The sequence below is a fragment of the Oncorhynchus nerka genome, linkage group LG1, assembly GCF_034236695.1.
Source record: "Oncorhynchus nerka isolate Pitt River linkage group LG1, Oner_Uvic_2.0, whole genome shotgun sequence".
NCBI classification, from domain to species: domain Eukaryota; kingdom Metazoa; phylum Chordata; class Actinopteri; order Salmoniformes; family Salmonidae; genus Oncorhynchus; species Oncorhynchus nerka.
Window position 1 is genome coordinate 38,315,301 of NC_088396.1, and position 288,358 is coordinate 38,603,658.

The following is a 288,358-nucleotide window of genomic DNA, read 5'->3' on the forward strand; positions in this document are numbered from 1 at the left end:
ACCGCTCATAATATGGTCATAACACTGTCATGACCTATAACACTGTCATGACCTATAATGTGGTCATGACACTGGACTCTCCTTCTCTGTGGCCAACGTGAGTAAGACATTTAAGCGTCTTAACCCTCGCAATGCTGCCGGCCCAGAAGGCATCCCTAGCCGCGTCCTCAGAGCATGCGACCAGCTGGCTGGAGTGTTTACAGACATATTCCCTATCCCAGTCTGTTGTCCCCACATGCTTCAAGATGTCCGCCATTGTTCCTGTATCCAAGAAAGGAAAGGTAACTGAATTAAATGACTATTGCCCCGTAGCACTCACTTCTGTCATCATGAAGTGCTTTGAGAGATTAGTCAAGGATCATATCACCTCCACCCTACCTGATACCCTAGACCCACTCCAATTTGCTTACCGCCCCAATATATTCACAGACGATGCAATCACCATCGCACTGCACACTGCCCTATCCCATCTGGACAAGAGGAATATCTATGTAAGAATGCTGTTCATTGACAATAGGGCAGAATTCAACACCATAGTACCCTCCATGCTCATGATTAAGCTAGGGGCCCTGGGTCTGAACCCTGCCCTGTGCAACTGCCTCCTGGACTTCCTGACGGGCCGCCCCCAGTTGGTGAAGGTGGGAAACAACACCTCCACTTCACTGATCCTCACACTGGGGCCCCACAAGGGTGCGTGCTCAGCCCCCTCCTCTACTCCCTGTTCACCCATGACTGCGTGGCCACTCACACGCCTCCAAATCAATCATTAAGTTTGCAGACGACACAACAGTATTAGGCCTGATTACCAACAACTTCTCACTCAATGTCAACAAAACAAAGGAGCTGATCGTGGACTTCAGGAAACAGCAGAGGGAGCACCCCCCCATCCACATCAACAGGACCGCAGTGGAGAAGGTGGAAAGCTTCAAGATCCTCGCCGTACACATCACAGACAAACTGAAATTATCCACCCACACAGACAGTGTGGTGAAGAAGGCACAACAGTGCCTCTTCAACCTTAGGTGGCTGAAGAAATTTGTCTTGGCACCTAAAACCCTCACAAACTTTTACAGATGCACAATCGAGAGCATCCTGTTGGGCTGGGGATGCGTTGGGCCCAACGCATCCCCAGAGGCAAACTACCTGTTCTCCAGGACACCTACAGCACCCAATGTCACAGGAAGGCCAAAAAGATCATCAAGGACAACAACCACCCGAGCCACTGCCTGTTCACCCTGCTATCATCCAGAAGGTGAGGTCAGTACAGGTGCATCAAAACTGGGACCGAGAGACTGAGAAACAGCTTTTATCTCAAAGCCATCAGACTGTTAAATAGCCATCACTAGCACGTTAGAGGCTGCTGCATAAACTTGAAATCACTGGCCACTTTAATAATGGAGCACGAGTCACTTTAATAATGTTTACATATTTTGCATTACTCATCTCATATGTATAAACTGTATTCTATTCTACAGTATTTTAGTCTATGCCACTCTGACATTGCCAGTCCAAATAGTTATATAGTCTTAATTCCATTCCTTTACTTCAGATTTGTGTGTATTCTGTGTATTGTTGTGAAATTGTTAGATGTTACTGCACTGTTGGAGCTAGAAAAACAAGCATTTCGCTACGCCCACAGTAACTTCTGCTAAACATGTGTATGTGACCAATACAACTTGATTTGATATTTACTCCTCTTGTGACATGTATTGTGTTATTTTATACACCTACATAAGAGAGTCAAAACCCACATTTATTCAAATCATTTTTGTCCCTGTTTCTAAATCATTTGTTGTTGTTCTAATTAATTATCTACAGTCAGGTTTTCATCATATTTTAAATCAATTGTACAAAATGCACTTTATGACACTGTCATGAAGCATTATGACCTCCCTGTGTCACTTTACTTGGACTAAGAAAATACACTTTATATCACTGTCATGAAGCATTATGACCTCCCTGTGTCACTTTACTTGGACTAAGAAAATACACTTTATATCACTGTCATGAAGCATTATGACCTCCCTGTGTCACTTTACTTGGACTAAGAAAATACACTTTATGACACTGTCATGAAGCATTATGACCTCCCTGTGTCACTTTACTTGGACTAAGAAAATACACTTTATGACACTGTCAAGAAACATTATGGCCATCATAATCATGTAAGCTAGATAGGCCTCTCACGTTCATGCCCTTATGATAGTCATCAGTCAAAACATGGTGTCTTGTCCTGCTCCTAAAATCTGCTCCTACATTCATCCCAGTCATCAGCAACAGAGCATTGGGATACAGTAGGTGCATGTCTGATATCCACGTGTGCACAATTACAATGATTAAATATGGTAAATGTAAGTATATATATATATATATATATATATAACATAAACACACTGTTAACACATAGGCTATGCTGTATGGAAAGTTTTTCCTTATGTGGTTATGTGGGTTTTCACACTCTTATGTAGGTGTCATAACCAGCCATAAAATAATGCAATATATGTCACAACAGGTCTAAATATATGTATCATGACAGTGGTATGACCATATTAAAACCGGTTATGACAGGTTATATCAGCTGTTATGACATATTATGACATGGTTATGACTGTGTCATAACGTGCTATGACGCTGGGTGTCAAGTAAAGTGTTACCGCTGTTTTAAACGGACCCAGAGTCAGACATGTATGCAGGTATCTACAGACATAGTGACCAACAAACAACTGAACAGGACTAAGGATGTTTAGTAAGAGATTGAAGGATGGAAAAAAGGAAGACATCAATGATCATTAAATAAACATTTCATGCATTTCTTCATTAACTTTGACAGAAGAGCTTTTTACTCTGAAGGGAGAGAGAGAGAGAGAGAGAGAGAGAGAGAGAGAGAGAGAGAGAGACAGACAGACAGACAGACAGACAGACAGAGAGAGAGAGAGAGAGAGACCCGAGAGAGAGTAGACAGGAGAGTTGGGAGGGAGAAAGGTACGCAAAACTTACACTGAGTGTTATAACCACCTTGAGAGAGGGAGAGCGAGGGAATATTTTCCTCTCCATAAACCAGCTAGCAATGTGTATTAGTATGTACAGTGCCTTGCGAAAGTATTCGCCCCCCTTGAACTTTGCGACCTTTAGCCACATTTCAGGCTTCAAACTTAAAGATATAAAACTGTATTTTTTTGTGAAGAATCAACAACAAGTGGGACACAATCATGAAGTGGAACGACATTTATTGGATATTTCAAACTTTTTTAACAAATCAAAAACTGAAAAATTGGGCGTGCAAAATTATTATGCCGGAGCTCTCCTAGGGGTTCCTCTAGCTTTCCCCAGTGTTTGGGTCTGCTTCAAAGATACCAGATAGTATCCAAAGTGCCATGACAAGTGAGTGACACACTAAGTCGCTGCTCTTTATCTCGGCAACAGCAGCTGGGAGTGTGGCTCTAACACATGCCCATTGGCTCATAGCTGTAGGGCTCACAATATTGGCCAAATAACCTCATCACATAATCTCACCTTACGCACCGTATTACTGAAGACATACAGTAGGACAATGAATGGGGACTCAATAAGATCTGTATATTTCTAGAGTGAGAAACTTGATATGGTTTTGAAATACTAGCAACAAAAATGATTTAGACTTTTCAAGAAGGACAACAAAGAGACATATCTAGTGTGAGCCAATGTATGTCATTGAGAGAGAAAAGTTTAGTTTGGAAATATCCAGACTTTGCTATGCAATTCTAGAGCCTAGACTTTTTGTCCTTGAACAACAAATACATCATACTCTTTCGGGATTTACAGTAAATTGCATTCAAATGGAAAATGTACTTTATGAGAAGCCCTTGCCCTGAGGTAGTCAGCTGATTACATGAATTGTCTTAATGTGTTTAAGTGGTTAAGAAGATAATTTCAAACAGATCTGCAGTTAGAAAACAGGATACATGCAATAATTGAGCCCTGGCCGACTAAAGGGTATTTTTCTGTGGTAAGGTAGTATCGGGCTCTTTGTTCATGCGAATACTAAGGATATTGGGTGAATGTTGCTCTGAGGGCTTTCCTGCTCTTCTCTGACAGAGAGAGATTGATAGAGAGAGAGAGAGAGAGAGAGAGAGAGAGAGAGAGAGAGAGAGAGAGAGAGAGAGAAAGAGACTGAAAGAGAGAGAGGGAGACTGAAAGAGAGAGAGAGGGAGACTGAAAGAGGGGAAAATAAAGATAAAGTGTGGGTAGAAGATGAAACAGTCGCTAACAGCTCTTAGGTTGAACACAATACAGTGAAAACATTATAAGAATGACAAAGAGGTTGGAGTCAATTTGTTGTCGATGTTGTATATGGATATTTCCTCTGACATAGCAAGTCTCAGAGAATAAAAGTAGACGTGAGCAAGATGCAGAAGGAATGGGTTAGGATAGGCTGTAGCATCGGCTGTGGTTATCCCATTCTCTCTCTAGGGGTCTCTCCATTTTCTTAACATTGTGCCCATTTCTAACTGGTTTTCAACCTTTAATAAGCTGTGTTGAGAGAAGAGAGAATGCCCCTCTTAAAGAATCCTATGCAATACTGAGGAACAGGTAGATTCTAATTTGGGCCTGAGGGGAGATGGAGTCAAAGGTTAGGGGCGTGACATACACACACACACACACATGAGAGGAGAATGCTTCTCATACAGGGTGAGGAGGAGGTAGGGGGGTGTAATCATGAGGGCAGGAGGGCTTGTTGTAACTCGCACACCTGTCAGGGGGTGAGCAAGGAGGAGGTACAGGCCATGCAATCTGTTCAGTTGTAGTTCGGTTTCCGACAATACTGCGGTCAGGGTGCACGGCCGTTTCCCTTTTTGTGACAGTCAGCTCTCTGCCCTGCTCTGCCTGTGTGTGTGTGTGTGTGTGTGTGTGTGTGTGTGTGTGTGTGTGTGTGTGTGTGTGTCTGTGTGTCTGTGTGTCTGTGTGTCATCAGATATTTATTAGATGATCAACTATCATCTATCAAAAATGAAAAACAGTCAGTTTGATCAGAGTAAATCCAAACAACAGAATAAAGTGTACTTGTATGACAATGATAGGCCTCTAAGTATCAAACAACTCATTGCTGCCACCTGGTGTTTTTTTTACCAGACTACCAACACACTTGTTGACCTCTGTTGACAATGAATCAGTGGATATCTAACTTTGGCAACAAAGCAATAAAACATCATTACCATCACAGCTCTAAAAACAACCATGATTCAAAAGCCAACCCCTAATGATGCCGTGCTTTACTGGAACGCAGGGTACAGTTTACTGGTTCATTGCCAGACTTCACAGAGTTCTGTATAGACTTCTCTCTCCTCTCAGAAAGACCCGGTTGGTCATTAGTGGGGAGGATGTATGGTCACGTCTCATAATGTTACATGGGTCTGTAGAAAGGCTCTGCACGATACCAGGGGGCAATAACAGATGATTAGGATGTGAGTCAGAGAGAGAGAAAGAAAGAGAGACAGAGACAGAAAGAGCTAGAGAGAGAGAGAGAGAGAGAGAGAGAGAAAGAGCTAGAGAGAGAGACAAAGAGAGAGACAGTGACAGAAAGAGCTAGAGAGAGAGAGAGAGAGAGAGAGAGAAAAAGACAGACAGAAAAAGGTAGAGAGAGAGAGACAGAGACAAAGAGCTAGAGAGAGAGAGAGAGAGAGAGAGAGAGAGAGAGAAAGACAGAGACAGAAAGAGATAGAGAGAGACAAAGAGCTAGAGAGAGACAGAGACAGAAAGAGCTAGAGAGACAGAGAGAGAGACAGAGACAAATAGCTAGAGAGAGACAGAGACAAAGAGCTAGAGAGAGAGAGAGAGAGAAAAAGACAGAGACAGAAAGAGGTAGAGAGAGAGACAGAGAGCTAGAGAGAGAGAGAGAGAGAGAGACAGAGACAGAAAGCGCTAGAGAGAGAGAGATAGAGAGACAGAAAGATCTGGAGAGAGAGAGACAGAGGGACAGAGAGACAGAGAGAGCTGGAGAGAGAGAGACAGAGAGAGTGAGAGAGCGAGCAAGAGACAGAGACAGAAAGAGCTAGAGAGACAGAGATAGAGAGACAGAAAGAGCTGGAGAGAGAGAGACAGAGAGAGGCAGAGAGAGTGAGAGAGAGACAGAGAGAGACAGCATAGAGAGAGTTACCTTTGCCAGCTCAATTCATCCCAAGATGACTCTAGGACCCAGTTGCAGGGTGACTGCTACTGTTATTGTACTGAACCTGCAGTGTTGGCAGCATGCGGCCGGCCGACTGGGTCTTCAATCCCCACAGGACTAGGCTAAGGGGGAGAGAAGGGGGATAAAAGGGAGTGTCACATCCTGCTCCTTATTTAGTAGATGGTGAGTCAACTGAGGGGACAACACCCTCCCTCCATCTTCTCTCCCTCCATCCCTCCCTTTGAAGTGGTGGCAGTCCACAAACAACATAAACTCTTCCCACGATAAACGCTGTGATTCTCCACCTGCAGCAAGGATCCAGGAAATGGCCTCAAACCCTGTTAACCCTAGTTCATTCCACTCAGTTTATTGGAGCGTTTTGTTGGACTCTCTTTTGTGATAGTAGCTCAGCTCCTCAGTTTGAAATAAACTGGTCTCTCAAAGGTTCATTTGAAGGCTTCATGTAATATAATGGACCCTTACCACCAGCCAAAGGAGGTTAAAGGCAGGCATGCAAAAAGGTCTTTAAGGTCCAAAATCAAGGCCACTGGACTGGCCACTTAGCCACTAAGCAACATAAGAGTTGATTGTTAGGGACTCAATCGGGGTCTCAACTTACTGTTGAGATTTAGAATGGTAGAATACGAAGGTGCAATTTCGAAATGTTGTTTGTTCATCAGCAGTTTTTCTCTTGTTATGTCAATGACAGTCAAAAAAACTAAATTAGCCCATGTCAGATAATAGTTTTTAAAGTGGTAAGTTAGCTGGCTAGACTATCTAAACTTGTAGTAATCATGGCCAAATTACTGACCGGGCACACAGGCACATGCCCAGGGGCCTTGAGCTCCAGGAGGCCCCCATTGATTTTGTTAGTCATTCTCACTCAGATATCATATTAACATGGCATAAGCCATGGCAAAATGTGTAGAATTGCTGGAAAGCAGCTTTAAAACTTCCAAAATGTCTCTTCACCCCAAGACAAAATGGGTAGAATTGCAGTAAATTGGAATTGGCTACAGCCATCTGGGAGAGAGGAGAGGAAGAGCTTGAGTCTTATGAGGGGTTCGTGGCTCTGTTTTAAATGTATTTTCGATCATCCCGCGGAGGGCAGAGAGGGAGGTGAGCGTCTGCTTCAGCTCCAGCAGGGAAATCAGACGGCTGCTGAGTATGCGCTTACCTTCCGGACAGTAGCAGCTTCCAGTGGCTGGAATGAGCCAGGTCCAGACGGAACTGTCCTGCCGAGATGACAACCTCACCCTGGACGCACTCATTGCGATGGCCATCTGTCTGGATAACCTCCTCCGGGAGTGTCGGCATCTACATCGCATCTCTCCCTCCTTCGGCGAGTGTTCGGGATCAGAGCCTGAACCCGTAGATATAGGGGTCACACGCAGACGGATGCAGCTGGGGCTCTGTCTTTACTGTGGCCACAAGCGCCAGCGGTGTCTATTACTTCAGAATCCGGGATCAACTAGAGCAAAGGGACGGTCACGTGATGTTACATCCCCTGGACCAGGAGTGATTATTCCATCTAGTGCTCTTCCTGTTACTCTTTTTAGTACTCATCAGTCTGGCTGACTGTCCCTCATGCCCCGTGTCTACAGCTTTAGAGGATTCCGGCGCCGCGGGGAACTTTATGGATCAGACCCTTTCCTCCTATCTCAATATTACTACATTACCCGCTCTCCTCTCCTTTTCCGGTTCAAGGTCTCGACTGCCTCTAGGATCCGGAACCATCACACACATCACCAAACCACTCACCCTCACCGTGGAGTCCAATCACCAGGACAACATCCCCTTCTTCACCAGTGCACCAGTTCACAAGATCATCCTCGGTCTACCTTGGCTTCAGCGCCATAACCCTACCATCTCATGGTCGAGGGTGACACACAACAGTGGTAGGCTTGATTACCAACAACGACGAGACGGCCTACAGGGAGGAGGTGAGGGCCCTCGGAGTGTGGTGTCAGGAAAATAACCTCACACTCAACGTCAACAAAACTAAGGAGATGATTGTGGACTTCAGGAAACAGCAGAGGGAACACCCCCTATCCACATCGATGGAACAGTAGTGGAGAGGGTAGTAAGTTTTAAGTTCCTCGGCGTACACATCACAGACAAACTGAATTGGTCCACCCACACAGACAGCATCGTGAAGAAGGCGCAGCATCGCCTCTTCAACCTCAGGAGGCTGAAGAAATTCGGCTTGTCACCAAAAGCTGTTATGCACTTGAGTGAGGACCCAAAAGCGGTTTACCAAAAACAGAGTCCTTTAATGTAAACACAGGGAAGACATAGATCCTCTTCAGATGTAGATAATGGCAAAATAGACAACCCGCAGAGAGGGCGACAAATGAAACAAAAAGTCCTTCTGATAATTACAAAAGAGCCCCCTTCTTAGTAGCAGAGGAGAATAGCTAGGTAGCGGCGACAGGCTGCAGGTCTCTCTGGGTAGGCGCGGGTCGTAGAGGAACAGAGGTACCTGATCTCACGTAGCATCAGATGAACTGGACACAGTACCAATGATAAGACAGTTAGCTGAGTACAGGATGCACTTGCCAGGTAGATTCCGACAGGACGGGACAAGGGTGAAGCAAACGAGACGATAGTTTGGTTCTGGCATGAGAAACTCAAACGAGAATCTGACAAAGAAAGAAGCAGGAACAGAGAGAGAAATAGAGACCTAATCAGAGGGAAAAAGGGAACAGGTGGGAAAAGGGTGAACGAGATAGTTAGAGGAGATGAGGAACAGCTGGAGGAGGAGAGAAAGAGAAGGTAACCTAATACGACCAGCAGAGGGAGACAGAGTGAAGAGAAATAACAGGAACAAGACATAATATGACAATACATGACAGTACCCCCCCACTCACCGAGCACCCCCTGGCGCACTCGAGGAGGAAACCTGGCGGCAACGGAGGAAATCATCGATCAGCGAACGGTCCAGCACGTCCCGAGAGGGAACCCAACTCCTTTCCTCAGGACCGTACCCCTCCCAATCCACTAGGTACTGATGACCACGGCCCAGAGGACGCATGTCCAAAATCTTACGGACCCTGTAGATAGGTGCGCCCTCGACAAGGATGGGGGGGGGGAGACGAGCGGGGGCGCGAAGAACGGGCTTAACACAGGAGACATGGAAGACCGGGTGGACGCGACGAAGATATCGCGGGAGAAGAAGTCGCACTGCGACAGGATTAATGATCTGAGAAATACGGAACGGACCAATGAACCGCGGGGTCAACCTGCGAGAAGCTGTCTTAACCTGTTGCTTCTACTCGGGACGCTTGCGTCCCAACTAGAGCTCTGGAAATGCAAATGCGCTACGCTAAATGCTAATAGTATTAGTTAAAACTCAAAAGTTCATTAAAATACACATGCAGGGTATCGAATTAAAGCTACACTCGTTGTGAATCCAGGCAACAAGTCAGATTTTTAAAATGCTTTTCGGCGAAAGCATGAGAAGCTATTATCTGATAGCATGCAACACCCCAAAAGACCCACAGGGGACGTAAACAAAATAATTAGCATTTCGGCGTTACACAAACCGCACAATAAAATAGAAAACAGTCATTACCTTTCACCATCTTCTTTGTTGGCACTCCTAGATGTCCCATAAACACTATTTGGGTCTTTATTTCGATTAAGTCGGTCCATATAAAGCCTAGATATCGTTATATGTAGACTGTGTGATAAACGAAAAAAACATCGTTTCAAAACGTAACGTCATTTTTAAAATTCAAAAGTCGACGATAAACTTTCACAAAACACTTGAAATACGTTTGTAATGCAACTTTAGGTATTAGTAAACGTTAATAAGCGATAAAATTCATCAGGAGGCGATGTAAAGATCATTAGCTGTCCGTCTGGAAAAATGTCCGGCTAGAAACTCAACGAAAATATCCGGTCCTAGACCGGAGGAGATACGGTGTCCTGTATGTGTTTGACCAAGAAAAACTCGAAGGAAATGACAAGACTCTAGACACCGTGTGGAAGCTGTAGGTACTGCAACCTCAGTCAATTAATTGTGGTTCACCTTTATGAATGGGTTCAAGTAGCGCATGGATATATTTTCCCATTTTCAGTGATCAGTTTTTCCTGTGCTTTTCGATGTAAATGCCGTTCTGGTAAAGCCACAGCAGTGATTTAACCAGTTTTTTAAACGTCTGAGTGTTTTCTATCCACACAGACTAAGCAAATGCATATACTATATTCCTGGCATGAGTAGCAGGGCGCTGAAATGTTGCGCGATTTTTAACAGAATGTTCAAAAAAGTAGAGGGTCGACTTAAGAGGTTAAGGGGAAGGTTTTGAGTGGAGAGCCATACTCTCTGACCGCGACAATATCTAGGACTCTTAGTTCTACGCTTATTAGCGGCTCTCACAGTCTGCGACCTATAACGGCAAAGTGCAGACCTGACCCCCTTCCAGGTGCGCTCACAACGTTGGACAAAAGCCTGAGCGGAGGGGACGCAGGACTCGGCGAGCTGAGACGAGAACAGCGGAGGTTGGTACCCGAGGCTACTCTGAAAAGCTGATGAACCGGTCCAGCGGAGATGGACCAAAAAGGTAGAGCAGGATCTTGAAGGAGAGACCAGAGTTGTAGCGCTCACCAGTAGCCCTCCTCTTACTGATGAGCTCTGGCTTTTACTGGGCATGAAGTGACAAAATGACCAGCGGAACCGCATAGAGACAGAGGCGGTTGGTGATTCTCTGTTCCTTCTCCTTAGCTGAGATGCGGATACCCCCCAGCTGCATAGGCTCAGAACCCGAGCCGGCGGGGGAAGATGGTAGTGATGCGGAGAGGGGGGCAACGGAGAACGCGAGCTCCTTTCCACGAGCTCGGCGACGAAGATCAACCCGTCGCTCTATGCGAATAGCGAGTTCAATCAAGGAATCCACGCTGGAAGGAACCTCCCGGGAGAGAATCTCATCCTTAACCTCCGCGCGGAGACCCTCCAGAAAACGAGCGAGCAAAGCCGGCTCGTTCCAGTCACTGGAGGCAGCAAGAGTGCGAAACTCAATAGAGTAATCTGTTATGGATCGATTACCTTGACATAGAGAAGACAGGGCCCTGGAAGCTTCCTCCCCAAAAACAGAACGATCAAAAACCCATATCATCTCCTCCTTAAAGTCCTGATACTGGTTAGTACACTCAGCCCTCGCCTCCCAGATTGCCGTGCCCCACTCACGAGCCCCTCCAGTAAGGAGAGGTATGACGTAGGCGATACGAGCAGTGCTCCTGGAGTAAGTGTTGGGCTGGAGAGAAAACACAACATCACACTGGGTGAGGAACGAGCGGCATTCAGTGGGCTCCCCAGAGTAACACGGCGGGTTATTAATTCTGGACTTCGGAGATTCGGAAGCCCTGGAAGTTGGCGGTGGATCGAGGCGGAGATGGTGAATCTGTCTTGTGAGGTCGGAGACTTGGGCGGCCAGGGTCTCAACGGCATGTCGAGCAGCAGACAATTCCTGCTCATGTCTGTCTAGCATCGCTCCCTGGATCTCGACGGCTGAGTGGAAAGGATCCGGAGTCGCTGGGTCCATCTTGGTCAGATTCTTCTGTTATGCACTTGAGTGAGGACCCAAAAGCGGTTTACCAAAAACAGAGTCCTTTAATGTAAACACAGGGAAGACATAGATCCTCTTCAGCTGTAGATAATGGCAAAATAGACAACCCGCAGAGAGGGCGACAAATGAAACAAAAAGTCCTTCTGATAATGATAGAGGAATTCTAAATTCCTTTATGCTTTAATTGCCAAAACCAATTCGCACTCATTTCTAATTCATTAATGAATTGTAAGTCATTAATTATGCATGAAGTAGATCGAGACCTGTCTTTAAAGCCAGGTAAAGAGCGTTTAATTACAGAGAGTACTGACCCAAAATACAAAGAACATTACATTTTAAAGAAAGAGAACATAAAATGACGTAATCAGTTTCACACCCTCTCCCAGCCTTACAATGGCGTAGTATTCAGTCCTAGAGATTTTTTTACTCCCCTCATAAACTACATTCCAACCTGTCTAAAAGATATACTTCTCTCCACTAATGGAATCCAACCAAAACATTCTTATCTGTTTGAAAAACTATCTTCACCCTCTCCCTTAAACGCCCCAGGAGGCACAGACAATTAATTCGTTCTGCTTACGTTTTCAGTAACAGCTCAACCAAAAACTCATACTTTTCAAATCATAACATAATAGTATTAGAATAAATGGTTCTAATCAATAATGTATACATAATTAATCATCTAAACTATAATTTCCTCTAACAGATAATTACAAAAGAGCCCCCTTCTTAGTAGCAGAGGAGAATAGCTAGGTAGCGGCGACAGGCTGCAGGTCTCTCTGGGTAGGCGCGGGTCCAATTTGTAAGTCGCTCTGGATAAGAGCGTCTGCTAAATGACTTAAATGTAAATGTAAATGTCGTAGAGGAACAGAGGTACCTGATCTCACGTAGCATCAGATGAACTGGACACAGTACCAACGATAAGACAGTTAGCTGAGTACAGGATGCACTTGCCAGGTAGATTCCGACAGGACGGGACAAGGGTGAAGCAAACGAGACGATAGTTTGGTTCTGGCATGAGAAACTCAAACGAGAATCTGACAAAGAAAGAAGCAGGAACAGAGAGAGAAATAGAGACCTAATCAGAGGGAAAAAGGGAACAGGTGGGAAAAGGGTGAACGAGGTAGTTAGAGGAGATGAGGAACAGCTGGAGGAGGAGAGAAAGAGAAGGTAACCTAATACGACCAGCAGAGGGAGACAGAGTGAAGAGAAAGAACAGGAACAAGACATAATATGACAATACATGACAAAAGCACTCACAAACTTCTACAGATGCACAATCGAGAGCATCCTGTCGGGCTGTATCACCGCCTGGTACGGCAACTGCTCCGCCCACAACCGTAAGGCTCTCCAGAGGGTAGTGAGGTCTGCACAACGCATCACCGAGGGCAAACTACCTGCCCTCCAGGACACCTACACCACCCGATGTCACAGGAAGGCCATAAAGATCATCAAGGACAACAACCACCCGAGCCACTGCCTGTTCACCCCGCTATCATCCAGAAGGCGAGGTCAGTACAGGTGCATCAAAGCTGGGACCGAGAGACTGAAAAACAGCTTCTATCTCAAGGCCATCAGACTGTTAAACAGCCACCACTAACATTGAGTGGCTGCTGCCAACACACTGTCATTGACACTGACCCAACTCCAGCCACTTTAATAATGGGAATTGATGGGAAATGATGTAAATATATCACTAGCCACTTTAAACAATGCTACCTTATATAATGTTACTTACCCTACATTATTCATCTCATATGCATACGTATATACTGTACTCTATATCATCTACTGCATCCTTATGTAATACATGTATCACTAGCCACTTTAACTATGCCACTTTGTTTACATACTCATCTCATATGTATATACTGCACTCAATACCATCTACTGTATCTTGCCTATGCCGCTCTGTACCATCACTCATTCATATATCTTTATGTACATATTCTTTATCCCCTTACACTTGTGTCTATAAGGTAGTAGTTTTGGAATTGTTAGCTAGATTAGTTGTTGGTTATTACTGCATTGTCGGAACTAGAAGCACAAGCATTTCGCTACACTCGCACTAACATCTGCTAACCATGTGTATGTGACAAATAAAATTGGATTTGATTTGATTTGATTTGTTATGCCCTTTGGCTTAGCCAATGCTCTGTCAGTTTTCCAGGCATTCATCATCAAGTTGTTCAGGGACATGCTCGGACGTCAGGTGATTGTGTACATCGATGACATCCTGATCTTCTCGACCAACCTGGAGGATCACATCACTCACATTCGAGCAGTCCTGGAACGCCTCTTGGCGAACCACCTGTTCGCCAAGGCGGCGAAGTACCAATTCCACCAGAGGGCTGTCTCCTTCTTGGGCTACCAAATCAGCCCGCAGGGAGTGAGGATGGAGGACAAGAAGGTAGATGTGGTAAGGTCATGGCCAGTTCCAACCACCATCAAGGGGTTACAACGGTTTTTGGAGTTAGATAACTTTTACTGCTGCTTCATCAGGAACTTCAGTGCAGTCACCACCCCTCTCACCTCCCTCCTCAAGGGTGGGCCTCGTAGGTTGGTTTGGTCTCCAGCGGCCGACGAGGCCTTTTGTCTCCTCGAGAGGCTTTTCACCTCTGCCCCCTTATTAAAACACCCAGATCCCAGCTACCTTTTGTGGTTGAGGTAGACGCATCAGAGGTGGGTGTGGGGGCAGTTTTGTCACAAAGACAGGTGGACCCACTAAAATTGTATCCTTGTACTTTCTTCTCCAAGAAACTGTCCCCCGCAGAGAGGAATTACAACATCGGCGATCGGGAGCTCTTGGTGGTGATGTTGTCATTAGAGGAGTGAATACACTGGTTGGAGGGTGCCAAGGAACTTTTCATCATCCTCACCGACCATCGGAACCTTGAGTACATACAGACAGCGAGGAGTGGGCCCTCTTCTTCACATTACATTTACATTTAAGTCATTTAGCAGACGCTCTTATCCAGAGCGACTTACAAATTGGTGCATTCACCTTATGACATCCAGTGGAACAGTAGTGCATCTAAATCTTTTAAGGGGGGGTTGAGAGGGATTACTTTATCCTATCCTAGGTATTCCTTAAAGAGGTGGGGTTTCAGGTGTCTCCAGAAGGTGGTGATTGACTCCGCTGTCCTGGCATCGTGAGGGAGTTTGTTCCACCATTGGGGGGCCAGAGCAGCGAACAGTTTTGACTGGGCTGAGCGGGAACTGTACTTCCTCAGTGGTAGGGAGGCGAGCAGGCCAGAGATGGATGAACGCAGTGCCCTTGTTTGGGTGTAGGGCCTGATCAGAGCCTGGAGGTACTGAGGTGCCGTTCCCCTCACAGCTCCGTAGGCAAGCACCATGGTCTTGTAGCGGATGCGAGCTTCAACTGGAAGCCAGTGGAGAGAGCGGAGGAGCGGGGTGACGTGAGAGAACTTGGGAAGGTTGAACACCAGACGGGCTGCGGCGTTCTGGATGAGTTGTAGGGGTTTAATGGCACAGGCAGGGAGCCCAGCCAACAGCGAGTTGCAGTAATCCAGACGGGAGATGACAAGTGCCTGGATTAGGACCTGCGCCGCTTCCTGTGTGAGGCAGGGTCGTACTCTGCGGATGTTGTAGAGCATGAACCTACAGGAACGGGCCACCGCCTTGATGTTAGTTGAGAACGACAGGGTGTTGTCCAGGATCACGCCAAGGTTCTTAGCGCTCTGGGAGGAGGACACAATGGAGTTGTCAACCGTGATGGCGAGATCATGGAACGGGCAGTCCTTCCCCGGGAGGAAGAGCAGCTCCGTCTTGCCGAGGTTCAGCTTGAGGTGGTGATCCGTCATCCACACTGATATGTCTGCCAGACATGCAGAGATGCGATTCGCCACCTGGTCATCAGAAGGGGAAAGGAGAAGATTAATTGTGTGTCGTCTGCATAGCAATGATAGGAGAGACCATGTGAGGTTATGACAGAGCCAAGTGACTTGGTGTATAGCGAGAATAGGAGAGGGCCTAGAACAGAGCCCTGGGGACACCAGTGGTGAGAGCACGTGGTGTGGAGACGGATTCTCGCCACGCCACCTGGTAGGAGCGACCTGTCAGGTAGGACGCAATCCAAGCGTGGGCCGCGCGGGAGATGCCCAACTCGGAGAGGGTGGAGAGGAGGATCTGATGGTTCACAGTATCGAAGGCAGCCGATAGGTCTAGAAGGATGAGAGCAGAGGAGAGAGAGTTAGCTTTAGCAGTGCGGAGCGCCTCCGTGATACAGAGAAAGAGCAGTCTCAGTTGAATGACTAGTCTTGAATCAAGAAGGTCAAGAAGGTCATTCTGAGAGAGATAGCGGGAGAGCTGGCCAAGGACGGCACGTTCAAGAGTTTTGGAGAGAAAAGAAAGAAGGGATACTGGTCTGTAGTTGTTGACATCGGAGGGATCGAGTGTAGGTTTTTTTCAGAAGGGGTGCAACTCTCGCTCTCTTGAAGACGGAAGGGACGTAGCCAGCGGTCAGGGATGAGTTGATGAGCGAGGTGAGGTAAGGGAGAAGGTCTCCGGAAATGGTCTGGAGAAGAGAGGAGGGGATAGGGTCAAGCGGGCAGGTTGTTGGGCGGCCGGCCGTCACAAGAGGCGAGATTTCATCTGGAGAGAGAGGGGAGAAAGAGGTCAGAGCACAGGGTAGGGCAGTGTGAGCAGAACCAGCGGTGTCGTTTGACTTAGCAAACGAGGATCGGATGTCGTCGACCTTCTTTTCAAAATGGTTGACGAAGTCATCTGCAGAGAGGAGGAGGGGGAGGGGGAGGAGGATTCAGGAGGGAGGAGAAGGTTGCAAAGAGCTTCCTAGGGTTAGAGGCAGATGCTTGGAATTTAGAGTGGTAGAAAGTGGCTTTAGCAGCAGAGAGAGAAGAGGAAAATGTAGAGAGGAGGGAGTGAAAGGATGTCAGGTCCGCAGGGAGGCGAGTTTTCCTCCATTTCCGCTTGGCTGCCCGGAGCCCTGTTCTGTGAGCTCGCAATGAGTCGTCGAGCCACGGAGCGGGAGGGGAGGACCGAGCCGGCCTGGAGGATAGGGGACATAGAGAGTCAAAGGATGCAGAAAGGGAGGAGAGGAGGGTTGAGGAGGCAGAATCAGGAGATAGGTTGGAGAAGGTTTGAGCAGAGGGAAGAGATGATAGGATGGAAGAGGAGAGAGTAGCGGGGGAGAGAGAGCGAAGGTTGGGACGGCGCGATACCATCCGAGTAGGGGCAGTGTGGGAAGTGTTGGATGACGGAGACTTGGAGGAGTTGCAATGAGGTTAGTGGAAGAACAGCATCTAGTAAAGATGAGGTCGAGCGTATTTCCTGCCTTGTGAGTAGGGGGAAGGTGAGAGGGTGAGGTCAAAAGAGGAGAGGAGTGGAAAGAAGGAGGCAGAGAGGAATGAGTCAAAGGTAGACGTGGGGAGGTTAAAGTCGCCCAGAACTGTGAGAGGTGAGCCGTCCTCAGGAAAGGAGCTTATCAAGGCATCAAGCTCATTGATGAACTCTCGAGGGAACCTGGAGGGCGATAAATGATAAGGATGTTAAGCTTAAAAGGGCTGGTAACTGTGACAGCATGGAATTCAAAGGAGGCGATAGACAGATGGGTAAGGGGAGAAAGAGAGAATGACCACTTGGGAGAGATGAGGATCCCGGTGCCACCACCCCGCTGACCAGAAGCTCTCGGGGTGTGCGAGAACACGTGGGCAGACGAAGAGAGAGCAGTAGGAGTAGCAGTGTTGTCTGTGGTGATCCATGTTTCCGTCAGTGCCAAGAAGTCGAGGGACTGGAGGAGGCATAGGCTGAGATGAACTCTGCCTTGTTGGCCGCAGATCGGCAGTTCCAGAGGCTACCGGAGACCTGGAACTCCACGTGGGTCATGCGCTGGGACCACCAGATTAGGGTGGCCGCGGCCACGCGGTGTGGAGCATTTGTATGGTCTGTGCAGAGAGGAGAGAACAGGGATAGACAGACACATAGTTGACAGGCTACACAAGAGGCTACGCTAATGCAAAGGAGATTGGAATGACAAGTGGACTACACGTCTCGAGTGTTCAGAAAGTTAAGCTCACGTAGCAAGAATCTTATTGACTAAAATGATTAAAATGATACAGTACTGCTGAAGTAGGCTAGCTGGCAGAGGCTGCGTTGTTGACTATGTAGGCTAGCTGGCATTGGCTGCGTTGTTGACACTACACTAATCAAGTCGTTCCGTTGAGTGTAATAGTTTCTACTGTGCTGCTATTCGGGGCTAGCTGGCTAGCTAGCAGTGTTGATTACGTTACGTTGCGTTAAAAGAACGACAATAGCTGGCTAGCTAACCTAGAAAATCGCTCTAGACTACACAATTATCTTTGATACAAAGACGGCTATGTAGCTAGCTATGTAGCTAGCTACGATCAAACAAATCAAGCCGTTGTACTGTAATGAAATGAAATGAAAAATGTGATACTACCTGTAGAGCGAAGCGAAATGCGACCGGATTGTTGAGTGCAGAAGTTCTGTTCGGTAGACGTTGGCTAGCTGTTGGCTAGCTAGCAGAGTCTCCTACGTTAAGGACGACAAATAGCTGGCTAGCTAACCTCGGTAAATTAAGATAATCACTCTAAAACTACACACTCTAAACTACACAATTATCTTGGATACGAAGACAGCAAAGACAACTATGTAGCTAGCTAACACTACACTAATCAAGTCGTTCAGTTGAGTGTAATAGTTGTGCTGCTAATCGGTAGACGGTGGACTAGCTAACGGTGGACGTAGCTAGCTGGCTAGCTGCAGGGCAGTGTAGACTGCGTTAGGACGACGAAATACGATAATTACGCAATTATCTATGATACAAAGACGGCTATGTAGCTAGCTAAGAAGAAATTGCTAAGATTAGACAAATCAAACCGTTGTACTATAATGAAATGTAATGAAATGTAATACTACCTGCGGACCGAGTGCAGATGCGACCGCTCGCTCCAACCCGGAAGTGGGTTCGACTTCAAACTGACCTATAGCCCAGGTTCTAAGAAACATCCAAGGCCGATGCCCTGTCCCGTATCAACGATTCGGGAGAGGCTCCTGTCCAGAGGGCACCCATAATCCCATCCTCCCGAGCCGTGGGTCCAGTGGTTTGGGACGTAGATGTGGACATCCGCCAGGCTCTAGAGAGGGAGCCCGCACCCCGGAATTGTCCTCCCGCGCGCATCTATGTTCCCACAGGGATAAGGGATCGGCTGCTGACCTGGGCACACACATCTATGTTCCCACAGGGTTAAGGGATCGGCTGCTGACCTGAGCACACATCTATGTTCCCACAGGGATAAGGGATCGGCTGCTGACCTGGGCACACACATCTATGTTCCCACAGGGTTAAGGGATCGGCTGCTGACCTGGGCACACACATCTATGTTCCCACAGGGTTAAGGGATCGGCTGCTGACCTGGGCACACACATCTATGTTCCCACAGGGATAAGGGATTGGCTGCTGATCTGGGCACACACATCTATGTTCCCACAGGGTTAAGGGATCGGCTGCTGACCTGGGCACACACAGCTATGTTCCCACAGGGATAAGGGATCGGCTGCTGACCTGGACACACACATCTATGTTCCCACAGGGTTAAGGGATCGGCTGCTGACCTGGGCACACACATCTATGTTCCCACAGGGTTAAGGGATCGGCTGCTGACCTGGGCACACACAGCTATGTTCCCACAGGGATAAGGGATCGGCTGCTGACCTGGACACACACATCTGACCTGGACACACACATCTATGTTCCCACAGGGTTAAGGGATCGGCTGCTGACCTGGGCACACATCTATGTTCCCACATCTATGTTCCCACAGGGTTAAGGGATCGGCTGCTGACCTGGGGTTAAGGGATCGGCTGCTGACCTGGGCACACATCTATGTTCCCACAGGGTTAAGGGATCGGCTGCTGACCTGGAGGGTTAAGGGATCGGCTGCTGACCTGGACACACATCTATGTTCCCACAGGGTTAAGGGATCGGCTGCTGACCTGGGCACACATCTATGTTCCTACAGGGTTAAGGGATTGGCTGCTGACCTGGGCACACACATCTATGTTCCCACAGGGTTAAGGGATCGGCAACTGACCTGGGCACACACATCTATGTTCCCACAGGGTTAAGGGATCGGCTGCTGACCTGGGCACACATCTATGTTCCTACAGGGTTAAGGGATCGGCTGCTGACCTGGGCACACACATGTTCCCTATGATTCCCACAGGGATACAGGGATAAGGGATCGGCTGCTGACCTGGGACACACATCTACGTTTCCACCTAAGGGATCGGCTGCTGACCTGGGCACACACATCTATGTTCCCACAGGGTTAAGGGATCGGCTGCTGACCTGGGCACACACAGCTATGTTCCCACAGGGATAAGGGATCGGCTGCTGACCTGGACACACATCTACGTTCCCACAGGGTTAAGGGATTGGCTGCTGACCTGGGCACACACAGCTATGTTCCCACAGGGTTAAGGGATCGGCTGCAGACCTGAGCACACATATATGTTCCTACAGGGTTAAGGGATCGGCTGCTGACCTGGGCACACACATCTACGTTCCCACAGGGTTAAGGCATCGGCTGCTGACCTGGGCACACACATCTATGTTCCCACAGGGTTAAGGTATCGGCTGCTGACCTGGGCACACACAGCTATGTTCCCACAGGGTTAAGAGATCGGCTGCTGACCTGGGCACACACAGCTATGTTCCCACAGGGATAAGGGATCGGCTGCTGACCTGGGCACACACATCTATGTTCCCACAGGGTTAAGGGATCGGCTGCTGACCTGGGCACACACATCTATGTTCCTACAGGGTTAAGGGATTGGCTGCTGACCTGGGCACACACATCTATGTTCCCACAGGGTTAAGGGATTGGCTGCTGACCTGGGCACACACATCTATGTTCCCACAGGGATAAGGGATTGGCTGCTGACCTGGGCACACAGCTGTCATCGCTGGACATCCAGGTATTTCTCACACCATCCATTTCCATTACTGAGAACCAAGGTGGTCCACCTGGTGCAGGATGTTACACGGTATGCCAACGCCTGTTCCGTGTGTGCTCAAAACAAGCCCCCGGAATGCTCCAGCAGGGAAGCTCCTGCTGCTTCTCATGCCTCAGCGACCTTGGTCCCATCTATCCATTGACTTTGTTACTGATCTGCCCCCTTCTGATGGTTTCACCACCATTCTGGTGGTAGTGGATAGATTCTCCAAGTCAAATCAAATCAAATTTATTTATATAGCCCTTCGTACATCTGCTGATATCTCAAAGTCCTGTACAGAAACCCAGCTTAAAACCCCAAACAGCAAGCAATGCAGGTGTAGAAGCATGGTGGCTAGGAAAAACTCCCTAGAAAGGCCAAAACCTAGGAAGAAACCTAGAGAGGAACTAGGCTACGTGGGGTGGCCAGTCCTCTTCTGGCTGTGCAGGGTGGAGATTATAACAGAACATGGCCAAGATGTTCAAATGTTCATAAATGACCATCATGGTCAAATAATAATAATCACAGGCAGAACAGTTGAAACTGGAGCAGCAGCACGGCCAGGTGGACTGGGGACAGCAAGGAGTCATCATGTCAGGTAGTCCTGAGGCATGGTCCTAGGGCTCAGGTCCTCCGAGAGAGAGAAAGAAAGAAAGAGAGAAAGAGAGAATTAGAGAGAGCATAATTAAATTCACACAGGACACCGGATAGGACAGGAGAAGTACTACAGATATAACAAAATGACCCTAGCCCCCCAACACATAAACTACTGCAGCATAAATACTGGAGGCTGAGACAGGAGGGGTCAGGAGACACTGTGGGCCCATCCGATGACACCCCCGGACAGGGCCAAACAGGAAGGATATAACCCCACCCACTTTGCCAAAGCACAGCCCCCACACCACTAGAGGGATGTCTTCAACCACCAACTTACCAAGGCCGAGTATAACCCACAAAGATCTCCGCCACGGCACAACCCAAGGGGGGGCGCCAACCCAGACAGGAAGATCACATCAGTGACTCAACCCACTCAAGTGACGCACCCCTCCTAGGGACAGTATGAAAGAGCCCTAGTAAGCCAGTGACTCAGCCCCTGTAATAGGGTTAGAGGCAGAGAATCCCAGTGGAAAGAGGGGAACCAGCCAGGCAGAGACAGCAAGGGCGGTTCGTTGCTCCAGAGCATTTCCGTTCACCTTCACACTCCTGGGCCAGACTACACTCAATCATATGACCCACTGAAGAGATGAGTCTTCAGTAAAGACTTAAAGGTTGAGACCGAGTCTGCGTCTCTCACATGGGTAGGCAGACCAGTCCATAAAAATGTAGCTCTATAGGAGAAAGCCCTGCCTCCAGCTGTTTGCTTAGAAATTCTAGGGACAATTAGGAGGCCTGCGTCTTGTGACGTGTAGGTATGTACGGCAGGACCAAATCAGAGAGATAGATAGGAGCAAGCCCATGTAATGCTTTGTAGGTTAGCAGTAAAACCTTGAAATCAGCCCTTGCCTTGACAGGAAGCCAGTGTAGGGAAGCTAGCACTGGAGTAATATGATCACATTTTTTGGTTCTAGTCAGGATTCTAGCAGTCGTATTTAGCACTAACTGAAGTTTATTTAGTGCTTTATCCGGGTAGCCGGAAAGTAGAGCATTGCAGTAGTCTAATCTCGAAGTGACAGAAGCATGGATGAATTTTTCTGCATAATTTTTTGACAGAAAGTTTCTGATTTTTGCTAGATGGAAAAAAGCTGTCCTTGAAACAGTCTTGATATGTTCTTCAAAAGAGAGATCAGGGTCCAGAGTAACGCCGAGTTCCTTCAAAGTTTTATTTGAGACGACTGTACAACCATTAAGATTGATTGTCAGATTCAACAGAAGATCTCTTTGTTCCGACTCACCACCGCATCATTACAATGTTTCAACTTAATATTCATAATCTCCAGCACCACCCCAACATCAACATACAATATATGAAAATGGTGTGTTTCTATGTTTTGTAGTAAAAAAGAGGAAGATAAGTGTTTCCAATGATTTCCTCAACTAATTAGTAGTAATTGGTTATAAATCACATGATGCATACCAATGATGTCATTGGAAACACTTATATTACTCTTTTTTTACTACAAAACATACCATTGCAATTTTCACATACATTGGGGTGGTGCTGGAGTAGATGAATATGAACTTGAAACATTTTGAAATGTCCAAACAAGTCAAAGCTAAATACAAATGTGTTAGTCATGGCATGGCACAGCTCACAGCAGCATATGTGTTGGGCCTATAGAGCCATTTCCCAACTGCGTTCTGAAGAGGCGTGGCAAAACAAGTCACTACGACGTTCAACTTCAGATACAATGCATGTCAGTTAACAAAACTGTAGCCAGATGGATGTGACCTACATTTAAAGTATTTTGACATTGTTTAGCTCAGTCTAACAAACTTTTCGCAGGCAGGCCTCAGTATTTCAATGATAAACATTTAATCATTAACAGGAATCCTCCATTTCCAGGAAATATTTAGACCTTAAGTATTCATATTTAGCAACACACACATGAATAAACATAGGCTAATTGAATCTTAGGCAAAATGGTATTCCCAATTAACTTCACACCAATCAATAATGTGTACCTCTGGCCAAGGACGCTGTTTGACCGAGCGCGGGAAATTAGCTGATCAGAACAAAGAAAATAGCCAATCAGAAACAGGAAGTAACTGCGACTGTGCATGAAATGTTTGTTAGACTGAGCTAAACAATGGAAAAATAGTTGTGATTGCCCTGTGATTCAGTCTAAATTGACCATATAAAATGATCATTGCAATTGCGCACACACTGATGTCAGACATGCACCTACTGTATCCCAATGCTCTGTTGCTGAGTGGGATGAATGTAGGAGCAGATTTTAGGAGCAGGACAAGACACCATGTTTTGACTGATGACTATCATAAGGGCATGAACGTGAGAGGCCTATCTAGCTTACATGACTATGATGGCCATAATGCTTCTTGACAGTGACATAAAGTGAATTTTCTTAGTCCAGGTAAAGTGACACAGGTAGGTCATAATGCTTCTTGACAGTGACATAAAGTGAATTTTCTTAGTCCAGGTAAAGTGACACAGGGAGGTCATAATGCTTCTTGACAGTGACATAAAGTGAATTTTCTTAGTCCAGGTAAAGTGACACAGGGAGGTCATAATGCTTCCTGACAGTGTCATAAAGCACATTTTCTACAATTATACAGAATGTTCTTGGCAGGAAAAAAACACATTTGAATAAATGTGGGTTTTGTCACACTTATGTAGGTATCATTACCAGCCATAAAATAACACGATATATGTCACAACAGTGGCAAGAAAAGTCACAACAATAGACAAAGATAATGTGCTTAAACTAATAAAACACAAATTATTGTATTTTTCTTGAAATTATAATTTAAACATTCACAGTGTAGGTTGGAAAAAGTATGTGAACCCCTAGGCTAATGACTAGCAACACACAGAGTCAGGAGTCAGCTAACCTGGAGTCCAATCAATGAGGGCGAGATTGGAGATTTTGGTTAGAGCTGCCTTGCCCTATAAAACACTCACAATATCAGGTGTGAAGGTAAGAACCAGATGCAGACACGTCGAATTAACAGTGGTTTAATAATCCAACAGGGGTTGGAGCGAGCGGTCGCATTCGCACTTCGGCCGCAGGTTGTATAACTTTTCATTACATTTCATTACATTTCACTATAGTACAACGGTTTGATTTGTCTAATCTTAGCAATTTCTTCTTAGCTAGCTACATAGCCGTCTTTGTATCAAAGATAATTGCGTAATTATCGTATTTCGTCGTCCTAACGCAGTCTACACTGCTATCTGCCCAGCAGCTAGCCAGCTAGCCAGCTAGCTAACGTCCACCGTCTATCGAATAGCAGCACTAAAAACTATTACACTCAACTGAATGACCTGATTAGTGTAGTGTTAGCTAGCTACATAGTTGTCTTTGCTGTCTTCGTATCCAAGATAATTGTGTAGTTTAGAGTGTGTAGTCTTAGAGTGATTATCTTAATTTACAGAGGTTAGCTAGCCAGCTATTTGTCGTCCTTAACGTAGGAGACACTGCTAGCTAGCCAACAGCTAGCCAACGTCCACCGAATTGAACTTCCTCACTCAACAACCCGGTCGCATTCCGCTTCGCTCCACAGGTAGTATCACATTTTCATTTCATTTCATTACAGTACAACGGTTTGATTTGTTTGATCGTAGCTAGCTACATAGCCGTCTTTGTATCAAAGATAATTGTGTAGTCCAGAGCGATTTTCTAGGTTAGCTAGCCAGCTATTGTCGTTCTTTTAACGCAACGTAACGTAATCAACACTGCTAGCTAGCCAGCTAGCCCCGAATAGCAGCACAGCTACGTCCACCGTTAGCTAGTCCACCGTCTACCGATTAGCAGCACAACTATTACACTCAACTGAACGACTTGATTAGTGTAGTGTTAGCTAGCTACATAGTTGTCTTTGCTGTCTTCGTATCCAAGATAATTGTGTAGTTTAGAGTGTGTAGTTTTAGAGTGATTATCTTAATTTACCGAGGTTAGCTAGCCAGCTATTTGTCGTCCTTAACGTAGGAGACTCTGCTAGCTAGCCAGAGGTGGATGAACGCAGTGCCCTTGTTTGGGTGTAGGGCCTGATCAGAGCCTGGAGGTACTGAGGTGCCGTTCCCCTCACAGCTCCGTAGGCAAGCACCATGGTCTTGTAGCGGATGCGAGCTTCAACTGGAAGCCAGTGGAGAGAGCGGAGGAGCGGGGTGACGTGAGAGAACTTGGGAAGGTTGAACACCAGACGGGCTGCGGCGTTCTGGATGAGTTGTAGGGGTTTAATGGCACAGGCAGGGAGCCCAGCCAACAGCGAGTTGCAGTAATCCAGACGGGAGATGACAAGTGCCTGGATTAGGACCTGCGCCGCTTCCTGTGTGAGGCAGGGTCGTACTCTGCGGATGTTGTAGAGCATGAACCTACAGGAACGGGCCACCGCCTTGATGTTAGTTGAGAACGACAGGGTGTTGTCCAGGATCACGCCAAGGTTCTTAGCGCTCTGGGAGGACACAATGGAGTTGTCAACCGTGATGGCGAGATCATGGAACGGGCAGTCCTTCCCCGGGAGGAAGAGCAGCTCCGTCTTGCCGAGGTTCAGCTTGAGGTGGTGATCCGTCATCCACACTGATATGTCTGCCAGACATGCAGAGATGCGATTCGCCACCTGGTCATCAGAAGGGCCCCTTCTAGCCAGTGCCTCCATTCCTCCAACGTCATCTTCACCGCGAGGAGCTCCCGATTCCTCACACCGTAGTTCCTCTCCATGGTGTTGAGGCGGTGTGAGAAGAAGGCACAGGGATGCAGCTTAAGGTCCAGGGCAGAACGTTGGGACAGGACAGCTCACACTCCGACATCTGAAGCATCGACCTTCACCACGAACTGACGGGAAGGGCCAGGATAGGAGCAGCGGTGAAGCTGTGTTTAAGGTCCCGGAGTGCCCGATCAGTGGCAGATGACCACATGAACGGAACCTTGGTAGAGGTGAGTATAGACAAGGGGGAGGCCAGGGTGCTGTAACCCCGGACGAAGTGCCAATAAAAGTTGGCGAACCCCAGGAAGTGCACAATGGACGTATGCTAAGGCCAATCTACCACCTTCTCTGGATCCATCTGGACACTCCCAGCAGAGATGATGGGAGATGATCACGTGTTCTTGGGGGGAGCGGGAGAAGATGAGGATGTCATCAATGTAGACGAAGACGAACCGGTTCAACATATCGCGGAGAACATCATTCACCAGAGCCTGGAACAAGGCAGAGGCATTGGCAAGGCCAAAGGGCATGACCAGATATTTGTAGTGGCCGCCTCTCATATCTGCACCATTGTGGTAGACCTTTCGTAGATCCAGCTTAGAGAACAGAGTGACCCCCTGGAGCGGCTTGAAGGCTGAGGAAATGAGTGGTAGCGGATAACGTTTTTTCACTGTAATGTCATTGAGTCCTTGGTAGTCAATGCACGGACGCAGGGTCTTGTCCTTTATCTCCACATTAGAAGAACCCTCTGCGAGCGGGAGAGGAAGAGGGACGGATAAATCCTGTAGCTAGGGAGTCCCCAATGTAGGTCTCCTTAGCCTTGGTCTCTGGTGCTAGGGAGAATGTCAATCCCGCAGTCATAAATCTAGCAATACAGACAGCTCCTTGTGTTGATCATGTGTTGCCATTCCACTGGCAACAGCCCAGCTCTGCCTAGTTGCATAGGCTCATGAAACAGTGCCTGGGTCATCTTCAGTGACTCTCGAGGAAGGTCTGGACACCTCGGGTGCTCTCAGCAACGGGACCGTCGGGGACTTCCAGGATGACTCGGAGGCGAGGTGGAATCCCTGGACGTGCAAGCGAAATCGAATTTCCTCTCCATCCGTCATTCCCGCAATCGTCCATCGATGTGGATGGTCAAAGCGTTGAGGGAGTTTAAACCTCCGCCCATTTTTTACAATTTTCTCCTAAAATGACATACCCCAATCTAACTGCATGTAGCTCAGGCCCTGAAGCAAAGATATGCATATTCTTGGTACCATTTGAAAGGAAACCCTTTGAAGTTTGTGGAAATGTGAAAGGAATGTAGGAACATGTAACACAATAGATCTGGTAAAAGATAATACAAAGATAATTTTTTGTACCATCATCTCTGAAATGCAAGAGAAATGTCATAGTTTATTATTCCAGCCCAGGTGCTATTTAGATTTTGGCCACTAGATAGCAGCAGTGTATTAAAAGGTTTTAGACTGATCCAATGAACCATTGCATTACTGTTCAAATATTTTGTATATAATATTTTGTGTCAAGACTGCCCGAATGTGCCTAATTTGTTTATTAATAACTTTTCATGTTCAAAATTGTGCACTCTCCTCAAACAATAGCATGGTATTATTTCACTGTAATAGCTACTGAAAATTGGACAGTGCAGGTAGATTAACAAGAATTTAAGCTTTCTGCCAAAATCAGATATGTGTATGTGCTGGGAAATGTTCTTGTTACTTACAACCTCATGCTAATTGCATTAGCCTATGTTTGCTCAGCCATCCCATGGAAGGGACACCGATCCCTACGAAGTTAAGATTCGTGGGTAACTCCCAAGCAGCAAGCTTGTCCTTAACCTCCTCCGAGACGCCGTGCTGGAACATGTCGAACAGTGCTTCCTGGTTCTACGCACTTTCCGCTGCCAACGTGCGGAAATCCACCGCATACTCGGTCACTCAGCGGGGGTCCTGCCAGAGTTGGATTAGCTTCCGGGCAGCTTCTCAAATCAAATCAAATCAAATGTATTTATATAGCCCTTCGTACATCAGCTGATATCTCAAAAGTGCTGTACAGAAGCACTTTGTACAGAAGCACAGCTTCTCCACTCACACACATGGCTGGGCTGTTGTTCCCATACAGCGGTAGCCCAGGTTAGAGACCTCCCAGACAACAGAGTGATGAGGTAGGCTATCTGAAGCTCAAAATCGAGGGCATACTGAGCTAAAAATGCCGACAGGTGCTCGGCTCTCCATTAAAGCGTTCCGGGGGAGGTAACCGGGGCTCCTGGGAAGGTGGAGTGGCCGGTTTGGTGGCACTGCTAACTGCCGAGTTACTAAGGGGCGGTGGGGTTACCACCGTGGCAGGCTGCCCCCCAGACAACCCGCGGAATTGCTAGAGCAGCATGTCCAACGCCCGGTCATGGCGCTCAGCCAATGTTTGGACCCCTCCATAAGACCACGAAGCAATTCCTCGTGCCTACCAATGGAGGCTCCTTGGGAGGAGATGGTGTTGCGCAGCTGGCCCGGGTCTGCTGGGTCAGTCATGGCCAGTTCATACTATCAGGTGTGAAGGTAAGACCCAGATGCAGACAGATGGAATTAACAATGGCTTAATAATCCAACAGTGGCAGGCAATAGACAGGTCAAGGCAGCCAGGGGTCCGTAAACCAGGGGTGGGGCAACGGTACCGGACGGTGTGGTTGCAAATATAACACATAGATAAATGCATAACATGTATAAAATAGCTGAACACTAAAAACAGACTACATGAAGGAAAGGTGACATAGCTGCCAGGATAGCTGGACATACCAAGGTCAGATGGATATAACAAAGGAGGGGGTCAGTCAAATGACTAACTGATGACCAATAGACATAGTTTGCATATTTTTAGGACGTAGAGATGCAGAAGGAATGACAGAGAAGACACATAGTCTGTTGCTCTGAGATAAAGACACACATACATAGTAACATATTGAGCTAAGTGCAGAGCCAAAGCATAGGGCTGTAAAATAAGAGGAATGTATAGTATTTTTAGTATAGCTGGACACGCTAGAAACTGAGGAGACACAGTCTGCTGATCTTAGATAATACACAAACAAAATAATGCATTTAGTTAAGTGCAGGAACAAAGCAAAGGTCTTGTTATCATTATAATCTGACGGAAAGCAGGTATGAGCGTTATTGAGCTGAACAAGCAGGACGCACAGATTGGAATGTAACGTAATTTACATATGGGATGGGCTCATATGCAATATGTGGATAAATACTGGAGCCAGGGCTCTGGAAAAGATGTGGGTCCCGCGGGGCTCTCCGGCTTATGATGCGGGTGTATTAAAAGTCTATCATTGAATTCAAAGTTCTTGGTCGTGTCATGTTTGAACCGATTGGCCACTACAACGGCAAGCAGGCTCAGGGTAGGCAGAGGGTCAATAATCCAGAGGTGGGGCAAAGGTACAGTTCGACAGGCAGGCTCAGGGTCAAGCAGAGTGGTCAGGCAGACAGGCTCAGAGTCAGGACAGGCAAGGGTCAAAACCAGGAGGGTGAGAAAAAGAGACTGAACAAAGAAGATAAACTGGCAACAGACAAACAGAGAACACTGTAAAATGGGCGGCACCTGGAAGGGGGTGGAGACAATCACAAAGACAGGTGAAACAGATCAGGGTGTGACACACAAAACTTGAATTTGCTATTCACAAGAAGCATTGCCTGATGTGAACCATGCCTCGAACAAAAGAGATCTCAGAAGACCTAAAATTAAGAATTGTTGACTTGCATAAATCTGGAAAGGGTTACAAAAGTATCTCTAAAGGCATTGATGTTCATCGGTCCATGGGTAAGACAAATTGTCTATAAATGAAGAAAGTTCAGCAATGTTGCTACTCTCCCTAGGAGTGGCCATCCTGCAAAGATAACTGCAAGAGCACAGCGCAGAATGCTCAATGAGGTTAAGAAGAATCCTGGAGTGACAGCGGAAGACTTATAGAAATCTCTGGAACATGCTAACATCTATGTTGATAAGTCTACGATATGTAAAACACTAAACAATAATGGTGTTCATGGGAGGACACTGTGGAAGAAGCCACAACTGTCCAAAAAAGACATTGCTGCACGTCTGAAGTTTGCAAAAGTGCACCTGGATGTTCCACAGCGCTACTGGCAAAATATTCTGTGGACAGTTGAAACTACAGTTGAGTTGTTTGGAAGAAACACACAACACTATGTGTGGAGAAAAAAAGGCACAGCTCTGTTTGGCTAAATTGCTGACTCAAATGGAGGCCGCTATTGAACGTTTCCAGTGTTGCAGGAACTGTGTTTACTTTGCTTTGTTCCGGGACAATGTGGACCGTGCGGACTTTCAATGTAACAACTGCTTGCTTGCGGAGGACTACATGAGTGAAGTAGCTACTCTTAGCAAGCAAGTAGCAAACCTACATAAGCTACTGGGGAACCCACGCCCACCTACTTTTTATTTTTCTTCCACCCCAGTAGCCGGACATGGCTCTGGTCTGGTGGACGTTTTGCCACCATGGCAGCTCTCCACAGCCGACTGGCCGGTGCTAGGCAGGGTCCCATCCCTGAAGGTGCCTCCCCACCAACCAGCCATGGAGGTATGTCACTCACAGTGGAAGTCGAAGAAAGCGTCCTCTGGCAACGGGGGTCTCCATTGGGATGTTGAGCCCAGAACTGACACAGACCAGAAACAGCTTTGCCGCCCTAGATCCAGAGGTTCCGGCGCCTTCGTCCTTGGTGGCTTCCCAATCAAGATCGGATACCGGAGGTCCCTGCATCTTCGTCCTCGTTTATGTCTCCCTCTCCGGTGGCTTCTAGCTCGGGTTCAGATCCTCGGAACTCTCAGCCCCACCAGATGTGAGGCTGCCTGACAGACCGGCCCATTCAACATCACCAGCTCTCATCATAGGCAGCTCTATGGTGAGAAACATCTCGGTCCCCAAGGCAAAAACCCTGTGCTACCCAGAAGCACGAGTACAGGTCATAACAAGGCTGCTTCTGAGTGTTCTAACACAGATGCCGGGAGCTGACATTGTCGTAGTCCATGTGGGGTCAAACGACATCAGGAGGGCTAGCTCGGAACATTTGAAAATGGATTTGAATTAACTGATTTTAGCATTAAAAGACTCCAAAAATGGCCAATAATTTCAGGTCCAGTACCATCGTACTGGGTGTGAAAGATTCAGCAGAATGCTGGTATTACACATCTGTCTAAAAGACTACTGCAGCTCTACTGGAGTCACTTTTATTGATAACTTTGACACCTTCTGGAAACTGAAGATACTCTACAGGAATGAAGGAGTCCATCCAAATCATCTTGGCTCCTGGACTCTGTCCACGCATTTCAAGGCTGCGTTGAAACAATGACTGGTAAATGATCCAAGACCAGCTCAGTTAATCCCTACCATTGTGACAATGAGTCGTCATAATGCTGCATCAAATGTACATGAGCTTAGGGGCATTGGCAAACACAATGCAAGTAATTTAATTGATGTACCCCTAATTGCACAGAATACATCTGTTTATCCTACAGCTATTGTAAGCAGTAATCTTGAGCCTATGAACCAGATTTACACTGTTATCATTGAGATGGTGTGCAATAGTAGGAAGATCACTTTATGCAGCTCACCCTGCACTATCAGCTCCAATATAAATAACATAAGCAAGTGTTACGCCCCTGAAAACGGGAGAAATAATCACGACAGTGATACGGTGTTGTATTCTCAATTCAACGTATAGTTCAATCATTTCACAAAAGTAACACATTACAAAACAACAGAAAACCCATTATACAAATAACACAGCAAAATATCTTATTAACAACGCGCATGTTCATTCACAATCGACATAAAATGGCAGCTACTCTCAGTACGATGCTATTCTTCACTTCAACCGAGCAGGGCTAATATTACTCTCTTCAAACTTAACTCTAACTTCCTCAAGACGTTACTAAAACACACTTTAAACACTCTTGACATGTTAGCAAGTTATAACATTTAAATTACTATTTTTATCATCAATAAAGTACCTGAAAACAGGGGAGAAATAATCACGACAGTGATACGGTGTTGTATTCTCAATTCAACGTATAGTTCAATGAGAAAAGACCGCAATTTTCCCCAGGAATATGGGTGGAGACCAGAGCAATCGATCTCCGGCTCATTTCGTAGATCACAGATTAACACTTTTAGGCACTACAAAATAAAGTAACCAATATAACGTTTACACATTACTCTCACAATTCGTACCCTTTGACAGATTTGAACTTTAACACAATTATATGAATGTTATCAATCTCTATCAACTAATACTGAATGCATCTTTTTAACCTTAGATGTTTTAAGAGCCCCACATACTATGAACTTACTAATACTTTTTAATGTATAACAGGCTATGAATATTTCCTTTAACCTGTCACACTCTCCCCGACAAAATAAATGTTGTCCCAACATTACCAACATTGTCTTCTTCAACAGTCCGTATGCACTGGACCTAGAAAATCCTCTTCTGTAAGGTAGTACTTGAGCAGAGGTCAAGGGTCACAGTTCAAATATAACTAACAAGTTATATTCACAGTCCATATCTGTTGACCAGCTATATAACATAAGCAGTATTTTCTCATACTATTGATCAACAGTCCATCAATTTTAATGATCTATATGCATAGTCTGCAAATTGTCTCTTTTGACAGTCTGTGAAATCAGACAGTAGTCCATGGTCAAACATGTCAACTCTGTAGCCTCATGTTTGCTGAAGCCCATACATGTAAGGTGGCTGAAAGTAACATTGCTGTACTGATGGCAGCCATGGAACCAGTCCTGGTGCAGAGTAGACAGGGAACAACTGTGGCTGTGGCTGTATACTGTAGCAGGAAGGGATACCAAGCTGATCATAGGTGATACGTCTTGGAGGGTGTCTCTCTCTTTGTGGCAGCTGGTAGGCTGGTTCCTCAGGTTCAGCAGCATCAGTATATGAAGGAAAGGCACTTGGTGGACGATCATCAGGCACATTTTCAGCAGGCAAGTTAATCTCCTCAGCAGGCAGGTCTTTAACTGTTGTTGTCTCCTCCAGCCGTTTTTCAACAAGAGGCTGTGCTGGTAGCGTATCAGGGACTGGCACTGCAACTGTCTGTTTCACTGTTGGGGGCCTGTGTTCCCACTCTCTCGCTGGTTCAGCATTCCTCTCCTCAGGTACTGTAGGAGATGTGGGAACCTGTAGCGGCTCATGATGAAGGTCATATTCATCCCCACTATCTTCATCAGAATCTAGAGTCTGTGATGCAGGCTGGTGTCTCCTCGTTTTCTGACTTTTGTCCACTTTGGTAATTTCTGGTTGTGTCTCAAAAGGTAAGTGGTCACAGGACATGAGCAGATTTCTGTGCAGGACCCTGGAGCGTCCCCTACCCTTTTCTGGTCTCATTTCATAAATCGGCAGGTCTGAACCCATTTGTCTCACCACTGTGTGAATTGTATCTTCCCAATAGTTACAGTTTTCCTGGTCCTCCTCTTGGTGTCAGGTTTTTAATCAGAACTCGCTCGCCAGGCTGTAGCACTGAACTCCTAACTTTAGTGTCATAGTACTTCTTACTTCTTTCAACGGCTTTCTGAGCATTTTCATTTGCAATGGCGTATGCTTCTTCCATCCCTCGTTTCCAGTTCTCCACGTATTCTCGCTGGTTACTGGAACCTGCCTCTGTGCACAATCCAAAGAGCATATCAACTGGAAGCCTGGGTGATCTCCCAAACAGAAGATAAAATGGTGAATAGCCAGTCACTTCGCAACAGGTGCAGTTATAGGCATAAACCAGTTTGTTCAGAGACTCCTTCCAATTTGACTTTTGTGTCTCAGTTAGTGTCTTTAACATTTGTAACAATGTTCTGTTCGTGCGTTCCGCTTGACCGTTTCCCATCGGGTGACCCCGCCATGCCACTGAGTTTCTTTAATTAACTGATGGAACAACTGATTTTCAAATTCTCCCCCTTGGTCATGGTGGATGCGGGACGGGAACCCAAACTTCAGGGCAAAGTCATTGAAGATGAGATTTGCAGCAGTTTTACCTGACTTTGATGTGGTGGCGTAGGCTTGAGTGAAACGTGTAAAATGATCAACAATCACGAGGATGTACTCATATCCCCCTTTGCATCTGTCGAGATGAAGGAAGTCTATACATACCAGTTCAAATGGCTGTGTTGTCACAATGTTTGTCAGAGGAGCTCTTGTTGCATGGGCTGGCTTTTTCTGCTTGACACAGCTACAAGTTTTAGTCACATAGTGCTCGATGTCAGATTGCATATATGGCCAGAAGAAGCGGTCACGTACTAGTGATACAGTGCGGTCAGTACCTTGGTGTCCCATGTTATTGTGCAACTCTTCCATCACTTTACCTTTGTACTGCTCTGGTAGAACTAACTGCTTGCGGGCTGTAGTGATTCTGTACAGAATGCCATCACTGTCTATTGTCAATTTGTCCCATTCTCTGAATAGGCATTTTGTCTTTGGACTGAATTTCTTTTGCTCTTTAACTGGCGGTTTGGAACCCGACAGTTTGAAATTGAGCACAGGACGAATGACCGGATCAGATTCTTGTGCTTCTCTTATCCCATCTTTTGGGATCGAGCTGGTTGTTGCAGTGGTTGTCTCACCTTCAGCTGATACTGACATAGATGCAGCTGAAAATGACCAAGGTACAACAGCCTCTTTCTGTACCTCAACTGCTTGTATCGTGGCGGCGATGGTGTCTGGTGGAAGCTCCTCAGAACATTCTCTCATCAGTGACTCTACATCTAGTGGCATCCTTGACAAAGCATCTGCATCACCGTTCTCTCTGCCTGGCCTGTACTTTATTGTAAAGTGGAAATCAGCCAAGTCTGCAACCCACCTGGAAGTGGTTGCGTTCAGTTTTGCAGTCGACAGAATGTAGCAGAGCGGGTTGTTATCGCTGTATACAGTGAAGGTGGGAGCATAGTACAAATAGTCATGGAACTTATCAGTGATTGTCCATTTTAGAGCTAGAAATTCTAGCTTGCTCGAGTGGTAGTGATAGTTCTTCTCAGCTGCTGTTAAAGTTCGAGAGCCATAAGCAATGACCCTAAGCTTCCCCTCTTGCTTTTGATAAAGAACTGCTCCCAAGCCTTGGTGTGACGCATCAGTGTGTACAACAAATGGCTGAGTGAAATCAGGGAAACCTAAAACTGGTGGGTGAAGCAAACACTCAATCAGCTGTTCAAGTGCCTGTTGATGCTGGTCAGTCCACAGGATTTGCTTGTTTGAGGGCACCACATGACTTACTTTCTTTGTTTTTGTTTTCCGTGGGTGGTCAGGTAATTTCTCTGAATCTGCTTTCAGGAGGTCATACAGGCAGCCGGCACTCCTAGAAAAGTCTTTGATGTACTGTCTGTAGTACGTGAGTAAACCAAGCATTTTTCTGAGCTGGCCCACAGTCTCTGGTCTGATTTCTGTCAATGCTCTTACTGCTTCAAAATCGGCTGGGTCAACTCGGCTGCCCTCTGCAGACACTATTCTGCCCAAATAACGGACCTGGGGTTTAAAAAGATCACACTTACTTGGTTTGAGTTTAATGCCATACTCTCTGAGACGCTGCAAAACTTTTCGCACATCATTCACATGGCTGTTGAATGTTTTACTGAAAACTAGCGTGTCGTCCAGATAAGGAATGCAGATGTTATCCCGGAGCCCTTCCAAACACTCCTCCATACACCGCTGAAAAGCTGCAGGAGCGTTCATGAGGCCGAATGGCATACGTATCCACTCATAGAGTCCCCACGGTGTCACAAATGCTGTCAGTGGTCTGCTTTCTTCAGAGATGAACCCCTGGTGATACACTTTCCCCTGATCTAAGAGGGAGAACCAGGAATTACCACCTAAACTGTCCGTGATGTCTTGGACCCGAGGGATGGGCTGGCGGTCGGGATGTGTCTTTCTGTTCAGGTCTCTGTAATCTATACACAACCGGAGGGTCCCGTCCTTCTTACGAACGCACACGACAGGTGAAGAATATGAAGAGTTTGACTTCCTAACCCAGCCCTGGACTATGCGGTCACAAATGTAACCCTTCATCTCCTGAAACAGTGGCCTGGGCACTGACATGTATGTGTGCTTTACTGGTTCAGAGTCCTTTAGAGAAATAGTCATTTTCAATCGTTCAATGCAGCCAATGTCATTGTCTGATCTGGAGAAGGAGTGACACTCTTCTCTAAGCATTTTCCTAACAACCTCTCTCTGCTCTTCGGTTAGGTGAGTTAAACCTACTGGTGGATCCCACTGTTCAGTAGCAGTACATGGGGTTCGAACGCTGGTGTGATTCACTGTGGCTGAGGTGACAGTTTTTTCAAAGACTTGGGCAGGTAACACAGTCATAATGGTTTGTACTGTACCGATTATTGTGCGTCCTAGCAGGGCAATGTCGTGGTCAGTGGGGTTAGAGACATCAAGCAGGATAACTGGAAAAACACCTTTCCTGACTCTGACTAGTGTGTCAAAGAACTCAAGGTCATCTGGCCACTGCGGGTTCAGGTCTTGCTGGAAAAGCATTGTCATGTCATCTTTGAAAGGCTGGGAAGCTACACGGCACTCAATCTGAATGCTACTGTGTTTTGGTACAGCAACCTTCTCTTTCTTGGTTTTCACTGCGTATTCATCTGTCTGTTCTGCGCTAACAGCCTGTATAAAAGCTCTCACCTTGTTTCTATTGAGGCTTGGGAAAGCTGTTTTTACTGTACTGTATCGTTTAGTCTTTTCGGTCATTGTCAGGATGTGCTCGATAACATTGAAACCTATGATGGGATGAGATAGGTGACAGCCTTTCATTACCAGCACTGGGATGATCAGTTCCTTTGTTTGGTCAGTTTCAGAGGTTAGCCGAAAAGTTGTTTCAATCCATCCCAGGTACGGCATTTCAGTCCCATTTGCTGCAGTCAACCTTAGATCATCAGGTGAGTCCAGGATTTCTGAAACATCTCTCAGCCTTGCGTTTGGGAGAGATTCCTCTTTCCATCGTTCATCAATGACCGATACCTGAGATCCTGTGTCCCATAGAGCTTGGAGGTGGTGGCGATTCAGGTGACACTCAATAAGGCACTGTCTGCCGACTAGCAAGGTGACCTTACGGGGGTGGCAACCTTGAGCACTCGTCCCTCAGCGGTAACCCGTTTCCGTTTAAAGGGGCCTCCCTTGATGGTCTGGCTCCCCGTGTGTGCAGGGTGCATCTGTTCTGGCCTGCTGGCAGACAAAACACCTCCTTGGAGCTTGAGCAGAGTGGTTGGTATACCGGTTAGATGCATATTGATGCTGCGCAGGGTCAGGTGCTTGGGACCGACTGTAGTTGCTGTAATACTGCTGCTGGGAAACAGGTGGCTGGGGGTCCCTATCTGGCCTCCTAACTGGGGGTGGGGCATAGGCACAAGGCGGTGACTGAAACATAGGCTGCTGTAATGTCTCCTTAATCTGAGCAATCTCTGCACTGAGACCTTTCTGTCCAAAAATGATGCAGAAAAATTAATCCATGCTTTTGTCACTTCTAGGTTAGACTACTGCAATGCTCTATTTTCCGGCTACCCGGATAAAGCACAAAATAAACTTCAGTTAGTGCTGAATACGGCTGCTAGAATCCTGACTAGAACCAAAAAATTTGATCATATTACTCCAGTGCTAGCCTCTCTACACTGGCTTCCTGTCAAAGCAAGGGCTGATTTCAAGGTTTTACTGCTAACCTACAAAGCATTACATGGGCTTGCTCCTACCTATCTCTCTGATTTGGTCCTGCCGTACATACCTACACGTACGCTACGGTCACAAGACGCAGGCCTCCTAATTGTCCCTAGAATTTCTAAGCAAACAGCTGGAGGCAGGGCTTTCTCCTATAGAGCTCCATTTTTATGGAACGGTCTGCCTACCCATGTCAGAGACGCAAACTCGGTCTCAACCTTTAAGTCTTTACTGAAGACTCATCTCTTCAGTGGGTCATATGATTGAGTGTAGTCTGGCCCAGGAGTGGGAAGGTGAACGGAAAGGCTCTGGAGCAACGAACCGCCCTTGCTGTCTCTGCCTGGCCGATTCCCCTCTTTCCACTGGGATTCTCTGCCTCTACCCTGTTACGGGGGCTGAGTCACTGGCTTACTGGGGCTCTCTCATGCCGTCCCTGGGGGGTGCGTCACCTGGGTGGGTTGATTCACTGTTGTGGTCGGCCTGTCTGGGTTGGCGCCTCCCCTTGGGTTGTGCCGTGGCGGAGATCTTTGTGGGCTATACTCGGCCTTGTCTCAGGATGGTAAGTTGGTGGTTGAAGATATCCCTCTTGTGGTGTGGGGGCTGTGCTTTGGCAAAGTGGGTGGGGTTATATCCTTCCTGTTTGGCCCTGTCCGGGGTGTCCTCGGGTTGGGGCCACAGTGTCTCCTGACCCCTCCTGTCTCAGCCTCCAGTATTTATGCTGCATTAGTTTATGTGTCGGGGGGCTAGGGTCAGTTTGTTATATCTGGAGTACTTCTCCTGTCCTATTCGGTGTCCTGTGTGAATCTAAGTGTGCGTTCTCTAATTCTCTCCTTCTCTCTTTCTTTCTCTCTCTCGGAGGACCTGAGCCCTAGGACCATGCCCCAGGACTACCTGACATGATGACTCCTTGCTGTCCCCAGTCCACCTGGCCATGCTGCTGCTCCAGTTTCAACTGGCCTGGGCCCTAGGACCATGTCCCAGGACTACCTGACATGATGACTCCTTGCTGTCCCCAGTCCACCTGGCCATGCTGCTGCTCCAGTTTCAACTGACCTGAGCCCTAGGACCGTGCCCCAGGACTACCTGACATGATGACTCCTTGCTGTCCCCAGTCCACCTGACTGTGCTGCTGCTCCAGTTTCAACTGTTCTGCCTTATTATTATTCGACCATGCTGGTCATTTATGAACATTTGAACATCTTGGTCATGTTCTGTTATAATCTCTACCCGGCACAGCCAGAAGAGGACTGGCCACCCCACATAGCCTGGTTCCTCTCTAGGTTTCTTCCTAGGTTTTGGCCTTTCTAGGGAGTTTTTCCTAGCCACCGTGCTTTTACACCTGCATTGTTTGCTGTTTGGGGTTTTAGGCTGGGTTTCTGTACAGCACTTTGAGATATCAGCTGATGTACGAAGGGCTATATAAATAAATTTGATTTGATTTGATTTGATTTTAGAGAGGCTACACCTGTCTTCAGTTCAGCTAACTCTGTTAACAGTTCTGCGGGTATTGTAGTTTTGGCTTTCTTCACAGGACACTTTGCAGATGGCATATCTTCTAACTGGACTACACTTACAGTTGTAGCAGGCTGTGGGGCATTAAACCGCTTTTTGTTTCGTCTTTCTATCTCATTAGCACAAGCAATGTTAAGCTTCTCTAGCAAAACCTCATCTGATGTTTTGCTCTCTAGCAGGAGAGGCTGCATGTCTATCCTGATACTGTCACTCTGGAGACCCGTAAGGACTGTGTGAAAACACATGCTCTGGATTAGAGCAGGGTCATACTTAAGCCCTGACTCCTGGGATGCAAACAGTACTTTTTGCCTCAAATCTAAAACGCGCATCAGGAAGCTTTGAGGGGTCTCCTTGCTATGCTGTGCTTCTGAAGCTAGCTGTTTGTAAAGCTCTGTTGCACTCTTCTCTTGGAAGTGGGAACGCAGGATACGTCTAAGTGTGGGAAGAGTTAGCTGGGGTTTACCTTCCAAGTAGCTGCGTAGCTGTGAGCCTGGAGAAATAACCCTGACTACTGCGTCTACTATTTCTACCTCAGGATATCCTCTGTTAAGTCCATTTTCAATCTGATGGGCAAGACTGGAAAAAATCAGTTTTTCTTTCTGGCCCGGTTCACCTATCTGACCAGAAATTTTAAACTCTTTGCGCCAGTATGAGCTGGGCTGTGCATTGGGTGAGAGCGGCACGCTCCCCTGAAGATTGGCATGGTGTTGGGGCTGACACGGAGAATCAATGGCTTTGCCTGCAGTAATCTGCTCAGTTCCCACCCCTTGTTGTGGGGTTACAGTTCTCAGTTCCTCTATTCTGTGATGTGTTCCGGCTGGTTCAATATCATGGTCAATTTGCCCTGTTTTGTTATCTATGCCACTGATCATCTCTGCCATTTCGTCTCTAAGTAGCAACAATTCCAACATGCCGCCATCTTCTAACTCTGCGACTTCCTCTCTTTCAAGGAACATCATAATGTGAGTCATCAATGATATGCAGGATTTGTTTTTAACATCTCTTCTCTGTTCGCCTGATATTTCAAGGAAATCACATATCTCTAGTAATTTGTCTTTAGTCAGGGTGTGCAATTCTCCTACTACCTCTTCCTGTAGTTCTTCCAAGGCGCTTGTCATGTTGACAGAACAGGAGGAACTTTTACTGTGCAGGAGTTGACTGAATTAGATGGTCCTTACTGTCTCTGATGGTCGATCAATGGCCTCAGTTGACACGTACTTAACCACTAACTTCCAACTTCCCTCGAACAGCAACACTTTCCTCACTGCAGCCTGCCTGAGTTGTTATGTGGAGATTTAGCTGGCTCGGAATTCAGCGACCAGGGTGTGGAAACTGGACATCTGAGCAGCAATCTCAGCGGAGCCTCCAAAAATGTTACGCCCCTGAAAACAGGGGAGAAATAATCACGACAGTGATACGGTGTTGTATTCTCAATTCAACGTATAGTTCAATGAGAAAATACCGCAATTTTCCCCAGGAATATGGGTGGAGACCAGAGCAATCGATCTCCGGCTCATAGATTAAGAACATTTCGTAGATCACAGATTAACACTTTTAGGCACTACAAAATCAAGTAATCAATATAACGTTTACACATTACTCTCACAATTCGTACCCTTTGACAGATTTGAACTTTAACACAATTATATGAATGTTATCAATCTCTATCAACTAATACTGAATGCATCTTTTTAACCTTAGATGTTTTAAGATCCCCACATACTATGAACTTACTAATACCTTTTAATGTATAACAGGCTATGAATATTTCCTTTAACCTGTCACACAAGTCAACCTCTGATAAGCTTCCCAGAAAAGCATTAAAAACAATCAAGCATCCCAGAAAAGTGCTAAAAGATTGCCCATATTAACATATGTAGTCAGTAACTTGCTTGTAAACAGATGACATTCATATTCTGACTATCTCTGAAACTCACTCAGATAATACCTTTGATGATACAGTGGTAGCAATACATGGTTATCCTCTAGCGACGAGCAATCCCATATCCGGGAGCGTAATCATAACATCAAGCGCATTACCATAACGCAACGTTTCCTATTCATGAAAATCGCAAATGAAATGAAATAAATATATTCAAACACAAGCTTAGCCTTTTGTTAACAACACTGTCATCTCAGATTTTCAAAATATGCTTTTCAACCAAAGCTACACAAGCATTTGTGTAAGAGTATTGATAGCCTAGCATAGCATTAAGCCTAGCATTCAGCAGGCAACATTTTCACAAAAACAAGAAAAGCATTCAAATAAAATAATTTACCTTTGAAGAACTTCGGATGATTTCAATGACGAGACTCTCAGTTAGATAGCAAATGTTCATTTTTTCCAAAAAGATTATTTGTGTTGGCGAAATAGCTCCGTTTTGTTCATCACGTTTGGCTAAGAAAAAGACCGGAAAATGCAGTCACTACAACGCCAAACTTTTTTCCAAATTAGCTCCATAATATCGACAGAAACATGGCAAACGTTGTTTAGAATCAATCCTCAAGGTGTTTTTCACATATCTATTCGATAATATATCAGTCGTGACAGTTGGTTTCTCATCAGAAGCAAACGGAAAAATACTGCAGCTGGAAATTACGCAATAATCGCAACGGAGGACACCAAGCGACCACCTGGTAGATGTAGTCTCTTATGGTCAATCTTCCAATGATATGCCTACAAATACGTCACAATGCTGTCGACACCCTGGGGAAGCGACAGAAAGCCTAAGCTCATTCGTGGCCCATTCACAGCCATGTAAGGAGTCATTGGCATGAGGCGGTTTTAAAAAATGTGGCACGTCCTGATTGGATTTTTATCAGGGTTTCGCCTGTAACATCAGTTCTGTGGCACTCACAGACAATATCTTTGCAGTTTTGGAAACGTCAGTGTTTTCTTTCCAAAGCTGTCAATTTAATGCATAGTCGAGCATCTTTTCGTGACAAAATATCTTGTTTAAAACGGGAACATTTTTCATCCAAAAATTAAAATAACGCCCCCTATATCCAAGAAGTTATAACATCTTCCCGAAAAGACAGAAATGCCAACGGAGCTGGTGTTGCCGTCTATATTCAGAACCATATTCCTGTAAAGCTTAGAGACGATCTAATATTAAATACTGTTGAAGTAATATGGCTACAGGTTCATCTGCCTCACCTAAAGCCCATTCTTGTGGGAAGCTGCTATAGACCACCAAGTGCTAACAGTCAGTATCTGGATAATATGTGGGAAATGCTTGAAAATGTATGTGATATCAACAGAGAGTGATTTAAATATTGACTGGCTATCATCAAGTTGCCCACTCAGGAAAAAACTTCTGTAACCAGTGCCTGCAACCTGGATCAGGTTATCAGTCAACCTACCAGGGTAATTACAAACAGATCAGGAATTAAATCATCAACATGTATTGATCACATTTTTACTAATGCTGCAGATATTTGCTTTAAACCAGGATCCAAATCCATATGATGTAGTGATCACAATATAATAGCCATATCTATGAAAACCAAAGTTCCAAAGGCTCCGCCTAATATAGTGTATAAGAGGTTGTCATGACGTTGGCCTGGGGGTAGGTTTATGACAGTCATAAATACCTCTTCCCCCCTTTTTCCCCTCTCTACCCTTATGATGTTACATTTGCAAACCCCTTGGTTAACATAGAGATTCTGGGAACATCAGAAGGTGGGGGGAAATTAACTATATTCTGGTAATCCGACCAATTGAACATATGCGGTGGTACTTAATGAATATGATGTCAGATTGGTTGTCATCTGAGACATTCTCATCAATGATAAGATGACATAAACTCTACAGTGGAAAGTCTACACATCAGAGTTATCGGATTCACATGGAATTGTTGTTCAATTTAAATGTTTGAATATGAAATTATTCATGATGGGATGAAATGTGATTTTAGCTTCTAAAATGTGAGATTTGGGTTTTCATAAGGTTAGGGCTCTGCTCAATCAGTGGCTCGCCCCTGTGAAGGGACATGGGCTATAAAACTGGGCTATAAAATTGAGCGTCTATGTATGAGGATGACTCAACACTATACACGTCAGCTACTACAGCAACTGAAATGACTGCAACACTCAACAAAGAGCTGCAGTTAGTTCCAGAGTGGGTGGCAAGGAATAAGTTAGCTGTAAGGGTTTTCCTCCTCTTCGTCTGAAGAGGAGGTGTAGCAAGGATCGGACCAAGATGCGGCGTGGTAAGTGTCCATGGTTGTTTATTTAAAAACATGAACTGAACACTCAATGAATACAAAACAATAAACGTGAACAAAACCGAAACAGTACCGTGTGGCGAACAAACACAGACACGGAAACAATCACCCACAAACACACAGTGAAACCCAGGCTACCTAAGTATGATTCTCAATCAGAGACAACTAATGACACCTGCCTCTGATTGAGAACCATACTAGGCCGAAACATTGAAATTCCCAAAACCTAGAAAAACAAACATAGACAACCCACCCAACTCACGCCCTGACCATACTAAATAAATACAAAACAAAGGAAATTAAGGTCAGAACGTGACATTAGCCCTAAATATTTCTAAAACTAAAAGCATTGTATTTGGAACAAAACACTCACTAAACCCTAAAACTCAACGAAATCTTGTAATAAATCATGTGTAAATTGAGCAAGTTCAGATGACTAAACTGCTTAGAGTAACACTAGATTGTAAACTGTCATGGTCAAAACATATTGATGCAGTAGTAGCTAAGATGGGGAGAAGTTTGTCTATAATAAAGCGATGCTCTGTTTTAACAACACTATCAACAAGGCAGGTCCTACAGGCCCTAGTTTTGTCGCACCTTGACTACTGTTCAGTCGAGTGGTCAGGTAAAATTGGATTTTTTAAAAACAGATTAAAAAACACCTTATGGAACAGTGGGACTGTGAAGCAACACAAACATTGGCACAGACACATGCATACACACACACACACAATAACATACACACTATGCATACACATGTATTTAGTATAGGATAAAGTAATCCCTCTCACCCCCCTTAAAAGATTTAGATGCACTATTGTAAAGTGGCTGTTCCACTGGATGTCATAAGGTGAATGCACCAATTTGTAAGTCACTCTGGATAAGAGCGTCTGCTAAATGACTTAAATGTAAATGTAAATGTAGTACTGGTAGTGGTGGAGTAGGGGCCTGAGGGCACACAGCGTGTTGTGAAATCTCTGAATGTATTGTAACGTTTTAAAAATTGTATTAACTGCCTTAATTTTGCTGGACCACAGGAAGAGTAGCTGTTGCCAAGGAGATCCATAATAAATACAAAAATACAAACATCAAAAAACCTCATTCCAGCTGTAAAGTATGGTGGTGGGAGCAACATGGTTTGGAGCTGCTTTGCTGCCTGAGGACCTGGACAGCTTGCTATCATCAACGGAAAAATTCATTCCCAAGTTTATCAAGACATTTTGCAGGAGAATGTTAGGCTATCTGTCCACCAATTGAAGCTCAACAGAAGTTGGGTGATGCAACAGGACAACGACCCAAAACACAGCAGTAAATCAACAACAGAATGGCTTCAACAGAAGAAAATACACCTTCTGGAGTATATGGGTCATGACAGTGTTATGACCATATTATGACATGTTTATGACTGTGCCATAATGTGTTAAGATGCTGGGTGTCAAGTAAAGTGTTAACCAGTTGTGATAGCGTATGTGCATGTGTATGTGCGCGCATGCGTGTGTGTGTGTGTGTGTGTCCGTGACTGCCCTTGGGTCTGTTTAAGAGACACAAGCCGCTGTTTTCCTTCAACTTGACCATAAAGATAGAGCAGCCAGAGGGGTGAGTATCCTCAGTTTATAATGCATTGTAAACTGCTTTGTACAGGCCAATACCCTGGTGATAAGAACCAACACTGTGATACCACTTTACACCACTTGATGGAAGTGTTTTCATACAAATTAACTTTTGCCAGCAAGCGTCTCAAATTCTTTCAAAGTTTACGCCTACAGAACAATTTCATCCAGAGGAGGTATTCTACATCAAGTACACCAGATAAGAGTATGGAGTTGGTGTGCAATTTGTTTAATCATGTTGCTTTTGAATACTGTAAGGTGCAAGTGTGTTTGCGTGTGTGTGTGTGTTTTTTGGTATTGGATACACAGTGGACCCCAGAGATGATTTGGAGATAATAGGAAAACACAGGATATATACTCCAGCAGAAGGCTAACTAACTGTGGACAAACTGAGTCATCACACAGAGAGGGTTGACCTCACACGCCAGGTCAGGGATGTGATATAACAAATGTATGCTTTCAGACACGTCTTGTCGGTCCTCAGTTGTAAATACAAAGAATCATACTGTGAACAAAATACAGTAAACTGTCGTTCATATGCAAACTTTCTGTAGTATGTAGGCAAATGTAGGCTATAGCAGCCAGCACCATCCCTACTGTCCTGTTATTAAATAGATCAACAGAACAGAAAAATAGATAGGTGGTAATTTATTGTTGTAGATTTAATTAAATGAGGAAAGACTATATCAATAACTTGGAAAAATAGTTGATTCATAGCCAAAAACATAAACCAGCACAAACACTTTTGATTGATTATGTTTTGGTTAGATCTGCACCTTGAGGTGAGGGTTGTGTAATGCTGAAAGTATGCATGAGATCATGTGACCAGATCGTAAGCAACAGGTGATCTCACTCACTATCAAAACTGCTGTAGTCTCATTTGTGAAGCATCTAAATTGTGCTTATGAACGTTTTGTTATGAAGCACCTACATGTGAAGCATCTACATAGTGCTTTCGAAGACTTTATGAAGGATCTAGGTAGTGCTTTCGAAGACTTTATGAAGCATCTAGGTAGTGCTTTCGAAGACTTTATGAAGCATCTAGGTAGTGCTTTCGAAGACTTTATGAAGGATCTAGGTAGTGCTTTCAAAGACTTTATGAAGGATCTAGGTAGTGCTTTCGAAGACTTTATGAAGGATCTAGGTAGTGCTTTCAAAGACTTTATGAAGGATCTAGGCAGTGCTTTCAAAGACTTTATGAAGGATCTAGGTAGTGCTTTCGAAGACTTTATGAAGGATCTAGGTAGTGCTTTTGAAAACTTTATGAAGGATCTAGGTAGTGCTTTCGAAGACTTTATGAAGGATCTAGGTAGTGCTTTCGAAGACTTTATGAAGGATCTAGGTAGTGCTTTCGAAGACTTTATGAAGGATCTAGGTAGTGCTTTTGAAGACTTTATGAAGGATCTAGGTAGTGCTTATGAAGACTTTATGAAGCATTTAGGTAATGGTTGTGAAGGTTTTGTTATGAAGCATCTACATAGTGCTTTCGAAGACTTAATGAAGGATCTAGGTAGTGCTTATGAAGACTTTATGAAGCATCTAGGTGATGCTTATGAAGACATTATGAATGGTCTATGAAACTCTATAAAGCCTCTCTCTTCCTTGCCTCGCTCCTGTTTTGCTCCTGAAATCAGAAACCCAACATGCTCATTAAAATTCCAGGCTGTAGGATCCGCTGGCAGAGGAGAAATGCAAACGGCCTGACACTGGCGTTCACCCCCTTTTATACAGACAAGCAGAGGCACAGAGTGGGCTCATGTGCACGGCCTGGTTTTGAGAGGGGGCATCCAGGCATGCTATGCCCACAGAGAGATTAACAATAGGTGGACGCAGCCAGGCCTGACACTCTCTCTCTCCCTCGTTTTCTCTTGCATTCTTTCTCTGTTTCTTTCTCACTCTCTTTCTATGTTTCTTTCTCTCTCTCACCCCCCACTCTTTGTCTCCCCCTCTTTCTACCTACCTCTCTCTCTTTATGTTCCTCCCTCTGTTTTTATCTCTCTTTCTCTTTCACATACACACACAACCGATGAATGAATGCAACGGTTGTATTCTCGATGTCCACAAGAAGTCACTGTTTCCCTCAATATCCGATGAATTGGTGATCATGGGTCAAACCCAAACTCCAAGATGTTTCAAAGGTTAAAAGTTGTCACATGCACAGGATACAGCAGGAGTAAAACAGTTCAGTGAAATGCTTAACTTGCGAGCTCTTTCCCAATAATGCAGAATAAACGTAATAATATAGATGTATTTTTTTAAACACACAAGAAAAGTGAGAGAAGAAAAAAGCGGGTAAACAACACATGAACACAAGCATTTGAGTTGTCTGATAAATAGGTAAAGACTGTCATGACTGTTCTGTTATTTTTCTTTTTGAGAATTATGAGACTTTTACTGACAATGACACAAAACAGAGGTACCTTCAAATAGTCCAGAAAACAGCTTTGTTTGGACTACCCTATTATCCACACAAACCGTTATTCAACTCACAGACATCATGTTGCTCAGACACATTAATCAGAAAGGCCTGATATATATACATATACCCACATCCGCATTCCAAGTGTTAAAGTCGGACACATCCTGTAACTTGCTAGTACCAGGCACTGTTGATAATGGCGGAAAGTATGCCTGATGATGTGCTTTGTGTAGGCTATGATTTCATCAGTGTTGCCGCTGTGAGGATATGCCAAGACAAATGGAGACGGGGAAGAAGATATCAATTACCCCAAAATATGTTATGGCCAAAAAATACGTTAATGTGGGGGGGGGTCAGTTGGGTGATTTCCTAGTCAGTTGCAATGATGCTCCTATTCTCAATTGAATAGCCAATGTGTATCTGACAAAATTATCTCCCAGTAACGTTCCTGCCTGAAGTCTGTGAAATCGAACAATAATTAAACTTTATCTAACTTGTACCTGAGTCCAACTGCTGGAATGAGTTAGTCCGGCCCATCTGGAGCAGCAAATGGCTCAACTCAACAGGGAGCACGGAGGAGGTGGAGGGTAGAGAGGGGGAGAGAAAGAGGGGATCGGATTGAAAACAGATCAGCTTGAAGATCTCACCACCGCATGTCTAGAACAACTGTCGATTAAAATCTAGTTTTAGTTTACATTTTCAGCCACGTATTCTGGCGAAAACATGTCATGCGCTTTCTTATGTAAAAACTCAAAGGTGAGTGAGAAAACGTTACCGCTTGAAGATGATGGATTGTAAAAGTTAGATGCGAGTAATTGCGCTCCTCCGTGTTAAATGAGTTATCCGAGGGATGCCGTGTTCCGAACTTTGAATAGACTTTCAAACTTTTCTTAAAGTACAAAGCCGGCCTCGGCTGTTTTCCTTGAAAAGGTACACTTAAGCTTAATTCTCGAAATACTTGCAGAGTCTTCGGACAAAGTGAGAAAAAAAACAGCATCGGGGTCTAAAGAGAAACTATTCAAGGTAAGGAAAGTTTTTGTTGTGGTGTAGACTAGCCTAGATGACAAGCTTGGAGACATTTTAAAACAAATAATTAATTTCTTATTTGAAACCTCTTGATGCTGAATGCAATAGACAAGCTATATCTGTTTAAATGTAAACCACTATCCTGCAGTCACATTGAATAATCTTGCGTGTCAAGGACAGATGGGGTTTGGGTAACTCCACATCACATTTGCACTTTGAACTTAACTGACATTGGAATCCAAAACATTCTGTCTTGCAACTTGATCCATATATGAAGAGATGTGATCCGAAAGCCGCGGCGTCAACCCTTCTACTGACTTCCAAATGCCCAGCAGAGTAGTAGCCTAGACCTGCATCTTTAAATATGATCCTAAAAATGTGTGCACAGTTCGATGTAAACAGTAACTTTTATTTTGCAATACATTTTGTGCATATTTCTGGAAGTTTTAACTTCTATAGAAGGATTAGGGACATCTGTTCCCAAATGTTGTTGTCTTGTCTATCATCATTTTGAGTGGTTTCAGATTGACACATTTCATAGGCTACATTCTACATTCTAACGTTTGTGGCAGACTGGCTGTAGGCCCATACACAGTGGCTACAAGTTGACGTAAAAGAAAGTGAGTGGTTTCAGATTGACACATTTCATAGGCTACATTCTACATTCTAACGTTTGTGGCAGACTGGCTGTAGGCCCATACACAGTGGCTACAAGTTGACGTAAAAGAAAGTGAGTGGTTTCAGATTGACACATTTCATAGGCTACATTCTAACGTTTGTGGCAGACTGGCTGTAGGCCTATACACAGTGGCTACAAGTTGACGTAAAAGAAAGTGAGTGGTTTCAGATTGACACATTTCATAGGCTACATTCTACATTCTAACGTTTGTGGCAGACTGGCTGTAGGCCTATACACAGTGGCTACAAGTTGACATAAAAGAAAGTGAGTGGTTTCAGATTGACACATTTCATAGGCTACATTCTAACGTTTGTGGCAGACTGGCTGTAGGCCTATACACAGTGGCTACAAGTTGACGTAAAAGAAAGTGAGTGGTTTCAGATTGACACATTTCATAGGCTACATTCTACATTCTAACGTTTGTGGCAGACTGGCTGTAGGCCCATACACAGTGGCTACAAGTTGACGTAAAAGAAAGTGATTGGTGCTCAAGTGTGCACTCACTTCACTCCGTGTACTGATTATTTCAAGATCCCTCTCATTTAAAAACTTGCAATAAATGTTTGAAGTGCTTGACATGCTGTGGAATTAAGGGCACCTCCTTGAATCTCCTATGTCAGTCGGAGTTGTGTACTTATTGTTGAAAAATTGTCAGTTGTTCGCCTGTTTGCACTGTAGCCTGAGTAATCAACAAACACTTGACGCTTTTGTGCAGGTAAAAACAGCTGTATTTACTGTTGGCTTTTACCCATCTAGAGTGTGTGTTAATAATCCCTAGGCTCACGCCTGAACTAATAATATCGACACCATCCTCGTTTTGGTCTCAGATCAGTTATAGAACCACAAATAAAAAAGAATAGACATGGTTTTAGGATTGTATATCAATTCAAAGGATATAGTTTAAATGTCAAATGAATTCCTTAAATCGGTGATATTCATCAACTCAAATGTAAAACTGATGAAAGGAATGGTTCAAGTTATTTGATGTCATGGGCTTACTGAAGAATGTTAAAACTGCAGGATTTTTACAAAGGAACAATAGTATGTTCTCTAGAGAATAAAGTGAAAAGAAAACAGTGAAAAGAAAGAAACGAAAAGTAAGAATAGACAAATGCTCAAGGAAAAAGCTCTGACTCTTTCAAAAAAGCCTCCGTGGTGGTATGCATCTGTGTTGCGCATGGTGGATACATGTCTGTGTGTCCACCATGAGTGTGATTTTAATTTAATGCGTTGATGCCCATGCAGTTGCGGGAACATTAGCATAAGAAAAAAGTTTTAGTGCATTTGCCATTGTGCTCAATGAAGAGTTCCAGCAGTCAGGCCTGGGGAGAGTGAAAGAATGTAAAGAAATGATGGGGCTATTCAGCCTATTCAAGCTCTGCTTGGGGTTCTTTTCTCTAGGCTCTGAAACCCATGGTGGCGATGTCACTTTCATCTCCCAAGCCAGAGCCAGCCTCTCTCTCTTTTCTATGTTCCCCTTACCCTCTGTTTCTCTCTTTCACACGTCCCTCCACAGCTCTCCCTACTTTATTGATCTGCCGTTTTTCTTCTCTGGAAGTCTGCAGAAATGTAATGAACCGAATACTGGAAAAGGGAAAGGAGGAGAGGTGGGGGGACTTAAAAACACACATTCTGATGAGGTCTAGTATGCAGGAGGGTCAGTTTGAATGACTCTGAGAAGGACAGGAAGAGGACAGACCTCCCCCTATAAAGAACAGGGGTTTCTTGTCTCTCTCTCTTTCTCTCTCTCCTCTCACACCTCAGTGAGCTAAGATAATATACTGTTCTGATAAAGCCATTTACTACAGCATGGCATTCCTAGATTGCAGTCCCTTTAAACTGCTCAGAGATTCTACCAGGAGAAAAGCCAATGTTGCGGGTATACAGTTGAGAAAGTTGTTGTGTCTAGAAATCTACTTGATGTAAAAGAAAGAACTACAGCTGCTGTATCTCTATAGTTGACATGTTTCCCAGAACGGCTGCTTTCCCACAATTATGTTTCTGTTCTGATGGCCGTATTACGTGGTTATATTAGGCCATTATGATTACAAACCACACCGTTTTAATATAGGCAAATCGTTGATGGTTGAATCATATCCAAAATGCCCTACAGTGCATTTAAACTATATTTTCATATTTCCATTGCTGTAAAAGACAAAATGAACATGCCACCTTCCCACCAGTGTTGTTAAGCCTGCTATATGTTTTGCAACACGTTGTTGAGCCCAACACTGTTTCCCTACTAGATGACGTATACCTCTGACGTTGTGTACAACGAGTGGTTGCCATCGAGTGAAAAGAGCATTATCATTCTAGACCCGTCGGAGACACCACTTTGAGAGTGTTGGACAATACTGGGTGTCTAGCAGGACCTTGCAGCCTTCCTTCAGCCCAGGCCGGGGGGAGCTGTGTGGGGGTGGAGGGTGGCTGAAGTACACTCATGTCTGGAGCTCAATTGATGGGCATTTAATGGCCATTTAGGGAGCTGTAAAAAGACATCTATGTGTTGAACTATTCTAGTCCGCCACGGCGCACTCTTCTTACAGCGAGGCTGTACTTGAGATGAGGGGGAAGGTGGAGGGAAGGGGAAAACACAGGGACCAGTGAAGTGACGGCAGTCGGCAGAGAAGCTACATTCATTTGTTTTCAGGGTCCCTCTTTGAGTTCCTCTCTGCATTGGCTTGGGATGGCAAGTGGACACAATCAAGGCTTTTTAGTGTCTGTTATACCATACCCTCGAGGCATCTGGCTCATTCTCTTTCAAGTGTCTGGGGTTAAATAGGATCACATCATATCCGGTCTGGAAGAGGGAGAGTAGCAACTTGCCCTGCCTGGCCTTGTCCCCTCTCATTCTCCACTCCATCTCTCACAGGGCCAGCTAGGCCTAGGAGTGAGTACTTAGACCCCACCTCACCCCCCTCTCCATCTCTCACAGGGCCAGCAACGAGAACGAGTCCTTACTAAGACACACAGTGCCATGGAATGTGAGGTTGAGAGAATTTACATCTGTTGTTATCGAAAGAAAACGGGAAACCATGTATGGCCTCCTGTGAAAAAAAACACGTAATTGTAAAAGTAAAGGAGAGAGTCCAATGTGGTTTTAACTATCCATTTAAGTGCTGTATGGTAAAATCACTGACAACCTCATTACATCATGATTGATGTCATCAATCTTTGGAGGCGGGAGGCACAGTGAGTCGCCCTCATCAAAAAGCAAGAAGCTAGGCTACAATTACGGAGGACATGGTTTCTCTCGAGGAAACACTATTTCCAGGTTTCTGTAAGTCACGCAACAACGCCTAATGATCTATTTCCTCTAGACCTACCCATTTATTTAACAAAATTCTCCCAGTCAGTCACAATCACAGGCACCAAAGTGGGGATATTTTGGGGGCCTTTGGACTCCAGGGGTGTATCCGGAATGACACCTTATTCTCTTTATAGTGCATTAGTTTTAACAATGGTCCGAGTCAAAAGAAGTGCACTACATAGGGAGTAGGGTACGACTTTGGGGCCTCTGGACTTCATAACTCTGTAGTCCCAGCCTGCCTTCACACTGTTCTCTGAGGGAAGAAGGAATGAAACTTCAACAGATTAAATCATGTATACAATTTACATTGTGTTATATATGATGTGTCAACACCATGACATCTTGAAACGATACCCAGCCCCACGGCCAGAGTTCTCCAAACACAGGCTTTTAGCAGTGATTCTATAGGTCAAAGCAAGTTAGCCAGTTGGAGTGGTGGACACAACATTTATTTAATTACTTCACCCTAAAATAAACCATTGGGTTTAAGCTGCAGAGCTCTGCGCTAACACAGAGATAACCACAACTGGACCGGCCCACTTTGCTCAACCAGCTAAATGCCTTGAGAAAAAAACATGAGTTGTGTTTGGTTTCCAGTACACTACCAGTCAAGCTTTTCCAGTCCACTGGCACCAAGATATATATATATATATAATCGTAATAATATATAGCCAAATGTAGCCGAACCATGTGCCTGGTTCTCCTTACTTCTTGTTCGTCCTAACGCTCTGAACCAACACCAAGCCTGGCGGACACTGGAGAGATCTGAGCTCAGCATGTGGTTAATCTGAGAGGGTTGCCTTGATCCTACTGCTAATCACCTCCTATAGCGGGTTAGCCAGGGTAACAAGATGATCTGCGGTTCCATCACGGAAACTTTCCTTTCACAGCAGCTGGCAGCAGCCCAGACAGAGTATCATTATTAACACCACTGTGTCTTCTCCTATCTTACTCACCATTGTCAATGAATGACCAGATTCACTGTGTTGGTTGTTCCTAAGACTGACATGGACTCCCAGACAATGGTGTATTGTCTTCAGTGTTTGCCGTGGGCTTTAATCTGATGCAGAGCGTCAGGTCTATAGAGAGGCCGCTTGCAGAACACACAGCATATTCAACAGTGTGTGTGTGAGTGTGTGTGGCGTGTGTGCATGCTCTGTTTGGGCCTCCAACACTGGGGTTTTGAGAAAGGGAGAGGCCTCAGATGTAAGTTATGATTTATCCAAAGGCCTCCCGTAGCTACAAAGCAAAGTTGACTTGCTGACTTGCCCATAGGGGCTGAATGTAATCGTATTACATTCCATATGATGAGAAATATTAAGTGCCTTACTTTGTGCCAGGCCACAGACTCCTCTGTGTTAGACTAGGAGACGAGGGGAGCGCATTGAAAGCATTTAGCTGCTTGCAAAGAAACCATTTGGTTCTTCTACACCAGGGCTGTCCAACCCTGTTCCTGGAGAGCTACCCTCCTGTAGGTTTTTCTTTCAACCCCAGTTGTAACTAACTTGATTCACCTTATCAACCAGCTAATTATTAGAATCAGGTGTGCTAGATTAGGGTTGGAGCTAAAACCTACAGGATGGTAGCTCTCCAGGAACAGGGTTAGAGAGCCCTGTTCTACACCAACTCCCACATGTCCACTAGCTCGCTGCTTGCCTGTCGCCATTGCGTCGGCCTCTCTCCGGCTCAGAACAGAACTCTGGTTGTGGGTTCAGTCCATTTTGAGGTGGTTTGTTTTGGAATCCTCTCATTAGATGGGAGAACCTGACGGGACGAGGATCGTATGTGGATGCATGCTGCATTTGTCTTCTCTGAGTAACTTGAACCATGTAAGACTTTTCAAATATAATGCAACAAATATGTTGCGCAATGTGTGTTCAGAGTAGAATCGGCATGAATGCGGTCATGGCAGAACTGTAACAGTATCCCCGAGCTCCTTATCCTCAGTGTTGAGAAAAGTGTGGAACTTCCTTAAAAGAGACAGATTGGAAAAGACCATTAAGAACTCTTGTGGTTTTAACGTACCTATTACTAACATCTCATGTGTGGGTGGCCGGTCTTTACACCTTTTGTTATCATTCTCAAAGAGTCGCTAGGTGTCAATGCTTCTGAATTATCGCTTGTAAAAGACGGACATGTTCTGACAATTGAAGTACAGGCTAGGCTGATTGCTTAACCAGGTATATTTGGCTCAGTGTGGCTTCCAGGTTGTCATCGCACCTCTTGGTGTGCTTGTGGCAGCTGGTAGGACATTGACCCCCCACACACAAGGGCCTCAGACAACAGCTAGGGCTGTCCCCTTGTCACCAAGGCGTCCGAGCTGAGGAACAGCTGACAGACTGCCCGGCACACACACACACACACACACACACACACACACATCAGAGATAAAGTCTGCTTTCAAAAGCACTTATATTAGAATGATAATCTCTTGTAATATCAAGGTGGATGTTTCATCATTAAATAGATAAACTTGGAAGAACAAATGACAACTGTAGGTTATTGCCTTTGATTCAAAGGGATGCACATATATGTGCACACCATACCACCCACACCACCCGCTGTTGCCTAAGGGGCCTGGTGAGAATATTGACAGCTGTTACTGTTGAGAATGAGTTGTAACAACACATTTAGGATAAATGGCCCCAAATGCTACTGAAAGAACGAAGCCGACTCTGCAATGTGGCACAAATGACAGCTGATCTGAGCTGAGGGTTTCTCCCATAGAATGATATGATCATCTGTAGGTTCTCCTCTCCTGAGCAGATTGCAACTGACATAACTTGATCAAGTGCTTGTATGATTATCGTTTTTAGCACAATGATTTGCTTGTTACTGCACGGCCATAACATAACAAAACTCCCCAACACACAAACCCCTATGTAATTAAATAGTAAGAAATTGAAATTATCACAGTTAGAACATTTATATATGTGGATGACTTTTTCCACATTTTGTTAGGTTACAGCCTTATTCTAAAATTGATTAAATCGTTTTTTTCCTCATCAATCTACACATAATACCCCATAATGACAAAGCAGAAACAGGTTTTTCGAATTGTTTGCTAATTTATTACAAATAAAAACAGAAATAATACATTTACATAAGTATTCAGACCTTTTACTCAGTACTTTATTGAAGCACCTTTGGCAGCAATTACAGCCTTTAGTCTTCTTGGGTATGACACTACAAGCTTGGCACACCTGTATTTGGGGAGTTTCTCCCATTCTTCTCTGCAGAGCCCCTCAAGCTCTGTCAGGTTGTATGGGGAGCGTTGCTGCACAGCTATTTTCAGGTCTCCAGAGATGTTCAATCGGACCACTCAAGGACATTCAGAGACTTGTCCCGGAGCCATTCCTGCGTTTTCTTGCTATGTGCTTAGGGTCGTTGTCCTGTTAGGGTCGTTGTCCAGTCTGTGGTTCCTGAGCACTCCGGGGCAGGTTTTCATCAAGTGTCTCTCTGTACTTTTCTCCGTTCATCTTTCCCTCGATCCTGACTAGTCTCCCAGTCCCTGCTGCTGAAAAACACCCCCACAGCATGATGCTGCCACCACCATGCTTCACCGTAGGGATGGTGCCATGTTTCCTCCAGACATGATGCTTGGTATTCAGGCCAAAGAGTTCAATCTTTGTTTCATCAGACCAGAGAATCTTGTTTCTCATGGTCTGTCCTTTATGTGCCTTTTGGCAAACTCCAAGCGGGCTGTCATGTGCCTTTTACTGAAGAGTGGCTTTTGTCTACCACAAAGACCCGATTGGTGGAGTGCTGCAGAGATGGTTGTCCTTCTTGAAGGTTCTCCCATCACCACAGAGGAATTCTAGGAACTTGGGTTCTTGGTCACCTCCCTGACCAAGGCCCTTCTCCCCTGATTGCTCAGTTTGGCTGGGCGGCCAGCTCTAGGAAGAGTCTTGGTGGTTCCAAACTTCTTCCATTTAAAGAATGATGGAGGCCACTGTGTTCTTGGTGACCTTCAATGCTGCAAACATGTTTTGGTACCCTTCCACAGATCTGTGCCTCGACACAATCCTGTCTCTGAGCTCTACGGACAATTCCTTCGACCTCATGGCTTGGTTTTTGCTCTGACATGCACTGTCAACTGTGGGACCTTATATAGACAGGTGTGCGCCTTTCCAAATCAAATGAATTTACCACAGGTGGACTCAATTTCGAGTCTCATAGCAAAGGGTCTGAATACTTATGTAAATGAGGTATTTCTGTTATTTCTCTCACTTTGCCATTATGGGGTATCGTGTGTAGATTGCTGAGGATTCTTTTTATTTAATACATTTTAGAATAAGGCTGTAACGTATCAAATGAAAATGATGCAGACAATTACATTGATGGAAGCTACAATCTATCTGCAATATTAAAGCTGATCTACCCCCTAAAAACAGTTATGACATTTCTCAGGCGATTGTGTTTGAGTCTTTACATCTGTTTTATATAAAGAGATCGACCACAGGATATTGCATGCAGCGAGTGGTGGTGGGGAAGGGTGGGTTAAAGGGAACAGCTCATCCACAGGACTCGTCTGTGTACATCTGTTCATTCTGGGGATCATTGGAAGAACATGGCCTCTGAGTGACTGACTGATTGCCTCCCAGCTACTAAGAACAGGACACGGGATCTAGTGTACCTTACTCAGTGAATGTACAGTGTGTAGTCAAAGTATTTTTTTCATAGTCAAAATCCGAAAATGGCATTCTATTCCTTATTTAGTGCACTACTTTTGACCTGCTCTGGATAAAAGTAGTGCACTTATAGCAAATAAGGTTTATAGTCAAGTGCCAGTTCTCTCAGGCTTCCTTTGTGAACTTGTTAAGACAGTAATAGTAGTACCCTCCTAGCCTGGGCAATGGGCATACAGTATATACCGTAGCACCTTTCACTATTTCTCTTCACTGTTAGAGTCTGATCTTCCTCTAATATGACTGCTCAAATTTCAGATAGTCTACTGTCAGTTGACTCAAGCTTCCTTTGTGAACATGTTAGGGCAATAGTTTCCTTTCTCGGTTCACTGACCAGGAGGACACCTATCTATATGACAAGTCATACAACAGATATTCCTTCCTGCGTCTGAGTCACGCAAATGACTAATGAATGCTGCCAGTTCCTGTTCCACCATATATTTTAACCTGTGCCCTTTTTAAACCAGGGCGTCAAAGGTTTTCAGGGGTGAATGTTGTTCTGAGACAGTGATTCCCCCATCTAGAATGTGCCCTTGTCTTAAAGCATCCACATGCTTCCCAGACAAAACAGTTCGGAAATAGTTTGTGCATATATTATGATAACATTTTGTTCGGGCACACAACATTTTATGGTCCGTAGCTACGGACAACAAATACATTGGCATTTTATCAATGGCAATTTAAATGCACGGAGAGACCATGACGAGATCCTGAGACCCATTGTTCATCCACCACCATAACCTCATGTTTCAGCATGATAATGCATGGTTCAATGTCGCAAGGATCTGTACACAATTCCTGGAAGCTGAACATTTTCCAGTTCTTCCATGGCCTGCATACTCACCAGACATGTCACCCATTGAGCATGTTTGGGATGCTCTGGATCGACGTGTACGACAGAGTGTTCCAATTAGGGCTGTGGCGTTCATGACATTTTGTCAGCCTGTTATTGTCATGCAAATTTAGCATCTCCAGGCCTCCACGCAAGCCATACAAGCCATACAAGCTATACAAGCCACTGATGCATGCTTTTGGAACATCTACATTTAAAAAAGTCTAATAAATCAATTGAATATACACCATCACAATAAATCCATTATTTATTTTAATAAGGTCTAAAGAAACAATATCTTATGAAGAAACATTTATTTCAGATAACGTGAATATGAGTTGGCCTACTGTATGTTATCTGGCTAAGTACCATTCCAGAGGCTGTAGGCTTGTTCATTTAGCAGACAATATATGCTTATAAGTCCCTTGCCATTATTTTATATTAAATTATTTCCCATTCCAGAACGAGTGCCCATATTTGACTAATTTCAGGAAACTAGGCATATGTCGCGCATGACTACTTCACAGGAGAGCCATTTGAACGTACATTCGTTTAATCAAAGTTTCATGTGCCTTAATAACAAACTTGTATGCCATCTGTAAATATGAATAAAATTGTTCAATTACGAGCCTAGTTGATTTATCCACAGAAAAAGCCAGTAGCCTTCCCGCTAGCCATGATTAGCTGAGATAATGGGTAGGCTAATGCATGCCGAAAGATTAATTTGGATTGGTCTGCCATGTAGCACACTTCTGTCTATAACATGAGCTAGTCAGTATGTGTAGGTAATCCTTTCTAACGCGTCTTTTTTGAAAGATACTGCAAAGGTGTTGTTCTCCACTTTCTGGAGGACCGAGTTTTGAAATCAGTGTAATGCACAGTGGAATTAGAATATGATAGCTAAGGAGATGGAGAAAATTCTGGCGTTTTATTGCAAATATGCAGACAGAGTCGAAAAGAGAACAAACAGAAGGCTGTTGTATAAAACACCTGTCTCCAGATTACATCTTCAAACTAAGGCAACCATGGCATTTGTGACAGAGGGAGACGTTTCCATCCATGTATACATACGGGTAAGATAGTCTAGCTAGCTACATTTTCAGAAATTACACATATCTAATTCAGTCAAAAAGTTGTTTTCATTTTATGTTAAAGTGTACTGTTAGCTAGCTAGCTAATGTTAGCTGGCTCTCTCGCTAGATAACGTTAAGTGTATGATCTGTGTAGTAATATTATTCGTATCTCAGGGCCATTTGCATTGCAAGTTATAGCCTAATGTTAGCTAGCTAGCTAACTAGCTAATGCTGGAAGTTAACAGAAACGGGCATGTATTTCCTGAAAGCCAGACTGTAGAGAGGAGGTGAACATCTTGACTATAAGAAGTACATCAGAACAGTGCATGGAGGATCTCTGTTCATGCAGAGAGACCGTAGTCTGCACTCTGCAGTTAGGCCATATACAGTAAAGTATTCACAGGAAAAATAACAAAAACTCATTACAGATATACAGTGGGGTATGAAATTATTGGCACCCCTAAAGATTCTTATCGATTAAAATCTAAAAAATTATACATTTGATCTTATATTCATAGCACGCAATGACTACATCAAGCTTGTGACTACAAACTTGTTGGATGCGTTTGCAGTTTGTTTTGATTGTGTTTCAGATTATGTTGTGGTAATAACTTGCCTAGTTAAATAAAGGTTAAATAAAAAATATATAAACTCAGCAAAAAAAGAAAGTGCCTTTTTCAGGACCCTGTCTTTCAAAGACAATTCGTAAAAATCTAAATAACTTCACAGATCTTCATTGTAAAGGGTTTAAACACTGTTTTCCATGATTGTTCAATGAACCATAAACAAATAATGAACATGCACCTGTGGAATAGTCGTTAAGACACTAACAGCTTGCAGTTCTGAAAACTTAGGACACTAAAGGGGCCTTTCTACTGACTCTGAAAAACACAAACGAAAGATTCCCAGGGTCCCTGCTCATCTGCGTGAACGTGCCTTAGGCATGCTGCAAGGACTGCAAATGTGGCCAGGGCAATAAATTGCAATGTCCGTACTGTGAGACGCCTAAGACAGCACTACAGGGAGACAGGACGGACAGCTTATCATCCTCGCAGTGGCAGAGCACGTGTAACAACACCTGCACAGGATCGATACATCCGAACATCACACCTGTGGGACAGGTAATGGATGGCAACAACAACTGCCCGAGATACACCAGGTACGCACAATCCCTCATCAGTGCTCAGACTGTCCGCAATAGGCTGAGAGAGGCTGGACTGAGGACTTATAGGCCTGTTGTAGTAAGGCAGGTCCTCAACAGACATCACCGGCAACAACGTCGCCTATGGACACAAACCCACCGTCGCTGGAACAGACAGGACTGGCAAAAAGTGCTCTTCCTTGACTAGTCGCGGTTTTGTTTCACCAGGGGTGATGGTCAGATTCGCGTTTATCGTCGAAGGAATGAGCCTGTACTCTGGAGGCCTGTACTCTGGAGCGGGTTCGATATGGAGGTGGAGGGTCCGTCATTGGTCTGGGGCGGTGTGTCACAGCATCATCGGACTGAGCTTGTTGTCATTGCAGGCAATCTCAATATTGTGCATTGCAGGGAAGACATCTTCCTCCATCATGTGGTACCCATCCTGCAGGCTCATCCTGACATGACCCTCCAGCATGACAATACCACCAGCCATACTACTCGTTTTGTGCGTGATTTCCTGCAATACAGGAATGTCAGTCTTCTGCCATGGCTAGCGAAGAGCCCGGATCTCAATCCCATTGAGCACGTCTGGGACCTGTTGCATCGGAGGGTGAGGGCTAGGAACATTCCCCCCCAGAAATGTCCGGGAACTTGCAGGTGCCTTTGTGGAAGAGAGTGGTAACATCTCACAGCAAGAACTGGCCAATCTGGTGCAGTCCATGAGTAGGACTGTTACTTTTGATTTTGACCCCTTTGTTCAGGGACACAATATTCATTTTGTTAGTCACATGTCTGTGGAACTTGTTCAGTTTATGTCTCAGTTGTTGAATCTTGTCATGTTGATACAAATATTTACAAGAATATAATATGTTTCTAAACACTTCTATGTTAATGTTGATGCTACCATGATTACGGATACTCCTGAATTAATGGTGAATGGTGATGAGTGAGAAAGTTACAGAGCATCAAAGATCATACCCCCAAGACCTGCTAACCTCACACCATTACCAGGGGAGGTAAGCATGTCATGGGGGTATGATCTTTGACCCTCTGTAGCTTTTACCGCTCATCATTATTCATGATTCATTCAGGATTATCCATCATTTTTAGATAATAATGTCTGTCTTTCTCTAAACAATTGTATTAGTATAAAATGTATGCTCTATTTTTTGGAGCATACAATATAGCTCTGTGTTTATATTTACTTTCAAGACACAAAAACCCTATGAAGTAGACCCCATTTTGCTGGTGGTGATAACTCACCTGAGGACCACCATACATCTGAAACCTAAGCAGGTTCAACACCGGCCCAGACATCTGAGGGTGGAATAGGGGCGTCAAACCCCTATATATCACACTACACCAGGGTAGAGAGAGGGTTGGGTTGCATGAGGGCAGGCAGGAGAGAAAGAGAGAGAGGGAATGAGAGAGAGATAGATCTTACCAGCATCAGTATCACCATCCTGAGATAGGAAGAAAGGGGCGGAAGAGGAGTCTGCAAATCTTCATAGATGATGACTGTCTTTGATATCTGTTTTCATTCCTTTCAGTGTTAGTGAAAGGGGATATGTTGAATGTTAGTGAGACAGAGAGAGCGAGAACTACATGCACACATTGGAAAGAATCAACCAAAAAACAGCAAATTAGAATGCTACCTTGCACTAGACAGAGAGTACACAGTGGCAGATTATCTGAGCACTGTGACTGACCCGAAAGTAAGAAAATCCTTGAATATGTACAGACTCAGTGAGCATAGACTTGTTATTGAGAGACCCAGGAAGCAGTTGTTGTTGGGGGTTAATTCCCTTGCAGAACGACACATTTTTCATCCTTGTCGGCTCAAGGAATCGAACGAGCGACCTTGCGGTTACCCAACACTCGTAAACCACTAGGCTACCTGCCGCCCCAATGTTTACATATGTTTCCCATGCAGAAATATGGAATTTCCTATGTAGTGCACCACTTTTGACCGAGTCCAGGCTGTGGTCAAAAGTAGTGCACTATATAGGGAATAGGGTGCCATTTGGAACACAATGTCATATAACCACCAACCAGGGGAAAGAAGGGTTTATAATGGGGTATAACTGAACTGCTACAACATCTGGGTCTCCTCTCACTTGTGTATAGTCATTGCTACCCTCCTATACCTCCATCCTCACGATTCTCTCTACTCTCTAATGGGCTCGTACACAGGCTTACATATGCCTTTTATTTCCTGTTGATTGTCTCACTCAGACATACAACTTGTTTATGGCTTTAATCAGTGTAAAAATAAAGTTGTGTAACGCAGTATGATAAAAACAGGACTAGAAGACCTTAAGAAGAGACGGAGAATGACAACACAAAAAGCGTTTTTACTATCCCAGGACCCAGACTGTGGCTCGCTCACTGAGAGGTGGGGTATTGGGTATGGGGCAGCAGAGGGACAAATCCAAGAAAGGAGTCTGGGAGTCCTGTATAGGGGATTATCCCACCAACACCCAGCACCATAGAGTCCCCTGCCTGTGGTCACGTGGACTGGGGGTCAGTGGAGGGGGCTGGGGGAGCCACGATCCTGTTCGCTCACTGCACTAGGCTGACCAGCCAACCAGAAGAAGGGAAGAAGGAGAAATGAAGAAGAAGAAATTACCTCTTGTTGTTTGTTCTCCTCATCCACCATCTGTCTGTTCAGTTCCTGACACCTGTACTGTCCCGTCAGAGCCTGACACCCCTGTCTTCAGGGACGGTGAGTGGAGGGGAGGGAGGAATGGGGCAGAGAGAGGCTCCAAAGACCTGCATGGTGGAGCTGTGGGGGGATGGGGGTGAAGTTGAGGCCACTTCTATCCAAGCAACACACTTTCTAGCTCTTTAGTCCTTTACCTGAGCCTACAGTACCCTGAGATCCAAGCACCACATTTTTAATAATGGACTTAACAGAACAAGCTTGTGTCTGTTTAATATACAACTCAGGGCTTAATATATATTTGTGATTATTGTGGGGGCGATGTTAAATTTTGTGTAAAATGTAAAGCCTATATCTAAGCTTATATGACACCAATTTCAAGGACATTTGGCAAATCAACTTGATTGGAAGTACACATACCGGATTGTTTAACAGGGTGTTGGCAATTGAGTTTTCAGAGTATTTTCTGTGCCTGCCTAGCTCAAATTCAGATTGAAATGAGACTATAGCGTCCATAAAGTGACCATTGGACACTATATTTATTGACTATATTTGTAGTGTGCTCTCGCGTGCTAATTTCTGTCCATTAAGAACCAACAATGTGCTATATTTTTGTTGCATTTCTGACAACACTAACATCTTTCCAGCCGAATCTCAGAGTTCTAAAACCAGGAGCAGAAACTCAATTGCTGCACAACAACAGCAGCAGCTGGCTTGTAGCAGGCTAGCAGCTGTAGCTAGTCAGCTAACACCAGTCGGATGAGAAGCAAGCTACAAGGAAAGGAAGATGGCTAGGTATATTTAGCAATGGAAAGATCTTCATATGGCTGAAGTCATCTGTGTAAACTAAATACGAGCACAAACAAATAAGCTAGCAAACATCCCTGGCTGCTATTACAGCCAGTTAGCTAGCCAACTAGCCAGTAGGTACAAGCCAACACGACTGTACCATATGAACCACAACTCAATGTTGACAATATATCCTAGCCAACTAAGTTACATTCTTCCATAAAGCATAGCTAGAGGGGTGGGTCTGGGGTATGTAGATTGATGAGGGGAAAAAACGATCTGAATAGTTTCCGAAGACACTGTTTATATCATTAGGTTGTATGTATTTTTTGATATAGGCCTATTGTAAATGTGTATTATTGTAGCACCACCATCTTTAAAATAAAGGTTTAAGGAAATACAAGCAGGCACCATATTACTAGAAGAAGCTTGCTTTCATATAATTTTTTTAAAAGCTTGAAATGGTAGTGGAATGGGATTAGTGTGGTGTGTGAAGAATCCAATACTTTAACTTCTATGTGGTACAAATCACATTATTGTGGGAGCACCTCTAAGAGTATGAATTAGGCTGTTTGAGAAGGTTTGAATGCCAAGCAACCTGCATACACATTGTTTGAAGTACAATAGACAAATATCTCTACTGTGGTAGGTCAAGCTGTGTTCTGGAAAACCTTGGTAGAGTATGGGTAGAGTAGACATTGTAGTGCTCATGTGAATTTCTTTTCTTTTTCGGCATCAGACCAATGCTTCCTCATCACTTTAAACATAGCTTTTTGTTTTTAGTAGTAAAATAAACAATACTTTGCTTGAATTATAGCAGGAAACAACAGCTATTAATGTGTTGCAAGCCAGATGTTCATATTAAACATGATGTTATCAAGAAGACATTCTCTCTTCTTCAGGGGTCAAGTCACTAGGAAGACAGATAGACTGATGTTTAGGGTTTACTATGTGCTCTAGGGTTGGGCATACCTTCGTTGATCCAAGAGCCTTTGATTGTAAAAAATAGATATATAATTTGTTGCCAATGTCATACAACCGTTGGAATCAGCTGAAACAGAAAATAAAACACTTCTTACTGCTTTGGATTGTGATCGTAAAAGGAAATGTCTTATGAATGAGTTGTCAGCCTCAGTGACAAGATGGCTAGAGGGAAAACAACTTTTATTTGCTTTTGGCAAGACAATAAATAAACAGATGCCTTTTAAACCGGTTAGCTGCCCACTTCTTAATCGGCTTACCTTGGCACAGGGACTGGCAGCGGGACAGGCGACTAGTACCTCTGAAGGGTCATACCAATGGCCACTGGTCCGCCATACCTCCAATAGAACACAAGATGTTGACGATGTTGGAGAACCACAGGAAACCTAAAAGGATGCTTCACACACATGAGCACACATTGAATGACTTGATAGTGATCTGTGACTACTGTTCATAGTGGCTAGTGTAAAATGCTAGAGAAACATAACATATTTAATCAATGTATTACAGTAGCATATAAACTCATTATTGGAAAGACATTGTATAATCAGTTGAGATAATGTCCTATTTGGTCTCTAGAACACCAACATGCTGCACATTCTGTGTATGCCATACCTAAAGGCCTGTGGTGTTCAAATGTTAATAGTGACAGAGAACTCCCTAATTCAGAAACTATTTGCAAGTGCTGTTTGTCAAGTCATTGAAAAAATGTTTGTATATGAGTTCAGCAATATAAACAGTGTAAAACATAGTCTATGTTGCATTCATTTAAAGTTCTGACTGCCAAGTGCCCACGTCTGTCAACAAGTGTGTGGAAACTGTATGTCACTTCACTTTGACACTCCAGTAGAGCTGGTATTAGTGTTTCACTACATTGAAGAGTGTAGAGTAGAATCGTCCTAACCAGCAAAATAGTCAAGTTATCCTTCCGAGTTTGTACTTATGTGGCAAATAACGATGAATAAAATCATAATGAATAAACATATATTCAACCAATGAATCAACCAATAAATCACAATGAATCAAATCCGTGCATACAGGTCAGATTAGACAATGTCAACAACGAAACCCTCAGGGGTAAAACCCGTATGGATAACCATGACAACAAGCTAGTGCCTAGTGACAGTGGGTCATCACTAGCTTCCACAGCCATAAACCCTGCTTATTTCTACAATTTCTCTTCATAAAATGTGATTTTAAATTTGAGAGTGTGGAGTGACCTCCCCTCTTAGCTTTAGACTGCTACTTGTTTGCACTTAGCCGAAGATAATCATCTAGGTTCCACAAACTCAAACAAGTCATTTGCTGCCAAGTCTACTGCCATTCAAACAAGCATGTGAATGTGGTGTCATGATGATGTCATAGTGGCTAAAAGACAGACTGCTGAGTGTGTCACATTTTTACTATGAAGGACATTAGGAACGCATTACACTGAACAACTGAAAAACCTGTATCTATTTAAGTGTACGTTTTCATATTGAGTGACGCCTTAAAATTATGTAGCCTATATACATGGTAGTTACAGTACATTCATGTATTATTTGTGGACTATATTCTGAGGGATACTGTTTTAATTCTCTGACAAAAAGTTAAATAGCTAAATTTAGTTTGACTGTGTAAGAGAGGAGGCTGTGACCAGACACGCTACGTGATATAATATGGTAAAATAATGTGTCCTTTTGTGTCTTTCTCTGTGCCCCAGACGGTGCCTGGCAACCAGCAACACTCTGCATTATCTCAGAGAAGTCTGCTTCATGTCAGGACACTGAATAGTTCTTATGTTCTTTCTTATTAATTTCATATTTTATACACAGTGCTGGAATGTAATACAGAGTGTATGATCTGTAGAACTCCCTCTGTTGGTAACTTGTGCACTGCTACAGCCAGTGAGTATGTGTATGTGTTGTGATAAAATCTACCTCCTCATTCCAAAATATCCTTTGTCAACAACATTTTGTATTGCCTTTACACATGTTTTGCTTTAATCTTTCCTTTTCCCTCTCTGTGTCGCTAGGTTGACTCGGACTCCCTGCTGTCCACCATGGAGACCTCTGCCCTTACAGCCACTGAGAAGAAGGAGCAGACAGGATCAGGTTTGGATGGAGGCAGCTTCTCAGACTTACCAAAGAAACTATCTCCTACTACAGTTACCAGAGGTATGACCACCTTCAACTACATCTCTCCAGTCCAAACCTCCCAATGTTTCCCTCTCTCCACTCTCTGTCTGTACCCTATAGCAATGCTCCCAGTCATAAAGTAGTGTCTTTAATACCCACATCAAATACATTATAGGAGTCCCACTGTCATACGGTATCTCTCATACTGAAAATATTTTCAATATAAAATACTTCTTGACTTAATTGATCGTGCAGAAGGTAAAATGCATGAATTAAAAAATGATTCAGATATTGACTTTAAGTCGTGTTTTTGTTTCGGTGGTCTGTGTTGGTGTATGCTTTCATATTGGCTTATTCCCCCGCTCAGTGGCACATGAAAGAGATAGATGGCGAGGGACTGCATGATTCAAAGATGTCAGAGACTGGGAGATGAAAAAACACTATAATGAGGTTGAAAGACCTTGTTCTTACCTCCTGAGTATAAATGTTATGAATTACTAAAGCTGTCTGTGGTAACAGTGGACGACAGTGCATCAGAGTCCTCTGACACCGGCGAGGACCGGGAAGTACCTTTGATATGCTAATGAGCTTTTATCTGATAGTGTGGCATTGGTTAGTTATGTTTATTGATAAGCTTGGTGGCCTGCCATAAGCAAAGCTATATGAGTATTAATTGTTTAGAGAAATACATGAAAAATAGGACGTTTCTCTCTGTCCTCACTGGCGCCTCTACAAAGAAATGGTCAAAGATTGTTTCCAAAAATATCAATTATATTTATTGTCTTGGAATCTACTGTGGCCCATATCGGACACTTGCAATTCTTCAAACCCACATAGACAAACGAAGTATGATGGTTGTAAATTATGTTGTAAGTAAAATTGCATAGCCTATGACTGAAATGGAAAGTAACACGCAGGCAACTCTTATGTGATGATACCCTTAGTGGGTCAGTCCGGTCTGAGGAGAAAAAAGAGAGAGAGAGAGAGAAAGAAAGAAAGAAACTAAGAGGGAGAAAGAGTCAGAGAGAGAGAGAACCCATGCCAAGAGGACCTACGACCTCAACATGCTCTGCTCACACCTACTGTGATGGTCCAGGCCTAAACCACACAAAACAATACTAGACAATATGGAACACAACGCTTTTACTATCTCATCCTGGAATATACAAGATCTGAGGTCATCTGCCTTTGGCCTAAAGAGCAGGAACCCAGACTTCATCAAAGAAATTGGAAATACAGACATTGTCATCCTACAAGAAAACAATTAGGCAACAACAAATTCAATCCCTTCTAGACAATTTCCTGGACAAAAGGTGTCACTGCAATAGTGAATGTGTAAACTTGGCAGTAGAAAACCTAAACAGTATATTTTACCTCTCAGCTTCCTTATAAAACCTAAACAGTATATTTTACCTCTCAGCTTCCCTATAAAACCTAAACAGTATATTTTACCTCTCAGCTTCCCTATAAAACCTAAACAGTATATTTTACCTCTCAGCTTCCCTATAAAACCTAAACAGTATATTTTACCTCTCAACTTCCCTATAAAACCTAAATAGTTCAAGCAAACAACCTAAGACAATTAACAGCAATGACAAATGGTTTGATGAAGAATGCAAAAAGCTAAGAAGGAAATTGAGAAATGTATCCAACCAAAAACAGACCCAGACCCAAAAAACCTGAGCCTACGCCTACAATATGGTGAATCACTAATACAATACAGAAATACACTACGGAAAAAGAAGGAACAGCACATCAGAAATCAGCTCAATGTAATTGAAGAATCCATAGAATCTAAACAAACAACAACACAAAGAGTTATCTATCCAAAACGGCGATGTATGGATAAACCACTTCTCTAATCTTCTTGGCTCTATAACAAAGAACAAACAGCAAACACATACATGATCAAATATAAATTGTAGAATCAACTACTAAACTACTAAATACTATACATTCATGTACATACTACCTCAATTGGGCGACCAACCAGTGCTTCCGCACATTGGCTAACCGGGCTATCTGCATTGTATCCCACCACCCACCAACCCCTCTTTTACGCTACTGCTACTGTATTCGGTGCACGTGACAAATAAACTTTGATTTGATTCGATTTAAAGACTACCAGAACGCACTGGATTCTCCAATTACAGTGAATGAACTACAGGACAAAATAGAAACCCCACAATCTAAAAAGGCCTGTGGGGCTTATGGTATCCTAAATGAAATGATCAAATTACAGACCACAAATAACAATGGGCTGTATTTAAACTCTTTAACATCATCCTCAGCTCTGGCATCTTCCCCAATATTTGGAACCAAGGACTGATCACCCCAATCCACAAATGTGGAGACAAATTTGACCCCAATAACTACCGGGGGATATGCGTCAACAGCAACCTAGGGAAAATCCTCTGCATTTTCTTTAACAGCTGACTCATACATTTCCTCAATGAAAACAATGTACTGAGCAATTGTCAAATCTACTTTTTACCAAATGACTGTAACGACAGTCCACGTATTTACCACACACACCCTAAATGACAAACAAACAAAACAAAGGCAACAAAGTCTTCCATGCTTTGTTGATTTTTTTTTTTTAAAGGCTTTTGTCTCAATTTGGCATGAGGGTCTGCTATACAACTTGATGGAAAGTGGTGTTGGGGGAAAAACATACAACATTATAAAATCTATGTACACAAACAACAAACAAGTGTGCGGTTAAAATTGGCAAAAAACACACACATTTCTTTCCACGGGGCCGTGGGGTGAAACAGAGAGCTTAAGCTCCACCCTCTTCAACATATATACAGTGGGGAGAATAAGTATTTGATACACTGCCAATTTTGCAGGTTTTCCTACTTACAAAGCATGTAGAGGTCTGTAATTCTTATCATAGGTACACTTCAACTGTGAGAGACGGAATCTAAAAAAATCCAGAAAATCACATTGTATGATTTTTAAGTAATTAATTAGCATTTGTCCCATTAATTTTAATGTAATTTTTAATAATTTTTTTAATTAATGACATTTTTGACTATGTATAGAGTGAGCATAGCCTTGCTATTGAGAAAGGCCGCCGTAGGCAGACCTGGCTCTCAAGAGAAGACAGGCTACGTGCACACTGCCCACAAAATGAGGTGGAAACTGAACTGCTCTTCCTAACCTCCTGCCAAATATATGACCATATAAGAGACACATATTTCCCTCAGATTACACAGGTCCACAAAGAATTCAAAAACAAATCCAATTTTGATAAACTCACATATCTTTTGGGTGAAATTCCACAGCAGCAAGATGTGTGACCTGTTGCCAGAAGGAACAGGTAAAGTGAAGAACAAACACAACAAACATTGTATATACAACTTACATTTATGTTGATTTCTTTCCCCTTTTGTACTTTAACTAGTTGCACATCATTACAACACTGTATATAGACATAATATTACATTTTAAATGTCTTTATTCTTTTGGAACTTTTGTGAGTGTAATTTTTGCTGTACATTTTTGATTGTTTATTTCACTTTAGTTTATTATCTATTTCACTTGCTTTGGCAATGTAAACATATGTTTCCCATGCCAATAAATCCCCTCAAATTTAAATAGAATTGAAATTGAAATAGAATTGAAGAGAGAGAGAGGGAGAGCAAAGAGAGAGAGAGAGAGAGGGAGAGGGAGAGCAAGAGAGAGAGAGGCAGACCCTCTCATATATAAAAAATGAGACCTCCTGTTTTCATCAGTGATTATATGTGTGATGACAACTCCTCATAACGAGGTCTGAGGACCTTGTTCTTGGCTCCAGAGGTTCAACATTATAAATAAGTTAGAACTGCATAGTGGAGCGGTTCTGCGGTCCTTCCTTCTGAGATGCACAAAGACATCTAGCAAGGGCCCACCACTGAAACCTTAATAGAACTTATCAGTGGGCTATTTTTACTGTTTAATGAAGGGCTTGGTGGCCTGCCCTCAACCAACTATAATCACCATACATTCTCTATTCACTCATTGGCAACAGTGAAAGTAGAACATTTACAGCCATACTGACTTGGTTACATAGTTATAGCCCTAGTTTTTTATCTTCTTATCGACACCTTTTCACTGATTCTGCAATTAACATGCAGATCATAACAGGAATATGAATATAGGGCATAGCGTGAATAAATCAATATGACAGTGTATTATTCTTAGTACATTTCTCAAAGTAGCCAAAACGAATGGCCTCATTCCCTCAACTCTATTGAAAACTACTGTAAAGTCAAAGGCTAACTAACTGAAGCATCGTCAGACCATTCTCAGTGAAAGTGCTAAGAAAAGCACTCAAATGTTTGTATAATATATACTGGTAAAACATCCAAGTAATTTCAAATGAATAAAGTTCTACCAGCTATGTTTTTTCTCTTCGCCGGCCTGGTCTAGACTCATTGGCAGTTAGAACATCAGCGTCTTACGAACAAAACTCCATTTCAGTTGGGTTTCATGGAGACTTGACCAGTTACATTTGAGTCCATGATTCTTAATCCATAATGGAAGTATGTCTGGCCTATATAGCTCTTAGTGCAAGAGGCCATGGCTAGACGGGGAAGAGGCCGTGGCTAGACGGGGAAGGGGCCGTGGCTAGACGGGGAAGAGGCCGTGGCTAGACGGGGAAGGGGCCGTGGCTAGACGGGGACGGGGCCGTGGCTAGACGGGGACGGGGCCAGACGGGCACGGGGCTAGACGGGGACGGGGCCGTGGATAGACGGGCCGTGGCTAGACGGGGACGGGGCCGTGGCTAGACGGGGACGGGGCCGTGGCTAGACGGGGAAGAGGCCGTGGCTAGACGGGGAAGGGGCCGTGGCTAGACGGGGACGGGGCCAGACGGGCACGGGGCTAGACGGGGACGGGCCGTGGCTAGACGGGGACGGGCCGTGGCTAGACGGGGGACGGGGCCGTGGCTAGATGGGGAAGGGGCCGTGGCTAGATGGGGACGGGGCCGTGGCTAGATGGGGAAGGGGCCGTGGCTAGATGGGGACGGGCCGTGGCTAAACAGGGACGGGCCGTGGCTAGATGGGGACGGGACGGGGCCGTGGCTAGACGGGGAAGGGGCCGTGGCTAGACGGGGACGGGGCCATGGCTGGACGGGCCGTGGCTAGACGGGGACGGGACGTGGCTAGACGGGCCGTGGCTGGACGGGGGACGGGCCGTGGCTGGACGGGACGGGGCCGTGGCTAGACGGGGACGGGCCGTGGCTGGACGGGACGGGCCGTGGCTAGACGGGGGACGGGCCGTGGCTGGACGGGACGTGGCTGGACGGGACGGGGCCGTGGCTAGACGGGGACAGGGCCGTGGCTGGACGGGGCCGTGGCTGGACGGGGACGGGGCCGTGGCTAGACGGGGACGGGGCCGTGGCTGGACGGGGACGGGGCCGTGGCTGGACGGGGACGGGGCCGTGGCTGGACGGGGACGGGGCCGTGGCTAGACGGGACCGTGGCTAGACGGGGACGGGGCCGTGGCTAGATGGGGAAAGGGCCGTGGCTAGACGGGGAAGGATGATGTTGGCTTGACATGACTCCACCTGTTCCTTGATATGCATCAGGCTGTTTCTCTAGCTGGGCCTTGTTAATGATTTTAAATGGGCACCCGCAGTCTCAGTGACAGCCCGCATCCACCCTTGCTGGTGTGTGTGTGTGTGTGTGTGTGTGTCTGTGTCTGTGTCTGTGTGTCTGTGTGTGTGTTCTGGTATAGGCTGTAGCGCACAGCAACACAAACCTCAGTCTGTAGGGTTTATTGGTCTGTCTCTGGTTGTAAATAGCCAGATCAGGTTCCTAGTATAGGACAGTAAACACCTCAGTATTTCAAAGCAGATCTCTAAGCTGAATCGTAATGTTTGTGATCTTTCCCTTACAGAAAATCGCATGATTTCATGACGTTTCACATGTGAAATCATGTGAAAATGTGTGTTTTTGGAACACTTCACATGTGATCACATGTTTTCACAGGTGTAGTTTCATGCTAGACGGGGACGGGGCTGTTTGTGAAACAGCCTACACACCCTGTCTTTATCTAACACCTCAGATTGTAGTTTTCTTCAAATGGCGACATTCACAAATCTAAGTCCAGTATACTGCTATTGTGCCTTGTGCCCCACCCCCCACACCTCTCTCCTGCTCCCCCACTCCTTATGCTCCTTATGCACAGATGTGGTGTTACACCGAGCCTAAACTCTGTGTGACTGGTGACTACACTAGATGGATGGAGCAGGCGCGTGCAGTGTAATTCATTGTTTTAAGAGAGTGGCGAGTTGGTGATATGGACAGAGCAGCGTGTTAATCACAGCAGCCGTGGTCTCCGTAGCGAGGGTAAGTGAGTGATGGTCAAGGTAAGAGGGGTTCCGAGAGGTGATAGGGGATTAGAAGGGTGTGTGAAGTGTCTCTTTCCACCACGCCTCTCTCCTCGTCCCTGGGCTGCTCTGCTCTGGGGAAGGTGCTTTGGAGTTCATGTCAGAGAAAAATGTGACCAGAAAAAGAAAGAAAAAGTTGTTCATAGGCAGGAACACGCCAAAGGGACATCCACTAATCTTCCTGAGAAAAGAGACAGGGATTTCTGCTCTTTCTTTCTTTCTCTCCCTCTAAATAAGGCCCTTGCACTGTTGTCGTTCTGTGGGCCCGTGAATGGCAGGGTGAGAATAGGGGATTTGTGACTCAGAGTGACTCCCTCATATGTTTAACTAACTCCATGGCCCTCCACCTGTGTTTTAAACAGATTAAAGAATAAATATCCTCATGAGTGGAAGATTCTGTGTAGGCAGAAGTACTTTTGAAGATATTTAGAACATTTCTCTAACTCCACAACATGTGGATGAGTGCATCAGTATTCATTCCCCATGTCTTAAAGAAGAGTAGACAAGGCAGTGCAAGAGATAAATAGTTCTGATATCTGTGTTGCACAAGACACCACCTCGCCTGGACCTACTACTTAGAAAACAGCATGACACACACAGCTGAGAAGCCCTGAATATATTGATTTATTTCATATCCCCAGTAGATTGTCATGTTGGGAAAGAAATTACCAGCTGTATCCAGTGCCATGTACAGTATTTCACAATCACAACATCGTATCAGTAATGCCTTAACTGACCATATACATGAGAAGACAGGAAGGTGAAGCTATTGACTGGCTCGGCCCAATTCTGCTTTCCTCTCGGGCGATCCGATCCTCCACACACTAGCAGGAACTGACTGTTCTTTTTTATAACTGAATAAGACAGAGACATATATCATTATAGAGCGGAAGGGACTTCCATTTTATTGTTATGGTCAGCTTCTGTTAAACTATATAGATCCTCATATAACTCTATCTTATTTTACAGTAAATAGGTTATATTTAATATCTAATGTTTGAAAATAGGTTCCTACAGAGTCTGTCCTGGGCAGTCAGCTCAATACATGTCTTTATACCTATACATGCCCTTGACTCTACATCTAGATCAGATATTCATAAGCGTATATTAAGTCATTCCATTACACTATTACACCCCAGCTGCCACAATAATCTGGTTTGTTGGAACTCTGGTCTGGTGTTTGTGTTATATAGCTGGAGTAAACAGGCTACAGCCTATTCCTATAGTCTGGGCTGAGGCCAGGGGAGTCCATCCGGCCCATGTGTCTCCCCCCTCCCTCAGGGCCTGCACACACAGCTGGTGAAAACAGTGTCAGCCAGACATTCAGCCAGCAAATCAGTCAGCCAGTCAGTTAATCAGTCAGCCAATGAGTCAGCCACCAGTCATCTAGGTGTCTGTCCAGAATAGAATAGGACAATATTGTATCTACAATATTGTATTCACATACTCAAAGTTTTTCTAGAGAATGTTGTAGGGAAAAGTTATTCCATTAATGCCTCAATTGACAAAAGTCACAGTTCCTTACTCCTCTTAGCTACTTTGACACTCTACCTGAAAAGAAGCACTGTTGGCCCATAGCCTTCCCCATCCATGGTATTAGAGGCCTTTGTGACTGCTGTTGCAGCTCTGTTAGGCTCACAGGATATTGATTTGTAGCGACACTAGAATTCCTCCTTAGGCTGAGGGAGTTGGTTTGCTAGTAATTACAGATCTAAGGTTACACTGCTGAAACAGGCTGGTAATACCACAGCATTAGCCATTAGCAATTATTCTCATTATGGAGGGCTTATAATAGAGACAGAGAGTCACATACCACATGTTCAATCACCCGCACCTGTAAGCTAGTCAGACATTTAATCTAAGTAAACCTAGTCAAATAAACATTTATAAGAAATAATTTTTCGTTTGGTTAAAAAACAAACAAAAAAGGGTTTAAAGTTTTTCTCATTTTATGTTCGTTTTTGGTCAGCTTCGTCCAAAATAAGAGTCAGGTCAGCAGCTAAGCTTAAAAAGGAGGAAGAGTAGGAGGAGAAATTCCATAAACATTTAGTGACATTCAACTTTTCCAGTATTTGTGTGGTCAGTGCAGCAGGGAAAATCCTGTCTGAAACAAGACAGTAGGTATGTTCCAAATGGCACTGTTTTCCCTATATAGTGCACTACTTTTCACCAGGGCCAACAGGGAATAGGATGCAATTTGGGATGTACCCAGTGCAGCCCACAACCCTGACACCAGTGCTGGCTACTGGCCTCTCTCTCAGGATAAAATGCAGGAAGGCAGACGGCAGGGCTACAGTAAACTGTGAGACCAGCAAAATAAGCAGACAGGTTAGCCTGAGTAAATGCAGCAGACCCAGGGATAACAAACAGAGGCATCCCAGACCACAACTCTGTCCTGGCCGACGGGCTGTGGGCTGGGAACAACCAATCCAAAACCAATCCAACCTTTATGTTTTCTGGACTGTAACATTGATGTCCCTTGCGTGTTTCTTTTTCCATAAATAGTTCTGTTCTGTACCGGTCCCATGCAATAGCTAGACAGGCATGTCATTTTGGTGTTTCACTTTAGGCCATGGTTAAATACAGGCTCTTCAGAATGGTGGAGTGTATTTTCCTCACTGAGAAAGTCCTTTCTAGCACTACTTAAAGATGCAGTCCGGTATCTTCAGAACATTTGACACAAATTGCACAATAACAACATCTGCAGGATGTAACATATCATATGAAATGGATAACGTTTGGATGAAGTAGTACACCAAAAAAGGGGACTCGTTTTGAGCACCACTTTCAAAACTACTGACTGAAATTATACAAAAGTTCTGGATCATCACTTTAAAGGATTTCAGTAGATAGGCCTACAGTACACCCTGTGATTACAGTACAGGCTCTGAGACTGATGTTACTTCAATGTATGGTTGTCATGGTCCCCAGAAACATGTAAACAGGCCCGCTACCAGCCTCATGGAAAACTAGTTTGTGATGTCATACGCCAGACAGCTCTGGGAGAAGAAGAGATGTGGGGGAAATAAATAGTAATTTTCATAACAACTGGGTAGAAATGGAGTGAGTGATGAGTAAGTGAAATACCTTCATGTGAGCTCTTTGGTTAGAAAGTATGTAGATTTTCCTTTAGAGAGGATTCCCTCTTTTTGAATGACAAAAAAGTGTAGGATTTAAATGAATAATTTCCTTGTTTCTAACTCATAGTCCTGAGAAAGACATGGTGGCTGTGACCTTGAATCATAGTCATGCTCCATGTCCTCTTTGTGATTTTCTGGAAGCTTGGCCGTCCCCATCCCCACTATGTTGCTGAGATCAGTTCCGCTGAATAAGGGGATAGTTAGCAGCCAAACTTAACCATAACCAGTTTAACCTCAGCCATACTTAACCCTAACCCAGTTTAACCTCAGTCAAACTTAACCATAACCAGTTTTAACCACAGTCAAACTTAACCCTAACCCAGTTTAACCACAGCCATACTTAACCCTAACCCAGTTTAACCTCAGTCAAACTTAACCATAACCAGTTTTAACCACAGTCAAACTTAACCCTAACCCAGTTTAACCACAGCCAAACTTAACCCTAACACAGTTTAACCTCAGCCAAACTTAACCCTAACCCAGTTTAACCACAGCCATACTTAACCCTAACCCAGTTTAACCACAGCCAAATTTAACCCTAACCCAGTTTAACCTCAGCCAAACTTAACCATAACCAGTTTTAACCACAGTCAAACTTAACCCTAACCCAGTTTAACCACAGCCAAACTTAACCCTAACACAGTTTAACCTCAGCCAAACTTAACCCTAACCCAGTTTAACCACAGCCATACTTAACCCTAACCCAGTTTAACCACAGCCAACTTTAACCCTAACCCAGTTTAACCTCAGCCAAACTTAACCCTAATCCAGTTTAACCACAGCCAAACTTAACCCTAACCCAGTTTAACCTCAGCCAAACATAACCCTAACCCAGTTTAACCACAGCCAAACTTAACCCTAACCCAGTTTAACCACAGCCATACTTAACCCTAACCCAGTTTAACCTCAGTCAAACTTAACCATAACCAGTTTTAACCACAGTCAAACTTAACCCTAACCCAGTTTAACCACAGCCATACTTAACCCTAACCCAGTTTAACCTCAGTCAAACTTAACCATAACCAGTTTTAACCACAGTCAAACTTAACCCTAACCCAGTTTAACCACAGCCAAACTTAACCCTAACACAGTTTAACCTCAGCCAAACTTAACCATAACCAGTTTTAACCACAGCCAAACTTAACCCTAACCCAGTTTAACCACAGCCAAACTTAACCCTAACCCAGTTTAACCTCAGCCAAACTTAACCCTAATCCAGTTTAACCACAGCCAAACTTAACCCTAACCCAGTTTAACCTCAGCCAAACATAACCCTAACCCAGTTTAACCACAGCCAAACTTAACCCTAACCCAGTTTAACCACAGCCATACTTAACCCTAACCCAGTTTAACCTCAGTCAAACTTAACCATAACCAGTTTTAACCACAGTCAAACTTAACCCTAACCCAGTTTAACCACAGCCAAACTTAACCCTAACACAGTTTAACCTCAGCCAAACTTAACCCTAACCCAGTTTAATCACAGCCATACTTAACCCTAACCCAGTTTAACCACAGCCAAATTTAACCCTAACCCAGTTTAACCTCAGCCAAACTTAACCATAACCAGTTTTAACCACAGTCAAACTTAACCCTAACCCAGTTTAACCACAGCCAAACTTAACCCTAACCCAGTTTAACCTCAGCCAAACTTAACCCTAACCCAGTTTAATCACAGCCAAACTTAACCCTAACACAGTTTAACCTCAGCCAAACTTAACCCTAACCCAGTTTAACCTCAGCCAAACTTAACCCTAACCCAGTTTAACCTCAGCCAAACTTAACCCTAACCCAGTTTAACCACAGCCATACTTAACCCTAACCCAGTTTAACCACAGCCAACTTTAACCCGAACCCAGTTTAACCTCAGCCAAACTTAACCCTAATCCAGTTTAACCACAGCCAAACTTAACCCTAACCCAGTTTAACCTCAGCCAAACATAACCCTAACCCAGTTTAACCACAGCCAAACTTAACCCTAACCCAGTTTAACCACAGCCAAACTTAACCCTAACCCAGTTTAACCACAGCCAAACTTAACCCTAACCCAGTTTAACCTCAGCCAAACTTAACCCTAACCCAGTTTAACCACAGCCAAACTTAACCCTAACACAGTTTAACCTCAGCCAAACTTAACCTTAACACAGTTTAACCACAGCCAAACTTAACCCTAACCCAGTTTAACCTCAGCCAAACTTAACCCTAACCCAGTTTAACCTCAGCCAAACTTAACCCTAACCCAGTTTAACCTCAGCCAAACTTAACCCTAACCCAGTTTAACCACAGCCAAACTTAACCCTAACCCAGTTTAACCTCAGCCAAACTTAACCCTAACCCAGTTTAACCACAGCCAAACTTAACCCTAACCCAGTTTAACCACAGCCAAACTTTAACCAGTTTAACCTCAGCCAAACAGCCTAACACAGTTTAACCTCAGCCAAACGTAACCTTAACGCAGTTTAACCTCAGCCAAATGTAACCCTAACCCAGTTTAACCTCAGACAAACTTAACCCTAACCCAGTTTAATCACAGCCAAACTTAACCCAAACCCAGTTTAACCACAGCCATACTTAACCCTAACCCAGTTTAACCTCAGCCAAACTTAACCCGGACCCAGTTTAACCACAGCCAAACTTAACCCTAACCCAGTTTAACCTCAGCCAAACTTAACCCTAACACAGTTTAACCACAGCCAAACTTAACCCTAACACAGTTTAACCTCAGCCAAACTTAACCCTAACCCAGTTTAACCTCAGCCAAACTTAACCCTAACCCAGTTTAACCACAGCCAAACGTAACCCTAACCCAGTTTAACCACAGCCAAACGTAACCCTAACCCAGTTTAACCACAGCCAAACGTAACCCTAACACAGTTTAACCACAGCCAAACTTAACCCTAACCCAGTTTAACCACAGCCAAACGTAACCCTAACCCAGTTTAACCTCAGCCAAACTTAACCCTAACACAGTTTAACCACAGCCAAACTTAACCCTAACCCAGTTTAACCACAGCCAAACTTAACCCTAACCCAGTTTAACCACAGCCAAACGTAACCCTAACACAGTTTAACCTCAGCCAAACTTAACCCTAACCCAGTTTAACCACAGCCAAACTTAACCCTAACCCAGTTTAACCACAGCCAAACTTAACCCTAACACAGTTTAACCTCAGCCAAACTTAACCCTAACACAGTTTAACCTCAGCCAAACGTAACCTTAACGCAGTTTAACCTCAGCCAAATGTAACCCTAACCCAGTTTAACCTCAGACAAACTTAACCCTAACCCAGTTTAATCACAGCCAAACTTAACCCAAACCCAGTTTAACCACAGCCATACTTAACCCTAACCCAGTTTAACCTCAGCCAAACTTAACCCGGACCCAGTTTAACCACAGCCAAACTTAACCCTAACCCAGTTTAACCACAGCCAAACGTAACCCTAATACAGTTTAACCACAGCCAAACTTAACCCTAACCCAGTTTAACCACAGCCAAACGTAACCCTAACACAGTTTAACCACAGCCAAACGTAACCCTAACCCAGTTTAACCTCAGCCAAACTTAACCCTAACACAGTTTAACCTCAGCCAAACTGAACCCTAACCCAGTTTAACCACAGCCAAACTGAACCCTAACACAGTTTAACCTCAGCCAAACTGAACCCTAACCCAAATGTCCAGTTCCTTCCTGCGTGTTGTGACTCATGTAAAACATCTGTAATAACAGTATACACTCAGTATACAAAACATTAAGAACACTTACTCTGACCAGGTGAATCCAGGTGAAAGCTATGCTCCCTTATTGATGTCACTTTTTAAGTCCACTTCAATCAGTGTAGATGAAAGGGAGGAGACAGATTAAATATTTTTAAGCCTTGAGACATGGATTGTGAAGGTCTGCCATTCAGAGGATGAATGGGCAAGACAAAATATTGAAATGCTTTTGAACAGGGTATGGTAGTAGGTGTCAAGGTCACCAGTTTGTGTCAAGAACTGCAACTCCGCTGGGTTTTTCACACAACAGTTTCCCGTGTGCATCAAGAATAGTCCACCACCCAAAGGACATCCAGCCAACTTGACACAACGGTGGGAAGCATTGGAGTCAATATGGGCCAGCATCCCTGTGGAATGCTTTCGACACCTTGTAGAGTCCATGACCCAACGAATTGAGGCTGAGCTAAGGGCAAAATGGGGGGGAGGGGTGCAACTGAACATTAGGTAGATATTCCTAATGTTTGGTATACTCAGTGTAGTCTAGGATTTTAGGTAGATTCCCTCGATAGGAAGTATGCGTGTGCATTCTTAGCCCAGGCTTCAGAGGATCATCAGGGTCATCTCACTGCTGCCGCTGATACAGACTTGTCTCTCTCTGTCTTTCACCCCAAGATGCCCCTCACCTTCACCTCTCCCATACACACGTACACACCTCCACCTGGTCCTCTGCTCATAAGACACGGAACAGTTCCTTACCTCCTTATCAATGATAGTGAGGATGGCCATCAAACTGTCATGGTAAACATGTTGCATTTCATTTCGTTATATCCTAAATACAGACACCAAACACATGTTGATTCCTAAACAATGTATGTGTGTGTATTGTATATACATTATATGTCCTATAGATGTGGACATTCTCCAAGTGTAAATTCTCCATGTGTACATTCTCCAAGTGTTAGCTTTGACTCTGAGAGGGTTGGTGTACTTAAGAGTCAAAGAGCTCAGTAAGTCCTTATTATTCAACACAGTTGTAGTTCCTAAGAAGGTTCCTACTCGCTCTGAAATTCCCATGGCTGTACTCGGCACACAGTGTACTTAACAGAAGAGGGGGGACTCTTTACAATTCAAGCGTCCGCTTCTTTAAACTTCCCTGAATAACAATAATTTAGCTGGTGAGTTTTTACAGTTTAATTTCTTCATTGTGAGGGCATAAACCTTTAATTGTGACTGAGGAAGTTGCTTAATCCAGACAGAAGGAAGCTGAGCTCAGAGGCTGAGAGGTGTCAGGGATTTTACTTCCTGAGGCCACAGTTTAGTTTACCCTTTTCTCTCTCTCCTTCTCTCTCTCTCTCTCTCTCTCTCTTACTCTCTCTCTCATCTACAGTGGCTTGCGAAAGTATTCACCTCCCTTGGCAGTTTTCCTATTTTGTTGCCTTACAACCTGGAATTAAAATAGTTTTTTGGGGGGGTTGTATCATTTGATTTACACAACATGCCTACCATTTTGGAGATGCAAAATATTTTTTATTGTGAAACAAACAAGAAATAAGACAAGAAAACTGAAAACCTGAGCATGCATAAACTACTCATCCCCCAAAAGTCAATATTTCATAGAGCCACCTTTTACAGCAATTACAGCTGCATGTCTCTTGGGGTATGTTTCTATAAGCTCAGTACATCTAGCCACTGGGATTTCTGCCCATTCTTCAAGGCAAAACTGCTCCAGCCATTTCAAATAGGATGGGTTCTGCAAGTGTACAGCAATCTTTAAGTCATACCACAGATTCTCAATTGGAATGAGGTCTGGGCTTTGACTAGGCCTTTCCAAGACATTTAAATGTTTCCCCTTAAACCACTTGAGTGTTGCCTTAGCAGTATGCTTAGGGTCATTGTCCTGCTGGAAAGTGAACCTCTGTCCCTGTCTCAAATCTCTGGAAGACTGAAACAGGTTTCCCTCAAGAATTTCCCTGTATTTAGGGCCATCCATCATTCCTTAAATTCTGACCAATTTCGCAGTTTCTGCCGATATAAAACATCCCCACAGCATGATGCTACCACCACCATGCTTCACTGTGGGGATGGTGTTCTCGTTGTGATGAGAGGTGCTGTGTTTGCGCCAGACATAGCATTTTCCTTGATGGCCAAAAAGCAACATTTTTGTCTCACCTTTTGGCAAACACCAAACGCGTTTGCTTATTTTTTCTTTAAGCAATGGCTTTTTTCTGGCCACTCTTCCGTAAAGCCCAGCTCTTGTGGAGTGTACAGCTTAAAGTGGTCCTATGGACAAATACTCCAATCTCCGCTGTGGAGCTTTGCAGCTCCTCCTTCTTGGCAGGTTTATTGTGGTGACATATTCTTTCCACTTTTTAATAATGGATTTAACGGTGCTCCGTGGTATGTTCAAAGTTTCAGATATTTTTTTATAACCCAACCCTGATCTGTACTTCTCCACATCTTTGTCCCTAACCTGTTTGGAGAGCTCCTTGGTCTTCATGGTGCCACTTGCTTGATGGTGCCCCTTGCTTTGTGGTGTTGCAGACTCTGGGGACTTTCAGATCCGGTGTATATATACTGAGATCATGTGACAGATCATGTGACACTTAGATTGCACACAGGTGGACTTTATTTAACTAATTATGTGACTTCTGAAGGTCATTGGTTGCACCAGATCTTATTTTGGGGTTTATAGCAAAGGGGCTGAATACATATGTACGCACCGCTTTTCATTTAATTTTTTAATTTTTTTGGAAACATACATTTTTTTCATTTCACTTCACCAATTTGGACTATTTTGTGTATGTCCATTACATGAAATCCAAATAAAAATATATTTAAATTAAAGGTTGTAACGCAACAAAATAGGAAAATGCCAAGGGGATGAATACTTTTGCAAGGTACTGTATCTCATCTCTCTATGCTCCAGGTAATATTTCCTCTAGGCCAGTCTCTCTCTGCTGGTGGAGACAGGGAGGCGTCTGGGCCTGGAGGACCGTGAGGGAGCCAGTCAGGGGCTGCCAACAGCCGAGCAAACAACATGCATGCAGCCTGTAGGAACATTTACATTTACATTTAAGTCATTTAGCAGACGCTCTTATCCAGAGCGACTTACAAATTGGTGCATTCACCTTATGACATCCAGTGGAACAGTAGTGCATCTAAATCTTTTAAGGGGGGGGTGAGAGGGATTACTTTATCCTATCCTAGGTATTCCTTAAAGAGGTGGGGTTTCAGGTGTCTCCGGAAGGTGGTGATTAACTCCGCTGTCCTGGCGTCGTGAGGGAGTTTGTTCCACCATTGGGGGGCCAGAGCAGCGAACAGTTTTGACTGGGCTGAGCGGGAACTGTACTTCCTCAGTGGTAGGGAGGCGAGCAGGCCAGAGGTGGATGAACGCAGTGCCCTTGTTTGGGTGTAGGGCCTGATAAGAGCCTGGAGGTACTGAGGTGCCGTTCCCCTCACAGCTCCGTAGGCAAGCACCATGGTCTTGTAGCGGATGCGAGCTTCAACTGGAAGCCAGTGGAGAGAGCGGAGGAGCGGGGTGACGTGAGAGAACTTGGGAAGGTTGAACACCAGACGGGCTGCGGCGTTCTGGATGAGTTGTAGGGGTTTAATGGCACAGGCAGGGAGCCCAGCCAACAGCGAGTTGCAGTAATCCAGACGGGAGATGACAAGTGCCTGGATTAGGACCTGCGCCGCTTCCTGTGTGAGGCAGGGTCGTACTCTGCTGATGTTGTAGAGCATGAACCTACAGGAACGGGCCACCGCCTTGATGTTAGTTGAGAACGACAGGGTGTTGTCCAGGATCACGCCAAGGTTCTTAGCGCTCTGGGAGGAGGACACAATGGAGTTGTCAACCGTGATGGCGAGATCATGGAACGGGCAGTCCTTCCCGGGAGGAAGAGCAGCTCCGTCTTGCCGAGGTTCAGCTTGAGGTGGTGATCCGTCATCCACACTGATATGTCTGCCAGACATGCAGAGATGCGATTCGCCACCTGGTCATCAGAAGGGGGAAAGGAGAAGATTAATTGTGTGTCGTCTGCATAGCAATGATAGGAGAGACCATGTGAGGTTATGACAGAGCCAAGTGACTTGGTGTATAGCGAGAATAGGAGAGGGCCTAGAACAGAGCCCTGGGGGACACCAGTGGTGAGAGCACGTGGTGTGGAGACGGATTCTCGCCACGCCACCTGGTAGGAGCGACCTGTTAGGTAGGACGCAATCCAAGCGTGGGCCGCGCCGGAGATGCCCAACTCGGAGAGGGTGGAGAGGAGGATCTGATGGTTCACAGTATCGAAGGCAGCCGATAGGTCTAGAAGGATGAGAGCAGAGGAGAGAGAGTTAGCTTTAGCAGTGCGGAGCGCCTCCGTGATACAGAGAAGAGCAGTCTCAGTTGAATGACTAGTCTTGAATCAAGAAGGTCAAGAAGGTCATTCTGAGAGAGATAGCGGGAGAGCTGGCCAAGGACGGCACGTTCAAGAGTTTTGGAGAGAAAAGAAAGAAGGGATACTGGTCTGTAGTTGTTGACATCGGAGGGATCGAGTGTAGGTTTTTTCAGAAGGGGTGCAACTCTCGCTCTCTTGAAGACGGAAGGGACGTAGCCAGCGGTCAGGGATGAGTTGATGAGCGAGGTGAGGTAAGGGAGAAGGTCTCCGGAAATGGTCTGGAGAAGAGAGGAGGGGATAGGGTCAAGCGGGCAGGTTGTTGGGCGGCCGGCCGTCACAAGACGCGAGATTTCATCTGGAGAGAGAGGGGAGAAAGAGGTCAGAGCACAGGGTAGGGCAGTGTGAGCAGAACCAGCGGTGTCGTTTGACTTAGCAAACGAGGCTCGGATGTCGTCGACCTTCTTTTCAAAATGGTTGACGAAGTCATCTGCAGAGAGGGAGGAGGGGGGGGGAGGGGGAGGATTCAGGAGGGAGGAGAAGGTTGCAAAGAGCTTCCTAGGGTTAGAGGCAGATGCTTGGAATTTAGAGTGGTAGAAAGTGGCTTTAGCAGCAGAGAGAGAAGAGGAAAATGTAGAGAGGAGGGAGTGAAAGGATGTCAGGTCCGCAGGGAGGCGAGTTTTCCTCCATTTCCGCTCGGCTGCCCGGAGCCCTGTTCTGTGAGCTCGCAATGAGTCGTCGAGCCACGGAGCGGGAGGGAGGACCGAGCCGGCCTGGAGGATAGGGGACATAAAGAGTCAAAGGATGAAGAAAGGGAGGAGAGGAGGGTTGAGGAGGCAGAATCAGGAGATAGGTTGGAGAAGGTTTGAGCAGAGGGAAGAGATGATAGAATGGAAGAGGAGAGAGTAGCGGGGGAGAGAGAGCGAAGGTTGGGACGGCGCGATACCATCCGAGTAGGGGCAGTGTGGGAAGTGTTGGATGAGAGCGAGAGGGAAAAGGATACAAGGTAGTGGTCGGAGACTTGGAGGAGTTGCAATGAGGTTAGTGGAAGAACAGCATCTAGTAAAGATGAGGTCGAGCGTATTTCCTGCCTTGTGAGTAGGGGGAAGGTGAGAGGGTGAGGTCAAAAGAGGAGAGGAGTGGAAAGAAGGAGGCAGAGAGGAATGAGTCAAAGGTAGACGTGGGGAGGTTAAAGTCGCCCAGAACTGTGAGAGGTGAGCCGTCCTCAGGAAAGGAGCTTATCAAGGCATCAAGCTCATTGATGAACTCTCCGAGGAACCTGGAGGGCGATAAATGATAAGGATGTTAAGCTTGAAAGGCCTGGTAACTGTGACAGCATGGAATTCAAAGGAGGCGATAGACAGATGGGTAAGGGGAGAAAGAGAGAATGACCACTTGGGAGAGATGAGGATCCCGGTGCCACCACCCCGCTGACCAGAAGCTCTCGGGGTGTGCGAGAACACGTGGGCAGACGAAGAGAGAGCAGTAGGAGTAGCAGTGTTGTCTGTGGTGATCCATGTTTCCGTCAGTGCCAAGAAGTCGAGGGACTGGAGGGAGGCATAGGCTGAGATGAACTCTGCCTTGTTGGCCGCAGATCGGCAGTTCCAGAGTTTACCGGAGACCTGGAACTCCACGTGGGTCGTGCGCTGGGACCACCAGATTAGGTGGCCGCGGCCACGCGGTGTGGAGCGTTTGTATGGTCTGTGCAGAGAGGAGAGAACAGGGATAGACAGACACATAGTTGACAGGCTACACAAGAGGCTACGCTAATGCAAAGGAGATTGGAATGACAAGTGGACTACACGTCTCGAGTGTTCAGAAAGTTAAGCTTACGTAGCAAGAATCTTATTGACTAAAATGATTAAAATGATACAGTACTGCTGAAGTAGGCTAGCTGGCAGAGGCTGCGTTGTTGACTATGTAGGCTAGCTGGCAGTGGCTGCGTTGTTGACACTACACTAATCAAGTCGTTCCGTTGAGTGTAATAGTTTCTACTGTGCTGCTATTCGGGGCTAGCTGGCTAGCTAGCAGTGTTGATTACGTTACGTTGCGTTAAAAGAACGACAATAGCTGGCTAGCTAACCTAGGAAATCGCTCTAGACTACACAATTATCTTTGATACAAAGACGGCTATGTAGCTAGCTACGATCAAACAAATCAGGCCGTTGTACTGTAATGAAATGAAATGAAAAATGTGATACTACCTGTGGAGCGAAGCGAAATGCGACCGGATTGTTGAGTGCGGAAGTTCTGTTCGGTAGACGTTGGCTAGCTGTTGGCTAGCTAGCAGTGTCTCCTACGTTAAGGACGACAAATAGCTGGCTAGCTAACCTCAGTAAATTAAGATAATCACTCTAAAACTACACACTCTGAACTACACAATTATCTTGGATACGAAGACAGCAAAGACAACTATGTAGCTAGCTAACACTACACTAATCAAGTCGTTCAGTTGAGTGTAATAGTTGTGCTGCTAATCGGTAGACGGTGGACTAGCTAACGGTGGACGTTAGCTAGCTGGCTAGCTGCAGGGCAGTGTAGACTGCGTTAGGACGACGAAATACGATAATTACGCAATTATCTATGATACAAAGACGGCTATGTAGCTAGCTAAGAAGAAATTGCTAAGATTAGACAAATCAAACCGTTGTACTATAATGAAATGTAATGAAATGTAATACTACCTGCGGACCGAGTGCAGATGCGACCGCTCGCTCCAACCCGGAACATAGAGCCAGAGCTATCCCAATACTACTCCATGGCTGATCACGCCATTACCACATACTGGATTGTCCAGTGCAGGGTTCTATTTCAGTTCAAGCCTCAAGGACAATTCGAATTGGAGGTGGAATTTCAGTCTTCTTCGTTCTGACTGAATTGACCCTAACTCTGATCTAGTGTGTTCACTGTCCATATGAAGACCAGTGTCACCCTAACAACTTACAAAAGTAGTTTATCCTCCCATTCTGCATTCTCCTATTGGTTTAAAGTGGTACAACTTTCATTCTGGGGTTAGCTAATTGAAGCTCTAACTGTTATGGGAATAGTGTTTCAGAGGAGTGGGTATGAATTTAAATATCCACTGGATAAATAAATATATTTTATTTTGACAATTTCTTATGAGTGATATTGAGTAAATGTGTGAAGAACATCTGTGGAAAATTGTAGGAACAGACCCCGCCACAGGGTTGTGACTTGCAGTATCCCAATTTGTCATTCTTTCTTTGTACATTACAGCAGCTGCAAATGACTTACTACACATGATATCTGACATTTAGCAAGGTCCCTCTGAAGTATCAAAGACTTTCGTTCTTGTCTGCCAGCCAGAAAGCAAAAAGTATCATTTTTGTTCACTTTAAAGGTCTTACACAGATTTATTTCATATAGGCTCTAATGGTTTTGTCAGAAAATATAACTTTTAGCAAGTCAAAAGAAACTGTGAATAGTGTTTTTGCAGGTGTGCATACACAGACTAACACTAGACAAGGCTTTGTATGATTCTCTAAATAGGGCCTTGTGTGCCTGTCTGTCTGTTTAGTTAGCTCATGTTCAGGGCAACTCGACACGGCAGCTTGTCAGACCTGTAGAGACACTATAATTGCCCTCAACTCCCTAAGAAAACCACGTTTGACTCAATACGAAATGTTTTCAATTGACACAACTCAGCTCCAATGAGGCCTGAAAACCACAACAGTGCAGCTACAAATCGAGCCTTGCTACGAAATTTCACAAGCTGTTCTATTAAAGTAAAATACCTGTGAAAGAGCCAAAATTGTGTTGGTATTTTAAAAAAATCCCTTACGCTTTCAGAAACTGGCGTCTTGTTGTCCTTCACCAGTTACCATACTGCTCATATAAGAAAATAGGACAGACTGTTAGGCAATAACGGGTGGTTCGCTATTCTCAAGTTCTACATAAACCATTTAATGGAATATTTTCCCTCATTAACACTGTAAAAGGGTATGGAATCTGAATGGGCCAGTTCTAGTTTCTCTCCTACAGGACCAATGGAAAGAGCCAAGTCCCAATTTACCAGGTGCTTGTTTGTCACGGTTTGCAGCACAGGTGTGGACAGGTCACACTTTGAACTGGAACAAGGCCCTTTGTTTGTTAAGGACTGTGTTATTAAGGATTATTGTCAGCACCAGGATTTTAAATGTACAGTAGCATGCAGCCTGACAGGCATTTTCCCTGTTGTGAGGCGGAGCATTGGGAAGCATCTATTAAACAATCTGAATCTTAATCACATCAAGTTTTTGGGGATGCTATAATTGTAAGGTATTTTATAGATCAGTAATTATGTGTAACGTCTTATTTATGCCCATCCACTCAAACGTGCTGAATTTATTTTCGGTTGGCAAAAACACTATCGTTTCTGCTGGTCTCGCTCTCTCTGCCTCCACCCAGTTAATAGATCAATTAGCTTGTCATAATACAACCTCAGGTGATCCCAGGCTTCAGTTCATGTAAAGTCTCCTGAGGTAGGGGGGGGCTGTTATGGGAGGACGGGGGTAGAGACGTGTGGCTGGTGTAGTGGCTCAGTAACCCATGGTTAGGTGATAGATACCACATGTAAGCTGTGCCAAGTAGTGGTCCTAATAGGAGCTGACAAGTGGCGGTCTGCAGGTCTGACAGGGCAGATCATATTTCTGCTGGCTGCAGACATGGTTTCAGACATGGTCCTGTTCAGGCCCAGTTTTAGAGCAACTGACACTCTAAAAGAGACTCTTTGCAACTGGATAAGGAGTGAAGTAGGTCCTACACACACCACTGCTCCACCACACACATTTTATTGGGCTGGTAAATGCACAAAGTTTCGATCTGGATCATACAAACTATTTCAACAGGTTAAGGCTCCACTAGCTCCCTACTCACTCCCCACTCGCTCCCCTGTATGTCCCACCCTACTTCACCCCAGCTATGGCAAAAGCCCAGGCCTAACAGGCCTAAGTGTAAGGGGAAAAGAGGCAGAGGTCAGACAAACAGAGCAGCTCTTGAGTGAGGTGGTGGTGGAGCTAAGCTGTGTGGAGCTCTGGCAATAGATTACGCCTTGAAGGAAAATATGATATATGAAACTATCAAAGCAACCAGTTGATTTCTGCATCGTCGTCATTCATTTCCCACATCCAGCAGCTATGATGACTTCACAGTCACAAGAGAGCTCCTCTCTGTCTGTCAAGAGAGCAGAATTAAAAATAACACAGGGGGGCAACGTGTGGCACCCAGTACGACCCACAAGAAGAACAAGACTTGGGATGCGTCCCAAATTGCACCCTATTCCACCTACTGTATATCATGCACTACTTTGGACCAGGGCCCATTGGACTTTGGTCCAAAGTAGGGCACTTCATAGGGAATACATTTGGGATGGATACTTGGATTAGTTAGGGGACATCTGTGGCACATGTGGATCATCTCATCATCAAGGCGGAAGGGGTGATTGTTAAACTTCAATGTGCTGCTCTTAGATTGGGGGTTTTCTTTGCTTTGATGGGAAGGAAAAAAGCTTTGTAATCAGAGTCTTGGAAAAACAAGCACTGTGCTGTTTTAACCCCATCAGAACCATCCTTACCGAACAGCCAATGTCAGGAGGCCAGAGGTTTGCCTTACTTTATCTATGCATTATTTTAGATCTCAAGTACAGTATGTCAATGTACAGTATAGTACTTCTACATTGGATTGCTCTAAGGTAAGGACACACCAAAAAGATGGGGCGACAGTCAGGTGATGGTTGGCCTCTGACCAATCGTTAGTCCTGTGTGTCCTTTACTTTAGTGACTGGACCTCGAACCATTGATACCAACATCGTGTCATCAATGTTGTCAAACCATATACACACAAACAGTCTTGACTAAGATCCACTGCTGTATTCCTTTCCTCCTCATCTCAACATTAACACTAATGACAGTCCTTTTAAGTCTTGATAGGAAACATAAAACCTCTTCGTGCTCTTTGATATGTTCCCTAAACGTCTCATTACAACAGTGGTAGAGTAGAGAGTCACCATCTGCTAGTGATTTAGATGTGGTCTAAAACCTTAATGACATAGTCCTCAGTCACACTGCTGCTCTATCATTGGTGGGGGGGGGTATTACAAAGTGCATTAATCACTTTTTCTCAAAGCAACCATGTACCATTCCTGTCATTTACATTACTCTTGGGTATTATTTTTTATTTTTTACATTCATATGTTTAGAGACATATTCTAATCATAAGGTGTAATGGTATATCTTCACAGTATATAGTAAATATCACAGGAGGCCTGTGGCCCCTTAATTGGGAGGACGGGCTCATAATAATGGCTGGAATGGAGTGAATGGAATGGTATCAAACACATGGATGTGTATCAAACTCAAATCAAATGTATTTATATAGCCCTTCGTACATCAGCTGATATCTCAAAGTGCTGTACAGAAACCCAGCTTAAAACCCCAAACAGTAAGCAATGCAGGTATTGAAGCACATTGGCTAGGAAAAACTCCCTAGAAAGGCCAAAACCAAGGAAGAAACCTAGAGAGGAACCAGGCTATGTGGGGTGGCCAGTCCTCTTCTGGCTGTGCCGGGTGGAGATTATAACAGAACTGGGCCAAGATGTTCAAATGTCATCTTGTCATCTTTATCTCATAAATGACCAGCATGGTCAAATAATAGGTCTGGGACAGGTAGCACGTCCGGTGAACAGGTCAGGATTCCAAAGCCGCAGGCAGAACAGTTGAAACTGGAGCAGCAGCACGGCCCGGTGGACTGGGGACAACAAGGAGTCATCATGCCAAGTAGTCCTGAGGCATGGTCCTAGGGCTCAGGTCCTCCGAGAGAGAGAAAGAAAGAGAATTAGAGAGAGCATGCTTAAGGACACCGGATAAGACAGGAGAAGTACTCCAGATATAACAAACTGACCCTAGCCCCCCTACACATAAACTACTGCAGCATAAATACTGGAGACTGAGACAAACCATTTTATCCAACCATTCCATTCACTCCATTCCAGCCATTATTATGAGCCGTCCTCCCTCCGCAGCCTCCCTTTTCTTTTTCTGGTGTTGTCTTTGCCGCTGTTCGCACTTAGTCTCTGAATGGAAGAGGGTAAACAGACGATTGCCCACTCTGAGCTGTGTGCATGCATACGTGTGTGTGTGTGTGCGTGTGTATGTGTCTAGGACACATTTAGGGTGTTTACCCAGGCCCGTCTGTTCCTCCCCCCTCATCAAACCACACACACACGACAGCCTCCTTCCCCAGCCCCCGTCCACTCTAAGATCAATATGACACTTATTTGCAGAGCTAGGACTGCACTCTGAGAAGGACTGCGAGAAGAGAGAGAAAGAGAGACACGCATGCCATGCCCTCGTCTGACAATATTTACCATGGTGTTGAGGAAGCATAAAGGAGTCTGTGAACAGAACTTAGTGGACTCACAATTGACTCCTGGGCTTGACTCCAAACGCACTCCAACACATGGCCTTTATGAGGGGACTTTGTACACTATTTTATTGATTACTGCATTGTTGGGTTTGTAGATTGCAAGAAAGGCATTTCACTGTACTTGTGCACGTTACATTAAAACTTGAAACAAACTTTGGGAAGATAAAGAAGATACCGCAAGACACGTTCTGAGGTGAACAAACTCGTCTCCCATCTGGGTCACACACTAAGGACGTAGCAGCTAATTTTAGCACACAATGTAGCATCTAGCTATTGTCACTCGACTCATGGTGACGGATGATTAGTTATCATGAGGGTTGTTGTTGTAGCTGAGTAATGTCCCAGACTCCCTCTCCGTTTCTCTCTCTATTTCTTTCTTTGTCTCTCGTCTCATGAGGTTTGGCTCTTTCTTTCACCTGCCTTTTTGTGAGAAGCTGCATTGCAACAAACATGGATGGTGCTTATCAAGTAAGCAACCATCTAAACAAAATCGTTCCTTGAGTTGTAAATGGACTCCCCCTGTTCTACATGGCCTCACCCTGGACCTTGTACCACCCTACACATCAGCCCATATCCCCAGTAATAGTAGTGGCTGTGTGTGTGCCTACGCTGTCTGTAACAACCATATTGTTATTACGCTTTACTCAAGTCACTCACAATGTTGTATGAACTCTCCAGTGTTTGATTTGCCTGCCCACTCTAACTATACGAAGAGTAATTAAGATGTAGATGAACACAGATCAACCTCTCCCCCTCTTCTACCAAGTAAATCCACCGTTGAACGTGTCAACCTCTCTGCCAGCCATGCAGGAAGGGGCTGAAGAAAGCAACATGTGTTACTCATAGATCCCTGTTTATTTTACTTTCATACTTGCATTACAGCCAAGTAAACATTTCAACTGCGCTCGGTACACGAAGCCACCAAAAAGATGCCGGCTTCTGAACTAGGGCGACATGGCTTATTGCATTCCCCATGACCCTCTCAATGCTAAAGTTTACTCAAATCAAATCAAATGTATTTATATAGCCCTTCGTACATCAGCTGATATCTCAAAGTGCTGTACAGAAACCCAGCCTAAAACCCCAAACAGCAAGCAATGCAGGTGTAGAAGCACGGTGGCTAGGAAAAACTCCCTAGAAAGGCCAAAACCTAGGAAGAAACCTAGAGAGGAACCAGGCTATGTGGGGTGGCCAGTCCTCTTCTGGCTGTGCCGGGTGGAGATTATAACAGAACATGGCCAAGATGTTCAAATGTTCATAAATTACCAGCATGGTCGAATAATAGTAAGGCAGAACAGTTGAAACTGGAGCAGCAGCATGGCCAGGTGGACTGGGGACAGCAAGGAGTCATCATGTCAGGTAGTCCTGGGGCATGGTCCTAGGGCTCAGGTCCTCCAAGAGAGAAAAAGAAAGAGAGAAGGAGAGAATTAGAGAACGCACACTTAGATTCACACAGGACACCGAATAGGACAGGAGAAGTACTCCAGATATAACAAACTGACCCTAGCCCCCCGACACATAAACTACTGCAGCATAAATACTGGAGGCTGAGACAGGAGGGGTCAGGAGACACTGTGGCCCCATCCGAGGACACCCCCGGACAGGGCCAAACAGGAAGGATATAACCCCACCCACTTTGCCAAAGCACAGCCCCCACACCACTGGAGGGATATCTTCAACCACCAACTTACCATCCTGAGACAAGGCTGAGTATAGCCCACAAAGATCTCCGCCACGGCACAACCCACGGCACAACCCCTTCCAGGGACGGCATGAGAGAGCCCCAGTAAGCCAGTGACTCAGCCCCTGTTAGAGGCAGAGAATCCCAGTGGAAAGAGGGGAACCGGCCAGGCAGAGACAGCAAGGGCGGTTCGTTGCTCCAGAGCCTTTCCGTTCACCTTCCCACTCCTGGGCCAGACTACACTCAATCATATGACCCACTGAAGAGATGAGTCTTCAGTAAAGACTTAAAGGTTGAGACCGAGTTTGCGTCTCTGACATGGGTAGGCAGACCGTTCCATAAAAATGGAGCTCTATAGGAGAAAGCCCTGCCTCCAGCTGTTTGCTTAGAAATTATAGGGACAATTAGGAGGCCTGCGTCTTGTGACCATAGCGTACGCGTAGGTATGTACGGCAGGACCAAATCAGAGAGATAGGTAGGAGCAAGCCCATGTAATGCTTTGTAGGTTAGCAGTAAAACCTTGAAATCAGCCCTTGCTTTGACAGGAAGCCAGTGTAGAGAGGCTAGCACTGGAGTAATATGATCAAATTTTTTGGTTCTAGTCAGGATTCTAGCAGCCGTATTTAGCACTAACTGAAGTTTATTTAGTGCTTTATCCGGGTAGTCGGAAAGTAGAGCATTGCAGTAGTCTAACCTAGAAGTGACAAAAGCATGGATACATTTTTCTGCATCATTTTTGGACAGAAAGTTTCTGATTTTTGCAATGTTACGTAGATGGAAAAAAGCTGTCCTCGAAATGGTCTTGATATGTTCTTCAAAAGAGAGATCAGGGTCCAGAGTAACGCCGAGGTCCTTCACAGTTTTATTTGAGGGAATCACGATGTATTACCTTTAATAGGATTAATAGGATTAAAAACATTCATGTAATCAACACAATGTCATCTGATTCTAACTGAGTAAAATGCTAACAATTTTGGTTACATTTACCATTAATCCACAAAAAGTTGTATTATGGGCTGTACACATACCTCTCCACATCTGGTAAACACTATAGTTTCCAAAACATTTAGTCACAATTGATATGGGTGCCATATACCATATGCTTTGAAAAGTGTAGACAGTGTGTTGATGCATTGAGCTGTCAGCTCGTAGCTCTCTCTCTGTAGTGTTTGAGTAAGGAGAGCTCTTCTGCCTGAAGGGTTGGTCTAGTTACACAAGCACTCCATGACAGACGACAAAAAGAAAAAGACCATGTTTACGTAGCCGATCCTAAGGTTAGCCTTTTAATTCATGCCATTGTTGACTGTGCCCCCCTCTATCTCTCCATCCCACTCCTCTACTCCAGCGTGAAGCCAGTCCATCTGTTTATTATTATCTTACTGGACCAAGAACATTGCGAGAGGACGGCGAGCTACCATTTGAATCAATGATTGCCCGGCTGCATCGCCCCTCCCTCTCCCCCTAACCCGCGAAACCTCTAACATTTCTGTACCTAACTATTCCTCCCTCTAACTAGCGTAACCCAGCCATACAAACACCACTATTGTCCAGGGAGAAAGGTGCTCCCCTCCTCCTCCCCACCCCCCTGTCCCCCTTTGAGACCAGGCCCTTCCATGCTGTGCTATTGGACATTCCCTTGGTTTCTCCCCCACCCCTGACTGCCTCACTATAAACCAACCCGGATGCTCCAATTAAGACTCTTAATCTCTAACTGGGTCCTCAGACAGAGAAAGGGGGAGAGAGAGGGGGGGGGGGGTAGGTGGAGGGTAAAGGTAGAGAGAGAGAGTGAGAGAGGGGGGTGGAAGGAAGTGAAATGTCTCCCCACAGTTCATTATCTTTATGGCTAAGGGGCTTTCACACTGGCTGCTCGGGTCTGTGCTGTAATAATAATGCTATAAAATGAAGGCTGGTGATAAATCATCTCACTTTCTCTGTGTGGGATGGAACTGTAGCCAACACTACAGACCCTACACTACAGACCCTACACTACACAACACTACAGACCCTACACTACACTGCAGACCCTACACTACACTACAGACCCTACACTACACAACACTACAGACCCTACACTACACTACACTACAGACCCTACACTACACAACACTACAGACACTACACTACACTACAGACCCTACACTACACAACACTACACTACAGACCCTACACTACACTACACTACAGACCCTACACTACACTACACTACAGACCCTACACTACACTGCAGACCCTACACTACACTACACTACAGACCCTACACTACACAACACTACAGACCCTACACTACACTACACTACAGACCCTACACTACACAACACTACAGACCCTACACTACACTACAGACCCTACACTACACTACACTACAGACCCTACACTACACTACACTACAGACCCTACACTACACAACACTACAGACCCTACACTACACTGCAGACCCTACACTACACTACACTACAGACCCTACACTACACTACAGACCCTACACTACACTACACTACACTACAGACCCTACACTACACAACACTACAGACCCTACACTACACTGCAGACCCTACACTACACTACAGACCCTACACTACACTACAGACCCTACACTACACAACACTACAGACCCTACACTACACTGCAGACCCTACACTACACTACACTACAGACCCTACACTACACAACACTACAGACACTACACTACACAACACTACAGACCCTACACTACAGACCCTACACTACACAACACTACAGACCCTACACTACACTACAGACCCTACACTACACTACACTACAGACCCTACACTACACAACACTACAGACCCTACACTACACTGCAGACCCTACACTACACTACACTACAGACCCTACACTACACAACACTACAGACCCTACACTACACTACACAACACTACAGACCCTACACTACAGACCCTACACTACAGACCCTACACTACACTACAGACCCTACACTACACTACACTACACTACAGACCCTACACTACACTACACTACAGACCCTACACTACACTGCAGACCCTACACTACACTACACTACAGACCCTACACTACACTACAGACCCTACACTACACTACAGACCCTACACTACACTACACTACAGACCCTACACTACACAACACTACAGACCCTACACTACACTGCAGACCCTACACTACACAACACTACAGACCCTACACTACACAACACTACAGACCCTACACTACACTGCAGACCCTACACTACACTACAGACCCTACACTACACTACACTACAGACCCTACACTACACAACACTACAGACCCTACACTACACTGCAGACCTTACACTACACTACACTACAGACCCTACACTACACAACACTACAGACCCTACACTACACTACACAACACTACAGACCCTACACTACAGACCCTACACTACACAACACTACAGACCCTACACTACACTACAGACCCTACACTACACTACACTACAGACCCTACACTACACAACACTACAGACCCTACACTACACTGCAGACCCTACACTACACTACACTACAGACCCTACACTACACAACACTACAGACCCTACACTACACTACACAACACTACAGACCCTACACTACAGACCCTACACTACACTACACTACAGACCCTACACAACACTACAGACCCTACACTACACTACACTACACTACAGACCCTACACTACACTACAGACCCTACACTACACTACATACCCTACACTACACTACACACAGGCAGGGACAGACCCTACACTGACACTGCAGACCCTACACTACACTACACTACAGACCCTACACTACACAAGGTTCACTACAGACCCTACACTGGAACGGGCACTACACTACAGACCCTACACTACACAACACTACAGACCCTACACTACACAACACTACAGACCCTACACTACACTACACTACACTACAGACCCTACACTACACTACACTACACAGAGGGAGAGGAGCGTAGCCAGCGGTCAGGGATACAGACCCTACACTACACTACACTACAGACCCTACACTACACTACACTACACTCCCGAGAATAGGAGACACTACACTACACGGAGAGGGTGGAGAGGAGGATCTGATGGTTCACAGTATCGAAGGCAGCCGATAGGTCTAGAAGGATGAGAGCAGAGGAGAGACCCTACACACAGACCCTACTGTAGTTGTTGACACTACAGACCCTGATGAGTTGATGAGCGAGGTGAGAAGGGAGGACACTACACTACAGACCCTACACTACACCACTAGCAGACCCTACACTACACTGCAGAGAGGGAGGAGGGGGAGGGGGAGGAGGATTCAGGAGGGAGGAGAACACAGACCCTACACTACACTTTACACTCACAGACCCTACACTACACTGACAGCCACACTACAGACCCTACACTAGAGACACAGAAAGGGAGGAGAGGAGGGTTGAGGAGGCAGAATCCTACACTACACACACTAGGGGCACACTACAGACCCTACACTACACTACACTACAGACCCTACACTACACTACACTGACAGACCCTCAGGAAAACTTATCAAGGCATCAAGCTCATTGATGAACTCTCCGAGGAACCCTACACTACACTACACTAGACAGACCCTACACTACACGGGTGTGCGAGAACACACACAGACCCTACACTACACTACACTACAGACCCTACACTACACTGCAGACCCTACACTACACTACACTACACTACAGACCCTACACTACACTACACTACAGACCCTAAACTACACTACACTACAGACCCTACACTACACTACACTACAGACCCTAAACTACACTACACTACAGACCCTACACTACACTACAGACCCTACACTACACTACACTACAGACCCTACACTACACTACACTACAGACCCTACACTACACTACAGACCCTACACTACACTATACTACACTACACTACACTACAGACCCTACACTACACTACACTACAGACCCTACACTACACTACAGACCCTACACTACACTACACTACACTACACTACAGACCCTACACTACACTACACTACAGACCCTACACTACACTACACTACAGACCCTACACTACACTACAGACCCTACACTACACTACACTACAGACCCTGCACTACACTACACTACACTACACTACAGACCCTACACTACACTACACTACAGACCTTACACTACACTACACTACACTACAGACCCTACACTACAGACCCTACACTACACTGCAGACCCTACACTACACTACACTACAGACCCTACACTATACTACACTACAGACCCTACACTACACTACACTACACTACACTACAGACCCTGCTTGTTGTTTTTAATGTAAATGTGAGTTTGATTCATTTAGTTGACGTAGCCTGGCTAGCTGACGCAAGAACCAAGGAAAAGTTGATAGGCTCTGAGTTACATCCCATAAAGCCACTAGACTTGCATTAGTGTAGGAATATGAATGACTTGTCTCTCCAATGATGGGTATTCATCATTATTGCAAGCGTTTCTCATGGTGACAGTACGCAGGATAGCACTTCCCCCAAAAAATGTTTTTATGACGAGACAAGGTCGGAGCCTGACCGGTCAGCCTCTCTGAATTATCAGACCTCTAACAAAGCACCTGAGAACTAGGATCTCTGACCCTTAAACCAATCACACGACCGTCTCAGACCCTCCACAGCTGTTTGCCATTGGTGTTTTTAAAACCAATTATCTGAGTGAGATAGTTTCCCCAAGACCAGAAGTCCCAGGACAGTGATCACCAGACCAGACTGTGTCTGTGAGGAGGTGAGTCAGGTTGTTGTTCTGTATTCTTATCTTATCCAACTAGATGACCTGGGGCCTGCACTTAAACTGAAGACGCTCTGCCCGGTGTCAGAACTCCACTGACAGTTAGTTAAGCTCTGTTTTAGCCAGGGCAGACATACTGGATGTTTGAGGCCCAGAGAGCATATCTCTCAGAGGATGGCGTTTAAAGAATTAGAGATGCTGGTGAGCCAAAATTGATGATGATCCCAAATATCCACCAGATTTCCCCTAAGATGTCTATACTTTTCATATGAACACAAAATATAGAAAATCAATCCTCAATAACTGTCTCCTGAGTCTTCTACTCTGAGAACAAATGAGCTGCCGTTGAGCCAAAACATTGGCGCTGCAGTCATTGTATAAAATAAACATGTTGTGCATCATCACAGTGTTGTTTTTATAGACCCTCAGTGGCAGTTTGATAGAGACCAGAATATGTCTCTCTCTTTGAGACACTCCCCAGACCCTCTAGTTCCCTTCGACCTGAAAAGGCCCAGCACCCAGGTACCCCAGGAGGCCCTCACCCCGGGGTGACCCCCAGCCACGGCACCCCCACCCCCTAGATCAGGGATGTGCAACTCCAGTCCTTGGGGGCCAGAGAGTCTAAACCGAAGATCATGATTAGTGGATTATTGGTGTCAAGTGTGTTAGCTGGGGCTGGGGCAAAAGTGTGGCTAGAGCTGCCCATCCCTGCCCTAGATTGATGTTCCTGCCTCCTGCTCCCACGCATTGTCTGGTTATGAAGTGTACTTCCTGTTTCTTCCCCTCTCGCTCCCTGTTCCTGTTAAAAAATCCCTTTTACGAAGGGGGAGGGGGATGTGCCAAGCCAGTGTAGAACCATGCCGTCATCGGGCTGTTAGGGTCGTGAGGATGTGAGGACGCTCTGTGTGTGAGCTGGCAGCTTTTCTATTAGCTGTGATGCTACGGGTCAGATGCACAACACAACACTAGCTGTTATGGCCTGAGTTCCCACTCTGGGTTTGAAGTGAGAATGAAGTGAGTATCAGTGTGTTTGGAACAGCCTAAAAAGTGTTAAAACAAGATAAATGTCATGTGATAAAGTCACAAGAATAGAAAAAAATCCATCTGTGTTGGTTAGAACCAAAAGGAAAACCTAAAAGTGTGCAAATTGAATCACCTTGACGACAAGTTTCATTCACATTATCTTCATTCACCAGACAACATAACCCTTTTTTATCCTGATCTGTTCTAATAGAGATAATATACCTTTTCTGCTCTGAGGAAATTCGTGAACCAAGCCAACACCTGGGTGTGTTAACCAGGGTTAGGTCAGCTGATCTGGTGATCCATCAGAGTCTGGTCAGGTAGCTGATTACCCAGACACCTCATCAGTCTTACAGAGATCTTCGCTCGGCTCGCTGGTCCCCAAAGCTACTCTGACAGCATGCTAATGCTAACAGGCTAATCACAGGCCAGTGAGGGCAAACGGTGGCTGCCCCCCTCCAGCTCCCTCTCTTTAAATGTAATGTGAATGCTTGGCCCACCACAGTGCAGCCCTGCTCCCAGCCTGCTCCCACCCTGCTCCCAGCCTGCTCCCACCCTTCTCCCACCCTGCTCCTAGCCTGCTCCCACCCTTCTCCCAGCCTGCTCCCACCCTGCTCCCACCCTGCTCTCACCCTGCTCCCACCCTGCTCTCACCCTGCTCCCACCCTGCTCCCAGCCTTCTCCCAGCCTTCTCCCACCCTGCTCCCAGCCTTCTCCCACCCTGCTCCCAGCCTGCTCCCAGCTGGGTGAAGCATGGCGGTCATTAGCCCCCAAGACACATCTACTCAACACAGATAGCTGTATTCTCCTTACGACCATGTCCCCTGGCCCCCACACTAGAATAGGACCCTTACTGTGATGTTAGAGAGGTGAGGTCCTAGTACCACAGTACCCTAAAGACAATTAAGAGAACCAGTACCCCACCTTACCTCAGCTATAGGTAATGCGTCATGCTGACTGCAGTCAAAGAGTAGGTTGGGGTTTGCAGATTTTGGGTTCAGTGAGACTGGGAGTGTATAGTTAGTTGGGAGTGATTGGGTGGATTAGGCCTGTTGTTTGATGGAGATGGATGATGGTAGAGAAAATACAGTTTGGGAGAGAGAAGGGAGGGAGAGAGAGAGGGGGGAGGAGGGGGGGAGTGATGTGAGCGTGTTGGCCGCTAAGACCCGTCATGCAGGCTGTGTTTAGGGCTGGTTGCCATGGGCACCCACAGATGTGTCCGATCTTCATCAGGCGTTGTGTAGCGGTGTCCTGAGTGCCTTTCCTGTTCATGTTTACACAACTCTCTCTATTTCTCTCTCTCTCTCTCTCACACACACACACACATCATTCAACTCCATTTATATACAGTGCTTCTCAAACACAGCTTCCCTGCCTGATATGATTTAATGAACACCTTCCAAAAACCTGAGGAGTCCTCTCTATAAAAAACATTTTCCAATAACCTTCCCCCATTCTCCCCAGCATGGTCCCTCTTCAGCCACCTCAGTCTTACTGTTTAAGATGGCATACGGATGTCCTAGCCAAGCTGTAACTGTCACCTAATGGACAATGTCCTGCTTGAGATGTAAACATCTTATTTCCTAATGTACTATAAAAGGAACCGGACTTCAAATATGTAATATAACCCCATCACTTCCCTGAGCCAACAATGTTCCTTTTCTATACTGTATGTTTATTTGAATATGAAAGTGAACTTCCTCTGCTTCTTAGTCAGACTTCAAACCAGTCAAAGAAAGTAAAAACAGGCTCTATGATGAACATCAATTCTACCTGTCACGTGTTGCTATGGAGCCAGGCCCTGACTTAATCTACTTACCTTCAGTCCCAAATCTCCCTATCAATAAAACATGTAGCATTTTAACTTGTCCCAGAGTGAGAGGTATGAAGAGAAACACATACTCTCTCTTTCACACACACACACACACACACACACACACCACACACACACCACCCACCCACACACACACAGAGGGGGTGTGGTTGTTCCGTGCTCTCCTGTAAGCCCCTAATCCTTCTGTCGCCATGGCGAGCCCACGCCTCAGTAGGAGTCAGCACCGCAGACTAAACCTGGGGCTGTGAACGTTAAACTGGTTCAAATGGATTTTAATACATTGGCCTATTAACCTGCTGTGTGTGTGTGTGTGTGTGTGTGTGTGTGTGTGTGTGTGTGTGTGTGTGTGTGTGTGTGTGTGTGTGTGTGTTGAATTCGACTTACCACACTGGCTTATTAGCCTGGCTGGTTCATGCTGTGTCATAATGATCCTAGATCATTCTACATACACAAAACTCTTAATGACCAATCAAATAGGGGCTAAACTGTTGTGGTTGGATGGATGTACAATACTATAGAAGTCTAAGAAAAGGCCTCCCTCTCTGTATTTCTCCTCGCTTGGCGGTAACAAATTGCACGCTAGCTACCCAAAGCTTTTCCCCAGCCAGTTGAAGCCTCAGGCCGGTCAGACTGTTGCTTTACTACCCATAGTACAGGGCGAGAAGGGACAAGGCCATTCGTTCGTTGTGTGTAGCCGTTGGCATGGTGCTGTGTCGTTAGGACCACAGCCAACATATCCTGCTGGAATTTCCTGTCTGAATGGCGCCCCCTCCTCCTCCTCTCCTTCTCCCCTTGCTCCCTCCCTCTCTCATCCCCCTCTCCCCTAGCTCACTCCCTCATTCTCTTTCGGAGAGAGAGACAGAAAGAAAAGCTGTTTTAATTACCCTGTCCAGGGCCCTCTCACTCTCTCTGTATATCCCTCTCTCTCTCTCTCTCTCTCTCTCTCTCTCTCTCTCTCTCTCTCTCTCTCTCTCTCTCTCTCTCTCTCTCAGGATGTTATTATCACTGAGTACTTCCTTAAAGGATGAGCCCCTGGGTCTGTCCCAAATTGCACCCTATTCCCTATTCAGTGCACTACTTTTGACCACAGCTCTAAGGGTCCCGGTCAAAAGCAGTGCACTATATAGGGAATTGGATGCTATTTAGGATGAACCCCTCAACCCCTTCTGATCTGATCTTGGCTGCTGCGTTGGGACATGAAAAGCGAATGTTTTCCCTTCGCTCGGAAACCTCGTACACTCAAATACACACACACACACACCAGTGCCCTTTGTTAATGTGGAACACCTGTCTTTGTCTTTAGGGTGAGATCAAACCCGGCTTAAGACCAAAACAAAAAGAAAAGAGAATGGGGTTGTTTCTCACCCGCTCTCTGACAGGATGTTTGGCACTTCTGAGAACATTATTATGGGGGTTGGGAAGCAATATTATTAAAGACATTTAAGCAAACATGTTATGATGATGGAACATCTAAAAGGATAGAGAGCAGACAGACATGTATATATGTACCTGAACACAAAAAAGTTAACGCAGCTCAACATGAGGTGGGTGGATCAACTCCAATCCGAGATCCATACAGAGATAAAAGCAAGGAGGTTTTGAAGTGACACTTTCAGCCGTGTCCTGCCAGATGAGAGTGAGAGTGTCAGGGTGCCAAAGGCTGGGGCAATGTGTCCCTACATTGCTGCATACCCAGAGGACAGCTGACAGTCCAGTGCCTGTGGACCCTCCCCTGTAACATATACAGTGGGGCAAAAAAGTATTTAGTCAGCCACCAATTGTGCAAGTTCTCCCACTTAAAAAGATGAGAGAGGCCTGTAATTTTCATCATAGGTACACTTCAACTATGACAGACAAAATGAGGGGGAAAAAATCCAGAAAATCAAATTGTAGGATTTTTTTATGAATTTGTTTGCAAATTATCTCAATACTTTGTTATATACCCTTTGTTGGCAATGACAGAGGTCAAACGTTTTCTGTAAGTCTTCACAAGGTTTTCACACACTGTTGCTGGTATTATTGAGCCATTTAAGTTTTTGCAGGGGGGATTTTTGTAGCGTCTTTGTTGCCTCTAACATACAAGTTGACTTGAGAATGTGTGTCTTCTCTTACACACAAAAGGAAGAGAGGCTCGTTGGCAGACATTGAATGGTGTAGAACATTACAGAGACTTAGGTTCTCTAGGATTCTAGAGAGGTGGAGTGGAGCGCGAGGGAGGGATGTTCAGTTACACTGTCTTGATGTCAGGATAAACACTTGTTAACAATTCTATGTAAGTCAATCATTTCTAACAACAATCACAGTTGTTGGGACAGTGCATACCTCAAACCATGCATTTTAATGTCACAATAACCCACCAATAAGGGTACTGTACAATAAAGACAATCATGACAAGAATGAGTTCAATCACGTCTAAGTTCCAGTAATGTCTTGCTTTGTGTTTGCAAAGAAAAACACTGAAACGTTCCTGTTTGGCCTCCAGGCAGAGTTGAGTTACAGTGGCATGTTTTCTTAGACATGACTTCAGGAGTCTTTGTGCAGTAATGACGCTAAGTACATCTCAAACAGAGAGGTGCCGAGGAAGGAGCCATCAGGCTCAGAGGAAAGTTGAAGAAAGTTTCCCGACCTGTCTTTAGACACCACCGCTCGGAGGAGCTCTGTGGTGGGCTTAGCCTCAGTCCTTTTCCTACACGATGAGCTATAAGGCCACAACAATCGCTGTCTTTTGCCTCAGTTTGTGTTCTGATCGTGGGCTGAGCTTTGTAGTGTGGCGGCTGTCAATCAAAGTGACAGGGGACTCTGTTGGGCTTCAGTGGCTTTAGCGATGACCCAAGAATGCGGACTCATGCAGGTAGAACTTCTCCTTAAAATCACACACACACACATTGGCTACTCCCCTACTTCCTTCCTCCCCCTATCCCCCTCACAGAAGGAGATAATGATCTGTGCCACCTCTGACCCCCAGGTCATCTCTGACTCACTGGAGCGCATGATGCTGCCCAAAGAATCTTAATACAGAGATCAACCAGCCAACCCAAGTGAGCTGACCTGGCCTCCTCCTTCTCCTTCTTCTCTTTCTCCTTCTCCTCACTGCAATGCACACACACACTAGCTTGGATTCAGTACAAAAGACTCTTACTCTTACAAAAGACTGCTTTTACTTACGTAAACCAGTGCCATTGTTGGGGTGGGATGTTGTGCTGAATATCCACGCTTTGATTTTATTCTGCATACATTTAAAAGGGGATGATGTTAAAGGAGGAAAAAACGGAACTGGTTATAACTTAGAAAGTGTTTAATGGGAGCAGAGCACTTCTGCTGTACTGTAACTTCATACAGAGAGCTAGAGGGAGAGGTTAGAGAGGCTTAGACTGAGAGGTTGTAATCATCACACTAATTAATGAAGGTCTGTTGTTTTTAACAAGACGTTCCCCGAGCTATGAACCTTTTTATGGCAGGAAATTGTTGATTTGTGCATTTTGAGTATTTCACATAAAAAAACACACTCATGGTGAAATAGCTCTGTTTCGCCCCCATTACAGATAGAGAGCTATTAATGGACACAAAGTACCCAGACCAGACTGTCTGTAGCTTAAGGTTTCAATTACTGGGGTATTATGGGAATTGTAAATATTACAGTTACACCCCATGCTAAGGAGGTAAGGATGGAGCAGGAGCACAGCATCCTTAGCTCAGCCTGATCACTAGAAATATGCTTCGTTTTCTGACGTTTGAAAGGGCTAGAGAAAGTCAATATATGCCTTCCTTGGTAATCCCCCCCAAAAAGATGCGTGTAGAGTAATAACCACTGCTAGTGTGTAGAGTAATAACCACTGCTAGTTTGTAGAGCAATAACCACTGCTAGTTTGTAGGATAATAACCACTGCTAGTCTGTAGGATAATAACCACTGCTAGTTTGTAGGATAATAACCACTGCTAGTTTGTAGAGTAATAACCACTGCTAGTTTGTAGAGCAATAACCACTGCTAGTTTGTAGGATAATAACCACTGCTAGTTTGTAGAATAATAACCACTGCTAGTTTGTAGAGTAATAACCACTGCTAGTTTGTAGGATAATAACCACTGCTAGTTTGTAGGATAATAACCACTGCTAGTTTGTAGAGTAATAACCACTGCTAGTGTGTAGGATAATAACCACTGCTAGTTTGTAGGATAATAACCACTGCTAGTTTGTAGGATAATAACCACTGCTAGTTTGTAGAGTAATAACCACTGCTAGCTTGTAGGATAATAACAACTACTAGCTCGTAGGATAATAACCACTGCTAGTTTGTAGAATAATAACCACTGCTAGTCTGTAGGATAATAACCACTGCTAGTTTGTAGGATAATAACCACTGCTAGTTTGTAGGAAAATAACCACTGCTAGTTTGTAGGATAATAACCACTGCTAGTGTGTAGAGTAATAACCACTGCTAGTTTGTAGGATAATAACCACTGCTAGTGTGTAGAGTAATAACCACTGCTAGTTTGTAGGATAATAACCACTGCTAGTGTGTAGAGTAATAACCACTGCTAGTTTGTAGGATAATAACCACTGCTAGTTTGTAGGATAATAACCACTGCTAGTTTGTAGAGTAATAACCACTGCTAGTGTGTAGAATAATAACCACTGCTAGTTTGTAGGATAATAACCACTGCTAGTTTGTAGGATAATAACCACTGCTAGTTTGTAGGATAATAACCACTGGTAGCTTGTAGGATAATAACAACTACTAGCTCGTAGGATAATAACCACTGCTAGTTTGTAGAATAATAACCACTGCTAGTCTGTAGGATAATAACCACTGCTAGTTTGTAGGATAATAACCACTGCTAGTTTGTAGGATAATAACCACTGCTAGTTTGTAGAGTAATAACCACTGCTAGTGTGTAGGATAATAACCACTGCTAGTTTGTAGAGTAATAACCACTGCTAGTTTATAGGATAATAACCACTGCTAGTTTGTAGAGTAAAAACCACTGCTAGTTTGTAGGATAATAACCACTGCTAGTTTGTAGAGTAATAACCACTGCTAGTTTGTAGAGTAATAACCACTGCTAGTTTGTAGGATAATAACCACTGCTAGTTTGCAGGATAATAACCACTGCTAGTTTGTAGGATAATAACCACTGCTAGTTTGTAGAGTAATAACCACTGCTAGTTTGTAGAGTAATAACCACTGTTAGTTTGTAGGATAATAACCACTGCTAGTTTGTAGGATAATAACCACTACTAGCTTGTAGGATAATAACCACTGCTTGTTTGTAGGATAATAACCACTGCTAGTTTGTAGGATAATAACCACTGCTAGTTTGTAGGATAATAACCATTGCTAGTTTCTAGGATAATAACCACTACTAGCTCGTAGGATAATAACCAATACTAGTCTGTAGGATAATAACCACTGCTAGTTTGTAGAGTAATAACCACTGCTAGTGTGTAGGATAATAACCACTGCTAGTTTGTAGCATAATAACCACTGCTAGTTTGTAGCATAATAACCACTGCTAGTTTGTAGGATAATAACCACTGCTAGTTTGTAGGATAATAACCACTGCTAGTTTGTAGAGTAATAACCACTGCTAGTTTGTAGGATAATAACCACTGCTAGTTTGTAGGATAATAACGACTGCTCGTTTGTAGGATAATAACCACTGCTAGTTTGTAGAGTAATAACCACTGCTAGTGTGTAGGATAATAACCACTGCTAGTTTGTAGGATAATAACCACTGCTAGTTTGTAGAGTAATAACCACTGCTAGTTTATAGGATAATAACCACTGCTAGTTTGTAGAGTAATAACCACTGCTAGTTTGTCGGATAATAACCACTACTAGCTTGTAGGATAATAACCACTGCTAGTTTGTAGGATAATAACCACTGCTAGTTTGTAGGATAATAACCACTGCTAGTTTGTAGAGTAATAACCACTGCTAGTTTGTAGAGTAATAACCACTGTTAGTTTGTAGAGTAATAACCACTGCTAGTTTGTAGGATAATAACCACTACTAGCTTGTAGGATAATAACCACTGCTTGTTTGTAGGGTAATAACCACTGCTAGTTTGTAGGATAATAACCACTGCTAGTTTGTAGGATAATAACCATTGCTAGTTTCTAGGATAATAACCACTACTAGCTCGTAGGATAATAACCAATACTAGTCTATAGGATAATAACCACTGCTAGTTTGTAGAGTAATAACCACTGCTAGTTTGTAGGATAATAAACACTGCTAGTTTGTAGGATAATAACCACTACTAGCTTGTAGGATAATAACCACTGCTTGTTTGTAGGATAATAACCACTGCTTGTTTGTAGGATAATAACCACTGCTAGTTTGTAGGATAATAACCACTGCTAGTTTGTAGAGTAATAACCACTGCTAGTGTGTAGGATAATAACCACTGCTAGTTTGTAGAATAATAACCACTGCTAGTTTGTAGAGTAATAACCACTGCTAGTTTGTAGGATAATAACCACTGCTAGTTTGTAGAGTAATAACCACTGCTAGTTTGTAGAGTAATAACCACTGCTAGTTTGTAGGATAATAACCACTGCTAGTCTGTAGGATAATAACCACTGCTAGTTTGTAGAGTAATAACCACTGCTAGTTTGTAGAGTAATAACCACTGCTAGTTTGTAGGATAATAACCACTGCTAGTTTGTAGAGTAATAACCACTGCTAGTTTGTAGGATAATAACCACTGCTAGTTTGTAGAGTAATAACCACTGCTAGTTTGTAGAGTAATAACCACTGCTAGTTTGTAGGATAATAACCACTGCTAGTTTGTAGAGTAATAACCACTGCTAGTTTGTAGAGTAATAACCACTGCTAGTTTGTAGGATAATAACCACTACTAGCTTGTAGGATAATAACCACTGCTAGTTTGTAGAATAATAACAACTACTAGCTCGTAGGATAATAACCACTGCTAGTTTGTAGGATAATAACCACTACTAGCTTGTAGGATAATAACCACTGCTTGTTTGTAGGATAATAACCACTGCTAGTTTGTAGGATAATAACCACTACTAGCTCGTAGGATAATAACCAATACTAGTCTGTAGGATAATAAACACTACTAGTTTGTAGGATAATAACTACAATTAGTTTGCAGGATAATAACCAATACCAGTTTCTAGGATAATAACCAATACCAGTTTGTAGGATAATAACCACTACTAGCTCGTAGGATAATAACCAATACCAGTTTCTAGGATAATAACCAATACCAGTTTGTAGGATAATAACCACAACTAGTTTGCAGGATAATAACCAATACCAGTTTCTAGGATAATAACCAATACCAGTTTGTAGGATAATAACCACAACTAGTTTGCAGGATAATAACCAATACCGGTTTGTAGGATAATAACCACAATTAGTTTGCAGGATAATAACCAATACCAGTTTCTAGGATAATAACCAATACCAGTTTGTAGGATAATAACCACAACTAGTTTGCAGGATAATAACCAATACCAGTTTCTAGGATAATAACCAATACCAGTTTGTAGGATAATAACCACAACTAGTTTGCAGGATAATAAACACTACCAGTTTGTAGGATAATAATGGTTTAGCTGCTGCTTATAGCCGCTGCTTGCTGCCAGTAACGTGAAGTGAGGTGAGCATCTCAAGTGTAGTGTGAATCAGAGGGTTTCCTCTCACGACTGTTGTTCCTTGTTTATGTCCAGACTGTATCTCTCCTTCAAATGGGCACCTCCACTCACACACACACAAATCACACACGCACACATGAACACACACACATACACTAAGTTCAAAGGGCTGGATCGCAGTAGGTAGAGTAATAACCACTGCTAGTCAAAGGCCCAATGTGATCTTTCTCATCTCTCTTGTTTGAGATGTAGTAGGATTCCTCAGGACCTCTTTGATTATTTATTTAGCCTTCTTCCTGTGTGATAGGGCCAATATTTAACACGAAACTGCTCAGCCAGCTCTTTGAGGTGGTTCATGTTTGCTGCATTGTAGCTTTAGGTTTTTACCCTTTTAAATATTTCACTTGAAAGTCTTTATTGAAGTGCCCATATCTTTCTTATCTCTCCTCCCTCTCTTTCTTCTCACAGGTCCTCACCATCTCTTCCCCACGTTTCACACACCAATCCCGATCGACATGCGTCACCATGAGGGGAGGTACCATTACGAGCCACACCCCCTCCACACCATGCATGGGTAATTAAGACTAACTTATTAAGTTCAGATTCACACCACTTGTGTTGCAGAGCAGGGCAGAATGGGAGTGTTCATGACAATGGCATCTAGCTGGAACGTTGGGCCCTTGTGTCAGAGTCTATCTAGAAGATAGCGAAGGAGTCAGGTGCAGGTCACAGGTCAGAGTAAATAAACCACTGTATTTACTCCATCCAAGAACGGAACAAACAAGGACAAAACAGGATAGAACTCCAACACACGAAAGACAATCACGCACAAACAGAAAGGGAAACCAGAGCGTTAAATAAGGAACATAATTATGAGATGGGAACCAGGTGTGTAAACAGACAAAACAAAAGGAAAAGTGAAACATGGATCGGTGGCAGCTAGAAAGTCGATGACGTCGACCGCCGAACGCCGCCCGAACAAGGAGAGGGAACAACTTCGGTGGAAGTCGTGACACCTTGCTTGTTTGTTTAACCTTATCTTCAATTAAATGAAATAATCAACTTGATTTTGTTTTTAAGTGCATCCCATTCTTTACAAGAATGTGAATGAGCAGGTCAGTCATCACCCTGTTGTGATTCACCCTCGGTGATCCCTCCATCCTTCCCTGCTTTCATCCGAGCCTGAGAGAGAGAGAAGCCTTTCCAAATGGAGAGAGAGAAAGCCAGGTCCATATCAGAGACAGATGATACTGAGAGAGAAAAGAAAGAACCAGCCAGTTTAGCATTAACAGCATCTCCCCTCCTTACGTTTCATGGTGTGGGACTTGGAAAGCTCTGTGGTCCTTTTGGCATGGTGTGCTGCAACACTAGGGAGCAAACTGCCAGGGAAACATCCTCTTCACATTAGAGGAGATTCACAGAAAGGGATCTGTCAGACAGACAAATAGGGAGACAGGCAGGGAGGCAGGCAGGGAGACAGGCAAGGAGGCAGGCAAGGAAGATAGAGAGACAGACAGAACTTTGGCTCAATTGTGTTTATTTTTGTCCTTCAGTCTCCAACCACACTGACATTTCCTTCCAGTCCACAACTTTTTATTTGTTGTCCGTCCCAGAAAAAGTTTAGTCTGCTTAACATTGCCAGCCTTCCTCTCCCTCCTCTGCTTAACATTGCCAGCCTTCCTCTCCCTCCTCTGCTTAACATTGCCAGCCTTCCTCTCCCTCCTCTGCTTAACATTGCCAGCCTTCCTCTCCCTCCTCTGCTTAACATTGCCAGCCTTCCTCTCCCTCCTCTGCTTAACATTGCCAGCCTTCCTCTCCCTCCTCTGCTTAACATTGCCAGCCTTCCTCTCCCTCCTCTGCTTATCTTAAAAAACACAAACAGATGGATAAAACAAATCAATAGGTTTGTGGGACTTGTCCTTCCATTTATATTCACATATCTGATGTTGATGGTGATACAATATTTTTTTCCTGCAGCAGAAAAGCTATTCATCACTAAACAAACCAGGAAGGAGTAGTGGGGATGAAAACCGAGTCTGTACTCCGACTGCAATGATTAACGTGATTTGATCTTGACAGTGCTCCCCTAATTCATCAAGCCCCTAATCTTCCTCCGGCTGTGCCAAAATCACCCAAATTGCGTAACATTGCTCTGCAAATTAAGTGGCGGTTTCATATGCCGGTGTTGTGTCGCTATATTACCCGCGCTACAGTATGTCAGGGGTTCTGCTTCCTGTCTGCCTGAGCATGACGCCTCCACACTGAGACCCTTCATCACTGTTTGCATGGAACAAAAAAAATAGAAAATGATATATCATACACTACAGTTGAGGAACAATGGTAAAGTAATTCTGCTTTGAAAGTTGATAAACTTGTAACCTCACTTTTGAGAAAATGGCCCTTGAATGTTTTTGTAAACCTACAGGAGAGATCTTTTTTGTCTACACCCATCCGACTTTGTTCGTCTCTACTTTGGTCAAGAAGGAGAGTGATGGAGTGCTGACCTGGCCTCCACAATCATCCGACCTCAACCCAAATTATATGGTTTGGGATGAGTTGGACCGCAGAGTGAAGGAAAAGCAGCCAACAAGTGCTCAGCATATGTGGGAACTCCTTCAAGGCTGTTGGAAAAACATTCCAGGTGAAGCTGGTTGAGAGAATGCCAAGAGTGTGCAAAGCTGTCATCAAGGCAAAGGGTGGCTACTTTGAAGAATCTCAAATATAAAATATATTTTGATTTGTTTAACACTTTTTTGCTAACTACATGATATGTAGTATGTAGTATGATATCTATATATGTTATTTCATAGTTTTGATGTCTTCACTATTATTCTAAAATGTAGAAAATAGTAAAAACAAAGGAAAACCCTTGAATGAGTAGGTGTGTCCAAACTTTGGCTGGTACTGTATAATATCTGAAAATGTAGCTAGCTAGACTATCTTACCCGTATACATGAATGGACGTTTCTCCCTCTCTTTCACAGATGTCAAGGTTGCCCATTTGAATATGTAATACAACAGCCTTCTGTGTGTTCTCTTTCCAACTCCGTCTGCATATTTGCAATCAAACGCGATAATTTTCTCCATCTCCTTAGCTATCATGCTTTAATTCCGAAGGGCATTCCACTGATTTCAAAACACGGTCCTCCAGAAAGTGGAGAACAACACCTTTGCAGTATCTTTCAAAAAAGACGCATTAGAAAGGTTTACCTACACAAACTGACCAGCTCATGTTATAAATAGAAGCGTGCTACATATCAGACAAATCCAAACTCATCTCTCGGCATGTCCAGCCCATCCATTATCTCTGCCAATCATGGCTCGCGGGAAGGTTACCCTCTTTGTCCATGGCTAAAACAACTAGGCTCGTAATTGAATAATTGTATTCGTATTTTCAGATGGCATACATGTTTGTTATTAAGGTACATGGAAGTTCACATGTTCCAGAAGGGATTTCTGCCAAGAAATGCAATGTTATAAAAAAATAAGTTTACGTTCAAATGCCTCTCCTGTGAAGTATGGACGTGCAACAAATGCCTAGTTTCCTGAAACGAGTCACATATTATCACAATACTTTGGTGCCAATAGGATATGTATTGTGAATCTCACGATTCTACATGTATTGTGATTCGATACTGTGAATTTATTGTGATTCGATGTTCCAAACCATAATGCCTGCTGCAGAGTGACAAGAGAGAGCCATGAGAAAACAAGTTTTGATCAGTCATGGAAATAAAAGTGCTAAAAACAAATTGGCTCCCTGTTTAAAAGAAGTTGGAGAACAAGCTATGAAGGAAAATTATTGCCGTTTTGGTGCAGGTACAGCCATACGGCGCACAAATAATATTGCGGTATTGTCAAAACGATTCGATATATCGTCAAAACAGTGTCTCCGTAAAGAGCTAGCTAAACTCAGCAAAAAAAGAAACGTCCTCTCACTGTCAACTGCGTTTACTTTCAGAAAACTTAACATGTGTAAATATTTGTATGAACATAACAAGATTCAACAACTGAGACATAAACTGAACAAGTTCCACAGACATGTGACTAACATAAATTGAATAATGTGTCCCTAAACAAAGGGGGGGGGGGTCAAAATCAAATGTAACAGTCAGCATCTGGTGTGGCCACCAGCTGCATTAAGTACTGCAGTGCATCTCCTCCTCATGGACTGCACCAGATTGGCCAGTTCTTGCTGTGAGATGTTACTCAAATCAAATCAACTTTATTTATATAGCCCTTCGTACATCAGCTGATATCTCAAAGTGCTGTACAGAAACCCAGCCTAAAACCCCAAACAGCAAGCAATGCAGGTGTAGAAGCACGGTGGCTAGGAAAAACTCCCTAGAAAGGCCAAAACCTAGGAAGAAACCTAGAGAGGAACCAGGCTATGTGGGGTGGCCAGTCCTCTTCTGGCTGTGCCGGGTGGAGATTATAACAGAACATGGCCAAGATGTTCAAATGTTCATAAATGACCAGCATGGTCGAATAATAATAAGGCAGAACAGTTGAAACTGGAGCAGCAGCACGGCCAGGTGGACTGGGGACAGCAAGGAGTCATCATGTCAGGTAGTCCTGGGGCATGGTCCTAGGGCTCAGGTCCTCCGAGAGAGAGAAAGAAAGAGAGAAGGAGAGAATTAGAGTATGCACACTTAGATTCACACAGGACACCGAATAGGACAGGAGAAGTACTCCAGATATAACAAACTGACCCTAGCCCCTCGACACATAAACTACTGCAGCATAAATACTGGAGGCCTCTCTTCCACCAAGGCAGCTGCAAGTTCCCAGACATTTCTGGGGGAATGGCCCTAGCCCTCACCCTCTGATCCAACAGGTCCCAGACATGCTCAATGGGATTGAGATACGGGCTCTTCATTGGCCATGGCAGAACACTGACATTCCTGTCTTGCAGGAAATCATGCACATAACGAGCAGTATGGCTGGTGGCATTGTCATGCTGGAGGGTCATGTCAGGATGAGCCTGCAGGAAGGGCACCACATGAGGGAGGAGGATGTCTTCCCTGTAACGCACAGCGTTGAGATTGCCTGCAATGACAACAAGGTCAGTCAGATTATGCTGGGACACATCGCCCCAGATCATGACAGACCTCCCAACTCCAAATCGATCCCGCTCTAGAGTACAGGCCTCGGTGTAACGCTCATTCCTTCAACGATGAACGCAAATCCGACCATCACCCCTGGTGAGACAAAACCGCAACTCGTCAGTGAAGAGCACTTTTTGCCAGTCCTGTGGTCGAGCGACAGTGGGTTTGTGCCCATAGGCGACGTTGTTGCCGGTGATGTCTGATGAGGACCTGCCTTACAACAGGCCTACAAGCCCCCAGTCCAGCTTGTCTCAGCCTATTGCGGACAGTGTGAGCACTGATGGAGGGATTGTGCATTCCTGGTGTATCTCGGGCAGTTGTTGTTGCCATCCTTTACCTGTCCCGCAGGTGTGATGTTCGGATGTACCAATCCTGTGCAGGTGTTGTTACATGTGGTCTGCCACTGCGAGAATGATCAGCTGTCCATCCTGTCTCCCTGTAGTGCTGTCTTAGGCATCTCATAGTACGGACATTACAATTTATTGCCCTGGCCACATCTGCAGTCCTCATGCCTCCTTGCAGCATGCCTAAGGCATGTTCACACAGATGAGCAGGGACCCTGGGCATCTTTCTTTTGGTGTTTTTCAGAGTCAGTAGAAAGGCCTCTTTAGTGTCCTAGGTTTTCATAACTGTGACCTTAATTGCCTACCGTCTGTACGCTGTTAGTGTCTTAACGACCGTTCCACATGTGCATGTTCATTAATTGCATGGGAAATGCATGTTCATTGAACAAGCATGGGAAACAGTGTTTAAACCCTTTACAATGAAGATCTGTGAAGTTATTTGTTTTACAAATTATTTTTGAAAGACAGGGTCCTGAAAAAGGGATGTTTCTTTTTTTGCTGAGTTTATATGACTGTTCCCATTCGGTTAATGACTCGCTTGCTCTGAGACAGTGCTAAAGTACAGCATTTTGTTTTGAGACAGTGCTTATAATGTGCAGTGTACAGCGGATTATGGCAATGTGGAAATGGGCATCCTCTGTGTGAACCCACAAGTCTGGTAAGAGGGAAGACAAGTCTGTTCGAAGGGGTTACTAATTAGTATCTAAAATCCAGCCTTCTGTTCCCAGAACCTCAACGACAACACAACAAGAGGAAAAGAAAAACAGATCCCCACTCATTCCAGACCAGCAGGACAGCTATTTATTATGTTTGATAGAGTGAGGCAGTAAATTGCAGCATTGAGCTGAGGAGGATTCTGCCCCAAGGTTTTGTGTGGTGGAGCTGTGGAGCTGTAGCCTGCACCACCCTTTTACACAAACAGATGTGGTCTAGTTTACCAGGCAATCAGTCCGGGCTTGGAATGTGTTGATTAAATGGATTTTACAGATCAGCCATTTGGTTTTTTTGGTTAGCGTGCTGTTCCCGAGTGTGCTGATTGGTTAGCGTGCTGTTCCCGAGTGTGCTGATTGGTTAGCGTTAGAAGGGAGGCCGATCCTGAGCATGCTGATTGTGGAAAGATGGGGTTGATCCCAAGCGTGCTGATTGGGTGCATTTTGTTGGTTCAAGTCTTCACTCTGGTTATGGGAGGATTTAACAGTTCCTGTGAATTATTGTAAGGAATGAATTCATGAAAGGACAGAGGCAGCCATCGGTCAAATGAAAGGCTGTTTGAACGGCTTAAAAATGTCAAGATTTATCTGATGCCCTTTAAAGAATTTGCACTTGGTTTGAAGGACTGCGGAAGTCACCAAGTTGAATCAGAATAAAATATGTGTGTCTTTGCATACTAGCTGCTGTCCTATGTTTCTAGGTCATCCTCATCCCGTTGTCTGCTATACAGAAAGAATAATATATCTTTCAAAGTTTGAGGCCAAATCCTCAGCATCCTGATGAAGGGTCCCAAACACAACTACAGTAGGATCTCACTGCAGCCCCAGCCCCTGTGGGGTAACATGGCCTGCGTCCCAAATGGCGCCCGATTCCCTTTATAGTACAATACTTTTGACCAAAGCCCTATGGACCCTGGTCAAAATAGTGCATATAGGAAATAGGGTGCCATTTGAGATGCAGACACAGTGATTTATCTCAATGGGAGCACCTTCCCAGATGTACAGACGAGTGTCTCGCGTCGTAATTTGTCTGCTGAGCCAGTAGGGAACAACATGCCAGAGAGGCAAATACTAACCAGCCAGCCAGGCAGAGAGAGTAGAGAGATCCACTGAAACAGGATGCCTGAATTCAAGTGTTGAGAAAGAGAGGTAAAGGCTCCTGTCTGTCCGTCAGACCAGACAAAGGATTCCTTTACTACCTGTTCCCCAACCCTGGAGTCAAAGAAAAGAACTAAGAGTAGTTAAGAAGAGGTGTTGAATAGGTACAGGTGACCCGCACCAGCCTCTGTCCGTCTACTGCTCTGCCCCACACCAACAGGACCTGTGCCCCCTCCCCTTTCCCATGTAGTTGACGTGCATACACAAAGGTAGGCTTTTGAAGCTACGCGCATGGGAGTTTACATTATTTATGTCCTGTATGTGTTAAAGTGTTCTATCATACTGTGACAGACAAATCATATTTTGTTGACTGAGACGATGTGCATTGTGTTACTGGGTTACTTTGAAGCTCAGAGAAACCCATACAAAATGTTTTTTATCTGAAATGTTTCCCATTGAAACAAAGGAATTGAAGGACTTTAAGAAATATATATGTGTCCATTATATGTCATGTTTCCATTTGAGCTCTGATAAAATAAATCATTTGAGTCTGGGAGCCAGGGCTCCCCAATTCATTTTGAACCAGTCAGGTTAGTTGTGGTTCACAATTTTTGCACTTCCATAAGGGAGAGCATTCACAGCCTCCACAAACTTAACAATTTCAATTTCACAGTTTCAATTAGCATTCACAGCCTCCACTTGTGTACTCTGTGTGTTGATCTTCTGTGGCTGAGGTCAGGACCACAGGAGAGTCTGTCAGCTCTAAATGCTCTTTGGAGTCATCACACCACAGATCCCAGATCCCACCGCTCCACCAAATGACATTCTCCCCACAGCACAGTGGTAACAGGGAACACTGGGGCTCAACATGAAGGACGGTGACCAACCAGTACGGTCTGTAAAAAATTACCCAAACAGATAAGAGCGGTCTCGTGCCAGTTTTGCGAAACCCGGAGCGTCAGCAAAGCCGGACGCTAATCTCTGGAACTCGCGCAGGGCTCTCTCTAACTTTGTGCTGTGTGTGTACGCACTAAGGGGAGGGAATTGGCGTCTGTTTCTTCTCAGTTCCCCCAGAACAGAACAGAAACCTCTTTATGGGCCGTCCATTGGAAGGGGTTGATGGCAGAAAGTTGGCCGTCAGACAAGGCTGGTTGTCTGTAGGCGTTTACTGGAAACAGAGGAAGCAACAAGGCCTGTGTTGGGTTGGGGCAGGTTGGCTCCAATACAGAGGGGTATAAATGAGAGACTGAGGTGAATCCAGGCCTTTCCAAGAACGCTAACATCTCAGACCCACCTTTCAGACCTGCAACCAGCCTCAGACAGCCTGTCATCCCTGTGGATTTCAGTGATTTAGAGATGAGTATACCCAAATCCACAGATTTTACAGGAAGAAACCTTATCAGTATTTTAACCGTTTTTTACCTCGTGCTCTTGGCACACATCAGAATTTACTATCCTTGAGATACAGAACTATGTGTTTTAAATCCAAAGTCCTAGTTGTATCTAATATGAATTATTATCATTATAACTAATGGATGTTAAAACATCTTTGTGTATACTAGCTTATTTATGATTTTTCAAAGCCAGAGCATTTTGGTAGTTTTTTGTATGTTGCCTGCCTGCCCTGCAACTCATCAGTTGAGCAGGCTCAAGTCTTGTACTCTGAGCCCCCAACCCCACCATCCCCACTCTCTCCTATCCTCCCCCACCTCACTGTCCCACCATCCCCACTCTCCCCTATCCTCCCCCACCTCACTGTCCCACCCTCTCCCACTCTCCCCTATCCTCCCCCACCTCACTGTCCCACTCTCCCCCACCTCACTGTCCCACCCTCTCCCACTCTCTTCTATCCTCCCCCACCTCACTGTCCCACTCTCCCCCACCTCACTCTCCCACCCTCTCCCACTCTCTCCTATCCTCCCCCCACCTCACTGTCCCACCCTCTCCTACTCTCCCATATCCTCCCCCACCTCACTGTCCCACTCTCCCCTATCCTCCCCCACCTCACTGTCCCACCCTCTCCCACTCTATCCTCTCCTACCCCACCTCACTGTCCCACCCTCTCCCACTCTCCCATATCCTCCCCCACCTCACTGTCCCACTCTCCCTATCCTCCCCCACCTCACTGTCCCACTCTCCCCTATCCTCCCCCACCTCACTGTCCCACCCTCTCCCCCACCTCACTGTCCCACCCTCTCCCCTCTCCTCCCCCACCCTCTCCCCTATCTTCCCCCACCTCACTGTCCCACCCTCTCCCACTCTCTCCTCTCCTACCCCACCTCACTGTCCCACCCTCTCCCACTCTCCCATATCCTCCCCCACCTCACTGTCCCACTCTTCCCTATCCTCCCCCACCTCACTGTCCCACCCTCTCCCACTCTCTTCTATCCCCACTCTCCCCCCACCTCACTGTCCCACCCTCTCCCCCACCTCTCCTCCTCCACCTCACTGTCCCACCCTCTCCCCCACCTCACTGTCCCCACCCTCTCCCACTCTCCCCCCACCTCACTGTCCCACCCTCCCCTATCCTCCCCCACCCTCTCCTCTATCTTCCCCCACCTCACTGTCCCACCCTCTCCCACTCTCTCCTATCCTCCCCCACCTCACTGTCCCACCCTCTCCCTATCTTCCCCCACCTCACTGTCCCACCCTCTCCCACTCACTCCTATCCTCCCCCACCTCACTGTCCCACCCTCTCCCCTATCTTCCCCCACCTCACTGTCCCACCCTCTCCCACTCTATCCTCTCCTCCCCCACCTCACTGTCCCACCCTCTCCCCTATCTTCCCCCACCTCACTGTCCCACCCTCTCCCACTCTTCCCCCACCTCATTAGTGGTAATTTCCTCCTGCTTGGAAAGTGACTGCAGACTAATGAAGTGTGAGGACGTGGTACTGCTTTGTTTAAAAACGACTCCTGACACATCGACTCCTCAGTTAGGAGGAGCAGCCTGCATGTCTCAATAACAACAGACAGACCGTGGAGGGGTGTGGATGAATTGCAGCATAAAAATGTGTCTTTTGGCTTCTAGCAAAATACATTCTCGTCTCTAGGCTTCTACCTTTCACTGTTGTTTTTGCAAGAGGATAGAGTTGAACAAGTTCTTCATCTGAATGTAAGTACAGTAACCTACAGAGCTCTTGAGTGGTGTCCGGCAGTCTTTCTTCCTCAGAGAAGTGGCAGTCACTCCCTGTTTCCAGGTGCTCTACTGTCTGGCCCACCACACATTATGGTTTCAATTAGAACCATTTGAAAATGTAATGGCACAACAACCAGATTCATAGGAGGAGTAGCATGCCACTACAAAGGACTAGCTTTGCCAAAGACAGTTCAAAGAACTGTGCCAGCGGTCAGCAGACAGACTGTACTGTATTCAGTGTTCAGTTCTGGCTTCAGGGGGCAGCTATCAAGAGTTACAGCAACCTGGCTGTGTTTCTACAAGCAGACTTGCTAGTTAACAAATGACAAATATATATTCCACTGACGGTGACCTGTGGGCTATATTACCTCTGACTCCACTTCAATCATTGTATGTTGTTTTATTAATATGCTAGCTTGAAGGTGGCTGGTGAGATGCCTCCGTTTTACAGTAACATCCGGAGAATATGTTGTCTTGTAAAAGCGTTAAGTACCAATATGAGAGACACCTTGGCTGAGCCCACCAAAACAGTAGGCTTTTTCATAGGAGTCTAAGACCCTCAGTCTCAACTTTTTCACTGCCTGAAGCTTTACTCTGAGTAGCGGTAAAAGAGGGGATCACTGTGACACATCGGGAATAGGGAGAAAGAACAGTAGTAGAGGAACTGGTTTCAGGGACAGACCTGACTGGTACCCACACATAAACCACAATTCACAAAAATCCTGTTTTACTTCACAGTTTTGCATTACTCTTTCAAGGTCTTCACTTTAAACAACAATGTGCTGGTCGATGGTCTCTTTCACTCTCTATTTCTGTCATTAACTAATTCTCCACCTCTTTTCTCTCTCGCCAGACCTCAAGGCCTAGCCAGCAGCCCAGTCATCTCAGACTGCATCTCTCTGATCCGTCTGTCCCCTCAGGCAGCAGGGACAGGGGAGTCCCCCTTCAGCCCCCCTCACCCCTACATCAACCACCACATGGAGCACTACCTCCGCTCCATGCACAGCAGCCCTACCCTCTCCATGATCTCAGCTGCCCGTGGACTCAGCCCCGCAGAAGGTGAGACACACACACACACACACACAGACACGCATGCAATCTCCTGGCAGTTATAGGGGATCTTACTACATGAGAGCATTAAAACAAATGAAAAATGTAAAAAGTCCAGATAAAACTACATTTTCTACGTCAAATCACAGCCCATATCTGTCAGATTATATATTATATTTATATAAATGCTAACGATAAGGCAGAAATATAGTTGGTTGATTTACAAACATATTTATTTCAGCATGAAGGTGAGATGAGAGGAGCAGACTGCGTTTGAGGCACATAAGAATAATATATAAGACACACGTCTTGCACACAAGATCTCCCAGAACACACCTGGGTATATGTTGTTAAGTTGTTTACACACTACATTACCCACCATACTGTGATAATTAGTCTAACACCTAATACACTCTGATACATTAAAGCATTCTCCTTTCATCCTCTTGTGTAATGGGATGTGTATGATGTACATAGTGTGTGTTTGCATGTGTGTACGTGTGTGCGTCCTTGAGTGTGTGTGAGAGAGTGAGAGTGTATGTGTACACATGCACACAATAGTATGTGTGTATAAGTGTGTGAACGAATGTTTGGGTATCGGAAACCATGGAAATTAGCAAAGACAAACAAAGCCCATTTCCTTCCCCTGTACGGAGTTCATATGATGACAGGCCTGTCCTCACAAACCTCTTATGACAACAGGTTGAAGAGACTAGAGAGAGCCGCCTGAGAGGCTAAAAAGTTGAGCAAAAGAGCCGCCTGAGAGGATAAAAGGTTATCCACTACCCTCCACCATCTTTAGTGTGTCTGTCCTATCCACTACCCTCCACCATCTTTAGTGTGTCTGTCCTATCCACTACCCTCCACCATCTTTAGTGTGTCTGTCCTATCCACTACCCTCCACCATCTTTAGTGTGTCTGTCCTATCCACTACCCTCCACCATCTTTAGTGTGTCTGTCCTATCCACTACCCTTCACCATCTTTAGTGTGTCTGTCCTATCCACTACCCTCCACCATCTTTAGTGTGTCTGTCCTATCCACTACCCTCCACCATCTTTAGTGTGTCTGTCCTATCCACTACCCTCCACCATCTTTAGTGTGTCTGTCCTATCCACTACCCTCCACCATCTTTAGTGTGTCTGTCCTATCCACTATCCTTCACCATCATTAGTGTGTCTGTCCTATCCACTACCCTCCACCATCTTTAGTGTGTCTGTCCTATCCACTACCCTCCACCATCATTAGTGTGTCTGTCCTATCCACTACCCTTCACCATCTTTAGTGTGTCTTGTCCAGTATACACAAAGCGGGATGTGGTTATGTGATCTGGCAGGTTGAGGAGAAACTGAAGCGTCTCTGTGCGCCTCCTGTTCTCTCCTACTTTAAAAAAAAATTAACATATTTCTCTGTTTCTTTTGTTTTTCATGAAATACAATCATTTGTTTGCATCATTTCTAATTTATTTTTATTTTTGGGGGTTGCTTTTTTTCGTACAGGTGATTTGCCCATAGTCTTTTTACGAGTTGTTCACATTCTGATATAGCAAGATTACATTTTAAAATGGGTCAATGTCTATAAGCTCTTGCAGACAAAATGATTATGCAAAAAATAATATCAGACTTTGTTTTTAAAAGTATCTCAATATTCTCCTTCCTGTTACTACTCGACTGAATATCATGTAAATTAAGAATCAATATGTTATTAGTCCTGATAGGAGCGTTTTAGTGTGGCCCGTGGCTTTGGCAACGCAGAGGAAAGGGGCTCAAACCTCCCCCCTCTCTTTTCTCCACAGTTTCACTAACTAACAGTAGAGACATTAAGCCCTTTGAGGGAGCTATCCCTCCACTCCCTCTCCTTTCTTCCTCCTTTTCCTAACAGTAGAGTATTGTGTGTATTGTTGTGTATTGTTAGATATTACTGCACTGTTGGAGCAAAGAACACAAGCATCACACTGTATCCACAATAACTTCTGCTAAATACACTACCGTTCAAAAGTTTGGGGTCACTTATAAATGTCCTTGTTTTTGAAAGATTAGCCTATCACAATATTATACAGTATATGATCACTTGTGAATGATGCCCAACTTAAGAAACTTTTATTTTGTGACTTTTTCTAATCATAGTCGCACACCTCATGAAGCCTAGCCCATAGGACTATATGTTTTGATAAGGTTTGTATCATAACTAAATATCTTCTTAAAATGAAGGGTTAGAGCCTAACTGGCATAGGTAAACAGCACATGAGCTGTTTATAATAAAAGCATTACATGCATAATCACATTTGTGGTCACTTTTGATAATGGTGTTTTCCTGCTAATAGAACATTTGCGCTTATAGCCTAGTACCATGTGTGCATTGCTGCGCCTATAATGTGAAGAAATAGCCTAATAGTTTACCAACATTTTAAGCTGAACGTTCTGACCTGTTGCGTCAGCCATATTGCGTAAACAAATGGGGGATGCTAGTGGTTGTATTCATTTGGGATCTATTGCACCCCACAATTTTCCCAGACTATGTTTGGAATATTTACAGTATTTATTGCACAGAATAGAATAGCACTCAGGGAGAAGGTCACAACGCCGAACTCTGGGCCGCAAAAGGCATGTTTTTTTAGGGTGCATTCCGGCCACAAAGGTGATACTGCGGTGAAATTCGAGGCATTATCAAGTGCTTTTCAAATTGTGAATGAGAGACTATTGAAGTGTGTAAAGCCTGCACAAAAAAAAACAGAGCTCGAGCCTTTCAAACGACTATTTTTCAAATCCTCTTTAGTCTCATCATGCAGCCTTACTTACAATGTATTAAAAATCCAAACATATAGCCCAACGTTTGTAGAACTAAAGTTACATTAATAACTCTAAATTAAGCATATAGGAATACCTACTGTATTTCTTTGTTAAAAGGATTAGCCCCTTTTTTTCAATTTTCGCCTAAAATGACATTTCCAAATCTAACTGCCTGTAGCTGAAGCAAGGATATGCATTTTATTGGTACCATTTGAAAGGAAACACTTTGAAGTTTATGGAAATGTGAAAGGAACATAGTAGAATATAACACAATAGATCTGGTAAAAGATAATATATAGAAAAAAAACATCCTTTTGTAATTTAAGCTTTCTGCCAAAATCAGATATGTCTATGTCCTGGGAAATATTCTTGTTACTTACAACCTCACCCTAATCGCATTAGTCTACATTAGCTCAACTGTCCAGTGGAAGGGACACCGATCCCGAAGAAGTTTTAACCGCTCAACACAGAATAGCCACATGTGCACACTCCCTCAAATCGTCTGGAGAAAATATTTCTATTTTTTTCAGCTTTGTTCAGTTGAATTCTTTATACTATAAAATAATGCCATGGAATTCTAAGCAAATCTTGTCTGCTAAATTAACTAGTGTAGCCCACAGCCATCTGGCATAGCCAGATTAGGACCTAACATAAGGACAACTCAGAGTATGCTTTTCTTTTCTTCTGAAATAGACTACATTTTGTTCATATCATGCTTCTTTAGACCTGTCTAAAATAAATCATGGATGTATTGTGAAGGTGTAGGCTATATTACCTGGATTTATTTGACTTTTTAAAATGTAAATGTTCCAAAGGTCTGCATCAGTGTCTTGTAGGCTATGTGTGAAAGCCAGGAGATGCTAAATGTGTTTAGGTTAATAAACTGTCAATTACCGTGAGACTGACAGTTATTTGCTTGACAATCACCGGCTGACGAAATTTCGTGACCCCCACCACCCTATATGTGACCAATAAAATTTGATTTGAGACATTAGCCCCTGACATATCCACAGGGACAAACGGAGAGCAGGAAACAGGGGGAGGAGGCCACAGTAATGGCTTTAGCCCACAGTGGCTCGCTGTGAAGGAAAGGAAAGGAAGAAAAAACAAATCCATCTCTCACTCTTATAGCTTGTGACACTTTTAAATGTGGGTTTACTGTGTGCAGGTGTTAACATGTTTTACATCAATATTACTGTGGTGCAAAAGGGTTTCCCTGCTACTCACTATGGATAGCATTTATGGCTTTGTGTGTGTGTGTGTGTGTGTGTGTGTGTGTGTGTGTGTGTGTGTGTGTGTGTGTGTGTGTGTGTGTGTGTGTGTGTGTGTGTGTGTGTGCAGATAGTCTGTCACGGTTAATTTATGTATGAGACATGAGAAAAGCAGGAATGTGTTATCCCTTCTTTCTTTTTCTCCTTCTTTGTCTTCTTCCTTTACTCCCCAGGGTCATTCACACACCCCATCAAACCTCAGACTTCACCCATCGCTTACCAAAAGCCTTTTAGCCTCCAGTCATCTGCTGTAGCAAAGATCTTCAAACCTGTGAAGCAATGTACACACTCTGTGTCTGTCTGTCCCTCTACGTCCTCTCATTTCCTCTCTCTCGCTCTCTCTCTCTCTCTCTGTGTCTGTCTGTCCCTCTACGTCCTCTCATTTCCTCTCTCTCGCTCTCTCTGTGTCTGTCTGTCCCTCTACGTCCTCTCATTTCCTCTCTCTCGCTCTCTCTCTCTCTCTGTGTCTGTCTGTCCCTCTACGTCCTCTCATTTCCTCTCTCTCGCTCTCTCTGTGTCTGTCTGTCCCTCTACGTCCTCTCATTTCCTCTCTCTCGCTCTCTCTCTCTCTCTCTCTGTGTCTCTGTCTCTCTTTGTCTATCTTTACCTCTCTCGCTGTTAGTCTGTTCCTGTGCCAGTCTTCCCTGTGTCAATTGTTGGTTAGTTAACATGTGCCTCTCATCTCACCCCTCTCTCCCTCTCTCTGTCCTACAGTGACCCATGAGCACCTGAAGGAGCGTGGTCTTTTCAGCCTGCCCCCTCCCCCTCCAGGGGCCAACCCTACACAGTACTACCACCTCATGGCCAGTGGCAGAAGCACCTACGGAGACCTCCTCTTGCAGACCGGGGCGGCCGCGGCAGCAGCAGCCGCAGCAGCACACCTGCCCGACTACATCAGCCCTGTGGATGGTGAGTCACCCTGAAATCCTAAAGCACACCCACCAGGGTTGTATTGAAAATGACACCCAATTCTCTAGAACAGGGGTAGGAAACCCTGGTGCTGGAGTGCAACAACCACTGCAGGATTCTTTCCCAACCAGACACCAAACCTGACTATACCAATCACCTCACCAACCTTAATGAGCTAAATTCTTCACCTGGTCTCACATGTCTAAAGCGACACTAAACAACCAGTGTTTCCTACACGTTATAGTTTCTACTCACCTCACTGCTAGTTGTATCATATATTCCTTTTTTTTACCTTTATTTAACTAGGCAAGCCAGTTAAGAACAAATTCTTATTTACAATGACGGCCTACCCCAGTCAAACCCGGACGACCCTGGGCCAATTGTGCACCGCCCTATGGGACTCCCGATCACAGCCTGTTGTGAAACAGCCTGGAATCAAACCAGGGTCTGTAGTGATGACTCTAGCACTGAGATGCAGTGCCTTAGACCACTGTGCCACTCAGGAGCATCTTATAAACTGGGTGGTTTGAGCCCTAAATGCTGATTGGCTGAACGCCGTGGTATATCAGACTCTATTCTACGGGTATGACAAAACATGTATTTTTACTGCTCTAATTACATTTATACATACATTTATAATAGCAGTAAGGCTCCTCTGGGGTTTGTGATACTGTTACCAGTGCTTTCGGGAACGTATTCAGGCCCCTTGACTTTTTCTACATTTTGTTACGTTACAGCTTTATTCTAAAACACATTACATTTCTAACTTTTTTTTTCATAAATCTACACACAATTCCCCATAATGACAAACCAAAACAGGTTTGTAGACATTTTTGCAAATGTATTAAAAATATGATAACACATTTACATAAGTATTCAGACCCTTTACTCAGTACTTTGTTGAAGCACCTTTGGCAGTGATTACAGCGTTGCGTCTTCTTGGGTATGACGCTACAAGCTTGACACACCTGTATTTGGGGAGTTTCTCCCATTCTTCTCTACAGATCTTCTCAAGCTCTGTCAGATTGGATGGGGAGCGTCGCTGCACAGCTATTTTCAGGTCTCTCCAAAGATGTTAGACCGGGTTCAAGTCCGGGCTCTGGCTGGGCCACTCAAGGACATTCAGAGACTTGTCCCGAAGCCTCTCATGCGTTGTCTTTTCTTGGTCACCTCCCTGACCAACACCCTTCTCCCTCGATTGCTCAATTTGGCAGGACGGCCAGGAACAGACTTGGTGGTTCCAAACTGTGGGACCTTATATAGACAGGTGTGTGCCTTTCCAAATCATGTCCAATCACTTGAATGTACCACCGGTGGATGATCAATGGAAACAGGATGCACCTGAGCTCAATTATGATTTTTTTTTGGCTAAGGGCTGTGTCCAGGCACTCCACATTGCGTTGGGCTTAAAAACAGCCCTTAGCTGTGGTATATTGGCCATATACCACACCCCCCCCGTGCCTTATTGCTTAGTTATCCATATACCACACTACTAAATACTAACAGCTTAGTTATCCATATACCACACTACTAAATACTAACAGCCTTGTCACCCTTTGTGCTGATCTCCAGGTATGTGGATGTGGTGCTGTGCTTTTCATAGATGCCTTTTCTTCTTGTGGTTTTCTGTGTGTAAGACTTCCCCACATCAAAGTGAGAGTCGTGGGGTCTTATATAAACACAGAAAGGCCTGAGGCTGGGGACTCGTAAAACCCCTACTGTTCTCCCAGCACAGGCTTCTTATTCACACAGCCAGTCATATGGTGTTTTAGGTGTGTTACACTGTTATCAGTAACATCCTGTAAATTCACAGCGGTAACCTTAAAAGGGCAACCATGGAGAGAGGGGGGGGGGGGGGGGGGCAGTGAATGTACTATATTGCAGGCAGCAGCAGATGCCAGAGCTTCTATATCTGTCTCTTCTCTTTCTCAGTCAGTGTTATGGCAGGTATACTGTAAATCTGTGGTTCCTGCTCTGCTCTCTACAGCTAATGGCAAAGACAGAGGCTAGATGCAGGCAGGGGTCATTCAGTGACAGTGTGACAGAAGAGAAGTGGCGAACAACCATCAGACATATGGTGAGGGACCAAAGCCTTGCTGCCAGTCTGTTTCACTCGCCTGTTATTGCATTGTTATAGGACCCAGAACTACAGATGGAGGATCTTAATTTGATCACCCTGTTGCAGGAGAACTTTCCTTCAATTTAAAACGTATAGTGTATTTGAGGTTTAAAAAGGCTTCTGAAGTTTGTAATTTTCACTTTGACATTTCAGACTTTTCCCTTACACAAAAATGTATCAACCCCTACAAAAATGTCTATTAATTCACATAATAATTCACATTTCCTGTTTATTTTCCTGCTGTAGCAAACTGACTCAAATTAATATCCTATAGCTGTATGAGCAGAGTGATAGTAAGTAAGGCCTAACATTGCTGCAAGTACCAGGACCAAGACTTTTGGATTCAACTTAAGTTAAATGAACCCAGGAACCTTCCAGTAAGCTGTATGAAAGGGCAATATAGTCCTGAGTGGAAAACTAAACTAAACTGTCCATGAAAGTAAGCCTTTCGATGCCTTTCGACAATCAAAGAAATGCAGTCGCTGCCTGCCAGGCACAGACTCCCGGTGTAGTATCCATATCACTTTCATCCTGTCTCAACCCACCCAAGGAAAATGAGCGAGAGCGAGCCATCTAACAGTGTTTCCACCTCATCTGTCACGCTCCCAGTCCACCCTGCGTGACGCGTACGCATCAATCCTCACACGCACGCGCTAGGAAAACAGGACCGCCGTTGAAATGAACCTTAAATTACCCCTAAATCACATAATCAAACATGAAGAGGGAGGGAGGGTGGAGAACGGGAGGCTAGTTTGGGGCATAGATGTTGTTGCCTTCCCCCTCCATTCCTCCATCCACTTCTCTCTCCCGGTGTGACCGCCACTGCTGCTGGCTGCCCACAGTTGTTTGGGGAGGCTGTTGGCTCTGACACCCACAGACACCGACTCACACAACACAGCACTGGGCCTTCTCCTTCTCCACGCTGGGTTTGATGTGGTCAACGTCCGGGCACTCTCGGACCTGTGGCTCTCTGTTAGTGCGGTTAGCGAGGCTAGCAGCCCCACACACACAGCCTCTTTATTGACCCAGCCAGCCATCTAATGGCTCAGGGGCTCAGCAGACAGCCTGGCGAATAAAGAGACTCATTTAATAGCAGAGAGGGCGATACATATGCATCGAGACCCCAACGTTTGTTTTGGAAGCTTTGCTCTGATAAAATAAAATTTATATGCATATTTCAAAATCAGTTTATGCTCTAATAAACTCATTGGACCTACCACAAGGGCAGAGTCCTCAGTGAACCCAAAGTTAAATTATGGCTGGTTATTTTCCCTCCCAGTTATTCCTATTAGTACTGCAGACATGAGAGAGTGGGCTTAGAGGTTAAAGGTTGAACTATAAAATAGTGATCGTTGTTAATAAAAGAGAGAAATGTGTTTATGTAAAATCCTGCCGTGTCAGTGAGTAGAGTAAAGGTTTAAGACAGTCTGGTATCCTCGTATCTCCATAGGGCTAAATGTATGGATTTACTGTCAATTGTAGAGCTTGCCATTAAGCAGATCTATAAACCAGACACTCTCTTTTTCTCAGGAACATGGTTAAATTACACTAAACATGTCACCCTGATGCTGTCCAGTTCAGTCTACCAGAGCTAACTGCTCAGGAAAGACCATGCAACTCCATGCATGATACTGTATACTGTACGTTGACAATTGTATACTGTGTAAAACAATTGATGAGAACAGTCAATAATCTGAACAATAATTTGTGTGAGCATCCTTTAACATTTTTGGTTCCCTTTGTTAAGGGTGAAGGTGAGTAGCTAAGTAAGTAGTAATGCTTTCTCTGAGAACACATTATGGGCCCTGGTCAAAAGTAGTGCACTATACAGTATTGGGGAGCCATTTGGGACGCAGACAGTAGCTTTCTGCTCCTCTCCTCCACCTACTGTGTGACTGACTGAGACATGGGTGCCATGTAGTCTACATGCAGTCTGCTTTGACAGGCCTACAAAACAAACACCGGCAGATCCAGCCTGCCGTCGGTCGGCCGGTTAGTGTGGGCCGTGCCGAAACTCTCTTCTTCACTGCCGTGCCAAATGCGTGTCCATGCCAATGTGTGCTCTGACACGTTCATGTGACGGGCGGGCCGACATGCAGGCTGAAAGAACAGTCTCCGCTAAACCAACAAAGTCCAATTACCCCCTCTAGTAGCAGACATTTCCAGCAGACCAGGCAGAGGCCAGTTGGGCCTTGTTCCCTAAAGCCCCTTGTAAACCTAAAGTAAATCTATTGCACGTGACATGTTATGTTATGAGTGATCTCTGATAGATAAAGGGGAAGAGATGGGCCCCTGGGTGGATGAACATGCAAATAAATACATCTGTCAGTACATCTGTCAGTAACTAACCGCAGGCTTCGACGACACAGCCTAATGCAAACACAGCACACAGCGTATCACGTATCAATATTCTGTTACACAGCGTGATAGTGGGCCAAACCAAGGGGGAATATTATGCTGTTACACAGCGTGATTGTGGGCCAAACCAGGGGGGGATATTATGCTGTTACACAGCCGGATGGTGGGCCAAACTTGCGGCACTCAGCAGAACACATACATGTACATCACCAAACTGAGGGGACGAGGATAAGCTTTATCAGTTGTCTAAACAATCTGTCTCCTCACTTCTCCTTTATTGCACTGATCTGAAAGAACTGACTAGGTTCTTTAAACATGTTTAAAAAGTCCTACAGATTACAGTACATGATGCACAGTCTTGATAATGGGGGTCATAGAGAACTAACTGTAGAGGAACCTGCTGGCGGGAAAATAAACTGAAGATCCTATGACAATAGCTGCTGCCAAAGTAAATATCTTCCATCTAGTCAGAGGAAAAATACATCTGGGGATAAGGGAGGGGATGTGAGGGAGGGACAGAGAAGGAGGGGGGGTCTTGTCCCCCTGGTTTGACTACATACACAAACACTTACTGTATGAACACCCAGCAGACATGTGCTCACACACACGTCTGGCTTTAGCACGACACTAGGGGCTCACAGGGGAATCATCGCAGCGAGCCTCCTCTAATAAAATGTGCAGTGATGGTATTAGAGAGATTTACCAGGGAAAATAAACATTCCTCACCACTCGGAGGAGAGCGGAGCTGGGGTGGCTGGGCTGGGGCTCTTGGCTGGCTGGTACCCAGGCTGGGGTGTAGTTCAGGGAGGCGATTGGGCATCGCGCTGGGCCTCTCCCTCGCCTCGCAGGATCAACGCCTGGGCCTGCATGCTTCACCTCAGTCTAGGATCACCTGAGAGAGAGAGAGCAGTGGATGTAGTGGAACCACTGTATAGCAACTATACTAGAGAAAGAGAGTCCAGAGAGTAGTTCTGAGCAATTAACCAAAATGTTGGTTATTTTTCATTTTTTAGAAAACTAATTGACTGATGTCTGTTACATTTTATTGGATTCCATTTTGTTCTGTTTTTTGAGCTGTTGTTTCTCTAGAGATAAATAGATCATGACCGAACTGTGCAATGTAGTAGGGAGTTTCCAACAGGCCAATGTTATACATAGTTTAGCGCAGAAAACATGATTTTTAACTGCATTGACCATAATCCATAGCGCAGCAGCTACTTGTCCAGTCTGTGTTTATTTCACACCTGCTATGTAACAGAACGAAGAATGCGTGATCAAGAGGGGATACAGAGCAGTTGCTTTGCAAGGTATTGGTATTGAGCAGACATAAAAATATGCCTTATTTACTTTGAAGAACTACTAAAATTGGGATTTTTGTCCAACAGCATAGGAAGCAGCTCTATAGTGATGAGATGATGACTTGGAATGGAATAATCAAGTAATCAAGTAACACAAATGTAATATACACAACAACTGAAATATTTGATTAAAGTAAAGTACTGTGAATAACTGTACTTTACACAGTTACACATGATCCGTCACACCATCATGGAATTTAAATGTTTTATTCTGTGTTGTAACAGCATTCAACCCACATAATGCATAGTGCATAAATCATCAAAACCAAAATCATGCAAAAAAATATATATTCAGTGAGAGAGACCAGATAGACCAGAGAAAGAGAGAGCAGAGAAAGAGAGAGACCAGAGAGAGAGAGACCAAAGAAAGAGAGACCAAAGAAAGAGAGACCAGAGAAAGAGAGAGACCAGAGAGAGAGAGAGACCAGAGAAAGAGAAAGACCAGAGAAAGAGAAAGACCAGAGAGAGAGACCAGAGAAAGAGAGAGAGACCAGAGAAAGAGAGAGAGACCAGAGAGAGAGAGACCAGAGAAAGAGAGACCAGAGAGAGAGAGAGACCAGAGAGAGAGAGACCAGAGAGAGAGAGACCAGAGAGAGAGACCAAAGAAAGAGAGAGACCAGAGAAAGCGGGACCAGAGAAAGAGAGAGACCAGAGAAAGAGAGACCAGAGAAAGAGAGACCAGAGAGAGAGAGAGACCAGAGAAAGCAGGACCAGAGAAAGAGAGGGACCAGAGAGAGATACCAGAGAGAGAGACCAGAGAGAGAGACCAGTGAGAGAGACCAGAGAGAGAGAGAGACCAGTGAGATACCATAGAGAGAGAGAGACCAGTGAGAGACCAGAGAGAGAGAGACCAGAGAGACCAGAGAAAGAGAGAGAGAGACCAGAGAGAGAGAGACCAGAGAAAGAGAGAGACCAGAGAGAGAGACCAGAGAAAGAGAGACCAGAGAGAGAGAGAGAGAGAGAGAAAGCGGGACCAGAGAAAGAGAGGGACCAGAGAGAGAGAGACCAGAGAGAGAGACCAGAGAGAGAGAGACCAGTGAGAGACCAGAGAGAGAGAGAGAGAGAGACCAGTGAGAGACCATAGAGAGAGACCAGAGAGAGAGACCAGAGAGAGAGAGACCAGAGAGACCAGAGAGAGAGAGAGAGAGAGTCAGAGCCAGAAAGCAGCGGATGAGGTGAATCAACACTCCTAACTAATGACCCAACAAAGCCAGGCCCTCCACAGGTTTCCACTGGCTCTCCTGGTCCCATGCAAACTGTTACACTGAACAAAGGGAGACTACCTTTGTGTGCTGTGCTGTGTGTGGAACCTGTGCCAACTCTTATTCGGGGGGCTTTGGTTTAGGGCTGTACTGGGGTTGGTGGGGAGGGACGGGGGGTAAAGGATAACTACCAATTAGAGTTTTCCGATTTTCCACAAAGCCATTTCAATTAAAACAGCAAGGCAGATGCTTAAAATAATCACTCTGCCCCCTTTTCGTTTTTTGGTGAATGTGCACTGAAGTGCCTGTAATTATGAGCCCAGATCCCCCAATTATAGCCAACCCTCCCCGTGCTCTGCTCTCCTCTGCTCCCACAGAGAGAGTCCTATACCTAAAGAACAGGACATATCTCTCCGCCAACGCGGCGTATCCCGCCTCATAGAACATCTGGTTTCTCACTCTCCGCTGCCGGAACCTGGCGTATCCCTAAATTAGAGCCCCGCCACCTATAAAACACTCCATCGCCGTGTGAGTGGTGCCTGAGTGACCTCTAGCAGAGCAGACGCAGCAATGACCTTGTACGCTGTGTCTCTAACACAGGGGCCCGGGAGGAGTGTATCCTTGGTGTGCCAGATCCAGGCTAGATGAGTGAACACTGTTCCCATGCACACACTGTTGACTAACACATTAGCTAGGGACTCTTAATGGGAAAATGAAGTTGTATTGAATTGCATAGGGAGAGACTACAGTTTGTCTAGGGGTGGATACGGAGGGGGATTTGGGGGTTGGAGGTATAAGGTATGAGAGGGTTTGAGATCCTGTCTGTGGGTAGGAGTGTGTGGTGGTGGGTTTGGGTTTGGGGGAGGTTGTAGGTATGAAGCAGTCTTTTGGAAAGGGGTTGAGACCATGTCTGGGTAATGGGGGTTGGAGGGTAAGGAGGTATGAGGCAGTCTTTTGGGATAGGTGCCAAGGGGGTGAGGCAGGCGCCAGCCTTGCCAGGCTGCGAGTGGTACCCTGTTTTGTTTCCTGATTTATTAAGTGGCACATTAATAAGCATCTCCCCTGAGGTTCAGTTCTGAAGTAAGCAGAGATTAATAGGACCACTGCACCGCACACACATGCACACACACACACACACACACACACACACACACACACACACGCGGCTCCACAATGGGCCAGCCCAGTCCCAGGCAGAGAGAAAGAGCCATTAGACTCAATGTAAATCCACCTTTTCTAGAGAACTGTAAACCCACCACTGTATTCGGGTATCAACCCTCTCCCCCCCCTCTACTCCCTCTCTTCCCCCTCTCCCCTGAGACAAACCCCCTCTTTCTCAACACGCCTAATGATACATGACACATTTATTTATTAGCTTCATAGAGGAACATTCCTAAGGACCGTTTGTTGTTTTTGCCAACTCTTTCATAAATATCTCTTACATCTCTACAGCTCGTTTTCATAGAGCAGCCAGAGTCCTGAGTCCTGCAGCTCTTTATTCACATATGCCTTTTACAACGTAATAGTTTGAAAATGTAAGACTTAAGTTAACACACACACACACACACACAGACACACACACACACACACACACATACACATACACACACACACACACAGACACACACACACCATGTATAAGACTACAGTTTTTATGGCCGTAGGTTTGGAATAGTATAGTGGTCTCTGGATCCATACGGGCCTGTAAGGAAGGATCCCTAATTTACCCAATAAAGCAGGTTGACAGTGGTGTGTTTGACATGTTGGCGGCTGGTGTGTGTGCGTGTCTGTGTGTTTTGTCGAGGTGGGATGAGAGCTATTAAGAACTTCCTGTTGCCAGAACCTCTGATGATGCTCCCTGTTAGGCCTAATAACCCTACAGACGAGTACTACCCTCAGTCCTCTGCCCTGGTCTGTGTCCTGTCCCCTCACACCAGAGCTAATGCTCAGCACCTGTTGACCCACACCCTTACCCTGTATTCCGTTAGCCACTCCCCTCTACCCTTACCCTGTATTCAGTTAGCCCCCCCCCCCCGTACCCTTACCCTGTATTCCGTTTGCCACTCCCCTCTACCCTTACCCTGTATTCCGTTAGCCACTCCCCCGTACCCTTACCCTGTATTCCGTTAGCCACTCCCCGTACCCTTACCCTGTATTCCGTTAGCCACTCCCCTCTACCCTTACCCTGTATTCTGTTAGCCACTCCCCTCTACCCTTACCCTGTATTCAGTTAGCCCCCCGTACCCTTACCCTGTATTCAGTTAGCCCCCCCGTACCCTTATCCTGTATTCCGTTTGCCACTTCCCTCTACCCTTACCCTGTATTCCGTTTGCCACTCCCCTCTACCCTTACCCTGTATTCCGTTTGCCACTCTCCTCTACCCTTACCCTGTATTCCGTTTGCCACTCCCCTCTACCCTTACCCTGTATTCCGTTAGCCACTCCCCTCTACCCTTACCCTGTATTCAGTTAGCTCCCCCCGTACCCTTATCCTGTATTCCGTTTGCCACTCCCCTCTACCCTTACCCTGTATTCCGTTAGCTACTCCCCCGTATCCTTACCCTGTATTCCCCTATCACCTCCTCTGTCTCTTTCCATCTCTCCCTACAGTAGCTGTCACCCATTGCCACTGGAACACAGGAGTCCAAACCAAAGCCGACAAAGAAAAATGAAAGGAACTTTTTGGATACCCCTGAAAGACATCTTTCCAAATGTATTTGACTACCTGGAACGGTTTAATGTAGCAGGGTAGAAGGGGCTTCCCATTGCATGTCCCAAAGAGGAAGGTTAAAGTGAACTACGTGCTCAATTCAGGTCAGATTGACGTACACAGAACTAGGTGGTTTTAGTATGTCTACATGCATTCTTATATAATAAGGGATAGTATCAAACACAACCTGAGGGAATTAGTGCTAAAAGGGTTGAAGTTAACACAAAGTACCAAAACAACAGTTCATGGGTAAAAAAAGTCAAAAAACTTTTTTATTTTACTGTAATGTTCATGCTCCAAAAACAGCTTAGGAAAAGCCCTCCACAACTCTCTAGGTTGACTTCTGCCCTTTGTAGCTATGCCTCATTCTTTTAATGCTATTCTCAAATAAATGTGTTTAAATTGCCTCCATTTAACTTGCTGAAATGCAACTGACTGGGTGAGATTCTTATCACGGTAATTACAGAAATGATTGCAAGTGATTAATTATGCATAAGAGGATGTGAACTTTAAGGGGAGAAGGAGGGTTGTATGAGAGAGATGCTGGAGTGAGATAGGATGTGTCCCAAATGGCAACTTATTCCCTATACAGTGCACCACTTTTGACCAGAGCCCTATGCCAGAGCCCAGTCAAAAGTAGTGCACTATAGGGTGGCGCAGTGGTCTAGGGGACTGCTTCGCAGTGCTAGCTGTGCCACCAGAGACTCTGGGTGGCACAGCTACTAATTACTAACAATTGGATAACACGAAATTGGGGAGAAAAGGGGGTAATATTCAACAACAAAAAATAAAAAAAGAAGGAAAAAAAGTAGTTCCCAATATAGGGAATAGGGTGCCATTTGGAGCACATCCATTAACAGACTGAGGGGGGACTGTACTGTAGTCTAGACCAGACCAGCAGCACAATGACCTCTACTAGAACGCCTCTGGAGAAAATATTTGTGCTGCTTTCACCTAAAAACAGACGATGACTAGTGACAACAGTTAAACAGTTATCAAATACATTTTGATTGATTGATTGTGTTCATTCTCTGCAGTGTCCAGGTTCTCCAGCCCCAGACTGACCCCCAGGCTGAACAGGAAGCGAGCCCTGTCCATCTCCCCTCTCTCAGACGCCAGCATCGACCTGCAGACCATGATCCGTACCTCGCCCAACTCTCTGGTGGCTTACATCAACAACTCACGCTCCAGCTCTGCAGCCAGCAGCTCCTACGGACACCTGTCAGTCAGCGGCATCAGGTGCAGGACATACACACACGCATTCACACACATACTGTACATACATACATACATACGCACGCACGCACGCACGCACGCACGCGCACGCACACGCACACACACACACACACACACAGGGCTCAACACAAGGCATTACACCAGTCACTCACTCACAGACTTACACGGTATTCTAAGTTTCCTCATCTCTGTGTTAAAGTATTTATTACTTTCACATATCTATACATCTATTGAAGGGCTCCACGTACACTAGTCACTCGCTCACTCAATCGCCACAGCATTCAACCTTATGTCCAGGCCTATAGCGGAGTTATGTCTGTCTCTTGCTGTTGTAAATGGAGTGGATCTGCTAATAACTGTCCTTCCCTTTCCTCTCCCAGTCCGTCGTTCACCTTCCCCCACTCCATCAACCCCATGGCATACCAGCAGCTGTTCAACCAACAGAGAGGCCTGAGTGCGTTCGGCCATACCCCTCCCCTCATCCAGCCCTCGCCCTCCTTCGCTGCCCGCCAGCATGCCCACGCCATTGCAGCCTCTGCCCTCAACACCACCCACAACACCTCCAGCTCTGAGTCCAACCAGGTGAGTCTCCTAAACCAGGGATGCAAACTGCTGAGGGCCCAAAAAGGTGACTCTTTTTGTTGTTGCACTGAAACAGGCAAAAAATCCCTGCTAGGTGGAATGCAGGTTTTAACTAATTAAACCACCAAGAATATGATCTACATGATCAGTCTCTGTGTGTAAAATAAAGTGGTTAATGTGGCGGCAGGGTAGCCTAGTGGTTAGAGCATTGGACTAGTAACCGAAAGGTTGCAAGTTCAAATCCCCGAGCTGACAAGGTACAAATCTGTCGTTCTGCCCCTGAACAGGCAGTTAACCCACTGTTCCTAGGCCGTCATTGAAAATAAGAATTTGTTCTTAACTGACTTGCCTAGTAAAATAAATAACCTAACTCAAACTAAAAAAAAAGCAATCCAATGTTGTTTGTTGCCTAGACTTGACAGCAAATGACACTCTTGAGAAAGAACAATACACTAATATTGCAGTTAGCCATGACGGCCTTTATAATAGCGTGCTTGTGACCACACACACACATCTATATATTGCCATGGGGGAAAACACATCTTAAAAGAAGAAAGATAATGAAATAAACTATTTTTGCTCTATTATAGTGGCCACTATAGACATCAACCAAGTGCACAATGTGTGCAAAAATAACGTTCACTGAGTAAAACCTATTTTAATCTGCCCCTCACTCACGTTACTGTCAAATTCAACACAACAAAAACAATATCTTTGGGCTACACTGGCCATTATTACATTGTACACTTTCTGCCTGTGGACGTCTGTTCTACAATGTCCCAGCAACAGTGAGAAAGCAGGTGTGTGGTGTTCCTTTCACCTCTATAGTGGCATCCAGCTTAAACCAGGCCCAGCTCCAGCTACACTTGATCCCTGAATCCACTTGTTTAACAAGCAACGCCTCATAGTTAGTTAGCTAGTTAACATTTCACACGGAATGTCAGGGTCCAGTAAGCAACTAACGCGTTATAACTTGAGGAACAACAAGGAGTCATATATGTTACCAGTTAATAATGACCTGACTGGATCATAGAGGAACAATTGTCCAGACAGAGGATTGAGTTTACGAATGTACGGTTTATTAACCCAACTTCACACAGGCTACTGTTTGGCCGTAGCCCACGCCAAATAAACCAAGGATACCCTATGAACCAACCGTGACCTTCTCTTGTGAAGGCCAGAACTAAGAGAGAGAACAATGTCTGAACCTGGTCTTAACTTCCAACGCTCCCTGCCCAACCCCCCTCCTACTCCACCAACCACCAGGATGCCCGGCTTCAGAACACTCCAGGCATTCCCGTGATTGGCAGATAGCAGGTTGATTGGCATGTCGGACCCCGCGAACACTGGGTACTGGCAAATACAACACAACCAACTAATGTAATAGCCTAACAAAACACACGCTTCTTCCCAAATCACTGATGGTTGTATCTTCTCTCTTCAGTCACTTGTTGCGCTGATTTCTGTTGTTATGTAAATGATTGGCTGTGCCTTGGATACAGCCAGTATTGCTCCAAACGCGCATCGCTCGTTCGCTTACAGCCAGTAGTGATCCAACCTCAACCACTCAAAACGGCGAATTTCGCTGAAAGGAGACATGTTTGCATCCCTGCTAAACAGACAGACAGGGGTAATATAATAATAGTCTACATCTGTCATCTCACAGAATCTGGGGTCATGTTCAGATGGCACAAAACACAAGATGTACTGAAATGAAGTGAAGATGCCCTAACGAACACCCAGAACTCTGTAACATGAATGATATGTATATTGTGTACAAGTTATGTTATTGGTAAAATTATGTCATGCTAAATTAATCCAGCCCAAGATTCTCATAAACTGTCAAGTGTTTTTGGTGAGAGATGTTTCAGCTGGAGGATGACTCCCTCCCACTAGCAGCTGTTTTTATCTGTCTCAGTTCTTAGAAGTGTTTCCTCTGTCTCCTTTATCAACATATTGTATACAATATGGTCTCTATGAATGTAAACTTCCCCCTCATTTACCATCTCCCCCTCAGACACACACAGACACCCATACATTCCATCACTATGTCTATTTTAGTACACCAATGTGCGCACACATACGCACACATACGCACACACACGCACACACACACACACACACACACACACACAGAGAGAGAGACACACACACACAGAGAGACACACACACACACAGGCAGAGAGAGCTGAATTCCCCCTCAGCTTGACAGTGAACAGAACCACATTTCCCCTGGTTTCCAGCCAAAGAAGTCAGTGTTAGTGAGATCCCAGAAGCACAGTCAGCGCGGTACTGTACTGTAGTGTAGTGTAGTGGCTGGGTGAGATTTGGAGATTAGAGAGACCCCTCCTCACTGACTCTGAACCCTCCCTTCATATATTTTCTTACGATGCTTCAACACACACACACACACACACACACACACACACACACACACACACACTGAGTGTCTCCTTCTCAGAGCCTGTGACTGAGGCTTTAAAAGGCTGTTTCTGCCTGTCGTGTTAAGAGTTGGCCGGAGGATCAAAGCTCTGAGCGTTGCAATGTGGGTAATAATTTCTTTCTTTTCATATTTCCACTGGCTGACTCTCATAAAGCAGTCTGAACTGTTTCTCTGTGGTGGGTCGCTATACGAGTTATGGGCCCTGAGCCTGGTGCTTGGCTGGCTCAGGTTGTCTCTGGAACCAACCAACCCTCACATCATCATGTTGCCATAGAACAGAGCCAGTCAGCCAGAACCACCCTGGGTTATCTTCACACTGCCTCCATCTCTTCGCACCAGAGCACCGTAACTCTCTGCCTCCTTCTATTTGGCCATTTGGCAGACATTTTTGTATGTAATCCCTGTGTGAATTGAACTCGACACTCTTACCAACTGAACCACAAAGGACCACTCTATCTGAACTCTACCTCTCACTCTACAGTATGTCCTTCAGAAGGCTGGTATAGCCTGTGTCTCTCTAACTCCTTCTCTCTCCTGCAGAATGCTGGTAGCGACCCGGCGGTGAGCAGCACAGTCAACCCCATGATCACCAAGAGGCACAAGGTCAAGACAGAAGCAGAGGGTCCCCGGTCCATATCACCGTGCTCTCAGGTATGGGACCCCACGACCCCTCACTTAATTGATCTTTATAAATGGCATACAGAAGTATAAAATACCGGGGCCTTTTACTCTAGATCAATAAGACGAACTGTGTTGTTGCTTTTTCTTATCTTTACAGCGAGTTGTGCAAAAGCAATCTTAGATCATCAGGAAGCAGATAAGCAATTGCAGAATAGTACAGTATAGTTGGTAGCGATATGCTATTGTCAGTTACACAAACTTAACACACACACACACATACTGTGTGCGTGCATGCACGTCAGACACAGTCATGAACCCCACTCTAACTGGGTCCTCTGGTCCACAGGAGCATGTTCTGGACCTGAGTGAGGAGCGGGATAAAGATGAGTGGAAGCAGGAGCCAGAGGCTTTCTACGAGACCAACTGTCACTGGGACGGCTGCACCAAGGAGTACGACACTCAGGACCAGCTCGTTCATGTGAGTTATTATAAATTATACAACAGGTGGGTCTAATCCTGGATGCTGATTCGTTAAAACCACATTGCAGCTGGTGTCTATTCCACAAGTTACCACCGGCTAAAGCTATGACGTTAAAATGCCTATTTACTTTGTTCCATCTCCCTGGCAATCCATCAGCCCAGCCAGACAATTTATAAACTTGATCTCCAATGTAAAAAGCATCTAGACATTAACTCCCATTCCTTTTAGACTAACATTTAGTTTTCAACAGTGGAGATTTGTATTAACCTTGCTGTCTGTCTCTCCATCATTTGCAACATTGTTTCAGTATTGAAACAATGTTTCAGTATTCGATCTCCAGCTGTACCATAGTAATGAACATGTAGGGGTCAGGAGTCGGGATGAGACAGACAGGCAGGCAGGCAGCTTTTCTCAGCCAGTCGAAATCATGAATCAACATCATTTTTATGGATATACAGTGTATACAAATAAATGTCAGTAGAAAACAGGCAAAACGAAACAAAGTGCAGCAAGTTTGCAGTCTTTCCAGATTCAGTTTGAAGTGATTGTGTTAGCTGTGTTGTTGGCTAGCTCCACCGAACAACAGTGTCCTAACGAGAGAGCACATTTTCTATGCCAAGTGTAATCGCACATCATTAGCTCATCGTTATGGATATATCCAAATAAATGTCACTAGAAACAAACGCAAATGCAGCTACTTTGCTATTATTCTGGCAGCACTGTTTAAAGTGACTGTAAGTTAGCCGTAGTCGGCTAGCTAGCAAGAAAGGAATCTTGTGCAAGGATGAAATAGTATGAATAAATTCATCAAAATAATGTTTTTAATGATAATATAAAAGTGATAATGCCCTCGAAGCCGGTGTTTGGGGGATGTATTGGCACAGTTTGCCAGCCCTCGACTTCATCTCGGGCCTATCAACACCTGTGCCAGTATATATTCCAAGCACTGGCTTCGAGGGCATTATCACTTAAGTGATCTTTAGTTACCGCAGAGAGTTAGGACATCTGTGAGCTGCTGGTACCATTACAGCCAGGGGTATGCCTCTGACTCTCAGTACTGTTTCATCTAGCTTAAGGGACAGTATGACAACACTCTTCACCAAATTAACTATTCTCCTCTATTACAATGACACAGAGTCACACAGAGAGAGTCACACAGAGAGAGGCATACAGATACAGGAAAAAGTTGAAAAGACCTCAACTTTAAAAAATAAAAATAAATAAAGTTCAAAACGGCCTCCTCTGCTCATCCTTGAAGTGTGCAGGGTTGGAGTCAGTGCGTCAAGTTTAAGATTTAACCAGTCAGTGCCGGGTCAGAGCCAGGGGTTGGGGGTCACAGCTGTTGATCCTTTCCTGTAGTGGACACGCGCAGGGTTAATGAAGCCTGTTGATTGTGACTGAGGAGACATAGGTACACTAATGGCCCTGCAGCTGTAACCCCAAACCCCTGGCTCTAACCTCTGACCTTTGAACTTTGTTCTATTCCTTTCTTGTCCACTAAACTACCGACGCAGCCTTCTCTGCTGCTCCACTCCCATAGGCTGTGATTAACAATTGGATTTCCCCAACCTGACAGACAGGTGGCAGGGGGCATGTGTCAGCCCAGTACCCAGACTGGGAGTCTCTGAGCTGAGCCTCCCAGTGTTACGGGTCAGGAGTGGATTCACCTTGGAGCCCCTTTCTCCCCCCCTTTCCACCCTCTCCCTCCACTCTCAGCACCCCGGTCCCAGACTGTCCTGACAAGTCAAGGAGGAGAGCAAACTAAGAACCCCTTTTACCCCATCTTTCCCCCTTTCACTCACCTCTCCTCCCCAACCCTCTCACTTCTCCCCCTCCTCCTGCCACCCAGGCCCTCAGCCCCATTCTGTCCTGACAGAGGGCTAGTCCAGACCAACCCAAGTTAGTTCCAGCATCCATCCCCCTACTATGCTGCTCTGTCAGGGGCTGAGGGGATCAGAAAACAGAAATAGGACCTGCTGGTGTGGATTTTAGGGTGTGGATTGTAGGGTGTGGATTGTAGGGCGTGAGGTGTGGATTGTAGGGTGTAGATTGTAGGGCATGGGGTGTGGATTGTAGGGTGTGGATTGTAGGGTGTGGGGTGTGGATTGTAGGGCGTGAGGTGTGGATTGTAGGGTGTAGATTGTAGGGCGTGGGGTGTGGATTGTAGGGTGTAGATTGTAGGGCATGGGGTGTGGATTGTAGGGGGTAGATTGTAGGGTGTGGATTGTAGGGTGTAGATTGTAGGGTGTGGATTGTAGGGTGTAGATTGTAGGTTGTGGGGTGTGGATTATAGGGTGTAGATTGTAGGGCGTGAGGTGTGGATTATAGGCTGTAGATTGTAGGGCGTGGGGTGTGGATTGTAGGGTGTAGATTGAAGGGCGTGGGGTGTGGATTATAGGGTGTAGATTGTAGGGCGTGGGGTGTGGATTATAGGGTGTAGATTGAAGGGCGTGGGGTGTGGATTATAGGGTGTAGATTGTAGGGCGTGGGGTGTGGATGGACAAGGTGAAGCAAAGAACATACCACAACTCTCTGGAACAAGGGTTAGGCAGCCAGGAAGGAAAATACTAACAGTATATGTCAATACAGTGTAAATACAGTGTTATAAAATAATGTATTTATGAATGAGTCTCTTGTTACAGTAACTTCTAATTATATATCTCAGTAGATGTAGATGTAATAGCTGAGAGTCTGCTGCTAAGAGTTTGATAGGACTTTATACCTTCATCTACATTTCTGTACACATGCCCCTGTACTGTAGATCCAAGGTTTCACACAATGTTCTCACCAGTGAAATCACACACCTTGAAAAAATACTCAATTATGGCATAGCATTTCTAGGTTCTATTTACCCAAACTAATCCTTCCTGAGTAGCCCCATATTATGGTTTCACTATGGTAGTGTTATGTGGGGTGGAGCAGGTGAACCCAAGTGCAGACTCAAACGAGGAGACAGGGATAAGGTAACCAAGGTATTTATTGAAAACCAGGGGGAAATGGGGTGCAGGTCAGGGGGAGATCTGTCGGGTAGCAGGGAACCAGGAACTGAGGCTACGGCTTAGGCAAGGGAAGTAGGGGCAGGGTAAGCAGGTCCGGAGCGGAATCCAAGGGAGCAGTAGAGCAGGGTTCCAGGGCTGGGAAGCAGGACTTACGAGACACGGGACTGGAGACAGAGCAGACGGAACTGTAGCGGAGATAAGAGCAGTGTCAGGCTCGGGAAAACAGGCACCACAGGATAGGTATTTTCATTATTAAACATGCAATGAACTACACAGAGGGAAAAGTACACTGCATTCAGCACCATGGACAGAACTCTTGTTAACGGGTATGCACAAAAAACACAAGAAAGAGAGAGAACTCAATATTACATTTAAACTATTCAATCAGTGTGAAGAGTGAAGTCTCTGATGGGCATTGACTAGAGCAGTGAAGTCAGGTATAGTTTCTGATGTCGCTATGCGCAGGATTTCTGAGAGGTGAGAGTCAGTAAGAGATAATCTGTGCCTTGACTTGTTATATTTCATCACTGAAAATGCCTGTTCACAAACATAGGTTGACCCAAACAGTGCAAACATCTTCTGAGCATGACTCTTTATCTTTGGAAAGTTTTGTCGTCGAGAGATGCATAGAACCTTGTCAGTGACATTGTTTTGAATAGTTATCCAATCACTGCATCAGACTGAAGATCGATAAGCTCAAGTTGCAGGTCAGTGGGAGTGTTATCCACATTGAAGGTGAAAGGAGAGGAAACCAACAGCATGTCATTTTCCAACACTTTGAAATCCTCAAAACGACAAGAAAACTCACAGTTCAAAGCACGTAGCAGCAATGTTTTCTTCTCCCGGTGGTCATCTGATAGGGAACAGACTAGTGGTGTCAGAAGGTGGGTGAGATTTTTGGCTTCTACTTGGCGGTCAGGAGGAGTAATTTTCCCTTGAAGGCTTTGACAAGGCTGTACATCTGATGTGCTAAAAGGCCCTTCCCTTGTAGTTTGTAATTCAGTTCATTCATTAGGGCCATGATGTCCACAGTGAAGGCAAAATCAGCCAACCATTCTTTATCTTGCAGTTGAGAGAAATCATCATTTTCCTTTCATTTGCAAAAACTCAGCAATCTCTGACTTCAGATCCTTTTAAGCAACTTCCCCAAACTCAGCAATCTCACATTTGTGTGGTAGGGGAGATCTGCATGACCCGACTCTGTCTCTTCCAACAGTGAGACAAACTGCCTGTGGTTTAGATTTTGCTCTTATGAAGTTTATCACTTCAGTGACTGTATCCACAACATGGCTCTTTTCAGAACACATTTACAGAACACCTCCCGATGAATAATGCAATGCAGGAGAAAACAAAATCTGATCTGGGTTCAGCTCTGCTACTTGATCTCGTGTCCTTTTCAAAAAGTCAACGTTTTTTCCTGTCAAGTTTGGGCACAGTCACACTGGATAACTTTTCAAAACTAAGTCCCAGCTTTGCTACACACTTATTAACCTCCTCCAATAAATCTTTCCCTGTGGTTGTGCTCTTCATTGACTGCACTGAAGCAAGCTCCTCTGTAATTTCAAAGTCTGGGGTTTTGCCTCGTCAGAACATCAACAACTGCTCCGTGTCACGTGCATCACTGCTCTCATCCAGGTACAAGGAGAAATAGGTGAAACCCTTTACCTCGTCGAATCAGGTTCGCGGGCCATGTTGAATCAGGTTCGCTGGCCATGTTGAATCAGGTTCGCGGGCCATATTGAATCAGGTCCGCGGGCCATATTGAATCAGGTCCGCGGACCATATTGAATCAGGTCCGCGGGCCATGTTGAATCAGGTCCGCGGGCCATGTTGAATCAGGTTCGCTGGCCATGTTGAATCAGGTTCACGGGCCATATTGAATCAGGTTCACTGGCCATGTTGAATCAGGTTCGCGGGCCATATTGAATCAGGTTCACGGGCCATATTGAATCAGGTTCGCGGGCCATGTTGAATCAGGTTCGCGGGCCATGTTGAATCAGGTTCGCGGGCCATATTGAATCAGGTCCGCGAGCCAAGTACGGCCCCCGGGTCGGCCTTTGCCCAGGCCTGGTGTAGATGAAGGGGAGGAGACAGGTTAAACAAGGATTTTTAAGCATTGAGATAATTGAGACATGGATTGTGTATGTGTGCCATTCAGAGAGTAAATGGGCAAGACAAAAGATTGAAGTACCAGGTGGTACCAGGTGCCAGGCGCAGCGGTTTGTGTCAAGAATTGCAACGCTGCTGGGTTTTTCACACTTAGCAGTTTCCGTGTGTATCAAGAATGGTTCACCACCTAAAGGACATCCAACGAACTTGACAACTGTGGGAGGCATTGGAGTCAATATGAGCCAGTGTCCCTGTAGAACACTTTCGACACTTTGTAGAGTCCAAGACCCAACGTATTGAGGTTATTCTGAGGGCAAAATGAGGGTGGGGGGGTGCAACGTGTTCTTTGGGAGGGTGCACCGTGTTCCTCGAAGAACATAATCAGCTGTTGAAGCATGTGCATCTGAGGGAGAGAGAGGAGGAGATGTGTGTAAATCTCAGGTGTGACTGTCCCACAACTAATTCCTCTTCCGGTTAGTTAAGGAAGTCCCCTCCCTCTGACGCATATAGGGCCTGAGAAAACATTGTGTTTTTTTTGTGAGACACAGGACCTGACAAAACAGTCACAACCCTTTGTCTACAACGTGAGTTGTAGACAAACTGTTAGCCATGATGGATGGCGTTGCCACTCGTGGTCTGGCTTGGGGAAGGGAAGGGATCAAAGAGAGGGATGTTTGGGAGGCCTGCTCTTACAAGCTCTTTGCTGACTAAATGTCTCACTTTTCCACACACACTGTCAGGACCCGGTTACGAACCCGGGTCTCCGGAGTGAGAAACAGTCACTTAACCAACTGAGCCACGAATAGTCGGCAGAACCCAGAAGATGAGGCAGACACAGCAGTACTTGAGACGGTGTATTTAATGAAGTAAAAAAGTGAAGTCCTTCAGGAACACATGTAACTCCACAACCTCCAAAGGAATTCCACAAGAACAAAGGTAATCCTCCAAGACAAAAAGGTAAATCCACAAGGTGGTAGGAATAGCACAAAAAGCCTCAAAAGATACTCAAAAATAAATAAACAAGAACAAAAAACAGAATTCCACAAGAGCGTCCACCGGGATCAACAAGAGTTAACAGAATACTAGGGCTGGGTGCTAACATACAAACACAGAGCAAAGGACTGAGGAAAACAAAGGGTTTAAATACAATCAGGGGAAACGAGGCACAGGTGCAAATAATAATGGGGATCAAGGGAAAACAAAAGGTCAAAAGGCACAATGGGGGCATCTAGTGACCAAAAACCGGAACAACCCTGGCCAAATCCTGACAGAATCCCCCCCCTAGGAACGGCTCCTGACGTTCCTACCAGCTCTCTCAGGGTGGAGAGCCCTGAACTGACGAATGAGGTCAGGGTCCAGTATGTCTTTGGCAGGAACCCAGGAGCGCTCCTCGGGACCGTAGCCTTCCCAGTCCACCAGATACTGCCAGGACCGCTGCACCCGGCGGGAATCCAGTATCCGATGGACGGTATAAGCCGGCTGGCCTCCAATGACACGAGGCGGAGGGGAGGTCTGTCTGCCGGGACAAGGGGAGAAAAACAACAGGTTTTAATAAGGAAATGTGAAATGTGGGATTAATCTTAAGGGATCTGGGTAAGTGTAGGCGATAAGAAACTGGGTTAACTCTCCTGGCAACCTTAAAGGGACCGATGTATTTTTGGGACAGCTTGCGAGACTCCACCCGTAGTGGTAAGTCTCTTGTGGAGAGCCAGACTCTCTGGCCGGGGCGCAGGGTAGGCCCGGGACGGCGACGTCTGTTGGCTTGTTGTTGGTACCTCTGTGAGGAACGCATAAGATTAAGACGGGTCTTCCTCCACATAAGCCGACAGCGTCTGACGAACTTCAAGGCTGAAGGCACTCTGACTTCTGCCTCCTGGTCCGGGAACAATGGAGGGGCATAGCCAAACTGACACTCGTGCGGGGACATACCAGTGGAGGAGGAGCGCAAGGTGTTGTGCGCGTATTCGGCCCAAACAATGAAGGACGACCATGTGGACGGGTTGTTACGAGTCATACATCGGAGGGTGGCTTCCAGCTCTTGATTCATCCTCTCTGTTTGGCCGTTGGACTCCGGATGGTACCCTGAAGATAGACTGGCAGAAGCACCCATGAGTTGGCAGAAGGCCTTCCAAAACCTTGAGGCGAACTGGGGACCTCTGTCAGAAACCATATCTTGAGGAATGCCGAAGACTCGGAACACATGATTAATTACCAACTCAGCCGTCTCCTTGGCAGAAGGTAACTTAGTCAGAGGGACGAACCTGGCCCCCTTTGAAAACCTGTCGATTATGACTAGGATAGTAGTATTGCCATGGGATGGAGGAAGGCCAGTAATAAAGTCCAACGAGATATGGGACCAGGGTCTGTGGGGAATAGGTAAAGGGTGAAGGAGTCCTTGAGGGCGGAGGTGAGAAGATTTGCCCTGGCAGCACACGGGGCAGGCTTTGACGAAAGAGGCAACGTCTTCTCTTATGGTAGGCCACCAGAACTTACGCTGGATGAACTCCAAGGTGCGACCTACGCCCGGGTGACAGGTGAGGCGAGAGGAGTGCCCCCACAGAAGGACCTGAGTCCTCACTGCCTTGGGGACAAACAACCGATTGGCAGGACCCCCTTTCGGGTCCGGTTCGATAGCTTGAGCTCGTCTCACGGTATCCTCAACTTGCCACGAAATCGGAGCCACGATCTTAGCAGCAGGAAGGACAGGCATGTCCGTGTCATCTCGAATGGCAGGAGCGTAGACTCGGGACAGGGCATCCGGTTTGAGATTCTTCGACCCGGGCCGATAGGTGAGGATAAACTGGAATCGATTGAAGAAAAGAGACCATCTAGCTTGTCTAGAGTTCAACCGCTTCGCCTGCTGGATATACTCCAGATTTTTGTGGTCCGTAAGCACTTGAAACGGGTGAGAAGCCCCCTCGAGCCAGTGTCTCCATTCCTTCAATGCCATCTTAACCGCTAGGAGTTCACGATCCCCCACATCGTAGTTCCTCTCAGCCGGGGTAAGCCTGTGTGAGAAGAAAGCGCACGGATGAAGCTTCTTGTCTTCACCCCTCTGAGACAGGACAGCTCCAACACCAACCTCTGAGGCGTCTACCTCCACCACAAACGGTTCATCCGTAGTCGGTAGTATCAGGATGGGAGCAGAGAGGACGCGCTGCTTGAGTCCTTGGAAGGCCGTCTCAGCTTCTCTTCCCCACAAAAACCTTGCCACCCTTGGTTAAAGCTGAGAGAGGGGCTGCCACCAAGCTGAAGTTCTTGATGAACTTGCGGTAAAAGTTTGTGAAGCCCAGGAAACGCTGAACTTCCTTAACGGATTTGGGGGTGGGCCAATCCGCTACCGCCCCTACCTTCCTGGGGTCCATTTGGACTCGACCGGGTTCCACTACAAATCCCAGGAATTGTACTCGGGATGAATGGAATTCACATTTTTCCGGCTTAACGTACAGATGGCTGTCTAGGAGGCGTTTGAGTACTTGTCTGACATGCTTTGTGTGTTCTTGAAGAGAGCTCGAAAAGATGAGGATGTCATCCAAGTAAACAAACACAAATATGTTAAGCATATCCCCAAGCACATCGTTTATGAGCGCTTGGAACACCGCTGGGGCGTTGGTCAGGCCGAAGGGCATCACCAAGTATTCATAGTGACCAGTAGGCGTGTTGAACGCGGTCTTCCACTCGTCACCAGGTCTGATCCGCACAAGATGGTATGCGTTCCGCAGGTCAAGCTTAGTGAAAACAACTGCTTCCTGGAGCAGCTCGAAGGCTGTGGCCATAAGGGGTAGCGGGTAACGGTTACGGACGGTTATGGCATTGAGTCCCCGGTAGTCGATGCAAGGACGTAATCCACCGTCTTTCTTGGCAACAAAGAAAAACCCTGCTCCCGCCGGGGAGGTGGATGGACGCATGAGGCCTGCTTCCAGAGCGTCCTTGATGTAGGTATCCATAGCAGCTCGTTCGGGTGGAGATAGGGAAAAGATCCGACCCTGGGGGCAAGTGCCCGGAAACAGTTCGATGGGGCAATCATAAGGTCTATGGGGTGGTAGCATGGTGGCCCTCTGTTTGCTAAATACCAGTTTGAGGTCATGGTAACACTCGGGAACTCGGGTCAGGTCGATGGATTCTAAAGACTCGGGAGTAGAACTCTGGGAATTCGGGAAAATACATGTAGCTTGGCACGTAGGACCCCACTGCTTGATAGTGCCCACAGACCAGTCGATGTGAGGGTTATGGCTGTGAAGCCAGGGGTATCCAAGGACGAGAGGGAACTCGGAACAGGAGATCAAATGAAAGTTCATCAATTCCTTGTGTTGTGAAACTGAAAGTCGCAAGGAGGTAGTGACATGAGTGACAAGTCCAGATCCCAAAGGGCTTCCATCCAATGTAGTAACCCTCATGGGGTCACTTAGAGGTTCAAAGGGAACGCCATTCTCCTTCGCCCAGACACCATCCATGAAGTTACCTGCGGCTCCAGAGTCTACCAAGGCTTGAAGGTGAAGCTTGTGGTTGTCCCAGGAAAGGGTGACTGGAATGAGCAGACGGGAGTTGGACGGATGGGAGGAGGTTATGTTTCCCGTTACAGTTCCACCCGGTCTGTACGGGACAGAGCGTTTCCCTGGAGCCCGGGACACGTGGAACGGAAATGGCCCGGTTTGCCGCAATATAGACAGCGTCGCTCCCTCATCCGGCGGTCTCTCTCAGCCTGGGAGATGCGTCCAATCTGCATGGGTTCCGGTGGAGCCAGCGAGGATAAAGGTGGGGACTCGGAGCTGGGACTGATAGGGGCTAGAGGTCTACGGTTGAGTTCTCTCTCTCTCAGACGCTGGTCAATGCGTGAGGCCAACTTGATCAGGGACTCGAGATTGTCCGGTGGTTCCCGAGTGGCCAGTTCATCTTGGATAGTGTCGGAAAGGCCTTTCAGAAAGCACACAGTGAGCGCCTCGTTGTTCCAACCACTCGCTGCTGCCACCGTGCGGAACTTGATGGCATAGTCCGTCACGCTGCGCCGACCTTGGTGGAGAGTCAGGAGCTGTTTGGCTGAGTCAGGACCACTGCTTGGGCCTTGAAACACTCGTTTGAATTCCTCAGCAAAGGCAGAGTAGCTGGCACAGCAGGAACTATGGGCATCCCACACAGCAGTAGCCCAGGCCAGGGCTTTTTCCGACAGCAGGGTGATGATATATGCGATCTTAGACCGGTCGGTGGGGAACGACGAGGGTTGCAGCTCGAAGGAGAGAGAACATTGGGTGAGAAACCCTTTACAAGCACTTGGATCACCTGAGAACCGTTGGGGAGGTGGAAGACGAGGTTCAGCCAGAGGGTTAACTGCCATGGGTACATGAATCTGAGGTACTGGGACGGGAACTGTTGCCGAGGTAAGTCGATCAGATATCTGCTTTATGGAAGTCAGCATCTCCGACAGAAGATGAGAATGTCTAGCCATTAAGGCCTCTTGCTGAACCAGGGCGGCTTCGTGGCGTTGGACAGTCTCCTGGTGGTGGGACAGCATGGCAACAAGGTCCTGGGAACTGGCTGCCTCTGGGTTCATTTTTTGGTTCTGTGTTTCTGTCAGGACCCGGTTACGAACCCGGGTCTCCGGAGTGAGAAACAGTCACTTAACCAACTGAGCCACGAATAGTCGGCAGAACCCAGAAGATGAGGCAGACACAGCAGTACTTGAGACGGTGTATTTAATGAAGTAAAAAAGTGAAGTCCTTCAGGAACACATGTAACTCCACAACCTCCAAAGGAATTCCACAAGAACAAAGGTAATCCTCCAAGACAAAAAGGTAAATCCACAAGGTGGTAGGAATAGCACAAAAAGCCTCAAAAGATACTCAAAAATAAATAAACAAGAACAAAAAACAGAATTCCACAAGAGCGTCCACCGGGATCAACAAGAGTTAACAGAATACTAGGGCTGGGTGCTAACATACAAACACAGAGCAAAGGACTGAGGAAAACAAAGGGTTTAAATACAATCAGGGGAAACGAGGCACAGGTGCAAATAATAATGGGGATCAAGGGAAAACAAAAGGTCAAAAGGCACAATGGGGGCATCTAGTGACCAAAAAACCGGAACAACCCTGGCCAAATCCTGACACACACACACCTCGAATGCTTTAAAGACAGTCTGACAGTTGATTGAGAAGATCATATCCTGAAACAAGTTGAGATACATGGATGTGTCGGCTGTGTTTTACTCCCATGTAACCCCATGTTCCCCTGTTCTCTCTTCAGCACATCAACAACGACCACATCCATGGGGAGAAGAAAGAGTTTGTGTGCCATTGGGATGAGTGCTCGAGAGAACAGAAGCCCTTCAAAGCTCAGTACATGCTGGTGGTCCACATGAGGAGACACACTGGGGAGAAGCCACACAAATGCACAGTAAGAACTCCAACTCCAAACTAGCACCTGGGCATGTACACATTATTTCAATAAGCCCAGAGCCTTCTATTATAGGTCATGGATAAGCCACTCACATAACTATCTCTCCTTGTATTAATCACATTTCTGCACAAGTCCTACCTCTAGATAGGGTTATGCTTTGCACCCTATAATAACTATTGACCATAACTTTACTGTATTTCTTCACTCCAAGCCTATTTCTTACCAGTAGTGATCCTTCCTCTCCATCTAGATGAGTTTTCCGGGAATTCCTACGGGCTTCATCTGTAGCATGCAGTCCACTCATGATGATCACATTCAGAGTGTAGTTTCCTCAGCTTCAAAGCTCATTGATGAGGCCTTGTGAGTCCAGTCCATTAAAATACTTCTGACTAGAGACTTCACAAGGCTGATTGACAGGAGGGGAGGATATTAGTTATTAAAGTGTAAAGAGTTTAGTTTTAAATCCCACATGCATCTCATTCACCCCCAGCTATCTCCCTCTCTAGCAAGTATTGTGTTTTTGAAGGGAGGATCTTAGGTCTTTTATGTCCACTTTTGAGCGAATATAGTTTGATCCCATCTCACACAAACTGTCAATTACCCACAGTGCCCAGCACAGTATGCCGCTCTGAAGGAATACCAAATCAATGCATAGCCTATTGTAGCATACCAAAGCTAAACACAGACCAGCTTTGATGCTTTGTTTCAACAAAGCTGTCCATGGTCTCTTACTTAGCTTAAATACGTGTAGTAGTAATTTTTCTCTAAGAGCAAATACTTTTGTGTGATACGTGTAAGAGTCTCTGAGGCTACGTCTAACTTACCTTTGTTTCCCTCCCTCTCTTTAGTTTGAAGGATGCTGTAAGGCCTACTCTCGCCTGGAGAACCTGAAGACCCACCTGAGGTCCCACACAGGGGAGAAGCCGTACGTCTGTGAACATGAGGGCTGCAACAAAGCCTTCTCAAACGCCTCAGACAGAGCCAAGCACCAGAACCGCACACACTCCAATGAGGTAAGGCTCTTATAGACAATCACCTCAAAGACATACTTTGAGCTACATCAGTATATACCCACTGCCATTATTTAAATCAACTAATGTGCGTTTAAATTTATTTTGTTTTTATATATTGCATTTTCAGAAGACAATGAAAGAAATCAGTAATCAACATAAGCATGATAAGGTAATAAGACATACTTTTAAATTATTTTTCCCAGAAACCCTACATCTGTAAGATCCCTGGGTGCACTAAACGCTACACAGACCCCAGCTCTCTCAGGAAGCATGTGAAGACGGTTCACGGACCAGAGGCCCACGTCACCAAGAAACAACGTGGCGATGTGCCTCCCAGGGGTACTCCCAAGGGAAATGGAGAGAACGAGGCAAATGCCAAACAGAGTGATAGAGGGATAGATGGAAAGATGGAGGCCAACAGCATTACTAGAGGAGTGGAGGACTGCCTGCAGGTCAAGTCAATCAAGACCGAGAACTCGATGGTAAGACTGGGTGTGACATTCCAATGTGTCATCACCACTAATTATTTAACAAAGCATTGACTTTGACTATTGTCCAAATCCTCTCAACTACTAACTACTTAAACTATCAATGCAAATCCTATCAGTACCATCATACATATTCTATGTTATTTGAGTCTTGTGACTCAAATGCAGGCATTTCACCATCTATCCCATCACCTTTCACGCTAACTGTGATGGACAATTGACCTGCTGATGGTCTACCCTTCTCCTAATCCAACTCACCTCTCTGGTCACTACTTGAATGTGCTTCTCTTTCTTTAACACTTTCCCTAACGGACAGGCATCTCTGAGGTAAGCACCACCACTTTTTCTCTTTCATTTCAATGCTTTCTAACTCTGCATGTCAATTTTGCATCTGTACATTTGAAATTGCACTACTCTGTTCCTTTATGTATGAAAGAATAGAGGATTACACCAAGCACTTTCCAAGCGCTTCTGGTTTTAAAAGTCTATACTGTACTGTCTACAGTTTGATGTTTTTGCATGAGTTTATTCAGTTCTATTCCTCTGTGGCCTACGTGATCTGACGGTAATGTCTGTCGGGCCATGATAAAAGTCATTATCAAATTAATATTCAAAGAACGGGACTGTTCAGCATGTGTGTGGAACAAATAGTGTCAGCAATCAAGCTGTGATCAAGACTCTTTCTAGTTCAGTCTGTGTCAGAATTCATCACTATCAACACTTGACTGTGATTAGACTCACAGTATCCCTCCATCGCTCCACAATATACTTGTTTCCTTTGTAAATGAATCCAACATATCTATGATAAATAAGATTATGAAACTATAGCTATGCTACATCGTTTATTTAATTTGTGGTTTGGCAAAGAGTTTAAATACTTGATTAATCAGAATTGTGCAACTGTATTCCAGTACAGACGTTTTCTTCTCAATATCAAATCATTTCTGGGTAACAATTAAGTACCTTACTGTGATCCTTTTCAATTCAAATGGTCAAAAAGACACAAAAATAGGTTCTTAGCAAATAGCAATTTCTCAAGCAAGAATTTTGCTAGGACTCTCTGGGAGTGGTCTGTGTGGGAGGGGAAACTGAACACTAGCTGTTATTGGCAGAGAGGTTTGGAACTCTTTCTTATTGGTCTAATAACAAATGTACTACCTAGTGATGTCACAAGGCAAGCCAAAATTCCATCCCACCAAAACAGGCTGAAATTTCAGGCATTACACTAAAAGTGCATTAACATATTTTTCACAATTTCACAGTATTATTCTAACCTCATAGTGTGAAAATATATAGAAAACACAGAACAATTCCATTAGCATATATATTATTATTATTATTTTTATATTATATTTAGATATTGCAGATAGATTGTAGCTTCCATCAATGTAATTGTCTACATCATTTCCAATCCCCCATATTTTTTGGTAAATATATATATACATACATACATACACACCCAAATATATGTAAATATATATACATAAATGTGTGTGTGTATATATATACATACATATCTTTTAAAATGATATTTTCCTTTATTATTTCCCGCAAACCCTACCACCCCTCCACTAATTGGAGTAAACTAAGAAACACCAACACTTAGGCTTCTACATCCAGGTTGTACATACTTTAAGCATATTTTTACAATGACCATGCCCTGAATTGGTCTGACTATGGTACCCTTTTCACACTAACAAGCCAACCTGAACAAAACCACTCAGTAGAGCTTGGTTTGGCTCAGCTCAGTTCAACTTAGTAATATGAGAATCCCTTGATAGGCTTGATCTGGTGTCTAACATAAACCATATACCCTGTCCTCCTCTCCAGACGTATCAATCCAGCCCTGGCGGTCACTCGTCATGTAGCAGTGAGCCATCGCCACTTGGCAGTGCCCACAACAATGACAATGGAGTAGAGATGGCCCTGCACAGCGGGGGAAGCTTTGGGGAGCTGAGTGCACTGGATGACGCTCCCATGGTGGACTCCTCCACCCTCTCCCATGGCAACTCAGCAGGGGTGGGGCTTGGGCTCCGTAAAGGGGGAGGAGTCACCATCAAGCTGGAGAACATCAAGAAGGAGAGGCTGAAGAATGTGAGGGATTCGTGTCCCTGGGCCAACTCTGGTCCACAGATCCGGAACACCAACACCAAGCTGCCTCCTATTCCTGCTGTTGGTAAGAGTTTTATATAGAGTTTTTGATAACTGTTGTTAAGAACTGTCATAATGCTGAAAGTTTAATAAACGATGACAAGGAAGAAAAATATTATCTTATAAAAAAATTCTCGCTAGGGCCTCCCGAGTGGCACAGCGGTCTAAAGCACTGCATCACAGTGCTTGAGGCATCACTACAGATCCAGAATCCTGGGCTGTGTCACAGCCGGCCATGACTGGGAGAGCCATGAGGCGACACACAATTGGCACAGGGCCGTCTGGGTTAGAGGAGGGTTTGGCCGGCCGGGATGTCCTTGTCTCATCGCGCTCTAGTGACTCCTGTTGCGGGCCGGGCGCATGCACGCTGACATGGTCGCCAGTTGTACGGCGTTTCCTCCCGACACATTGGTGCGGCTGGCTTCCGGGTTAAGTGAACAGTGTGTCAAGAAGCAGTGTGTGTTTCAGAGGATGCATGACTCGATTTTCGCCTCTCCCAAGTCCGCATGGGAATTGCAGCAATGGGACAAGACCGTAACTACCAATTGGATATCACAAAATTGGGGAGAAAAAGGGGTACAAATGACCAAATAACAAACTTTGTTTTTTTTTGCGTTCATCCACAATCGGAGAGATGGAGTTGGGAGGAATTTGTGAAGCAGAAGATACCAGGAAAGGTGTTTTGCCCTATATGTTCTAATGTAGTTCCTCTTGTTGGTTCCTCAGGTTCCCTTCTGGAGAACTCCAATATGATCGCTTCACCCGGGCCCTACCCTGGTCAGCATCTTGGTGACCTGTCATCATGCGAGGTGACCATGCTAAACCAGCTGAATGAGCAGGGCCGCCGGTACAGCAACACCAGCACTGCCAGTTCAGCCTACACCAGCCGCCGCTCCTCGGGCATCTCCCCCTGCTACTCCAGCCGCCGCTCTTCCGAAGCTTCGCAGTTCAGCAACCGCCACAACAACATCAGTTCAGCCGACTCCTACGACCCCATCTCCACAGACCTGTCCCGGAGATCCAGCGAGGCCAGCCAGTGTGGAGGGGGTGGTGGAAACGGCCCTAGTTTGCTCAGCCTCACCCCGGCTCAGCACTACCATCTTAAGGCCAAGTATGCTGCCGCAACCGGGGGAGCTCCACCCACACCTCTGCCCAACATGGAGCGCATGAGCCTCAGGACCAGGATGGCCCTGTACGGGGACCACTCCCAGGAGAGGGAGAGCTCCTCCAATTCCAACCTGTTCCAGCCCCCTGCCGGAGCAGTGCCCAGACGCTGCAGCGACATTGGCTACAGTAACCATAGTATGATGCCCCACGAGGTCCCTGGTAACCTGCCACGGAGAGCCAGCGATCCCGTCCGCAGACCTACCTTGGACCCACTGTCCCTGCTCAGGGTCCAGCGCTACAACAGCATGAACAGTATGAACCCCAACTCCATGATGCCTCCTCCCTCTACTGATCGCCGGGGCCTGGCCATGCAGGGCTACACACGATCCGACGGAAGTCTGCACCACCACCCTTTCGACCCGCGGCCCCCCAGCATCTCAGAGAATGTGGTGATGGAGACCATGGCTGTGGACGGACTGGACCATGCAGGGGACGAGGACATGGTGCTGCCTGATGATGTCGTACAGTATCTCAGGTCTCAGAACACTGGCGCCGGCCAATCAGCAGGCCCCGTCGACTACACCAACAGCCAATCACACGGCTTCCAGGTCCAAGGGAATATGACCTCCTCCCAGCAGCCCCAGCAGCAGTTCTATGGGCAAAGGAGGATGGCCATGGTGGATACCAACATGCCCCTGTCTGAGTCAGGCCAGGCCCCACTAACGCTCTACAAGATGAGCCCTGGTTCTGGATCACAGCAACAGCAGTACCCAACCTCACCCCGTATGAACAACAAAAACAACATGCCAGTGCAGTGGAATGAGGTCAGCTCAGGGACTATGGACGCCACAGGCACCCCAAGACTCACCAAGCAGAACCTCCTCAGAAACAACAACCTGGCAGTGGTTCAGCAGAGACAGAACTGTAGGCCTTTCCAGGGTAGTATGGGTAGTAACAGCCAGCAGGTGATGCCTATGAGCCAGAACATGGAGCTACAAGGCTACACTCAAAGTAGCAACGCTCAAAGGATCAACTCTGTCCAACAGCAACAGAGGCAGCCATGCAGCATGAATTATACTGAGCAGATGAGTCCCCAGCAGGGATACGGCCAAGACATTGTCCCCATCCCTAACTCTGGATCTGGGAATGGCAGCCTACGACCAAACTACAACGGCATGGCACTGCCCAATGGCAGAGTAATGGCAACACATAATCCAGATATTCAAAACTACAGATCAAGGACTCAGGTTGAAAGCTATCCCCCTCACATGAATCAGGTTGAGCTGCTGACCTACAGTAGTACGCCTCAGCAGCAAGCCGTCCATACTGGGACCAGAGATGGGATGCAGCCCAGGCTTCCCATGGAGACCAAGTCTATGTCCAGACAACATGTAAGATCCAGCAGTACGATGCAGAACCGTTTCCTTCAGTCTGACTTCAATCACAACGCCTCTGAGGCCAGTCCAAAGAAGCCAGGCCGCACCGCAGCATTTAACGTCGGACAAAAGGGAAACTCCAACTCTAACGCTCCAATGTTATACACTGGCCAGATACACATGTTCGAGTCCAACAACAACCTGAGTTTTGACTCCCCCATATCCCCCTGCGCACCCCAGGCACTGGTAGGCACTGCCGTTACCATGGCATCCCCAGGGGTCAACCAGGTCACCAGCACCGTGGACTCCTCTGGTGTGGAGCACGCCCAGATTGACTTTGATGCCATGTTGGATGATGGTGACCACTCCAGCCTGATGTCGGGGACCCTCAGCCCCGGGCTCCTCACAAGTCTGTCCCAGAACTCCTCCAGGCTCACCACCCCCCGTAGCTCTGTGACCCTGGCCTCTGTGCCAGCAGGGATCGGTAACATGGCCATCGGCGATATGAACTCCATGTTGACCGCCCTGGCTGAGGAGAGTAAGTTCCTCAACATGATGAGCTAACGCCTTGGCTGCATCGCAATAGTTTTTCTCCCAAAGTGTTCACGTGTTCACTTCCTTTCATGAATTTCAAAGGAAATGATTGGTGAATGGAAACTTCCCCTGGCCCATGCCTACACCAATCCAATGCTTTTACATTTGTGGGGAGTAGTGCACACTTCAGGAGGAAGGAGATATTATTGGGACGCCCCCTTGTATATTCAGACCATTTCAAGAAAGCATCAGGAAAATTGTACTGTAAAAGCTCTGATTATATGTAACAACACCTTATGGAAATAGTTACTTATCAGGACAATGTCGATCTCCACCGCCCTGAAAAGAGACTTTGCTCATCCAGTTATATGTAATATTTGCTCAAGTACATTTGAAGTAATGTTTATGTTGATAAAGTGTAGTAAAGACATAAGGGGTATTTGTATCACTGTTTCAAAAAGCCATACTTTGTATCTACGAATAAAAATAGACAAGGGTATAAAAATACATTGGCAAATGTGTCCATTGTTGATGTTTGGTACCTTTTAAAAAGCAGTGCACTGAAAGCAGTTCACCAAGTGCCTTGATAAAAAGATCAAGTTTGAGTAATATGTGAACTCATAAAACGTACATACATGTAACAATGTTGCCAAGAAAAAATGCGTATGAAAATATTAGAATATCATTTCTCATTACAACTTTCCATCATGTTTATAAATATACTGTAAGGTACGTGGTTTAAATTATGTTGAAGAGACGTAATTATTGCAAGCCGTTTACAGTATGATGCCACTATTTAACATTGCGATGCTTTCATCTATCCTCGTATAGAGGAGCTTGCAGTGGAACAGGTTCCCTTGCCAAGCTCTTAGGGCCGGTTTTCCGGACAAAGATTAAGCCTAGTGCTGGACTACAACCCATGCTTAGTGGAGATTACCCATTGAAAATTATTTTTAGTCCAGGACTAGGCTTAATCTGTATCTGGGAAACCAGACCCTGGCGTACAGCAGGAGATGGCCCCTTTCAGTCATACTGTATAAAAGATCCTCCAAGTGCCCTCTAAAAAATGTCTAACCCTCTATGGACCCTCCTCCTTGTCAGACTGACTGTATGATTGAAAAGGACAGAGATCTGCCTCAGTGTCAGTCAGTCTGTGAAGATACACACGGATCCCCATGCCTCGCAACGTCTTGGAGGAATCAGATCTCTAAAGGAATATGCAAGTACTCCATGTGTTCTCTGTGGACATGATCGCACACTAATTAGTGGATTCATTACCCCTCCCTCTTCCCTGAGTTCTGAGCTAGACATGGACTATATGGAGATTCAAATAAGGAATGTATTACTTTGATTACGAATCATATCAAAGACAATGAGATACCACAACTCCTAAGTTTTTATTTAGTTTGTTAAAGTAGCCTTATAGTATGTATAGGTATACTGCTCATTCATTTGGCTATGCTCAGTGTGAGTGTGTGTGTGTGTGTTGTATATAGCTTTTGTACATTTCAAATACAGTATCCACGTTTTTCTTTTTGAACCAAAGTCTTGTTTTGTGTCTCCTTTGAAATCACATGGTCTCGTCCCTCTGGGACACATGAAAGCAAAGTGTCGTTATCTAAACTCTTCAGCACCCACCCTAATGAATTCTCCACACCATGAAAACCATCATCATGTCAAATAACTATAGAGCGAGGCAATGTTCCCGCTGTTGCGGAGACGTCGCCTCAACTGGAAATTAACGTGACATTTTATTGCAGATCTTACGCGATACTTCAGCAATACAGATTGATATACTGTACCAGTCAAAAGTTTGGATACACCTACTCATTCAATGTTTTTTCTTTATTTTTTCAAGAACTTTGAAGGTTTCTTCAAGTGCAGTTGCAAAAACCATCAAGGGCTATGATGAAACTGGCTCTCATGAGGACTGCCACAGGAAAGGAAAACCCATAGTTACCTCTGCTGCAGATGATACGTTCATTAGCCCAAATAAATGCTTCACAGAGTTCAAGTAACAGACACATCCCAACATCAACTGTTCAGAGGAGACTGCGTGACTCACTCCTTCATGGTCGAATTGCTGCAAAGAAACCACTACTAAAGAACACCAATAAGAAGAAGAGATTTGCTTGAGCCAAGAAACACGAGCAATGGACATTAGACCTGTGGAAATACCTTCTTTGGTCTGATGACACTGGCGTGTCTTTGTGAGACGCAGGGTAAGTGAAAGGATGATCTCCGCATGTGTGGTGAACCATGGAGGAGGAGGTACGATGTTTTGGGGGTGCTTTGCTGGTGACACTGTCTGATTTATTCAGAATTCAAGGCACACTTAACCAGCATGGCTACCACAGCATTCTGCAGCGATACGCCATCCCATCTGGTTTGCGGTTAGTGGGATTATCATTTGTTTTTCAACAGGACAATGACCCAACACACCTCCAGGCTGTGTAAGGGATATTTGACCAAGGAGAATGATGGAGTGCTGCATCAGATGACCTGGCCTCCACAATCACCCGACCTCAACCCAATTGAGATGGTTTGGGATGAGTTCAACCGCAGAGTGAAGGAAAAGCAGCCAACAAGTGCTCAGCATATGTGGGAACTCCTTCAAAACTGTTGTAAAAACATTCCAGGTGAATCTGGTTGAGAGAATGCCAAGAGTGCAAAGTTGTCATCAAGGCAAAGGGTGGCTACCTTGAAGGATCTAAAATATATCTTGATTTGTTTAACACTTTCATTGGTTACTACATGATTCCATATGTGTTATTTCATCGTTTTGATGTCCTCACTATTATTCTACAATGTCGAAAATAGTACAAATAAAGAAAAACCCTTGAATGAGTAGATGTGTCCAAACATTTGACTGGTACTGTAAATACATAATTGCAGCTAGCAAAATAACATCTACCCACAGTATATTTGATGTTTAGCTGCAAAGGATGCCTTTTGTTTTGGGGGGTGATTTTATCATAGATTAAGTTGAGGTGGTTAGAAAAATAGGAATGGAAGAAAAGAACATAACAGGTTACTACCGATGTAGGATCTTAATTTGATCACCCTGTTGCAGGACAACTTTCCACTTCTTAAAGTTCGAAAAGGCTTCTGAAGTTTGTAATTTCCACTTTGAAATTTCATACTTGATTTTCCCTTGTGAAAAATGTATCAACTCTTACAAAGATGTCCATTAATTATAACCTACATAATAATTGACATTTCCTGTTGCTGCAGGATTCTTTTCCTGCTGCAGCAAACTGGCTCAAATTAAGATCCTATATCTGTAGTAAATAATCTAGAGAAAACTATAGAATTAGGAATTAGAACGTGTTATAGGATCTCTATGGGGAAAACTTTGTTTTCTCTTTTATCCCTTCTTTTTCTCTTTCATCCATTACTTCACAATACATATTTACTTCAACAAATGAAGACATCTTTAAATGTGAATCTTCTTAGTTGTGTTGCTCTTTCAGATTTTTTAAACAATGTCAGTAAAGGCATAAAATTCAACCTGAAAACCCAGGCTAAAAATGATTCTTCCAGAAAAACAAAATGCATACATAGCAGTTTCTAAAGTTAGGCATTTTGTCCAAAATGAACAGTGGCAGGCAGGCTCTGAGGAAATGGTTTTCAGGAAAGACATGAAACACACCAGTGGAGAGAGAGGAAGAGGAAGAGAAAGAAAGGAAGAGAGCGATAGGGGCAGAGAGGAAGACAGAGATAAGGAGAGCGGAAGAACGGGGATTGTAAAAAGGATGACGGCGTGGAGAAAGTGTAAAAACAGGGGGAACAAATGATTTTACTCTGACAGGCAACGGAACTCTGCTGAGGATCCTTTTGATGTGTTTGCCACTGATTTCATTTGCCACTTGAATTCCTTATTCTCTCAGAGAGAGGATGGAAGAAAAATAGCCTGGGGTAATAAGGGAGCTAAGAGAACAAGAGGTTAGGACGGGAGGCAAGATGAACACTAACGGACAAGGCACTAGCTAATTAGACAAGAACACAAACGAGGTGAGATGTAAGATTCAAAACACTACCATAGAGAGAGAAAGAGAGAGTCCACAGAGATAGTCTGGGCGGGGCTTAGCTTTGCATGCCCCGTCTCAAAGCTCAGAGAAAGAGAGAATGAACAGAGAAAGAGCGAGGTTCAAGACATCATGTTCTAGAATCTACACAGTGTGTTCTCCATGCTGCTTGGTCCCATGGTTCCAGTGGTTCCAGACTGAGATGCAGTTTTATAAGAATAGGTCTCAGGGGAGAGAGCAGGGCATTCACTCTCTCTGTCCCTCTCTCTCTCTGTTTCACTCGTCCTCCCTCCTGCTCTCTCTCTCTCCATCCCCCTCTCCACTTAGCTGTTGCCTAGATGGCTGACACTGGGCCGCTGGAGAGAGAGAGATGGAGCAAGAGAGAGGAGGGTGGGCAGGGCAGGGCAGCTGTTAGAGAAGGGAAGGTAGCATGATAAAACAATGCCACCAGACACAACTCACACTAGGCTCAGAGTCCTTACAAATTTGATCCAAAAGGATTCTTCTTTCCAAGTGTCCTTATGGTGACTTATGTTGCTGACAAAAGGCCACTAAATAAGCACCTCTTCCTATCCTCATCCAATGACATCTCAACATCCACTGATTTAGTAGTGAGTCATTTTTATCCGCTCGAAATCCTTCCACTTTCTAATGGTATTGGGGAATCAAGCAGCTAAACTAAACCCAGACGGCTGTAAACAATGAATCATTGTTTGTGTGAAGGAATCAGAAAATAACCTCCACATAATAGAAATAAATCCACCAGAAGAAAAACTGCATGTTGTTGAAAGAGAAAGATGATTAATTACTGATCTGTTGACTATATATCTGTCTATCTACACAAGACCACTAATCATGCAATTTCACACACCCATTAACATTACAATTATATGGTACGCAGAAAAAGACTGGAGATCAAAGATGCTGTTCAATCATTGTGAGAGAAAGTGAATGGGTGAAATAATATTATGCTATTTTAATAAACAACAGAGTGTCACATCTTGACATTTGACCCAAGTGGGCAGATCACCGTAATAAAGCAATTTATGGACTGGGCCTCTCTTGGGGATGGAAAATCCTGCTGTGTTGTGCTGTGCGCCTATTTTCACAACTTCACCATTGTAATTATGCCCTACAAATACAGACTGAAACTACAGTTTGAACAGCTGAACACAGGCTTACGAATGGGGCCGGAGGAGATGGCTGCCGTTTTATGGGCTCCTAACCAATTGTGCTGTTGTGTGTATTTTCTCACATTATTTGTAACTTATTTTGTACATATTGTTTCTGCCACCATCTATTATGACCTAAAAAAGCTTCTGGATATCAGAACAGCGATTACTCACCTCGTACTGGACAAAAATTATTTCTTTAACAAGTCTGACGCAAAGGATTTACTTCAGACAACGGACAAGGCCCAAATCCCCGTCATTCGCGTGATAGGAGACGGAGATATAGGGGTTGTAGGTTGGGGTGCCTTGTAATGATGTCAGATGTCAAGTGGGTAACCCGCCTATACCTGTAGGGGGTGCGTACTGGCGGCAGAGAAGTCAGAAGCAGGAGAGCAAAAACTGATTTACAATGGCGCAGTTTAATAAACAAAACCACCGTAAACAGAACAATAAATCAATGGGTAAACAAAACCCGGTACACACCAGCATAATGTGCACAAACACTACAAATAAACAATACCCGACAAGGACATGGGGGGAACAGAGGGTTAAATACACAACATGTATGTATGTGTGGGAAGACAAGACAAAACAAATGGAAAATGAAAGGTGGATAGGCGATGGCTAGAAGACCGGTGACATCGACTACCGAACGCCACCCGAACAAGGAGAGGGACCGACCTCGGTGGAAGTCGTGACAATACCAGTCCTATTAGCCGATGTGCAATCATTAAATAATAAACTGGATAAACTCCGATCAAGACTATCCTACCAACGGGACATTAGAAACTGTAATATCTTATGTGGCTGAAAGATGACATGGATAACATACAGCTGGCTGGGCTTTCCGTGCATCGGCATGATGCAGCTGCCTCCGGTAAGACTAGTGGTGACGGTCTGTGTCTATTTGCCAATAACAGCTGGTGCACGAAATCTGATATTAATGAATTCTCGAGATTTTGCTCGCCTGAGGTAGAGTAAGTATCTCATGATAATCTATAGACCACACTATATATCTTTATTTTTCAAAGCTGTCTATTAACCACAAACCGATGCTGGCACTAAGACTGTACTCAACGAGCTGTATAAGGCCATAAGCAAACCAGAAAATGCTCATCCAGAGGCGGTGCTCGTAGCGGCCCGGGAATTTAATGCAGGGAAGCTTAACACAGAGACTGACTGGGGGAAGTGGTCTGGAACCACAGTGACATTGTTGCGAATGAACCAATGTATATATCCTGGAAACAGCTCCATTACATGAAGGATGTAGGGTATATTTGGAGATATTCTTGTCTTTCATTGTGAATCCTTTTCTTTTTAGATTTCTACCTCAAGATCTGGTGTGACCAGTTTGCTTTTGTGGTGTCTAACTATTCAGACAATTTTTAAAAAGTCTGCACATAGTGTATATCATATAATTTAAGTACTTGGAGAAATAAAGGTGGTTACTTGTTATATACAGTATGACAGACAACAAGACAACAAGAAATGTGAATTATTACTATGATAATGATCCATGGACATTTTTTATAGGGGTTGATAAATGTTTCTTAAGGGATAAGTGGAAATAATAAAGTTCTGCTGCAATACAGGGTGATCACAGTAAGATCCTACATCTGTAAACTGAACACCCCCCCTCTAGGAGAGACCCTAGTAGTACAGAGTGGAAATCTTATATGTAATTAAAATTGTACTTCGTGTCAGAGAGATAGCTGAGCTAGCTGAGGCTTTGATGCCTGGGGGTTTGTTCAGAGGGCATTTTAGATTGCGATAGCCGGAGGTGCCTTGAAGATGTTTCTATTGATATTCCCTTTAACAAGCTAAATGTGCTGACAACTAAGACACCACAGAAAAGAAAAGCTGAGGATCTTGCGAACTGCTAGCCAAAACAGCTCAAACATAACCCCATTTTTACATGGCCTTGTGGTTTTTTTCTTCAGATTTATAGATGAGTATTATTTTTGTGAAAGTTAGGAGGGTCCTTCTTTCAAACCACTTGGAGGGTCCTTCTTTCAAACCACATGCACTCGCTCTAACACACACACAAGTCTGTTGTACTATCCTTGTGGGGACCCCAAAAAAATGTCCCATTAAAATCCTATTTTCCTTAACCCCTAAACCCAAACCTAACCCTAACCCCAAACCGTAAGACTACATTTAACCGTAATTCCTAACCTTAATTCTAAACCAAATCCTAATTGTAACCCTAACCCAAATTGTAACCCTAAACCTAACCCCTAAGCCTAATTCTAACCCTAACCCTGATTGCAACCGTAACCCCCACCTTGTTTTTTAAAACCAAACCAAACCACACGCACACACACACACACACACACACACACACAGCTAATTGTGAAGTTATAAAACAATGTGCCTTTAAATCTTGTGTGTACTGTGTGCATGTGACTGTGTGTGCGTGCGTCTCCGCATCTGTGTGCCCTTCTCCACCGGCGTGACTTTACAAGGAATGCTAAATCAAAGCCTGTGCTGTGGCCAGGGGTTCAGATTTACCTGAATTGGACTCCAACTGTAGAGCAGAGTAGAGCATCATAGTTTCCCAACTGTAGTACAGTGCAGACCTGGGTTCAAATACCATTTGAAATCTTTCATAGTACTTTGAGCATTTGCTTGAGCCTACATAGAGTTTTGTGACTTTGTGACTATTCTATGGGTTCCATTGCACCAGGCAAGCTCAATCAATCACTGCTAATGTATTTGAAATGATTTTAAATAGTATGTGAACCCAGAACTGGTGTGATGCACCCTGGCAGTGCTGACAGGCTTAACCGCCCAACTAAGCACTCGCCTGCCCGCTCGCTTTGCTTGCCCCTTCTCACACAGGAAACCTGCCTCTGTACCAACAACAACCAGCCCCAGCAGGACCATTTACCACCTCCTGAGTAAGCCATGCCTACATCTCACAACCAATCATTTTACAGGGAACTCAAGGAAGGCACTTTTTCATTATTTGTCTGATGAGATGCCTAGTACCTTCTGTAGCTTAGGCAAAAGATTCCAGTGCTGTTTCATGTTTTTCTTTTCATTATACTGTACCTTATTTCTTTAGTCTAAAACGTTGGGGGGGGGGGGTCACACTATGGATCATTTAGCTATTTTATTTCGAATTTAGGTATTGCAAAAATATATTTAAAAAGTGATTTCGTAAAATATTGATTTTGGCCTTTAGAAACGCATTGCAAAACACATTAATAAATGGCAAAAAGTGCAGTCAAAAAATAAATAATAAGAAAGGTTTTGAAGTGTCTGTACTAAATCTAGGAGATATAAAAAGAAAATCTGGAAATATTTTTTATTTTGACACATATTTAATCCACTTTTTTGGGGTAGACAACACTACCTTCATACTTCCATTCTATTTTATTCTGGTACCGGTTACCTTCAGACGAGTCCCTTGACACTTGTGGGGGTCGTAGAGCAAAACGGAGAACAAATTAAATCAAATGTTATTATTCACATACAGTGAAACACTTACTTACGAGCCCTCAACCAATAATGCAGTTTCAAAAATACAGACAAGAATAATAGATAAAAGTAACAAGTAATTAAAGAGCAGGAGTAAACAACAATAGTGAGACTATATACAGGGGGTACCGGTACAGAGTCAATGTGGAGACTATATACAGGGGGTACTGGTACAGAGTCAATGTGGAGACTATATACAGGGGGTACCGGTACAGAGTCAATGTGGAGACTATATACAGGGGGTACCGGTACAGAGTTCATGTGGAGACTATATACAGGGGGTACCGGTACAGAGTCAATGTGGAGACTATATACAGGGGGTACCGGTACAGAGTTCATGTGGAGACTATATACAGGGGGTACCGGTACAGAGTCAATGTGGAGACTATATACAGGGGGTACCGGTACAGAGTTCATGTGGAGACTATATACAGGGGGTACCGGTACAGAGTCAATGTGGAGACTATATACAGGGGGTACCGGTACAGAGTCAATGTGGAGACTATATACAGGGGGTACCGGTACAGAGTCAATGTGGAGACTATATACAGGGGGTACCGGTACAGAGTCAATGTGGAGACTATATACAGGGGGTACCGGTACAGTGTCAATGTGCGGGGGCACCAGTTAGAACTTCTTCGAGATAGGGGGCGCTCTTTTAATTTTTGGATAAAAAACGTTCCCGTTTTAAACAAGATATTTTGTCACGAAAAGATGCTTGACTATACATGTAATTGACAGCTTTGGAAAGAAAAAACTCTGACGTTTCCAAAACTGCAAAGATATTATCTGTGAGTGCCCCAGAACTAATGCTACAGGCGAAACCAAGATGAAATTTCATACAGGAAATGCCCCAGATTCTGAAGGCGCTGTGTTCCAATGTCTCCTTATATGGCTGTGAATGCGCCAGGAATGAGCCTGCCCTTTCTGTCGTTTCCCCAAGGTGTCTGCAGCATTGTGAAGTATTTGTAGGCATATCATTGGAAGATTGACCATAAGAGACTACATTTACCAGGTGTCCGCCCGGTGTCCTGCGTCGAAATTATTGCGTAATCTCCAGGTCCATGCGCGTTCCATTTCTTCAGAGGAGAAACTAAACTGCCACGGATGACTTATCATCGAATAGATATGTGAAAACACCTTGAGGATTGATTCTAAACAACGTTTGCCATGTTTCTGTCGATATTATGGAGTTAATTTGGAAAAAAGTTCGCGTTTTAATGACTTAATTTTCGGATTTTTTCTTACCCAAACGTGATGAAGAAAACGGAGCGATTTGTCTACACAAATAATATTTTTGTAAAAACGGAACATTTGCTATCTAACTGAGTCTCCTCATTGAAAACATCTGAAGTTCTTCAAAGGTAAATTATTTTATTTGAATGCTTTTCTTGTTTTTGTGAAAATGTTGCATGCTGAATGCTAGGCTAAATGCTATGCTAGGCTATCAATACTCTTACACAAATGCTTGTTTAGCTATGGTTGAGAAGCATATTTTGAAAATCTGAGATGACAGTGTTGTTAACAAAAGGCTAAGCTTGAGAGCAAATATATTTATTTCATTTCATTTGCGATTTTCATGAATAGTTAACGTTGCGTTATGGTAATGAGCTTGAGGCTGTATTCACGATCCCGGATCCGGGATGGCTAGAATCAAGAGGTTTTAGGGTAGTATGTACATGTAGGTAGAGTTATTAAAGTGACTATGCATAGATTAGCATCACCACCCTGGATGGTTCCGACCTTGAATATGTGGACATCTATAAGTACCTAGGTGTCTGGCTAGACTGCAAACTCTCCTTCCAGACTCACATCAAACATCTCCAATCGAAAATAAAATCAAGAGTCGGCTTTCTATTCCGCAACAAAGCCTCCTTCACTCACGCCGCCAAGCTTACCCTAGTAAAACTGACTATCCTACCGATCCTCGATTTCGGCGATGTCATCTACAAAATGGCTTCCAACACTCTACTCAGCAAACTGGATGCAGTCTATCATAGTGCCATCCGTTTTGTCACCAAAGCACCTTATACCACCCACCACTGCGACTTGTATGCTCTAGTCGGCTGGCCCTCGCTACATATTCGTCGCCAGACCCACTGGCTCCAGGTCATCTACAAGTCCATGCTAGGTAAAGCTCCGCCTTATCTCAGTTCACTGGTCACGATGGCAACACCCATCCGTAGCACACGCTCCAGCAGGTGTATCTTACTGATCATCCCTAAAGCCAACACCTCATTTGGCCGCCTTTCGTTCCAGTACTCTGCTGCCTGTGACTGGAATGAACTGCAAAAATCGCTGAAGTTGGAGACTTTTATCTCCCTCACCAACTTCAAACATCAGCTATCCGAGCAGCTAACCGATCGCTGCAGCTGTACATAGTCTATTGGTAAATAGCCCACCCATTTTCACCTACCTCATCCCCATACTGTTTTTATACTGTTTTTTATTTTATTTATTTATTTACTTTTCTGCACACCAATATCTCTACCTGTACATGACCATCTGATCATTTATCACCCCAGTGTTAATCTGCAAAATTGTATTATTCGCCTACCTCCTCATGCCTTTTGCACACATTGTATATAGACTGCCCATTTTTTTTCTACTGTGTTATTGACTTGTTAATTGCTTACTCCATGTGTAACTCTGTGTTGTCTGTTCACACTGCTATGCTTTATCTTGGCCAGGTCGCAGTTGCAAATGAGAACTTGTTCTCAACTAGCCTACCTGGTTAAATAAAGGTGAAATAAAAAAAATAAATAAATAAAAAGATGACAACAACAGAGAGTAGCAGCGGTGTAAAGAGGGGGCGGGGGGGGGGGGCAATGCAAATAGTGTGGGTAGCCATTTGATTAGATGTTCAGGAGTGTTATGGCTTGGGGGTAGAAGCTGTTTAGAAGCCTCTTGGACCTAGGCGCTCCGGTACCACTTGCCATGCGGTAGCAGATATAACAGTCTATGATTAGGGTGGCTGGAATCTTTGACAATTTTTTGGGCCTTCCTCTGATAATGCCTGGTATAGAGGTCCTGGATGGCAGGAAGCTTGGCCCCAGTGAGATACAGGGCCATTTGCCTTACCCTCTGTAGTGCCTTGCGGTCAAGGCCGAGCAGTTGCCATACCAGGCAGAGAATAATTGTCACAGAACACCATTGTGTAGGTGGATCCGATCGGACACTAAAGACGTTTTTGTTAGAAGACCGATGTTCTGGATGTCTCACCGGCGGATGCGATGGCGTCCAATGCAAAAAGAATCTGATATCTCTTCAACTGACGAATTTGGATGAGGATTTTTTGTTAGTTATGTAACTTAGATTGACGCACCGGTGCATCAATTGACTCTAGAGGGTTATTAAATGATGTGACTGGAGATGTATTATTTTTATTGAACCTTTATTTAACTAGACAAGTCAGTAAGAAAACATTTTTATTTACAATGACAGCCTGCACCAGCCAAACCCGGACAACGCTGGGCCAATTGTGCACCGCCCTATGGGACTCCCAATCACAGCCGGATGTGATACAGCCTAGATTTGAACCTGGGACTGTAGTGATGCCTCTTGCACGGAGATGCAGTGCCTTAGACCGCTGCGCCACTCAGGAACAAGGAGGAACATATTCAACAGCTGTATGATGTAAAGAAATCTTTTTGAATTAGTCCATTTCTTTACTCACACACATTTTCACGGAAGCTAAAGAGGTCAGCCCCCGTGGCACCCGGACCATAGGTGTCACAGTATAATCCACCTGTAATTATTCACAATATGCTCCTATTCAAATCAGCATCTGTTGTTCAATAACCCTCCCTCTGTCTAAGTGACTCTGCTCCACTTGGAGTTTATTAAGACATGCCATAAAGCAAGCTTTGATGAATACACATTACTGAAACTGATCACTATTTAATATATGATATAGCATATGTCCAATACACTGAAATAACACTGTAATAACTAATTCATTAATGAATTAAATCTGCATTAGCAAGGTATTTTCCTTCTACAGTATAAGTGTTGCATCTAAATGGAGACTTGTGCTGCTTAATGGGTTAAGTCTATTGCTGTTCATGCAGGCTCCATGTGAAAGCAGAGAGGACCCATCAGTTTGAGCTCAGTGAGCTAGAGAAGGTTAGAAAAGACTGTGTGTCTGACCAATGACCCCCCCCCCCAACCCAAAATTACAAACATGTACAATCCCCTCAGTCATTCTCCCCATAGGGATGGAAAGAGGAGACACTTACTAGACCCTTTTAGAGTAATTTAAGAACAGTGCTAAACCCCTACCAATATCTGTGCTTTTAGCACCAGCAGTGTGTCAAAACCCTTCATTTTAGGTGGGAAAGCATTCTCACACATCACATCAACCTGGGTGGGGGTGCAAGGCAGAAACAGCTGGACTGACACTGGCATTATCACTAGTAGAAGTTCTGTCCGTCACTGTGGTTGGGGCTGCTCATTCCCCTGGAAAGGTGAGCTGTTATACAGTACAATGTCAAATATTTCCTGTAAAATGTACAGTAATTTATTGGTAGCAGTTGGCCAGTAAGTTACTGTAATTTATTTTACAGTACAGCTAAGGTAATACATTTTACAGTTATCCATTTTAAGGTAACATAAATGTTACTGAAATCAAATTTACAGTGCATTACTGGAATTGCCCACGCAGCAACATATTACCCAGTGATCTTTGCTAGTTTTCATTTTGACATTTTTGGTCATTTAGAATTTTAGCTTGTCCTTAGCATTCAGCACCTTCAACCAAGGTTGTTAAAACAAACTGCATAAGCAAGTCAAAAGTTTCTGTAACTGTTACTGAAAGTGCTGTACAGATGTAAGATCTTAATTTGAGCCAGTTTGCTACAGCATGAAAATAATCCTGCACTAACAGAAAATGTGAATTACGTGGATTATAATTAAATGGACATTTCTTTGTAGGGGGTTGATTCATTTCATTAGGGCAAATCAAGTCTGACATTTTAAAGTGGAAATCACAAACTTTAGAAGCCGTAAGCCTTTTGAAACACATTTCACTGTACTTGTGCACGTGACATTAAAACTTACACCTTCAACGCACTACAAGTTTGCATTTCCTGTTGTGCAGGAAGATTCTCAGCAACAAATAGTGATGAAAATAAAAAAGCTCTAGCAGGGCATAAATTTGACGAACTGACTTGTTTGAAAGGTGGCATCCTATAACGGAGCCACGTTGAAGTCACTGAGCTCCTCAGTAAGGACATCCTACTGCCAATGTTTGTCTATTGAGATTGCATGGATGTGTGTTCGATATTATACACCTGTCAGCAACGGTGTGGCTTAAGTAGCCAAATCCACTAACGTGGGGTGTCCACATACTTTTGTATATATAGTGTATCTCTGACTCTCTGACTAGTGCCAATTCAATACTGAGATAATGTAAATTGAAGGCAGAACAATGAAACACAGTACCATAGAGTAAGGGCCCAATTCAATCAGATCAGCTTTAGCCCACATCTGCAAAGCGGTTGTTTTGGCGATGTCTGTCGGAGGTGGAACTGCATTAGAACTGTCAAATGCACAAGCAGCCCTGTACGGTAGGCTATTGGATGGACCGAGTCACATTAGTAATAATCCCATACAGTTTCTACACCTCAATTAGGCTGAGATAAATCCCAATGACTTAGTTTAATGATTTTAAACTTGAGTGTCATTATTTCAATAGACTATTCAGCCTACTCACACTTTCTCATTCTGAACTTCTAACACGAGTGGTAGGGGTGTAGCTTCGTGACAACCACATGAGCAGCCGCTCACCGATTTGATAGTTATTAACCTCTGACACCACCAAAACACCAGCAGTGTCGAATATCACTGGTTAACACTTGATTTGATTGAATCCTGGCCTAAAAAAATTAAATTGTAAGAAAATAATTTCTACAGTATTTTACTGCAATTCCAAGTTGGTTGGCTGTAGGCATTTACATATTACAGCATATTAATAAATACTAGGTGTTTTATATCACTTTCACTTCTAGAGGCCTAAACAAAGGCTTCCCAACTGGCCATGATTACAGGGAAAAACAGATCAAATGGACATGGGTAAATATTCAACCATTAAAAGGTTTAAGACCCCCTACCACCGTGATCTGTTCCCTATATACATTTAATGGTTAGGGAATTACTACCGCATATAACTTGTGCAACAAATAGAGGTTCTTACAAATGAAGCCTCTTGAAAAACATGCCTCTAAATATGTTAATGAGTGAGAACACCACACACTACAGTAGTCCTCAAATTGTTTTTGGCGCTCCAAAAACTCAGTATATTCCTGTATTCTGAATTACAATCAATTACTGGCAGCAGGATATTACCTTATTCTGTGTGCGTACATCATTCTCACTCAGGGGTGCAACAAATATAGCCTCTTACAAGGCACACCTTAAAATATGTAAATGAACCAGAGACTCTTTCACTGCCCACAACATTTTCCCACAATGCACCATTATTAATACTGTAAAACACAGTTACGGTGTTTTACTTTGCATTCTACAGTGTGATGTATAACAAATGTACAGAATTTTACTGTGCATTCTACGGTAATCAACTGTATACAGTATTATACTGGTAATTAATACAGTAAGTTACTAATACAATTACAAAGCGGCTAACAGTGTAGCTATTCGCACTAATTCTCCTCTTAAAAAACATCAACTCAGCAAAAAAAGAAATGTCCTCTCACTATCAACTGTGTTTATTTTCAGCAAACTTAACATGTGTAAATATTTGTATGAACATAACAAGATTCAACAACTGAGACATAAACTGAACAAGTTCCACAGACATGTGACTAACAGAAATTGAATAATGTGTCCCTGAACAAAGGAGAGGGGGGTCAAAATATAAAGTAACGGTCAGTATCTGGTGTGGCCACCAGCTGCATTAAGTACTGCAATGCATCTCCTCCTCATGGACTGCACCAGATTTGTCAGTTCTTGATGTGAGATGTTACCCCACTCTTCCACCAAGGCACCTGCAAGTTCGCGGACATTTCTGGGGGAATGGCCCTGGCCTTGACCCGTCCGATCCAACATGTCCCAGCCGTGCTCAATGGGATTGAGATACGGACTCTTCGCTGGCCATGGCAGAACATTGACATTCCTGTCTTGCAGGAAAACATGCACAGAACGAGCAGCATGGCTGGTGGTATTGTCATGCTGGAGGGTCATGTCAGGATGAGCCTGCAGGAAGGGTACCACATGAGGGAGGAGGATGTCTTCACTGTAACACACAGCGTTGAGATTGCCTGCAATGACATCAAGCTCAGTCCGATGATGCTGTGACACACCAGCACCAGACCAGGTCGGACCCTCCACCTCGATCCCACACCAGAGTACAGGCCTCAGTGTAATGCTCAGTCCTTCGACGATAAACGCAAATCCAACCATCACCCCTGGTGAGACAAAACCGCGACTCGGCAGCGAAGAGCACTTTTTGCCAGGCCTGTCTGGTCCAGCGACGTTGTTGCCGGTGATGTCTGGTGAGGACCTGCCTTACAAGAGGCCTACAAGCCCTCAGTCCAGCCTCTCTCAGCCTATTGCGGACAGTGTGAGCACTGATGGAGGGATTGTGCATTCCTGGTGTAACTCGGGCAGTGGTTGTTTCCATCATGTACCTGTCCCGCAGGTGTGATGTTTCGGATGTGCCGATCCTGTGCAGGTGTTCTTACACGGGGTCTGCCACTGCGAGGGTGATCAGCTGTCCGTCCTGTCTCCCTGTAGCACTGTCGTAGGTGTCTCACAGTACGGACATTGCAATTTATTGCCCTGGCCACAACTGCAGTCCTCATGCCTCCTTGCAGCATGCCTAAGGTACGTTCACGCAGATGAACAGGGACCCGTGGCATCTTTTTTTGTGTTTTTCAGAGTCATTAGAAAGGCCTCTTTAGTGTCCTAAGTTTTCATAACTGTGACCTTAATTTCCTACCGTCTGTAAGCTGTTAGTGTCTTAACGACCGTTCCACTGGTGCATTTTCATAAATTGTTTATGGTTCATTGAACAAGCATGGGAAACAGTGTTTAAACCCTTTCAAATGAAGATCTGTGAAGTTATTTGGATTTTTACTAATTATCTTTGAAAGACAGGGTCCTGAAAAAGGAACGTTTCTTTTTTATCATGTTTATCATGTTTATCATGTTGTGCATAATAATATGTTTGTTATCAAACACATGAACTGAACATTTTCAACCAATCAATCTTTTTTATAAATCCCCCATGATTATTAATACTACGCAATTCAGCCGCTAATCATAGGCCAGTTTGATGGTCAGGCCAGTTGTTGCAGAGGGAACGTGATTCCAAGGGCCGGAGAGTAGGCCAGTCCCAGTTTAAAGGGTTATGTCCTATCCCCATTTATTCTGCTGACAGCTGGCTCGTTGCGTCCTCTGAGACCTTGTTCAAACAGTGTACTTAGGGAACAGATCAAGCCAGCCCAACTCTCTCCCAAGATCCTCTGGATATCCAGTGATAAAGATGTCTTCCGCAGATCTCTTTAGCCAATGGTGGATAGGGCAGAGGAGTGTGGTGGGTGGAGACATGTAATAAGACTAAGACATATGATATGTGTCTGCTAAATGACTTAAATGTAATGTAAATGTAATATGTGCACATGACTGGTAGATGAAGCGTCCAAGTATGTTAGACACAAGCACAATGTAGAAATGTGGTTCAGCTTGCTGGGAGTCTATATTCTATTCTTGACACCCATAGATTAGGAAACATTTATTGAATCTTCCCCAGAATCAAGCCAAGCTTCTTAACTGGGAGGATTGTCCTACAGACGTGATCCAACTGTGTGGCAGAAAGAATGTGAGGAATGTTCTGTTAGAGAGAGAGAGCATGTACTGTACACAGCACAAACATGCACACGTATGGCTTAATGCTATAGTTTGAATCAGCCAACAAATATGAGATACAAGATGAAGTGATTATGTGATCTGGCAGCGATACGTACAAGAGCCCGTATCCACAGTCTCAGAGTAAGAATGCTGATCTAGAATCTTTCCATATAAACTTATCATCACGCCCTGACCTTAGAGAGCTGTTTTATTTCTCTATTTGGTTAGGTCAGGGTGTGATGTGGGGTGGGCATTCTATGTTTTGTTTTCTATGTTTCTTTATTTCTATCCAGTGAGGAGTCATGGCACGAAGCCACCAGCGACGGTCTCCAGTCCGGAGCCTCCAGCGACGATCCACAGTCCGGGGCCTCCAACGAGGGTCCCGGGGCCTCCAACGAGTGATGTGGGGTGGGCATTCTATGTTTTGTTTTCTATGTTTCTTTATTTCTATGTTTTGGCCGGGTATGGTTCTCAATCAGGGACAGCTGTTTATTGTTGTCTCTGATTGAGAATCATACTTAGGTAGCCCTTTTTCCCTCATTTCAGTGTGGGTAATTATCTTTGTTAGTGGCACTAATGCTCTGTTAAGCTTCACGGTCGTTTCTTTGTTTTGTTGGCGACATTCTAATAAAGGTCAAATGTACGTTCACCACGCTGCACCTTGGTCTCCTTCCGATGACGGCCGAGACACTTATACGTTATGATATAAAAGGCAAAACTGATCCTAGATCAGCACTCCTGCTCTTAGAGGCTTTGTTGACTTAATGACTGTCTGAAAAACCTGCTCTCTCAGTCTGAATAGAATATAAAAAAGCATGCTTTGTGTATCAGAATTAAACACCCCACTGTGGTATTCCATTTTTCTCCGTCTAGCCACACCACAAGCCTTTTTGAAAGCACAGTTCCAGGAGCCAGAGTCCCCACTTGTTTAAACCATTAGCGATCCAGAGACAGCGAGACATTTACTGAAAAATAAACAACAACAAACAAAAGAGAGCGGGGGACCAAAAAAACTTGCTCATGACATGAATTAATTGCAAGTCACAATTTCAAACAGATGTGTGTTTGGTTGGACTTGGCCCGGCCAGGCAGCTCGTGTCCCTGTTAAATATAGTAATTTAATTTGACAAACAAGTAGTGAGTGTGGGATGGGCTGTGGGCCAATGGGACCATTCAGAGAGCATTCTAATGACCCTGGGGGTCAGGGGTTGTTGGAGTAAAAGCAGATCAGAGTGAGGCTGGCGGCCAGGACAAGGCCCATAAATCCACCCAGCTCAGCTCCCCTCTCTCTCAGAAGAAGCCATCTTTTAGTTTACCATTAGAATTATATCACAAGCCTCACATGTGCTACAGCCAGGGCCAGGGTCAGGGAACCTAGCACCATGTGTAACCCAGAGGTTATAATTCAAAGAGGGGACAGTGGATTGGAGGGTGAGAGGGAAGGGTCAATGAGGTAATGTATTTTAGAAGCGTTGTGGTGCTGGCTGACTGAAGGGTTGTGGGAAACTGGCTTGGACTTTATTGGGATTTACAACTGAGAGAACATTGGACTTGGTAATGGTGGAAACAGCATGATTTGGAAAATGCAATGTGAGTAATTACTATACAAATGCTATGGGGGAGTCGGGTAAGTCGTGCCAAATGGTTAGTTGAGCCACCCCTTGTTTCTAGGTAACCATACACAAAGTTACAAAATATTTAGGAAGAGGTCATTTTATGGAGTCTGTGAAGGAAGGGGGGGTGTCAATGTAAATAGTCCGGGTGGCCATTTGATTAATTTTTCAGAAGTCTTGTGACTTGGGGGAAGAAGCTGTTAAGGAGCCTTTTGGTCCTAGACTTGGCACTCCGGTACCACTTGCTGTGCGGTAGCAGAGAGAACAGTCTATGACTTGGGTGACGGGAGTCTTTGAAAAAATGTTGGGCTCTGAAACCGACTGGTGTATAGGTCCTGGATGTAAGGAAGCTTGGCCCCAATGATATCCTGAGTTGTACGCACTACCCTCTGTAGCGATTTACGGTCAGATGCCGAGCAGTTGCCATACCAGGCAGTGATGCATCCAGTTAGGATGCTCTCGATGGTGCAGCTGTAGGACGTTTTGAGGATCTGGGGAACCATGCCAAATGTTTTCAGTCTCCTGAGGGGGAAAGGTGTTGTCGTGCCCTCTTCACAACTGTCTTGGTGTGTTTGGACCATGATAGTTCATTGGTGATGTGGACAGCAAGGAACTTGAAACTCCCGCTCCACTTCAGCCCCGTCGATGTTAACGGGGGCCTGTTCGGCCTTCCTTTTCCTATAGTCCACGATCAGCTCCTTTGTCTTGCTTACATTGAGGGAGAGGTTGTTATCCTGGCACCACACTGCCAGGTCTCTGACCTCCTCCCTGTAGGCTGTCTCATTGTTGTCGGTGATCAGGCCTACCACTGTTATGTCGTCAGCAAACTTATTGATGGTTAGAGTCGTGCTTGGCCATGCAGTCGTGGGTGAACAGGGAGTACAGGAGGGGACTAAGCACGTACCCCTGAGGGGGCCCCGTGTTGAGGATCAGCGTGGAAAATGTGTTGTTGCCTACCCTTACCACCTGTAAGGAAGATGTTTAGTCCCAGGGTCCATAGCTTAGTGATGAGCCTTGTGGGTACTATGATGTTGAACGCTGAGCTGTAGTCAATGAACAGCATTCTCACATAGGTGTTCCTTTTGTACAGGTGGGAAAGGGAAGTGTGGAGTGTGATTGTATCATCTGTGGATCTGTTGGGGCGGTATGTGAATTGGAGTGGGTCTAGGGTTTCTGGCATGATGGTGTTGATGTGAGCCATGACCAGCCTTTCAAAGCACTTCATGGCTACCAATGTGAGTGATACAGGGCGGTAATCATTTAGGCATGTTACCTTTGCTTTCTTGGGCACAGGGACTATGGCGGTCTGTTTGAAATGTGTAGGTATTACAGAGTCAGTCAGGGAGAGGTTGAAAATGTCAGTGAAGACACTTGCCAGTTGGTCTGCGCATGCTTTGAGTAAACGTCCTGGTAATCCATCTGGCCCTGCGGCTTTGTGAATGTTGACCTGTTTAAAGGTCTTGCTCACATCGGCTACGGAGAGCGTGATCACACAGTTGTCCGGAACAGCTTGTGCTCTCATGCATGCTTCAGTGTTGCTTGCTTCGAAGCGAGCATAAAAGACATTTAGCTCGTCTGGAAGGCTTGCGTCACTGGGCAGTTCATGGCTGGGTTTCCCTTTGTAGTCCGTAATAGTTTTCAAGCCCTGCCACATCCGACGAGCGTAGTAGTAGGATTCAATCTTATTCCTGTATTGACGCTTTGCCTGTTTGATGGTTCGTCTGAGGGCATAGCTAAATTTCATATAAGCGTCCGGTTTAGTGTCCCGCACCTTCAAAGCGGCAGCTCTAGCCTTTAGCTCATTGAGGATGTTGCTTGTAATCCATGGCGTCTGTTTGGGATATGTACGTATGGTCACTGTGGGGATGACGTCATCGATGCGCCTCATTGGACCCACCTGAACTCCATTATTATTTGATTGCCTCCCCTTTATCTGTCTGTTTCCTCTGTTCCATCCCCGTGTCAGCATTGATGCCATTTATTTGTCCCCTGTCCTGTCTTGTTTTATGTCCGTTATTCATTAAATGTTCTCCCTGTACCTGCTTCCTGTCTCCAGCATTGATCCTTACAGAATGCTGACACCAAAATTGGAAGCATTAGGGAGGCTTGGGTTTTTGTTGGTGACATCGGGTCCGGGTGCCATTGTTGATGGAACCCAGGGGTGCCTATCCTAGCTCGACGGGCTTCCACGTCCTAGCTGGCTCGAGAGGTTTTTCTTGCCCAGGTGGGCTCGGCAGGAGCCTACCCCACGTCATGCTCTCACGCATCAGCCGGTTCATCAGGCTCCCACGTCTCAGCGGGATCATCGGGCTTCTACGCCCCAGCCAGCTTGTCCAGCGCCAATATGAGCTATGTTTTTTTTAAAGGCAGTAAATGAGGCTGAATGAACTGTTTCGCTGCCAGACAAGGCTCCGCTGATAGCCAGGTGTAGCAGTGGTAAGGTGTTGGGACTGCTGTTGGGACAGCTTTATGGAGGCCCTAACAGTTTGTGGGCACCGTTTGTCACCGTTATATTATGTAATTAATGTATTGTTTAGTGTTGTGCAGTTGCTTTACTGGCATGCATTCCCCTTTTTTATTTTTTGTCCCAACTAAGATTTGATGCTAAAATTGCCACTGCACAGGGTAAGTTGTGCCAAGAGACCACTTTTCTTGTACAAGCATTGTTTTCAAAACTGTAATGGTCTTATACATGAATTCTGATTATTTCCAGGGATAAACAACATCCCGAAATATATATCGGTCTTTGTTAGAAAGAATACTATATTTCCTTTGACATAGTGATTCTGAATTTAAAAAATGCCTTAAAATACCCCACTCTCCCCTACATATTACAAACAAACTTTACAACATAAATATTCAGTCCTTCAGCCAGGCAGCCATACAGAGATGTCTTAACACTGAGCGGACATTCTAGGTCATTTTCATGGCTTGGCCCTTGAGAGAACACACGCACCTTTTAATTGTGCAGGTAAAAACTTTTAGCACAAAAACAAACAAAGGCTGAGAAAGAGAGTGAAGAGGGGAAAATGGTTTTCTTTCACTCAACAACAACTTAGGCCAATTTGAGTGCTCGTTTGTGTGCCAACTAAACAGCCAGGGTACTTCACCATAGAGAAGCTCTGGCATGCCCTCTAGTGGTGAATGAGTAGAATTGTGCCTTTCTAAGTGGAACTGGAGGACAAAGCAGAATGCGTTTTTGTTCAAGCAGCTTACAGATACAACCCATGAGTTCCAAAGAACAGATATAGACAAGTATCTCTAAACATACCATACGGAACATCCAATAAAACAAAGGATAAGCATGTGAAGCTATAAGATATGAAATTACTCACTGCACATACTATTCTCACATTCCTCCGGCCCCCATCTCCAAGCCCACAGTGGCTGACAGAAAGATGTACTGGACAGGGGGCATAAAGTCCCACTCTATGGCCCTACATGGAGTTATGTGACCCTTGGACCTGATGAAGACCTGAGTGGTCGAAATGTTGTTAAATTTATCACATGGGAGCATAGAATGCATTGATTGGACTGCGGGGTCTCTTTTCAACCTTGGCACCCAACAATGGCTCCATCCCAAACATTGAGCGGCACCATGCCATCTATCCCTCACATCCCATTCTCCACCCAACTCCAGTAGATTCACCTTTAACCTCTGACCCCCCCACCTCTGACCTCATGACCCCCTGCCCATGACCTGATGCGGATTCCATTCAGCTTGGCGTCTCACCCTGGTCCTCTGAAACCTAGAACGTGAACTCTGGGTAACTAAAGTGCTAGGGCATTCATGCTAAGTACTGAGATTTACCAGGCCTCACCAGATGCATAGCTCAGCCTAAACCGTGTCAGATGAAGATGTTCTGTGAGTTATGTTGGTGCAAGATGCATAGCTCAGCCTAAACCGTGTCAGATGAAGATGTTCTGTGAGTTATGTTGGTGCAAGATGCATAGCTCAGCCTAAACCGTGTCAGATGAAGATGTTCTGTGAGTTATGTTGGTGCAAGATGCATAGCTCAGCCTAAACCGTGTCAGATGAAGATGTTCTGTGAGTTATGTTGGTGCAAGATGCATAGCTCAGCCTAAACCGTGTCAGATGAAGATGTTCTGTGAGTTATGTTGGTGCAAGATGCATAGCTCAGCCTAAACCGTGTCAGATGAAGATGTTCTGTGAGTTATGTTGGTGCAAGATGCATAGCTCAGCCTAAACCGTGTCAGATGAAGATGTTCTGTGAGTTATGTTGGTGCAAGATGCATAGCTCAGCCTAAACCGTGTCAGATGAAGATGTTCTGTGAGTTATGTTGGTGCAAGATGCATAGCTCAGCCTAAACCGTGTCAGATGAAGATGTTCTGTGAGTTATGTTGGTGCAAGATGCGTAGCTCAGCCTAAACCGTGTCAGATGAAGATGTTCTGTGAGTTATGTTGGTGCAAGATGCGTAGCTCAGCCTAAACCGTGTCAGATGAAGATGTTCTGTGAGTTATGTTGGTGCAAGATGCATAGCTCAGCCTAAACCGTGTCAGATGAAGATGTTCTGTGAGTTATGTTGGTGCAAGATGCATAGCTCAGCCTAAACCGTGTCAGATGAAGATGTTCTGTGAGTTATGTTGGTGCAAGATGCATAGCTCAGCCTAAACCGTGTCAGATGAAGATGTTCTGTGAGTTATGTTGGTGCAAGATGCATAGCTCAGCCTAAACCGTGTCAGATGAAGATGTTCTGTGAGTTATGTTGGTGCAAGATGCATAGCTCAGCCTAAACCGTGTCAGATGAAGATGTTCTGTGAGTTATGTTGGTGCAAGATGCATAGCTCAGCCTAAACCGTGTCAGATGAAGATGTTCTGTGAGTTATGTTGGTGCAAGATGCATAGCTCAGCCTAAACCGTGTCAGATGAAGATGTTCTGTGAGTTATGTTGGTGCAAGATGCATAGCTCAGCCTAAACCGTGTCAGATGAAGATGTTCTGTGAGTTATGTTGGTGCAAGATGCATAGCTCAGCCTAAACCGTGTCAGATGAAGATGTTCTGTGAGTTATGTTGGTGCAAGAGGAGCTGGAGAATCTTTGGAGTTGCTGTGATAGGTACTTTATCAGTGGCAGTTATTGTAAGATGCAGTTGCCGGACATATTTGTTTTAGACCCTAAAACGAATCTCAGGACCCAACAATCTGTCACAATCTCAGGAATCGTGCTGCTTGAAAATCAGATTACAATTGAATAGTTTGTCAATTAAATGAACATTTACAAATCCCAAACTATTTAGACTGTCATTAAATCTGGAGGAACTCTCAAATCAATGCTCTACCTCAGATTAAGACTCACAAAGCCTATTAGAAAGTACATGTCATTCACAGACATACCTTTCATCATTATAATATTATTCTGACAGCTCTCAATCTCCTGAGTATGATGGATACCTCAGTCAGGATGACCATAGACATACATATTCACATCATTGGTCATGATCACATCCATATTGAGCAGGTGTCTGCAGACCTCCATGACCAGGGAGACCTTCATGTGAGAGGGTTCCCAGGAGGACCAACCACACGCCTGTCTGTCATCCATCCAGTCAGGGACTGAAAGGAGGGTGTGTGCACCACGTGCAAAATGTACACCTGTTTTTCAAAACGGAATTAAACATTAAGGACAGAATAAAAACGAAACTAAAGGTTAAGAGAAAGAACAAGACATTAAAATGTAGGTGTGAACGATAGCCTTGTTTTATCCCCTATTGGTGCAAACGGTTAGTAAATCTGTGCAGTGACCCTGTGGTCCTCAACTGTCTGCTCCAGTCTAATGTCCCAGCATGCACAGGGACATGACATCATCCCATGAGCCTCTCCTTCATTTGCCACCATCTGCCACTGTAATGGATGGACTATAAATCACTGCTAATCATCAGGTCAAAACACCTTTGAGTCACAGGCTCCCATCGAGAGTCTTACCATCCTCTCAGTCTCCAACTATATCTTGTCCATATTTGGGAGATGTGCTCTGAGTAGAATTCTGTTCTCGACATATCGAGGTTCAGTAATGACAGAGGGCACTGACAGGTATTTTTTATTTGTGTAGATAAGTAGTTAGTTACTTATCATATGTTACTTGTTGTACAATGTTGGATACTGTGAAATATAAAATAAATGCTCATATCACCATGATAAACTGGATCTTCGATTATAGTCACTGCGTCATATTTCGTAAGTTTTGTATAAATACTAAATATGTACTATAAAATGCAGAAAGGCCATTGCACATTTATGACCTTTAATTAACCAGGTAGGCTAGTTGAGAACAAATTCTCATTTACAACTGTGACCTGGCCAAGATAAAGCAAAGCAGTGCGACACAAACAACAACACAGAGTTACACATGGAATAAACAAGCGTACAAGCGTCAATAACACAATAGAAAAAAGAAAGGCTATATACAGTGTGTGCAAATGGCGTGAGGAGGTAAGGCAATAAATAGGCCGTAGTAGCAAGTAATTACAATTTAGCAAATTAACACTGGAGTGATAGATATGCAGATGATGATGTGCAAGTAGAAATACTGTTGTACAAAAGAGCAGAAAAGTAAAGAAAACGATATGGGGATGAGGTAGGTAGATTGGATGGGCTATGTACAGCTGCAGCGATCGGTTAGCTGCTTGGATAAGTGATGTTTAAAGTTAGTGAGGGAAATATAAGTCTCCAGCTTCAGCGATTTTTGCAGTTCGTTCCAGTCATTGGCAGCAGAGAACTGGAAGGAAGGCCGCCCAAAAAGGGGTGTTGCCTTTGGGGATGACCAGTGAGATATACCTGCTGGAACGCGTGCTACGGGTGGGTGTCGTCATCGTGACCAGTGAGATATACCTGCTGGAACGCGTGCTACTGGTGGGTGTTGTCATCGTGACCAGTGAGATATACCTGCTGGAACGCGTGCTACTGGTGGGTGTTGTCATCGTGACCAGTGAGATATACCTGCTGGAACGCGTGCTACTGGTGGGTGTTGTCATCGTGACCAGTGAGATATACCTGCTGGAACGCGTGCTACTGGTGGGTGTTGTCATCGTGACCAGTGAGATATACCTGCTGGAACGCGTGCTACTGGTGGGTGTTGTCATCGTGACCAGTGAGATATACCTGCTGGAACGCGTGCTACTGGTGGGTGTTGTCATCGTGACCAGTGAGATATACCTGCTGGAGCGCGTGCTACTGGTGGGTGTTGTCATCGTGACCAGTGAGATATACCTGCTGGAACGCGTGCTACGGGTGAGTGTTGTCATCGTGACCAGTGAGATATACCTGCTGGAACGCGTGCTACGGGTGGGTGTTGTCATCGTGACCAGTGAGATATACCTGCTGGAACGCGTGCTACGGGTGGGTGTTGTCATCGTGACCAGTGAGATATACCTGCTGGAGCGCGTGCTACGGGTGGGTGTTGTCATCGTGACCAGTGAGATATACCTGCTGGAACGCGTGCTACGGGTGGGTGTTGTCATCGTGACCAGTGAGATATACCTGCTGGAACGCGTGCTACGGGTGGGTGTTGTCATCGTGACCAGTGAGATATACCTGCTGGAACGCGTGCTACTGGTGGGTGTTGTCATTGTGACCAATGAGATATACCTGCTGGAACGCGTGCTACGGGTGAGTGTTGTCATCGTGACCAGTGAGATATACCTGCTGGAACGCGTGCTACTGGTGGGTGTTGTCATCTTGACCAGTGAGATATACCTGCTGGAGCGCGTGCTACGGGTGGGTGTTGTCATCGTGACCAGTGAGATATACCTGCTGGAACGCGTGCTACGGGTGGGTGTTGTCATCGTGACCAGTGAGATATACCTGCTGGAGCGCGTGCTACGGGTGGGTGTTGTCATCGTGACCAGTGAGATATACCTACTGGAACGCGTGCTACGGGTGGGTGTTGTCATCGTGACCAGTGAGATATACCTACTGGAACGCGTGCTACGGGTGGGTGTCGTCATCGTGACCAGTGAGATATACCTGCTGGAACGCGTGCTACTGGTGGGTGTTGTCATCGTGACCAGTGAGATATACATGCTGGAACGCGTGCTACGGGTGGGTGTCGTCATCGTGACCAGTGAGATATACCTGCTGGAACGCGTGCTACTGGTGGGTGTTGTCATCGTGACCAGTGATATATACCTGCTGGAACGCGTGCTACTGGTGGGTGTTGTCATCGTGACCAGTAAGATATACCTGCTGGAACGCGTGCTACTGGTGGGTGTTGTCATCGTGACCAGTGAGATATACCTGCTGGAACGCGTGCTACTGGTGGGTGTTGTCATCGTGACCAGTGAGATATACCTGCTGGAACGCGTGCTACTGGTGGGTGTTGTCATCGTGACCAGTGAGATATACCTGCTGGAACGCGTGCTACTGGTGGGTGTTGTCATCGTGACCAGTGAGATATACCTGCTGGAGCGCGTGCTACTGGTGGGTGTTGTCATCGTGACCAGTGAGATATACCTGCTGGAACGCGTGCTACTGGTGGGTGTTGTCATCGTGACCAGTAAGATATACCTGCTGGAACGCGTGCTACTGGTGGGTGTTGTCATCGTGACCAGTGAGATATACCTGCTGGAACGCGTGCTACTGGTGGGTGTTGTCATCGTGACCAGTGAGATATACCTGCTGGAACGGGTGTTGTCATCGTGACCAGTGAGATATACCTGCTACGGGTGGGTGTTGTCATCGTGACCAGTGAGATATACCTGCTGGAACGCGTGCTACTGGTGGGTGTTGTCATCGTGACCAGTGAGATATACCTGCTGGAACGCGTGCTACGGGTGGGTGTTGTCATCGTGACCAGTGAGATATACCTGCTGGAACGCGTGCTACTGGTGGTGTTGTCATCGTGACCAGTGAGATATACCTGCTGGAACGCGTGCTACGGGTGGGTGTCGTCATCGTGACCAGTGATATATACCTGCTGGAACGCGTGCTACAGGGTGGGTGTTGTCATCGTGACCAGTGAGATATACCTGCTGGAGCGCGTGCTACGGGTGGGTGTTGTCATCGTGACCAGTGAGATATACCTGCTGGACGGGTGAGTGTCGTCATCGTGACCAGTGATATATACCTGCTGGAACGCGTGCTACGGGTGAGTGTTGTCATCGTGACCAGTGAGATATACCTGCTGGAGCGCGTGCTACTGGTGGGTGTTGTCATCGTGACCAGTGAGATATACCTGCTGGAGCGCGTGCTACTTGTGGGTGTTGTCATCGTGACCAGTGAGATATACCTGCTGGAGCGCGTGCTACGGGTGGGTGTTGTCATCGTGACCAGTGAGATATACCTGCTGGAACGCGTGCGACGGGTGGGTGTTGTCATCGTGACCAGTGAGATATACCTGCTGGAACGCGTGATACGGGTGGGTGTTGTCATCGTGACCAGTGAGACATACCTGCTGGAACGCGTGCAGTGAGATATACCTGCTAGCGCGTGCTACGGGTGGGTGTTGTCATCGTGACCAGTGAGATATACCTGCTGGAGCGCGTGCTACGGGTGGGTGTTGTCATCGTGACCAGTGAGATATACCTGCTGGAACGCGTCGCCGTGACCAGTGAGATATACCTGCTACAGGTGGGTGTTGTCATCGTGACCAGTGAGATATACCTGCAGGAGCGCGTGCTACGGGTGGGTGTTGTCATCGTGACCAGTGAGATATACCTGCTGGAGCGCGTGCTACTGGTGGGTGTTGTCATCGTGACCAGTGAGATATACCTGCTGGAACGCGTGCTACAGGTGGGTGTTGTCATCGTGACCAGTGAGATATACCTGCTGGAACGCGTGATACGGGTGGGTGTTGTCATCGTGACCAGTGAGATATACCTGCTGGAACGCGTGATACGGGTGGGTGTTGTCATCGTGACCAGTGAGATATACCTGCTGGAACGCGTGCTACTGGTGGGTGTTGTCATCGTGACCAGTGAGATATACCTGCTGGAACGCGTGCTACTGGTGGGTGTTGGAGCGCGTGCAGGTGGGTGTTGTCATCGTGACCAGTGAGATATACCTGCTGGAGCGCGTGCTACTGGTGGGTGTTGTCATCGTGACCAGTGAGATATACCTGCTGGAACACGTGCTACTGGTGGGTGTTGTCATCGTGACCAGTAAGATATACCTGCTGGAACGCGTGCTACTGGTGGGTGTTGTCATCGTGACCAGTGAGATATAACTGCTGGAGCGCGTGCTACTGGTGGGTGTTGTCATCGTGACCAGTGAGATATACCTGCTGGAACGCGTGCTACGGGTGAGTGTTGTCATCGTGCCCAGTGAGATATACCTGCTGGAACGCGTGCTACGGGTGGGTGTTGTCATCGTGACCAGTGAGATATACCTGCTGGAGCGCGTGCTACGGGTGGGTGTTGTCATCGTGACCAGTGAGATATACCTGCTGGAGCGCGTGCTACGGGTGGGTGTTGTCATCGTGACCAGTGAGATATACCTGCTGGAACGCGTGCTACGGGTGGGTGTTGTCATCGTGACCAGTGAGATATACCTGCTGGAGCGCGTGCTACGGGTGGGTGTTGTCATCGTGACCAGTGAGATATACCTGCTGGAACGCGTGCTACGGGTGGGTGTTGTCATCGTGACCAGTGAGATATACCTGCTGGAACGCGTGCTACGGTGGGTGTTGTCATCGTGACCAGTGAGATATACCTGCTGGAACGCGTGCTACTGGTGGGTGTTGTCATCGTGACCAGTGAGATATACCTGCTGGAACGCGTGCTACGGGTGGGTGTCGTCATCGTGACCAGTGAGATATACCTGCTGGAACGCGTGCTACGGGTGGGTGTTGTCATCGTGACCAGTGAGATATACCTGCTGGAACGCGTGCTACGGGTGAGTGTTGTCATCGTGACCAGTGAGATATACCTGCTGGAACGCGTGCTACAGGTGAGTGTTGTCATCGTGACCAGTGAGATATACCTGCTGGAGCGCGTGCTACGGGTGGGTGTTGTCATCGTGACCAGTGAGATATACCTGCTGGAGCGCGTGCTACGGGTGAGTGTCGTCATCGTGACCAGTGATATATACCTGCTGGAACGCGTGCTACGGGTGAGTGTTGTCATCGTGACCAGTGAGATATACCTGCTGGAGCGCGTGCTACTTGTGGGTGTTGTCATCGTGACCAGTGAGATATACCTGCTGGAGCGCGTGCTACTTGTGGGTGTTGTCATCGTGACCAGTGATATATACCTGCTGGAGCGCGTGCTACGGGTGGGTGTTGTCATCGTGACCAGTGAGATATACCTGCTGGAACGCGTGCGACGGGTGGGTGTTGTCATCGTGACCAGTGAGATATACCTGCTGGAACGCGTGATACGGGTGGGTGTTGTCATCGTGACCAGTGAGATATACCTGCTGGAACGCGTGATACGGGTGGGTGTTGTCATCGTGACCAGTGAGATATACCTACTGGAACGTGTGCTACTGGTGGGTGTTGTCATCGTGACCAGTGAGATATACCTGCTGGAACGCGTGCTACTGGTGGGTGTTGTCATCGTGACCAGTGAGATATACCTGCTGGAGCGCGTGCTACGGGTGGGTGTTGTCATCGTGACCAGTGAGATATACCTGCTGGAACACGTGCTACTGGTGGGTGTCGTCATTGTGACCAGTGAGATATACCTGCTGGAACGTGTGCTACGGGTGAGTGTCGTCATCGTGACCAGTGATATATACCTGCTGGAACGCGTGCTACAGGTGAGTGTTGTCATCGTGACCAGTGAGATATACCTGCTGGAGCGCGTGCTACGGGTGGGTGTTGTCATCGTGACCAGTGAGATATACCTGCTGGAGCGCGTGCTACGGGTGAGTGTCGTCATCGTGACCAGTGATATATACCTGCTGGAACGCGTGCTACGGGTGAGTGTTGTCATCGTGACCAGTGAGATATACCTGCTGGAGCGCGTGCTACTTGTGGGTGTTGTCATCGTGACCAGTGAGATATACCTGCTGGAGCGCGTGCTACTTGTGGGTGTTGTCATCGTGACCAGTGATATATACCTGCTGGAGCGCGTGCTACGGGTGGGTGTTGTCATCGTGACCAGTGAGATATACCTGCTGGAACGCGTGCGACGGGTGGGTGTTGTCATCGTGACCAGTGAGATATACCTGCTGGAACGCGTGATACGGGTGGGTGTTGTCATCGTGACCATAGAGACATACCTGCTGGAACGCGTGCTACGGGTGGGTGTTGTCATCGTGACCAGTGAGATATACCTGCTGGAGCGCGTGCTACGGGTGGGTGTTGTCATCGTGACCAGTGAGATATACCTGCTGGAACGCGTGCTACAGGTGGGTGTTGTCATCGTGACCAGTGAGATATACCTGCAGGAGCGCGTGCTACGGGTGGGTGTTGTCATCGTGACCAGTGAGATATACCTGCTGGAGCGCGTGCTACTGGTGGGTGTTGTCATCGTGACCAGTGAGATATACCTGCTGGAGCGCGTGCTACAGGTGGGTGTTGTCATCGTGACCAGTGAGATATACCTGCTGGAACGCGTGATACGGGTGGGTGTTGTCATCGTGACCAGTGAGATATACCTGCTGGAACGCGTGATACGGGTGGGTGTTGTCATCGTGACCAGTGAGATATACCTACTGGAACGTGTGCTACTGGTGGGTGTTGTCATCGTGACCAGTGAGATATACCTGCTGGAACGCGTGCTACTGGTGGGTGTTGTCATCGTGACCAGTGAGATATACCTGCTGGAGCGCGTGCTACGGGTGGGTGTTGTCATCGTGACCAGTGAGATATACCTGCTGGAACACGTGCTACTGGTGGGTGTCGTCATTGTGACCAGTGAGATATACCTGCTGGAACGTGTGCTACGGGTGGGTGTTGTCATCGTGACCAGTGAGATATACCTGCTGGAGCGCGTGCTACGGGTGAGTGTTGTCATCGTGACCAGTGACCAAAACCTGAGGCAAATAGAAGATACAGTGCAGGTTTCTATGGGAGTTAAACTAGCAGGTGGAAGTGCTGTCTGGAGAATCTGTCATATGTAACATTATGGCACTTTCTTGGGGCAAATATCTCAAAACCTGAAGGGAGAGTGAGGAGTATAGGAATGGTTTGCAATGATGGTCTGAGATTTCAGCATGAGTTCAAATCAATGTTATTGTTTCTTGGTTTTGTCTGCATTTGAAAGTACCAACTGGGGCCCAGGGCTGGTTAGGAGGCAGCACTTGTGATGAACTGAGAGAATATTAGGGTAGCACTGTATTTCATGAATCATATGCTGTCTGCTGCTGTTCTTACCTCTTTCCCTTTCTGTCTTCCCCACCTTGTCTTTCTTCCTCGTTTTATAATGCCCACCATACGTGCATTGAAGTACATATTGAACTTGTATTTATAATATTACAATTATCATAATTATACTGCATTTATAAAACCTGGATAATTAACTTCTTTCAATAAAGCGTTTCACATTCTCCACTGGTTGAAATTAAGTATCTCATTGAAATACTATCCTGTGTCCTCAGATTAATGCAGATGAAAGGAGTTAGATATGCATAGTTTATTTTCTGTAAATATGAATTACAAATCAATCATGTTTCTAGTCTATTGCATAGTTACAATGTGTAATCATTGATGTTCCAAGAGCAGGAGTGGTAAACACTGTTGAAGTGTATAATTGTAACACATACATGCAGTCATGGCATCATTCAAAGAATGGAGTTTGATATGACTGAAAAATAATGTCTCAGAGATTCATACCTGAACCGCAGCTTTATTTGCCAAAGAAGAGTTACATGATTAGTGAATATATTCAATGTACAGGCTACAATGTGGGCATCTCATGCGTGGTAATAACTACAGTACGTATATAGGACTTGCATCCTTGGAACAATAAAGTTATTATATTCTACTCAATCCATAGGCTTCGTTAATGCCATTCAGACTTGAAGTTGATACAACAACTATGATAGCTGAGGTTCATAGATAGGTTCTGAACTAATATTCATACCAACATTTCTAGGGTCCGTACACAGATCGGCTACATACTACAGCTAGCTACACATCCATAGGCATACAATTATTTTTATAATTCACTACAAAATAAGCAGTACATAGTTAGCTAGCTATGTTACTTCAGCTGCATTGCAAGGCAAGCTTATACAATTGCACATTCAATTTGCAGTAAATGCTTTAGCTAGCTAGACTCTTTACATCCACTGTTTCACAAGACGACAGCATGGTTTGCTGGTTTTCTCAGGAGTCCCTAAAACATTAACACAAATTACAAATTCATTCTCCTAACACTAGCGTGCATGACTCGTTATGACGTTGTAACAACTTACATCTGGTTCCACCGTAATGTTTTGTCAACCATCTGTGCTGAAGAACGCCACAAAGCAAGGGTGGCTCGCGTCAAAATGTATATTTGGAACCACTCGATATGATTGGTCATATAAATACCTTGCATCCATGCTTTAACTCCCCCTTGTGGTGGTCTGGAGCCGTGATGCCGAGTACCTCTAAATCCCACGGTGCAAACTCGCAATTTTTAAAGGAGGAACCATTGTAGATTCCTAGTCTGGATTTGCATTTAAATTTGTGTAGGCTTGTGAATAAGGCACAGGACTGGTCTACGTCATGGGTGTATATTCAGTACTATAGCACACAGATGGAGATTTTTTTTACTAGCCAAATCAGTTAAGAACAAATTCTTATTTACAATGACAGCCTACCAGGGAACAGTGGGTTAACTGCCTTGTTCAGGGGCAGAACAACAGATTTTGACAGATTTTTACCTTGTCAGCTCAGGGATTTGATCCAGCAACCTTTTAGGTTACTGGCCCAACACTCTAACCACTAGGCTACCTGCCGCCCAAGTTCAGACAAGGAGAAAGAGGAATCTAATTTAGACGAAGGCCCTTGCACACAGTTTCAGTATAACACACACTCGTTTAAAATCCCTATTTCAAATAAGTGTTATAATTATGTTATAATTCCGTGTTACAGGTTTTGGTTTTTCCATTTGTTTTGAGGTGCGACTTTAGCGCGTCTAGGACCTTAGCCATAGGGCGCACCAATTGGTGACACCTCATTAGTCAGTATGTGTTACACCTGTGCTGGTTGCCATGTCGTTAGTGGGAAGGTGTTTCACCTGCGCTGGCCCAGTTGCTATTCTTTATCTGATCTTTGCTCCACTTTTTGGTTTGATTCCCATCTTTATCTTTGGTGTGGGATTTTCTTTTGTTAGCCTCTTGGGCAAATTTTTGCACTCATGGTGGGTGTCTTTTAGGACCCAGTTGTTGTTGTTACTAGTCAACTTTTAGTGGACAACCCCATGAGTGTCTTTCAGAACCCCTCCGAAAACACCTGTTTAGTTTGGTTGTTGTCAGTGATTCTTCGTTAGTTCTTCTTTCAGTTTGAGTGACAATTTTGGTTTTTCTTGTTGGGGAACATAACATTCTTCATTAAATACATTGAGCTGATCTTGTTTATACTGTAACAAATGTTAGTGAATGATAAATTGAACTCCGAAGAATAGTACAGAGCAGTGCAAAATTCTTTATGTTGAGTGAAATCACATCATCACAGTCATGGCAGTCAAGTTTTTTTCATTAAAATTCAAGCATTAGCAGTAATACTTAACGTATTGGACAATATCAAGCTATTTCAATTTCAGTACAGGTATGTGGAACAACTGATATGCTGTACATAAAATGTTACATTAAATGGGAGATAAATAACAGAAGCAGGATAGAATCCTTAGCCATTACAGCTGTATGATTTGTTCATTTGCCTTATCTGTAAGTCTGTACTGGGGGTTGAAATATTTGTCTAGATTCATTTAATTCAAATGTTTAAAATAGGTAAAGCAATTGTGGCCCGAAGCAAACAGAGTTAATACTTTACATCACTTTTGAAACACTGTAGTATTGCTAAACACTATTGAATAAACATAAACCATGTGGATAGGAAAGATATCATTTGAAGATGAAATCAAAGTAAGTTTCAGAATGAATACTTGAATGTGACCCCTAGAAAACAGTTGGTCCTCACTCTTTATGAAACAATATGTACTGATACCGCAGAAAGTAATGTTTGCCTTCTAATATGTAACATCAAACAAATCAACAACTATAGATCGTAACAAAGGAATGCCAATAATGTAGTATATTTTGGATTTCTTTGAACAACACTTTATGATACATTTCAACAACTTAAAGAGTGATTTTAAATAGATTTTTATGATATTAACTTTTTTTGTTTTTAAACATGTCCATTTTGCAGGAGTAATGAACCATGCTTTATAAACGAATTACACATCTCATCAAAATTAACCAATAACTTAATAAAAAAATACATTTAAAAAAGTAAACTAAAAAGCTGTCTCAAGGACATTTTCAGAGTTATTGCAATGCCTGGACAGGAACATGATATATAGAATAAGATATGAACAATATATACAATTGCACTATTTAATGTTACAAAGTTTCAATACTCCACAACAAGCCCTATACGTTCCAGACACTTGAACAGGGATCTAAATTATCCACTCCAGACCTGTCCTCCAGTCACTTCAACACAACATGGTAGCCATCATTATTTTCATCTGCAATTAGAAGATTAACATAGGACAACTATTATCTCTGTTAAAACATTAAATAAGTATACAAATTGCATATTTACATGAGGTTCTGTGCATTTAAGAGGTTAGTGAGGGAAATATGACCTTTCAGAGTGTTGACAACAAAGCTTGTTTCCTCTGTGAAGTTCTGCACCATCTGAGAAAGAAGAAATTAAGAAGATATTCATTTGACATTTAAATGGCATCTTTCTCTTTATTTGTTTGATGCTGGTAGTCAATCAGTAACCAGCCATCATAATCAAGTGCATGGAAACAGCGCTGGCCATAACAGCCTGAGCCAGTTGATTCTGTTGTAGTTCCTCTGCATCCATAGGTCTACATTCCCCTGTTTCCTACCAGTCATTAATGATTGATTTTCTATGCCGTTGCCATTTACACAGGGCCATTAGTGATATTAGTGACCCAAGCTGACTGACCCATGCCAGCCCAGGGCACAAACAACCAACACAGGGCCTTAGGAGGAAATACAGATAACCTAACAACTCCACAACCCCTACCACTAGCACTATCACTACTCACTGATAGAAACACTACCCACGACCCCAACCCCTACCACTAGCACTATCACTACTCACTGATAGAAACACTACCCACGACCCCAACCCCTACCACTAGCACTATCACTACTCACTGATAGAAACACTACCCACGACCCCAACCCCTACCACTAGCACTATCACTACTCACTGATAGAAACACTACCCACGACCCCAACCCCTACCACTAGCACTATCACTACTCACTGATAGAAACACTACCCACGACCCCAACCCCTACCACTAGCACTATCACTACTCACTGATAGAAACACTACCCACGACCCCAACCACTAGCACTATCACTACTCACTGATAGAAACACTACCCACGACCCCAACCCCTACCACTAGCACTATCACTACTCACTGATAGAAACACTACCCACAACCCCAACCCCTACCACTAGCACTATCACTACTCACTGATAGAAACACTACCCACGACCCCAACCCCTACTACTAGCACTATCACTACTCACTGATAGAAACACTACCCACGACCCCAACCCCTACCACTAGCACTATCACTACTCACTGATAGAAACACTACCCACGACCCCAACCCCTACTACTAGCACGATCACTACTCACTGATAGAAACACTACCCATGACCCCAAACCCTACCACTATCACTACTCAGTGATAGAAACACTACCCATGACCCCAACCCCTACCCACTGATAGAAACACTACCCATGACCCCTACCACTATCACTACTCACTGATAGAAACACTACCCATGATCCCAACCCCTACTCACTGATAGAAACACTACCCATGACCCCAAACCCTACCACTATCACTACTCAGTGATAGAAACACTACCCATGACCCCAACCCCTACGCACTGATAGAAACACTACCCATGACCCCTACCACTACTCACTGATAAACACTGCCCATGACCCCAACCACTAGCACTACCACTACTCACTCACTGATAGAAACACTACCCATGACCCCAACCCCTACCACTAGCACTATCACTACTCACTGATAGAAACACTACCCACGACCCCAACCCCTACCACTAGCACTATCACTACTCACTGATAGAAACACTACCCACGACCCCAACCCCTACTACTAGCACGATCACTACTCACTGATAGAAACACTACCCATGACCCCAAACCCTACCACTACTCACTGATAGAAACACTACCCATGACCCCAAACCCTACCACTATCACTACTCAGTGATAGAAACACTACCCATGACCCCAACCCCTACCCCTACGCACTGATAGAAACACTACCCATGACCCCTACCACTATCACTACTCACTGATAGAAACACTACCCATGATCCCAACCCCTACTCACTGATAGAAACACTACCCATGACCCCAAACCCTACCACTATCACTACTCAGTGATAGAAACACTACCCATGACCCCAACCCCTACGCACTGATAGAAACACTACCCATGACCCCTACCACTACTCACTGATAAACACTGCCCATGACCCCAACCACTAGCACTACCACTACTCACTCACTGATAGAAACACTACCCATGACCCCAACCCCTACCACTAGCACTATCACTACTCACTGATAGAAACACTACCCACGACCCCAACCCCTACCACTAGCACTATCACTACTCACTGATAGAAACACTACCCACGACCCCAACCCCTACTACTAGCACGATCACTACTCACTGATAGAAACACTACCCATGACCCCAAACCCTACCACTACTCACTGATAGAAACACTACCCATGACCCCAAACCCTACCACTATCACTACTCAGTGATAGAAACACTACCCATGACCCCAACCCCTACCCCTACGCACTGATAGAAACACTACCCATGACCCCTACCACTATCACTACTCACTGATAGAAACACTACCCATGATCCCAACCCCTACTCACTGATAGAAACACTACCCATGACCCCAAACCCTAGCACTATCACTACTCAGTGATAGAAACACTACCCATGACCCCAACCCCTACCCCTACGCACTGATAGAAACACTACCCATGACCCCTACCACTACTCACTGATAAACACTGCCCATGACCCCAACCACTAGCACTACCACTACTCACTCACTGATAGAAACACTACCCACGAATCTCAACCCCCCTAGCACTATCACCCCTAGAAACCACTAGCACTATCACTCACTCACTGATAGAAACACTACCCACGACCCCAACCCCTACCACCCCAACCCCTTCCACTAGCACTATCACTACTCACTGATAGAAACACTACCCACGACCCCAACCCCTACCACTAGCACTATCACTACTCACTGATAGAAACACTATCCACGACCCCAACCCCTACCACTAGCACTATCACTACTCACTGATAGAAACACTACCCACGACCCCAACCCCTACCACTAGCACTATCACTACTCACTGATAGAAACACTACCCACGACCCCAACCCCTACCACTAGCACTATCACTACTCACTGATAGAAACACTACCCATGACCCCTACCACTAGCACTAGCACTACTCACTGATAGAAACACTACCCACGACCCCAACCCCTACCACTAGCACTATCACTACTCACTGATAGAAACACTACCCACGACCCCAACCCCTACTACTAGCACTACTCACTGATAGAAACACTACCCACAACCCCTACCACTAGCACTACTCACTGATAGAAACACTACCCACGACCCCAACCCCTACTACTAGCACGATCACTACTCACTGATAGAAACACTACCCATGACCCCAAACCCTACTACTATCACTACTCACTGATAGAAACACTACCCATGACCCCAACCCCTACCACTAGCACTATCACTACTCACTGATAGAAACACTACCCACGACCCCAACCCCTACCACTAGCACTATCACTACTCACTGATAGAAACACTACCCATGACCCCAACCCCTACCACTATCACTATCACTACTCACTGATAGAAACACTACCCACGACCCCAACCCCTACCACTATCACTACTCACTGATAGAAACACTACCCACGACCCCAACCCCTACCACTAGCACTATCACTACTCACTGATAGAAACACAACCCACGACCCCAACCCCTACCACTAGCACTATCACTACTCACTGATAGAAACACTACCCACGACCCCAACCCCTACCACTAGCACTATCACTACTCACTGATAGAAACACTACCCATGACCCCAACCCCTACCACTATCACTATCACTACTCACTGATAGAAACACTACCCACGACCCCAACCACTACCACTATCACTACTCACTGATAGAAACACTACCCACGACCCCAACCCCTACCACTAGCACTATCACTACTCACTGATAGAAACACAACCCACGACCCCAACCCCTACCACTAGCACTATCACTACTCACTGATAGAAACACTACCCACAACCCCTACCACTAGCACTATCACTACTCACTGATAGAAACACTACCCACGACCCCAACCCCTACCACTAGCACTATCACTACTCACTGATAGAAACACTACCCACGACCCCAACCCCTACCACTAGCACTATCACTACTCACTGATAGAAACACTACCCACGACCCCAACCCCTACCACTAGCACTATCACTACTCACTGATAGAAACACTACCCACGACCCCAACCCCTACCACTAGCACTATCACTACTCACTGATAGAAACACTACCCACGACCCCAACCCCTACCACTAGCACTATCACTACTCACTGATAGAAACACTACCCACGACCCCAACCCCTACCACTAGCACTATCACTACTCACTGATAGAAACACTACCCACGACCCCAACCACTATCACTACTCACTGATAGAAACACTACCCACGACCCCAACCCCTACCACTAGCACTATCACTACTCACTGATAGAAACACTACCCACGACCCCAACCCTACCACTAGCACTATCACTACTCACTGATAGAAACACTACCCATGACCCCAACCCCTACCACTAGCACTATCACTACTCACTGATAGAAACACTACCCACGACCCCAACCCCTACCACTAGCACTATCACTACTCACTGATAGAAACACTACCCACGACCCCAACCCCTACCACTAGCACTATCACTACTCACTGATAGAAACACTACCCACGACCCCAACCCCTACTACTAGCACGATCACTACTCACTGATAGAAACACTACCCATGACCCCAAACCCTACTACTATCACTACTCACTGATAGAAACACTACCCACGACCCCAACCCCTACCACTAGCACTATCACTACTCACTGATAGAAACACTACCCATGACCCCAAACCCTACCACTACTCACTGATAGAAACACTACCCATGACCCCAAACCCTACCACTATCACTACTCAGTGATAGAAACACTACCCATGACCCCAACCCCTACCCCTACGCACTGATAGAAACACTACCCATGACCCTACCACTATCACTACTCACTGATAGAAACACTACCCATGATCCCAACCCCTACTCACTGATAGAAACACTACCCATGACCCCAAACCCTACCACTATCACTACTCAGTGATAGAAACACTACCCATGACCCCAACCCCTACGCACTGATAGAAACACTACCCATGACCCCTACCACTACTCACTGATAAACACTGCCCATGACCCCAACCACTAGCACTACCACTACTCACTCACTGATAGAAACACTACCCATGACCCCAACCCCTACCACTAGCACTATCACTACTCACTGATAGAAACACTACCCACGACCCCAACCCCTACCACTAGCACTATCACTACTCACTGATAGAAACACTACCCACGACCCCAACCCCTACTACTAGCACGATCACTACTCACTGATAGAAACACTACCCATGATCCCAACCCCTACTCACTGATAGAAACACTACCCATGACCCCAAACCCTAGCACTATCACTACTCAGTGATAGAAACACTACCCATGACCCCAACCCCTACCCCTACGCACTGATAGAAACACTACCCATGACCCCTACCACTACTCACTGATAAACACTGCCCATGACCCCAACCACTAGCACTACCACTACTCACTCACTGATAGAAACACTACCCATGACCCCAACCCCTAGAACTACTCAACAAGTGGCTGATCTGCTGGGGAGTTACACTGTAAAGGAGAGCTATCTTCTCTGAACTCTGACCCCTGCCTTATCTCACCTCATCAGAGACCAGTATGTGTATCCCTGTGGGTCCTTGTCTGTAGATGTGGCTGATCTGCTGGGGAGTTACACTGTAAAGGAGAGCTATCTTCTCTGAGAGGTCCCCCAGTGTCAGGTCCTCCAGATATAGAGCATGGTACACTATAGACATAGGAGGAAAGGCGATTAGCTGAGGGTTAGAGATCATCATCAGCTAAAACATGATATGGGAAATACTGGAAAATCACTGGAGGTTCTTAGTCCAGGACTAGGCTTATCTTTGTCCAGGAAAGGGTCCTTTGGTGTCAGATAACTAGTACCCACAATAATTGGAGATGTACAGTAACCTACCCTCTCCCCCCCCGGGCTTTGTCTGTGGTTGATTCCTGGCTTGTTGTTGACACACATAGATGGTGAGGCGGGGCTGTATACACCTGTACAGAGTAAAGACAAATAACACCCATCCAGAATTGACCATGGTAAATGTGGGATAGAAGTTACACACTTGAGTAAAGTACTAATTAAACATGTGAAGTGTTGCCAAAAAATGTATATTGGATTAGTCTTCCTGCCACTGCAGTTTAGTCTCACCTTCCTTTGACGGTGTTGAACAGCCGGATGCCATCTGACGGACCACAGATTTGGATCAGGTCCTCTCTGCTCATCTTCAACAGGTCAGCACCTACAACATTCACAGAAGATCCACAGTCACTTACAAACTGGTCTGATGACGTTTTGGAGGAACAAGGACATAAAGAGAGAGAAAAGTCCCGGATTATTCTCTGCTAAGGCCTTTCTACAAAGTTAGAAGCAATTCTAGATTTGTGGTGTCTGACAGTCATCTGAGCGTCATTCATGTGTTAAATTATTTCACTTTAAAAATAATCTATATTTAATTTTCACTGGAAATGTCCTTCAGATATCAATTACATGCATCAAAACAAAAAGCTACAAAGAACGGTTTATAGTCTTAGAAACGGGCATAACATTGTCAAGGAAATGGATGCTCTGGCAACAGTGTTCAGGAACATACAACTAGGTCTTAAGGTTGAGTCTTGCATTAATTGAACCACACACACTACCTGAGAACCTGGAGAAGAGCCTACAGTAAGGCGAGAACCTGTGAAGCTGGAGCCACAGCTGCGTGTCCTGCGGTGAGGACGATGGCACAAGGTGCTACATGTCAAAAAGAAGAAGAGCCCTTGAAATGAGTAGCTATAGCACCCACTGACTGCCCACTGTCTCCAAACAATTGCCTAAAAAAATAAGAGATGAGAGCAATGGCATTAATACTACTTCTCCCGTTACTTACATCAGAAGAGCAGCCGGACAGAATCAGCTCCCCCTGCTGGATTGGAGAGCTGTTGCTATAAAAGTAAAGTGTCACACAAATGGGGAAGATGACAAGAGTTGGGTCATTAAGTAATGACTTGTCCTGATAAGACTAGTGCAAATAGGCAGATCCAATGGGATTGCACTGTAGATAATGGAGGATCCAATTTGGCTAACCTCTTGTCCTACATAACGGTTCTTCAGAAAATGCGTGGGTGTGCAACTGAACTGCCATAGATGCACAAAGACAGATAAATCCTATATTTACCTCATGATCAACAATTTAAGTCAATGAAACAGTTAAATTCATCCAGATAAGAGAGGTATCTTACCCATCAGTAAAGCTACATGAGGTGGGGGAGCTGTGGTAGACTGGGGAAGGAGTGTTGTTAGTGCTACCGAGATTTGGGGCATCAGGCCAGGGGGAACACTGAAACAAAAGAGAGAGGAAATGAACTTTAATAAGATGTCCATGGCAAAGAGAAAGGTACGTCTGGTTACTGTTTTACTAGGACATTGTGATTGTAGACTGATACAGACATAAGTGGGAAATCCTAGAAACCTAAAACCAGGTTGGTAGAAAACAATCACTGTTTTTTCCAGCATGTTGGTTTGACGTCAAAAGAAAAGGCATTGACGGACTGTTGCCCTAACTGTCACAATCATTAACAGACAACTGCATCAAGGGCTGGTTAGAGTGACTACGGAGTCAATCAAAATGAGTGGACTTAAGCAACATATTAACATATTATGACAGAATAGCTTGTCAAGTGACAAGCCACAGTGTTAGGGTCCCTCACCTCGGTAAGCATGGTGGTTTCATGAGAGGATTGGTATTTCTCCCTGTCTTGATGGGACTTTTTATCAATCTTTTCCCTATCAGTCTTCAGTTTACGATCAGCTCCTTTTGGCTTAAAGAAAATAGAAGAAAAAATTAAGTACACAAAGAAATTAAATGGACTAATAGTTCTCACAACCAGAAATGCACACCCACCCACCCACCTAAGAGCCCCTTTACCTTGAAGACCTTGACCTGACAGCTGGAGGAGTGCATATGTTCCAGGTACTCTCCATGTTCGTTCTGAGTGAAGGTGTCTATCTGGATACGGAAGGGAACTCCCTTCTCCCCACCATGCTTCCTAGGGGTGAACTCAGTGCTAATGCAGTTGACCTGAACACAAACAAACATACATACACAATCCATGAGCCATTCTATATGGTAATTAGAGTTTCAAATGCAAGAGATGGGTGGAATTGGAAAATAGTCCCTCTGGGATGTGGGAAGTCACTGTATAAACTCACTTCCTAAAACCTTTTATATGTCTAATGATTTTACTTTCACCCCAATTCCAGGACCAAAGTAAGCTAGAAAGCAGGGAAAATAACTAGATATTTGACCGTGTTACCTGGATGAAGACGGATGCGTTCTTGACGGGATCCCAGAGGAACTCTATAGTGTTGAGCTGCAGTGGGTGAGCACGAGGCTCGACGACACCCACAGAGAGGGGGGTATCTGGACACAGTCAATCAAGTCAGTAAGTCACAGCAGGTCAGAATAAATTCTTATGCCTTTTTACCAGGTAGATACTTAGAAAGGATTAGTCAAAACGGTAAATAACTAATAATTGCATAGTAATTACACTTCAGTATTAGACCAAAGGCAATGTAGATCATATCATAGGTGAGTCATCAAACATACTGTGGTTGGGCTTTACTTAAGAAGTTCTCTGGTCTGCAGGCAACCAGCCTTACCTACATCCAGGATTCTGTCCCCAGGCCTGTTCCATCTCCAACCCTCCAGCTGCTGATGTTCTGTGTACTGCAGGCGCCGGTCATGAAACACCACACGCACAATGCTCTGTGGACAAGCAGGACAAAGCATTAGTACGAAGCACAGTGACTAGGCAAGGCAGCCTCGCAACATGGCCGATCGTGTCGTTCGGCAAAGTGCGAAAAGCTACGCACAATCTCCCAGAAGAACCATTTACAGATCATTTATTCAGACAGCATTAATGAGTGGAGATCCATATGGATTGCATCACCCTTGGCTTCGACTCATATGAATAACACTTCAAATAACAGCCACAGATTCCCATTGACTAAAAGCATAGAAAGGTAGATAATGCTGGGGTTAAAGGATTCAATTATGTCTGATGGTTGTGCAATAATCTGCCATCATAACAAAACTATTTATTGACAGAAGCTATGAGATAAAATATCCATGAGTTCTTCCTGTGCTATTAAAACATTTAGTGAGGAATCAGTAGAAGTTGTTTGAAGTGTCACCGTTTGAGAACAAAGCACATACATAAAGATTTTCATTATTAAAGCCCTGGTCGGGATGGGTAACGACGCAAACGAAGGGACATAAATTAATGTTCCTCCTCACTGTTGCATTAGTATTAAGTTAATTGCACATTTAAAACCTACTAAGAACATAAATCAAATCGTAAAATTAACAACCTGTAAAAACAACGTTTCCATTCATTTCAGCCTATTACACTGAGAGGCTCATGCGTGACTGCGCAGAGCACAAGGACATAGACAGACACAACACGTCATCTGTTTGTACAAGTGCCACCTGTTCCATTCTAGTGTCGTTAAACTGCTTCATTGAACACGACCGAAATATGACCGTCCATTCCTGACAGCCTGACGACACAGAACTTTCAAGTGGATGGATATGTGTATTGGGACATGGCTAAATTCAATTAAAATCACTTCATTTTTCCCTTCATGGAAAATGCATACCGATATCTGCCTTAATTTTAAACCAAGTCATTTGATTGAATTTCACTGGGGAAAGACATAAAGGTATATCAAAGTCGAGTCCCATAATTCATATCACTTAAAAACAAACATAGATCCAACATATTATAACAACCTGCAACAAAATGTGCACATAGTGACAACTTGAGTTGTACTAATGGGTGTTATTCATAAACCAGTGGCATCTTCAATATACCACTTGTTCTTTTTTAAATAATTAAATAAAGTTAAACACGGTTTCCTTTACAACAAACATGGGATTGTAATAATTCCCTTGCTATATTGATCAACGTTCTTGATGCACATTTCGTATTTGAAAAAGAAAAACAAGAAATACATTTCAACAAAGTAAAAAGATGTCAAAACGTTATGAATAACTCCCAGTAGTAAAGTCTATAGACGAAAGCAGAATTGTACGTAAGATGAACTTGTGCAAAAAGAGCAAATAAGACAACTTGAAGGTATGTGATGTGTTGTGCGATAAAGCTGATGTGTTGAAGGGTAAGCTGAACTGAGCTGAGTGTGTGGTGGTGTATAAGTTCAGAAGGGGAGAAGATGGGTGATAGTACCAAGTCTTCAAAGATGGCACCCGCCCAACCCCCGAAGTGGAAAGAAGAGGGTTGAGGAGTCACCTGTGTGTTGACAGTTTCAGGAAATGGAGGATACATACAAAGAGATAAAGAAAAAAAGGTCAGAGAAGAGGTCACATGAAAGTTAAAAATACATACACAATACCTTTAACCTACCTTAACATATTTGCTGCTTATATCTGTATACTCCACTAGTTTTCTGTTAAGCATACGGATTTCGTAGGACTGACCTACATTTTAAAACATTAAGACAAACCTGATTAAAATTGAAAAATGTGAAATCAATTAGTCAGAAAAAGGGGCAGCATAAGAATAGAAATGCATTCAATAAGCACCTTTTCTTTAAAAATCATTTTACAGTCAGGGTTTACCCCCATAGACCCTTTGCAGTGCCCCCTAGAAGTTTTCAACCAGATTATGGTTGAGCCCACCAATTGTCAAGTAAAAATCTTTACTTTGCAATTTACTATTACAATTTCCATCATATCAAGCAAGTACTTCTGTGCAATAGTCATATCATATAAACATATTTTAAAGGCAGGTAGACCTACATAGTAGACTAACTTTTTTAAATTAATTTTTTAAATGTGGGGGTTGTATAATTTTGGGCTGGTTTACCAATAGTTTCCAATTTCATTCACCGAAATGTGCAACCTACTTAGTAACTTTCGGTAAATGGCCGTGTTATATGCAATATATTCATAATACAAAAATCCAATGATGATCGTAAATTAGACCACAAGAGAGAACAAGAAGATGAGAACAATGAGGGAAAATGCAGTTCAAGATAAGATGAATATGAAAATCAACTATATACCTTGGGGGAGCTTTCATAAACTGAAGTGGAATATCTAGAGATCCAAGATTCCTGATGTGGGACTATTTAAAGGGGAATTGTGTGTCTCTATGGAAATAAGCTGAACAAGATTTACTAAAATGTAAGTGTCATTCATCTTGTGTGGGTAGTAAATGTAAAGAAAAAAGAGTGAATATGACCATTACATGAACTTCCTTTGCCTAAAGATGAGCGTGCAGCATGTGTGTGATGCAGTTGTTCGGTTTACTGGAGGGATGTTTTTTCCATATTGTATCAGTGCTGATAAGAGGGAGAATGTTCTTCTGAGTGGGCCTACACTCAATTACGTGCCATGAGTTCAATTCCATCCAACAACCTATAACTTTAGTAATAAAGAAATAATAGCTAGCTACCTTGGTTTAGATAAGTCAGAGTTTCTTCTTGCTGTTTTACAGCGGGCGAGGTGGCTGCACAGAGAACATATTGGAAAGGAGACCATTTGGCGCCATTTTCTGTTGCGTGCCGTTCCTCCTCGTGTTTCAGGAAAGGCGCCAAAGCATCTCTGAGCGAGAGCAGCGAGAGAGGAGGGGGAAAATATGTGGTTGATCATTAATTTTCGAAGCGTAAATAAGTAAGAGGCTTCTCAATGGTGAGACAGATTTAATATTATCAGTACCTCTGGTGTAGGTAGGTCAAATGTTTTAATAAACTTGTATGATGCATAATCACATTGCACAACATTATTTAGCCATATATTTTGTACTTTATCCAATGCACCTCAGATTTAAATGTAGAGTAGCAATTTTGCAAGATCTTGGCCTAAGCTACTACAACACTCAAGTGCAATATTGGTGAAGTTGTGGGCTAATTAAAATGTATGAAACATTTTGCTGCTTTCAATCCCATTTAAATGTTACATTTTTTTCTTAAAGGCTTCATACATTTTTTTCTCCACTGAATTAAACTTTTCTGATTATTAAAGTTCTCTAAAAACATACTAAAGTTTCCTAATTGGAGATGTCCACTTACCGAATATAACTTGCAGTTGAATGCTGGTGGTAGGGCTCTGGCTGATTGTGCCAAAACAACATGTTTTCCAGTGCAGCGTCTAAAGTATCCCCAGAAACAGAGAATGGGAGTTGGGAATGGCACCTTGGTGTGTTGCTTCCACAGGTAGGTCTGATAGCGCTCTCAAAGAAGTTTGCCGGCCAGCACCCACGCTACAGACTTATATACCGGGTATGACATCACTTTCAACTCATTAGAATACCTTACATGACCTTTGAGAAGCGGACTGTGACTCACTGTTTGCCTCCCAAATGGCACCCTATTCCCAATATAGTGCACTACTTTTGTCCATAGGTCCATAAGGCAGGCTGTGGTCAAAAGTAATGCACTATGTAGGAAATAGGGTGCCATTTGGGATACATTCACTGAAACACTTCCCCTGCCCCATAGTAGTGCAGGACAGGTAGCCTAAAATTTGAATAAGTGCACAGTCCGATTTGTATTTTTTAATTGCTACTTGTCTAGATTAGCTTTAACATATCTTTTTTTTCTTTAGTGTTTTTGCTTTCTTTTGTAAAAAAAAAAAAATACATACAGTACCAATCAAAAGTTTGGACACACCTACTCATTCAAGGATTTTTCTTTATTTTCACTATTTTCTACATTGTAGAATAATAGTGAAGACATCAAAACTATAAAATAACACATATGGAATCATGTAACCAAATCAAAATATATGTTATATTCTTCAAAGTAGCTACCCTTTGCACACTCATGGCATTCTCTCAACCAACTTCATAAGGAATGCTTTTCCAACAGTCTTGAAGGAGTTCCCACATACAGTTGAAGTCGGAAGTTTACATACACTTAGGTCGGAGTCATTAAAACTCGTTTTTCAACCACTCCACAAATTTCTTGTTAACAAACTATAGTTTTGGCAAGTTGGTTAGGACATCTACTTTGTGCATGACACAAGTCATTTTTCCAACAATTGTTTACAGACAGATTTCACTTATAATTCCCTGTATCACAATTCCAGTGGGTCAGAAGTTTACATACACTAAGTTGACTGTGCCTTTAAACAGCTTGAAAAATTCCAGAAAATTGTGTCATGGCTTTAGAAGTTTCTGTTAGGCTAATTGACATCATTTGAGTCAATTGGAGGTGTACCTGTGGATGTATTTCAAGGCCTACCTTCAAACTCAGTGCCTCTTTGCTTGACATCATGGGAAAATCAAAAGAAATCAGCCAAGACCTCAGAATAATTAATTAATGAGGAAGGAAAATTTGGTGGATATATTGAAGCAACATCTCAAGACATCAGTCCAGAAGTTAAAGCTTGGTCGCAAATGGGTCTTCCAAATGGACAATGACCCCAAGCACACTTCCAAAGTTCTGGTAAAATGGCTTAAGGACAACAAAGTCAAGGTATTGGAGTGGCCATCACAAAGCCCTGACCTCAATCCTATAGAAAATGTGTGGGCAGAACTGAAAAAGTGTGTGCGAGCAAGGAAGCCTACAAACCTGACTCAGTTACACCAGCACTGTCAGGAGGAATGGGCTAAAATTCACCCAACTTTTTGTGGGAAGCTTGTGGAAGGCTGCACGAAACATTTGACCCAAGTGAAACAATTTAAAGGCAATGCTACCAAATACTAATTGAGTGCATGTAAATTTCTGACCCACTGGGAATGTGATGAAAGAAATAAAAGCTGAAATAAATCAATCTCTCTACTATTATTCTGACATTTCACATTCTTAAAATAAAGTGGTGACTGACTTAAGACAGGGAATTTTTACTCTGATTAAATGTCAGGAATTGCGAAAAACTGAGTTTAAATGTATTTGGCTAAGGTGTATGTAAACCTCCGACTTCAACTGTATGCTGAGCACTTGTTGGCTGCTTTTCCTTCACTCTCCGGTCCAACTCATCCCAAACCATCTCATTTGGGTTGAGGTCGGGTGATTATGGAGGCCAGGTCATCTGATGCAGCACTCCATCCTTCTCCTTGGTCAAATAGCCCTTACACAGCCTGGAGGTGTTTTGGGTTCATGTCCTGTTGAAAAACAAATGATAATCCCACTAAGCGCAAACCAGATGGGATGGCGTATCACTGCAGAATGCTGTGGTAGCCATGCTGGTTAAGTGTGCCTTGAATTTGAAAAAAATCACAGACAGTGTCACCAGCAAAGCACCCCACACCATCACACCTCCTCCTCCATGCTTCATGTGGGAATCACACATGCAGAGATCATCCGTTCACCTACTCTGCATCTCACAAAGACACGGAGGTTGGAACCACAATTCTCAATTTTGGACTCATGAGACCAAAGGACAGATTTCCACGGTCCAATGGCCATTGCTCGTGTTTCTTGGTCCAAGCTAGTCTCTTCCTCTGATTGGTGTCCTTTAATAATGGTTTCTTTACAGCAATTCCACCATGTAGGTCTGATTCCCGCAGTCTCCTCTGAACAGTTGATGTTGAGATGTTTGTTACTTGAACTTTTTGAAGCATTTATTTGGGCTGTAATCTGAGGTTCAGTTAACTCTAATGAATTAATCCTTTGCAGCAGAGGTAACTCTGGGTCTTCCTTTCCTGTGGTGGTCCTCATGAGAGCCAGTTTCATCATAGTGCATGATGTTTTTTGCGACTGCACTTGAAGGTTCTTGACATTTTCCGTATTGACTGACCTTCAGGTCTTAAAGTAATGGACTGTCGTTTCTCTTTGCTTATTTGGCCTTTTCTTGCTATCTTCTGTATACCTCCCCTACCGTGTCACAACACAATTGACTGGCTCAAACGCAATAAGGAAAGAATTCACGTTTAACAAGGCACACCTGTTAATTGAAATGCATTCCCTGTGACTACCTCATGAAGCTAGTTGAGAGAATGCCAAGAGTGTGCAAAGCTGTCATCAAGGAAAAGGGTGGCTACGTTGAAGAATCTCGAAATAAAATATATTTTTGTTCAACAACTTTCTTGGTTACATTAAAACTATGAAATAAGACAAATGGAATCATGTAGTAAACAACTTTTTTGGTTACTACATGATTCCGTTTGTGTTATTTCATAGTTTTAATGTCTTCGCTATTATTCTATAATGTAGAAAACAGTAAAAATAAAGAAATATCCTTGAATGAGTAGGTATGTCCAAACTTTTGACTGGTATTATATACACTGCTCAAAAAATAAAGGGAACACTTAAACAACACAATGTAACTCCAAGTCAATCACACTTCTGTGAAATCAAACTGTCCACTTAGGAAGCAACACTGATTGACAATAAATTTCACATGCTGTTGTGCAAATGGTATAGACAACAGGTGGAAATTATAGGCAATTAGAAAGACACCCCCAATAAAGGAGTGGTTCTGCAGGTGGTGACCACAGACCACTTCTCAGTTGCTATGCTTCCTGGCTGATGTTTTGGTCACTTTTGAATGCTGGCGGTACTTTCACTCTAGTGGTAAGCGTGAGACGGAGTCTACAACCCACACAAGTGGCTCAGGTAGTGCAGCTCATCCAGGATGGCACATCAATGCAAGCTGTGGCAAGAAGGTTTGCTGTGTCTGTCAACGTAGTGTCCAGAGCATGGAGGCGCTACCAGGAGACAGGCCAGTACATCAGGAGATGTGGAGGAGGCCGTAGGAGGGCAACAACCCAGCAGCAGGACCGCTACCTCCGCCTTTGTGCAAGGAGGAGCACTGCCAGAGCCCTGCAAAATGACCTCCAGCAGGCCATAAATGTGCATGTGTCTGCTCAAACGGTCAGAAACAGACTCCATGAGGGTGGTATGAGGGCCCGATGTCCACAGGTGGGGGTTGTGCTTACAGCCCAACACCGTGTAGGACGTTTGACATTTGCCAGAGAACACCAAGATTGGCAAATTCGCCACTGGAGCCCTGTGTTCTTCACAGATGAAAGCAGGTTCACACTGAGCACATGTGACAGTCTGGAGACGCCGTGGAGAACGTTCTGCTGCCAGCAACATCCTCCAGCATGACCGGTTTGGCGGTGGGTTAGTCATGGTGTGGGGTGGCATTTATTTGGGGGGCCACACAGCCCATGTGCTCGCCAGAGGTAGCCTGACTGCCATTAGGTACCGAGATGAGATCCTCAGACCCCTTGTGAGACCATATGCTGGTGCGGTTGGCCCTGGGTTCCTCCTAATGCAAGACAATGCTAGACCTCATGTGGCTAAGAGTGTGTCAGCAGTTCCTGCAAGAGGAAGGCATTGATGCTATGGACTGGCCCGCCCGTTCCCCAGACCTGAATCCAATTGAGCACATCTGGGACATCATGTCTCGCTCCAACCACCAACGCCACGTTGCACCACAGACTGTCCAGGAGTTGGCGGATGCTTTAGTCCAGGTCTGAGAGGAGATCCCTCAGGAGACCATCCTCATCAGGAGCATGCCCAGGCGTTGTAGGGAGGTCATACAGGCACGTGGAGGCCACACACACTACTGAGCCTCATTTTGACTTGTTTTAAGGACATTACATCAAAGTTGGATCAGCCTGTAGTGTGGTTTTCCACTTCAATTTTGAGTGTGACTCCAAATCCAGACCTCAATGGGTTGATAAATTTGATTTCCATTGATAATTTTTGTGTGATTTTGTTGTCAGCACATTCAACTATGTAATGAAAAAGGTATTTAATAAGACTATTTCATTCATTCAGATGTAGGATGTGTTATTTTAGTGTTCCCTTAATTTTTTTGAGCAGTGTATATTAAAAAGGTTATTCAATGGGCTATTTGTCCCTGGCTCAACCTACTGTAGCAGCCTATGCTTCAGCTCCCTTGGTAGCCAAGGGAACTCTTTTCGTATCAAAAGAGCATATCAAAGTCTCAGTTGGGTTAATGTTTAGACAGAAGAACTAATGCACAACTCAGCACTCAAATTTGTTTAAAAATTAATGGGAGACTGAGCAATCGAACTGCATACAAATGCTAAATTCAATCACCTAAATATACAAATACAAACTTACATAAACAAAGTGAATCAACTTGAATGTTCGTTTATTTCTAAAGCAAACAAATGTACATTGAGGCAAATCATTTATCACAGGTGGATGTTAACGAAACCCTTCTGTACAAGTTGTCATGAAAAACTACAACTAAAGTAAAACTATCATAAATACAGATATGAATCTTAAATGACAAAACAATAGAAACAAACACAATAACATGCAAAGGGAACAGATTGCTAGGATTAGCTTCTCTTAGGGACCATCATCACCAGCAGATAATGATCCAGATCTTCAGCCAGATCAGCCAATACAGTACTTTCTGTCTTTAACAAAACAATTGGCTTCTCCCTAACACACAATCAAATAAAATGAACATACTTACAAAAGGATGATGGCCCCATTTAAAAACAAACAAAGCAAACAATTAGTGTCATTTTTTAAACTGTTCAACAGATGGAAATAGATGCCACACACTTTACTATGGTAACAAGGCACGCACACAGTGTACCTTTATAAAGCCACATGCCCAAATATGTAGTACTGTACTAAAGGAGACCCAGTACTGTATATGTCTGCTTGGCATCTTGAGACGGTTAGGTCCTGTACAGTGTACACAGTTGTCTAGGGCAGACAGAGTCTTCGTAGTTCTGGACAACTCACAGAGCTCTGTGAGTGTATTCCTGCCAGGTGGCTACCTGTTGTTGTAAAGGCTGACCAAACTGATGCGGTTACAAGTGCACTTCAACAGCGAAAACAGGACCCATCGATTAAAGGCAGCACCAAGTGGATGTGCTGCCCAAAAACATGCAAGCTAATTCGCTAGCGTGCAAAAAAAGTGAGAGAGCCAACCTTTTTATTTCATTACACGAAAGTTGCGAAGTGGTGATTGATTAAGAGTTATGTAGAAAAGACTTCAATTTGCTCATCATGGTATTTTCTGTATTGAAAAAGCTGTAGTTGCGTGAAAGGAAGGTGATGAGAAGATGGGTGTAATACTGTATTATTATAAACAACTAACATTTGCATCATCGTGGTGAATATTATTGTATCGGTTTGCAAGCCAGTTTATTGTAGTTCCTGGAGTAATAGTTTCACATTTTTAAGAGCTGAGAGTTTCTGTATGTACATCTATCCTGTTTTTCAACAGTAGAAGTGATCCAAACATTACTGTGGAAAATTAACATAAACCTAGTTGGGACGGTTTCCTGGACACATATTAAGACTAGGACTAAAACATACTTTTAATAGATATTCTCCATTGAGAATAGTTTTTAATCCAGGACTAGGAGTCTGTCTCAATGAATCCACTGATCTCCTTCCAAAACTGAGCCTGTAATATTCGCATTATCAATAAGTGTAGGGTTGTTACTCATCAGACACGTATACGTTATAAACAGCAGCATCAATGCCATAATCTGGCAACATAGGTGGGAAGAGGGTGGGAATAAATAAACGTGACACTTTGGATTTGTTTAGTGTTTTCACTGACAAGTTTGTATGTTGTCATGACTTATAACGGCCCACTCATTCAGCGTGACATCATTAGCAACATGGACATTGAGTAGGTTGTGAACACTCATTCAGTGTGACATCATTAGCAACATGGACATTGAGTAGGTTGTGAACACTCATTCAGTGTGACATCATTAGCAACATGGACATTGAGTAGGTTGTGAACACTCATTCAGTGTGACATCATTAGCAACATGGACATTGAGTAGGTTGTGAACACTCATTCAGTGTGACATCATTAGCAACATGGACATTGAGTAGGTTGTGAACACTCAATCAGTGTGACATCATTAGCAACATGGACATTGAGTAGGTTGTGAACACTCATTCAGCGTGACATCATTAGCAACATGGACATTGAGTAGGTTGTGAACACTCATTCAGTGTGACATCATTAGCAACATGGACATTGAGTAGGTTGTGAACACTCATTCAGTGTGACATCATTAGCAACATGGACATTGAGTAGGTTGTGAACACTCATTCAGTGTGACATCATTAGCAACATGGACATTGAGTAGGTTGTGAACACCCATTCTAATTCTATGAGTTGGAAGTGATCCATTCCATTTCACTTGATTGATTCAGGGAATGTAAAGACATTTTTGTTTTTATTTGACAATCGAAATGGAGTTAACCACAACAATAATTGATTGTGAGTTGGCATCTTTACCGCTCTCCTTACCGCTCTCCTTATTTTGAACAGCTTCAATTTTAGATTACCAATTTTTGGTTGAAAAAATGAAGGTCACCATTTATTTAATACAATACTTCTATTTTTTCTCATGATATAGCCAAGCTATTAGCTGGAAGTTGGCCTCTGATAATGTTTCATTATAATTTCTCCCAAACTAATGGATACTAACAATAACAAATAGTGTTAGCTTACCTGGGCTTAAGTTAGTCTTTATAATGATTGACATACATAAAAAAAAAAATATTAAAATGTTTCCTTCTTTCACTTTTTATAGGATTGTATAACGTCATACCTCAATCTACTAATTCTACTTCATTCGCTGACATATTTGGTTTTCATTGTTCCAAAACTGTTTATAGGGGCTTGGTATCCTCACTGGGCCAGTCATATGATTCTTTATCACAAACCGACTGTCATGTGGTCCCCCTTGACAGGTCTTCTGACCTCAATGGGACTTCCTGGTTAAACGTGAAGGGCCTATTCTACTGTGACGTTTCAGGCTGTGTTTACTCATCCAATTGCATTTGAAGGGATGTTTTGTTTTTGCTGAATCAATATCAGGGTATTATTTAGTATTGGACCATACGTACCATTCTTATTGGACCATATCATAACCCTTGGTTACGTTTCCATCCCTACACTCTGAATGCTCAACATAATGAATATCTGATCTTTACCTTGCAACACATTGCTAGTGATGCGTCATAACAGCTGGGGGCGACAACGATGGGACGAGACAAATGAAGGTACAAGTTCCATGGGGGAAAAAAGAGCAAAGTAAGTGAAGAGGTGGTTGGAGCGATGAGCAGGTCATAGGGTCACCCAGAGGAGTCCAGTGGGGTGAAGGAGAGAAGAAAAGATCAGGAATGGAGAGGTCTGGAAGAGGCACGACTATGAATCTGTCCCAAATGGCACCCTATTCCCTATATAGTGCACTACTTCTGGCCAGAGCACAACAGTAGTGCACTATATAGGGAAAAGGATGCCAATTTGGGAAGCAACCTTTCCCCCCTAATTCATATGCACAGTACAGGCAGACGGATCTGTGTTTCCCTCCCTCTGCTCCTACAGCTAGCTGTGTGAAGAGACATCCGAGGAACTGCTGCTGTTGCTGTTGGTTGTCTGAGCCCTCTTGATGTACAAGTTCAGCAGCTTCATCTGCAAGAAGAACAGTTTTGCATTGTTGTGATCATGACAGAAAAGTTACAAAGGCACCGTTGTCCCGACCAGGGTTGGTAAAAGTAAGTCAACTGAAATGTCAATATCAGGATGTTGGGTTTGCTTCCTGAATTAACATCTACAATACATTTTAGTACTTTAGCAGACGCTCTAACCAGGGCGACTTACAGTATTGAGAACTCAGCGACACAGGACTCAAAATGAAATTTACCCCAACCCTGGTCTAGACCAATCAGATGACAGAAAGCTGTGGCGGTACTGAGGTGACGGGAGAACGGCTGGCGTAGCGTGACAGGCAGAGTGACCTTAGTAACATTTAGCTCATTGTGCCAATTGCGTATTTCCTCACAGAAATGAGGACAACATTGTTTCAAGGTTGACATCTACTAATGAATGGGTAATCATTTTGTAAGTTAATGTTAGCGAGAATGTTTTTAAATCGGAGCTAGCTAGGTCATCCAGTGGAATGACATGCCTGATTAGAGTAGAGCTTGCTAAGGGAAATGTGTGTTATAGTCTACTTACTACGGCGGCTCTAGGATTAGGCTTTGGGCATGGCACTGCTTGGAATGTCGTGAGGGTCCAGAGTCTCTAATAAGGTGTAAACGCTAACTAATTAAACGGTCGCTGTAGCGATGAACCTACGAGCCAATGCTCCGTGACCCTGCTGCTTTCTCAACCCAGCCAAGGTCATTGTGCAACAGGCTCAATCCAGCCAGCACAGTCTCTTACTCTCACTTTCTGCCTGGCCTGCCTGTCAGAAACCAGGAATAGGAGGGGGAAAAGGGGATTCACATTGGATAGTGTTCATAAGGCACAAAATGGAAGAAAACGGTCCGAAACGAGGAAGTACTACCTGAACTTGTCCAATAAGAAACACAGATTTTCGTTTTCAGTTGCACAATGTTTTGCTACAGTGTGTCCTAATGAGTATGAACCTGATGGACTCCAGTGCCCCCTTATGCACTCCAATTACCCTTACTGTACATCCAAACCACACACCACAGACCAAACCAGTCGAAACCAGAGGCGAAATAAAAACCTGGAAAACCGATAAGGGGGTTGTGTTTGGGGGACGTGTGTGTGTGTGTGTGTGTGAGGACTTTGAGATGCAGACGATCACATGCCGGTGGTGGGTAGCGTACCTTGCTGCCCGTGAGTAGCTGCAGGTGTGGTTTGAGCTCTTCTCCAATCACGGAGTAGATGGCCACCAGACAGAACACGCTGGCCTTGCGAACACTACTCTCTGTGTTGTCATAGCCCTGGGAACAGACATACAGACTATCACTGGACTGGCTGCCAGCAGGAGAAACACACAGAGAAACAAGCACACACACACACACACACACACACACACACACACACACACACACACACACACACACACTGAATCAGCTAGCAGCGAACACACTCGTGAACGAGCACACATAGAACAACAGGTCATTGGGAACGTGGGAGGAGTGGCAGAGGTGTGTGCCCAGGGGCAGAGTACAGGCAAACATTTCCAGGTACAAATAAGGCAAACAGTTCTCACTGTCAAAATATGAACATGAACAAATACGGTGTAGGCCTAGAAACTACCAAGGATGTTTCTACTAGATTTTCTTTCCATGACCCCTTACCCTAATCCTGCATCGCAGGAGTTCTAAACCAAGTCATCTACAGAGCTAAAACCACTATTTACATTAAGAAAACAGAGAAACAGTTTGTTTTCTGTGCAGTCGCAGTATGATTGAGACATTATCTGTCCACCACTCCATTCACAACTCCACACCTAGAGAGAAACATTTTCAGGAACAAACAGTTCCCACTGTCCAAGTAAGAACATGAACCAATATGGTGCTGATACAAAAAAGGATGTTTCTATTTTCACTCTGCAATGCCCCCTTCACTAGTCCCGCATTCTATATAATAACATAATACATGCCACTAAGCAGACACTTTCTTCAAAAGCAACTTGTGCAATTTTACATGTTTTTTATTGAACCTTTATTTACAAAGGTAGTCATGCTGAGATCAAGGTCTCTTTCACAGATGAGACCTATATACACATCAATGCACATCAATATACACTATACACGTCAATATCATCACTATACACATCAATACACATATCAACAATATATAAAACAAAAACAACGGCAATACACGAAAAAGCAAAACACAAGCATAGAAAACAAACACATTCTTCAGTAATAAGGTCCTGAATCAGCCTTTTGAATTGTCCTAGAATCACCAACTCATCCAACTTCATAGAGCATTCCACAAGTAAGGTGCAAAAAAAACTAAAAGCAGATTTACCTAACTAGCCACTCCTGAGACCGGGTCTGAAGTAAGGTACGGCGGAGGTTAATGCAGGAGGACTTTATAAACAAAAAGAGTGCAAAGCAAAGAGGGCCAGCCTACTTTCTGATACATAATGCAGTGTTGTGTACTGAAACTACGCAGTGGTGTGTACTGAACCTACGCAGTGGTGTGTACTGAACCTACGCAGTGGTGTGTACTGAACCTACGCAGTGGTGTGTACTGAACCTACGCAGTGGTGTGTACTGAACCTACGCAGTGTTGTGTACTGAACCTACGCAGTGGTGTGTACTGAACCTACGCAGTGGTGTGTACTGAACCTACGCAGTGGTGTGTACTGAACCTACGCAGTGGTGTGTACTGAACCTACGCAGTGTTGTGTACTGAACCTACGCAGTGGTGTGTACTGAACCTACGCAGTGGTGTGTACTGAACCTACGCAGTGTTGTGTACTAAACCTACGCAGTGGTGTGTACTGAACCTACACAGTGGTGTGTACTGAACCTACGCAGTGTTGTGTACTGAACCTACGCAGTGGTGTGTACTGAACCTACGCAGTGGTGTGTACTGAACCTACGCAGGCTTGTGTACTGAACCTACGCAGTGGTGTGTACTGAACCTACGCAGTGGTGTGTACTGAACCTACGCAGTGTTGTGTACTGAACCTACGCAGGCTTGTGTACTGAACCTACGCAGTGGTGTGTACTGAACCTACGCAGTGGTGTGTACTGAACCTACGCAGTGGTGTGTACTGAACCTACACAGTGGTGTGTACTGAACCTACGCAGTGTTGTGTACTGAACCTACGCAGTGGTGTGTACTGAACCTACACAGTGGTGTGTACTGAACCTACGCAGTGTTGTGTACTGAACCTACGCAGTGGTGTGTACTGAACCTACGCAGTGGTGTGTACTGAACCTACGCAGGCTTGTGTACTGAACCTACGCAGTGGTGTGTACTGAACTTACACAGTGGTGTGTACTGAACCTACGCAGTGCTGTGTACTGAACCTACACAGTGGTGTGTACTGAACCTACGCAGGATTGTGTACTGAACCTACGCAGTGGTGTGTACTGAACCTACACAGTGGTGTGTACTGAACCTACGCAGTGGTGTGTACTGAACCTACGCAGTGGTGTGTACTGAACCTACGCAGTGGTGTGTACTGAACCTACACAGTGGTGTGTACTGAACCTACGCAGTGGTGTGTACTGAACCTACGCAGTGGTGTGTACTGAACCTACGCAGTGGTGTGTACTGAACCTACGCAGTGTTGTGTACTGAACCTACGCAGTGGTGTGTACTGAACCTACGCAGTGGTGTGTACTGAACCTACGCAGTGGTGTGTACTGAACCTACACAGTGGTGTGTACTGAACCTACGCAGTGGTGTGTACTGAACCTACGCAGTGGTGTGTACTGAACCTACGCAGTGGTGTGTACTGAACCTACGCAGTGTTGTGTACTGAACCTACGCAGTGGTGTGTACTGAACCTACGCAGTGGTGTGTACTGAACCTACGCAGTGGTGTGTACTGAACCTACACAGTGGTGTGTACTGAACCTACGCAGTGGTGTGTACTGAACCTACGCAGTGGTGTGTACTGAACCTACGCAGTGGTGTGTACTGAACCTACGCAGTGGTGTGTACTGAACCTACACAGTGGTGTGTACTGAACCTACGCAGTGGTGTGTACTGAACCTACGCAGTGGTGTGTACTGAACCTACGCAGTGGTGTGTACTGAACATATCGCCATTAATAATGTGTAGTGTGCTACGATAAACTTCATCCAATGGCTTCAATACAGTGGCAGCTGCATTCATATAGACAATATCATCATAGTCTATAAACAGTATACATTTCATTTGAATAACTATGTAATCTATGCAGAAATTGAACCCACAACCTTCCCACTAGGCACAGACGTCTTCATCTCAACATCTAGTTTGGATTTACATTTGATTGAGTTGCTAACTAAAGTGAATTCATATGGAAATCAACAAAAAATATAACCATGTCATTGGATTTAGGTTAAAAGTTGTGTGAAATAAATACAAAAAATGGACAATTTTTTGCAAATCAAATGTTTGATTCAACTTCATCACATATAAAAACAAATATGAAATGACGTGGAAACAACTCTGATTTAACTAGTTTGTGCCCAGTGGGTTGCCGTAACCAGCGTAGCACCACACTCTTACCAAACACTTACATAATGCAAAACAGGACCAGATTCTCACCTGCAGTAGTCCTGGTATGATGTCAGGCAGCAGCTGGTGCAGGGACTCCTTGGTGATGCGTTCGATCACCTTGGTCTGCATCTTGATGGCAGCCAGGTTGATGGGGTAGTCAGCCGTCTGAACGATGGGACACAGCACCTTGATACACTGCTCTGGGTGGATGGAGCTGGCTAGGGTGGAGGCAGACTCCTCCGCTGCTCTTACCACCTACGGGGAAAGTGGAGGGAGAAAGTTTATATGGTGATTTATATCATGGGTTTGATGACAGAGAACTGCTCTGGGTGTAACAGTGATAAGAGAGACCATGTGGAAGATATGACAGAAGCAAGAATGGACTTGGTATACAGAGAGAACAGGCCTGGTACCGAGCCTTGGGGGACACCAGGGAGTATAAATATAAGGAGTTGCACCTCCTTGTGGGAGTCTTTGTGTGCCTCCAGGGTCTTCATGATGGTGAGTTCAGCGTAGTTCTTGAAGCGGGCCGGCTGGTTCCGCAGTATCTCCTTCAGTACCCTCAGTGCCATGGCCCGGATAGTGTACTGCATGGGAGGGTAACAAGCCACCATTACAAACCATACATGCATTCTTGCTCACAGACATGCACCCCTGCTGAGACATGCACCCCTGCTCACAGACATGCACCCCTGCTCACAGACATGCACCCCTGCTCACAGACATGCACCCCTGCTGACAGACATGCACCCCTGCTCACAGACATGCACCCCTGCTCACAGACATGCACCCCTGCTCACAGACATGCACCCCTGCTCACAGACATGCACCCCACACCCACACGCCAAAAGCCATATCTTTCAGCTTCAGAATGTTTTACATTTGCAGCTAAACAAATAATCAGTGAGGTAGTTGGGGATGCAGTCTTATTGTTATGTATGAATGTGTTTGTCACAATAATAATCACCATCATTGCAAGTAAAACCTTCCAATTAGCTGCAGTCTATCTGTCATGTCAGAACTAGTAAAAGTAAAGGATCCCTACGTCTTTATCCCCCAGTGTCTCCAGGAGCAGTAGGAGGATGGTCTTGAAGTGTTCGTCCCACACGGCCAGGCTGTCCTCCCGGGTGATCTTCAGGAGCTCCACCAACGCCCCTTTACGCTCCTCCACGCGTTCATTGTGATTTGACAGTTCCTTCAGCAGGTCTGCAACCAGGTCCGAGTGGTCCTGGGAACCTGGGGAGAGGACAGAGGAGAAGACTGGGTGAGTGGTCCGGTTCATATAACACTCAGCCCTAGCTAGCTAGTAACCCCATGTACCAACAAAAAAGCAAGTGACAAGGAAATGGATGGCAATGGAAACAGCATTGAAAAACTTTAGAAAACAAAAAACGACAGTCATGGAGTAGTGTCTCTACCTGGAGCAAAGCCCTTAGAGAGCACCATCTTGTTTTCACCACTGCTGTCCTGCCGACGGCCTGTAGAGGAGGGAAGAAGTGGGAGAGGAGGGAGGAAGACAATCAGACTCACTTTTCACTGCAGATAAAAGGCCATCCTAATCCCAATGTTTTTGGTCTAAACAGGAGGTGGAGTCACAGGATCAAGGTTCAAGCAGAGGTCAAAGGTGACTCACAGTCTCTAAACTGCTCCACGTCGTCATCAAACACGGCCTCCTTCAGGGCGCTCTTGTCGTAGGATGAGGTGATGGTGTCTCCGTATCCGTAGGGGGCGAACTCCCTGGTTCGCGGCCCAGAGAAGGAGCGGGGGGACGGGGTGTTGAGAAGGGAGGTCTTGTTATCCAGGGCCGTACGCCCACCCTCCACCACATCCAGCCCCAGACGGGCATCAGAGCCTGGAGAGGGCGCCACACCTTCCCGTCCCGCCTGGGGGGAGAGAGAGAACACGGTTAGTCTCAGACGTGGAAATGGTTATGACATCCAGGGCAGTGGGGGCTGCTGAGGGAGGACGGCTCATAATAATATTTGGAATGGTGTAAATGGAATGGCATCAAACACATGGTAACCATGTGTTTGATGTATTTGATACCATTCCACTAATTCCGCTCCAGGCATTACAACGTGCCTGTCCTCCCCAATTAAGGGGTCACCAACCTGCTGTGAACCAGAAAGGTATATAGGAACGCAACATGAAGTCCTGGTCCAGTATCCACAAAGCATCTCAGAGTACGAGTGCTGATCTAGAATCCGTTTTGCCTTTTAGATCATTAGGAATAAGATTATATGGACAGATCCTAGATCAGCACTTCTACTCTGAGATGCTTTGTGGATACGGGCACTGGGCTCTTTCCCAATTTCTTCATGTCCTCTCTCTTCGCCTCTTACTCAAAATTCATTAGAGGAGGAGGTGAAAGGGGTGGGACATTGGATGTATCCTCCTATGCGTTTTGATAAGGAGCGAGGAGAGAGGACACTTCCAATGCAGAGGTTGGGACTCACAGCATCGTCCCTCTTCCCTCTCAACTCGTTGAGGTCCTCCTGGCTGCGGTAGCTGAAGCTCTGGATGGCCTCTGTGACCCCTCGCAGGGAGCTGTAGATCTCATCAGAGTTCATGTTCTCTGTGTCATACTCCAACATACTAAGGAGACAGAACAGGAAGAGAGGGTTTATATAAAGTGTCCCTCGGGACAGCAGACACACAAACAGTAAAGCTGCACACACACACATGAATACACTTATAGGGATACTTGCCGTTTCAGTCTGACACCGTACAAGAGGTTAATGCTTCTGCAAGCTAAGTAGATGACCTTCAGACAGATAGGTAAAGATGTATTCTGGGCAAAGCTCTGAAAATGGATGATGGTGTGTGATGTTCTAACTACCCAATTTGTCACTTGTAAGGGATTAGTTAGGAGGGACTGATACATCCCCAGAGAACATTGACACCATAGTGCAAAAAGAGACACAAAAAAAAGGAAAATGTTCCCTATTGTTCCCTATGTTCCCAATCCCTATTGGTCGAGGAAATATTGGGAGGACAACAGAAGCACGACGTGTCACTTCCTGTCCTGTCCATCCTAGGGAACTGAGGCTCCGCCCCTAGGTGTGTTACCTGGGAGAGTACGCTCTGCGGAGGACCCTGAGGGCGGGGCCGGCGGGGGTGGAGTGAGGTGGAGGAGGATGAGGGGGAGGGGGGTGCTTAGGTAGCCCATCGCCACTCCAACACCCACCCCACAACCGACTGTGGCCACAGACGAACGGGCGGAGAAGGAGAGAACGGGACAGGGTGGGGGCAACAACACAAGGGGCCACACACACAGAGGAGAGAGAGAGAAAGAAGGAAGGAAAAATAGAGAAAGAAGAAGGGAGGAGTGCAGCAGAGAGAGAGAGGAGGGAAGAGAAAAATAAACTATAGTCTGAGTTGTGGTTAGAGGTTGGCATGCGTTAATATGAGTAGAGTATTAGAATGCATGGTGAAGGAGAACAAGCCCTCAGTCAGTCAAGCAGCGCTCTGTGGTTTAGCCATGCATTAGGAGACAAACAGACACTGGCACCTGTGGATGGAGGTCAGAGAAGGTGGGTACGTACCTGGGAGATAGCCCCCCATGGGAGCAGTTGGTTGGGGAAGTGAGAGGGCTGGTCCGGCTTGGGGGGTGCCGGCTTGGGGTCCGCCCAATAGTGTTGCTGGGAGAACTCTGAGAAAGAAAGAGACAAACAGGTTTATAAATGGTAAATATGCACCAAAAATTAAATATTACTAATGACCTCACCAAAATTGATAAGGCTGCTAGTGTAAACAGATCCCCCTCCCTTTTATCCCTGGTTGTACTCATTTACCACGCTGCTGGTGTTGCTGGAGTTCTTCAGGTGGTTCTGAAGCAGCTTGGTGGCCCCGTCCTGGAAGGTCTTGGGCAAGGCTCCCAGCAGCATGGTGAACTCTGGAGTGTTCAGCTCAAACAGAGAGATCAGCACAACCTGGGCTGCCTGGGGGGCAGAGGGACGTACAGTAGTCAATTGTGGGTTATGGACTGTCTGGGGGACAGATAGGGGGAACAGGGACATATAGTCAATAGTGGGTTAGGGGCTACATGGGGGACAGATAGGGGGAACAGGGACATAGATAATAGTGGGTTAGGGGCTACAAGGGGGACAGATAGGGGGAACAGGGACATAGATAATAGTGGGTTAGGGGCTACATGGGGGACAGATAGGGGGAACAGGGACATAGATAATAGTGGGTTAGGGGCTACATGGGGGACAGATAGGGGGAACAGGGACATATAGTCAATAGTGGGTTAGGGGCTACATGGGGGACAGATAGGGGGAACAGGGACATAGATAATAGTGGGTTAGGGGCTACAAGGGGGACAGATAGGGGAACAGGGACATAGATAATAGTGGGTTAGGGGCTACATGGGGGACAGATAGGGGGAACAGGGACATAGATAATAGTGGGTTAGGGGCTACATGGGGGACAGATAGGGGGAACAGGGACATATAGTCAATAGTGGGTTAGGGGCTACATGGGGGACAGATAGGGGGAACAGGGACATAGATAATAGTGGGTTGGGTCTACATGGGGGACAGATAGGGGAACAGGGACATAGATAATAGTGGGTTAGGGGCTACATGGGGGACAGATAGGGGAACAGGGACATAGATAATAGTGGGTTAGGGGCTACATGGGGGACAGATAGGGGGAACAGGGACATAGATAATACTGGGTTAGGGGCTACATGGGGGACAGATAGGGGGAACAGGGACATAGATAATAGTGGGTTAGGGGCTACATGGGGACAGATAGCGGGAACAGGGACATAGATAATAGTGGGTTAGGGGCTACATGGGGGACAGATAGGGGGAACAGGGACATAGATAATAGTGGGTTAGGGGCTACATGGGGGACAGATAGGGGGAACAGGGACATAGATAATAGTGGGTTAGGGGCTACATGGGGGACAGATAGGGGGAACAGGGACATAGATAATAGTGGGTTAGGTCTACATGGGGGACAGATAGGGGAACAGGGACATATAGTCAATAGTGGGTTAGGGGCTACATGGGGGACAGATAGGGGAACAGATAATAGTGGGGAACAAGGGGGACAGATAGGGGGACATAGATAATAGTGGGTTAGGGGCTACATGGGGGACAGATAGGGGAACAGGGACATAGATAATAGTGGGTTAGGGGCTACATGGGGGACAGATAGGGGGAACAGGACATAGATAATAGTGGGTTAGGGGCTACATGGGGACAGATAGGGGAACAGGGACATAGATCAATAGTGGGTTAGGGGCTACATGGGGACAGATAGGGGAACAGGGACATAGATAATAGTGGGTTAGGGGTCTACATGGGGGACAGATAGGGGGAACAGGGACATAGATAATAGTGGGTTAGGGGCTACATGGGGACAGATAGGGGAACAGGGACATAGATAATAGTGGGTTAGGGGCTACATGGGGGACAGATAGGGGAACAGGGACATAGATAATAGTGGGTTAGGGGCTACATGGGGACAGATAGGGGGAACAGATCGCGGGAACAGGGACATAGATAATAGTGGGTTAGGGGCTACATGGGGGACAGATAGGGGAACAGGGACATAGATAATAGTGGGTTAGGGGCTACATGGGGGACAGATAGGGGGAACAGGGACATAGATAATAGTGGGTTAGGGGGGGGACATAGATAATAGTGGGTTAGGGGCTACATGGGGAGAGATAGGGGAACAGGGACATAGATAATAGTGGGTTAGGGGCTACATGGGGGAGAGATAGGGGAACAGGGACATAGATAATAGTGGGTTAGGGCTACATGGGGACAGATAGGGGAACAGGGACATAGATAATAGTGGGTTAGGGGCTACATGGGGACAGATAGGGGAACAGGGACATAGATAATAGTGGGTTAGGGACTACATGGGGACAGATAGGGGGAACAGGGACATAGATAGTGGGGGGAACAGGGACATAGATAGGGGGAACAGGGACATAGATAATAGTGGGTTAGGGGCTACATGGGGGACAGATAGGGGAACAGGGACATAGATAATAGTGGGTTAGGGGCTACATGGGGGACAGATAGGGGAACAGGGACATAGATAATAGTGGGTTAGGGGCTACATGGGGGACAGATAGGGGGAACAGGGACATAGATAATAGTGGGTTAGGGGCTACATGGGGGAGAGATAGGGGAACAGGGACATAGATAATAGTGGGTTTACATGGGGGACAGATAGGGGAACAGGGACATATATAATAGTGGGTTAGGTCTACATGGGGGACAGATAGGGGAACAGGGACATAGATAATAGTGGGTTAGGGGCTACATGGGGGACAGATAGGGGAACAGGGACATAGATAATAGTGGGTTAGGGGCTACATGGGGGAGAGATAGGGGAACAGGGACATATATAATAGTGGGTTAGGTCTACATGGGGGACAGATAGGGGAACAGGGACATAGATAATAGTGGGTTAGGGGCTACATGGGGGAGAGATAGGGGAACAGGGACATAGATAATAGTGGGTTAGGGGCTAAATGGGGGACAGATAGGGGGAACAGGGACATATATAATAGTGGGTTAGGTCTACATGGGGGACAGATAGGGGGAACAGGGACATAGATAATAGTGGGTTAGGGGCTACATGGGGAGGGGCTACAGATAGGGGAACAGGGACATAGATAATAGTGGGTTAGGGGCTACATGGGGACAGATAGGGGGAACAGGGACATAGATAATAGTGGGTTAGGGGCTACATGGGGGACAGATAGGGGGGGACAGATAGGGGAACAGGGACATATATAATAGTGGGTTAGGTCTACATGGGGACAGATAGGGGAACAGGGACATAGATAATAGTGGGTTAGGGGCTACATGGGGGACAGATAGGGGAACAGGGACATAGATAATAGTGGGTTAGGGGCTACATGGGGGACAGATAGGGGGAACAGGGACATAGATAATAGTGGGTTAGGGGCTACATGGGGGACAGATAGGGGGAACAGGGACATAGATAATAGTGGGTTAGGGGCTACATGGGGACAGATAGGGGGAACAGGGACATAGATAATAGTGGGTTGGGGTCTACATGGGGACAGATAGGGGAACAGGGACATAGATAATAGTGGGTTAGGGGCTACATGGGGGGGACAGATAGGGGAACAGGGACATAGATAATAGTGGGTTAGGGGCTACATGGGGGACAGATAGGGGGAACAGGGACATAGATAATAGTGGGTTAGGGGCTACATGGGGGAGAGATAGGGGGAACAGGGACATAGATAATAGTGGGTTAGGGGCTACATGGGGGACAGATAGGGGAACAGGGACATATATAATAGTGGGTTAGGTCTACATGGGGGACAGATAGGGGGAACAGGGACATAGATAATAGTGGGTTAGGGGGCTACATGGGGGACAGATAGGGGGAACAGGGACATAGATAATAGTGGGTTAGGGGCTGGGGGAGAGATAGGGGAACAGGGACATAGATAATAGTGGGTTAGTCTACATAGGGGAACAGGGACATAGATAATAGTGGGTTAGGGGCTACATGGGGGACAGATAGGGGAACAGGGACATAGATAATAGTGGGTTAGGGGCTACATGGGGGACAGATAGGGGAACAGGGACATAGATAATAGTGGGTTAGGTCTACATGGGGGACAGATAGTGGGGAACAGGGACATAGATAATAGTGGGTTAGGGGCTACATGGGGACAGATAGGGGAACAGGGACATAGATAATAGTGGGTTAGGGGCTACATGGGGGACAGATAGGGGAACAGGGACATATAGTCAATAGTGGGTTAGGGGCTACATGGGGGACAGATAGGGGGAACAGGGACATAGATAATAGTGGGTTAGGGGCTACATGGGGACAGATAGGGGAACAGGGACATAGATAATAGTGGGTTAGGGGCTACATGGGGGACAGATAGGGGGAACAGGGACATAGATAATAGTGGGTTGGGCTACATTAGGGGGAACAGGGACATAGATAATAGTGGGTTAGGGGCTACACAGATAGGGGAACAGGGACATAGATAATAGTGGGTTAGGGGCTACATGGGGGACAGATAGGGGGAACAGGGACATAGATAATAGTGGGTTAGGGGCTACATGGGGGAACAGATAGATAATAGGGGAGGGACTACATGGGGACAGATAGGAACAGGGACATAGATAATAGTGGGTTAGGGGCTACATGGGGGACAGATAGGGGGAACAGGGACATAGATAATAGTGGGTTAGGGGCTACATGGGGGACAGATAGGGGGAACAGGGACATATAGTCAATAGTGGGTTAGGGGCTACATGGGGGACAGATAGGGGAACAGGGACATAGATAATAGTGGGTTAGGGGCTACATGGGGGACAGATAGGGGAACAGGGACATAGATAATAGTGGGTTAGGGGCTACATGGGGGACAGATAGGGGGAACAGGGACATAGATAATAGTGGGTTAGGGGCTACATGGGGGACAGATAGGGGGAACAGGGACATAGATAATAGTGGGTTAGGGGCTACATGGGGGAGAGATAGGGGAACAGGGACATAGGGACATGGGGGACAGATAGATAATAGTGGGTTAGAGGCTACATGGGGGACAGATAGGGGAACAGGGACATATAGTCAATAGTGGGTTAGGGGCTACATGGGGACAGATAGGGGAACAGGGACATAGATAATAGTGGGTTAGGGACTACATGGGGGACAGATAGGGGGAACAGGGACATAGATAATAGTGGGTTAGGGGCTACATGGGGGACAGATAGGGGGAACAGGGACATAGATAATAGTGGGTTAGGGGCTACATGGGGGACAGATAGGGGAACAGGGACATAGATAATAGTGGGTTAGGGGCAACATGGGGGACAGATAGGGGAACAGGGACATAGATAATAGTGGGTTAGGGGCTACATGGGGGACAGATAGGGGAACAGGGACATAGATAATAGTGGGTTAGGGGCTACATGGGGGAGAGATAGGGGGAACAGGGACATAGATAATAGTGGGTTAGGGGCTACATGGGGGACAGATAGGGGAACAGGGACATAGATAATAGTGGGTTAGGGCTACATGGGGGACAGATAGGGGGAACAGGGACATAGATAATAGTGGGTTAGGGGCTACATGGGGGACAGGGGGGGGGAACAGGGACATAGATAATAGTGGGTTAGGGGCTACATGGGGGACAGATAGGGGAACAGGGACATAGATAATAGTGGGTTAGGGGCAACTGGGGACAGATAGGGGGAACAGGGGGACAGATAGGGGAACAGGGACATAGATAATAGTGGGTTAGGGGCTACATGGGGGAGAGATAGGGGAACAGGGACATAGATAATAGTGGGTTAGGGGCTAAATGGGGGACAGATAGGGGAACAGGGACATAGATAATAGTGGGTTAGGTCTACATGGGGGACAGATAGGGGGAACAGGGACATAGATAATAGTGGGTTAGGGCTACATGGGGGACAGATAGGGGGAACAGGGACATAGATAATAGTGGGTTAGGGGCTACATGGGGAGAGATAGGGGAACAGGGACATAGATAATAGTGGGTTAGGGGCTACATGGGGGACAGATAGGGGGGAACAGGGACATATATAATAGTGGGTTAGGTCTACATGGGGGAAAGATAGGGGGAACAGGGACATAGATAATAGTGGGTTAGGGGCTACATGGGGGACAGATAGGGGAACAGGGACATAGATAATAGTGGGTTAGGGGCTACATGGGGGACAGATAGGGGGAACAGGGACATAGATAATAGTGGGTTAGGGGCTACATGGGGGACAGATAGGGGGAACAGGGACATAGATAATAGTGGGTTAGGTCTACATGGGGGACAGATAGGGGAACAGGGACATATAGTCAATAGTGGGTTAGTGGGGGCTACATGGGGGACAGATAGGGGAACAGGGACATAGATAATAGTGGGTTAGGGGCTACATGGGGGACAGATAGGGGGAACAGGGACATATAGTCAATAGTGGGTTAGGGGCTACATGGGGGACAGATAGGGGGAACAGGGACATAGATAATAGTGGGTTAGGGGCTACATGGGGGACAGATAGGGGGAACAGGGACATAGATAATAGTGGGTTAGGGGCTACATGGGGGACAGATAGGGGGAACAGGGACATAGATAATAGTGGGTTAGGGGCTACATGGGGGAGAGATAGGGGAACAGGGACATAGATAATAGTGGGTTAGGGGCTACATGGGGGAGAGATAGGGGGAACAGGGACATAGATAATAGTGGGTTAGGGGCTACATGGGGACAGATAGGGGGAACAGGGACATAGATAATAGTGAGTTAGGGGCTACATGGGGGACAGATAGGGGAACAGGGACATAGATAATAGTGGGTTAGGGGCTACATGGGGGACAGATAGGGGAACAGGGACATATAGTCAATAGTGGGTTAGGGGCTACATGGGGGACAGATAGGGGGAACAGGGACATAGATAATAGTGGGTTAGGGGCTACATGGGGGACAGATAGGGGGAACAGGGACATAGATAATAGTGGGTTAGGGGCTACATGGGGGACAGATAGGGGGAACAGGGACATAGATAATAGTGGGTTAGGTCTACATGGGGACAGATAGGGGGAACAGGGACATAGATAATAGTGGGTTAGGGGCTACATGGGGGACAGATAGGGGGAACAGGGACATAGATAATAGTGGGTTAGGGGCTACATGGGGGACAGATAGGGGAACAGGGACATAGATAATAGTGGGTTAGGGGCTACATGGGGACAGATGGGGGGGGAACAGGGACATAGATAATAGTGGGTTAGGGGCTACATGGGGGAGAGATAGGGGGAACAGGGACATAGATAATAGTGGGTTAGGGGCTACATGGGGGACAGATAGGGGAACAGGGACATATATAATAGTGGGTTAGGTCTACATGGGGGACAGATAGGGGGAACAGGGACATAGATAATAGTGGGTTAGGGGCTACATGGGGGACAGATAGGGGGAACAGGGACATAGATAATAGTGGGTTAGGGGCTACATGGGGGAGAGATAGGGGAACAGGGACATAGATAATAGTGGGTTAGGGGCTACATGGGGGACAGATAGGGGGAACAGGGACATATATAATAGTGGGTTAGGTCTACATGGGGACAGATAGGGGGAACAGGGACATAGATAATAGTGGGTTAGGGGCTACATGGGGGACAGATAGGGGGAACAGGGACATAGATAATAGTGGGTTAGGGGCTACATGGGGGAGAGATAGGGGAACAGGGACATAGATAATAGTGGGTTAGGGGCTACATGGGGGACAGATAGGGGGAACAGGGACATAGATAATAGTGGGTTAGGGGCTACATGGGGGACAGATAGGGGGAACAGGGACATAGATAATAGTGGGTTAGGTCTACATGGGGGACAGATAGGGGAACAGGGACATAGATAATAGTGGGTTAGGGGCTACATGGGGGACAGATAGGGGGGAACAGGGACATAGATAATAGTGGGTTAGGGGCTACATGGGGGAGAGATAGGGGGAACAGGGACATAGATAATAGTGGGTTAGGGGCTACATGGGGGACAGATAGGGGGAACAGGGACATATATAATAGTGGGTTAGGTCTACATGGGGGACAGATAGGGGGAACAGGGACATAGATAATAGTGGGTTAGGGGCTACATGGGGGACAGATAGGGGAACAGGGACATAGATAATAGTGGGTTAGGGGCTACATGGGGGACAGATAGGGGAACAGGGACATAGATAATAGTGGGTTAGGGGCTACATGGGGGACAGATAGGGGAACAGGGACATATATAATAGTGGGTTAGGTCTACATGGGGGACAGATAGGGGGAACAGGGACATATAGTCAATAGTGGGTTAGGGGCTACATGGGGGACAGATAGGGGAACAGGGACATAGATAATAGTGGGCTAGGGGCTACATGGGGGACAGATAGGGGGAACAGGGACATATAGTCAATAGTGGGTTAGGGGCTACATGGGGGAGAGATAGGGGAACAGGGACATAGATAATAGTGGGTTAGGGGCTACATGGGGGACAGATAGGGGAACAGGGACATAGATAATAGTGGGTTAGGGGCTACATGGGGGACAGATAGGGGAACAGGGACATAGATAATAGTGGGTTAGGGGCTACATGGGGGAGAGATAGGGGAACAGGGACATAGATAATAGTGGGTTAGGGGCTACATGGGGGAGAGATAGGGGGAACAGGGACATAGATAATAGTGGATTAGGGGCTACATGGGGGACAGATAGGGGGAACAGGGACATAGATAATAGTGAGTTAGGGGCTACATGGGGGACAGATAGGGGGAACAGGGACATAGATAATAGTGGGTTAGGGGCTACATGGGGGACAGATAGGGGAACAGGGACATAGATAATAGTGGGTTAGGGGCTACATGGGGGAGAGATAGGGGAACAGGGACATAGATAATAGTGGGTTATGGGGGACAGATAGGGGGAACAGGGACATATATAATAGTGGGTTAGGTCTACATGGGGGACAGATAGGGGAACAGGGACATAGATAATAGTGGGTTAGGGGCTACATGGGGGACAGATAGGGGAACAGGGACATAGATAATAGTGGGTTAGGGGCTACATGGGGGACAGATAGGGGGAACAGGGACATAGATAATAGTGGGTTAGGGGCTACATGGGGGACAGATAGGGGAACAGGGACATAGATAATAGTGGGTTAGGTCTACATGGGGGACAGATAGGGGAACAGGGACATATAGTCAATAGTGGGTTAGGGGCTACATGGGGGACAGATAGGGGAACAGGGACATAGATAATAGTGGGTTAGGGCTACATGGGGGACAGATAGGGGGAACAGGGACATATAGTCAATAGTGGGTTAGGGGCTACATGGGGGACAGATAGGGGAACAGGGACATAGATTATAGTGGGTTAGGGGCTACATGGGGGACAGATAGGGGAACAGGGACATAGATAATAGTGGGTTAGGGGCTACATGGGGGACAGATAGGGGGAAAAGGGACATAGATAATAGTGGGTTAGGGGCTACATGGGGGACAGATAGGGGGAACAGGGACATAGATAATAGTGGGTTAGGGGCTACATGGGGGACAGATAGGGGGAACAGGGACATAGATAATAGTGAGTTAGGGGCTACATGGGGACAGATAGGGGGAACAGGGACATAGATAATAGTGGGTTAGGGGCTACATGGGGGACAGATAGGGGGAACAGGGACATATAGTCAATAGTGGGTTAGGGGCTACATGGGGACAGATAGGGGAACAGGGACATAGATAATAGTGGGTTAGGGGCTACATGGGGGACAGATAGGGGGAACAGGGACATAGATAATAGTGGGTTAGGGGCTACATGGGGGACAGATAGGGGAACAGGGACATAGATAATAGTGGGTTAGGGGCTACATGGGGGACAGATAGGGGGAACAGGGACATAGATAATAGTGGGTTAGGGGCTACATGGGGGAGAGATAGGGGGAACAGGGACATAGATAATAGTGGGTTAGGGGCTACATGGGGACAGATAGGGGAACAGGGACATATATAATAGTGGGTTAGGTCTACATGGGGGACAGATAGGGGGAACAGGGACATAGATAATAGTGGGTTAGGGGCTACATGGGGGACAGATAGGGGGAACAGGGACATATAGTCAATAGTGGGTTAGGGGCTACATGGGGGACAGATAGGGGAACAGGGACATAGATAATAGTGGGTTAGGGGCTACATGGGGGACAGATAGGGGAACAGGGACATATAGTCAATAGTGGGTTAGGGGCTACATGGGGGACAGATAGGGGAACAGGGACATAGATAATAGTGGGTTAGGGGCTACATGGGGGACATATAGGGGGAACAGGGACATAGATAATAGTGGGTTAGGGGCTACATGGGGGACAGATAGGGGAACAGGGACATAGATAATAGTGGGTTAGGGGCTACATGGGGGACAGATAGGGGAACAGGGACATAGATAATAGTGGGTTAGGGGCTACATGGGGGACAGATAGGGGAACAGGGACATAGATAATAGTGGGTTAGGGGCTACATGGGGGACAGATAGGGGAACAGGGACATATAGTCAATAGTGGGTTAGGGGCTACATGGGGGACAGATAGGGGAACAGGGACATAGATAATAGTGGGTTAGGGGCTACATGGGGGACAGATAGGGGAACAGGGACATAGATAATAGTGGGTTAGGGGCTACATGGGGGACAGATAGGGGGAACAGGGACATAGATAATAGTGGGTTAGGGGCTACATGGGGGACAGATAGGGGGAACAGGGACATAGATAATAGTGGGTTAGGGGCTACATGGGGGAGAGATAGGGGGAACAGGGACATAGATAATAGTGGGTTAGGGGCTACATGGGGGACAGATAGGGGAACAGGGACATAGATAATAGTGAGTTAGGGGCTACATGGGGGACAGATAGGGGAACAGGGACATAGATAATAGTGGGTTAGGGGCTACATGGGGACAGATAGGGGGAACAGGGACATATAGTCAATAGTGGGTTAGGGGCTACATGGGGGACAGATAGGGGAACAGGGACATAGATAATAGTGGGTTAGGGGCTCCATGGGGGACAGAGGGGAACAGGGACATAGATAATAGTGGGTTAGGGGCTACATGGGGGACAGATAGGGGAACAGTGACATAGATAATAGTGGGTTAGGGGCTACATGGGGGACAGATAGGGTGAACAGGGACATAGATAATAGTGGGTTAGGGGCTACATGGGGGACAGATAGGGGAACAGGGACATAGATAATAGTGGGTTAGGGGCTACATGGGGGAGAGATAGGGGGAACAGGGACATAGATAATAGTGGGTTAGGGGCTACATGGGGGACAGATAGGGGGAACAGGGACATAGATAATAGTGGGTTAGGGGCTACATGGGGGACAGATAGGGGGAACAGGGACATAGATAATAGTGGGTTAGGGGCTACATGGGGGACAGATAGGGGGAACAGGGACATATAGTCAATAGTGGGTTAGGGGCTACATGGGGGACAGATAGGGGAACAGGGACATAGATAATAGTGGGTTAGGGGCTACATGGGGGACAGATAGGGGGAACAGGGACATATAGTCAATAGTGGGTTAGGGGCTACATGGGGACAGATAGGGGAACAGGGACATAGATAATAGTGGGTTAGGGGCTACATGGGGGACATATAGGGGGAACAGGGACATAGATAATAGTGGGTTAGGGGCTACATGGGGGACAGATAGGGGGAACAGGGACATAGATAATAGTGGGTTAGGGGCTACATGGGGGACAGATAGGGGAACAGGGACATAGATAATAGTGGGTTAGGGGCTACATGGGGGACAGATAGGGGAACAGGGACATAGATAATAGTGGGTTAGGGGCTACATGGGGGACAGATAGGGGAACAGGGACATATAGTCAATAGTGGGTTAGGGGCTACATGGGGGACAGATAGGGGAACAGGGACATAGATAATAGTGGGTTAGGGGCTACATGGGGGACAGATAGGGGGAACAGGGACATATAGTCAATAGTGGGTTAGGGGCTACATGGGGGACAGATAGGGGGAACAGGGACATAGATAATAGTGGGTTAGGGGCTACATGGGGGACAGATAGGGGAACAGGGACATAGATAATAGTGGGTTAGGGGCTACATGGGGAGAGATAGGGGAACAGGGACATAGATAATAGTGGGTTAGGGGCTACATGGGGGACAGATAGGGGAACAGGGACATAGATAATAGTGAGTTAGGGGCTACATGGGGGACAGATAGGGGAACAGGGACATAGATAATAGTGGGTTAGGGGCTACATGGGGGACAGATAGGGGGAACAGGGACATATAGTCAATAGTGGGTTAGGGGCTACATGGGGGACAGATAGGGGAACAGGGACATAGATAATAGTGGGTTAGGGGCTCCATGGGGGACAGAGGGGAACAGGGACATAGATAATAGTGGGTTAGGGGCTACATGGGGGACAGATAGGGGAACAGGGACATAGATAATAGTGGGTTAGGGGCTACATGGGGGACAGATAGGGTGAACAGGGACATAGATAATAGTGGGTTAGGGGCTACATGGGGGACAGATAGGGGGAACAGGGACATAGATAATAGTGGGTTAGGGGCTACATGGGGGAGAGATAGGGGGAACAGGGACATAGATAATAGTGGGTTAGGGGCTACATGGGGGACAGATAGGGGAACAGGGACATATATAATAGTGGGTTAGGTCTACATGGGGGACAGATAGGGGGAACAGGGACATAGATAATAGTGGGTTAGGGGCTACATGGGGGACAGATAGGGGGAACAGGGACATAGATAATAGTGGGTTAGGGGCTACATGGGGGACAGATAGGGGGAACAGGGATGTATAGTCAATAGTGGGTTAGGGGCTACATGGGGGACAGATAGGGGGAACAGGGACGTATAGTCAATAGTGGGTTAGGGGCTACATGGGGGACAGATAGGGGGAACAGGGACGTATAGTCAATAGTGGGTTATGTATTCTTACAGGGAAGCTCTTTGCTCCTCCAGGAACTAAAATGAATTTGTCAGCTAACCATACCAGTGGATAGACTTGGATGTACACCTTGAAACTGCTGTGTCTGTAGTGTTATATACTGAATAAAACAGTACAGAGAAACAGTCCAAAAATCTCAATCACAGTTGATCACATTATCAAACACGTTTTTGCAACTTCTGCTGTAATATACATTTGTGGTGAGTGACATCATGCTTTAAAAACAAAATATTAAATTCACAAGTAGTTAGTTCTAGCAGGTTAGACATTGCTTATAACAAGGACTGAGACATTACCTTAATAAATACAAAACAATTTTAAATAATTAAAGTCATTCTTTCTACTAGAAACGACCATGTCAGCATGCATATGTAGAGGCTGTTAATGTGGTTCAAAACAGACAATGTGTTAGGCACAGAACAAAAGGGAAAATAGCATTCAAGTGTTCACATCGTTATTCAGCGATGATATCGGTCGGTAGAACTTCGAACAAACAAAGCAACTATCCATTCACATACTCCTGAGACCTAATGACATAAATTCTTTGTTGTGTTGTAGTAGTGTTCTGTTGGCGAACAACAGCAGTTTTACTTTCAAACCTGCCCATTTATCCAGAATCAAATTCGCAAGGCATAGCTACTGTAGGTTAAAGCGAGCAGTAGAAAGGGCTAGAGCGTGAAGGTGAGGTAAAAAAGGCAAGGCCACACTTGAGATCATTTCACACTCTTTGAGGCAGCTAGGCATCTGTGCAGCTCGGCAGGCGGTGCGTGCTTGGCGGTGGACAGAGATTGGTTGATGAGGCACTACCTGCTTACACCTCTCTTCCAGTTGCCCCTCCCCGGCCTGCTGGGACAGTAAGGCGGCAGTACTGGACCTGCCTGATAGCTCCTCCACCACCCAGTTATGAAGGGTCTGGGGCACAGTGGCAGGGAGGTAGAATTATGGGTATTGTAGTTTTGACAAAGGAAAGCAGATGTTTATAGTAGTACACTACTATAAACATAGACACGGTTATAGCTGTTAACAGGGTCCTCCTGTGGGATGCAAGTGGGGTATATAAAGTTTGTTTCTATTATAAAACAATTTCAAAGCAGGAAAATAATATTTATTTCCCATTCCTTTAAAGATTATTTTTAGGCTAGCTGTTTTTAATACCCTACAGTGTAAGGTACGTCCTGTGTTAAAAACTAGTTGAGGACTTAAATTGGAACTAGCAGTGGTGGAAAAACAAACAACCCAAGAGTGAACACATGTCCTGCCACAGAACAGAGAGATAGCAGAGTCTTATCACCAGGTCATTTCTGGTGGAACATGGCTTCATTGCCAACACAGTTAATAAGAACATAAACAAATACAAACATAAAATCTGTAGTAATTCAAATGACGTAAATCCCTGTGTATCGATTGCTACATAACTACATTTTAATATGGATAACATTTAAAAACTGTTGAATGCATTTCTTCTAAAGGAGGGTGTCTGAGTTTTGCTAAGAGTTAACAACAACTGATGACAGACTTAATCAAAGCGAACCAATCATAAAAAAAAAAAGTAAAGCTGAGGAAGTAATCTAGCTGCTGTACTATTAGCATTGCAGTATTATCGTTGTTTTCTGCCTAGAGAGCATGTTATTCAGATGGTATTTATTGAGCAGACCCTTGGGACTATGCCATAACTAGTAGGTCCTACTTTCCACTGAGGCATACAGTGCCTATAGAGTCTACAACCCCCTTGGATTTCTTCACATTTTATTGTGTTACAAAGTGGGATTAAAATGGATTTAACTGTAATTTTCTATCAACGATCTATACAAAACACTTCGTACTGTCAAAGTCAAAAGGTTATTTCATTTTTTTGATAAAAAAAATTAATTATAAGTATTCAACCCCCCCATAGTCAATAAATGTTAGAAACACCTTTGTCAGCGATTAAAGCTGTGAGTCTTCCTGGGTAAGTCTCATAAGAGCTTTGCACACCTGTATTGTGCAATATTTGCCCATTACTCTTTTCAGAATTCTTCAAGCTCTGTCAAGGTGTTGGGGAGCATGGCTAGACAGCCATTTTCAAGTCTTGCCATAGACTGCTAAGTAGATTTAAGTCAAAACTGTAACTTCGCAACTCAGGAACATTCCCGGTCTTCTTGGTAAGCAACTCCAGTGTAGATTTGGCTTTGTGTTTTTGGTTATTGTCCTGCTGAAAGGTGAATTCCTCTCCCAGTGTCTGGTGGAAAGCAGACTGAACCAGGTTTTCCTCTGGACTTTTGCCTGTGTTAAGCTCTATTCAGTTTCTTTTTATCCTAAAAAAAAACTCCCTAGTCCTTGCCGATGTCAAGCATACCCATAACATGATGGAGGCCGTTTCTCAGTGATGTGCTGGATTTGCCCCAAACATAAGGCTTTGCATTTAGGCCAAACAGTGTATTACTTTATTGTGACGCCACAATAATGACCTAAATGACCAAGAGAAATTAATAATTACAAATAAACACAAATGGAAATATTCCAAAACATGTTAATGTTGTTTCATACATTAACATGTTTTAGAATATTTTCATTCTGTTTATTTGTAATTATTCCTTTCCCTCTGTCATTTAGGTTATCATTGTGGCGTCACTATAATGTTGTTGATCTATCCTCAATTATATCCCATCCCAGCCATTGAACTCTGTAGCTGTTTAAAATGACCAATGGCCTCATGGTGACATCCCTAAGCATGTTTCCTTCCTGTCCTGCAGCTCAGTTCAGGAGGACGACTGCAATCGTCCAGTTCAGGAGGACGACTGTATTAAACCACCCATGTGTCTGGGTGGTTTAATACTGCATCCACAGCATAATTATTAACTTGACCATGCTTTACGAGATATTCAATGTCTAATTTGTTATTGTAACCCATCTACCAATCAATGCCCTTCTGTATGCTTACGAAAAGCTCCCTGGTCTGTAGTTGAATTTGTGCTTGTCAACCCCTATTATTTCACACAGAGTGAATCCATATACAGTGCCTTGCGAAAGTATTCGGCCCCCTTGAACTTTGCGACCTTTTGCCACATTTCAGGCTTCAAACATAAAGATATAAAACTGTATTTTTTTGTGAAGAATCAACAACAAGTGAGACACAATCATGAAGTGGAAGGACATTTATTGGATATTTCAAACTTTTTTAACAAATCAAAAACTGAAAAATTGGGCGTGCAAAATTATTCAGCCCCTTTACTTTCAGTGCAGCAAACTCTCTCCAGAAGTTCAGTGAGGATCTCTGAATGATCCAATGTTGACCTAAATGACTAATGATTATAAATACAATCCACCTGTGTGTAATCAAGTCTCCGTATAAATGCACCTGCACTGTGATAGTCTCAGAGGTCCGTTAAAAGCGCAGAGAGCATCATGAAGAACAAGGAACACACCAGGCAGGTCCGAGATACTGTTGTGAAGAAGATTAAAGCCGGATTTGGATACAAAAAGATTTCCCAAGCTTTAAACATCCCAAGGAGCACTGTGCAAGCGATAATATTGAAATGGAAGGAGTATCAGACCACTGCAAATCTACCAAGACCTGGCCGTCCCTCTAAACTTTCAGCTCATACAAGGAGAAGACTGATCAGAGATGCAGCCAAGAGGCCCATGATCACTCTGGATGAACTGCAGAGATCTACAGCTGAGGTGGGAGACTCTGTCCATAGGACAATAATCAGTCGTATATTGCACAAATCTGGCCTTTATGGAAGAGTGGCAAGAAGAAAGCCATTTCTTAAAGATATCCATAAAAAGTGTCATTTAAAGTTTGCCACAAGCCACCTGGGAGACACACCAAACATGTGGAAGAAGGTGCTCTGGTCAGATGAAACCAAAATTGAACTTTTTGGCAACAATGCAAAACGTTATGTTTGGCGTAAAAGCAACACAGCTCATCACCCTGAACACACCATCCCCACTGTCAAACATGGTGGTGGCAGCATCATGGTTTGGGCCTGCTTTTCTTCAGCAGGGACAGGGAAGATGGTTAAAATTGATGGGAAGATGGATGGAGCCAAATACGGGACCATTCTGGAAGAAAACCTGATGGAGTCTGCAAAAGACCTGAGACTGGGACGGAGATTTGTCTTCCAACAAGACAATGATCCAAAACATAAAGCAAAATCTACAATGGAATGGTTCAAAAATAAACATATCCAGGTGTTAGAATGGCCAAGTCAAAGTCCAGACCTGAATCCAATCGAGAATCTGTGGAAAGAACTGAAAACTGCTGTTCACAAATGCTCTCCATCCAACCTCACTGAGCTCGAGCTGTTTTGCAAGAATTTTTCAGTTTTTGATTTGTTAAAAAAGTTTGAAATATCCAATAAATGTCGTTCCACTTCATGATTGTGTCCCACTTGTTGTTGATTCTTCACAAAAAAATACAGTTTTATATCTTTATGTTTGAAGCCTGAAATGTGGCAAAAGGTCGCAAAGTTCAAGGGGGCCGAATACTTTCGCAAGGCACTGTAACTTATTATGTGACTTGTTAAGCCAAAGTTTACTTCTGAATAACTTAGCCTTGCCTCGACAAAGTAGGTGAATACCTATGCAACAACTATATTTTAGTTATTTAATTTGAATTAATTTATAAAATGTGTAGATTTTTTTTCTTCACTTTGACATTATGGAGTGTTTTGTGTAGATCAATTACAAAAAAATTACAATTAAACCTAGTTCAATCCCACTTTGTTACGCAACAACATGTGAAAACATTTCAAGTGGTTGTAGACTTTCTATAGGCACTGCACCTTCCTGACGTCGGAGCTCTTGGGCTCTGTGGTCCAGGTAATGATGCGAGATACAGCCAGTCGGGTTTCACTGGAGTTGACAAAGTCTGTCGGATCCATCTGTCTTGCCAGTGATTCTGTGTACTTCAGAATGGCCACCTTCACCTGCATGATACACACATGGTTTAGCTTCAAGATTCACACAGTATTTAGCTACATGATTCACACAGACTGTTAATCTACATGATTCACACAGAGTGTTAAACTACATGATTCATACAGTTTTAAGCTACACGTTTCACACAGAGTGTTAAGCTACACGATTCACACATACACGATTCACACAGAGTGTTAAGCTACACGATTCACACAAAGTGTTAAGCTACACGATTCACACAGAGTGTTAAGCTACATGATTCATACAGAGTGTTAAGATACATACTTCATACAGTGTTAAGCTACATGATTCACACAGAGTGTTAAGCTACATGATTCATACAGAGTGTTAAGCTACATGATTCATACAGTGTTAAGCTACATGATTCATACAGTGTTAAGCTACATGATTCACACAGAGTGTTAAGCTACATGAATCATACAGAGTGTTAAGCTACATGATTCACACAGAGTGTTAAGCTACATGATTCACACAGAGTGTTAAGCTACATGATTCATACAGTGTTATGCTACATGATTCACACAGAGTGTTAAGATACATGATTCACACAGGCATTTAGCAAGTTTACTTTTAAAATATTTGACAATATCACCATGGCACTGTGTCTACTGGTATTTGAAATCATAAACTCTTAGACCCTGAGCCAATGCCTAAAACAAACAGAAAATCATCTAGCTAGGTAACATTCTATGCAAACTGTACCTTGAGGTTGGGTGTCTGTGTCTGGTCAACAATGAACCTCATCAGGATGTTGAACTGGTGATCAAACGGAAAAGACTCCCTAAGGAGAACAAAACAGAAAACACTAAAAGTTACTACCTGCCCTCCCGACGTCACAGGAAGGCCAGAAAGATCATCAAGGACAACAACCACCCGAGCCACTGCCTGTTCACCCCGCTATCATCCAGAAGGCGAGTGCGAGTGTACAGGTGCATCAAAGCGGGGACCGAGAGACTGAAAAACAGCTTCTATCTCAAGGCCATCAGACTGTTAAACAGCCATCACTAACATTGAGTGGCTGCTGTCAACATACTGACTCAACTCTAGCCACTTTAATAATGGAAAAATTGATGTATCAATTTATCACTAGCCACTTTATATAATGTTTACACACCCTACATTACTCATCTCATATGTATATACTGTACTCTATACCATCTACTGCATCTTGATGTAATTAAATGGATCACTAGCCACTTTAAACAATGCCACTTAATATAATGTTCTCATACCCTACATTACTCATCTCATATGTATATACTGTACGCTATACCATCTACTGCATCTGCCATCTTGATGTAATGTATCACTAGCCACTTTAACTTCCCTAGGGTAGGGAGCAGCATTTGCAATTTTGGATGAAAAGCATGCCCAAATTAAACTGCCTTCTACTCAGGCCCAGAAGATAGGATATGCATATCATTAGTAGATTTGGATAGAAAACACTCTAAACACTCTAAAGGATTTTTTGTTGTTGTTGTAGTTTTCTATTCAATGCCATTACAGTATCCATTGATTAGGCCCTAAATTGCAGTTCCCATGCCTTCCACTAGATGTCAACAGTCTTTAGAAATTGTTTCAGGCTTGTATTCTGAAAAATTAGGGAGTAAGAGCTGTCTGAATGAGTGGACCCTGCCGTGTCACAGAGCTTTTTCATGCACGCGACCAGAGAGAGTGCATTTCTTGTTTACCTTTTATATTGACAACGTTATTGTCCGGTTGAAATATTATCGATTATTTCGGCTAAAAACAACCTGATGATTGAATATAAACATCGTTTGGCATGTTTCTATGAACTTTACGGATACAATTTGGATTTTTGTCTGCCTGTTGTGACTGCGTTTGTGCCTGTGGATTACTGAAGAAAACACGCGAACAAAACGTAGGTTTTCAGATATAAAGAGAGACTTTATCGAACAAAAGGAACATTTATTGAAAAAATGAATGTCTTCTGAGTGCAAACATATGAAGATCATCAAAGGTAAGTGATTCATTTTATCTCTATTTCTGACTTGTGTAACTCTTCTACTTGGCTGGTTACTGTTTGTAATGATTTGTCTGCTGAGCCATGTTCTCAAATAATTGTAAGGTATGCTTCCGCCGTAAAGCATTTTTAAAATCTGACACCGTGGTTGGATTCACAAGAAGTTAGTTGTATCTTTTCTGAATTTGTATAATGAGTATTTCTGTATCTGAATTTGGCGCTCTGCAATCTCACTGGATGTTGGCCAGGTGGGACGCTAGCGTCCCACATACCCTAGAGAGGTTAAACAATGCTGCTTTATATGTTTTCATACCCTATATTACTCATCTCATATGTATATACTGTACTCTATATCATCTACTGCCATCTATACCATCTCTATACCATCTATACCATCTTGCCTATGCCGTTCGGCCATCACTCATTTATATATTTTTATGTACATATTCATATTAATTCCTCTACACTTGTGTGTATAAGGTAGTTGTTGTGAAATTGTTAGGTTATATTACTTGTTAGATATTACTGCATGGTCGGAACTAGAAGCACAAGCATTTCGCTACACTTGCATTAACATCTGCTAACTATGTGTATGTGACAAATAAATTTGATTTGATGAAATCAAACTCTACTGAGGTGGCCTGGTTACACATCCACCATAGTTGGGTAATTCTTACCAAACTGTCCATTTACAAAATGTCCTCTTGAATCAAAAAAATTAGGATCTGTACTTCTCTATTTCATAATTATGTTTTTTGATCAGATATTATCGATTTTACCAAAATCAAATCAAATCAAATGTATTTATATAGCCCTTCGTACATCAGCTGATATCTCAAAGTGCTGTACAGAAACCCAGCCTAAAACCCCAAACAGCAAGCAATGCAGGTGTAGAAGCACGGTGGCTAGGAAAAACTCTCTAGAAAGGCCAAAACCTAGGAAGAAACCTAGAGAGGAACCAGGCTATGTGGGGTGGCCAGTCCTCTTCTGGCTGTGCCGGGTTTTCACAAAATGATCACTACGTAACAATTTTCGAAGTCCAAAAAAGTAAACAATATCAATATTTCAATTTTTTTTTTTTACATTGCTCACCTAATGAAAAGGTGTGAGTCAAACATAACACTGAACAAAAAAAATATTTCAAATTAAATTATACAAAAAATGTAACAATACAATTGGACTTTTTCCCAATTAAAACTCTTTATCCATTTCCATAATGAGAAGGCCAAGTGGGTTAAAGGGGGTGTTTGAGAATAAGAACCACATTTTTAAGGCATATACTGTAAGCTAATTAATTTACTTAATTTTGCTCATCTAAGTACTATTGCTCTAGGTGATGCATCATGGGTGAATACAACTTTTAGTTTTTACAAGAACTTGAATAAGTGATAGTGTCTGGACATGTCTCATTACCTATGTTTATACGTAATACATACAGTTGAAGTCAGAAATTTACATACACCTTAGCCAAATACATTTAAACTCAGTATTTCACAATTCCTGTCATTTAATCCTAGGTAAAATTCCCTGGCTTAGGTCAGTTAGGGTCACCACTTTATTTTAACAATGTGAAATGTCAGAATAATAGTAGAGATAATTATTTCTTTCAGCTTTTATTTCTTTCATCACATTCCCAGCGGGTCAGAAGTTTACATACACTCATTTAGTATTCGGTAGCATTGACTTTAAATTGTTTCACTTGGGTCAAACGTTTCGGGTAGCCTTCCACAGGCTTCCCACAATAAGTTGGGTGAATTTTGGCCCATTCCTCCTGACAGTGCTGGTATAACTGAGTCATGTTTGTAGGGATCCTTGCTCGCACACGCTTTTTCAGTTCTACCTACAAATCTTCTATGGGATTGAGGTCAGGGCTTTGTGATGGCCACTCCAATACCTTGACTTTGTTGTCCTTAAGCCATTTTGCCACAACTTTGGAAGTATGCTTGGGGTCATTGTCCATTTGGAAGACCCATTTGCGACCAAACTTTAACTTCCTGACTGATGTCTTGAGTAGAGGTCGACTGATTAATCGGAATGGCCGATTGTGGCCAATTACATTGCACTCCACGAGGAGACTCTGTGGCAGGCTGACCACCTGTTACCTTGGCTCCTTGCTAGCTAAGTTGCTAGCTAGCATTAAACTTATCTTATAAAAACAAATCAATCTTAACTTAATCACTAGTTAACTACACATGGTTGATGATATTACTAGTTTATCTAGCGTCTCCTGCGTTGCATATAATCAATGCGGTGCCTGTTAATTTATCATCGAATGACAGCCTACTTCGCCAAATGGGTGATGATTTAACAAGTGCATTCACGATAAAAGCACTGTCGTTGCACCAATGTGTACCTAACCATAAACTTCAATACCTTTCATAAAATCAATACACAAGTAAACGTTTTTAAAACTGCATATTTAGTTCATATTGCCTGCTAACATGAATTTCTTTTAACTAGGGAAATTGTGTCACTTCTCTTGCATTCTGTGAAAGCAGTGTCTAGGGTATATGCAGCCGTTTGGGTCGCCTGGCTCGTTGCGAACTGTGTGAAGTCCATTTCTTCCTAACAAAGACCGTAATTAATTTGCCAGAATTTTACATAATTATGACATAACATTGCACAACCTTCAATGTAACACAACATTGAGACTTATGGATGCCGCCCGTTCGATGAAAAACGGAAGGGTTCCGTATTTCACCGAAAGAATAAATGTTTTTATAGTTTCCGGATTTGACCATGTTAATAACCTAAGGCTTGTATTTCTGTGTGTTATTATATTATAATTAAGCCTATGATTTGATATTTAATAGAGCAGTCTGACTGAGCGATGGTAGGCAGCAGCAGGTTCGTAAGCATTCATTCAAACAGCACTTTCCTGCGTTTGCCAGCAGCTCTTCGATGTGCCTCAAGCATTGAGTTGTTTATGACTTCAAGCCTATCAACTCCCGAGATTAGGCTGGCAATACTAAAGTGCCAATAAGAACATAACATATTCAAAGGTTAATGAAATACAAATGGTATAGAGAGAAATAGTCCTATAATTCCTATAAAAACTACAACCTAAAACTTCTTACCTGGGAATATTGAAGACTCACTTTAAAAGGAATCACCAGCATGTTCTCATGTTCTGAGCAAGGAACTGAAAATGTTAGCTTTTTTACATGGCACATATTGCACTTTTACTTTCTTCTCCAACACTGTGTTTTTGCATTATTTAAACCAAATTGAACATATTTCATTACTTATTTGAGACTAAATTGATTTTCTTGATGTGTTATATGAGGTTCAAATAAAAGTGTAGGGCCTCCCGGGTGGTGCAGTGGTTAAGGGCGCTGTACTGCAGCGCCAGCTGTGCCATCAGAGACTCTGGGTTCGCGCCCAGGCTCTGTCGTAACCGGCCGCGACCGGGAGGTCCGTGGAGCGACGCACAATTGGCCTAGCTTCGTCCGGGTTAGGGAGGGCTTGGCCGGTAGGGATGTCCTTGTCTCATCGCGCACCAGGGACTCCTGTGGCGGGCCGGGCACAGTGCACGCTAACCAAGGTTGCCAGGTGCACAGTGTTTCCTCCGACACATTGGTGCGGCTGGCTTCCGGGTTGGATACGCACTGTGTTAAGAAGCAGTGCGGCTTGGTTGGGTTGTGTATCGGAGGATGCATGACTTTCAACATTAGTTTCTCCTGAGCCCGTACGGGAGTTGTAGCGATGAGACAAGATAGTAGCTTCAAAAACGATTGGATACCACGAAATTGGGGAGAAAAAGGGGTGAAATTCCAAAACAATAAAAATAAATTTTAAAAAGTGTTAATTCAGTATTGTTGTAATTGTCTTCATTACAAATATATAAAAATCAGCTGATTAATTGGTATCGGCTTTTTTTGGTCCTCCAATAATTGGTATCGGCGTTGAAAAATCATAATCGGTCGACCTCCTCATGACGCCATCTATTTTGTGAAGTGCACCAGTCCCTCCTGCAGCAAAGGACCCCCACAACATGATGCTGCCACCCCCGTGCTTCACGGTTTGGATGGTGTTCTTCAGCATGCAAGCCTCCCCTTTTTCCTGCAAACATAACGATGGTCATTATGGCCAAACAGTTCTATTTTTGTTTCGTCAGATCAGAGGACATTTCTCCAAAAAGTACGATCTTTGTCCCCATGTGCAGTTGCAAACCGTAGTCTTCCTTGCTGAGCTGCCTTTCAGGTTATGTCAATATAGGACTCATTTACTATGGATATAGATACTTTTGCACCGTTTCCTCCAGCATCTTCACAAGGTCCTTTGCTGTTGTTCTGGGATTGATTTGCACTTTTCTCACCAAAGTACGTTCATCTCTAGGAGAAAGAATGCGTCTCCTTCCTGAGCGGTATGACGGCTGCGTGGTCCCATGGTGTTTATACTTGCGTACTATTGTTTGTACAGATGATCATGGTACCTTCAGGCATTTGGAAGTTGCACCCAAGGATGAACCAGACTTGTGGAGGTCTACAAATTTTTTCTGCGGTCTTGGCTGAATTATTTTGATTTTCCCATGATGACAAGCAAAGAGGCACTGAGTTTGAAGGTAGGCCATGAAATACATCCACAGGTACACCTCCAATTGATTCAAATGATGTCAATTAGCCTAGCAGAAGCTTCTAAAGCCATGACATAATTTTCTGGAATTTTCCAAGCTGTTTAAAGGCACAGTCAACTTAGTGTATGTAAACTTCTGACCCACTGGAATTGTGATACAGTGAATTATAAGTGAAATAATATGTCTGTAAACAATTGTTGGAAAAATTACTTGTGTCATGCACAAAGTAGATGTCCTAACCGACTTGCCAAAACTACAGTTTGTTAACAAGAAATGTGCGGAGTGGTGGTTGAAAAACGAGTTTTAATGACTCCAACCTGTGTATGTAAACTTCCCACTTCAACTGTATTATAGTTGAATGTAAATATAAACATTTTATGATTTATGGACAAACTACAGCAAAACACAGTATTTTGTGTTTTATTCAAACAAGTTTGGTTTTCTAAATGATGTTTTTCATAAAATGACCTGAGAATCTGAATTTGGTGTGAAAATGTACAAAATTCAGGCGAAAATGTAAAATGTATTTAAAATGAGACACTTTCCCAAAAACTAGACATCTTAGTCCTCAGAATGATAGTTGACCATGGTTTTGTAACTCATTTTGCTATAGACATTTTAAAACTGGTTTCATGAGAAACCCTCAAATGCTTGAACAATGTTTAAAAGGTGTGTAAAAAGACAATATCCAAGCAAAGCACAGTTTGGTTTGGGTCGGCATTGCGTGAAAATGTTTAGAGATGTTATCGGAGGGGGGATGTAGAGGTCCATACCTGGTGATGTCCAGAGCCTTCTGGACCTTGGCCTGGACAGACCCCAGCAGGTCAGCTCCCATCTTCTTCAGTAGCTGGGTGAGCAGGACAAACAGCCAGTCCTGCAGGTCTTCTCTATGCACCAAGATAAAGTCCAACAGAGTCTCCAGAAACATACTAAACACCTGAGGGACACACACACACACACACACACACACACACACACACACACACACACACAGCACCTTTATAAAAGTAACAACACAGACAATAGGTGTCTGTACAGTAGAAAATTGAAAGAATAAAAACACACACTTACTCTCTGTTGTTAAAATCCACACCAAAGCAGACCATGCAACAAAACACTCAATTAGTTTTCAGACAAATCACTGCAAAGCAATGGGTTTTTGAATGTCAAAAGTAAAAGTTATGAGTGAGTGTGTCAATGTATTGATATGAAACGTTCAAACAACACAGGTGAACATCCTGTCACCTACCTTGCTGTGTGGATCTGCAAACATCCTGCTGAAGATCTCACATAGTCTCTTCAGCTCCACTCGGCTGCAACACACAAATTAGTAAACACAGGCAGACATCACTAATAGATGTCAGAGAGGCTTGATTTAAAGCAGCTCCTTCTGGAGACAATGCTGCTGCCCTCACAGGGAGACTCCTCTCCTCTCAACTCATCTTTCACTTTACCACCTGACGGCGGCATTATAGCTGCAGGGTCCTCGTGACCAGTCATTTCTCCCTCAATTAAGGAAAGCTATGAAAATAAACACCCTGCTGGACTCTCCTTGACAGGATATCCTCTTTAAAAGTTGAACAATTTCAAAAAGGAAATTATCATTTATATATGAAAAATAATCAAGACTACTTCAAACCCTATCCACAGCTGGCAGAACATTCTTAACAACAATTCTACTACCTCCAATGCCATCCAAAAAGACAGCAATGCATAGAAAATACTTAGTGAACCCTACATGACAGAGGTAGGAGCAGATCAGCATAGTTACAGTGACATGACTTCCAAAAAGTCCACCCCCCTGGCCCCGCACCCACCTGAGTATTCTTTGGTTCTTGAGTAGGTTCTGCAGACCCAGCAGCCCCTCCTTCCTCTCTGACCAGTTGGAGCTGGCACAGTGGTTTAGCACCTCCGCCACATCCTCCGTTTGACGCAGGTAGTGAGGGATACCTAGATAATAATATATATATACCATTCAGAAGATGCTTTTATCCAAGTGCATACATTTTAGTCTATGTGATCTAGCAGGATTCGAACCCACTACCCTTATGTTGCTAGTTCCATGTTCTTACCAACTCAGTAACAACACAGGACCACATACCTCCGTTCCTGGACCCGTATGAGCGCTCTGAGCATGCACTGGATGCGTCGCTGTTAGCATCGTCGTCAGAATAGATACCCGGAGACTCATACCGCCGCCTCATTGGCTTCCTCTGTTCGGAGAGAATGGGAAGGGATAGGTAATGGTGAGGTCATTGTTCACCGGACCAGGAGAGAAGTGGGACAGGCAAGCTAGACCTCTGGTCACTTTGTCACTCAAACTCAACCAGGAAGTAGGATTTAATGGGCTACGATACGATGCCATTCACAATGAATGAGGTAGCCATGCAATTTGTTCCAACTGTTGATTTTTCATGATTGTTATGAACATGCAGAGAGATGATTAAATAATGTTATAAGAATGCCTATTGTTAATAATATTTTATTGAATAATAAACTAAAATCTGCCAGCAATTGCTTTTGGCCAAATAGCAACATTTAGTGATGGTACTTTGCATTTTTGTTGATTAGTGAATAGAATGAATAAACAAACGGTACACGAATTGGACAACTACCTTATTATTTCTGGAGTCTCCTAACAGCTGAAGTTACAGGCAACCAAGCGGGAAAGAGAAAGAGGGATATTTTAGAGGGAAAATATCATGACTGCAGTCCTGCTTGGGAATAAGATAAGACATGTTTTTATCTACATGGTAACAATGTTGACTTTCTTGCAGTCAAAAGTCTTTCTTATTGAAATATATACTGACATTCTGATTTCCATACACAAACACAGGCTTCATTTCATCTTACATTTTACTACTCAATGCAGTTTTCTTTTCTGACAAAAAAAACTAAAAACTGGGATTCATTCATTTTTAGGAGGGCCCACAGTAAACATCTAAACACAGACTTAAAATGCATATGGTTTCCACATCAAGTCCTCAGCAATTAACTGGCATGCCTTAATGAGGGACTGACTAAGTGTAACTCTACCTTAAGACAAACTGTCTTCAGAACTGGCAGCTGGTAAAAGTTGATTGGTGACTTACCAGTGCATCAGCCACAGCAGCCTCCACCTCAGTGCCAGTGTTGAGGACTCTCATGGCATTTACTGAGGCAGAGATACGGTCCTGGTGAATCAAACCAAACCGATCTGGGGGGAGAGGAGAGGGGGGTGAGTGGAGTAACACAAGAGAAAGTCAATGGGATCTTGCTCTAGGGAGACAAAAGGCAATATGATGGGGTTTACAGACCATACACCAAAAAGATTGAAAACTAAAACACCAGAAAGCTTGAGTGATATGTAAAAAATGAATAGTGAAAAAGATGACACCAACAGAAATCACCAGAGAATGATTAGTGCTCATTTGAAATGAAGAGAAAAGAAACTGAGACTTGCAAACGGGGAAATAAACAACTCTTATATGAGATACTCAATACACTGAAGTACAAATACATCATACAATGTCCAAAAAGTCACTAACAAGGAGAAAATCATACAGATGGGGACAGGCCTTTTGATTACACAGTAACACAAGCTTTTTAAAAGAAAATCACAAAACATCATATTGAAGCAGATGATAACGACACATAATATGACAAAGCAGCACGCTTACAGATCTCCTCCTCAAAAGTTTGAACAAAATATTGCCTCCTGTGGCAGGGTGGGCACAGCCCTCACAGCAACATGTATGGACTCATGCTGGCATAATCGCTAAATGTGGAAATGAGAGGGTGGGGCATGCAGGTCACCTGACTGGCCGTGGGGGTCAGCCGTGGATAGGGCACTGGTAGAGCGGGAAGTACGTCGGGAGGCTGCAAGGGACAGGAGGGGTGGATGACACCCGGGGCGTTAGTGACACAAACGCAACAGGTACCGTCCTCTGTAGTTGACTCAGGCTCAGCGCCTGGCTGCATTAATCCACTATGATTATGAGCAACCAACCACATCTACAACAGTCATAGGATAGGAGGGGCGGGTATCCCATATGTATCCCACTTTGTCCCTCTTGTTGTTGTCCCCCATGACAAAGCAGTGACAAAGTTGTGTCATTTCCTGAGATGTGGCAGGAGCACAGGAGAGAGCTGAGAAGCAGGTCAGCTATGGACATTGAATACGATGACACATACAGTACACTGTTTACTGTAGTCACTACCTATTCTGCCTCTTGATTTACATTTATTATGAGATGTGCCAAATCATTTTTCATTGGACCAAAAACAGAATCCTAGAACATCCAGAGATTTTCGTGATCTTTCCATGTTGCTGGTCATTATATTACACATACAAAGGCACACAAATACTTATATAGCATAAGACTTGGAGAATTCCCAACAAGACAGACACAAACATGACAGCGCAGTGATTATATTCCAGAAACTTTGAGAGGGTTAGTGCAGGCAGAGTAGATCAGAGCAGGCAAGAGAAGTTCTAGAGGGGGATCTTCTATCTAGACATCCTGGGGTGTACAGGGAGGCTGGGACAGAGAGTAGGGGTTTAGAGGCGGGGGCTGAGGAGTGGGTACTAGTGGGCCTTGCTGCTTACGGGAGGCCTCCTGGTGTCCGGTTGGTCGTGGTACTCACCAAGAGGCTTGAAACCCCGAGCAGGGCTGGTGTCTCGGCTGCTTTCCCTAGAGGTTTCCCTGCTGCAGCCCTGACTCATGCTGGGCCGGGGGATACGGCTCCTCGCTAGCATGTGGTAGGAGGAGAGAGGAGTACCAGGAACAAGAGCTTTACCACACAGCCTGGCTGTCAGTAGGGCAGTAGAACACAGGTTTGGGGTTAGTGAGGTGATGCCAGGGGTTGGGCTGGGGTTGGGGACTGGAATAAGAGAGGGGGTGAGGGGGAGGAGGACTCTGGGGCGTGGTGGTGGGTTGGCGTCTGCTGGACATCAGGTTCAATTTTAGAACTTAAGTTAGCGCAAGTCCATTTTTAAATGTTTTTGTTATTTTGTGACAAGGATTAGGTTGTCAATGAAAAGACGATTGGTATGACTGTAGCTTACAACAGATAAACAGAGTTAATACACAATATGAAAACAAAGAAAACAATTAAGAATTAAAAGAGGGTATAAAAATAAAGATATGGTAAAAACACCAAAGAAAGACAAACCATTATAGTCAATTATAACAAAAAATATGAACTGAAAATGACTCAGAAGAAGACAAAAATACAAACTTAAAAACATTGCAACGTCTAATTGTCAATTTACTGATGTAAAAAAGGCGGCCTTGCCAATTCAGGAATGACAGTCAGTGACAGACAGAGAGACAGACAGAGCGACAGACAGAGCGACAGACAGACAGACAGACAGACAGACAGACAGACAGACAGACAGACAGACAGACAGACGGAGCGACAGACAGAGCGACAGACAGGCAGACAGACAGAGCGACAGACAGAGCGTCAGGCAGACAGACAGACAGACAGACAAGAAGCTAAGATGGGGGGAGCTTTTTGGTCGATGAAATACACAGACCAATCAATCAAAGCAATAGGACAGGGCCAGTGTTTCACGCCCTGACCATAGAGAGGCTTTTTATCTCTATTTGGTTAGGTCGGAGTGTGACTAGGGTGGGTAATCTAGGTTGTGTATTTCTATGTTGACCTGGTATGGTTCCCAATCAGAGGCAGCAGTTTATCGTTGTCTCTGATTGGGGATCACATTAAGGCAGACATTTTCCCACTGTGTTTCTGTGGGATATATATATTTTTTTGCCAGTGAGCACTCCAGAACGTCACGTTTTGTTTATTCTTTATTGTTTTGTTGTGCGGTTCACTTAATAAACAATGTCGAACCGATTTCCTGCTGCGCTTTGGTCCGAGTGTTCTTACGACGATCGTGACAGAAGATCCCAACACACCAGGACTAAGCAGCGTGCCCAGGAGGAGAAGGTATCCTGGACTTGGGAGGAGATCTTGGATGGGAAGGGATCCTGGACTGGGGTGGAAATCCTGGCAGGACAGGATAGCCTTCCTTGGGGGCAGATGCAAGGAGAGAAGGGAGGACAGCGACAACGCTGGGGTTCGTGGCCACAAAGAAAGCCCAAAGACAGCCCAAAATTGTTTTTTGGGGGGGGCACACGGGGTGGGTGGCAGAGCCAGGGAGTGAACCAGAGCCCGTCTGGGAGAGGATGGAGAAATTGGAGGGAGGGAGTCAGCTCCCCGTATGAGGAGCATGCGATCAGTCTGGTGAAATCTGTGCCAGCTCCACGCACCGGGTCTCCAGTCCGCCTCCACAGCCCAGTACGTCCTGTGCCAGCTCCCTGCACTCGCCGTGCGGAGTGTGTCATAGTTCCGGTACAATTTGTGCCGGCTCTATGCACCAGGTCTCCAGTGCGCCTCCACAGCCCAGTACGTCCTGTGCTAGCTCCCCGCACTCGCCGTGCGGTGGTTGTCATCTGTTCGGTACCAGTTGTGCCGGCTCCACACACCAGGTCTCCCCAGTCCGGTACGTCCTGTGCCTGCTCCTCGCACTTGCCCTGAAGTGCGTCTCCCCAGTTCGGTGCCAGCTCCACGCACCAGGCCTTCGGTGCGCCTCCCCAGTCCGGTGCGTCCTGTGCCGGCTCCACGCATCAGGCCTTCAGTGCGTCTCCCCAGTCCAGCTCCAAGGCAGGAGCCTTCCTCTGCACCGATGTCCAGTCTAGACCCGGTGTCCAGTCCAGCTCCAAGGCACGAGCCTTCCTCTGCGCCGGTGTCCAGTCCAGGCACAGTGTTCAGCCCGGGTCCAGGGCCGGATCCGCGAGCGGAGTGGGTACTTCGCCCCGCACCGGAGCCGCCACCGACGCTAGATGCCCACCCGGACCCTCCCCTATAGAGTCAGGTTTTGCAGCCGGAATCCGTACCTTTGGCAGGGGTACTGTCACGCCCTGACCATAGAGAGCCTTTTTATTCTCTATTTTGGTTAGGTCGGGGTGTGACTAGGGTGGGTAATCTAGGTTGTGTATTTCTATGTTGGCCTGGTATGGTTCCCAATCAGAGGCAGCCGTTTATCGTTGTCTCTGATTGGGGATCATATTTAGGCAGCCATTTCTCCACTGTGTTTTTGTTTCGTTTATTGTTTTGTTGTGCGGTTCACTTATAATAAAAAATGTCACACCGATTTCACGCTGCGCTTTGGTCCGAGACGATCGTGACACAGTGACTCAGTCTGACTGGAAGGAAGGACATAAGCTGGGCTGCTGATGACAGAGCTTGACCTACAGAGGCTCATCCTGAAAGAGGGGCCACCCCAATGATGTGACATGCTTGGATGAGAGACCCCTCCCAAAACATTGAGTTCTTCTTAACTGCTAACCCTGAGAGACAGCTACAGTCCGTAGAAGATGAAAGACAGGCGCTTACCATTCACCCCTCTTTCCAAGGGACCTTGCCTTTTCACATTCAGTATTTTGTTATTCAGTGTTTTACCATTCAGTATTTTGTTATTCAGTATTTTACCATTCAGTATTTTGTTATTCAGTATTTTACCATTCGGTATTTTGTTATTCAGTATTTTACCATTCGGTATTTTGTTATTCAGTATTTTGTTATTCAGTATTTTACCATTCAGTATTTTGTTATTCAGTATTTTACCATTCAGTATTTTGTTATTCAGTATTTTACCATTCAGTATTTTGTTATTCAGTATTTTACCATTCAGTATTTTACCATACAGCATTTTGATATTCAGTATTTTACTATTCAGTATTTTGTTATTCAGTATTTTGCCATTCAGTATTTACATTTGAAGCTCTTATCCAGAGTGCCTCGCTCAAGGGCACGTCGACAGATTTTTCACCTAGTCGACTCGGAGATTCAAACCAGTGACCTTTCGGTTACTGCCCAACGCTCTTAACCGTAAGGCTACCTGCTGCCCCCTTTTGAGTTCAAAGGGTCCATTGGTGCGTCATAACCTTACTATGTGGGTATCCTTGCATTCAAGGCTTATCTTTTGTGTTTATTGTGTTTCCTTGTTTTGTGTTTATGACTGGGAAAACCAAGATAGTGTATCTGAGCTTCAAAGGACACACTTGGTGTACTGTATATAAGGTTATCACTAGATTGATAGGAGTGCACAATGATGACTTTGGGCATATCACCGGCATGTTTTGACACATACATGGCCCTCGACAGCATGTGTGTGGTATCCTATTGATCAGCATACATGTGCTGTCTGTTATGTATGTGTATCCAGTGTGTAGGTAATACACTGTTCATTTAGGCAGTTACTTAGTTACTATGTGCGTTGCTAGCAAATGACAAATGTATTTTTCCTGGTATAGAGTGAATACATGATTTATTTAGTGTTTACATGCACAATGCTGAAGTTGTGAGGACATGTAAAAGGTCCATTACCTAGTCCCAGTCGGCTGGGAGAGGAATCTCTACTGCAGCCCTGGCTGCGGGGGACCTTGCTCCTCTTGTCTGCAGGGGTGCTGGAGGCTGAGGGGGGCCTGCTGATCCTCCCGTACCCAGACGAGTGGCCCAGAAGCTTTCCAGGGGAACTGGAGCGACTGCCAGCTGCAGGAAGGACAACGCACAGGAGTCACAGGCAGAGAGTGAAACCATACGATGGGTCACAGCGAGCAGAGCGACGCACCTCTTCATGGCATGCTGGGAAGGTTCTGTCACGGCTCAAAGCTGAATTCCCTCATTTTCTATCTCATTCTTTCTGGGGGATTATTTCATTACTTAAATGTTTCTAATGGCATATGTCACTTATTGTAGTAATAAAATAATCATATACAACTCTTAGCAGACACTTATCTAAAGCCACTTACAGTACAGTGAGTGCATAATGTGCATGTGATTCCAGTGGGAATTGAACCCACAACTTTGGCTTTACTAGAGCCACACAAACTGAGCACATATCTCTGTGTGTTTACAGTGCCTTGGTGATTTGGAGGGGAATAATCCACAGAATGTCAAACCAACACTTGAGGTAACGGGACCAATAACATTCTCTTTCTATCCTAACATAGATATTGGATTTCAGCTTCGATGAGATAGATAGGGAGGGACATATAAACAGTTGCAGGACAAACAAGATGGGTTGAATCCAGGGTCTAACTGGGCTGTGGGAAAACCAACCAGTGATTACAACAACAACAACGGCATCAACAATGAAAACAGTTCAGAGAACACAGACAACAATCAACAATTGACAACAAAATGTACCAATCAAAACACTTGTGAGACTAAAATAATAAACATGCACTTGAGTTGAATGGACCATAAAATAATGAATTGATTGACATGCAGAGAACTGCACAGGAGGAAGGGATGGGACTAAGAACTGGATTCTTTACTCTGATTGGATGAAGTCCGGGCCTTACCACCGCCAGTGGGGTTAGCAGATCTGGATCCTGTGGTTGTTATGGTAGCAAGCGGCAGAACAGGACGTGAAAATAAAACGGTCAAATGTGACAGAGAGTAGTGTTAGCCCAGCATGCACTGGGACAGATGTTATCTGTCGATGTCATGTTACACATGCACATATCATTGAAGCCCCTCATCGAGGCTTCAGAGAGAGAGAGGGACAGAAAGAGAGAGAAAACCACACACACATCTTGTGAAAGAGTGCACTAATAACAGGCGCTCAAAGTTCCTTCAGGATGTAAAATGTATGAGGTAAAACATCACACAGACTGACGAGAGAAATTAAGAGAACCTAGTATATAAACTGAAGAGAACCTAGTATTTTGGGGCGGCAGGTAGCCTAGTGGTTAGAGTGTTGGACCAGTAACTGAAAGGTTGCTAGATCGAATCCCCGAGCTGACAGGTAAAAATCTGTCGTTCTGCCCCTTAACAAGGCAGTTAACCCACTGTTCCTAAGGCCGTCATTGTAAATAATAATTTGTTCTTAACGGACTTGTCTAGTTAAATAAAAATAAATTGTATATAAACTGAAGAGAACCTAGTATATGAGTTGGAGTGAAGGAAAAGCAGCCAACAAGTGCTCAGCATATGTGGGAATTCCTTCAAGACTGTTGGAAAAGCATTCTAGGTGAAGCTGGTTAAGAGAATGCCAAGAGTGTGCAAAGCTGTCACATCAAGGCAAAGGACGGCTACTTTGAAGAATCTAAAATATATTTGGATTTGTTCGACACTTTTTTGATTACTACATGATTCCATGTGTATTATTTCATTGTTTTGATGTATTCGCTATTATTCGATAATATAGAAAATAGTAAAAATAAAGAAAAACCCTTGAATGAGTAGGTGTGTACAAACTTTTGACTGGTACTGTATATAAACTGAAGATGTAGTATGAGCTCACAGCAGACAGGATAAAGGTCAAACTGGGGGTTTACATGATAATGAGAGACTGGAGATGACATTGTGGACCGCTTCCCTGAGTTCAGACAGTGTGCTGTGAGGGAATGAAATCGGTCTTGGGTTCTTTTGCTGACAGTGTGTGTGTGTGTGTGTGTGTGTGTGTGTGTACTCACGCTGGGACTGGGATACCATTTTGGCTCGGCTGCGCCCCCTGCTGTCAGTCACAGTAGCGCTGGCTCCGACGGCACTGCCAGCGCTTGTCCTCCTCGTACGCACACGACCTGTAGAAAACAAAACACACAGGGAGTTAGTAAGAGAGTTGAAGCCACTACACTACAAATGATACTGTATCCAAGCAGTTGTGCACCACAGTTCACCACGACACAAAACAAAGAAACTGCTTTAAACAGACGGGGACAAAAGATCTGGATGGGGGGAGGTTCTGAAACACAGACAAACATACTGAATATTTCTACACATTCCCACAAAGAAATGCATTGGATCTGGGAAACGTTTGTCTAAAGCAACATCAAGACAACACAACTTTCTTTACAGTATGTTAAACTACTCTTCAGTTTATTTGAAAAATCGCAAATAAAATGGCATTGTCATATTTGCAATCCAGCCAAGTAATGTTCCTAAGAGCTGGGACAGCACATTGACTGATGCTGAGAAAGAGATTGGGGCGTTCAGATGTCTGCTAATTTTGGACTGTATTATCAAAAAGGTATTCTTACATTTTTCCAGCAAACCTCTCCAATTTTAGATACACAGACACACATGCACTCACAACCACCACACATTGAGAATATCTCTTTCCACAACAGCTGGGACCTGGCTCTAGATTAAGGAACACCTTAGCCCAGGGTTTCCCCAAGTCGGTCCTGGCGGCGCCCCCCTCCCAGGGTGCACGTCTTGTTTTTTGCCCTAGCACTACACAGCTGATTCAAATAGTCAAAGCTTGATGATGAGTTGGTTATTTGAATCAGCTGTGTAGTGCTGGGACAAAAACAAAACATGCACCCAGGGGGAAACCCTGCCTCGGCCAACAACGAGTCTTATTATCAGCCTTCACACACTGTTTAATAGAATGTGGGTAGAAGCAGTGACCTTATATTCATTGGAAGATGTTTGATAAGCGAGGTCCTACTCAGTCAGAGAGTGCATTACATTACAGGATCGGGAAAGGCCTTTCTTTAAACGAAGAACAAAGTCTATAAGTGATATCTAGATAATTAGAAGAGTACCGAGAGGTAGAGGATCACCTTGAAAGGCAGGCAACACTAAACCTCAGCGACCTCTGACCCCTTAACACAGTCCACTTACACACAGACAGAGACCAAAGGGTGGGTGAGTTTCACCGCATGCAACATTCACCTTTACATACATAAAACAGAGTGCTTTCCCTTCACTAATCCCTAATAAACTAAATGTAAGGGGGGGCTCAGCCGAACCTTTGACTGTCCCCGACAAGACGCAGACACACAAACACACACAGATCTTACCCGTATTAATTTTACCAGGTGTGCCATCTTTTGGGCATAAATCAAAGCGGGGGCGGCGGGTGAAGAGAGTTATAGAATTAAACATTAGTACCAGTTAGCCAGGAGAGAGAGAGAGAGAGGGGGAGGGGAGGGAGGGGGGAGAGAGAGGGGGGGGAGAGGGGGAGAGAGAGAGGGGGAGAGAGAGAGAGAGAGAGAGAGAGAGAGAAAAAAAAAAGAGGGAGAGAGAGAGAGAGAGAGAGAGACAGGGAAAAAAAAGAGGGAGAGAGAGAGTGAGAGGGAGAGAGAGAGTGAGAGGTGGGTGGGTGGGAGAAAGACGTCTCATTAGTAATGGATAGTAAGCAGTACACTCCACAGGGACGCGTTAGGGAAAGAACAGAGGGACAGCAGCTGGATTGCAGGACTCCTCAGTATCAAATTGCCCAAATTTGGGAGGTACGTGGAGAGTTTTTCATCATTATTTATCAAGGACTTTAATATTTATATAATGGTCAGTCGTCAAATCAGAGTGATTATAGGCAGCCATTTGACATCTTTAGTTTAATTAGTTTACATACAAAACTTTGGAGCCTGTCTATCTGCACATTTTGGCCTTGTTGTCTGTTTCATGTTTCTATACAGCTTAATGATGTCTTACTTACAACCCTCACATGAATTCATATCTACACACCAGTGTTTTTCAGATTTGAATTTCTACAGAATAATGTAATTAAGACATGGTGGTAACTTTGAGAAATGACTCTTCCAGAACTGAATAGCGCGAGTCGGTTTGACTACTTTGTGTCTCTCTCTCTCCATCCGTGCCACACACTGACTGTCACCCACACCGGCCTCTGCTCTTCTCCCGCCCCTCCCCCACCCGCTGAAACCAGAAGAGCACTCCATTTAAAAAAAAATGTAAACATGTATTTCGACTATCTGGATATCCAAAGAAATATCATGATATCATTAGAATAATAAAGTAATTGTAAATGTCCATTCCTAGTGTGTGTCTGATTTACCTAGAGAGGCGTAGGAGCCTGGGGGCAGAGTAGCGGCTGAGCTGAAGGGAGAAGCGGAGGGCACGGTGACCAGACAGGATTTGGCGCTGGCCGCAGCGTTCACGTCGACGTCACTACGGGAACGCTGAAGAGAACCGCCGGGGTTAGAGTTCACCCTGGAACTCACCATCTTCCCTGCCATCGGGGAGACAGGGAGAGGGGGAGAACGGGAGAGGTTGAAATATCAACATATCATACCAACACATTATACATTTCATTAGTCTGTATTTAGTCTCACAGAGGACAAAATTATAATCGGATTTGCAAGAGACACCTGACATAACCCACAAATAGAAAGAGGTGGCATGAAATAAGCAAGACGTGTTGAGAAATGAATACTGTAGCAGCTAGTACTCTTACCCCTTGTCATGCCGCCTCCTATGACACTCTTGACAGACAGGGGCCGGCTGAGTAGAGAGAAGGACACACCATTATGGAGTTATTGGAGTTATTAACAGCTCAGTATCCCTATACTTCACACTACCAAAAACAAGACAAAACGATGTCATAGGCCAGGGCTCAGAACCCTCGGACGATGTACGGAAAATGATGATTCAAACTGCCAGTGACATTATAAAAGATAAAGGTCTGGACACCAGTTCAGGGCTCAGACCCCTCTGACAATGAGGATGAAGAGGAAGATTAGCTCACTCTCTCCAGTCGTTAAACTGGATCAACCGATACAATCTACCTCAGTGTGTCCATGAGGCAGACAGATCCATTAGTGGTGTGTTCAAATCAATGATACATTTTTCCACCTCATCATCAATCATATGAAGGGATAAATAGAGAGGAAGGGATGGGGGGAAGGGGAAAGTAAGGGATGGAGTGGTGTCTTGATGCTCTTCTGAAAGGAGGAAGATGAGCAGTCTGACTTGGGGAGGGAAGGAGGGGTGGATGGATGAAGGGATGAAAGTAAACAGGGATGAGGGAAGGATAGAGGGAGAGGTATCCTACTTGAGGCTCTCCTGAGAGGAGGAGGATGAGCGGTCTGATTGGGGGAGGGACACAACGCTGTCAGAACTTTTCAGGTGAGACTGGAGAGCCTTCTGATAGGTCGACTCCAGGGCCTGGAAAAGATGCTCCGCTTCTCTGCTGTAGTGGCCATGGAAACCCCAATAACACCTATGGGCGAGGGAGGAAGGAAGGAGGGGGTGGAGAAGGTTTGAGGTCACATAGGTCACAGCCCCTCATATCAGTACATGAACAGAACTGTCAGCACACATTTTCTAAAACGTTTACATTTTAGTCATTTAGCAGACAAACTTATCAAGAGCGACTTACAGGAGCAATTAGGGTTAAGTGCCTTGCTCAAGGGCACATCGACAGAGCCTTGTTGGCTCTGGGATTCGAACCAGAAACCTTTCAGTTACTGGCCCAATGCTCTAACCACTAAGCTACCTGCGACCCACATACCTCTGATAGGTCACCGGAGGGCAAGTTACATACTGTATGAGACAATGCCCGGAGGAATTTATATTCGTAGTAAAATAAGAGACACCGAGAGATGTCATTTTATTCCACATTGTTATCCATACTGTCAGTCATGAAATCATAAAGCAATATATTACTTTTTACAAACTGCAAAGACCAATTCTTTGTTTTACTGAGGACAAATTCAGACAAATTTACCAAATAAACAACCATAAAAACAGAACTTACTTTCTGGCCACGGACCTGGCCTCTGAGTCGGCATCATGGATCCCTTTCTTGATGGTCTCCGTCAGAATAGCCACGTGCCTGGTGGGGTAGTAGGCAAACATGACAGAGGCAACTTCAGGTACAGCAGCCAGGAAACCAAAACTACACCAACAGAGAGTGTGTGTGTTTACCTCTCCAGTGTGTGTGTCTGCCACTCCAGTGTGTGTGTTTACCTCTCCAGTGTGTGTGTTTACCTCTCCAGTGTGTGTCTGCCACTCCAGTGTGTGTGTTTACCTCTCCAGTGTGTGTGTGTGTTTACCTCTCCAGTGTGTGTCTGCCACTCCAGTGTGTGTGTTTACCTCTCCAGTGTGTGTGTTTACCTCTCCAGTGTGTGTGTTTACCTCTCCAGTGTGTGTGTCTGCCACTCCAGTGTGTGTGTTTACCTCTCCAGTGTGTGTGTTTACCTCTCCAGTGTGTGTGTCTGCCACTCCAGTGTGTGTGTTTACCTCTCCAGTGTGTGTGTTTACCTCTCCAGTGTGTGTGTTTACCTCTCCAGTGTGTGTCTGCCACTCCAGGGTGTGTGGTTACCTCTCCAGTGTGTGTGTTTACCTCTCCAGTGTGTGTGTTTACCTCTCCAGTGTGTGTGTTTACCTCTCCAGTGTGTGTGTTTACCTCTCCAGTGTGTGTGTCTGCCACTCCAGTAATAACAGCTCTAAGAACTCATAACTGCGCCTGGAGAGAGGAGACATGATGAGAGTTAACACATTTATAAGGGAAACCTCAGGGAAAGACAGAAGATGTTCACACCAAATGATTTCACAGAGGATCTTTGAGTCCTTACCGTCTGACTGCCACTGATTTGGACGTGCAGTTACTAGTGATGATTGGGATGAGACGTGAGTAGTGTGTATGCTGGAAGAAAGAGGAGGAGGTCCCAGAGGTCTTCAGATACAGGTTATTTTCCACCTCCCAGTGTCTTAACAACACATTTCACAACCAGATATCAGTTATACTGAGTAATAAATACATCAGGAAATTATTAATTTTCTGTTTGACACAGTAGCTAATGCATGAATCCCATTCATCCAATGTGATTCAACCCCTGACGTACGGTATATGAATGTCTGCATATACAGTTTGTGTGCAGTACTCACCCTGAGGATGAGACGTATGGCTGCCATGCCAGACGTGGCGATCACCTTGGCACTGTTGGGCACCAGGTTGAGCAGTGTGGGCATCAGGGTCTCTGCACAGTGGTCAAACTTGTTGCCCATTAGCGTGGACAAGTATCTGAAGAGGGGAGGGGAGAGATTGAACACATACAGCAAACCAATATCAATCAAAGATGTTAAATCTCCTCAGAAACATTTGATTTAACGTACTGGAACTTATACTGAACAATAATATAAACGCAACATGCAACAATTTCAAAGATTACAGTTACAGTTCATATCAGGAAATCAGACAATTGAAATAAATTAATTAGGTCCTAATCTATGGATTTCACATGACTGGGCAGGGGCGCAAAAAACAAATTCTGATTGGGTGGACCTGGGAGGGCATAGGCCTACCCACTTGGGAGCCAGGCCCAGCCAATCAGAATTAGTTTTTCTCTACAAAAGGGCTTTATTACAGACAGAAATACTTCTCAGCAAACCCCCCCCTCCCTCCTCTGAAGATCCGGCGTGGTTGCACGTGATCTGTGGTTGTTAGGCTGGTTGGACATATTGCCAAATTCATTGGAGGTGGCTTATGGTAGAGAAATTAACATTACATTCTCTGGCAATTGCTCTGGTGGGCATTCCTGCAGTCTGTATGCTAATTGCACACTCCCTCAAATTGAGACATCTGTGTCATTGTGTTGTGTGACAAAACTGCACATTTTAGAGTGGCCTTTTATTGTCACCAGCACAAGTTGCACATTTGTAAGTAATGAACATGCTGTTTAATCAGCTTCTTGATAATGTGCCATGTAAAAATGTGTGCCATGTAAAAATGTGTGCCATGTAAAAATGTGTGCCATGTAAAAATGTGTGCCATGTAAAAATGTGTGCCATGTAAAAATGTGTGCCATGTAAAAATGTGTGCCATGTAAAATGTGTGCCATGTAAAATATGTGCCATGTAAAAAAGCTAACGTTTAAGTTCCTTGCTCAGAACATGAGAACATATGAAAGTTGGTGGTTCCTTTTAACATGAGACTTCAATATTCCAAGGTAAGAGGTTTTAGGTTGTAGTTAATATAGTATTTATAGGACTATTTCTCTCTATACCATTTGTATTTCATATACCTTTGACTATTGGATGTTCTTATAGGCACTATAGTATTGGCAGTGTAACAGTATAGCTTCCGTCCCCCTCCTCGCCCCTACCTGGGCTCGAACCAGGAACACATCGACATCAGTCACACTCTAAGCATCGTTACCCATCGCTCCACAAAAGCCGCAGCGCAAGGGGAATAACTACTCCAAATCTAAAAGCGAGTGACGTTTGAAACAGTATTAGCGCACACCCAGCTAACTAGCTAGCCATTTCACATTGGTTACACCAGCCATTAGGCTGATAGGCTTGAAGTCATAAACAGCGCTGTGCTTGCGAAGAGCTGCTGGCAAAACACACAAAAGTGCTGTTTGAATGAATGATTACAGGCCTGCTGCTGCTCAGTCAGACTGCTCTATCAAATCAGACTTAATTATAACATAATAACACACAGAAATACGAGCCTTTAGTCATTAATATGATCGAATCCGGAAACTATCATTTCGAAAACAAAACGTTTAATATTTCAGTGAAATACGGAACCGTTCGGGAATTTTATATAACGGGTGGCATTCCTAAGTCTAAATATTCTTGTTACATTGCACAACCTTCAATGTATGTCATAATTACGTAAAATTCTGGCAAATTAGTTCGCAATGAGCCAGGCAGCCCAAACTGTTGCATATACCCTGACTCTGCGTGCAATGAACGCAAGAGAAATGACACAATTTCACCTGGTTAATATTGCCTGCTAAACTGGATTAGTAGTTATAACTAGTGATTATGATTGATAGTTTTTATAAGATAAGTTTAATGCTAGCTAGCAATTTACCTTGGCTTCTACTGCATTCGTGTAACAGGCAGACTACTCGTGGAGTGCAATGGTTAGAGCGTTGGACTGTGCGGTTGCAAGATTGGAACCCCTGAGCTGACAAGGTGAAAATCTGTCGTTCTGCCCCTGAACAAGGCAGTTAGCCCACAGTTCCTAGGCAGTCATTGAAAATAAATATGTGTTCTTAACTGACTTGCCTAGTTAAATAAAAGGTATTTCCGATTGTTATGAAAACTTGAAATCGGCCCTAATTAATCGGCCATTCCGATTAATCGATCGACCTCTAGTCAAGATACACATTTAAAGATCAGGTTGATTTACAAACTGGGCCAGGTGGGACGAGGAGCTTCCCTCCCTTTAATGTCACCACTTTACTGTGGCATTTCCCAGAGTTGCTACATATGTAACCACTGCCTCTGGTCAGCCTTACTCAACCACTCTGAGATAGCAGCTTTTGGAACAGATGGTTAACTCAACAGTGTAGATAACTCTACTTGGCATAGAAGTGGAAGAGAGAGGTTGAAAGCTGGTTTGCGTGTCTGCAGGTCCTTACCCCAGTGTGATGCAGGCCTCTCGTACCACCTGGGACCTCAGGTCTTTAGCCGACAGCTTCAGAGGGGCCTCCAGCAGACGGAGCTGCTGAGGGAAACTCTCATACTCCAGCGCTCCAGCCAGGAGCAGAGAACGCACCTTCTTCAGCTAGACAGAGGAAACACAAACGTTTATGCTACAACAGTCGTTTCTGACTGTTTATAGGCTACTACTGTCAACAAAGCCAGAATATACAGTACAAGGTGCTGAGATGGTCATGCAGACATTGATCATTAGTGGTTGTGGTCCTTACAGCGATGACTCGGTGCTCCCAGTCGTTTTTGTCGTCAGACAGAACCTCCCGGACCTTGGAGAGGTTGTCCTCCATCTCTCTGTTGGAGTGGATCTGGAGAGGAGAGGAAAGACAGGAGTCAGACTGGGGTTGATAGCAATTTATACTGTAAACACACACACATAACCCCTATCTGTGCATGTTACCTGGATAGTAGGAACCTCTTCAAAAGCCTTGATGAAGTCCTCCTCATCTACTGCTCCTGCAGCAGCATCTTTAGCAGAGATCTTGCCGGGTCCGGTGGCAGAGCTGGGCCTGCGTACAGAAGCTGCAGCTACAGTCCTCCTCCCGCTGGGGGGCGCCTTGGAGGACGATGCGGAGGAGCAGGACCGGCCCCCATCCACAGAGTCCTCATCATCAAAGTTCTTATCTGCCAGGGGAGAGAGGAGAGGAGTGGCGTTAGTCCAGTTTTAAGTTATTTCATTTCTGCATTGGTGACCACCATGTTCATTAGGACACACCTTAAGGAAACAAAAACAAGTATTTTATATTGGACACCTAGCCTAGTATGTTCCAGTTTCACTTCTGTTTCCTGTCTACTGAGCTCGACCCTGTTGTTTGGGGTGAGTGTGTGGGTGTTGTAACCCACCCATCTGCCATGCTGGGTGTAGCTAGCTCATTTCATCTGGATTGTCACTGTTACATGAATACAATCCGTTCTGTCACTTCTACAGTTTTCCGGTTTACACGAGGGATTATGAACGAAGAGAAAATATGATCCTGGAGAGATGCCTGGAGCCAACATTATTTCCCAGAAATCTACGTGAGAGAACAGTAATGTACTCCTCAGCAGGAAGACAAACTGCACACCATAAAAAAATGTTTTTCTTAGGAGGGATTCATACAATAAAAATAGCGAATCAAAGCCTGTTCAAAGGTTGTGTCCCAAACACCATAGTAACGTTAGTGGTAATTATGACAGCAAAACAAGTCACCATTCAGACAACCAGACCGATATCTCCATAAACAAAGCAACAGGCAGGCACACGGAGAGAAACGCCCCGTTCACAGCTGTCTTCCCCCACTCATCTTCCTCACAACACTCCATTCCTCCACCAGACTGCTAACCTGTAATTACCATCAAACCAGTATGTATATATCTACTAAGAGAGAGAGAGCGAGAGAGAGAGCGAGAGAGAGAAGAATTTGAGAAAGGCAGATCAATTGGGGAAAAGAGAGGAGGGAAAAAACATCGGGAGAGATGTCGGTAGGTAGTGTGAGAGGAATAGAGAGAAAGAGACACACCACGTAAAGAGAATATATTATAAATAGCATCTGGTTCTTACAGGCACAGATCTTCTTACACACCAGCTTCCTCAGCATCATGATCTATAGCACGCGCTCTAAAGTATTTCCTCACCACGCTTCTGCATCAGCAGTGTGTGTGTGTGTGTGTGTCTGTGTGACGCGTGCCTTTGTGAGGGTGCTTGTGCAGCTCTGTGATGACAGTGCTAGACCAGCTTCTCCCTTAAACCCTTCTGTCCAAGGGTTAGCTGTCAAACACAGTGGTGTGTGTGTGTGTGTGTGCGTGTGTGTGTGTGTAGCAGGAGGATGCTGGCAGTTCCTGCATTGCCAGCCTGGTGTGACATGTCCTTAGGGACATTGGTTGTCCACCACAGAGGGAGGGGAGGGGCCAGCACCTGTGATGTCACCTCTGATCAATCATTGTTTATTCAGGGTGTTGCTGGAGGATAAAAACAAAAGGAACCTAGCCCAGTGGTCATTGGCCCAGGATAAAAAAAACAGTTTATAGTCAACTACTGTTACTTACACTGCATTACGCATATTCATATGTATGAATACGTATGTAAATGAATTCCTATTTTTACGGCACGTCACACCATAACACTAGCATACCTCAACATTGTGTTGGCTTCATTTTCCCCTGGAGCCTGTCTAGCAAGCTGTCAAACTATCTCAGTGAAAACCGTCACTAGCTCACCCACCCAGTTAAGAAAGCCTTTGTTCCAACATAACAAAAGCATCAAATCAATTATGCTTTGCCTCATGCAAGCTGCTGATATTATACATAGTTTGCCTGGAGTCTCCCTGCTCTAGCATCCATCTACCCTTAGTTTATATACAAGAAAACATAAAGCACATACTGGTTTTAGAAAACATCCCTCTCATGTCCGTATGCATACTCACACAGCAGTGCTTTATTACACTGATCGAGAGTAAAGTTATGGCCCCTTAGCTCTCTAGTGTAGTGTTAGTTATTTATGTGTGGCGTGTGGGGGCTAGCATTATCACTGTGAGACTACAGTCTCAGTGATGACTGAGGCTAGCATTATCACTGTGAGACTACAGTCTCAGTGATGACTGAGGCTAGCATTATCACTGTGAGACTACAGTCTCAGTGATGACTGAGGTTGGCATTATCACTGAGAGACTATAGTCTCAGTGATGACTGAGGTTAGCATTATCACTGTGAGACTACAGTCTCAGTGATGACTGAGGTTAGCATTATCACTGTGAGACTAAAGTCTCAGTGATGACTGAGGCTAGCATTATCACTGAGAGACTACAGTCTCAGTGATGACAGAGGTTAGCATTATCACTGAGAGACGACAGTCTCAGTGATGACTGAGGCTAGCATTATCACTGAGAGACTACAGTCTCAGTGATGACTGAGGTTAGCATTATCACTGTGAGACTACAGTCTCAGTGATGACTGAGGCTAGCATTATCACTGAGAGACTACAGTCTCAGTGATGACTGAGGTTAGCATTATCACTGTGAGACTACAGGCTCAGTGATGACTGAGGTTAGCATTATCACTGTGAGACTACAGTCTCAGTGATGACTGAGGTTAGCATTATCACTGTGAGACTACAGTCTCAGTGATGACTGAGGTTAGCATTATCACTGTGAGACTACAGTCTCAGTGATGACTGAGGCTAGCATTATCACTGTGAGACTACAGTCTCAGTGATGACTGAGGCTAGCATTATCACTGTGAGACAACAGTCTCAGTGATGACTGAGGTTACAATTATCACTGTGAGACAACAGTCTCAGTGATGACTGAGGTTAGCATTATCACTGTGAGACAACAGTCTCAGTGATGACTGAGGTTACAATTATCACTGTGAGACAACAGTCTCAGTGATGACTGAGGTTACAATTATCACTGTGAGACTACAGTCTCAGTGATGACTGAGGTTACAATTATCACTGTGAGACTACAGTCTCAGTGATGACTGAGGTTAGCATTATCACTGTGAGACAACAGTCTCATAGATGACTGAGGTTAGCATTATCACTGTGAGACTACAGTCTCAGTGATGACTGAGGTTACAATTATCACTGTGAGACAACAGTCTCAGTGATGACTGAGGTTAGCATTATCACTGTGAGACAACAGTCTCAGTGATGACTGAGGTTAGCATTATCACTGTGAGACAACAGTCTCAGTGATGACTGAGGTTAGCATTATCACTGTGAGACTACAGTCTCAGTGATGACTGAGGTTAGCATTATCACTGTGAGACTACAGTCTCAGTGATGACTGAGGTTAGCATTATCACTGTGAGACAACAGTCTCAGTGATGACTGAGGCTAGCATTATCACTGTGAGACTACAGTCTCAGTGATGACTGAGGTTAGCATTATCACTGTCAGACTACAGTCTCAGTGATGACTGAGGCTAGCATTATCACTGTGAGACAACAGTCTCAGTGATGACTGAGGTTACAATTATCACTGTGAGACAACAGTCTCAGTGATGACTGAGGTTGGCATTATCACTGTGAGACAACAGTCTCAGTGATGACTGAGGTTACAATTATCACTGTGAGACAACAGTCTCAGTGATGACTGAGGTTACAATTATCACTGTGAGACTACAGTCTCAGTGATGACTGAGGTTACAATTATCACTGTGAGACTACAGTCTCAGTGATGACTAAGGTTAGCATTATCACTGTGAGACTACAGTCTCAGTGATGACTGAGGTTACAATTATCACTGTGAGACAACAGTCTCAGTGATGACTGAGGTTAGCATTATCACTGTGAGACAACAGTCTCAGTGATGACTGAGGCTAGCATTATCACTGTGAGACAACAGTCTCAGTGATGACTGAGGCTAGCATTATCACTGTGAGACAACAGTCTCAGTGATGACTGAGGTTACAATTATCACTGTGAGACAACAGTCTCAGTGACGACTGAGTTTAGCATTATCACTGTGAGACAACAGTCTCAGTGATGACTGAGGCTAGCATTATCACTGTGAGACAACAGTCTCAGTGATGACTGAGGTTAGCATTATCACTGTGAGACAACAGTCTCAGTGATGACTGAGGTTAGCATTATCACTGTGAGACAACAGTCTCAGTGATGACTGAGGTTAGCATTATCAATGTGAGACTAGTCTCAGTGATGACTGAGGTTAGCATTATCACTGTGAGACTACGGTCTCAGTGATGACTGAGGCTAGCATTATCACTGTGAGACAACAGTCTCAGTGATGACTGAGGCTAGCATTATCACTGTGAGACAACAGTCTCAGTGATGACTGAGGTTAGCATTATCACTGTGAGACTACAGTCTCAATGATGACTGAGGTTACAATTATCACTGTGAGACAACGGTCTCAGTGATGACTGAGGTTAGCATTATCACTGTGAGACTACGGTCTCAGTGATGACTGAGGCTAGCATTATCACTGTGAGACAACAGCCTCGGTGATGACTGAGGTTAGCATTATCACTGTGAGACAACAGTCTCAGTGATGACTGAGGTTAGCATTATCACTGTGAGACAACAGTCTCCGCGATGACTGAGGTTAGCATTATCACTGTGAGACAACAGTCTCAGTGATGGCTGAGGTTAGCATTATCACTGTGAGACAACAGTCTCAGTGATGACTGAGGTTAGCATTATCACTGTGAGACTACAGTCTCAGTGATGACTGAGGCTAGCATTATCACTGTGAGACTACAGTCTCAGTGATGACTGAGGTTAGCATTATCACTGTGAGACTACAGTCTCAGTGATGACTGAGTTTAGCATTATCACTGTGAGACAACAGTCTCAGTGATGACTGAGGCTAGCATTATCACTGTGAGACAACAGTCTCAGTGATGGCTGAGGTTAGCATTATCACTGTGAGACAACAGTCTCAGTGATGACTGAGGCTAGCATTATCACTGTGAGACAACAGTCTCAGTGATGACTGAGGTTAGCATTATCACTGTGAGACTACAGTCTCAGTGATGACTGAGGCTAGCATTATCACTGTGAGACTACAGTCTCAGTGATGACTGAGGTTAGCATTATCACTGTGAGACTACAGTCTCAGTGATGACTGAGGTTACAATTATCACTGTGAGACAACAGTCTCAGTGATGACTGAGTTTAGCATTATCACTGTGAGACAACAGTCTCAGTGATGACTGAGGCTAGCATTATCACTGTGAGACTACAGTCTCAGTGATGACTGAGGTTACAATTATCACTGTGAGACAACAGTCTCAGTGATGACTGAGGTTACAATTATCACTGTGAGACAACAGTCTCAGTGATGACTGAGTTTAGCATTATCACTGTGAGACAACAGTCTCAGTGATGACTGAGGCTAGCATTATCACTGTGAGACTACAGTCTCAGTGATGACTGAGGTTACAATTATCACTGTGAGACAACAGTCTCAGTGATGACTGAGTTTAGCATTATTGTACCAAAGAAACAGAGACGGGACTGCAGCCTGTGAAATGCATGTGAAAAGGCTCATCCAACAGCATCTATCTTACTGACGGCACACGTTCCATTTGCTTTGCACTGAGGCTAGCAGCATCAGGGTACCAGAGAGACAGGGAGGAGACTGCAGCATGTGGGATGGCTCAATCCTTTACTAGGAGGAAATGTCAACTTTATTCAACCATCTCATTAATTGAACAACTTCAAAACAGTTTTTCCCTGATCGTTAAATGACATGGAGAGTTTCAGACATAGTTAGAACAAGATAGATAGAACTGTTCTATATCTATGGTCTTAGAGCACTGAAAGAATAGCCTGAGACAAACTCCATGATAATGTTCAGAGAACCCTCCCAAATACCATCTCTAAACGGAGACTATTTACCTTCAGTTTATTGATTGCAGCAGTTACAGCAGCACTTAATCAAACGCTGACACAAAAATGTCTTGAGCTGATTTATACACACATAGGGAGCCATTAACATAGCGGGCGGATGGACGGACACACACACACCCCCGTCCTCCCTGGGGGCAGTAGTTAGGTCGTTAGCTGTGTGTCTGTAGCCTGTGGCAGAGGAGGGGTCGTGTTAGTAGTCCACATCATCATCTAACTCCATCACATCCTGCCTACTCTGCCTTCAGCCTGCTCCGCCCTCAGCCTACTCTGCCTTCAGCCTGCTCTGCCTTCAGCCTGCTCTGCCTTCAGCCTGCTCTGCCCTCAGCCTGCTCTGCCCTCAGCCTGCTCTGCCTAGTGATATGATTACTGTAAGCTGGACTGTCCTGTTCTACATGTAGGCTACTATGCATTATATGACCTATTTCTTGAGCTGAATGCTCAAAGTCTTGGACACTGGTCAATGACTGTGTGGAGTAGAGGTCGACCGATTATGATTTTTCAGCGCCGATACAGATTATTGGAGGACCAAAAAAACTCAATACCGATTAATTTTTATTTATTTATTTGTAATAATGACAATTACAACAATACTGAATGAACACTTATTTGAACTTAATATAATACATCAATAAAATCAATTTAGCCTCAAATAAATAATGAAACGTGTTCAATTTGGTTTAAATAATGCAAAAACAAAGTGGTGGAGAAGAAAGTAAAAGTGCAATATGTGCCATGTAAGAAAGCTAACGTTTAAGTTCCTTGCTCAGAACATGAGAACACATGAAAGCTGGTGGTTCCTTTTAACATGAGTCTTCAATATTCCCAGGTAAGAAGTTTTAGATTGTAGTTATTATAGGAATTATAGGACTATTTCTCGCTATACCATTTGTATTTCATATCCCTTTGACTATTGGATGTTCTTATAGGCACTTTAGCATTGCCAGTGTAACAGTATAGCTTCCGTCCCTCTCCTCGCCCCTACCTGGGCTCGAATCAGGGACATATCGACAACAGCCACCCTCGAAGCAGCGTTACCCATGCAGAGCAAGGGCAAAACACAAAACGCACGAAAGTGCTGTTTGAATGAATGCTTTCGAGCCTGCTGGTGCCTACCATTGCTCAATCAGACTGCTCTATCAAATCATAGACTTAATTATAACATAACACACAGAAATACGAGCCTTAGGTTATTAATATGGTCGAATCCGGAAACTATCATCTCAAAAACAAGAGGTTTATTATTTCAGTGAAATACGGAACCGTTCAGTATTTTATCTAACAGGTGGCATCCCTAAGTCTAAATATTCTTGTTACATTGCACAACCTTCAATGTTATGTCATAATTACGTACAATTCTGGCAAATTAGTTCGCAATAAGCCAGGCGGCCCAAACTGTTGCATATAACCTGACTCTGCGTGCAATGAACGCAAGAGAAGTGACACAATTTCACCTGGTTAATATTGCCTGCTAATCTGGATTTCTTTTAGCTAAATATGCAGGTTTAAAAATATATACTTCTGTGTATTGATTTTAAGAAAGGCATTGATGTTTATGGTTAGGTATAGTCGCAAATGTTGGCTGTCTTTGTTAGGAAGAAATAGTCTTCACACAGTTCGCAACGAGCCAGGCAGCCCAAACTGCTGCATATACCCTGACTCTGTTGCAAGAGAAGTGACACAATTTTTCTACTTAAAATAAATTAATGTTAGCAGGCAATATTAACTAAATATGCAGGTTTGAAAATATATACTTGTGTATTGATTTTAAGAAAGGCATTGATGTTTATGGTTAGGAACACGTTGGAGCAATGACTCCTTTTTCGCCGCATCGATTATATGCAATGCAGGAGACGCTAGATAAACTAGTAATATCATCAACCATGTGTAGTTATAACTAGTGATTATGATTGATTGTTTTTATAAGATAAGTTTAATGCTAGCTAGCAAATTACCTTGGCTTCTTACTGCATTCGCATAACAGGCAGGCTCCTCGTGGAGTGCAATGTAAGGCATGTGGTCAGAGCGTTGGACTAGTTAACCATAAGGATGCAAGATTGAATCCCCGAGCTGACGAGGTAAAAAATCTGTTGTTCTGCCCCTGAACAAGGCAGTTAACCCACTGTTCCTAGGCCGTCATTGAAAATAAGAATGTGTTCTTAACTGACTTGCCTAGTTAAATAAAGGTGTTAAAAAAATAAAATTGAAATTAAATCGGTGTCCAAAAATACTGATTTCCGATTGTTTTGAAAACTTGAAATCAGCCCTAATTAATCGGCCACTCCGATTAATCGGTCAACCTCTAGTATGGAGGATTGGTAGGGAAAGACAGGTAAGACCATCAGTGACTTGTCCTTGATGATAGAGGAGGAATAATATGGGTGATGTCATGGAGAGGTTGTCCTCTCTGGCACCCTCTGCTGGTGAAAGTGAAACTGCATTGTCTGCCCCATAGAGACATTCACATCATTTACATTTACATTTACATTTAAGTCATTTAGCAGACGCTCTTATCCAGAGCGACTTACAAATTGGTGCATTCACCTTATGACCTCCAGTGGAACAGTAGTGCATCTAAATCTTTTCAGGGGGGGGGGTGAGAGGGATTACTTTATCCTATCCTAGGTATTCCTTAAAGAGGTGGGGTTTCAGGTGTCTCCGGAAGGTGGTGATTGACTCCGCTGTCCTGGCGTCGTGAGGGAGTTTGTTCCACCATTGGGGGGCCAGAGCAGCGAACAGTTTTGACTGGGCTGAGCGGGAACTGTACTTCCTCAGTGGTAGGGAGGCGAGCAGGCCAGAGGTGGATGAACGCAGTGCCCTTGTTTGGGTGTAGGGCCTGATCAGAGCCTGGAGGTACTGAGGTGCCGTTCCCCTCACAGCTCCGTAGGCAAGCACCATGGTCTTGTAGCGGATGCGAGCTTCAACTGGAAGCCAGTGGAGGGAGCGGAGGAGCGGGGTGACGTGAGAGAACTTGGGAAGGTTGAACACCAGACGGGCTGCGGCGTTCTGGATGAGTTGTAGGGGTTTAATGGCACAGGCAGGGAGCCCAGCCAACAGCGAGTTGCAGTAATCCAGACGGGAGATGACAAGTGCCTGGATTAGGACCTGCGCCGCTTCCTGTGTGAGGCAGGGTCGTACTCTGCGGATGTTGTAGAGCATGAACCTACAGGAACGGGCCACCGCCTTGATGTTAGTTGAGAACGACAGGGTGTTGTCCAGGATCACGCCAAGGTTCTTAGCGCTCTGGGAGGAGGACACAATGGAGTTGTCAACCGTGATGGCGAGATCATGGAACGGGCAGTCCTTCCCGGGAGGAAGAGCAGCCCCGTCTTGCCGAGGTTCAGCTTGAGGTGGTGATCCGTCATCCACACGGATATGTCTGCCAGACATGCAGAGATGCGATTCGCCACCTGGTCATCAGAAGGGGAAAGGAGAAGATTAATTGTGTGTCGTCTGCATAGCAATGATAGGAGAGACCATGTGAGGTTATGACAGAGCCAAGTGACTTGGTGTATAGCGAGAATAGGAGAGGGCCTAGAACAGAGCCCTGGGGGACACCAGTGGTGAGAGCACGTGGTGTGGAGACGGATTCTCGCCACGCCACCTGGTAGGAGCGACCTGTCAGGTAGGACGCAATCCAAGCGTGGGCCGCGCCGGAGATGCCCAACTCGGAGAGGGTGGAGAGGAGGATCTGATGGTTCACAGTATCGAAGGCAGCCGATAGGTCTAGAAGGATGAGAGCAGAGGAGAGAGAGTTAGCTTTAGCAGTGCGGAGCGCCTCCGTGATACAGAGAAGAGCAGTCTCAGTTGAATGACTAGTCTTGAAACCTGACTGATTTGGATCAAGAAGGTCATTCTGAGAGAGATAGCGGGAGAGCTGGCCAAGGACGGCACGTTCAAGAGTTTTGGAGAGAAAAGAAAGAAGGGATACTGGTCTGTAGTTGTTGACATCGGAGGGATCGAGTGTAGGTTTTTTTCAGAAGGGGTGCAACTCTCGCTCTCTTGAAGACGGAAGGGACGTAGCCAGCGGTCAGGGATGAGTTGATGAGTGAGGTGAGGTAAGGGAGGAGGTCTCCGGAAATGGTCTGGAGAAGAGAGGAGGGGATAGGGTCAAGCGGGCAGGTTGTAGGGCGGCCGGCCGTCACAAGACGCGAGATTTCATCTGGAGAGAGAGGGGAGAAAGAGGTCAGAGCACAGGGTAGGGCAGTGTGAGCAGAACCAGCGGTGTCGTTTGACTTAGCAAACGAGGATCGGATGTCGTCGACCTTCTTTTCAAAATGGTTGACGAAGTCATCTGCAGAGAGGGAGGAGGGGGGGGGAGGGGGAGGAGGATTCAGGAGGGAGGAGAAGGTTGCAAAGAGCTTCCTAGGGTTAGAGGCAGATGCTTGGAATTTAGAGTGGTAGAAAGTGGCTTTAGCAGCAGAGAGAGAAGAGGAAAATGTAGAGAGGAGGGAGTGAAAGGATGTCAGGTCCGCAGGGAGGCGAGTTTTCCTCCATTTCCGCTCGGCTGCCCGGAGCCCCATCATTGTATGGCTCTATCTAGTTCACAGGAAGTTGTCTGACTGTAGTCTACATCCTTCAGGAAGTTTAACAGTTCAAGTGTCCCCCAACCGCCACAGATTCTCTCTCCAACTAAAACCTCCCCAACACTGCAGGACTGCCATTGACCGCTTTCTGACTGCTGCTAGAGTTGCTCTATAAAGCAATATTATGTATGAAACTGCTAGCTAGAGCTAGAGCAAGTACATGGAAGAGAAAAGAAGCCATACGTGACAGCACAGCAAGACTGATATAGGTCAGTACTCAGGCTTCAGGAATGTTACTGAAATGATGCACTGCACTGCCAAACTCAAAGATCAAGGAGAGAACAGAGAAACAAAAATGGATGGGTGGATGGATGGAGAGGATGTCTGTATCTCTGGGGAACAGGAACAGAACAGTAACTTAATGCATTTCTCAGTATATGGAATATCACCAAGTGTCATTATTGCGGTTTCAGGATTACTATAAGGACAAACAGTTACTAACAAAACCACCATAAAAATTCACTAGGGAAGAATGCCATTAACAGAATACACACTACACTACCTAATCTGTCCACTAGATGCTGAAGCACCCTGTGTGCTGCACAGGTTGGCATTTATTGGGATGAGGCAGCTCTGCAGGTTCGTCACTAGCTGGCACAGCCACAAAGTCATAAAAATCAAAGTCAAAAAAGTAATAAAACCACTTGCCTAACCTTAAATTAAAGGAAAGATTAACCCATTCTGATTTGTATATTGTTTTGGTGCATTTATGAGCAATGTTATATTGTTTACCAGGGTAAATATTTGTGGTGTATCTGAGCTATTGCCGTTCACGCACCCGGTATGACGTAGCATTGCAATAAAGCTGCTCTCAACACATTGGAAGTGAGATGCCAAAAAAGATGCACAACTGTTTCTTTTTTGGCATTGTATGCATGTAAGAAAACTGTGGCAAGACATCAGTAGGTTTATAATTGAACACATTTATGAAGATTTTACACTATTGTGGAGAGATGTACTGTTTGGATTCTTTACATACAATAGAAATAAGCGCAATCATTTTTACGTAATTAATTTCATTATTCTTTTGGCCAAATTTCATATACACAAATGTAAATTTACAAACAGAAAACCACATTTTCGTACCCTACAAAAAGAAATTGAACTGTATTTTAAGACGGTTAAATGCTCTACTAACAAAAAAGCTGTTATAATTGTAAGTATATGCATGTCCCTTAAGGTCCTTGTGTAATTGTAATGTGATATTGTACCCCCTAGCCCCGCCCCCAGCCCCGCCCCTAGCTCGATTGTCCATTGTTTGTAATCTATGTATGCTTGTGTTCCCTCATGTGCTTTATGTATTGATTTGATATTAATAAAAAATATATATATATATATTTGTTTTAAAGACATTGGAAGTAAGATTGCGAAAACATCTATTATACATTTCAATACTGGCCAATGTCATAACGCTGGAGGTTGTCTTCTCCCGAATGAGCCAATGATCATATTTCTGCGATATTCCTACCTCGAGAAATGTGTAATTTAACAGAGGGTCCACCACATTTCTCCTATTTGTCAGCCTCTTCAGTCCAGGATGCATTGCATAGTGCCGTTGAGAATGTCAGACTCCACTCTGCAAGGCACATCAATCTGCAGTTTGAACATGGTGAGATTGTAGACACCTAAATTGATAGTGCAGTTTGTTTAGGCGATTTCACAGCTAACTAGCTACTTCATATGCTGATATTGACTTTGGTATTACTGTATGTAGCTATGTTTGTTAGCGAGCAATAGAGAAAGCATTGGATTGTGGGTTTTTGTCGTCGACTTGAGCTGCAACAGATTTCCACAATGTTTTTCACGTTGCTACCAACCTTATTATAATGACAAAATGAATCATTTGTTCACCAAAAAAAATGTTCTCACATATCACTGTTATTTAACATTGTAAATTATAGGAATTGGTGGTTTTGGGTGGATCTTTCCTTTAAGAACAATTTTAACTTTGAAATTGGCCCATCTAGTGGAAATTGCTCAGCTCTGTCTCCAGGACAAGATTTATCCCAATAAACCTGTGTGTGCTGCATGCGCAAGTGGCTGCAGAGCAGATGAGTCCTCATTTCACTCCATATTCTGCAGCATCCTAACTGCGTATCAGGCAGCACTGGTAATCCCTGGGACACAGATTTATATTTTGTGGATTTCTTAGGCTCAGGCGATGCTTTTCTCATGTCCGTTCTAAACTGGAGGGTGAGAAAGAATGGAAGTATTTTCTTTAGTTCCTTCCATGCAAGTTTCTCCTGATTCAGGCTCCAGGGGTTCTGAGTACCCAGCTGATCTGGGGGAGATAGCCTGGTACCAGATCTGTCTAAGGCTGGGGGGAAGAGCATTGCTGCACTGAGTGGCATTCTGTTTTCAACAACTAGTTCCTCCAGCACTGTCCTGGTCTGTCTGTCTGTGAGCCTGTCACTCTAGTCAGCGGTTTACATAAGTCTGAGGGCTTCAGGCTAGGCTAATGTTCAGCACAATGTCATTAGTGATCTCTCATTATGCTGATGCCTATAAGAGCAAACAGGGACCGCTCAGATAAAACACCCACCCCATCCCTCGCTCACTCTGAGACACACGCATGTGCACACACACAGCCGCGCGCGCTGAATAATAATAACCATTACTAAAGCATTTGACAATGTTCTGCTTCCCTATAATCCCTAAAGGATTTAAATCCATGTGAATCTAACGTTGGGAAAAGGAGAGAAAGAGAGCTCACGCTTACTTGGTATCGTTCCTTGACAGCCCGCTATGGGAGGAGTTCCCTGTTGCCATGGTAAAATAACCATAGAAAGGCTTAAGTGGCAGATCAGGTTCAAGACTCTCTTCCCATTGATTGCTCATGTGTCAAGGAGGGTCAAAGATCATCTACCTGGTCATTCATCTACGTTCTTCAGGCTTTTAAATGAGATATCTCTGATTACTGAATGTAGGATGAAAAGACTATCTTTCCACTGTGCTTCAAAGGCTCTGTTAATTAAAACTGATCTGCTTTGCTACGTAATAAGACAGCCAACAAAGCAAAAATATTTTACACACAGAGGGGAAAGTGTGTCCCTAAGGAGCCACCGTACCAGTGGGATCTCTCATACTTTACGGGCAGTGGCGACTGGCTCCATGTTTGCCAGGGTGAGCAGACAGAGCAAAGAGTCAGTATTAAGTGTGGCCAAGTGTTAGGTGAATGTGGAGTGTTGTAAACAAAGACAAGAATGTGGTAAAGTAATGGTCTGGCTCTTACCATAAAGTACTACATCCCCCTCTGGTAAAGGCAAAACAAAGTGAAAGCCTCCAGCATCAAGTGTACTGTCAGGAGTTAGGCCTAACCTATTCATCAAAGTATGAAAGGACAGAGGTAGACAGACAGACTGGGGATTTAGAACAGAGCCTGCAGCAGCATCCTAACAGTGAAGGTTAGTGGATGTGCTTCAGTCAGACACTTAGTTATGTCTTCAACTCTAGACAGCCGGTTTATTCTGAGCCATGACGTTTGTAAAAATCCTATAACAAACAAGATATAAAGCCTAGGTCAAGCAGCACAACAACATCTGTCCCAATATAGTGCACTACTTTTGAACAAGGCCATATGGTCAACTGTAGTGCATACGATGAATAGGATGCCATGTGGGACTCACCCTAAATGTTTGGGTTCAGAGTCAAGACTCTGCTGCTGTGACAAATGGGACAATAAAGGCCAGATCTGAAAGGGGAAAAAACACAGGTAGTTGTAAAATGCCATAAACAAAAAAAATATTTGGGGAAATGTTATCACAGCATAGACACACACACAGCTGAGACCCGGGCTCTGGGCTGTTTCAGAGGGGGACAAGTACGTTTCTATACGACTTCATTATAACAAAACAAACAGGTCAGCTCCTCAGTAGTCTCTCTATGTCTCTCTAGAGGAGCATATAGTTAGTTCTTAATGAAGAGTCAATCAAAGGTTGAGATAAAAGACAGCAGCCATCTGTCAGTGAGGAAATCCACCCAGCAGGCTGAAGGGAAATGTCAGTTAATTGAACACTGATAGAACTTTGAGATATCCCCGCGTCTATGGCAAGACAGACAGTGATGGATATTCACTTTCTCAGTGGTACACTTATGGCTGTAGCAAGGGCAGTAAAGGAAAGTATTATTTGTATTATTATTAAACTATCCAGAATATAGATTACAGCAAACAATATGTACATTTTTTCTAAGGGAAAATCAAGTCTGAAATGTTCAATTGCAAACTTCCAAAGCCTTTTTAAACATCAATTACAAGTTTTAAATGTCCTGTAGTGGGTGATCAAATGAAGATGCTACATCTGTACAAACCATAACAAATTGTTAGTTTGAATTAACAGAGCTTTATACTGCATGACTGTCGTTTAACTCCCTACTATCCCCTTGGACAAGTAGGCTACTGCTGGTACTAAAGTAACCCTTAGCTTCCCTTACATATCTAACTCTGGCATTTGGCCTTAATGTTTGCAAGTGGATGAATGGGTAAAGGTTATTCTTACCAGGCCTCTGGTGTTATGTCCATCCTTCACACACACAGCTGTCCAGGGTCAAGTTAAGTACACCCTGTCACCAGCCCTACTCTGCCCCAGTGACCAGCACTGGAATGATACTCTACCCCAGTGACCAGCACTGGAATGATACTCTGCCACAGTGACCAGCACTGGAATGATACTCTGCCCCAGTGACCAGCACTGGAATGATACTCTGCCCCAGTGACCAGCACTGGAATGATACTCTGCCCCAGTGACCAGCACTGGAATGATACTCTGCCCCAGTGACCAGCACTGGAATGATACTCTGCCCCAGTGACCGGCACTGGAATGATACTCTGCCCCAGTGACCGGCACTGGAATGATACTCTGGCCCAGTGACCGGCACTGGAATGATACTCTGCCCCAGTAACCGGCACTGGAACGATACTCTGCCCCAGTGACCGGCACTGGAACGATACTCTGCCCCAGTGACCGGCACTGGAACGATACTCTGCCACAGTGACCGGCACTGGAACGATACTCTGCCACAGTGACCGGCACTGGAACGATACTCTGCCACAGTGACCGGCACTGGAATGATACTCTGCCACAGTGACCGGCACTGGAATGATACTCTGCCACAGTGACCGGCACTGGAATGATACTCTGCCACAGTGACCAGCACTGGAATGATACTCTGCCCCAGTGACCGGCACTGGAACGATACTCTGCCACAGTGACCGGCACTGGAATGATACTCTGCCACAGTGACCGGCACTGGAATGATACTCTGCCACAGTGACTGCAATGGTTTCCTAAAGGTACATTATTAATAATGTGTGTGTGTGTTTTGTGTGTGATGTGTGTGTCTGAGAGAGAGAGCTGCTGCTGCCCTGTCAGTCACAAACCAGTCAGTCCAGTCACCCTACCGCTCAACCAAGAGTGTGTGTGCGCATCAGTGTTTCCTCTGGAAAATGTGTTCGCTTTAGGGGAAAGTTAGCGGGGGTGAGGGTCCCCCCTATTTTGGTGGGTTCCGGTGTCCTCCCCCCAAAACAAAATATGTATAAGTACTGAAAAGCTTGGATCTTGTGACTTTTTAAAAGGAAAAAAATCAAATAAACCATCTAAAATATAATTTCCACCCCCAGAAATGAGTTCAATAACCTATTGGTCAAATTATTATTGTATACAGGATGCAATTTAAAGTTGAGTGCTGCAGCTATCTAAAGAAACACAACAGAGACCTTTCTGAAATAAAAAAAAGTTTATCTGGACAGAACAGAGGAACATGAGACTGAACATGAATTAGAGTCCACTAATTCATGTCCATCACAAAAGAAGGGTGTTGGAAATCTCTTTCCAGGTTCTGACAAAAACCTAGTTCTAACATAGTTTACAGCCCTTGTCAGAGCACTTTATTCTTCTGGGATTTTGGAAAAAGATTTCCAACGCCCTCCTGTAATTGAGCTCCTTGATGGGAGGGCCATTGATGGAGAGCTGCATGCAGGTGGATAGATGCTCTCCCTGCAGTCTGTTCCTCAAGTCTGTTTTGACCTGCAATAACAGAAAGAATAATAAGAGAAGAGAGAGGGACAAAGAGGATGTACTTTCACATTTAAATGTTCTTGTTTCATTGCAGAGAAGTCCCTCACAATTAGCGGAAGACACTGGTATAGTCCGTGCGATCGCTGCCAGCTGACTAAGGCAGGGGTAGACTGCCCTCACTCACCAAACTGCGAGGCCAGCTTTGTCATTGCTGTCAGCTGGTCCAATCCCTGATATACATGAAAAAATAAAATAAGTACAAAATTAAAGAAGAGCCAACAGTTCAAAAGGAATAGGGTTGGGCAACATGCCATACCTTCAATTTTCCAACGTTGCTTGTAAGAGGGCCACTCTTGTATCACAGCAGCCTCTGACACTTGCAAGAACTGCCTGGAGAGGAGGGTCAGTTTAAAGGTGTTTATCCTCTCACTAGAGAATGCAGCCTGAGGTCCCAACATACTGAAGGCCCCCAGAATCTCCAGATGTTGGAACCTCCGGTTTAGGCTGTCCTGGAGGCCAACAAGACATGGATCCATGACTAAATTACAGCACAAAATAGAAAATAAGTGATTAATAGCTGTTAGTTTTAATTTATCCAACACACGTGATGTAACATTGGTTTCATCACAGCATTTGAAAACAAATGTTTTACCTCCTCTCTGAACCAAACCCAGAACTGTTCCCTGGTCTTGGTCTTCTCCACCTGGCCTCCTCTCCCTCCAGACCCATTGGGTCATCGAGGTCCTGGTGGAGTTGGCTCAGAAAAACACACATAATGCTGTAGACTAGTATAGACCAAACATTTTTAGCCCTTAGATTAATTAAAGGATATTCGACTAACCATGTGGCGTATTATATAGCCACGGCTTCAGTCTGTAAATATTAAACCACTTTAAATCCCATTCGGATTGCCGGTGGTGGGCACTTGGCCTTACTCCCCTCTCCTTTTCTCCTTCCAGCTCCCTTCCTGGCTCCCTCCTTTCCTCTGTTCCACTCTGCTCCCCTCTCTCCTTTTCGCACCTCCATCTCCCTTCCTGGCTCCCTCCTTTCCTCTGTTCCACTCTGCTCTCCTCTCTCCTTTTCGCACCTCCATCTCCCTTCCTGGCTCTCTCCTTTCCGCTGTTCCACTCTGCTCCCCTCTCTCCTTTTCGCACCTCCATCTCCCTTCCTGGCTCTCTCCTTTCCTCTGTTCCCTCTGCTCCCCTCTCTCCTTTTCGCACCTCCATCTCCCTTCCTGGCTCTCTCCTTTCCTCTGTTCCACTCTGCTACCCTCTCTCCTTTTCGCACCTCCATCTCCCCTCCTGGCGCTTTCCTTTCCTCTGCTCCATTCTGTCCCTTATGCATCCCTACCTCACTCCCGGGATTCCACCTCTTCTCTGTCTAGTAAAGTAAGCCATACACTTGTTATAAAAATGATAACTTAAGCTTTTAAAGAGTTAGCTAACAAAATAAAGTTTGTCCCTGCTCCCCCTTTCTCTTTCGCTGCTGCGGCTGGAAATATTTAAATAAAGTCATCTGAGAAAAAAGTTATGTAATCAAAGACGGATAAATGTAGCTATCTTGCTTGCACTTGATACAGTTCCGAACGAACTAGCTAGCTAACTTGCTAGACTAGTAACGCTAGTTAACCATGTTTCTATCATCAACATACTTGTGGATATTGGATAGATAATTGCTGTTACAATTGCGGCAGCAATATTATAGATCTAAATGATGCTAGAAGAGTTAAGGTTATAGCTAGCTTATGTAGTTAACAAGCTGGCTAGCTGACTTTAGTCAAATAAACTAACGTACCTTTCTTTCAGTTCCTCACGCAGAAGCACTCTGAAGTGATTCAAGTGAATTGTGCTTTGCGCCGCAGAGCTTTTGTATCGAGCACTGGTCACTCGCTCACTGGTTGCCTGCCACAGCTCACAGAGCTAAATAACCTTCAGAAGTGTGTTGAACCAAGACAGGATATCTATTTACCAAGAAAAGTGAATGTGCTGTACAGAACTGTATTGAAACTATGTTTGGGAGAAATAGGATGTTTCTTTTGGTGTGGCGAGAATGATTATGTTGTGGAGCAGCGCCACACTTAAACGAACGCAAAGGAAACACTGGTGTGCATGCTTAGAGAGAGTGTTTCTAAAATGTTCTCTCTTGTTTAACATGCCACTGTATAACCAAGATCATTTCACCATAATATGTGACTCGTTTTAGGAAACTAGGCGCATGTCGCACATCACTACTTCAGAGGAGATGCGATTTTTGGCAGAACTGCTTTCTGTAACGTGAACTTTCACGTGCCTTAATAACAAACTTGTATGCCATCTGTAAATACGAATACAATTTTTAAATTACGAGCCTAGTTGGTTTAGCCACAGAAAGAGACAGGAACCTTCCCGCTAGCCATGATTGGTTGAGATAATAAGTGAGCTGTACATGCCAAGAGATGAGTTCGGATTGGTCTGCCATGTAGCACACTTCTGTCTAAAACATGATCTGGTCAGTATGTGTAGGTAATCCTTTCTAACGCGTCTTTTTTTGAAAGATACTGCAAAGGTGTTGTTATCCACTTTCTGGAGTTTGGAAATCAGTGGAAGTAGAGTATGATAGCTAAGAGGATGGAGAAAATTCTGGTGTTTGATTGCAAATATGCAGACTGAGTCGAAAAGAGAACAAACAGAAGGCTGTTGTATTAAACACCTGTCTCCGGATTACATCTTCAAACTATGGGCAACCATGGCATCTGTGATAGAGAGGGAGAAGCGTCCATACATTTATACAGGTAAGACAGTCTAGCTAGCTACATTTTCAGATATTACACGTATCTAATTTAGTCAGTAAGTTGTTTTCATTTTAAGTTAATGTGTACTGTTAGCTAGCTAACGTTAGCTGGCTCTCTCGCTAGCTAAAGTTACGTGTATGATGTGTGTAGTTATATTATTCGTATCTCAGAGCCATTTGTATTGCTAGTTATAGCCTAATAACCTAGCTAGCTAACATTGAACGTTATGAGTTGGGATTATGGTTCATTGTTTAGCTAGCTAGCTATATGTCTAAACAAAAGACTCCACTATGCAAGTAACCATTTCAATAGAATGTTCATGATGTCACTGCGACAACTGTCGCTAGACGTAGATGGTAAATTCGCTCTGGCTATCTACTCCGATTTCAGAGCACTCTCGTCTGTGTGTGCCAGAGCGCAGAATAACTGATGAATTAACGAACGCTCAACACCCATTGAATATGGCCGATGTCAGTAAATGTTGGCAAAAAAAAGTTATTCAATTGTTGCCAGCAGCACATTTGCAATCACCAACTTTAGCCAGTTAGCTTGGGTGCTCCTTGGCCAGAGCGTCCAGTGTGCGCTCTAAACGCTCTGAGAGCGAAAAACTCTGAATTTACGAATGGACAATCTGACAACACTCTGAGTTTACGGACGCCCAGAGCACACTCTGAGCACACTTTGGCACTCCAGAATAAATTTACGAACAAACCTGTAGTATAAACCAGCCTTTAGTCTTGAAATCTTTGGTTGTTTAGTACACGGCCTCACATGTGAATCCTTAAAGAGATGGGTGGGGCTAAATCTTAAGAGGGTGTGAACGATGCTGAATGGGTGTAGACAAAAAGAGCTCTCCAGTATGTGTACCAATACATTCAAGGGCCATTTTCTCAAAAGTGAGGTTACAAGTAACTTTCAAAGCAGAATTACTTTCCCATTGTACCTCAACTGTAGTGTATGATATATCATTTTCCAGCTCTGAGTCTCTACTTTTATCCAAAGCAAAAAACACCATTTCAAATGTTGCTACATAAAACCGAATTGAGCCGGTTGGTCACGTATTGACCAACCCCCTCGGAGCTCCATATCAGCTCTCTGTCACAATACACAGGATGTAGTTTTCCAGGCCAGGGAGGGGCCAGGATCTTTGTGGTTATCTATTGAGTGGCCGTAGCCTATCGTGTACGACAGAGATAGCTTTTCATTATCAAAAAGCAGCTGGGTGTAAATATGAGGTCAGCTTTGCCTTCTGAATGGCTAAAAAGTCATACAGATGTTTCTTGACAGGGCAGAAAGCAGTTTGACCTGATGCATGGCATGTACTGCCAGCCTCATGCAGACCCCCCCCACACACACACACACACACAAAACAGCTTATGAGCAAGTGGTCAGTGTTAAGTGCAGAGCTTTATGAGCCAATGGTGGACCTACAGAGTAGAGGAATCAGAGCAGCATTACCTAAAACCTGCCTTTATTAGTCATTACAAAATGGCCATCTTGCATGTGCAGTTAAATGCATCACGGTCAGCACTAACTTATCACTGATTGAACTCTAGTATAGTATATATAAAAGAGCAGCCATTAGCAGACTAACACACACACACCATCTGTGAAGTATTTTTGCTGTGCCCAAATCCACTGTGTGTGTGTGACACAGCTTGCACTGTGCGATCCTCTGAGTGTGTGATGGGATTAGAAGGCTTTCTTTTGAATCTGAATTCCCTCTGCTGCTCCTCCTCTCCTGCTCAGCCTCTCTCCATGTTCTTGACCATCTCCTCCCGTTCCTCTTCCGTCCCTTTAACGAGCCTCAACACACACACACACACACACACGTCATCATAGTAGGCTACTGAGGGGAGGACGACTCTTAATAATGGCCAGAACGATGCAAATGGAATGGTGTCAAACACCTGGAAACCATGTGTTTGATGTATTTGATACTATTCCACTAATTCAGCTCCAGTCAGAACGATGAGGACAGACCTTGAAGAAGACAAACAGTCTTAAGATTAGCTAACGTACCATAGAACCCCCCCAGGATTTAACAACACAATGATGCTTTCTAATCAAAGCACCAGCTGACACATTCTAAACACAGCTGAATTCGCAGTGACTTGGCTAGGACCCATTACCCAGACAGAGTTATTCT

The 288,358-nt window shown here is 44.9% G+C and overlaps 3 protein-coding genes and 1 long non-coding RNA gene across 5 annotated transcripts in view; 1 reads left to right on the forward strand and 3 right to left on the reverse strand.

The window, feature by feature from the left end:
- Positions 1 to 47,969: 47,969 nt before the first annotated feature.
- LOC115129810 (zinc finger protein GLI2-like) lies at positions 47,970 to 162,327 on the forward strand. The gene is made up of 14 exons (XM_065018516.1): positions 47,970 to 48,541; positions 66,714 to 66,855; positions 110,254 to 110,359; positions 121,037 to 121,242; positions 126,006 to 126,200; positions 136,984 to 137,185; positions 137,563 to 137,764; positions 140,748 to 140,858; positions 141,175 to 141,306; positions 152,658 to 152,807; positions 153,659 to 153,823; positions 154,027 to 154,305; positions 156,142 to 156,487; positions 157,189 to 162,327. The coding sequence occupies exons 2-14, from the start codon at positions 66,741 to 66,743 to the stop codon at positions 159,507 to 159,509; spliced, it is 4,530 nt and encodes a 1,509-aa protein (XP_064874588.1). The 5' UTR covers positions 47,970 to 48,541; positions 66,714 to 66,740; the 3' UTR covers positions 159,510 to 162,327.
- A 31,829-nt stretch (positions 162,328 to 194,156) lies between these two features.
- LOC115129818 (transcription factor CP2-like protein 1) lies at positions 194,157 to 207,592 on the reverse strand. 2 transcript variants are annotated; one of them, XM_029660583.1, is made up of 15 exons: positions 207,437 to 207,592; positions 206,821 to 206,969; positions 205,768 to 205,841; positions 204,005 to 204,110; positions 203,659 to 203,765; positions 203,271 to 203,423; positions 203,053 to 203,163; positions 202,585 to 202,682; positions 202,233 to 202,287; positions 202,003 to 202,096; positions 201,512 to 201,602; positions 201,272 to 201,354; positions 200,940 to 201,082; positions 195,345 to 195,396; positions 194,157 to 195,224 (listed from the first exon to the last, which is right to left on the reverse strand). In XM_029660583.1, exons 1-15 carry the CDS (start codon positions 207,496 to 207,498, stop codon positions 195,187 to 195,189), a joined length of 1,416 nt encoding a protein of 471 aa, XP_029516443.1. In that variant the 5' UTR covers positions 207,499 to 207,592; the 3' UTR covers positions 194,157 to 195,186. The 2 variants fall into 2 exon arrangements, with proteins under 2 accessions (XP_029516443.1, XP_029516430.1); XM_029660570.1 differs by having other exon boundaries at positions 201,512 to 201,644.
- Positions 207,593 to 215,316: 7,724 nt separating this feature from the next.
- LOC115129841 (CLIP-associating protein 1-like) overlaps positions 215,317 to 288,358 on the reverse strand; it is a 140,027-nt gene continuing 66,985 nt past the window's right edge. The window contains exons 9-43 of the mRNA XM_029660647.2: positions 266,889 to 267,112; positions 266,704 to 266,796; positions 266,413 to 266,558; positions 263,924 to 264,059; positions 263,611 to 263,681; positions 263,442 to 263,501; positions 262,791 to 262,868; positions 262,086 to 262,253; positions 261,489 to 261,535; positions 261,090 to 261,263; positions 258,760 to 258,867; positions 256,664 to 256,828; positions 252,911 to 253,015; positions 252,080 to 252,142; positions 251,377 to 251,480; positions 250,900 to 250,926; positions 250,386 to 250,497; positions 250,102 to 250,234; positions 249,534 to 249,597; positions 249,356 to 249,358; positions 249,058 to 249,221; positions 242,427 to 242,505; positions 241,568 to 241,711; positions 237,609 to 237,713; positions 224,068 to 224,214; positions 223,819 to 223,925; positions 223,343 to 223,471; positions 222,730 to 222,868; positions 221,907 to 222,156; positions 221,692 to 221,751; positions 221,319 to 221,509; positions 220,732 to 220,860; positions 220,322 to 220,528; positions 216,923 to 217,039; positions 215,317 to 215,756 (exon numbers count right to left, since the gene is read on the reverse strand). Coding sequence (XP_029516507.1) covers positions 215,670 to 215,756; positions 216,923 to 217,039; positions 220,322 to 220,528; positions 220,732 to 220,860; positions 221,319 to 221,509; positions 221,692 to 221,751; positions 221,907 to 222,156; positions 222,730 to 222,868; positions 223,343 to 223,471; positions 223,819 to 223,925; positions 224,068 to 224,214; positions 237,609 to 237,713; positions 241,568 to 241,711; positions 242,427 to 242,505; positions 249,058 to 249,221; positions 249,356 to 249,358; positions 249,534 to 249,597; positions 250,102 to 250,234; positions 250,386 to 250,497; positions 250,900 to 250,926; positions 251,377 to 251,480; positions 252,080 to 252,142; positions 252,911 to 253,015; positions 256,664 to 256,828; positions 258,760 to 258,867; positions 261,090 to 261,263; positions 261,489 to 261,535; positions 262,086 to 262,253; positions 262,791 to 262,868; positions 263,442 to 263,501; positions 263,611 to 263,681; positions 263,924 to 264,059; positions 266,413 to 266,558; positions 266,704 to 266,796; positions 266,889 to 267,112 — 4,136 coding nt within the window. The 3' untranslated portion in view covers positions 215,317 to 215,669. The remainder of the gene's footprint in view (positions 215,757 to 216,922; positions 217,040 to 220,321; positions 220,529 to 220,731; positions 220,861 to 221,318; positions 221,510 to 221,691; positions 221,752 to 221,906; positions 222,157 to 222,729; positions 222,869 to 223,342; positions 223,472 to 223,818; positions 223,926 to 224,067; positions 224,215 to 237,608; positions 237,714 to 241,567; positions 241,712 to 242,426; positions 242,506 to 249,057; positions 249,222 to 249,355; positions 249,359 to 249,533; positions 249,598 to 250,101; positions 250,235 to 250,385; positions 250,498 to 250,899; positions 250,927 to 251,376; positions 251,481 to 252,079; positions 252,143 to 252,910; positions 253,016 to 256,663; positions 256,829 to 258,759; positions 258,868 to 261,089; positions 261,264 to 261,488; positions 261,536 to 262,085; positions 262,254 to 262,790; positions 262,869 to 263,441; positions 263,502 to 263,610; positions 263,682 to 263,923; positions 264,060 to 266,412; positions 266,559 to 266,703; positions 266,797 to 266,888; positions 267,113 to 288,358) is intronic.
- LOC115129932 (uncharacterized) lies at positions 283,105 to 287,527 on the reverse strand. Its single transcript, XR_003863700.2, has 4 exons — positions 284,092 to 287,527; positions 283,756 to 283,977; positions 283,547 to 283,669; positions 283,105 to 283,448 (listed from the first exon to the last, which is right to left on the reverse strand). It is a non-coding gene; the product is annotated as an uncharacterized LOC115129932 (long non-coding RNA).

Coding starts and splice junctions, on each gene's coding strand:
- LOC115129810 (XM_065018516.1), top strand. CDS start 66,741: ATGGAGACCTCTGCCCTTACAGCCACTGAGAAGAAGGAGCAGACAGGA. Junction 121,243..126,005: donor TGGACTCAGCCCCGCAGAAG/GTGAGACACACA, acceptor TCTGTCCTACAG/TGACCCATGAGCACCTGAAG. Junction 137,186..137,562: donor CTGTCAGTCAGCGGCATCAG/GTGCAGGACATA, acceptor TTCCTCTCCCAG/TCCGTCGTTCACCTTCCCCC.
- LOC115129818 (XM_029660570.1), bottom strand. CDS start 207,498: ATGTTGTTTTGGCACAATCAGCCAGAGCCCTACCACCAGCATTCAACT. Junction 205,842..206,820: donor TCTGACTTATCTAAACCAAG/GTAGCTAGCTAT, acceptor TTTAAAATGTAG/GTCAGTCCTACGAAATCCGT. Junction 202,288..202,584: donor TCATGTAGCTTTACTGATGG/GTAAGATACCTC, acceptor TTACTTTTATAG/CAACAGCTCTCCAATCCAGC.